Genomic DNA, 222,198 nt, shown 5'->3' with positions numbered 1-222,198 from the left:
AGAAAACGGAGTTAGTTGGAGGAGCCATAATGAATTCAGGTATGGGGAAGGCACGTGCGAAGGGCCATCCAGGTCCACGTATCCAGCAGCAGTATTCAATTTGGGTCTCAAGGTGAGACCTAGGGAACGCCGATGGTATGTGCCATCAAAGATGCATGTTTTCCACGTTTTGACATCTCTGAAATTAGGGCTATGTCTTAAAGTCAGTGATGTGTCGGTTTAATTGGCAGCATTCTCTCTTAGTGGATCATACATTAATCAATGAAATATAGTAGAAACAAGGCAAGTGCTAAGGGACCCATGAAGGAGAAGAGATGATCCAATAGAAAGAAGGTTCTCTCACAGCACGTGGCTCAAATTCATGAGAGCCCATGAATTTTCAGAGAACACCCGTGTTCTCAAATGTTCATTTGATCAATGGGTAAGTAAAGTGAATGAATGAACAAAAAATTACAACTGAGAAATACGTAGATATTTATATTGATATATATTTGAATGTATATTAATGTGAATATACAAAAATATGTGTATATTCATTCACTGGGTCAAACTCAGCACTTTTAGCAAGATCCCCGGTGGATAGACACACTAGGAAGGAGAATCAGTGCAGTAGAGTCTAGCTTGAATATTTCAGAAATGGCACTGTTTAGTACACATAAGAGAAATTTTGATAACCAAAAATAAATACATGCATGTGTGCATGTATTTACATGCATCTATGTATTATTGTAGGTTTGTGTGTGTATATATATATATACACGCATATATGTATGTGAAGATATGTATGTATATACATTTTCTATATTTCTCTGTTCATAATCACTTTATTAATTGTAGAAACAGCTATCTCAACCTAAACACTGCCATTTTATCTGGAACTTAAGGGAAAGGCTGTTGCAACTTGCAGCCAGAGTCCTTAGAGTGGCTCTATTTTTAGTGACAAAGAAAGAGAGAACTCCTTTGCTTGCACACCTTCCTGGAACTGCAATCACAATCTTTAAGGTCTGAGGGACTAACTCAAATCTCAAATATTTTTTAAGTACATGTTCCAGGACAGTGCTAATAGAAAATGTGAGCCATGTGTGTAACCTTTTTTCATGTGTACAATTTTTAACTTTCTAATGGCCACATTAAAAAAAAACGGGATATTAATTTTAATAATATATTTCATCTAATGAAATATATCCAAAGTATTATTTCACCATTCAGTTATTTTTTTTAAAAGGTCGATTTAGGGATGGCTGGGTGGCTCAGTTGGTTAAGCGTCTGTCTTTGGCTCAGGTCATGATCCCAGGGTCCTGGGATTGAGTCCCACATCAGTCTCCTTGCTCGGTGGAAAACCTGCTTCTCCCTCTGCCTGCCACTCCCCCTGCTTGTACTCTCACGCTTTCTAGCTCACTCTCTCTCTGGAAATAAATACAGCATGAGCTGGGGTGGGGAGGGGCAGAGGGAGAGGGAGAGAGAATCTCAAGCAGACTCCCTGCTGAGCACGGAACCTGATGTGGGGCTTGATACCAAGACCCAGAGATCATGACCTGAGCTGAAATTAAGAGTCAGCAGACGCTTAACTGACTGAGCCACCCAGGCGCCCCTCAATTATTTTTTAAATAAATATTTTACTTTCCTCATACTAAGTCTTTGAAATCTGGTGTATATTTCACACATAACAGCATGTCTCAATTTAGACACTAAATATTCATCAGATATTTTACCTGTTTCACACCAAGTTGATTTACATGCCCAAGTTGCTGCAAGTATATCTGAGTTTTCTAACAACTGAATCAGGTAGAAGTTTTTAAATTTAAGTTACTTAAAATTCAATTCCTCAGTCATATTAGCCACATTCTAAGTGCTCAATAGCAACCTGCAGCTAATGACTGCCATATTACACATAACAGGTCTAGCACCACTTTTTACACCCATAGCTCAAATATTCAACTTTACTGCTTCATCTTCAGACTACTCAAAATACGTTAAGAATATAAATTTTTCTGTGCTACATTTTGGGTAGTTTCCTCAGGTTTATCTTCCAGTTTGCTTTGCAGTCTCTTCAGCTGTATCTAATCTGCCACTTAATCCATTAAATCTATTCCAATGACTTTCCCTTTATGAAAGGTCTAGTTATACTTTTTTATATTTACCTGTTCTTCATATATCATTTTCTTAAGGTTTCTATATAGTCTTCTGTGCCTTTTTTTTTAGATTTTATTTATTTATTTATTTATTTATTTATTTATTTATTTATTTATTTATTTGATAGAGACAGCGAGAGAGGGAACACAAGCAGGAGGAGTGGGAGAGGGAGAAGCAGGCTTCCTGTGGAGCAGGGAGCCCGATGCGGGGCTCGATCCCAGGACCCTGGGATCATGACCTGAGCCGAAGGCAGATGCCTAACGACTGAGCCACCCAGGTGCCCGTCTTTTATGCCTTTAATCATTTTAAACAATTTATATTAAACTTAAGACTTGTTATGTCAAGTTCTTGGGTTGAAAACCCCAGTGTTTATTGTGTATGTCAACTCTACCTCATGGTGGGTCACTTCCTTGTCAGTTGTAACTTTTTATTAGGAATTCATCTTAAATGGGCTTGTTTTTTCTTCTTTTTTTTTTCTTTTTTCTTTTAAAGATTTTATTTATCCATTCATGAGAGACAGAGAGAGAGAGAGGCAAAGGGAGAAGCAGGCTCCCAAAGAGCAGGGAGCCCGATGCGGGACTCGATCCCAGGACCCTGGGACCATGACCTGAGCCGAAGGCAGACACTTAACCATCTGAGCCACCCAGGCGCCCTGTTTTTTCTTTTTTGAAGAAATCCTTTGTAGCCTGAGCTGAAGAGCCCCTTCACAGTCATTTTACATCCGTTTCTGCCATATACCCTTATGTATACTCCCTGTTGTTTAATCTTAATTTCTCAGCTTATAATTGCTTAAAAGGCAAACATAAACTTATCTCCAGCCGAAAACAACAATTATATTTCTCAGCTTATGGTTTTCTTCACCATGAGATTAATATAAATTCAACTCTGTAAACAGGCCAGAGATTTCAAATTCTCACGGGAAACTTTTAGTTCCTCCCAGAGCTACAGCAAGGATAGGCTTTCTTATGCTGGGTGTGGGGATGAGGGAGGGAGGTTTTTTAGGACTCTTGGATTGAGGTAATGTAGCACTCCCAGGGTCCCACTGTGCAGGTGTCTCCATGCCGATCCTTTCCCCCAGCACAGCCTTATCTCCAGTGCTTTAGGCCTCTAGCACCACTGGTACGCTAAACTCTAGGACTACAGAGTAGGTTCTTGCTCCACCTACCTGTCTGGTTCTAGGCTCCCTCTGAGCTTCGTGTGTCTGAAGATTTTTCTTTTCTTGGGCATTCAGCCATTCATATAAATGTATATGTACATACGTGTGTGTGTTGTATACACACACACGCTCACACATGCACATACAGAAGGATCACCGTAGATATACATACTTAATCTAGTATCTTCAGATGGTGCCACTTTCTTAGGATATTCTGTAAACAGATGTATAAACCAGTACAGTCTGAAACATTCTGGTTTTTAGAACCCTGTGAGTTTAAGCTGTTCTCCAAAGAGGTACTTGGCCTGAGGACACTTCATTTGATTGGGGAGCTATCATCACAGATTTCCTCTTTTATCCGGGCCTTTTCTTCTGAATAAGCACATCATTTGGATTCTTCTGAATTTATCCTAAGGCTTCCCTTTATAGCACACAAATCAAGAAATTACCCTACCACTGTCTAAGCCTTCTTTAATCACAAAAATCTTAGAATAAGGAGATCTTCAAGCAAGAAGAAACCTTAGAAATCAAATATTCCAACCTAAGATAAGCAACTAGGCAAATAAAGGTGATGATTTGCTCGACGCCACACAGCTAGTCAACAGCAGCATCAAAATCTTTCTCCTTTCATCCTACTGTTCCGCCTCCTCTACATAATGCAACTTAGTTGTGTATTTTTTAAACTGTCAGATTTGTGGCATAACCTTTGGGCTTCCAGCCTGCTCTCTCCGAGTTAGGTAGTTCAAAAGAAACACTCAGCTACTAAGACTGTGTTTGTTTCATCCTTTAGTAAAACAGAACCTAGCAAAAGACATTCTTTTGGCCCCTTTTGTTAGAGTTGGGTCCCATAACTGTGCCCGCAGGAATGTTGTTTGTTTTAAGAAGCATTAGCTGTTTTTTGGTTTTTTTTTTTTCAAAGATTTATTTATTTGAGAGAGAGAATCTCAAGCAGACCGTGCTGAGTGGGGAGTCCGTCACGGGGCTCGATCCCATGACCCTGAGATCACAACCCTAGCTGAAACCAAGAGTCCGATGCTCAACCAACTGTGCCACCCAGACGCCCCACAAAGCATTAATTTTAATGAAACTAGCATTTCTCCATATAGTGTTAAACATAAAGTGTGACATTAAGTTTGCCTGATTTATTTTCCTTAAGGACAGAAATATAATTATCTAAAGAATTTCAATATTTTGTAAATTTAGGCAGTTTAAGAATACACTGAATCTTTGGGTTATGATTTCATGTGATAACTAAAGTTCAAATACCTCTTTCAATAAGAAAAAGACATTTTTACCTTAACTTAAATGTGTTTCTGAACTCACAAAGAAGCAGCTATTGGCTAATACAAAAAGAATTGTTATTGCTTAAAAGGCAAACATAAACTTATCTCCAGCAGAAAAGAACAATTATATTAATTGAGCCTGGAGGTATTGTTGTATTGTCAAGAATAATAATCTGTTTTAACAAGGGCTTCACTTTTAATCTGACAAAATGTGATGATGAGGCTGGCTCCCTGGTATTAATCCAAGCTTTGCAAAAACCAAATATGTAATACTTAGGAAATACAAATCTTGTACTGTGTTTACTATATTCTAAAATCATATAGCCAAGGCAGAAATGGCTTACATGAATAATTAATTTGGACTAAACACTGTAAACTCATGAATTTACTTTTGTTCTACCCTAATACAGATCAGTGGTCCTTCAGAGAATTCTAACAGACGTTTGTTTACTTCTTCCTGACTTTCTTCATTTTAACATATCAAATAGTTACAAATATTAATATGATAACCTGTTATAGCTGCAACAAATACAATCACTCTAAGAGAAGGGGAAAGGGAAATATTTTTTCTTTGTGACACAGTTTGTGTGAAATTCTTACGTATGTCTTATATGTCTTTCACCTAAACAAGGTTTTTTTGAGCATTGCTCTGGTAAGATGAGGCCCATGTATCTGCAGGTCAAAGACTACTTGGAAAACAAAGGAAACACTCCATTTCCAAGTGACTGTGCCCTTTCTAAAACCTAAGAGGAAAGTGCCACATAGTGGGACAAGCCAGGGCCAAGAGCTGCTTCCAGGCCTTGCAAGAGCTTTTCTGGCAACCTGAAATATTGACAGAGAAGTCGCTGGGTCCCCCTCTTCTTGCAGGAAGTCTCCATTTGGCAGGCATATTTTAATTAAACGGATTTTTTTTTAAGATTTTATTTATTTGACAGAGGGAGACACAGCGAGAGAGGGAACACAAGCAGGGGGAGTGGGAGAGGGAGAAGCAGGCTTCCTGCTGAGCAGGGAGTCCAATGCGGGGCTGGAGCCCAACGCGGGGCTCGATCCCAGGACCCTGGGATCATGACCTGAACCGAAGGCAGACGCTTAACAACTGAGCCACCCAGGCACCCCTTAAATAGATTATTTAAACTCAACCTGCATGCTACAAAAATGTCCCAACTCTAACTGATTGGCAGGTCTGATGTTAGTATATTTGTAGTTTCCGCCCCCCCCCCCCCCGTTTACTAATAAGGAAGCAAAAATACGTCCTTTGGGAGTGGCATCTTACATCTGTTAGAAGCTGTTGAGGCAGCACTGTGGAGGGAAGGGGACCAGCACAGGCTTTGGATCTGAAAGATTGGAGAGGTGGATTCCTACTCTACCATCTACTAGTGGCATCATCTGAATAAGCTATTTAACCTCCCAGAGTTTCCTCACTTGTATAATCAGGAAAACTCCACTTCCATATGGAGTTCCTGGGAGACTGAGGAACCATCTCTGCCCAGTGCTGGGCACAAAGGATGCTCTCAATAGCAGCTCTTGACTTTGCCTCTTCCCTGTGTTCTGTGTGTGTTGCTTTTGTGGGGGTTACAGTGGTGGTGGTTCTTGTTTTGCCTTCATAAGCAGGATCTTCCCAGATGGCAGTGCGTGGTACCCCAGACCCTTACTCGTGGCCTGCCAGTTCTCCACGGGGGATGGCTTTGCCCCTGAGGGGACATTTGACACTGTCTGCAGATGTCTCTGGTTGTCACAGCTGAGTGGGGGAGAGGGAGAGGTGCTCCTGGAATCTAGTGGAGAGAGCCAGGGATGCTGCTAAACATTCTACAAGGCACAGAACAGCCTTCCCTCCCCCAACAAGTAATTATCCAGCCCAAAATGGCAATCTGTGCTGAGGTTAAGACACCCCAGCCTACACAATAAGCATAATAAATTTCAGAGGCAGGGAAACCATAGCAACAGTCAGGATATTCATCATAAATTTCAAACTATCCATGAAGGGAATGAAGGACAGTCTTAGAAATAAGCATAAAATAAGTACAAAAAACTATTGAACAAGCTGCCTTGTAGGTGGGTGTGGGTGTGTGTGTTTGTGATTTATTTTGAGTTTGTCTTTTTTTTAACAGTACAGCCATTCTTGCTTCAGATAATATATATATATATATACACATATAGTGTGTGTGTGTGTGTGTGTGTGTGTGTGTGTGTGTGATGAAGTCAATGTTCTGCACCACCAATCTGGAATAAATGGGGACTTGCCCTGTACAAAAGGGGCTTTCAGTGATTCCATCAATCTTCAATCCCCTGAATTGAAAGTCTTAACATGGGTGTGTGCATACCTAAAGTCTGAACAGACTGGACACATATGACTAGAACACTTCATACTTTGGTGTACAAGAAGGTTTACAAGGTTTAATGGATAAAAAGGTTTATTGTATATACTTCAGTGTATAAAATTTTGATTAAAAAAATAAAAGAGAGAATCTGTGATATAATCCAAGCAGGAACCGGACTAAAGTTAACTTTGTTTTGAAGGCAATACCACGCACACTAAGCATTAAACCACTTCAGAGTTTTTCATGGACCCCTTGTGCTTTTGAGATACCTGTGGACACGGAGAGCAATTTAGCCGCTACTTTTTAACCGATTCAAGCTGGTTCTCCCACCTCAATGAATTTTACTAGTGTACTATGTGTTTTAAAGTAAAAAGCTTATTTGTATTTTTAAAAATTCAGAAAGTCTTGTTCCCTTTTGAACTGAAGTGAGTAAGATCATCTAACTCTACTATATTTTGGTTTCTCACTTGAGGGCATGGTATTTTCAAACCACTGCAAGAAACAAAAAGCCAACCCAGGGAACATCTGGGGTAGAAGGAGGTAAAAAACAGGAAGAAGGGATAAAGTCTAGTAGCAACCAGCATTCTACTCTCTCCCCAAATTTCTTGAACAAACAATGGATATATAGTTTTCCTGCTCTCTCATGATGTAAAAAATGCCAGAAAATATACTTAATTTATAATAAGGTAATAATTTGGTTTGTTTTTATGCTATTCAATTGACTTATTTGAAATAGAATTTTTGAAAATCATTCATGGGGTTGAATGTCTGATCCCGTAAATGAAAATGATGGAGATCATCTGAAGTATTGAGAACCTACATTTTCTGTTTAATCTTTAAAAATACGGAAAGGATTGGTGTTACTGAAATACTATGTAAGCATCCCAGGAAAGAGACAGACTTTGACTCTCAGGCCACGGTCTTCTAACAATGCCAACTGGCAGTAGAGAAAAACTCACTTAATCTTTGACATAATGTATTAAAAAAAATTTTTTTTTGACAGCATAGGCAAGGCTGTGGTTGGGAAATCAGGTCTGAAGTCAGTGGAGGCAACAGCAAAGACACCCAAATTCTGCTTTGTGCTTAGTTTCACAGGAACGAAAGGGGATTTAAGGCTGAGTCTGAAAAGAATCCTGAGTTGAAGTTCTGGATAGTCTAGTCTTTTAAGCTCAGTGACAGAATTTGGTGTGTCTGAGTCCCCAGAAACCAGAATCAGGGGTGCTTATAAAGGCACAGCATAGCCTCAGCAAAGGCTGAGGAGGAATGAGTGAAACCTACAAGGTCCTAAAGAATGTCATTGACCAGGTGAACAAGAAAAACCCTGAAAGAAGGGAGTGAAAGTCAAAGGAAAGGCCCTCTTTTAAACGGTAACTTACAAACTTAAGAATCTCATCAACTCAGTAAAAATGGAAATGTTAGGTAATTTCTTCCTCATGTTGGTGAATTCGTGGATTTTAGATACATAATGAACCTTAGGGAACACAGATAAGTAGAGGGTTATCTTCCCAGTTAAAACAAAGAAGGACAAGCATCTCCGCTCTGTTGGAGGCAAACGGGAGAAAGGCCCAGGCTTTGGGCAGATGGAGATGCACTCCTGTGGCACTCCGGTGTCCATCCCATCCACAGGTCTTAACTGTGTGCCTACCACAGGGCAGGTGCCAGGCTACGTGCACTACAAAGGCAATAACACGACCCCCGCCTGGAGCAGCTAACAGGCTGGTGGGAGGAGACTGGCCAAGGACACGCCTCATTCTGCAATTATTTCCTGGAGTTCTCCATGAGGTCCTGCACCCTAGGTCCATCTTGTATTCACCCAACTCAGAGTATAACAGCTACTTGCATTGAAAATGTCTTTCTTCAGGAACAGCTGGGGTTTAGACAAGTCTTTGTAACTATGAAAAAGCCTGAAACCCTTTAGTTCTAACTCTTTGAGGAGGCTGTACCAGAATCGCACGACACTGCTATCCCCACCACTGACCTCAAACCCGGGCCAGTGGAGATGGATCTCAAAGGTGAGCTGCCCGATTTGTTCCAGGACATCTTCCAGAATAAGATTTTCTAAAACTTTCCATTCTGCACTCTCCAAATCTGCTTTGAGAACATCAATCTGTAACAAAACGATGAAATGAGATCAGCAGATTCAATAAACGTTGTTAAAAATACCATCTTGACCTCAGGCGCACTGCTGTATAACTAATGACCTCCTACAAAAGCAGAATGTTTCAAATTTTAGAGTTAGAGGTCTTTGTCAACGGCCACTAATGACATGAGTTTCCTCACCTCACTCCACGCCAAATGTTAGTATACGAAGAATGAAATGCCAGTCGGAAATCATAAAGGACCCTCCTACTTTCTGCCCAGTGGGAACGGATGCCTGAGAAGGAGACGCTGGAGCGTATGTTTCACGGAGCCGCGTGCCCCCAGCCTCTCCCCGACAACCCAGACTCTGCTCGCAGGAACCCAGCCATGTCAGGACAGCATGGTGGCCCACGGGGAGGCACAGACAGAGGGCCACCGTCTGCTGGGACCGCCTCACAAACCTCAGCCCCCTCCAGTTTCTCAGGACTGGAAGCCAGGGAGAGTTCTCAGGTATCTGAATATTAGACTAGTAAAAAAAAAAAAAAAAAAAAGATTATTATCCCATGATTTCTTTTAACACCATACACCAGCACAGCATCCTAAAGGGGGGGGGAAAGGCAACACCATTCTCTCTTCGTTTAATGAACCTAAGTTCACACTCTAGGTAAGATGAAATACGGGGAGAAGAGGAGGATAGGAGAGATTTTGCAATTAATTAAATTATGAGAATCAGCTCATTTTTGCTGGCTTTGCTATTAGAATAACAGAAGCCCAAAGGCCTCCAGAAAGCAATGAAAGCTAAGTACTGACTGAGCGCTTCTATGCACCTGGCACCGTACAAGGTGCTTCGCTTGCAATATCCCTTTACTCCTCTCAACAAATCTGCAAGGCTGATTCTGTTGCTATCCCTGTTTGAAGTTTAGGAAACCAGACTCAGTAACCTATCCCCAGTCACACAGCCGGAGAGGCAGTGGTGACATGTGAACTGAGTCTGTCCACACGGCCCATGTTCTTACCCACTACATGATGCTGACTCCCCATAAACCACAAGCGGAAAAAGGGTAACTCAGATTCCCTAAAAGGTTTTGGTTTAGAAGATAAAGTGCCATTAGAGAGTGAATAAGGGCCCGTGAGTAGAAGTCTTGTTATCAATATCCCCAGTTTCCATTTGCAGAGCAGTTTACAGCTTAAAGAATTACTTTCTACATACATCATCTCAGTGAAACAGCCCTATATGCAGACGAGGCCTTGGTAAAAACGACTTTGGGCTGCCAGCATTGCTCGTGTGATTTCAGAGTTGGGTGAAGGAGAAGATGGATAGGATTTAGACATAACTGCTCCAGGAAAATGGTCCTTGCCCAGTACCCTCACATCCCAAGGGAGATGCCCTCTTTCACCATCTAGCCTTGGACAGTAAGTAGCACCTCATGGTCCACCAGGGAAAGAGTGATGGCAACACCCCAAGAATACCAAGAGGCCTCAGAATCATCTAGATATCTGTAAACCAGCCTTTCCAAACTCAAAGAGAAAAGGTAAAAGGAAAAACAAAACAAAAAACTTCCTTTTCTGAAAGGAACCAAAGGCAGATTCTATGCAAACATGCACAAGGCACAAGGCTAAGATAATTCTTGTCAACTGGACACAAAAGAATTAACTCACTTTTTTTCATCTCTGCGGCCCTGCCACTTTCTTGACTTTGTTTAATCATTGAAATTTTAAGCAGAATATTCTTGAATTGGGGTAATTAAACTGCCAAAAGAAGTATATATTTAAAACTTTACAAAATTGGGGGCACCTGGGTGGCTCAGTTGGTTAAGCATCTGCCTTCGTCTCAGGTCATGATGCCAGGGTCCTGGGATGGAGCCCCGCATCGGGCTCCCTGCTTGGCGGGAAGCCTGCTTCTCCCTCCGTCTGCTAGCAGCTCCCCCCCGCTTGTGTTCCCTCTCTCACTGTGTCTCTCTCTGTCAAATGGATAAATAAAATCTTAAAAAAAAAAAAAACTTTACAAAATTGTCTAATTAGTACAAAAAATAGCCAAAACTCAAAATCAACATTTCATGTCAATTCACATAGTTAAGAATTTTTTAAAATCCTCATAGATGTATTTCTACCATGGTTTTCTGTGAGTTCACATATGCTGAATGTGATCAATACATCAAACTATTAAGGGACAGGGCAAAGTTAATCAGCCTGCAACTGACCTAAAAACTACACTGGTGAAGATAGAGGAATATATGCTTCATTTTTTTCCAAACATATTTTTAAAACAAGCTATCAATCAGAAGTTATGAGCAACAGAAAAAAAAACAAATTAGGATAAATCATAGCAAATATACGCTTACTGCGAAAATCCAATTTCACTTAACAAAATGCTGTCCTATCAAAAGAGCAGAAAGTACTCTCAAATACGACCACATTGCCAACCCCTTTTGAATCCAATGACTGGAAATTCTCCACTTCAATCAGAATTGAGTAGGTTGATCTAAATCACACGGCCAAGGATGGCGCAGGACCGAGGAGCTCATAAACTTCTTCCCTGACTTCCAGCCTGAAAACACAACCAGCCAAATGCTGTGAATAAAACATGGGTTTCTTTCCCTCTGTGCTTTTTCCATTTTTTGTATTTCAGAATGTTCTCTCACCACAACTATTCTGCAAATGTAATTTCCATTATTACTGCATAATGCATCCAATATTATTGTTTGTATAAGGCACTGAACATTTCTGCATCAGGTACACCTCTTTTAAGACTCCAACATCAGCTTTCAACAATCATGGCCCTAAAAATCATTACAAAAAATGATTACATTGGAATAATCAAGTGCCAGTCCGAATCCAGTCAGGTTAACTCAGGTTTCTTGAGAAAAACGAGGTGTTAACTCTGTGTAAACTCTGCAATAACGAAAGACATATTCTTGGGTGGAAGGGTCTCGAAGAAGGTCGATCAAACAACGTATCTGCTACAATTTCAGAGGCATTAAAAAGGTCCTCCTATCAAAAAGTATCTCCTTTCCCTTGTGCCTGAAATACCCAATAAATCGCCCTTCCCAGAACTTTTTGAGGAAATGAGAATTTTTAATTTTAACTGGATTAAGGTGTGAGGCCGTTTGGCAGCCCCCACATCATGGGCACAAGCTTCTGTCTGCATTCAGCCACCTGGAACTGCAGAGATGGGAAAAAGTAGGCAAAGGGGCACTGGCCTTTGTACTAGTTTGCTAGGGCTGCTATTAAAAAGTACCACAAATTGTGGGGCTTCAGCAACAGTAATGTACTGTCTCATAGCTCTGGAGGCTACACGTCTGACATCGAGGTGTCCAACAGCATTGGTTCCCCTGAGAGCTACACGAGAGACTTGGTTCTATGCCTCTCTCCTAGCTCCTGCTGTTCTGCATTACTCTGATCTATTTCTTCATCTACAGGTTGCCTGTGCCCAAATTTCCCCTCTTTATAAGGACACCAGTCATATTGGATTAGGCGCCCAGCCTACACCAGTATAACTTACTTTATTTATGTATTTATTTGTTTATTTATTTATGTTTAGAGACAGGCAGAGGGAGAGGGAGAAGCAGGCTCCCCGCTGAGCAGGGAGCCCGATGCGGGGCTCAATCCCAGGACCCCGGGATCATGACCTGAGCCGAAGGCAGATGCTTAACTGACAGACTGAGCCACCCAGGCGCCCCATTATGACCTCACTTAAGCTAATTACATCTGCAGTGACCCTATTTCCAATGAAGGTCATATTCTGAAGTACTAGGGGTTAGGACTTGAACATAGGAATTTGGGGTGCACACAATTCCAGCTACAACAGTGTGTGAGGTAGCTATCCCTGTAGGAGCTTTGGCAAGGCAGTATGTGTTCTGGAGCCAATTTCCCAGCCAGTGCCTGGGGAAAGTGTCCTGTACCAGAGATCCAAGGGCCAGTGACTCTCTGAGGCAATTGTGGATGCTGTCTCGCCAGTCCCTACATCAGGCAGCCCTGACAGCTCCAACTTCGCAATATCCAGGGCAGGTCAACAGGGCTCCATGGCCAATTAAAACCACCATCATAAAAGCCCTGTGCTTCGTTCCCTGGTTCCTTCCCGGCCACATAGGCAGGCCCCAGCAGGTGCACTTTGTCTCTGGCACCGCCCCCCAATTCCCTAGCCGTTTCCCTCTCCCTCCTGGAACTCAGCAGGCACTCAACACCCTCATGCTTGCAGCTCCCCACCTGAGCCTTTTCCCTTTCAAGGGGACTCTGCAGTGGGCTAGGCAGATTGCACCGCACACTGCAGCACCTTTAAAGGACTGGGCCTGGGACTCACCAGCATCACTTCCACTGCATTCTACTGGGCAAAGCAAATCACAAGGCCAGCCCAGATTCAAGGTGAGGTGAAACAGATTCCAGCCCTTGAGGGGAAGAGTAGCATACACAGAAAGGAAGAGACAAACTGTTCATGGTCATGGTTGCAAATAATTGACCCCGGTGATTAAAAGCGATATTCAAATTTATATACAAATCCATGAATGAGCCATAGTATTAGGTTAGAAGTGAACCTTTGCTGTACACAAGCAACACTCCAGGAAAAATAAATCACAAAGCCCTTATTCATCAGAATATTATTAAAGAAGGGACATTAATTAAAACATGGCATTTACTATTAGATCTGGCTTTCCTCGGACGTTGACAAAGAACCTGGGATAGCCAATGGATTAAGGATGACTAATAAAGAAAACACTGAAAAGGACAAGTAAAATAAATACGTTTAAGTCTTAGATATCGTATTAGTGTCCCAGGGTTGCTATAACAGAATGCCACAGACTGGGGCCGGGGTTGGGGGGAGGCTTAAACAACAGATGTATTTTCTCCCAGGTCTAGAGGCTGGAAAGTCCAAGATCAAAGTGTGGGCAATTGTGGTTTCTCCCAAGGCTTCTCCTTGGCTCGCCCACAGCTGCTTCTGCACTGTATCCTCATACAGACTTTCGTCTGTGCTCATGCTTTCTTCCTATCTCTCCATCTTCTTACAGGGGGCACCTGGGTGGCTTAGTCATTGGGCGTCTGCCTTCGGCTCGGGTCATGATCCCAGCGTCCTGGGATCGAGCCCCGCATCAGGCTCCCTGCTCAGCGGGAAGCCTGCTTCTCCCTCTCCCACTCCCCCTGCTTGTGTTCCCTCTCTCTCTGTCAAATAAATAAATAAAATCTAAAAAAAAAAAAAAAAAGGACACCAGTCTTATTGGATTAGGGCCCTACTCTAATGACTTCATGTAACTTTATTACTTCCTTAAGGACCCTATCACCAAATACAGTCACACTGAGGGTAAGTGCTTCAACCTAAGAATTTGGTGGGGGGTGGGGGGTATATAAAACAGGTATTTTTGTTAGAATCTATTTAGAGGCAACCGGTATTTCTCCACAAAGAGTTTTAAAACACATCCCTGTTACTGTTATGGCAGCCTGATTGCTGGAGAACCAGTAGTTCCTCCTTTGTGGTTAACGGCTAACTCCAGTTCCGGGGAGTAAAAATGCAAGCCACCTCCTTAACTGAAGATGAGTCATAGAGACTGTGGCAGATTTTCTTTTTCAAAGATGGTCTCACCATTAACTCCCATCTCCTGCTTTTCTACAGCATGGCCTTGACCCTCCTCTTATCTAGAGATGGAATTGATATTCCCTCCCCGGGGATGATTTCACAGGATGCACATCAGGCCCCCCATGTTGAAGGGCTCCATACTTGGCTTTGTTGTCACTGACTTGAAATTCTTAATAAGTTTTGAGCAAGGGACCCTGAATTTTCATTTTGCACTGGGCCCCACAAATTATGTCTCCTGTCCTGTGATGCTCCCTTGGAATCTTGATGGGCTTGTTACCATTGACTAAGAGTATGGTAGAAGTGGTTCTAGATGACATCCAAGCCTGGTCCATAAAAGCTTCTACTGTGTCCAGTGGTACACTCACTCTTGAAAACTTTAGCTCCCACGCCAGATATCTGACTGTCCCAAGGCCACGGTGCTGTGAGAAAGTCCAAACTAGCCCTTGCAGAGAGCCCACATGAAGAGGCCCTAAGTCAATATGAAGAAAGAGATGCCTGGCCAACCCTGGCTGTGCCAGCCATTGTCCGACTGTAACCCCAGGAGAGATCCTGAGCCAGAACTACCCAACAGAGCCCTTCCCAAACACTGACCCCCAGAAACTGTGATCAATAATGTAATTATCAAGGAACTTGAGTTTTGGGGATGACTCGTTATGTAGCAGTTAGATAACTAGAACAGAGACCAAGTACTATTCATGCAAAAGTTAAAGGTTACTTGTACAGTGCCAAATACTATATAGTCCAAAGCTGTGATTCCTAGAAATTCATACATATATAACCAAAAATATTCTCCTTATTAAAAAATCAATACATGGTCATTATTTAAAAATTAAAACTACAGATAAGAAAAAAGAAAAGGAGTTAAAATACCTATAATCCAGAGTTTAAAAAAGTTAACTCCTGAATACCTCTGGTATATTTCTTGCTAAACATTTTTCTTTGCCATAAACACACACACACACAACACACACAGATCACAGCATACACAGGCATAATTCAAACACACATATTGTTTATAAAATTAGAATCATAATGTGTTTTCAAATATGCTCTTTAATGTAACAATGTTACTAACCACAAATATCTTTCCAGGCCAAGAAATTTCCATCAAAGTGTTCTCTGTGTCCCTCGGGGATTTCACAAGCATGTGATGGAGGTGGCTGGGGCCCCTGCAAGAGTGAGGGAGATGTGGGGGAGGCTCTGGATCCTCTACCTTGACTCAACAGGACCAACTCCCCTTTTCTCTCTTTTATATATTTGGACTCGACTCCCTCGCAAATTTTTACTTGAAGAAGAGCTTTCCTGCCAAGAGAAATAATTTGCCTCTATCTGTAACATGTTTTGTGATGACTTTTATATTGGTTTAATTTACTTAACCAATCCCCCTTCTGAGGGACATTTAGGGTTCATATCACCAGTTGGATGATGTGATCAACAAACCTGGAGCTAAATATCTAGGTATGTTCTCTTATTTTCTTAGAATAACAATACTCCCAGGAGTGGAGTAGCATGTGCCAAGGACAGGCACAGTTTAAAACTTTCAAAAATTTTTCTAACCTGTAGACCCTTCCTGTACCTGCTCTTGGGAAACTGAGGACAAACCAAGTGTCGCTAAGGCTGGCCGCCCTGCACAAGACACACCGCCAAGAGCTCCCCCACTGTCATCAGCCCAGTCAGTGACCACTTGTTTTCTTATCCTGAAGCCACGTGACACTCTGGAGCATTCCTAAACATCCCTGTGTCTCTGTGTCTGAGTGATTCACTAGGTTAGACAAAAACCTGCATGCCATTTAAAGAAAGAAAAAACAGGACAAACCAATTTTAACTAAATACATGTTAAATTATTTCTATATACCTTTTTATTTAAAACACCTTAATAAAAAAATGCTTTATCTATTGTTCTCTGTTAAATCTCTCAAAGGATACAGATTCTTTTTCACACCCAGAAAATGTGTATTAAAGCTTAAAACTGGGTCTTACCATCAGTTATAAAGCTAATTAACCATTATATTCAGCAAAATCCCTGGCTACAAGCCAAAACTATAAGTAATAAAAAAATATCAATATTAACCATCCAGCTTATTAATCAACTAACGCAGAACAAGGAACTTCCTATTCAGGCTGTAACTGACCCACAAATACACCTGCTTGCCTCAGTATCAGCTGTCTGGTTTTGGGCCAGAATCATACTCTTTATGACATTTACAGGTATATCTCATATTTTGTAAAAGTAATAGATTCCTGGAAAGGAGTGTGCAAATTGAGTTTTGTAATTGGGCTCAGTTATAAAAATTATTTTTAACCCCTCATCTAGTTATTTATGAATATTTTTAAAAATTAAATTATTATCATTACCTACCATCCCAACAGGTCAAGCGACATTCATTCCCCCATTTTCACTATAGTCTGGGTCGGTATTCAATCATAATTTTTAAATAATTATGAAAAGTTTTACCTAATGATTAAAGCAAAGTAAATCTAGGCTTTTATATATCAGTTCTACTTAAAGCAAGATATATCTGCACCTACAAAATTAAAAGCTGAACACATTAAAGAAACTTAGTTTTTGAGAAAAAAAGAGAAAATGGAATCCTGCCAGGATTCCCTTAATAAAGAGGCTCCATGTCAAACTGGTTTTGAAAATGCTGCACTGAGAATCTTCAACCTCTGCCCATCCCACCCCCGCCGCCCCTGTGGTAACTTATAAAATACAGTAACATACTCAAGCATGTGAGAAACACTGCAGTTAATAAATATGTGTGGCCACAAAAAAAAAAAAAAAGAGAGAGAGAGAAAATGGAAGAAATTAATTTATCTTAAATGAACAAGAGGACTAAAAGTCTCTTTAAGATCCTTAGCCTTTAAACACACTAAATCAGGCTTAATTATCACTGTTGGCTGGCAGAAATATAACATTACAAGATTTCCACTACCACCAGGGAAAGAGAGAGAAGGTTTGCCCTGAATATTACAAGAAATATGAAGGGTCACTCAAAGCTAATGTAAGATTGATTCTGAACTAATAATAAAAGAAAATAATTTTATGTAGTAATCAGATCACAGAAATGACCTCTGCAGGGAGCAACACTCTGCAAAGGAATTTTCAAGGAAATAAGGGAAACATTTACAAACAAAGACTTTTTTGTCAGATCTCCAGCCTATTCCAAAGAATCCAACCTGAGGCTGCTGGGCGAGAATTTTCTGGTTTGGATGTGGTGCTATAACCTGGCCCTAGCTCCAGAAACCTAGGCCACGGACAGGGAATGGTGAGCTGCTAAGAAATCAAGAAGTCAGGAGGCACTACTGGGTATTTACCCCAAAGATACAAATGTAGTGATCCAAAGGGGCACGTGCACCCCAATGTTTATAGCAGCAATGTCCACAATAGCCAAACTATGGAAAGAGCCCAGATGTCCAGATGAGTGGATCAAGAAGATCAATGGAATATTATGCAGCCATCAAAAAAATGAAATCTTGCCATTTGCAGTGACGTGGATGGAACTAGGGGGTATTATGCTGAGCGAAATAAGTCAATCAGAGAAAGACAATTATCATATGATCTCACTGATATGTGGAATTTGAGAAACAAGGCAGAGGATCAGAAGGGAAGAGAGGAAAATATGAAACAAGACAAAACCAGAGAGGGAGACAAACTATAAGAGACTCTTAATCTCAGGAAACAAACTGAGGGTTGCTGGAGTGGAGGGTGGGTGGGAGGGATGGGGTGGCTGGGTGACGGACATTGGGGAGGGTATGTGCTATGGTGAGCGCTGTGAATTGTGTAAGACTGATGAATCACAGACCTGCACCCCTGAAACAAATAATACATTATATGTTAATAATAATAAAAAGAAGTCAGCAGGCTACTGATTGATGTGGGAAACAAAGGCAGAAGAAAAATTATTACATTTCCTTACTACTTACAGCCCATTCACAAGTCCTTGAAACTAGCAGAGTGACATTCCTCTAGGGACTCAATTGCCTCGATGTTAATACTTTGCTACAGGCAAAAGGCGATTTTAGCCCAAGCCCCCAGGACCCTATAAGTCTCCTTTAACATACAAAGATTCCTTTGGAAACTTCCTTTATCTCTACCTCCAAGACACGTGTTGGCAATCATCCTCCAAGTATATGGCCCACCAATATAGATCTGAAGGGTCTCATGACTCAGCTTTTATTAGACAGTAGTAAGTGACCTTTTCCTAATAATAGCTAGCCCCCTAGAGGTCCTAGAAACCTTGCTTCCAAATTCCCTAGAGACTTACACTATCCCTAACCCCCACCCCCAACTTGAAAGTATATAATCAGTCACCCGTCACCCCCTCCCCATGCAGCTCCTTCTGCCCCCGGGTCCTGTCCCTGGGCTTTAATAAAACCAATTTTTTGCACCGAAGACATCCCAAGAATTCTTTCTTGGCTGTTGGCTTTGAACCCTAACATCTTTCCTACATCCCTGAGAACTTGTGACAGCAGAGCCAAGCAGTGCAAATTCCGCAGGACTGAGGAGGCAGCAAGGGACCGGGCCCAGGCAGTCAGGGAGAAGAGCAGGGGCAGCGCCAGGACTGTGACAGGCAGAGGATGTAATTTACTTATTTCTACCCACTCCCACCCCACCCCACCCCCACACAGCTGAGAAGGACGCATCTGTCTCTGACCTTAGGTCAGAACCCTGTGCCACATCACCTCGTTAATTTATTTTTCGGGCCTAATCATATTTACAAAAGCATTCTCAAGTATTTCCAGAAAGAGATGGGACATTTAAAAAAAAGGTATAAACTACTCCTAAATGAATAGATGTATAAACAAATCAATAACCAAGCAAATACCCAAATAAAATGTCTCTCAGCCAGACATTTTACTCTTAGATGTGGGACTGAGTCAATCGCAGAACATGGTAAGGCCAGCCATGTGACAGAAGCTACATAAAACATGGCCCGGGGGCACCTGGGTGGCTCAGTCGTTAAGCGTCTGCCTTCGGGTCAGGTCATGATCCCGGGGTCCTGGGATCGAGCCCCGCATCGGGCTCCCTGCTCAGCGGGAAGCCTGCTTTTCCCTCTCCCACTCCCCCCTGCTTGTGTTCCCTCTCTCGCTGTCTCTCTCTCTCTCTCTCTGTCAAATAAATAAATAAAATCTTTAAAAAAAAAAAAAACATGGCCCAACTACAAAACACAAGCACTTGGAGAAACAGAAAACAAACTTGTTGGGTTATTTATTGTTTAAAATACACTGAAATACAAGTGAAGAAAAACACCACTGGGGGTGAAAATACTCAGCAGGAGTAGAAGGCAGAAACAAGAGATGAGGGAAGAGTGAGAGCCTCAGGGTGTGTGCTCTATGTCAGCGTCACCTCGATGTCCCTCGATTGGACCCTGTACTGACTCCGAGGAAAGTGTATAACACAATTTGCACTCATTTGTTGGCATGTCCGATTCCTTACCTGGACTATCCATTCCTTCAGGGCAGCACACAACTCCTCCTTGTGTATCAAGTTTCTACGAGAGATCCTGACATGCAGTAGTTACGGTAACCCATATGATAAAAGCCTTGTCCATCTTACACTTTGCCCCTCTCTTCTGCCCCTCTACCTCCAGCACTGTGACCATCCTGCCTAAGACCCCACTGACTGAAAAAGAGGAGAGAGCGTCAAAGGTTGGAAGTTAGGAATGAGGGCAGCTGAGGATCCCATCATCCTACTCTGCACAAACGGTGTCAAGGTCTTCATTTCCAACACTTTATGAACCCTACCCTTTAGCCAAATGTTAGTCTTTGCTGTTCCTCAGAAAGCCGTGACACTTTCTGCCCTTATTCCTCTATTCATAGGACTTCCTCTTGTGTAGAACACCAAAACTGTCTGCTGGTGACCATGTCTCCCCTCTATCAACGTACAGAACATCACAACTGTCCCTCAAGTACAAGCTGAATTTCATTCTCTTTAAGGAACTTGAGTTGCTTCAAGTTGAGAACATTGAGTTGAGAATATTCAAAAGTTCTTGCTTGATACAGAATTTGAGAATATTCAAACATTCTTACTTGATACAGAACTTGAGTTGAGAATATTAAAAAATTCTTGCCCTCAATGTCTAAAAGCAGAGACGATTATCCAAGAAGATACTACTTAGCGTAAGTTCTGACAGGACTTGGAAATATGTACAAATTGTTTTTCTCTTATGAAGGTTTCACGGGCATTAAACTGCAAGGCCCCCATCCCAAACATTTTCTAGTTCAATGACAATACCGGTATAAGGAAACAGATACTATCAATACATAATTCTATATGTGTCATTCCATTTTTTGTCCTGTTGTGTCTAATGCAGTGAACTGTTCAGATGTAAAGGCATAAGAATGTTTAGAAATGCTATGGAGCAAAGTGGTGCTGTCACCACATGTGGCCATTTAAACTTTAATTAATTAAATAAAATCCAATACAATTAAAAATTTCAGTTCTGCCACACTGCAAATGCTCAAAGCCACCTGTACTAGCAGCTCCCATACTGGACCGTGCAGCCACAGGACATTTGCTTCATTACACAAAGCTCTGTTGGACGGTGCCACTCAGAGTACCACAGGCATCAGCGTCAGTGGGAGGGCGTGCAAACACACAGCTTCTGATTAAGGAGATTTAGATCAGAGCTGAGTATTTGCATTTCTACCGGGAGCCCCACTGCCGGTGATGCTGCTGATCCACGGACCGCACTTTGAGAACCACTGGACTTGGCGGATGACACTATGTGGGCTTTTTTTTTTAAAAAGATTTTATTTATTTATGTGAGAGAGAGCAAGAGCATAAGGTGGGGGGAGGGGCAGAAGGAGAGGGAAAAGTAGACTCCCGCTGAGCAGAGAACCTGACATGGGGCTCGATCCCAGAACTCTGGGATCATAACCTGAGCCAAAGATGGACGCTTAACCGACTGAGCCACCCAGGCTCCCCCACTACATGAGTTTTTTACCACATGTATACATGGACTCTCAACCTCCACACAGGCTGGGTTCTCCCCCCTCTCATGAGCAGATGCAGAAGTATCCACACACTGGTAATCTTTGATCTGAGAAGGTATATAGTGGTTTTCCAATATCAGCTGTTTCCTAATTAGGATACATTTAGGTCAGAGTTCCCTAAACAATCACCAAGGTGAGACTCATACTCCCTGGAATTATATGCAAAAATGTGTGTCTGTGCTCAAGACTGTTCTCTTCTAAGAACACTGTGGTCGCTGGGACTTTGGCTCTGAGGACGATTGCTTCATCACATGCATCTGGGGCAGGTTGTTTAGCCTCTCGGTGACTCAGAGAAAAACAGGACTCCTACATGTCCTGAGGTTAAAGGAAAATGCGCATATGGCACCATGCACAGCACCCAACAGAGTATGGGCTCCATCAGAGCTAGCTGTTACTATTTTTACCAATTCTCATGGAGGTCCATAACTACCCCTGACCAAATTAAGGTCATCTTGTGTAAGCTAATATCAAAATGGGCCTTCTCTGTGCCACAGCAGCTATGTTTTGGGAAATGACTCAAAGGAAGAATTAAAATTTGGTACAGGAAATATACAGAGATATTCCACACATGATAGCCAAGAGCCATCCCTACTTAACACACTGGCAGGTGAAATTGAAAACAGAGTTTCTTCAACTGCATTTACATCTGACAAGAGGCAAAAGCATTATATTCTCTGTGCCCCAGAATGGACTATAAGTGCCATGAAGGCTAATAACTTACTTTTTTAAATCCTCAGCTTCTAGCCACAGTGCCAGGCACTATCAAAAGTAGTTGGTAGGTGGATGGACAGGTAGACAGATGGATGGGTAGATGGGAAGATGGTTAAATCAACCTCCCAGTTTCCAGGTTATGACAGATTAGAGCCAGTAGGGTTGTGAATATCTGGTCCAACTTCCTCATTTTATAGACAGGGAAAACTAATCCTGAAAAGGCTAAATGATCTGCCCAGGATGATAAATTAATTAATTAGTGGCAGATATTCCACATCTCAAGCACCACTCCTCTGCTCTGAATCTCTCAATTTCTCTCTCTCTCAATCTCTCTCTCTCTCTCTCTCTCTCTCTCTCTCTCTCTCTCTCACACACACACACACACACACACACACACAAGCATTCATCACATACTAGCACTGCTTTGGGGCAACTACCAACTCTAAGTTTCATCCTCCCTGAGAGTTAAGGACTGATGAAGAGTTCCGTTCAAGGACTGCTACAATATTTGAGAAAGAAGTGTGATCCCTTCCTTCTCCCAATATCCCTCTCTGCCAAGAATCTATTTGCACTAGGAGTGCCCAGAAAAAGCACAATCTGGCATTTTCTAAATTTCCTTATGATCAATACCAGCTCCCCACTAAGCACATTAATACAAATTCAGATCCTATAAAATGCTTGGTTCTTAATAGAGAAAAGAGCAATATATATACTGTCATTTAGTTTAAAGGCAAATGTAACATGGCAGAGGGATCACTTGCCCACATAGCCATTCTTCCTTCTTCCTTCAATATGAAAACCCTGATTTCTAGCTGATCACATTGCTGCCCAGATAAAAGACTACTTCCCAGTCTCTCTGTTATGACTCTGTGACCATGGGACTAAAATCTGACCAATAAGATATAAGTAAAATGTCATGTAGGATTTCCAGAAAGTTTCTTAAAAAGAGAGAGAGAGAACGAAAGAAAAGAAAAGAAAAGAAAAAAGAAAAGAGGAAGGAGGAGGGCTGTACTTAGTGCTTTCTCCATCCCTTTGCCTGGAGCAAGGTTGTAATGGCTGATGCTGCAGCAGCAGTATTGGACCCTGAGGAGAATGACACCCTAGGGGTGGAAGAGAGAGAAACTGCCTGGATCTTAGGTCTCTGAAGACTGTGGAGTCTCTCTGCAAGGTTTGAACTATCTACCCCAAGACCTCTCTTATGTAAGAGGAAGAAAAATTTTCTATAGCTTAAGCCACTATAATTTTTTTCACATGTAACTCCACCTAATTTTAAAGACATTCAACATATTCTAGCATTCTTTCTTTTTACTTATAAAGAGTGGTGTCTATTTTAAAAGTTATTCAGAGTTGAAGCCTTCTGTAAAGAAGTAATTAGTGACAGTGACTCCATGTATCGACCCCCGCCTAGCAGAAGTTCACTGTTTTTCCTGACTGGGTAAGCAACTTTCTAATTCTGGGACCGCTACTCTTCCCCTAGATTCCCTCCATATTTCCTTCTTGCCTCCTCCTCTTCGCTCCAGAACTGTGGTACTTGTTCTCCCACCAAAATTCTCATGACCACAACACCGCACTCTCCCATCCTCTCTGAGCCCCCAAATTTATAATGCCCTAACAAAATGGCACTGCGAAATCACACTCGGTTAGGCCGCTAGCCTGAAAAACCTGTTTGAGGCATTATGTTAATGACGTTAGTTCTCTTCTTGCTCTGTTCTATACTTTTGAAATTCTAATATATACTTAAGAAGCCAGATACTGACTTCTTATTTTGACCATCCAATGAGTTCTACATGCCTGTATATTTTTGTTGAAAGTACAGATTCTTTTTCTCGCAGAAGCAAAGCAAAATTCAGTCAGGACTCAAGGTGAACAAGAAAACACAGATCTCTTCAGTCTCATAATGCCCCCATAATAACATTCACTTTAGACGATTTTAAGCTGAATACATCAAGCCTCTCACCTGCAAAACAAATGTAACTTCTAACTGGAGCAGATTGAGGTTTTGTGGAGCTTGAAGCTTATTTAATTTAAGGGCCCTCTTTATGAAAAATAACACAAAATCAGAAATACAGGATTAGGTAAAATCACTTCTGTTTATAATCAAGACATCTACACAAGTCCCGACCCAAGAGAAAAGACAAAATTAAATGAAAGAAAACTACAAACAGATGTGTCCCGAAAAGCCAGAAAATAAAAAAAATTAAAAGTTTAAAAAAAAAACCTGCAAGAATAAATACAAGCATACCTGTTTTGAACCTCCTGTTAAATTTATGTAGCAATTATGGTGAGAAGAGAAAAAATTTTATATACAAAAAGATCAGTACCAACTACCACATACAGATATCACCCATTAAATACTCAAAGAAATGTGCTAGATATTCAGGCACAGATTATATCTAAAAAACCTCATCTTAGGGGCGCCTGGGTGACTCAGTCAGTTGAGCTTCTGCCTTCAGCTCAGGTCATGATCTTGGGGTCCTGCGATCGAGTCCCGCGTCAGGCTCCCTGCTCAGTAGAGTCTGCTTGTCCCTTTCACTCTGCCCCCCCACTCACGTTCTCTCTCCCCTCTCAAATAAATAAATAATAAAATCCTAAAAATAAACAAAAACCTCATCTTAGGAAAATGTTAAGACAATGGCTTATACAAATAACCATTCACTAGCTCTTACTGGATACAAAGCCCTAACATTTGTTTTAGATGGGCCACCGCTTAGAACACAGTATCTTTTATCTTGTATCCACTGTAATAGATACAGCCAACTTGCTATGTGCCGAGCCAAGCAGCATGCTAAGCACTTTGCATGCAACAACCCAATTAATCTCCCAACCAACAAATGAAGCATTTTATTATCCTCATGTTTCAAACAGGGAAACTGAGGCCTAGCTAGGTCCCACAGCTTATAAGAGGCGAGGCCAAAACCAAACCCGAGCAGTTTCCATAGAAGCTCGAGATTCAGAGAAGTTAACTAATAACCAACCCAGGTCACACAGCTAGCCAGTGGTAGGATCGATTCTAACTGGGTCTTACTCCAAAACAGGCTGTTCTTAACACCGTGTTCTGATACCCTCAGAAGTGTTAAGGGATCCAAGCACAAAATATGACATTGTTAATGGTTTCTGGATTTATGGCTCCTTTTGCAAAACTGACAGGAGGAAAGCAAATGTGGAGTATTTATTGGTTTGCGAAGTCTTTCCTGCATTCGCACCTCGTGCACGGCCCACCGGCTGCCATTCTTGGGGGAGAAAGGCAGCAGTTAGGCCTGCCTGCAGACAAGGCACACACATTTCACTGCGGGTTCCTCTCCCCTTTGTTCCATCCACTTCTTTTTTTTAGAATAATAACATTTTCATTTATATTCATTTCATAGATTCTATATGACCAAAAGGCATAATTCGGGGCTGGGACATTTTTTTGTCATGTGGTGTTTTATAAAGTTCCACACAAATTAATATGCATACACAATTAGAAGAAAGCCACCATTTGCATCTGTGGAGGCTGGAAGAACTGCCACAAGCCCCCGCTCCTGCTAAAGACGGGCTTCCTCCTACGAATTCATCCCCCCTACACCAAAAATGGCCTACATCTTCCCTTTGATTCCCAACTTCAGGTTCACGTCCAGTTGGAAGAGGCCAGGCCAACAGCCAACATCAAACATGGTAAATTATCAAAATGAAAACACTGTTTGAGATCTAAACTACCAAGCAACAAACAGATGACATCCCACCCCCACCCTAGGCTTCTCCCTTCCCAAGTAGAGGACAACAATTTGGGATGCTATTTGTTTGTTTCTTTCTATTTATAAAAATAAGACACAGAATTCTTAAAAACTGGGCAAGTGCAAAAAGCTATGGAGAAGAAAAAACATCCAAAATCCCTGTCCCAAGAGAAAGTGACTATTAACATTCTGGTTATAGTTCTTGTATTATTTTATCTACCGTAGCAGATAATTGAGATCAAACAGTATATATAATGCTGAAATCTGTTGCTAGTGGGGTTTTTGTTGTTTTTTTCACTTTAAAAGGCCATCTACTCTTTTTTTTTTTTTTAAAGTAGGCTCCACACCCAGTGCAAAGCCCAACATAAGGCTCAAAACCACAGCCCTGAGATCAAGACCTGAGCTAAGATCAAGAGTCGGATGATTAACTGGTTGACTGAGCCACCCAGGCACTCCAAAGCCCATCTACTCTTTTTTTTTTTTAAGATTTTATTTATTTATTTCAGAGACAGAAAGAGAGATCACGAGCAGAGGGGAAGGGTAGAGGGAGAAGGAGACTCCTTGCTGAGCAGGGAGCCTGATGCAGGACTCGATCCCAGGACCCTGAGATCATGACCTGAGCCAAAGGCAGACGCTTAACCGACTGAGCCACCAAGGCGCCCAAGGCCATCTACTCTTAATGATCACGTACAGCTCCCTTATTTTTCAGGCAAAGATCAATTCAACATCTTGAGTATTCTAGAGACGTCTGCAAACAGCCCAGGCTTCTGCTGTCCCAGGACTTTTTGATCCCATAGTAGTGGAGTTGTGTCCACTCAATTTACCCTACGTAGGGCTACGTGACAAAACGAGAGCTGATCTACCAGGAAAATATGAATTGTCATTGTATTTTCATGCTAATATGAATTTAGAGAGAAGTCTGCATTTTTTTTTTCATGTTTCACAACATCTATGATTTACACCTGTCAATCTCTGAATTGCACAAGCAGGAAAGATTGCATATTCAAAAGAAAGGACACAGGACACAGCACATATGGGAGAGTGGAGGAGTCACTGAAACACTTACAAGATCAAAGTATGTAAGAGTCTCATTTGTTTGACAAAGAAGAGGTGAAAGAAGGGAATGTGAAAGAGTTGGGGGGCACAAGGCTTGCAGAGGACTTCTTGAGATTTCTCCTCTCCCACTGCCCTAAAATCTTTTGTATTCGTCAGTCCCACAACAAGAACAGTAGAAGGGCTGAGCAACAGTAAAAGTGGAAAGATACATTTGCTGCTTTGTTTGATACTAATTGACACGTGGGAGATTTGGCAGCTGATTATCTTTGAAAATCATCCAAATCTATACACTTCTAACTGAATCAAAGAGATCAATACATATAATGGACTTTTTTAAGTCTGCGTTGGCCCAGAACAAAGAGAAAGAAGGTAGTCATGAAAGCTTTACGGTTTGTCAACCAGGAAATTCATCCTCTTGCTTGATTTCAATGGTGGCAGTTTTGATCATTTTTAAAGTGAGGTTCCCAAGACTCTCGATCCTCTTATTCATCTTCCTTCTTTAAAAGAATCACTGATGCCTGGGAACTTCAGCCATGAAGCAACACATTTTCCTGGAGCTGGAAAAGTTTTCCAGATGGCATTTTTTCAATAGAAACCAAGGGTAGGATACAGTTTTCCTCACATGCATCCACTGCTCATGGAGCTTGACAGGCAGTCTGTTGTTAACCTGTCACCATGAACACGTTCCCTGAAATGGATACTCTATATTTCAGGGAATGGGTGGCTTCAGGCAGACATTTTTCAGGCACCAAGGATAGCTCTGAAGTGTGTCAAATAGAATGAGAATCGTTCCCTCTCAGCCCTACCAGCTTCTTCCCTGAACAATGTGATAACACTTGAACTTCCTGGAAAGCCAAATCTCTTATAAGACATTATACCAGCAAGTTTAAGATCTTTCAGTTACTAATGACCCTCGCACCAGTGTTTTCCATAAATGTCTAAATGGAGACAAACAAACGTGTTCTAATTATCTTGTTTCTCATGAAAGAAGCAAAAGCAGCACCATCTTGGTTCTTCTGAAGTGAGTTGCCAAATTTGGTTGAGTTCCTTAGTAACTGGACGTCTAACTAATGAATTCATACTGAAAATAGCTTCCTAATATCTTTAGTTCAGAGCACACATTTTCAATTTGCTGTTTCCAAGAAACTGAGTGTAGTAAACTAGACTTTCAGTTGTGAGTTTCTTGATCGATGTGCTGGAAATTGTCAACCAGACCCACATCGGAACTTTAAAAGACAGTTTACAGGGAAGTTATTTTTTTTAAGTCAATTCTCAGTTATCTATGGGGTAATTTCCACACCCACATTCAAAAGCAGTTATAAGGACACAGTTCACAGCTACATATCAAATATTTATTTTGAGATATAAACAATTTGGATTAACTAGATCCCTGGAGGGAAATCATAACTCGCTGACAGTGCAAAAACCTCTTTCATTGTTTGTGGGGAATGAGACATATTTCTGTTTTCTTCACAGGCAAAAACCCAGTTCATATTTGTTTATAGCAAGCCCTAGAGGAATTTTTTAATGTTTTAGAAATGAATATTTCTTTGTAAAATGAATTATTAAATAGAGTCTTACAATGTTTTGTTCTGTACTTTAATTTTATTGCAGTGGGATTTGACTTTTTTTCCCCCAAATTTGTTTTATTAAAAAGTTGGTTGTACAAATGCAACTGGGAAAGAAAGACATAAAATGCAAAGTAAAAGTCTCTTATTCCTGCCCACGCTTTAAATTTTGGCCAGGATTGACAGATGTGAGAGCTATTGCTAAAATGCCAAGGCTGACTAATGTCACCTTCCCCACACTGGCTCTTATCAGTCCTTGAATGCTTGCTCACCCAATATTTCCAATGAACTCTACTCTCAAGAGATCTCAGCCTTGAACTATCCACCCTTCACACTCTTTCCAGAATTATCTACCTAATTTCAAAGCTAATTATGTAAGTCCCTTGTTTCAGGGCTTTCTCAGCCTCCCTGCAGCTTCAAAATGCAATCCAAACTCCTGTAGCTGGGCTCGCCAGGTCCCTCTTAGCCTGGACCAGCTTCCCCTTTCTTTACCTCATGTCCTTGCTCTCTCCACAGATCACCTTTTGTGCCAGCCACATGGCGTTCTTTACTCTTTTGGAATCTGCCATGACCTCTACCACATCTCCGCCCTTGCATTTACTATCCCCTCCCACCTTCAATTTTTGATAAACTCGGTGTCAATTTGCAAAAGCCAGCCAGCTGCAATATCACCTCCGCTGGGCCACTTCCCGGACCGCCCCCCACCCCAAGAAGAAAGAGCTCCTCCTCTTCTGCTTCTCTTGCAGCAGTACTCAGCATATTACCATATCACTCTTGTACAAGTAGTGGTTCTCCCTATAGGTCGTGATGTCTTTGAGGGCAACGACCTCATCATGGCTCCCCTGTCACTGGTTGGGTTCCTGAAAAAGTGTTCACTGAGTACCTAAAGGGTGTGCACTAGCATCCAGCAAAAGTAAAGAGCAACACTCTCTCTTCCCCTTCTCTAGCATGGAATAGGAAATAGTTGAGAGTATTCATCCACAGCAAGCATTAACAACCTACGGCTGGCCTTCACCAGCAGAGCAAGCCCTAAAACTCTGCAGGTGGGCACCTCCACAGCCTCAGCCAAAATGGCAAAGAAGGCAAAGTATACCCAGTGTTTCTCCTTCCTGCCTTCCTTCTGCCTTCCTCTTCACCTCCTGTGACTTCACACCCACTGCCTTTGCTCTTGCGTGCCCACTGGCTGGGCAAAGCTTATTACAGAGTGTGCACCAAGCCATACACAAATAATCCCCCTGTTCCACCTCAGCCAACTTCCACTCTCTCAGCCAAATATCATAAGACTCCTATTTGAGAAACCAATATGATTATCCGACATAAGTCACTGAGGTTTGGCGAAGAATAGGCTCAATCTCTCAGAGTAACATATCTTTTTAAAAGAGTAGCTAATTAACTTGAATCTAACCAGCAGAATATACTAAAGAGGTATTTTTATTAGAAGGCCTTCCAGAAGTTCCTTGGAGCCCCGAGATACCACCAGCTCCCAGATGGAAGAGATGGTGTCAGCAACTGGACCCCCCCATCTCTGAAAGGTTGCCCACAGCAGCACGTCTGCAGGGATTTCCTAGTGCACCTTGCTTAGGTGTTTGGTGCTCAAAAGATCACAGTTGTTCAGTGTATACACTTTTGGCCTAGTGGAAAGAATTATTAAAAGACATAGAGAAGTAAGGCAAGGGGAACGAGGAGGGGAAAAGCTGAGAGGAGAGTGACAGGTGAGAAAGCATGTCAATATCGAGGGAACCACACAGAACATACACACCCAAAGAGACGGCACTGGGCACTCACACAAAGAGCTTACTGAAAAAATCAGAAATGCATCCATCCCATCACTTTTTTCTATTTAAAACGTTTTGCCCCTAAAGAATCTGAGTGTCCTATGACATATTAGCTATACAAAAAATTTCACAAAAGATTGAGTGGGTCAGAAAACTCCAGAGAACTTTTCTTCCTGAAATTATGAAAGCCTACCGAGTGGCTAGAAACGTCTCTGCTCTACCCTCACTTCTCGTGATATTAGTTTCTATCCCAAATTTGATCTTATTTTCAGCGCGGCCACTCCTTTTATAGCCACGCATGCTGAGATCAAGGGATGGAGTCTGTCGCAAAGAAGACTAAATGTTACAGAGAGAAGAGTTGGAAAGGACTCAAACTTCATTATATAAAAAAAATAATTTCAAGGGATAAAAACCACTTCCAGAAGAAGCCAGGACCAAAAATAGTAGCAACTTTAAACTTCATTTTAGGAGCCTGAGGATGTTATACCCCTCCATGTCATTGCCTAGGGAACAGGATTCGTTTAAGCTTTGCTATCCAATAATGTTTTGGAAATCGCTACCCTATATTATATCTATGATTGTTAAATTCACTCTAAATGCAACAGCCTCTCAAAAGTACAGCTGAAGTTATAGGATAGGAATCTTTGTCAGGAAAGTGTTATAGAAAGCTAAATCTCCTTGAATATCTCTTGCTGTCACCATATATGAGCATTCTTCTACTTGGGTAGGAGACTTTCTCATCCACAATAACCTATTCTTCATTTTGGTAGCATTTGATGTGAAATCTCATAAGTAAGTGAATTTGTCCTGATTAAACACACTTACCTTAGCATGTCAAAAAAACATAAATATGCATATTCCAGTCTGAACCAAGCCATGCAAAATTATTCTGACTTCCCCCTAAGCATTAATGAAAGAATATCCTTGATAACAGAATGTATATAAGAAGCATAAAGAATGATATTGGGTTTCCTGTACATGATCAATTTTCTTCAACTGTTGCCTGTTAGAGCCCAACCGTGAGGGAGAAGAGTTTGGGTAACTGTATTGGGAGGCTTATTTTTTTTTTTTAATTTATTTATTTATTTGACAGAGAGAGAGAGAGAGAGAGAGAGAGAGAGCACAAGCAGGGAGAGTGGCAGGCAGAGAGAAGCAGGCTCCCCGCCAAGCAAGGAGCTTGATGCGGGACTCGATCCCAGGACCCTGGGATCATGACCTGAGCTGAAGGCAGCCGCTTAACCGACTGAGCCACCCAGGCGCCCCTATTGGGAGGCTTATTGAAAGTACCATCAGTACTAGCACATGTTTGTTTTATATAAAAACATTGTTGGCCAAATCCCTATCCTTCTTACTTCCAGTAACCCTATCAGGCCAAAGTAGTTATTTCACTGAAGGTGCTGACTTTTTCATTTCTGCGTCCCTTGTGTTGTTAAATGAATAAAAGTCATTTTGAGAGCTGAGCTGACCTTCCAGTGGGGACAATATTGCTTCTGTTCATGTTCTTTGCTAATCTTTTTGGCTCCCCTGCATATTACCACTTTTTACAAGGAAGCTAGCTAGACAAGGCTAAACTCTATCTCTTTACTTTCCTCTCTGAACCCACTTGGGTTAAAATCTAGATCAGGGGAAGAAACTGAGACCAATTGCTAAGGAAGGATTAATAGGTGATTTGGTGAATTCAATATTCTATGAAGTTTTAAGATCCTGGCTGTCCTGTGCCTGAGACCAGAGACTGTGTCCTTCAGACCGATATCCTAAGGCAGAACCACCAATGATAGCCATTAGCTGAATAGCAAAATCTCAATGAACCAGAATTTAACCACAGGAGAAAAATCCCTACTTGTCATAAAGCACTGTCTTGGACACTATGGGGCTTATAAATCTGTCAAAATAACTTTCTGTAGATCCATTTTAAGGGACTTGAATGCTAAGAGGACAGATTCATATAAGAAATCTTGTGTTTTTTTTTTAAAGATTTACTTATTTTAGAGAGTGGGGGGGGAGGGGCAGAGGGAGAGAGAGAATCCCAAGCAGACTCCCCGCTGAGCATAGAGCCAGACTTGGGGCTCGATCACATGACTCTGAGATCATGACCTGAGCTGAAATCGAGAGTCAGATGCTTAACCAGCTGAGCCACCCAGGCACCCCCAAGAAATCTTGCTTTTAAAAAATGAAAACAAGGGGCACCTGGTTGGCTCAGCTGGTAGAGCATGCGGTTCTTGATCTCAGGGTCATGAGTTTGAGCCCCACGTGGGGTGTAGAAGTTACTTAAATAAAACTTTAATTTTTTTAAAGATTTATTCATTTATTTTAGAGAGGGAGGGAGGGGCAGAGGGAGATGGAGAGAGTGAATCTCAAGCAGACTCCCCATTGAGCACGGAGCCCATTGTGGGGCTCGATCCCATGACCCTGAGATCATGACCTGAGCCAAAACCAAGAGTCGGATGCTCAACCAACTGAGCCACCCAGGCGCCCCATAAATAAAACTGTAAAAAATAAAAATAAAGAATGAAAACAATTTCCACAGAAGGTCCTACGATAAGTGCACACCCAGTTCCATCTTCTACAACCAAGTACTGTACCATAAGAATGAAGTTCAGAATGTCTTTACAGTATTGTCAAATACTCACTTTGCTCACTCTGTGTTATTAACAAGGCCCTATCCCTATTAATGACTGGTTTAGGCTCCAGTGGACACTGGATAGAGGTGGTTGAGCATTCAAGTGCTGAAGTGGATTAATGATGAAAATTAATCAACACAATCTTATCAATTTTAAGTTTCAAACTGGTAACGTGCATTTGTTGTCTTATTTGAGAATATTCAATTCTGCTATAGAAAACAAGAAATCGAATGGGATAGGCGAAACTTACAAGATGTGTCAGGTATAGGTAAGTAACCCAGGAAACATTAAGCATAAGTAAAGTAAGTAGTAGAGATATGTGCTGAGCATACACAGCGACAGAAATGCTGAATAAACATTAAAATTGTCATTAAACATTAAATACACATGAGGTATATGAGTCACCCAATATTTATGAGGTCTTATATTGGCCACCCATGGATTATACTCATTCTGACCCCACAGGTATTCTGCCAAATAAAACTCAAAGCTGGGGGGCCTGTGTGGCTCAGTCGTTAGGCGTCTGCCTTCGGCTCAGGTCATGATCCCAGGGTCCTGGGGTCGAGTCCCGTGTAGGGCTCCCTGCTCCACGGGGAGTCTGCTTCTCCCTCTCCCACCCCCCTGCTTGTGTTCCCTCTCTCGCTGTGTCTCTCTCTGTCAAATAAATAGATAAAATCTTAAAAAAAAAAAAACCAAAAACCTCAAAGCTGCTCTTAGACCAGTTAGTGAATTTACAATTTTGGCCAGACATACTTGTCCCTGTGTCTCTTCAATTGAGGCTCCTTGCTCCAAACCTCAGCTCTGTTCCTCATTACGACACCATTGGCAGGGAAGGCTGATGAGAAAAGAAGAAGGGGAGGGGGAGAGGGAGGAAGATGACGGGAGGAGGTGGGGGAGAGGAGGAAGGACGGTGGGGCTGAGACCGACCAGCGGACCAGGACTCATGCAGTGTGGTCTTTCTATCTCACTCGTACCAAATCACAAATACATGAATCTACTCCATCTCTGTCCCTTATTTCTCACTGTGTGCTTTTACTTGATTCATGTGATTCAAGCACCTTAATTTGTGATCTGTAACCTGTGGGATAGCTTACCTGGTAGTATATTTGGAGACTACACTGCATCAAGGTAATTTCCCACATGACAAAACTCATCAGTGTTTCTTAAGCCTTCATACGGTCTACTAATTGTCTGCCACCAAGGGTCAAGAGAAGAAAAATAAATGAAAGGTGGCAACCAATTATTAATGAGGAAACCTGAAGTAGTCAATCCTGTTTAATCCTACAGCTTGGCTACACGTGGTCCTTGTTGTGACTTTATAGTACATACATATATAGTTCTTGGTTTCTCCTGGTAAAATTATCACTAAGTCAAATGGTTAAATTATTGGTATTTGATGATATTCCACAAAGAGGACAGTAGTTTATAAAGAAGGCTATGATCTCAGGATGCTCAGCCAGCCCAGCAAGTTTCACTACCATCATTTTAGAAAGCGGCTCATTAACAGTGTGCAACTAACTCATTTCACTGCACCTCTATTTACTTACTACACATTTTACAGGGGCCAAGCACTATGCTCTGTGCTGAACTGCAGAAAAGGTGAACGTGATAGATCACCATCTCAGGAATTTCACAGTGTACTGTAGAGATACACAGTGTATCACAAAGATACATGAAGTACCCAGGTAATTATGATACAAAAAAAAAAAAAAAAAAGCTGCGTTCCATAAAAGGCATGCAAACAAAACTTTATGGAAATTCAAAAAAGTAAGCAATCACATTCACTGGAAGAATCCCAGTAAAATAAAATGGTACAAACTCTCTTAAGGATAATTTAGCCATGTGTATGAACAGCCTAAAAGACTGCACAGTTTATGGTCATTAAGAACAGAAAATAATCCATGTCCATGTCTAAAATATCTAGAGTGGTTAAATAAACTCTGATACATCCATTCACTAGAAAATATGCAGCTCTTAAAAATTACATTGCAGGTAGGTATTTCATAAAGTGTTACGGGAAAAGTATAAAATACACATGATAAAAAAAAAATGTTCCAACTCTTCAAAAGGACAGGCAGTGAAATGTCTTTCTCCCACCCTAGAATCTCTGAGTTAACTCGGAGATCTTTCCAATCAGAGAAATACAGATCTATATAGCATGTTCTTTATCAGTCCGAGTGCAATTGTATGGGCTTTAAATATATTTTACTTATTTGGTCCCCTGTTAAAAGACAATTACCCTGTTTCCAGAATTTTGCTATTATAAACAATGCTGCAATATATCTAGATGAAGTGTCTATTATATGTCTATATTATTATATGTGAAAATGTTCAAGATATTCTGTTAAGTAAAAAAACAAAGGCAGATGAACGTCTGGTTTCCAATTCCTCATGTAGGAAGTTGGAGGTTGCTACTCCATCCTAGCAACAAGTAAAAAGCTGAACACACTGAAAAATCAACACCTCTTGGATCTGTGAGAGGAGGACGTAGCCCAGGATTAGAGAACAAGAAGTACAGAGAGAACACCGGGAGGTTTGGCTTCCCCGAGCACAGTCTGTAGGAGCTGTGCCAAGGCTAGAAAACCTGAACTGTAATCGACAAAGTGCTGGAGGCTCAGTATGGACAAGTCTGAGTGTTAAAAACTCCAAGGAGACCCGGTCATAGAGGGTCCCCACAGGATTGTGAGATCTACTCTCAGGAGTTTGACTGTATTCCCAAAGTAAACATCAGAGAAAAGTCCCCTCAGGTTTCTGGCAGGGGGCATCATTTTTAAATATGCCAGAGCTTCTGTTTTTCCTAACAAGGCTGCCCTCAGGAGAAACTGGCTAACCTGAACGTCACCTGTTGGGGGATTCTTAGAGCCTAACTGACCTGAGGAGGGGAAATACCCAACTCTAGCCCACTCTAGCCATCCTGTCCCACCTAAGGTAAGAGAAAAAGACCGAGAAATTCTTGAGAAGTTCACAGTTCAGAGGCATATGCTCACTTAAAGACTGAGACCTAATCACAGGACGTAGAACACCTCTCCTCCCCCTACACCTTACCATCACATTCCTAAAGGCCTAATTATAGCAGTTCCTTTTATGCAATACCTCAGGTCTGGCTATCAAGAAAAATTGCAAGGCATTCTAAAAGGCAAAAAACACAATTTGAAGAGACCAGAAACAGACATGGCAAGGATGTTGGAATTATCAGACAGGGAATTTAAAACAACTATGATTAATATGCTACAGGCTCTCATGAATAAAGTAGATAGTATGCAAGAACAGATGGGCAATGTAAGCAGAGATGGAAATCCTAAGGAAGAATCCAAAAGAAACGCTTGGGATCAAGAACACTGAAACGCTAGCCCTAACCCTTGATGGGCTTACAAGTAGACTGGACTCAACCTAGAAAAGAATCTCTAAGCTTAAGGATATATCGATAGGGGTGCCTGGGTGGCTCAGTCAGTTAAGCATTTGCCTTTAGCTCAGGTCATGATCCCAAGGTCCTGGGGTTGAGCCCCATGTCCAGCTCTCTGCTCAGCGGGGAGCCTACTTCTCCCTCTCCCTCTGCCTGCCACTCCTCCTGCTTGTGTTCCCTCTCTGTGTATCAAATAAATAAATAAAATCTTTTTTTTAAAGGATCTATCAATAAAAACTTCCAAAACTGAAAAGCAAAGAGAACAAAGACTGAAAGAAAAAAAACACATCAGAATAGAACATCCAAGAACTGTGGGACAACCACATAAAATACAACATACACATAATGGGAAACCAGAAGAAGAAAGAGAGAAAGGAACGGAAGAAATATTTGAAATAATAATGACTGAGAATTTCCCCAAATTAAAGTGAGACATCAAACCACAGATCTGGGAAGCTCAGAGAATACCAAACAAAATAAATACCAAAAACCTACACCTAGGCATATCATTTTCAAACTATAGAGAATTGAAGATACAGAAAAAATCCTGAAAGAAGTCAAAGGGGAAAAAAACCTTACTTACAGAGGAAGAAAGATAAGAATTACACCCTAGTTCTCTTCAGAAAACATGCAAGCAAGAAGAGAGTGGAGGTTACTGAGTGTTTACCCAAAGAAAACAAAAATATCCATTTGAAAAGATACATGCACCCTTACATTTATTGCAGCATTATTTATAATAGCCAAATTATGGAAGAAACCTAAGTGTCCATCCTGTAGATGAATGGATAAAAAAAATGTGACACATACACACACACACACACACACACACACACACACACTGTAATATTACTCAGTCATAAAAAAGGATGAGATCTTGCCATTTGAGACAACCTGGATGGACCTAGAAGGTATTATGCTAAGTGAAATAAGTCAAACAGAGAAAGACAAATACCATATGACCAATAAAACAAAATCTAAATTAAAAAAAAATCTAAATCTAAAAAAACAAATGAATAAACAATCAAAAAGCTAAAACAGACCCATAAATACAGAAAACAAACAGATGGCTGCCAGAGGGGCGGGGGTAGAAAAGCTAGGCAAAATGAGTGAAGGGGGGTGAGAGATACAGGCTTCCCGTAATGGAATGAATAACTCACAGGTATGGAAGGTACAGCACAGGGAATATAGTCAATGATATTATAATAGTGTTGTATGATGACAGATGGCAGTTACACTTGTGATGAGTGTAGCATAACAAATAGAGATATTGAATCACTATATTGTACATCTGAAACTAATGTAACATTGTGTGCCAACTATACTCAAATTAAAAATTTTTTCAAATTAAAGAGAGAGTGGAGTAAAATATTTAAAGCACGGAGAGAACCACCGACCTGAATTCTGTACTCTGCAAAATTATCCTTCAAAAATGAAGGAGAAATAAAACTTCCTTGGACCAACAAAAATTCAAGGATTTTGTTGCCAGTAGGCCTGCCTTGAAAGAAATGTTAAAAGAAGTTCTTTAGAGAGAAGAAAAATGATATAGGTCAGAAACTGAGATCTACATAAAATAAGAAAGAGCTTTGAAGAGGAATAAGAGAAGGTAAAGTAAAACCATATTTTTCTTATTCTTAATTGACCTAACAGATAACAGTTTGTTCAAAATAGCAATACCAACAAGGTATTTTATTGTGTATGTACATGTATTCATCATATGCGTATATGTAAGTAGAATGAATGACAGCAATGATACAAAGGATTGGAGGGAGAAATTAAGATTATTTTTTATTATAAGGTATTCACACTATCCAGGAAGTGGTACAGTATTATTTGAAAGTCAATTTGGATTAGCTATAAATGTGTAATGCAAACTCTAGGGCAACCACTCACTAAAAAAAAGTTTAAAAAGAGCTATAAAATGATATGCTAAAAATAAAAAAGTGGAATCATATAAAATGTTCAATTAAAACCACAAAAGCAGAAAAAAGTGGAAGACAAAAAACAAACAACAAAGACAAGAAATAGAAAACAGTAATGAATATGGTATATATTAATCCAACTCTTTCATAATCACTTTGAATGTCAATGTTCTAACTGTATCAATTAGAAGACAGAGACTGTCAGAGTGGATCAAAAAACAACCCCAACTATACTACAAGAAACCCACTTTAAATATAAAGACACATACAGATTAAAGTAAATAGAGAAAAATATACTGTGCTAATACTAATCAAAAGAAAGTAAGAATAGCTATATTAATGTCAGACAGAGCAGACTTCAAAGCAAGGGAAGTTATCAGGGATAAAAGGGTCAATTCTCCAAGAAAACATAACAATCTTAACATGCATGTGCCTAACAACAAAGTGTCAAACTTATGCGTGGCAAAAACTAATAGAATTATGAAGTGAAATAGGTAAATCCACTATCATAGTTGGAGATTTTAATACCTCTCAGAAATGGCAAATCCAGCAGGCAGAAAATCAGTAAGGGCATAGTTGAACTCAACAACACCATCAATCAACTGTATATGATTGATATCTATAGATCACTTCACCCAACAACAGATTACACATTCTTCTCAAGCTCACATTGAGCATTTACAAAGAGAGATCACATTCTGGACCAGAAAACACACCTTAACAAATTTAAAAGAATAGAAATCACACAATGTCTGCTTTCAAACCATAGTGGAATTAAACTAGAAATCAATAACAGAATGATAGTTGGAAAATCCCCAAATACTTGGAGATTAATAAGCAAACTTCCAATAACACAGGGATCAAAAAAGAAATCTCAAAAGAAATTTTTTAACATTTTGAACTAAATGAAAATGAAAACAATTTATCAAAATTTGTGGAATGCAGAAAAAGAAAAAAAAGTTGTGGAATGCAGTGAAGGTAGTGTTTAAAGTGAAATTTATATCATTGAATGCCTATATTAAAGAGGAAAGATCTAATATCAATAATCTAAGTTTACATTGCAAGAAACTAGAAAGAGAGCTAATTAAATCCAAAGTAAGCAGAATAAAAGAAATAATAAGAGAACAGAAATCAACAAAATTGAAAACAGGAAATCAGTAGAGAAAATCAGTGAAACCAAAAGCTGGTTCTTTGAAAAGATCTATAAAATCAATAAGCCTCTAGTCAGGCTAACTAAGCAAAAAAGAAAGAGGACACAAATTACTAATATCAGAAATAAAAGAGGAGCCATCACTACAAATCCTATGGACACCAAAAGGATAATAAAGGAATTCTATGAACAACTCTCTGCCCACAAATTTGAAAACCTAGATGAAATGGACCAATTTTTTGAAAGACACAATCTGCCAAAATCCACACAAGCAGAAAAAGACTACATGAACAGGCCTGTATCTATTTAAGAAATTGAATCAATAATTAGTAAACTTCCAGAACAGAAAGCATCAGGCCCAGATGAGTTCACCAATTAATTCCACCAATCAATTAAGGAAGAAATTATACCAGTTCTTGACAATCTCTTTCAGGGGATAGAAGCAAAAGAAATACTTAAGTATAAGTCTAACAAAATCTGTACAAGATCCGCATGAGGAAAATCATAAAACTCTGATGAACAAAATAAAATAAAAACTAAATAAATGGAAAGATATCCCATGCTCATGATTAGGAGGACTCAAAACTGTCAAGATGGCAGTTCTTCCTAATTTGATATAGATTCAACATAATTCCAATCCAAATTCCATCAAGTTATTTTGTGGATATCAACAAATTCATTCTGAAGTTTATATGGAAAGGCAAAAGACCCAGACTAGCCAATGCAATATTGAAGGAGAAGAACACAGCTGGAGGACTGACAGCATCCATCTTCAAGACTTACTATAATGCTATGGTCACCAAGATCGTTTGGTATTGGCAAAAGTATAGACAAATAGATCAATAGAACAAAATAGAGAGCTTAGAAATAGACTCACATATAAATAGAGTCAACTGATTTTTGGCAAAGGACAGCATTGGAGGAAAACTCAATCAACAAACAGTGCTGAAACAACTGGATATCCACATGCCAAAAAAAGAAAAGAAAAGAATCTAAACATAGACCTTACACCTTCACAAGAATTAATTCAAAATGGATGACAGACCTAAATGTAAAACAAACTCCTAGAAGATAACGTAGGAGAAAATCTAGATGACCTTGGGTTTAACAATTACTTTGTCACATGTAATTAATTCAGAGGCACAATCCATGAAAGAAAGAATTGATAAGCTGGACTTCATTGAAATTTAAAAATTTCTGCTCTGTGAAAGAAAATGTCAAGAGAATGAAAAGATAAGCCACAGACTAGGAAAAAAAATTTGCAAAGGACACATCTGGTAAAGAACTGTTATCCAAAATATACAAGGAACTCTTGAAATTCAATGATAAAAATACCAACAATGAGCCAAAGACCTTAACAGACAACTTGTCAAAAAAGATCTACAGATGGCAAATAAGCAAGTGAAAAGATGTTCCACATCATATGTCATCAGAGAAATGTTAAGTTAAAACAGCTATTAATACCACAATGCCCCTATTAGAATGACCAAAATCTGGAACACTGCCAACAGCAAAGGCTGTTAAGGGTGAGGAGCAACAGGAATTCTCACCCATTGCTGGTGGGAATGCATAATGGTATGGTACAGCCACTTTGGAAGACAGTTTGGTAGTTTCTTATGAAACTAAACAGACTCTTGCCATACGATCCAAAGGAATTGAGAACATGTTCACACAAAAACCTGCCTGTGGATATTTATAGCACGTGTATTCATAATTGTCAAAACTGGGAAGCAACCAAGATGTCCTTCAGTAGGTGACTACATAAACTGTGGTACATCCAGATAATGGAATATTAGTCAAGGCTAAAAAGAAATGAGCTAACAAGCCATGTAAAGACATAGAGGAAACAAATGCATATTATGAAGTGAGAGAAGTGAATCTGAAAAGACCACATACTTTATCATTCAAACTCTATGACAATCTAGAAAGGGAAAAACTATGGAGACAGTAAAAAGATCAATGGTTGCCAGCAGTTTGGGGCGGTGGGAGGAGGAGGTGAATAGGCAGAGACAGAGGATGTTTAGGGCAGTGAAAATATTCTGCATGATACCATGATAATGGATACATGTCCTTATAGGTTTATCCAAACCATGTACAACACCAAGAGTGAACTATAACATAAATTATGGACTTTGGGTGATTACAATGTGTCAGCGTAGGCTCATCAGTTATAACAACTGTACCACTCTGGTGGGGGGTGTTGATAATGGGAGAGGCTGTGCAGATGGGAGGCATTTGGGAAATCTCTGTACCTTCCCCTCAATTCTGCTGTGAACCTAAAACTGTTCTAAAAAAATAAAGTCCATAACAAAAAGGAAATAATAGCATATACAGTATGATCCCATTTTAATTTTGTGAAAATATGTTTACCATAGTGAGAAAAAGTCTGAAAGGAAAGACTACATATATTTTTTAAGGTATTATTTATTTATTTGTCAGAAAGAGAGAGAGAGTGAGCAAGCACAAGCAGGGGGAGCTGCAGGCAGAGGGAGAAGCAGGCTCCCCGCTGAGCAGGGAGCCCGATGCGAGACTTGATCCCAGGACCCTGGGACCGTGACCTGAGCCGAAGGCAGCTGCTGAGCCAACTGAGCCGCCCAGGCGTCCCAGGAAAGACTACATATATTAATAGTAGTTATCTTTGTGGTAGAATTACATGTGACTTTAATTGTCATCCTTTCCCTTTCTGTGTTCTCTATTACCTAAATTCTCTACAGTGGAGAAATATCATTTATATAATTTAAAAATATTAAATGGTTTTAAGAACAGCTTTGTGGATGAGATAGTATTTGGACTAGGACTTGAAAGACAGGTGAGATTTTGATTTGCTCAGAAACAGAATATTAGTGATAAAAGGAACTGTGATTGAAGCTCCATGGGGCGAGAAATTTTAGGCAACTTGGAAGTGTTTTGTCTCATTAGGTTAGAGCACAGAATACCTGTAGAAAAGTGGTAGTAAAGGAAGAAGTTGGAAAACTGCACTGAGATCTTGCACATCAGCTGAGATGTTTATACTTTAAATAGTGTAGGAAGCACAGGAGAGGAACAATAAAGACAGAGGTGAGCAACAGCACCTCTTTCATTTAGTAAGAAAATTTAGTTATCCAGAATATTCCTGAGCAGTTCAGTCAACTGTTGGTATTATACTTGATATGTCTCCAAAAAGACAAAATGATCTAACAGGGCTTCAGAGACAGAGAGGTCAACCTAGAGAAAATACAATGTCATAAGGCAAATGTAATGAAAGTATTAAAGAATCATTGCTACATAAAATACTTTCAAAAACATCAGTACTCACCACCCAAATGATTTCCCAACAATACACTCAATAAGCCTATGGGACTTTAAGTACTATGCCCAAGAGATGGACATGGGGAAGATGACTGAACTACAAGATTTTTACCAATATCGTGAATCAGGTGGACTATCTGAAATGCAGATCAATTACATTTATGACTATCACAGCAGAAAGATCAATCCTAAGGACACTGCAGTGGTGTCTGGACATCAGATTCATACTGCTGTGTTCTAAACACTTCCAAAATCCATTCCAGAATACTGATTCTCTTTAACATTTTCTGGAGTAAAGGGCTGACCTATTGGAGATTCCTCACTCCAAGAACACTACTGGAAAATAGTTTCCATACTCTCACCAGAGATCAATAGAAAGCAGAAGAACAATAAAATATACCAAATGGTCCATACCATAATACTCCATTCCAGGTATTTAAATACTGCCTAAAACAATATCAATCCAACTTAGTAACTATTTAAAAACAGCTCCCATCTGGGGAGCAACTGACCAGGCACTGTGCTACGTTCTTTACCGACTTTTTGTCTTTAATCCCAACGGTCTTGCATAGAAGGTATTATCATTCCCATTTTACAGAAAAATAAAACATGGCTCAGAAGGCTTAATTCACCTGTGCTATTCACACAACTAACAGGAGATAGAGCTGGTGCCAGGGTCTTTTTGGCTGAAAGCCAGTGACCCTTCCACTGGACAACACGGCCCCAATACCTGCCACCTGCCCCCAAAACAGCATTCTGAAAATGTCACCAGTATTGTTTTCCTGTGCCAATACCATGACGGGAACAACTGTGAGAAATCCTCAGGACTCATTTCAGACAGATAACTGGATCTCTGCAGTTTATCATCATAATAATGCTGTGGCAAACAGCAAAATCAATACAAATTTCCAAGGAAAGAGCTGTGCCAAATATTTTTGTGGCCTCTTGTTTTGCCTCAATTGCCAGCAAAATAAAAAAACTGGATAGAATAATAACTATGTCTGTCATTGGTTTGGGGATCAGATACACAAACTCCTTTTATAAAACCGAAGCAAGAAGTTAAAAGTCTCCAAATATAATGCCTATACATTTTGAATATCTCAAATTCCCTTTAAAAATGTCAAGAATTAAATTACAATTTAAGATATCTATAAATAGCGTGGAATTGAGCAAAATGCTACTGATTTAAGCCAAATGAGAAAATGAGCAAGAGGCCCTTTTGCTATCTTTATAGAACAAAATTCTTTAGGGACTGGAAGCGGTGTTCTAAGAATAGAAAGAACATTTTCTCCCTGAATACCCCACCCCTCTCTAACTCCACTGCACTTCCATCTTACATCTGCAGGCAGCTTTCTCTTTTCTCCCTCAAAGAAAAGGCAGGAACATATCTGGTGGAAATATCTCAACATCTCTGAATATTAGATGAGATACAGATTAAGAAAAAGAACACTACTGGAAAATACTTTGCATACTCTCATCAGACATCAGTAGAGGCCACCAAGGGAAAGCTAGTCATCTAGCTTTTCTTGGCCCTCCAGTGCCATTCCTGCGGAACAGAGGGAAGCTGGATATCAGGAAAGAAACAAAGGAAAGGGGTCCAATCACCAAGGGTCTGAATGGTGCATTTACCCACCCACCTGTTATCAAGTCCCTGCTATGGACTAGGCATCAGGAATACAAAAATAAATGGCATATGAGATTGGATTTCTCTATTAAACACTCCCGTAGCACGTCACACTTCTTCGTAGCACTCATTACAGGATCACGTGTCTGGTATTTTAGCTACATGTTAAATCTTAAGAGACTTGGTTATGGGAATGTAAAATGGTACAGCTACTCTGAAAAACTGTAAGGCAGTTTCTCAAAAAAATTAAAAATAGATTCCCATAGGATGCAGCAATTCCATTTCTGGGTATGTATCCAAAAGAACTGAAAGCAGGGCCTTAAAAAGATACTTGCACATCCATACTCATAGCAGCATTACTCACAATAGGCAAGAGGCAGAAACAACCCCATGGTCCACTGACAGATAAACAAAATGTAGTATATACATGCAAGGGAATACTATTCAGCCTTAAAAAAAAAACACACAAGGAAGACCTGTCACATGCTACAACATAGATGAACCTTGAGGACATTATGCTTAGTGCAATAAGTGAGTCACAAAAGACAAATACTGTATGCTTTCACTTATGTGAGGTACCTAAAATAATCAAGATCATTGAAACAGAAAATAGAATGATGGTTGCCAAGGGCTGCAGAACGGGGGAATTAGTGTTTAATGGGAAGAGACTTTCAGTTTTGCAAGATGAAAATGTTCTAGAGATTGGATGCACAACAATGTGGATATACAGATGGTTCCCAACTTAAAATGGTTCAACTTACGATTTTTCAATTTTACAATGGTGCAAAAACAATATGTATTCAGTAGAAACCATACTTCATATTCTAATTTTGATCTTTTCCCAGGCTAGTGATATGGAGTGTGATCCTCTGTCCAGCTCCCAGTCAGCCACATGATCACAAGGGTCAACAACCCACACACTTACAGTCTGTACCCATTCAACGACTCTGTTTTTCACTTTCAGTATTTAATAAATTACATGTCATATTCAACACTTTATGATAAAATAGGTTTTGTGTTAGATGATTTTGCCCAACTGTAGGTTAATTAAGTGTCCTGAGCACCTTTTAGGTAGGCTAGGCTAAGCTATGATGTCCAGTGGGTTAGGTGTGTTAAACGCACGTTCAACTTACGATAGTTTCTGTTTACAATAGGTTTATCGGGACATAACCCCATCTTAAGTTGAGGAAGATCTGTACTTAGCATTACTATACCCTTAAAAACAGTTAAGCTGGGCAGGGGAGCTAGCAGCCCCAGAATGGTGCTGCTGGAGAGTGAGCAGTTCCTGACGGAGCTGACCAGACTCTCCCAGAAGTGCCGGTTATCAGGCAGCGTGTTCATCACCCCGAAGAAGTATGATGGTCGAACTAAATCCTTTCCAAGGAAGGGTTCTGTAGAGGGCTTTGAGCCCTTAGACAACAAGTGCCTGTTCAGAGCTACTGATGGGAAAAAGAAGGTCAGCACCGTGGTGAGCTCCAAAGAAGTGAAGGAGCTTCAGATGGCTTATTCAAACCTATTGAGAGCTCATGTGGATGGGCTGAAGAAGAGGGACGGGAAGAGCAAGAGTAGGAAGAGCAAAGCAGCGCAGGGAAGGGCACCAGATACCCTGCTTTCACCAACTAACCATTGAATTACTACGTTTCCTTTGGTTTTTACTCTTGGCCACAAAGCTAGGTTTCTGGTTCCCCTATAATAACATTTCATGTGAGATGAGGGTCATTTTGGATGGAAGGAGTGCTGCAGTGTTTACAGGATGCTTGTAAAAAGCCAAGTTTATTTTAGAATTGGCTGATTGGCCTGTGTTGCATGGTTGTATATCCTGGGATTATAAAGTCTCTGTGGCCATCTGTGTGAAGAACAATGGATCATTAAACCTGTATTTATCCGCAAAAGAAAAAAAAATTAGTTAAGATGGTAAATTTTATGTTACGTATATTTTACCACATTTTTTAAAATTTCCTAATTAAAAAGAGACTTGGGGCACCTGGGTGGCTCAATCAGTTAAACAGATGACTCTTGGTTTCTGCTCAGGTCATAATCTCATGGTCATGGGATCCAGCCCTGCTTAGGGCTCCACGCTCAGCACAGAGTCTCCTTGGGATTCTCTCCTTCTCTCCCTTTCCTTCTCCCTCCCCCTCTGCCCCTCCCACCCCCTCACCCACACACACGGGTGTGTGCTCAGGCTCATGAGCTCTCTCTTTCTCTCTCTCTCTCAAATAAATAAATAAAATCTTTAAAAAGAGAGAGACACTTTTTTCCCTGTAGCTTCATCATTTAAGCAGAGGTACTTGCATATGGAAAATATGTAACACATATTTATTGAATGGATAGATGGATGAATGGAGGAAGGGATGGATGGATGATGGAGGAACGGATGGATGGATGGATGAATGGAGGAAGGGATGGATGGATGGATGAATGGAGGAAGGGATGGATGGATGAATGGAGGAAGGGATGGATGGATGAATGGAGGAAGGGATGGATGGATGATGGAGGAAGGGATGGATGGATGAATGGAGGAAGGGATGGATGGATGAATGGACAGACAGATGGAAATATGAACAGAAGAGCAACATATAAAACAATAATTACTATACCATGTGAACATAGAGAAATGGACCCTGTGAATATGAAGAAAGGAAAAGTTCTTGTTATGGTTGATTCTAATATAATATTTACCATACAGAATTACTTTATCTTATCCACCTATGCCACACAAAAAAAATTTTTTTAAAGATTTTTTATTTATTTATTTGACAGAGAGAGACACAGCGAGAGAAGGAACACAAGTGGGGGAGAGGGAGAAGCAGGCTTCCCGCTGAGCAGGGAGCCCGACGCGGGGCTCGATCCCAGGACTCTGGGACCATGACCTGAGCCAAAGGCAGACGCCCAACGACTGAGCCACCCAGGTGCCCCGCCACAAAAAATTTTAATAGAGATTTAGTTTTTTCTGGTTGAATGATTTTTATTTTTTCTCTTATTTCTCTTTATTACAGTATAATCTGTCTTCTGACCTAGATGAAATTAAAAGAGAAAAATCCATTTTTTGTCACCTTTGCTCTTTCCAGCACCTCTTTTAATCCAAAAGGGTAATGTGAAATAAAGCTTACAATCAACACTGCCGAAGACAAAAGCAGGTGATAAGTTGCTTGCCCATTAGTTATTAATGAGCTATCCTCCAGGGCATAGTGTTATGAAGCTCTGTCATGTAACAAACAGCAGGCAAAAAGAATAATCTCCATTTTCTGACTCTGAAATACAGGCATGTGCTATAAAACTAAATTGACATCTGTTAGCAGGCTTGTCACATGGATGGTTTTTTCCTGCAGAATCTGGAATAAATTAAATCTTAAAATAAAGCTTAGAACAGAGAGGCTGCTTTACATAATTCCTTCTAATGGCGTGCTGATTTTAAAGAGAAGTTCTTACAAGAAATGTTTCATTATCATTTTAATTGCAAAACTGATGAATGCCACTCCATGCTAGGAAATTAGTGTTTTTATAAGGTCCCTATGTTTTAAACTAAAAAGTGGCAAGTGAAACCTTCCTCAACTGGCTGGAAGATAAATCAGGTTTTACCTCCAAATAAAACTATGCCCGCTTTTTCCCCAAGTACCCGGAGCCTGTTTCATGGGTGGTTCGTTATGCATGGCACCTCTGAGCACCGGCATGGCTGAGCTCCCGGGGCAGAAATGGCTGGCCGGGGTGTGACCTCACAGGGTTCGCTCAGGAATACACTCCCTCAGAGGATTCACTAATAGGAGAGCTAGTTCTGGGGCCTCTTACTGTCAAAAGCCATTAAGCATTTTTTAACACATATAGAGGAACTGGCAGACCTGGTGAAACTGGGCTGTGCAACACTGAACAGAACATTCTTCTACTGAACCACAGCCTCCTGTACAAAAGGAAGTCACAACAGAGGGAAACCTTTATGGGCCCCTGAAGCTTAGAGCCCCTCTGTTCCCTCAGGATTCCTTTGGCTCTCCTTCCCAAAACTTTGTCAAAATGGCAAAAATCCTCAGACAAATATACCCACCCCTGGTACACAGCAGTGAAGAAAACCAAATGCCAGCTCGCTGGAGGCTCGTTTCCTCTCTGAGTGAAATCCTCCCCTTTTGTAATAATTCCGGGTGCCTTTGAAAATCTCAAAAGATGCAACACTCAATCAAAATGCTTTGTTTTACATAAAATCATAATTCTGGTCTCCTTAAAATTCTTCATTCATTTCTCTCACCAACATGAAAATGTTTGCCTGCACAACCCTCCTCAAATGGTAGCGGTTCATATCCCACACCTTTTCATAGGGAACACTGAAGCACAGAGGACACAGGAACTCGGTGAAGAGACAGAGAAGGAGGCTGCAGAAGCACACAGCCTCTCAACCCCGTTCTTGTTTAAAGGGTTTTATGCACAGGAGGGGGGCGGATTTGCAAATGGAAGGCTGAGTCACTAGAGGCCTCTCTACATGCTGAGGCTCTTCACAGGGTGATCTTTCTATTACCTGGGTTAGAGCTGGGAAGGAGAGCCAAAGGAATCCTGAGGGAGCAGATGGCCAGCTCCCTGGGCTCCATGCCAGACCAGCTAAGTGAGAATCTCTCTAAGGTTGGTTCTGAGTTCGAAGTTTTAATCAAGGTCCTTAGGTGATGGGATTCTTTACTTGTGCTGTTATTTTTGGTTTGTTTTCCAGTGTTACCAAGTCTAACAATGCAATCTGAGAATCACTGGGTTGTGCAGGTGGGAGTGGGTCTCTGGATTCCAGAGCACCTTTCACACACAACTTCGCCAGTCATGGCTTCCGCCCAAGGAAAACACAAACCACCGCTAGATCCAGATGCACCTAACTCATTCTTTAAACAGGCTTTATAATCTACATGCTAGCTAAATACTGAATGTTTCAAAAAGTCACTAAGAACACAGAAATTTGCTTCACAGCAAATCTCACCATTATAGATAAGTGAAAAAGGGTAAAAAGCCAAAACTCATTTTCTACATGTTGAACGCAGAAGTTCTAGACCCACGTTCTCAAGATGGTTTGTCCTTTGGGTCCACTATAGATTGATGGAGACAGAAAAATATCTCTGCATTTCAAATTGCAACTCAGGAGCATAGCTGACGCATTACTCCTAAATTGCTACTGGCTTATTTCACAGAAACAGCCTTGTCATGATTAAATAGCATTTTTGCAAGACGAAGTTGCCTTCAAATACACAGAAAGATACACACCTCTCTTTGAAAAAGTAATATAAACAAGTCTAAACGGAAGATTGCACTGGGCCTTAAAAGAGTCACCTGGATTTCTACCTTCACCATAACATATCTTGGTGTTTTCCACCCAAATACTCTGAACATCAGTGGCTAAGGCCTCTGGATGCTCTAGCTGCTGCTTATTAATTCTGTGGTGGGTCTGTGTGAAAAGCTAAAGCATTCAAACTTCGATACACTGCACGTTTTATTTAGGAAGATACTGGGTAGAAAGTCAGGTCAAGTATCCTACATACTTACTGAGCACTTCACTAGGTAGTTGGGATGGGAGTCCACACAATGAAATCCCTGCTCTTAAGCCATATACCCCTCAGTTAGGAACATACGTCTGGGACACAGAGATCTAGCTGGAGGGTAAACCATTAGTCACCTAGGACTTGGGCATGTCTGGTCCTTGAACTGGTATGGGAGAACACTGGGAGACATTTTTATAAAGGAGCTTCCCTCCTGAGAAAAAAAAAATTGTTCCAAGAAACCAGCAAGTTTGAAACAGGAATCTGGTACATGCTGGCATGAGAATGGAAAAATGGTCTGGAGCATAGCACATCATCTGTGCCTCATACCACCCTTAGCAGGGACTCAGGCTGAGGGTGGAGGACATTAGAACACAAGGTAGTCCAGGAACACCTGGGCGGCCCAGTCGGTTGAGCAGCAGACTCTTGGTTTTGGCTGGGTCTGATCACAGTGTCCTGGGATGGAGCCCTACGCCTGGCTCCACGCTCAGGGTGGAGTCGGCATGGGTTTTTCTCTCTCTCCCTCTTCCTCTGTCCTCCCCTTGTGCTTTCTCTCTCCTACTGAAATAAAATAAATAAAATAAAATAGGACATAAAGTGGTCCAGTGCTGGGCCTCTGGGGGGGGGGGGGGGACACAAATTACTAGTACATATCCTCTGTTCCTGTGTTTCTCAGACTGTGGTACAGGCCTTGCTACTCAAGGTATGGTTCCCCAACTAGCAGCCTCAGCAGAGCTTGAGAGCTTGCTAGGAGTGCAGAATCTCAGGTCCCACCCCAGAACTTCAGAATCAACATCTGCATTTTAATTAGATTCCCCAGGTGATTCATATATACATTAATATGAGCCATACTGGGATGAAAGATGGTTTAGGTCATACAAATAAGCATTTCAAAATCTTTTGTTTGTTAGGTATTTTTAATATGTATTAGAAAACATAATTAAGCCAGTTTACTCATGAGTCCATTGGTATTATTTCTCCAGATAATTCTAAGAAAGGTGAATCAGTTTAAAGTTGACTTAAAGAAAAGTATAAAAGGAAGATGTACCCCCCCTATGCCAAACCAAACCGAAAAGAGCAAATTGTCAGAGAAGGAGAACACAAAGGACATAAATTAAACTATATTTTAAAATAATAACAATAATAATAATGAAAATAAAGGAATCTAGAACGACATTTCACATATTTATCAAAAAAAACTCAAAACAAAACAAAAACTGGTAGAGCAGAACTTATAGCAAACAAAATAGAATTTAAGGCAAAGAAAATTTCCAGGAATGAAGAGCGACATAATATACACATGTGGTGAAATTTTCTTCCTGAGTCTATCATTTTCCATTTCCACCAGCAAAGCATGAGTATTCACTCTAGGGCGGTATCAACATCTTGTTTATATTTGTCCATCTGATAAGCAAAAGAAAAGGGAATCTTCTTGTAGTTCAATTTCAAAGCGCTCCTCCTCTCCAAACCAGGGACCACACAGCAGACGTGAGGTCTGGTGATCCGGGGCGGGCTCCGGGCCCAGGGACTCAGGCCGCGCCCCTCCAATGAGGGTCCCTGCGGACACCCCGCCCCAGGCAGCGTCCCCACCCGGGGACGACCCCCCCTCCCCCCCCGGCGCTGAGCAGCTTTAGTCCAGCTCCACCCTGTCGTCCGACCCGCAGCCCGAGGCCCCGCCCCCCACTTCTGCTCTGTATTAATTCTCAGCCGCTTATTTAATTTCTCTACAACACAGTGTTTACTTTCTACACAATCGCCAGCAAGGCTGTTCAGTGCCCCAGAGCAGCAAACAATAACAATTCTCTACGACCCTGTCTGAAGAACCAGTTGCCCTTCAGTTTCGCACAAAGCTTTCATTAAAAACTCTTGAGTGGAATTAGGTGCGGTTATCAATTTCCAGGGAAATCTGATATATTTTCCCTGAAAACAAAGAAAGAGAGAAAACAGAAAATGTTTTCTATAAAATTTTGTAAAGACTTCCTGAAATGGTTAATTAAAAGTCTTTGAATTTAAAATCATTATTTATTTATTTAAGATTTTATTTATTTATTTGACAGAGAGACACAGCGAGAGAGGGAAAACAAGCAGGGGGAGTGGGAGAGGGAGAAGCAGGCTTCCCGCCGAGCAGGGAGCCCGATGTGGGGCTCGATCCCAGGCCCCTGGGATCCTGACCTGAGCCAAAGGCAGACGCTTAACTACTGAGCCACCCAGGCACCCCTAGAATCATTTTTAAATCACACTGTGTTCTCTGATCTAATTCTCAAAAGCAATCCATTTAGGGAGTATCATGGTCCCCATTACACGGGCAATCAAACGGAGCACCAGAGCAGTTAAATGACTCTCCCTCCTAGTGCCAAAAACTAAGGAGGGAATGGGTGCTTCAAACCTAAATCACTGACCTTCCAGAGGTAAACTCTAAGGCAGTCCTGTTACTCATACTATCAACAGCATGGTAAAGACCGAAAGTAAAAACTTCTCATTAATCAGCCTGGATCATTTAGGATACTCTGTGTGATACAGACTTTAGGGAAAAAAAAAAAGCATACGGTGTGATTAATATGAGCAGAAACTTCAGACTCACTATTTCTAGTCCCATTCTGGAAAAATTCTTATGCATCGTTTACAGCAACAAGCACATGAGCAAGAAGACAGTTCATCATTACTAATGCTGGATCCAGGTGATCTTACTCCCTGACAGACTGGCTTCTGGTTCTCCTGCTTTTGCTGATGCAGCTGCTCTCACCAGATGCTTTAGAAATGTTTTTGATTTACAGTTGGAAATTAAAATTACCAAAGAGTTCTAAAAGCAGAACAGAAGCCCTATGCATCTTTCTGTCACCGTCTCAAGAGTATTGCCTTTCCTTTTGGCCTGAGTGGCTGGAATCTAGGGATGGATAAAGAGAAGAAGAAGAAAAATCACAGCCTCACCTGGAAAACATCACCCAACTATATGAAACAGTTTAACATCATGAGGTGAAAATAAAACAAACAAAAACCCCCCTGGTTTCTAAAGTCACTAGCAGAAGAAATGAGTGAAGAAGGCAAGACTCAAGCACAGACGTGTGTGTGTGTGTGTGTGTGTGTGTGTGTGTGTGTGTGTGCGTGTTCGTGTTCTACTTGCTTGCCCTGCCAGAGCCACATCCTATTTACCAGTGTCTGTACACATGCAGAAAAATGAAAACAGACCTTGCTTGCTGCAGGCCAGAAATGAAGTTTCCTTTCATCTGGCACCACATAGCTTCTAGAGGCATGTTCCTAATGGAAGCAATCACTCACTGATGGGTTTCATTTTCCTTGTTTTGTTTTAAAGCATTCGCAAAAAAAAAAGCAAAGAAAAGAAACAATCTATGAAAGAATATCAGTCTCTTTTAAATTCTTCAATAAGGAATTTTTAAAGCAGCAAATATATACCTGGCAATTCTGACCCAGATCACTTTCATGTTTGTTTTTTTTATTGTGGTAAAATACACATAACATAAACGCTTATTTTTAGATGTCATTATTAATGTTTTTAATAAAAATAAGTAGCTTTAGGAATATAAAAAATCCTTTAAAACATTTATCCTTTTTAGGTACTACTGTAAATATTTCTGCTGTCTCAGGGGCAGCATAAAAGATCTCATGCTTCATCCTCAGCATAAAGGTTTGCCCACTGCAACTCCTATGGAGTTAAACAAACACAATTCAGGTGCATACCTGGTTATCTGAAAATGCATTTTCCATAGGAAATGTGGCTTGGATAAATGATATCCACAGGCCATTTTTCAAAGCCCTATTTTATCCTCACATTTACCAAAACTTTTGCTGAGATATTATCAAAAAAAGCTGTCTCTACAAGGTCTATTCTTTGAAGAGTGAGGGTAGATAGAGCCAGGGTGTAAAGAGCATTAACGTGGAGCAACAAGAGTCCCACATGAACACAAAGAATCTGTAGCTAGCTCCTTGAATAATCAAGAGTTGACATATTAGAGAATCAAGCCTGTAATTTTCAGCTGTTTTTTTTTTAAAACAGGTCTCTGAAGGTAACAAATGGCAAAAATAAAATAAATTTCTGAAAAATGTTCCCACTTCAGTTTCTGTTTGGAGATTTTACTCCCCAAATCCTATATACGTTTCATTAAGGCTCTCAGTTATTCAATGCTAGTTACTGTCAATGGCAGAGCAAAATACAAATCAATAGTTAATCACATGTTAGAAGAGCAGCAAATTCTTTGAAGTGGTTCTTGAAGAAGCTCCTGCAGTCCAATTAAAAGGAGTTAAAAAAAAAAAAAAGGAGGAGGAGGAGGAGAAAAAGAACAAAGCAGAGGAAAAGCCCTTTTATTAAAGATCAGGCAGCCAACTCAAGTTTAAAATTGAATTCCATATACACTGTTTTTCAGAAACACCCATTTTGGCGTGTTCTAAATCACATGCCATCTCTGACTGAGAACAGGAAGGCAAAATAGGCCAAGCCCAAGAAGGGTTGGCAAACAAACACAAGCCAAGTACACTCAGGAGAATTATCTAGTATTTGCCTACAGAATGCAATTGGCTTGGGTCTACACTAAAAATTGCTTTCAAGGAACACGGTTCAGAGATTGGGTTTCTTTTTGCTATCTATTCACAATAAGATACTTGTAGAGATTTGTCATCTTTTGACATAATTATATCAGTTGCAACACACATAATGTCCATTCAATTTTACAAAGTTCGTTTTAATCAAAGATATACATATGTTCTGGCCTTCAAGAGCCTGGAGACTCAAAGTAGTTGCTACAACAGTGAGAAACACAACACATGGGCAATCTCTTATCAAACAAAAAACCTGGCCCCGATTACTTTGTATTTGAGACTGACATAAGTAGTTCACTCTGTCTGAACATTTAAAACCAATTGCCAAACGAAAATGGGACTCCTGAGCCCATGCCAGAAGTAGGTTTCTTACTTCCTTGCCCAGTCTTGGCCAAAACCCTAGCACTACTCAACAGCAACTGCAATCTACAAATCAACTTAAAGATCTTGATCCCTGCCAAAACTCTATGTCTACAGAGCTGACTCTATAAATAATGATGGGTTATCATCAGTAAGGTTGAAACTGGATCCTCCACTATCCAATTCTCGGTTTGCATTTTTTTTTTAAGTTGATGAGTTTGTTCACTTTATTTCATTATGAAATCAAATGAAAACTCTCACCTTGTGATGCCCAAATTCATTCAAAATGGTGCCCAGTTTTCTGGTGTTGCTATGCAGTTTTTGGGCAGCCACAGCTGGATGCGGGTCCCGCCAGTCGACAGACAAGCGGTGATACCAGAGGCGCTGACTCTCCAGAATATGAGCCGACTTCACACTAGGATCAAAACGATGTACCTCACATCCACTGTTGGCCATGCTAACCTCAAATTGGGTATCATCACTCCCTAGCCTATAAAGAAAGAGGATGGAAATCAATAACAAGAAAATTATAATGAAGCAAAAGTGTTGGATTGACAAAATGATTCTAAGGCCAATTTTCTTATTCTTATCAAGCTTTCTCCTGTTTTAACACATAGCTAACTGCACACATTCAATAAACCTTCTTCTTTCACAAAAAGCATTAGCGCTAAAAGCTTCTGGGTAAAAAGCAAGCAGAGAAATCATCTGCTAAATGCAGACCAGAGAATCACATGTTCAAACATGTACAGGCATACCAAATTAATTTTTTACAAAGGCTTAAACCATAACAGCAACGAAACAAGACTGTCCAGTGATCTTAAGAAGTTTTCTCAGAATACATCAAAAATATAAGCACCGGGATCAGTTCCCTTAGGGAGAGGGGCAGTCTACTAATGAGGTAATTTGTCTCTGTTCTAATGGCCACGATGCATGAGGTCTGACTTAAAGACAACAGCTGTTTCCTTAGAAATGGAATGTAATTTAAAATAGTACAGCTAAAGAAAGGTCAACTGTGTGTGGTTCTACTCAAGAAATAGAAGAGATACCTCATCTAAATTCACATCAACAGGAGGAAAAAATTATGAATTAGTTGTTCTTAAGTACCCAGTATGTAACACATCAAGTGGAACATCCATATACTTAATGCATTTTTAATTTACTCCGTCATATTACTCAGACATATTAGGTGGAGTTATATTCATCACTTTGATTAAAGCACCAGTTTGGATGAAAAACATGAAGTTAAATGAAAGAGGATTATTTTTTCAAATGGTGATTATGGCTTCTTTGTCCGAAATACTATGATTAGATGTGATTTAAGATCCCAAAATCTCAGAGCATCTATAATACGTTGACCAAACCTGAACCTAGTGCAGAAATGCTTCATTCTCTTAGACTTTACTGACTCAGTTATTTCATAATTTGGAAATATACAAGTTCATTGGCTAACAATTATTGACCTGCTTTTAGTTGACTAAAATAAGTCTCCAGTACAGAAATCCTCCACCTAGACATTCTTACTATACTCTTATTTGCCTTGTTCTTTCCCTTCACTTCTACTCCACTGCTTTTTCCCTTGCTGGACCCATGGCATGTTAACCCTCTGCTGTCCCTCAGCTGTAATTCTCTCTACCCTTTTGGCTAGAAGATTTAGCACTCCTCTCACAAATGCTACCATTCCTTTTACCCGACAGATCCTGTTTCCTATTTTTATAGATTTTTAAAGATTTTATTTATTGTCAGAGAGAGAGAGAGAGCACAAGCAGAGGGAGCAGCAGGCAGAGGGAGAAGCAGGCTCCCAGCTAAGCAAGGAGCCCAATGAGGGACTCGATCCCAGGACCCTGGGATCATGACCTGAGCCAAAGGCAGATGCTTAACCAACCGAGCCACTCAGGCTTCCCCTGTTTCCTATTTTTAACCTCGTATTGAACCCACACAGCTCAGACCATTGTAATCTCTATCCTAGTTTCCCCCCAATTTTTCCATGATCTAATCTGGTGTGGCAGATTGACTTGCTGGCTCTAACTCTTCACTCCTTCATACTACTGCCATGCTATGCTCATCATGGGCAGAGTGTCCTTTCCTGCCCCTTGATTTTTTGGCTTGACTATATAATTTGCTTTTTGGAAGGGAGTGACAGTATGCCAGTTCTGAGACTAGGCTTTAAGTACTTCTATCCACCCTCTCGTATCATCCTCATGATGAAAACTTACCCTGGGTAGCTTGCTGTCTCAGGACAATAAGAGATATGAGAGGCAGAGGTACCCCAGCCAAACCTCCAGCCTTCTATGAAAAACAGAACTGCCCTTAGCCACCTCACTTTGAAGCCTCCCTGCTGAGCCCAGACTCAATCAACTGGAGCACAGCTGATGTGGAGACATATAAGCAAGAATAAATAATGGTTTTAAGCTACTGAATTTTAGAGTGATTTGTTGTACAGCAACAGCTAACTCATAAACCTGCCATGAACTATACGTCCAAGAATTGAATAAAAATGACGAAACATTTTTTCGTAGACAGATTTCTTTCTGTATAGATCAGAATGTTGCCAAATTCACCTGCCCCAAGCGATTTTTCACTTAATTGAATATGTTGAAACTTAGATGAGCAAACCAGTGTTATTATGGGTCATCTCATGAAAAATGGCAGTTTTGTAGCTTTACTAAGAGAACACTATGTCAAAAAAAGTACTCATTAAATATAATTTGTATATAAACTTTCTAGAGTAGAGAAATTTGAATAATTTCTTTCTGTGAATTTTCTCAATATTGTTTTCAAGGAAACATTCTCTATTCTAAAATATGTATTTTAATCAAGACTTCAAAAAAAATTTAAGGATTAAATTAAGCACATAGACTTTTGTAACTAAATTTTTTAGTAAGGCACTTTATTATATATTGATATGCTTTCAATTTAAACTAATTTTTATAATAAAAAATAGCAATACTCATAGAAAGAGTTCAAAGAAATAGATAAAATGAAAAGTAAAAGTTTTCTAGCTCTAGAAATTTTGGCCACTAATTTCCAGAGATAATCACAGCATTTTTTTGTGTATCCTTCCAGAAATTCTCTACACATGTACAAGTGTTCTCTATTAGAGATATCATAAGCACACACATATATATTTAAATTCATCATCAAACAGCAAGGAACTATTGTGTATGATACACTAAATAACATCAAAATATTGAAATTTGTCATTTTGGGGTAATTTATATTACTAAATAAGATACACTTAATACATAAGTGTACTAAATTGGAAAGTAATAAACAGCATTCATTGAATCAATGTCTATAATTCTTACTTTCATTTCTTCAAATGGTACTTCTTCAAATTTTTATTTAAATTCAAATTAGTTAACACACAGTGTAATATTCTGCTTATTTCTGAATCCCAAGTACTGAGCAATGAGATGAGTGCTGACAGACAAATCTACAAAATGTTGCTCCAAGTGAGAGAAAACCAGAAAATTAGGTAGGGTCTGGAATTCTCAGAATACATAGTACAGTATCCAACATGGCAACGGGGCAGGCTATGTTTCACTGTCTTATTTGTGTATATAAACAAATATTTATAAAGCACTTTAAGGGGTGCCTGGGTGGCTCAGTCATTTAAGCGTCTGCCTTTGGCTCAGGTCATGATCTCAGGGTCCTGGGATTGAGCCCTATGTCAGGCCCCCTGCTCAGTGGGGAGTATGCTTCTCCCTCTGCCTCTCCTTCTGTCCCTCCTCCAGCTTGTGCTCTCTCTCTCTTGCTCACTCTCTCTCAAATAAATAAATATTTTTTAAAAAGCACTTTAATATGTTTAAGGCACTATACTAGACACCAGAGACAAATAGATAAATTAAATATAACGCTTGATCTGAAGCTCACCGGTGGTAATGAAGAGAGATTTCTGAACAAATAACTATAGTAAAATAATGAAATAACCAAAACAAAACTATTACTTACAGCAAAAATGTATTTAGTCTGTAAGAAAATCATTTTCTGCTCTTATTTAACTGGAAAGAGAATTCGCTGTAGAAAATTCTCTTTTAGGGGCGCCTGGGTGGCTCAGTCGGTTAAGCGTCTGCCTTTGGCTCAAGTTATGGTCCCAGGGTCCTGGGATCGAGCCCCGCATTGGGCTCCCTGCTCGGCGGAGAACCTGCTTCTCCCTCTCCCTCTGCCTGCTGCTCTGCCTACTTGTGCTCTCTCTCTCTCTGTCAAATAAATAAATAAAATCTTAAAAAAAAAGAAAATTCTCTTTATAGGGATGTTCTACTTAATGTTTATTCTGTGAAGCAAGAAAGGTAGATCATAAGGCTTCTATCTCATGATCTAAGACAGTTGTTCCATTCCCTGCCACCACATCTGCATTCCAGCCAGCAAAAAAAGTACAAGGAGAATGAAGGTCACACCCTTTCTTCCTAGGGCATGGCTTAGAAGTTGTACACATCACATTCACTATATCTCATTGCTCAAAGCTAGTCATATGGCCACTTGCAGCCTCAAGGAAGGCTAGGGTATGCAGTCTTCAGCAAGGTGCCAGGTGTCCTGCAAAACTCACAAGATCTGTTACCGAAGGAAGAAGGAAAAATATCCCCAAGAGAAGTGAAAACATATGACCACACAATGAATGTTCACTGCAACATTATTCACAACAGCCCAAAAGTGGAAGCAACCCAAATGTCCATCAACTGATGAGTGAATAAATAAAATGTGGTGTATCCATATAATGGAATACTATTCGGCCATAAAAAGGAATGAAGTAATGATACATGTTACATCATGGATGAACCTTTATGCTAAGTGAAAAAAGCCAGTCACAAAAGGCCACGTGTTGCATGCTTCCATCTATATGAAATGTCCAGAATAGGCAAATCTATGGACAGAGAGTAGATTAGTGGTTGCCTAGGATGAGGGGCGAAAAGCAGGAAAGGTGTTGGAGAGAAAATGGGAATGACCATTACTGGGTATATGGCTTCCTCTTTGGGGTGATGAAAATGTTCTAAATTTGACTGTAGCGACCAAAAACCATTGAACTGTATGTCTTAAATGAGTGAATTGTATGGTATGTGAATTATGACTCAACAAAACTGTTTAAAAAAATAAATAAAAGCAGATATAGGGAAGGTTTCTAACTGTGACCACTGAAGGCATAAGCGTGGGAAGAAGTAAGACAACTGTGTCCCCAGGAATTTCAGGAATGCATTCTTCAATGCTGCAGGACCCAGAGAATCTGGCCAAGTGGCCAAATCTCATCGATTATGAGATCTAATAGATAATTAGGTTATCTATTATCTAATTATTGAGGTGATTATGATTAGATCTGTAAACCGGCAACAACTAGAGGGGGAGAAATAGGTTTTTCAAAGCACAAATGACACTGAATAGTGGGTAAAAATATGTTATAATTGTTAGTTTTTGTTAAATAACATTGCATGAAATGCCAAGATTTCATCTAAAACATATATTCTCAACAGGGAAGATATCACCCCTAAGGTGGCAAAAATCCATTCTTGGTAGCCAAGAAAACTTCCTCTTTTTACACAGAAAGCACAGATACACACATTACACAAACAGGCAGTTTATCTATGGCTTTAAAATTTCATGGGGTGGGGTGCTGATTAGGAAAAAAATTATCTAAAAAGGATCTTTGGGTCCATGATTTTCTGATTCCTCATTCATATATACCACGAGCTCCGGCTATGTGAATTAAACTATTACAAGTTGAAAATGTTTGGCTCTGGAGCTTGTTCATTCCTCTTGAAATGCTCATGGCACCCAGAAGTCCCAGCTTTTCTGCCTAAGATACTGGTTGTTGCCTAACCGTGTGTCATCTATCAAACGTTCTTCTGTCTCATGCTGAGACTTTATGCCACATGGTGCCAGCTACCAGAGAACTAAAAAAGAGATGAAAAAGATTTACCTATGCATAATCCCTTCTCAAGTTCCCTCTTCCACTCTCGCGCCTACCCCTGAAATAACAAACTTTGACAGGCAGGATAAAATAGGTGATTTTTCCCCGCTCACTTTAGCTACCACCCTCCTCCCCCCGAATCCTCCCCCTCCACCTCACACAGAAGAAAACTTACAGGGCGGGCCCCAGCCAAAGAGGTCAGGCAGATGACATGATCATCTAAACCCACAGCCCCTCCTTTCTCTTCTCTTCCCCCTCCCTGTAACATAATCTTCCTGTACAGCACTTTCCCCTATCTTAATTGGTCTATTCTACCCCCATTTCAAAGTTGAAAAGGATCTGATTTTCATTTTCAACCTAACTTCACACAGAGTGCACTCTCCCGGAAAAGATGCTTTTACATTAACTGCAGAATAAAAAGCTTTGACTCCTGGAAAGACATTCCAGACTCGGAGATAAGATGGAGGTGATTCCTGCTTTAGTTCTTGGGATGGAGGAAAGACATGCAGCCTTTGTCTTCTGCTCCTCTGTCCTCAGATCTCTCCTCCTCTCTAGGAAGGTTACCCTGAGCCGCGGCTTTATCCGTCATCCTCAGTCGGCCTGGGAATGACTGGGCACAGCAGTGACCTGGTCTTGCTACTACCAGAGTCCTGGGGCTGAGAGCATATACTGGCCTGGTGTAGGGGCCCCATGACCCACCTGCCACCTGCCCTCCCTGCCATCTTGCAACTACCCCAATACTCCCGAACACTGAGAATCCAGGCCCCACATCCCCCATTCTTGTGCCTCATTTCAGGACCACCGCTTCTGGCCTGGGTCTCTTTCTTCCCTCAGCATCAAAAGGAATGTTGTCAGCTGGCTATTTACCTGTCTCCAGGCAAGGAATTCACCTGAGAAGGGGGTAGGCTTGTCCTGACTCTCAGTCCTGAGTCACAGGGCAACCTCCTTGCACATCCACAATCCAAAGCATCCTTTTTTTTACCCATCTGAAAAATTTTTTTTAGTTTCCAGTTTTCAATTAAGCATTTTTTTGGTTTTGAATCAAATGTTGGCCCTTATAATCTAGTCACGTCTGTTCCCAGCAGAATTCAACTGTTCCTATGTGCTCTTTATAAAATTGTTTGAATAGTGAACATTTCAATGAAAGTAAGAAACTACCTTTTTACATGAAGTCATCTGAAATCTTAGAGCAGAACTATCTTATCTAATGGCTCTGACGTTTAAGGAAAGCAAAAAGGAATTTTAAAGAATCCCCCTCACCCCGGCAACAGCTTTCCCAGGTTCATTTTACTCAGGGATATGCTTTAAATGAAATTATTCCAGATTGTAAAATAATAAGTAAAATATAAAGGCAGTTCAGAGCAGGAAAACAGGACCAAGCTGAGATCTCCAATTTGCATGTGGTACTATGCAATTACTTTTATGACCTACTTTCATACATTTTTAATATGATAGAAAATAAAGGCTACTGTCAAAACTTCCCATTCTTTCTATAAGCTTGAAGCATAGCTGGTGGGCTCCCCTCTGTTCTAATCAAGTGGCTGAGCAACTAATTTCCTAAGCCTCAGCCTCCTGGTTTAAATCACAACATAACCAGCGTCTCTCCCTAGTCTCCTTACCTGGAGCAATCATTTATGTAGCAAACATATATTGAGTGCCTACTGTGTGTACCAAGCTCCCTTGTTGATACTGACTCTTCAGTGAACCTATAGAAGAATGGTTCCATTATCCTGAAACTCTTATTTGAACCTTTCGTTTTTACAAAAAGTTCACAATGACTGTAACTAAGAATTCTTGTTTGGTAAAGTTTGACAATGATGGTGATCCTCTGGGCACATACCCAAATGTCTGCCCCCTGCTCCCCCCCGTTTATCTTCTAGGATTCATGAGTTGTTACTCATGTACGTGAATGTAAATCACAGAAGTGCTGAAACCTATCAGTGAGAAACAAGCCCAAGACACCTGTTAGGGTCCCCAGTACTTTTGTAATGGACTTCAAGGGACTTGCCTAAGAACCTCATCACATAGCTTCCACAAAGAGTCTGTGGAATAGGGTATTCCCAATAAAAATAACTCTTCTCTGCCTTTTTTTGAGGCACATATTTGTAAGTTCAGGTCTGGATGTGAGTACTACTGTAATTGGTGAAATAGTCTCATTACTTTATATTTGCCCTTTTGGAGAAGGCTCTCTAAATCCATTTGTATATTTAGGTCATTCTCAGCCTGAATAAATGAATATTAATATTTCCCACAGTTTTGACAAAATCACACTGTTTTCACAAGAATTCCCTTTTCTTTCTTTTTAATGTAAAGTACACACAGATTTACCATTGGCCTGAAACATAAAAATCCAACAACAGTGCCATTTATCTTGGGTCACTCATCGTGTGTATAGAATTTCTAATATGCTTGCTGTTCTTCTTTCTCTTAATTCTTAACATCTCTTTCTTTGTAATAAGGATGCTATAATTCCAGCTGGAAATCATTGGCTTCACCAAGAGGATCATCATCATGCTGAAAATTGAAGTTGCCAACTTGCCACTAGCCCAGTGGGAGAGAAAATGGCCCCCGGCCACTTCTGGTGATCTGTAAGTGCAGTGCCCACAGTTACATATCAGCCAGAGGGGTCTGAAATGATGGCAGGAGGCAAAGTATAGCACCTGTTACACACCACGACCGTTCATAACTTTGTGTTGCTGAAAAAGCCTTGGCCACTTGCAAGAGTGTTTTGTGTTCTTCCACTACAGAATGCACTTACCCTAAAGAGTAGAGGCGGCATTGCTTGCTGCGGATTTGATGAGCTAAGCCAAACCTGTCATCAAGACAGACTGACCAAGGCTTCTTTGCAGGGCTGGAGTCAGTAGCGAGGCTGTCTGTGCTCATGTGATTGCATGCAATCTGTAAGGATTAGAAATCAATATGAATAATTTAAAGTGTTGGATGATAAATGGCAGGTAGGGAGTAACTGCTTCCCCAGTCCCTGAAAGCCATAACAGGAGAGTTACATCCTTCTCCACTGCTAACTACTCCTTTCCCCAGGGAAACACAAGACAGCTGTCAAATGTTCAGAGGAACTCCAAACACTGGATCTAGAAGGAAACCTGTGGAGACTACAGGTAGGCTTGAAGGGAAGCTGAGAGCTACTATAGCTGTATAGCACAGAGTGAGCAAGGGCGAACAAGTCAGGAGCAAAGGTGGCGGAGAGGAGGGATCCAGAAAGGCTTTGCAGAGGTGTGTTAGCCTTGGAGGATGAACAGAAGTTGACCAAGAAGCTGAGATCAAGGGCATTCCAGACATGGAGAACAGTGCTGGCAAAACACCGAGGTCTATAACTCACAGTGTTCCTACAGGAAGTTTTAAGATATGATGGTGGGCACGGGTCTCAGAAGGATACAGATTATCAATTCCTTATCTCAGGCAGATAAGCTGGGACCACCGTGGTCCAGAAAGGTAGCATGCGTTATCCCAGGTAAACAGCTGATCAAGGGCCAAGTGAAATGAATTTGTCATCCCTGTTCCCCAAACCATTTCTTTGTGAAACAGTGTACTAATGAGCTTCCTCCTAGGGGAGAAGAGCAAGAGCCCCACGCAGAAAGGAAGCTCTTCCTGAGCTAACCAAAGCGCTTCTTTTAACTCATCCATCAAAATTAGATAAGGAAACCAAAGGGAACATGTATCTAAATCAAGCAGAAGCAAGTCTCTGATTTCAAATGCACATTAAGCTAAGACCCTGTATAAGGAATTCTGACTTGTGTTTAAGGCTGGCACAGTGTGCATGCCTGAGGCTGCTGGAACCAAAGAAAGCAGGTTCTGTGACCAAGGTATTCTTCTATGGCCAGTATTACATTACTGAGCATCAGTTTTCCCCCTAACCCCTCAAAATGCCCATCATCATCATGATGCTCCATGAATCATGCAGCAGCTCTGGCTGTCACATTATGAACAACAGAGCACTCCATGTGCAAACGATGTTCTCAGGTTCATTGCTCTGATTCACTGGAAAACATAACAGCAAATTATTTTCTTCTGAAGAAGATACTCTAAGTTTGCCCAATTATTTTATTCAATGGAGCTTCCAAAATTCTAATCTGAATAGCTTATATAAACGGAGCCCATTCAATGGATATGGCATCTCCCCTACTCGTGCCATAATCTAGGGCTGCTGGCCTGGAAAAATCATCCAGCGCTATTTATCAGAGATAAAGGAGAGAGTCCATTGCTAGGATTTGGACAATTTAGAGGGAAGCTTAAAATATGAAACCCTATATATGTATTCTTCTCCCTCAACTGATGTCTTATCACTGCTTAAAGGGAAAAAATAATAGAAAATGGAATTGAATCTTCTCTCAAGCAACTATTACAGAATACATTTATTAAGTGGGTGCATCAACATGTTAATTTGTATAATTCACTTCTTACTATTCTCCCACCGATAAGTGGAAATTGTGCCTCTGTCTGCCCACTTCCTAGGCCCCACTCACCCACCAAGGGAGGAAAAACTGCTAATCTAATTAACCAATGTTCGATGTGTTCACTGGGCCCGTGTTAGTAGTGGGCAGGTTACTGTGCCTTAAACATCGGCACCTTCATTGTCGCTCTGCCCCACGCTCTGACACCCTGCAGGTGGTCAGTTAGGCAGTTCTGTAGGCCCCTAAAGCATAGCTGGACCTCCTAAGCCTGTCCCATTCGCTCTAGGGCAGCTTCCTAGAGTACTTTTATTAAAGTGGTATGATGATGCCCATTTCTTTGTGTGTACTCTTCCCTAAGAACCTCCCTAATCACAGAACAGGATACGGACATTCACAGGTTCTTGTTCCTAACTTTCTCCTAACACCACTGAAACTTAAGTCTCGCCTCTCCCGCCATGTTTCTCAAGGTGTGGTCCACCTACATTCTGGTGGATCCGGGAGGTACTTGAAAATACAGATTCCTGAGGCCCACTCCGGATCTGTAAAGTCTGAATCTTTGAGGCGGATGCCTGGGAACATGCATTTTAATACACTCCTCCAGGTGATTCTTCTGCAGGTGGTCCTGTGAGTTTACAGACACCCTTTTGTAAAGCCCCACTGAAATGATCCAGCCTGGCCTCACCTGCGCCTTAGCAAATTCAGGGAGGAGGCCACACTTGGGACTGAGCTTTAAAATGAAAACAGCAACCCCTCCAAACCCACCCCTAGCAAAAAGCCAGCCACGCAGGCAATGACACTTAGGGAGGGGCCTCCAAGAATCAGAAATAATAAGGGTCAAGGTTCAGGGCACTGAGTTCAGCTGCCCTTCCTTTCAATGTTGGGGAGGAGAGTTTTAGTCTATTAAAGCTGACACTTCAAGCATTTCTTCTTCTTCCGCAGATTTCATCTTGCACAGATATATCCCTGCTGAAAAGACATTCTTTTCCATTCAATCTCTCTGCTAATGTTGCCCTTTCCTCTCCTCGCTCAAAAATATAACACAGGAGTTTTTCCATTTTAACCATTTATTAACCATCTCACTGGTAGACATTAGCTTTTGAAAACAACTAGGAGTACTCGGTAAAATTCAGCTCCTAAAAATTAATTAAATATTGATTTTTCAAACTTTCTCATTAAGATTTCTGGCCAGGGCTTCAAGAAACTCTTGCAGGCAAAATAATTGAGGGCAGTAACTCCTAGCTAAGCCCCAACTCCAGTAATTATGTTCTCTCTCTCTAATTCCCCTTGTAATTTTAGCAAATTAGGCCTGGACAAAGGAGAAGAGACTCCAGGAAAAAATATTTTCTGAAATGCATCTTAGTTATTTAACTTAAAGGGATTCATTTATTTTTTTTAAATATTATTTACTTACTTATTTTTTAATCTCTACATCCAATGTGGGGCTCGAACTCACAACCCCGAGATCAAAAGTCACATGTTCCATCGACTGAGCCAGCCAGGCAGCCCATAAAGGGATTAGTTTATTCCCATTTCATTTGGTATCTCAAAAGATGGAACAGAATTTCTGGCAACCCATAAGCAGAATCTGGCAAAGGGAGCCCTTAAAATTTGGGGACTTCTGGCAGAATCACTTCAATGATCATTTGCATGTTTATGTAATGCCATTATTTTGAAAGGCAAAATTTAAGGAAAGAGTTGTATTTTTGTTGCTTTTATCCCGGGGTGTGTGTGTGTGTGTGTAGCAGTAAATATAACAGATATGATTGTTATAAAGTTGTAAAGTCTGCATCTCCAGGGCTTGGATTTTTATGTTATTCTTACAAATAGATAGATGGGTAGATGATTGGATGGATGGATGGATGGATAAATGGATGGATGATGGATGGATAGATAGATAGATAGATGGATGGATGGATAGACAGATAATGTTTTAAAATCTATTTTTTCTTTTTTAAAACAGCAACTGTTACTTAATTTTGTGCTGCAAGGCCTGCTTCCTAGAGGCATATGGTTTGGGGGTGGCCATAAAAAGCTGGATCTGGAGCCTTTCCTTAGAACAGAGCACTGTGTTTATGATTTAACCATTTCTTGTTAGCAGCAGACAGCGTATCATCGACTCTGGAACTCAGAGATGTAATTCTGGTCTTTGACATTAGAAAACAATACCTAATTAAACTGAGCTCGATGTTGTGCACACTCTACCAAACATCCCATCCTCTGGTGTTTCCTTAAAACTTCAGGACCTCAGTGTCTCGTGCCATCAGGGCCACCACAATGTACAAGTCCAGGGGTGCCACCCCACTGAGGTCTAATGCCGCACTGTCCCCTGCCCTGTGTTTCTGTTTCTAAGCTCCCCTGGTCTGGGGAAACTCCCCCACCCATCTGTACCCCACCCCCACCCCCGTTAGAGAGCACACAACTCTCGCATCCCAGCTGTCTGCCAGTATGTGTCGGTATTGGATTCGGCTTGTCCACCCTAGTCACTGCCGGCCACCAGGTGTTTAACAAATGCCTGCTGACTTGAGGAATGAATACATCGGTGATGCACACATCAAATGCCGGGCCTTGCTGCGCAAGCTTGAACACAGATTTGAGGGAGATCTTTTTTTTTTTTTTTAATTTTAAAAAAGCAGCATAAGAGGATGGGGGTAGAATTTGCTTTAGTACCTTCAGAGGGTTTTTTTCCTCCCTGGCCCATTATGACTCACTACTGCTAACTGTGTGCAAATTTTAGGGAATAGTGACTCTAATATTCTTCCAGTTTTGTAGGCTTTCCTTGTCAAGATGAGTTCTAAATGAAGGCTAAGCCCCCAAAACAGCCAAAAAAACAGAACAACAACAAAAAAAAAACCAAAAACCTCTGCATTGCATAGAGAGGGGGAGGGAACACTGTTTAGCAAAAGATTCTGATTAAGAATCAGTTAGTGTCACCTCTGATGAGCTCCCACCTGCTGGCTTCCCAGTGACTTAGAAGTACAGAAAACATAGGACCTCGCCTGGGCAAAACGACCCCTGATTACAAAACCGCTGTGAGATCTAGAACTTTACCTCAGTTTTTCTGGAGGATGAAAATCCTTCTAGTGAGCTTCAACAACCAGATCTTTATTGTCACACTCATCAAGCTGAATAATATGTCCATTTATCTACCTTCCCAACTAGTTTCTTAGCTGCTTGAGGGCAGAAACTGTATTCCCAGGGCCTGGCACAGCTCCTGGCACGAAGTAGGTGCTCAAAAATACTTAGTCAATGATGATCCTATACTACTCTCGGCAGAGTATAAGCTCACAGAACTGGGAGAAACCTAAGAAATAATTTAATAACTCTCTTCCTTTTCAAGATCAGAACAGTAAGAGCCAAAGAAGCAAAATAAATTGCCCAGGGTCACATCAGGCTACATTGTAGGATGCTTTTCTTTTCCCCTCAAAATGTTTCTCCTCTCAAAGTATAACTCATGGGAAAAATCCAAGAGGGGCTTGAAATAACCCTTTCATGCCTCATGAGCTTCTTCTAAGTAAATATGCCTTTTATAAGTTACAGAACATTAACCTGAAATACATATAAAATGGAATTTGGAGACTTCTACTTGGACAATTTATTTTGGGGGGTGGAGCCCACAGTTCTCAAATTCATAAGGCTAACACCTCACATTTTTCTCTGGTGTCTTAAGGGCTTCTTAAAGTAGCAGTCAAGGGCGCCTGGGTGGCTCAGTCGGTTAAGCGACTGCCTTCGGCTCAGGTCATGATCCTGGAGTCCCGGGATCGAGTCCCACATCGGGCTCCCTGCTCAGCAGAGAGTCTGCTTCTCCTTCTCATCCTCCTCCCTCTCATGCTCTCTGTCTCTCATTCTCTCTCTCAAATAAATAAATAAATTCTTTAAAAAAAAAAAAAGTAGCAGTCAAGAGGTCCTTCATGTAAAAACCAAACCATAAAATTAAAATTTCAACATTTTAATTAAGTCTATGAAAGTCCACCAAATTAATTTGCAGCAGCAAAATAAGATGAAATTATGTAAAGCACAGGGATCAATTTATCATCCTACATAACTCATGATTAATTCAACAAGCTTTAATTTCCATGTCTAGGTGACAGATACTAAGATCCAATTGTCTGACTGCATCATATGAAAAATGGGACTTTCTTTTACCCCTAAACTAGCCTTCCAAAGATCTAGAAACATATTCTCTCCACAGATGAAAAATGGGCTCTGCTGCCAGGAAGGTGTTGGAGGAGAAGTAGGATGCCCAGAACCAGTGGGCTGGAGGGGCACCAAGAGAGCCTGGGGCCTCCAGTGCCACACCAGCCCCCCAGGGCACCTTCCCAGTGGGCCTACGTACCTTCTAGGCAGGGTGAGTTCCTAATTTCCTAACACCTCTCAGTTCAGGGCAAAGTTTCCCTTGGGCTTTGATCTTTTCTATTGTCTCTCTGTCCCCGGGATCAGGCTACTTGAGGATGGAAATCTCCTGATTGGCGTGTCAAGAGCCATAGACTCTGCTTAGTGGACAGTCCCTTTCCTTGCTGGGGGCACAGACTCAGCCTAGGCGGGAGCTGTCACAGTGTGTTAAGTGACTAATAAAGGCCGATGCTCCATCATGATTTTCAGTGCAATAAGAACTGAGTGCCTTTGGATTCGGTAGCTTCTCAGACTGCCTGCAACATCTCCTCGGCTCTCTGGCCTAGCGGGTCTCGGTCTGCCAAGCGTCTGTGGGAGAAGAGTGAAAAGGCATATTCCTCCAAATACAAAATGGAACTTGAACCTCCAGATGATGGTTTTGTTTTGTGACACACTTGACTGCCTACTCACGGGCATGAATCTGTCGCTTCAAATGGCTTTCCAAAGCAATTTGCTAAAGTGGATCTTTAAAACACGTCGGGATGAATCATTAAAATATTTCAAGATGACAATACCCTTGGAAGGCAGAAGATGCTGAAGCAAATGGGAGGCATCTTATCTGCCTCTAAGTAAGTGGATAAATTTAAGCAGCAAGGCCTCAGAAACTCTGTCCTTACCAAGTCCCTCCCAGGAGTCCCTGAGAACCTCCCCACCCCCTCACTGATCAAACCCTTTTTTAAAGGGGGCTGCTCAGCATCTTTCGCAGGGTTTCCAAACCCACTTGCACCTGGAATACAACCTGGGGGGTGCTGATGTATCTCAGGAACCTCAAGACTTCTTCATCCAGGGACTGAGCAGGACCCGCCCATGGCTGGAGATCTATATGCCACCGGGGACCCTGCAAAAGAGAGAAAACAGGTCCATGTGTAAAGGGTGGAGGCGCTCACAGTGGGGGTGACAAGAACACAGACTATCAGCGGGGCTGCGCCTCTGCTTTAGCTGCTTGCAAAACGAACGTGTCAGCACAGGCGGTGGGGAGCCTGTCTGGAGCTGTTGTCATTAAGGTCACAACAGTCACAGGGAAGCAAACAGGTCCTGAGTAAGCCCAGCTACTGGGTTAAGCAAAAGACTGCAAAGGCCTGCAGACATCTGATTTCTGATCCAGAGCAAACTCCACTTGACTCCATCAGGCTCTCCCAACTGTGGCTTTGTATGACACAGTGCCACTCCCCATTCGAAGGAAAACTCCCCTATCTACTACGGTTTCCAAAGCTTCTAGAGCTTCAGAACTCTGCCCCTCCCTAAGGGACAGTTTTGTTGTTGAGGCATCATAATGCCTGAAATCCTTAGGGCGCTTGGGCGCCTTCCCCAGCACAGGGAGATGGGGCGGCACCCCTTGGTGTTCCAGATCTCAGCATGCCAGGCATCTGGGGCTGTGCACCTGCAGGAGAGGACCCTGAAGCTGTCCCCACCAGCGCCGACAAGGGTGGCCTTCTAGCAAGGGGCTGCCACCTTTTTTTTTTTTTTTTTTTAAAGTAGTCTCCACACCCAACGTGGAGCTGAATGCGGGGCTGGAACCCACGACACAGAGATCACAACCTGAGCTGAAATCAAGAGTCAGATGCTTAACCGACTGAGCTGCCCAGGTGCCCCAAGGGGCTGCCACCTTTCAGCAGAGGACGTGAGGAGCTCCCACAAGCAGAGCGGTTAGAGATGAACACTAGGCCCCCTTTTGTAGCAAGGGTGATGGGATGGATGAAGGGTTAGGGATCGCAGTGGTCTGCAAGAAACAAAAGTGGGATCCCCCCAGTTGAAGGGAAGCACTAGCCATGAAGTCCTTCCTCGAGTTCAAAGTCCCCCACCCATAGTTACCACCGCTTAGAAGCCTCCCAGAGGCTCGCTGTGATTCTAACCGGGAGAGTAGGGCTCAGGGTGTGGGGGTGGGGAAGCGGGTGGGTGGAGAGAAGCCCCGGCAGCTGGCACGGTGAATGTCTGACATAAGGAAAGACTCTGGGTGTCTTGGCGTAGGGGTTCTGGCACGGTGCTTAGACTGGGCCCTTAAACCGCTTTTACGATGAGGAAGGAGGCAAGGTAAGTTTCTGGGGACAGATAAATGGACCGTTCATGTAAACACATTGTTCTTCACTCAGGTATTACCATGGTCTGAATGTGTGCGTGTCCCCCCACCCCATATTCACAGGTTGAAATCCTAATGACCAATGTGATGGTATTAGGCAGGGGGGCCTCTGGGAGGTGCTTAGGTTATGAAGGTACAGCCTCCCTGAATGCTATTAGTGCTCTTACATAAAAGATCCCACAGAGCTCTCTAGCCCCTTCCCCCATGGGAGGACATGGCGAGAAGGCAGCAACCCAGAAGAGGGCCTTTCCTGGAAACCAATTCTGCTTGTACCCCGACCCTGGACTTCCAACCTCCAGAACTCTGAGCAATGCAGGTCTGCACCTCCTTGTAGTAGCTGAGCGCCCTGCGGTTCTCTAGACTTAACGAATCCTCACTGATCTCCCACAGGCTGCCTTCTTCTCAGCTGCCAGTCTCCCGGGCGTGCGACCTGTGTCGTCTTAGAGGGGCTGTGCTGGGCTCAATGCTCTACTGATACGCTGATACTATCTGGAAATTCTTTAATAATTTTGGAATAAGGGGCCTCACATTTTCATTTTGTACCGAACCCCACAAGTGATGCAGCCAGTCTGCCCTGAGGGGCACCTTTTCTGGGTATACAGCCTCTTCTTATAGCTGTTCTTGTTCTGTGAAGGTTGAGCGGAGACTCTAATCAGAGAAAGCCTGAGAACATTAATATATCTTCCCAGTTAATACCGTACACCACCACCCCCCTACTTTTTTCCCCTTCTCTGAAGTAGATGCTGATTACCATTTGGTCAAACAATACTGAGTATCAGTCACTCTGCGCCAGACAGAGGTCTACACAGATATGAGCAAAACCTGGACTCTCCCACAAAGGGCAGTCTGGTAACTTTGACAGGGAGATGCTGAAACATTAGGGAGAGCAATTCTTTTTGGGAAATTATTTAATTATGAAATCATACATTATAAGCACATTTAAATACAAATACCTCCCAGTTTTGTTTGGTCACGTTCTTCTCATATCACATGAGGGAGTGCCTTGCCAAGCTGCCACAACACAGTGCTCTTTGGGCAAACCTGTCTAGTCCTGGCGTTTAAAACTCCCCATGTCTTCATCCTATGACCACTCACAAGTGCCCCCCAGCATCTGGCCCAGGAGCCTCTTGATAAAAATAATAAAGTTCACACATGACGGTCTTCCTTGAAATCAGGGATCAGTAAACTCTTTCTACAAGGGGTGAAACAGCAAACAGCTTAGGCTTTCCAGGCCATACAGTTTCTGTTGCAATTCTTCACCTCCTGCTATAGCTCGATAGCAGCCACAGACAGTGAGTAAACCAATGGTCGTGGCTGTGTTCCAGTAAAATTCCATTTACAAAAACAGGTTACAGGCTGGATTTGGCCCACACGGCTGTAGTTTGCTGACCCCTGCTCTATTTGATTCTAATTTGGAGGCAGACTGGCCTAGAAGAAAGTGTTTACTTGAAATAATGCAAGAGACACAGATTAGGGATTCTAGATTACAACTAACTTTGTCATCTGGGTGACCTGGGTAAATATCAGTCAGAGTTCTAGCAGGATACAGTGGGCTCCTTCCCACCAGTTAATCTGAGAAGAATTTAATAGGAAAACTATTTACAAACGTTTAAGGAAACCCGTAAGGAATAATGCAATACCCACGGCTGGCAGCACCAGAGAGCCCTCACAAACCCTCAGCCTGAAGGAACAAGAAGGAATTTGTGGAACCCAGAGTGAGACACTGTGTGGAGAAGGCATTCAATAAAGGAACAAAGCAATCCTGGCACATCCAGTCCTATTATATACCCACACTTGCTGTCAAAGGCAAAAGGTGGCAGAGAAGAGGGAGGCTACGGTTAGTCAGCCCCTGGGGGTGCAGAACAGGAAGAGAAGGGTGGAAAGTGGATCTGGAGAGGCAAATGGAAGGTCTCCTGCATCTCTTCCTTTGGAAAGAGGCAATGAGACTTGACCAGGGCGTCATTCATTCATTCATTCAGTGGACACTCGTGCCTCGTGCCAGGCTCTGGGTTACAATTTAACACAGGATAATTTAATATAGCTTTAACCCAATAAATGCAATGCAGTTAGGTAGGGGCTCTGACAGATATCTCTAGAGGGTAAATGGGGTCACAAAGAGATGGAGGACCCAAGCATAACCCCAACATAAATGCCAAAACATGCAAATGCAAATTGTGGCAAGCAGTCTCCACCGCAAGAAGCCCTAAAGCTTCCTTAAAGAGATTCCCTAAACACAGCAGGAGCCGCTTAACCTGAGCAAACACACATAAATAACTTCACAGATCAATAAGAATGAATCCGCATGGTGAATCAATATGGTAAAACTATAGAATTATCTTCAGGACCGGCAAACAGGATCCTATTGCAATCTGATATTTCTCATTTCCAACCGAGTGTTGACCATGACGCAGCTCAACATGGCAGCCGGAACAGTGACGAGCAGCTGAGGAATCTCAGGTGGAGGTACAGTAGAAACATACAGCGAAGAGATGCCCTAGAAGTAATCCAGCTTAATGCTTTGGTTGAGCTGTTTAAAAAACATTTCACATAAAGTAATATTCTTATTGGAATCAGTCTGACAGCAGTTCGTGATTATTTCCCCAAGGAAACCACTAGCTTTTATCATCCCTTTCAATTATCATTTGTCTTAATTCTCTAGCACACACATCAATATTTGTCCTTCCAAACATCCCGCCGACAGAATTCTCTGAGCACCTTAAAACACCAGTGGCTGGTGTTTCATAGATAACAAGCCAAAAACAAAACCAAACCAAAAACCTTTTTCTTTTAAAAAAAAATTTATCATGATTTTATCCCCCAGTAATTCCCTAAATGCCGGCATACACTGCTATCTATATGCTCCAAACAGCATGTGGCCAGAATGATCCTACCCCCATCACTCCCAGGAGGTGGAAACAGGGATTCCCAGTCCTGTCTGCCAGCCTGCTTCCTCTCAGGATGGGTAAAGGAACAGCTTCAGCAGAAGCGGGTACTTGTACTATCATTCGGGGCTGGGCTGGCTGTCCCCAGCAGACCTGGGCTAAAATGTCAAATGGAGGCCACACAATGAGCTGCCACAGAGAAGTAGCCATCATCTTGAGCCATTGCAGGGACGAGGACCCCTCTACTCCTTTGCAGTCCATGGTCCTGCCCTTTGAACCACCAGGCCAGTCATACAAAGGAGGCCCTCCCCCAACATGGACAGGCAGCTCAGGGAAGACAGGGTTCCAGACTTCTGAGGGAAAGAAGCAGCCCCCACTTTGTTTGTGAAGGCTTTCTCTGGCACTTTCTCCAGACAACATGCATTGAAAAGTGAGCTGGCTTCCTCTAGTATGTTCTGAGTGCAGAGAAAAAATTTCCAAAAATTAAGATTAAGGACAGCAGAAGATATATACTGCTAACTCATGTTGTTCTGGGGCTATTTTGCAGACATCTGAGATTCTGCATCCCATGGGGTTAAAAAAAAAAAAAAAAAGTGATCACTGAGTCAGTCCAAGCCAGTGCACACAGATAATGGACCTGGTTCAAAAAGACCACAACAAGCATAGCCATGAGGCTTTCAGATATTTTTATAATTTATGATTTCAGCATTAAATTTGTTTCTTGAAAAAAAAATGATTCTTTCAGGCCAAAGAAACTGAATTCCAAGATTTCACTATTAGAAGATAGTGCAAAAAATAAAGCAATGTTTTAAAATACTCTTTTGCCTACCAGCCTACACTTATGCACATAATAGGAATGTCTTGATTCAAGACCACAAGTCCCAAGCAAAACTGGCTGCATTAAAAAAAAAAAAAAAAATTATTAAGAAAAGCAGACCCACCCATAACCCGGAAAGAGAGCCATCGATTCTGCCTGGTGCAAAGTTTTCGTTGTCTTGAAATCTGGAATAACAGCTTCCTCCTTCACAGGCAGTTTCCCCCGCACACATGAATGACCTCATGGAGCCACCATAGAAACTGTCAGACAAGGACCATACCACCATCAGTTACATGAGCATTTTTTAACATATTTGTGTAAAATACAAATATAAAACAAGCCAAAGGAAGGCTACTAATGGTCCATTCCTCTGTGTTCTGATGCTACAGTTCTTTAGGGATGAAATTATAGGATGAGTGATTCAAATGGTCAGTTTCTTTATCGTGCTGGTCGAGTGCGATCTTTTTGTAAAGTTTCAGTACTCCCAAAATGCACATTCCCACAAGTGAGTAAGTTCCTGACAGGTTTTAGAACCAGCAATTTTCCATTGGGAGAGATGGCTAACCATTGATTGCATTTCAGTCACGCCCGTGGAAAAGAACACGGTTGTGAGTCCTTGAGTCAAACTAAACAACCCACTGACCATGTGTTGATGTGCTGATGTTGGGGAAGTCTAAGCTTTCTCTGAGAAACAAACCCAAAACAAGCAAAATATATTTTTTTTTGCAATTGTGTGCTAATTAGGAGCATCTGTTAGTGGGCAGGAAACAATGATTGAAGGAAATTGTTTATTCCTTTTTAGAAGAAGAAGTGGGTTGTGGGAGTTGTAGGGTTGGGGGAGGGGGGCACAAAACAGGGCCCAGGGAAGAACCCGGGTCCAGGTGCAGCTGAGAGTATGCGAGCATCAGCCACTACCTTTCTGTAATGCCCTTAGATAATCATGGTTTTTAGGACTTGGCCTGAGTGAGTGTGCAGGGCTCTGGGCGTCTCTGGGGTGGCAGCTTACACACCTTCCCCTCTACATGCTCCTGAACTTTTTTCTCACAGTTAGCCCTGCTTCCAAAAGAGCAGGGGTCTCTTTGGGGTCTGCCGCGGAAACAAGATGACCAAGGGGACGTCATCGTTTGGAAAGCGTCGCAATAAGACACACACATTGTGCCGCCGCTGTGGCTTGAAGGCCTACCACCCTCAGAAGTCCACCGTGGCAGATGTGGCTATCCTGCTGAGCGCAAGAGAAAGTAGAACCGGAGTGCCAAGGCGAAGAGACGAAACACCACTGGGACCGGTCGAATGAGGCAGCTAAAATTTTATACCGCAGACTCGGGCACGGATTCCCTAGAGGAACAACACCTAAGCCCAAGAGGGCAGCATCCAGTTCATCTTAAGGATTTCAACGATTCGTCACACAATAAGTGTTCTGGTTTAAAAAAAAAAAAAGAACAGGGGTCAGTTACACATGTTGTGGTGACATTTAAAATTCAGGTACTCCATGCAAAAATTTCACTTAAAAAAAGAATCTCATGGAGTGCCTGGGTGGCTCAGTCGTTAAGCGTCTGTCTTCGGCTCAGGTCATTATCCCAGGGTCCAGGGATTGAGCCCCACTTTGGGCTCCCTGCTCGACAGGAAGCCTGCTTCTCCCTCTCCCACTCCCCCTGCTTGTGTTCCCTCTTACACTGTGTCTCTCTCTGTCAAATAAATAAATAAAATCTTAAAAAAAAAAAAAAAAGAATCTCAGTTTCAGTTCTGGATAAAGATGGGTAAGCACACCCCCTACCCTGTGTTTTATACTGAATGCAGCAATAAAACCTGGCCAGAACGTATGGAGCAGTGATTTGAGGAATGTGAAAAGTAAATACCAGCAGGCAGAGTGAAGAAGACGACCAGAATTCAGAACGTGCAGTGAGGTCACCATTGCTTTTTCTTCTGGGGCCCTCTCTCCTGGCCCCTCCTCAAGGCAGCCACATACTAGAAGTGGGCATCGGCACAGACCACAAGCGTCAGGAGAAGCCCCCTCATTCAGGCTCCAGCAGGGAAGGGGTCTCCTAATGCTCAGAGAGAGTGGGGAAAATCCCCCATCTTGTCCTGTCTTTTTTCTTCCTTTTTGCCATTCTAGCATCCCAGCTCCTGGGCAATCCCACTGCAGTGGTAGAAGCCAAGCGGAGAGCCACAGGCACCTAAAACTCTGAGGAAAGGGAAGCTTACTCTTCGATCTGTGGCTGTGACCCCAAGAGGATGGGGTGGGTCCCCGGTATTTTCTCTCTCCTTCTCCCACACCTTGGCCTTAGACTCAGGCACAGTTACCAGAAGTATGTAGTAAAACACCAGGCACAGCAGAGGTAACAAAAGCCCAACCTTTCCGGCCAGAGGTTCAGAAACCACAGGGAACTGGGTAATACTGAGGAAATCGTGGAAAAGGAAGGCAACCCCATAAAGTGGTTTATGAAGTCTGGGGCTCACCCCTGAAATGTAGGAACATGGATCTGACCCCAGTTAGCATATCAAAGGCTCTGGGAACCCAGGTGACAGACCTTTGCAGGGTCCCAGACTGGACAATGGGTGGCATGCATGTGGGACAGATTGGAAAAAAAAAAAAAACATCGCGAAGGCTTTAAAAACAGGACTGATATTGAAATCACAATCCCCAGAAGGCCGGCTGAAATTTGAGGCCTGGATCCAACCAGACTGTCTGGGAAAACAAATATATCAACCTTATCTATAGTATTTAAACATGACTCAGACTCATAATATAATATACAAAATGTCCAGGATATAACCCAAAACTACTCAGCACATGGAGAATCAGGAACATCCCAATTGGTGTGGGGGAAAAGACAATCCCCAGATGCCAATGCAGGCATAACATAGATGTTGGAATTATTTGACAAAAACTTAAAAGCAACTATTATAGAAATACTCCAAGAAGTAAGAGCGTACATCTTGAAACGAGCGGAAAAATAGAAAGTCTCAGCAAAGAAACGGGAGATATAAAGAGCCAAAAGGACATTTTAGAACGGAAAAATGCAATAACCCAAACAAAAATCTCAGCGAATGGACTCAGCCGCAAAATGGATAGGACACAAGAAACAGTCTGTGAACTTGAAGATAGATCTACAGGGAGTATCCAATCTGAACAACAGAGAGAAAAAAATGATTAGGGAAAAAAAAAAAAAAGAAGAAGAAGTGAAAAGAGCCTCAGGGAACTGTAAGGCAATATCAAGAAGTCCAGCTTCTAGTCACTGGAATGTCAGAGGAGGAAGAGAAAAAAATGCAGTGCAGGGGAAAAATATATATATATAGATATATCTAGATATATATGCAGATATATCTAGATATAGATATCTAAATATAGATATATATTCTATTTAAAGATACAATGGCTGAAAGAGGCCCAAATTTGACAAGAGTTATAAACCTAAAGACTTAAGAAGCTTGGCAAGCCCCAAACAGACTCAAAGAAACCCATGTCCAGACACATCACACTCAAATTATTCAAAACTAAACACAACAAAAGCAGAGTCTATTAATCTTGTGATGGCCTCAGTAGTAGGCCAGAGTCCGAATGGCAAGGTGGGAAAAGCAGAGTCCATCCCACAGGGGCCTCTTACCATGAGGTCCCGTCCCTGTGAAGGCCCAGTCCCACCTCTCCAAGTCCATCTGCTACATGCCTCTGGCAACAGACAGCACACATGCTGAAGCCCAAATCCAGAGCAGCATTTTGAATCCTTTGCCCATCAATCTGCCACCTCTGCATCATTACACAGAGTGTAGGCCAGGAGGCAAGGGAACCAGAAATCAAATCAGCTCTGACAAGAAAAAATGCACTATAATTCAAGCAGGCCCTGAACTTTTAGGAAGGAATTAAGGACAAGAAAGAATAGATGCTCAGCTCTTGATTTAATCTCTAAGTTATCCCGGTAAGTTGGAAAGACATGCCAAACAAATTTGAGCTGGGTTTTGTTCTTCAACTGACATCTTTAAATTCCCCACGTTTTTCTGTGTATGTCAAAATAGTTCAAGTTTGCATGAGATTGGAATGCACAAGGGAATGGCTAAAAGAATAAAACATAATGTATTTTAGGTTTTTATCATAGACAGTAGAAAGAGAAGCCAAATTCCTGGATAGACCCAATGCAATACAAAGGTTCTCATTTGTTTCCATGATGTCGAAACTATATAGCATCTGCATACATAGTAGGAACTCAAATGTCAAATCATGTTTCTCACTGTGGTATCACATCAACCAGGAAAGGAGGAAGGAGTTTCATTTGTCTTATGAAAGTAAGATTATATAAGAAAGTTTGCCTAAGAAAGCAAATAGGAACTTAGAAACAACATGAATCACATTTTTCAGGATCCTCTCTTTCACTCACTACCTCTGTCTCTCTTTCTCTCTCTCTCTCTCTCTCACACACACACATACACATATATAAATGCACACTTCCACATATGTGCACACCCTATTCAAATCACATAGGGGACCCAGACTTTCTGGAATTCAAAATCCTAGAAGCTTAACATCATCTGAATCAACATCAATCTGCTAAGAGCTCATGGACTTGCTCCAGTTAGAAAACATCTCCCCCAAACATTTACCAGTTCCTGAATCATCAGCCTCAGGATGGAAGTTCTGCAGCACCCCCATAAACCCATTTCAAGGATCCTTGCATCCTGAGTAGCTGCCAAGGCCAAAGGAGAAGTAGAGTTAGCAGAGGTTGCGGGGGGTGGAGGACAGGAAAACCACTAGGATGGAGGGAAAGGAATTGAGAAGGGAAGAGGGGAATGGGGGTTATGAGAGGAAAGAGGCGATGTGCCCCCAATCCTTGCACAGCCATCTCCATCCTCCCCACAAGGTCACCTGGAAATCAGGGTTGTCCATAAGGGATGCCCAAGGCCTCTTTGGTGGCTCTCAGCTCACCTCAGTCCTCAAGCCTCAGGCCAAACCACAAGTCTCCCCATGGGCTCCCTCACTGTGATCCCAAAACCGCCAGTCACATCCATGCAGATGCCCCATTAGCCTCTCAGCCTCAGAGAGGCTCTGTGGCACAATGTTGCACAGAAACACAGAAAGTCTGTCAATGGTAAAGCTCAGTGCTGCTCAACCGTTTTACAGGGAAAGTGTTTTAGTTCTAGAGTCTAAACAAGATGTGATTTTCATTACCAAAGAGAATTAAAAATGCGTCACCCAGAGTCACCAAGTGCGGGGGAAGAGGGATCATGGCAGAAAGGATGCATCCCAGAGGCCACACCCGAGCAGCTGAATCACAGATCTTCAGCACCCTGCAGCCACCCGAAAGGCTGACACGTGGAACAGCAGCGTCGTGTGGCACAGCACATAGGTGGGGAGCAAGACCTTCCCTGGAAATCAGTGGTAGACTCTGGATGGTGCTTGAATAGTCTCCTTTGAGAAAGGATATAAACAAGCAAGACATAAGGTGTTCTGCCGTGAGTAGGACAGCCCAGGGCAGGTAGAAGGAAAACAGCACAGCAGAGCCCAGGATGCCAGCCAAACCACCCACCATTTACCACATGGCTCAAGGGCATCATCAGTGTCCTGATGAGGGTATCACCTCCCATTGAATATAAGCCATCAGTCGCACACAATTACGTGTGTGTGTGTGTGTGTATGTGTGTATGTATGTCTCAGTTTTCAGTATATTTTCATTCATTGTTAACTCTTTTGTCACTTTAAAAGTGTCCATATTGCCACTCTCTGGCCCTTTTGATTGTGATATAGCATGAGGTAGCCTGAGTGAATCCTACTGACAATTAGAGATAAGACTCCAGTTCTGAGACATTCCTCTCATGATTCTATACTTACAGAACATTCTTCAGTCTGAATGCACTGTAAGTTATAGCGCCTGACAAGTAGAAGCATCCCAATAAATGTTTCTTTGTCATCTGTGGGAAGCTGCCAGAGTATAAAACAAGGCAGAGCAAGCTCGCTGGACAACTCTGGAACCAAAAGCACTTAAGCTTCAAACCTAAATGGAAGGAAAGATCTACAATCTTTATCACTAAGCGGCCCTTTTCAGGAACATGAAGAATTGCTGAAAGAAGCAGACCTTTTCAGAGGTCAATCATTATTGGGTTTGCCACCGTGGAACTCTCTGGACTCAGAGCTCTCTGATGAATGAGAGTGCGAATCCCTGAGGTTAGAAGTGAAACTGTCAAAGTGGCAGCCAACCCTGGCCCAGTCACCTTTTCTCACTTCAGACTGGAAATAACAAGAGTAAAGGGGACAAATTGTGCAAATAAATATAGCAGATCTAAGCTGATGAAAATTTTGACCATGTGTCTTAATGGTCTGAGAAAAGAGGACTAACGGTCCTTATGTTAAAGAAAAACAAACAACCTGAAAGAGCTTACAAACAAACATGTTATAGAATCCAGAAGACAGAAACTCTTCTAGCTTTAAATTTTACCTGTTTCATCCTTGTAGAGAATCACTGTATTCAAAGAGAACTTAAAAAAATAAAATAAAAATAAATAAATAAATAAATAAATAAGAGAACTCAAGGATGAGCTAGAGCAACTCCTTTATATTATAATTGACAAAAATCAAGCTTGGAGAGATGCAATGGCATACCAATGTTACATAGGTAGGAGGAGGTGGGCTGGCTCAGAGCTAGGCCTCTAGGCCACCAGTCCGATACTTGCTCTGCTACTCCGTGCTGCCATCCCAGGTCTCAGAGTTCTCTCTTCCCCATACCTAGTTTTCCTGTTAATATAGATATTATATGTTATTTTAATCCACTGAAATTTTGAGGATGTTTGTTACTGCAGCATACCCTATCCTGTCCTGACTGATACAGGAACCTAAAAGGCACTGGGTAAAAGATGGTTATCATTGTTATGTACCCATCCCCACTGAATCCTCCCAATGCCACAACATCAGAGATTGAATGGTAGGCTAGAAGAGATCGTTGGTTTTATGGACACTCTCAGGGAAATAAGGAAAGAAAAGACATGGAATCAAAGACAATTCGCTGCCAAGACTCAGGGAAGTTAGGAGATGCTCAGATAAAGACCACAAGGACCTTCTTAGGATCTTATAGGACCTTCCTGGATTACAAAACAAACCCTACTCTCTGGTCTGTTCCCTAAATGCCTCCTGTCCTGAACATACCTTTTTTGTCCTACCCACAATTCTTTCCTTTATTCACTAATCAGTTCAAATTCCACTTATTTAGTCCCACATACTTCCCCCAAATTTCCTAACCACTCAAGCCTTTACTATGTGCAAAATAAACTATGCAAAACAGTTTCTTCAACAAGAATTATTGCTTGTACTTCTCATTTTATACTTAATCAAATGTTTGGTGTAATCTGTTTCAAGTATGTTGGTCTGGTTTCTCTAATCGGACTACAAACCTGTGAGAACACAAGGTGTCTTACTTCTTTTACAATCCACCACAGAAATGATTCCAAGGAACATTTTCACATTGATTTAAATGTGAAGGGAAGAACATGATATATTTCTTGGGACTGAGGACAAATTTTTTATTACTTTGGATGAAAATAGGGAAATGCACTAGCTGGGCTTTATAGTAATACCTTAATCCAGCTAAATATAAATACTATTTATTTATTTAGATGGAAATAAGTTATTATCTACCTTAAATGTTTTCTTTAAAGATTTTATTTATTTATTAGAAAGAGAGAGAGCATGAGCGGAATAGGGGGGCAGAGGGAGAGGGAGAAGACCGCCCACTGAGCAGGGAGCCTGCTGTGGGGCTCGATCCCAGGACCTGAGATCATGACCTGAGCTGAAGGCAGACGCTTAATCAACTGAGCCATCCTGGTGCCCCAACCTTAAATGTTTGATAGATAAAAAGGGTAATAACTATTTACATAGTTATAAAATCTAAGCTATACCTGTACATATTCTATACCTTGAAATCACCAAGTTAGGTTTTAGCCAAACCTATTTGTTAAGAAGAGCACAGAGCTTTTCTACTATACTGAAAGTTTGTTTTCATTATTCCAAAGAGGGTTGGCATGTAACCTTGAAACTATAAATACTTGCCACTATAAATTTGATTTGTTAAACGCAGAACAATTAATTGTTGGCATAGAGGTGAAAACTCCGCGTGTCGTAAGGGCTGATCCCACAAAGCCTTGCAGGGATGCACCTTCTGATCGTAACTGCCCTGATCTAGTTCCCAACATTCTACCTGCCACAACTATGCTGTGTATACTCTCTTACAGGTAAATAAATGCATTCCTCCTTGTAGGAATTTGTTTTACAAATAAAGTAACTCCAACATACTATAAAACATGGTGCACAATTTTTATCTCCTTCAACATATATTATAGCAGAAGCACTCTTAACCTCTCTACCAAACCAACCTGTCAGATCAGCTGACCCTCAGCATCCTCTCTATCTGTGCTCTGGTGCTGCTACTAGTTTAGTTATATTTTCCCCAGGAGTCATTTGGTTTGTTCCCAAACCAGTTTCTATCAGTTGTACAAGTTATTGAAATTCTATAATTTAATTGAAGTTTAGGTAAACTGATGAAATCTGTGCACATAAAGAAAACCAAGTCAGTAAAAGTTAGGCGCTATTTTTAAATGCTGCTACATGAGGTATGAGTGAAGTCACTGTAAGATAGAAGAACAAAATCACTGAATTCTAAAGGTGTTCTGCATGTGGGTTGCTTCACAAGTGTTAAGTTCTTGCTCTACTTTGAAGAAACCAAAATTGGAAATGAGTGATGTAGCTGAGAAGGGTGTTTTGCAAGACCAGAACTCCAGCCAGGGGCCATACTCACAACAAAAGACTGGCAAATGAATGTACATGCAGGTTTTGAGTTAAAACAGACAGTGTGTATACTTTTTGTTAATCACTGCTTTAACTACCTTCTACCTAACTGACCAATGACTGCCAACTGGTGACTTTCCATTAGAGGCTTCTACTCACCTTGCTAATTGAATGGTTGTAGAGATTCCACAAGCGCACAGAGACAGTGCCCTATTACTATCAATCAACTTAGAAAGATGCTAGACTAATGTCAGTGTGTAGCTGGAAAAATACATAGAGTAGGACTGTGGATAAGCAGAAGCGTGGAAGAGATGACCATAACTTCCATTATGTTTGTTTCTCAAGAAGCCATGAAGTTGTCTGCCTTTAAAAATATTTTTTTAACATTCAACGTTTTTATGACATAAAATGAGCACTTATTTACAAATGAAGTAGCATAAAAATCAATAGCAGGGAGGAGCCATTGGCTACTATTGTGAAAACAAAACATGGCTCTTCTCCAAGGTACAGCTTCAGGAGCCCAAGGAGGGCCGAACTGGCCATCAGTAGGATTGTACACCTCAGTATCCCATCTCCCACCAGGCCAGGCCTGGTGTGGTCCGGACTCAACCAGCTGTTGGGCTGGACTCCCGGCTCCATCTCCTGAGGGCTCAGCCCAGCCAGCAGCGAGGTGATTCCAGGAGACAAAACCCATCACAGTGGGGCAGCTCTCAGTTAACGGTGAACACTAGTTGCCTAAGCTTCTACACCACGTTTAGGAATCAGCCATCCCAATCACAGTGGACAAGTCTTACCCCAGCACTCACGCCTCCCTGAGAGAGGGAGGGGTCCTTCGCAGGAGGCCCGGGGTAGCTGAGGCAGAGGTATCTGTATTCTGCAAACTCCTATGACTGATTCTGATCCACTCCCAGATTAAGAATTTAGGGCTCCGTGAGGCCCACGCTCCCCCTGAAATCAACCACAAACAAATGTGTATGCAAACAGAGGTTCACTATTCTAGAATGCCTGTCCCTCATCTTCCATCGAGTTGTTTTCATCAAATTTTGAAACTCCTGTCTACACAGTCCACAGGAAATTCAGGAAGAAACTGAACATAAGAATTCCCTGCACAGAGCCTCCCTGTTGTACTCTCCTTCTCCCTCTAATTTTTTTCCACCAAACTCCAATCTGCTATTTCTCCACTTCTATTTTTAAATTGAAAAATTTTGGTTTCAAAATAACTATAATCTAAAAACTCCTCAAATAAAAGACACAGAAAATTAAATTTCCAACCTCCCTTACCCACCTCTCCCATTCTTATATGGTTTTGTTCTTTAAAAAAAAAAATGGGGGAGGGGGGCGCCTGGGTGGCTCAGTCGTTAAGCGTCTGCCTTCGGCTCAGGTCATGGTCCCAGGGTCCTGAGATCGAGCCCCACATCGGGCTCCCTGCTCCACGGGAAGCCTGCTTCTCCCTCTCTCACTCCCCCTGCTTGTGTTCCATCTCTCGCTGTGTCCCTCTCTGTCAAATAAATAAAATCTTTTAATAAATAAATAAATAAATAAATAAATAAATAAATAAATAAATAAAAATTTTTAATAAAAACCTTAAGAGCACTTTTGATCTGTTTTTCCTATTAAGCTAATGACTTGACCAAACCTATGTGCCTTTATTTTAATTATCTGCATCCTCGCTTGACTATATTTTTTAAAAACAAAATTATACATCGAGATAGTACTCTTTTTTTCCTGTTCCTTGACTCAACATATCACCATAACAAGGAAGGATACAATGTTGTGTGTGTTAAAGAGGCTCCCATCTATGCTAGTGGTTCGGATTTATAAATAAGAACATTCCCTCTCCAGGAGTAAGGCCTAGGCGTTCAGATTTTCCAAAACAATTCTCTGTATCCAGGGTACCCAAATGAAGTCAAACACTTAGGTTCCAAAAGTGGGGTAGCCGTCTGCTCCTGATGGAGGTTAATGTCCTCTTAGTGCACATTAGGTAAATAAGCCATTTTCTTTTACTACTTCTGTACGAAATGAATATTCACTATTCAAAAGAACATTCCCTATCATAATTATACAATCAGTTCAAATTTGTTCTTAAGCACGGCGAAGCATGCTTGAAATTCCAACCTGACAAAAATAGCTAAAATTAACCTTTAAAATAGATTATTTGACTTGGAAAAGATCTAAAAAGCCTTAATATCAAGGCTAAAATCTACAGTAATCCAACATATTTTCCTGAGATCCAGACTTCAACATGGATGCTAGCATAGCACAGAGTAGAAACAATATTAAATCTGACCTCAGCCAACCTGGGTTTTAATCTCTATTTACTTTGAACCAGCTATTTAATAGGGTCCCTCTTAGTGGAATGAAAATAACAACCATCTCACTCATAAGACTGTTATGAGAACCACTTAGGACACTGACACAGCGAGCTTTTGTAAGCGTGGGAAGAGTTGTTTAAAAGTAAGGTATCGGGGGCGCCTGGTTGGCTCAGTCGGTGGAGCATGCGACTCCTGATCTCAGGGTTGTGAGTTCAAGCCCCACATTGGGCATGGAGCCTACTTAAAATAAAATAAAATAATTTTTAAAAAAGGAAGGTATTGGTATAATTGCTGTTCCCTTTAATACAAATGCTCTAGAGAAGCAAACACAATGGATTCCACATTTCTGCTGAACACACCCATCCCCATTAAAAAGCACCATCAGGAGGGGGTTCCAGGAGTCTCCCACGGTTAATATATCTTTATCTGAACAGAGAAAAGCATGTAGTTTACACTGGTCATAAATTCCATGGACTTCTGGGCATTATTTTTAACCGAGATGTAAGTCACATACTATAAGAGTTGCCATTTTAAACAATTGAGTGGTTTTTTTTATATATACAGATTGTACAACCATCACCACTATTTAATTCCAAAATATTTTCATCCCAACAAAAAGAAACTCCATTCCCAGGAGCAGTCATTCTCCATCCCCTCTGCCCACCCCCAGCCTCTGACAACCACTAATCTACTTCCTGTCACTATAAATTTGCCCACTGTGGTTATTCCATTAAAATGGAGTGATGTAATATGTCACATTTTGTGACTGTTTAGTTTCACTGAGCATAATGTTTTCAAAGTTCATCCACGTTGCAGCATATATCAGAACTTCTTTCTTTTTTATATTATACAATAACATAAATAAGATTTTGTCATATGGATATACCACATTTTGTGTATCCATTCATCAGCTGATGGACATTTGGGTTGCTTCCCACTTCTGGCTATTCTGAATAATGCTGCTATAAACATTTGTGTACATGTTTTGTGTGAACGTCTGTTTTCAGTTCTCTTGGGTATATACCAAAGAATGCAATTGCCGGGTTATTTTCAGGAACTCTTGAACCCTACTGTTCACATCAGCAGCCTCTGTGTGAACTCATTTCCATGACAGACAGAAGGCAATAGAGTTCGCCAGGGATCCCAAAAGTCACAGGAGGAAATGAAGACATGCATGAAGGAAAGAGGAGGTTCTGCATGAAGCAATACATTGCTGCTCCCCAAATGCCCTAATAATGCATTTCCCCACCCCATAAAAAAAAAAAAGAAAAAAAGCAGTAGCCATAGTTAGGTTGAGGGGACCAACACTGGACCGAAACTGGCACGATTCTCCTAATAATAAGAACAACCAACATGTAATGAGTGCTTACTATATCCGAGGCACTGTGCTGAGCACATAATATGGATTGTGTAACAGTCAAGAGGATGGAGAAACATGATTTTTTAAAACAAACGCTGATTGCAGCCGATTTTGCCTTCCTACCAGGGTGGCATAATTCATCTCTAGGCCAGGCCTGGAAGGAGAGAGGAAAACAGAAGAAGATAAATTGCCTGAGTAAGAAAATGACATGTATCTGGAATTTGCTGGAAGCTCAAGAGAATAGAGTGGGCAGCGGGGGCTTAAAGCCTTGAAAACAGAAGAAAGGAATTGAAGTATAGACAAGAGAAGACAGGCTCAATGGTGCATGAGTCTAAGAAGAAAATACAGCCAGTAGGAAATCTTCAACAGCCAAGAACACTGTAAGTAATCAATTTTAAGTTGATTTCTGTTTTGAACTGCATTGGTATCTCTCACTATTGCTCTGAGACCTTCAGCAAGGCCTGTGTTGGTGTCACGCTGGGGGAGTAAAGAAATGGGCAGAGCAGACAGGAGAAAGCAGTGGCCTGAGGTGGAGCACTAAGTAGGAATTCAGAGAGAGTGACCTACAAATGTGAGCCTCAGACGTCACCAGAACATTAGAGGGCAGGAAAAGTACTGGACCTCGCATAGCACATGGCTCAAGCCATCTTAAGTATTAAGGGCCAGGACCCCAGAAACTGGAAAAGATGGGGTCAGCTGACTGTCATAATATAGTCTGCCCCAAAAACAGACTTGTGTTAGAAAAGGTGGGTCACCAGCAGTAGCAAACAAACGCCAAGATTTAACTCACTTTAACGTTCACTGCATGGCAATGGCCTTAAAACAAAGACCCTGAAGACTTTATGATGACATTCCTATGAATGGTCAGAGAGGACCAAAGGTTTTTTCTCAGTGTCCCTATTGGAAGGCAAGACCATTCTTCTCATGAAGGTCGTGGTTACCCCCATGTGGAGGTCATAGTTAAGTGGTCTTGAGCCCACTTCCATAGCAGGGGTCAGCAAAGGTTTTCTATAACAAGCCAGATAGTAAATACTTTAGACTGTGAGCCAAGAAGCAGTATCAAGGATATTAAGCACGTACTTACGTAACAAGAGAAAAAAACAAACTTCCACAACATTTTTTTTTCAGGCACGCACGTTCCCAGCTTCCCATTTCTTTTTTTTTAAATTTTATTTTATTATGTTAATCACCATACATTACATCATTAGTTTTAGATGTAGTGTTCCATGACTCATTGTTTGCATATAACACCCAGTGCTCCATTCAGTATGTGCCCTCTTTAATACCCATCACCAGGCTAATCCATCCCCAGCCCCCTCTAGAACGCTCAGTTTGTTTCTCAGAGTCCATAGTCTCTAATGGTTCGTCTCCCCCTCTGATTTCCCCCCCTTCATTTTTCCCTTCCTACTATCTTTTTTTTTTAACATATAATGTATTATTTGTTTCAGAGGTACAAGTCTGTGATTCATCAGTCTTACACAATTCACAGCTTCCACAACATTTTTACTGATGAAACTCAAAATATAACAATTGTGCACAATTTTTTATCATATAGATCTACTAATGAGAAGAATGGAATTTTTTTGGAGAGTTTTTTGCTTCACTGGGGTTTAAATCCTAACATCAAGTCAGTTGCAAATGTTCATTTATAAAAATCACTCTTAGCTCATGGGCCATACAAAAACAGGTACGGGCTGGATATGGCTTGTGACCTCTGTTCTGTCATCACCAATGTCTGAAGCAAAGTCAATGCTGGGTGCTCTGTTCCAAGTTTGTAGTGGAATACCCTGATTTGGAAATCAGACACCTGGAAGGGACTCTGGAGTAACTCTTGAAAGATTCAGATGTTCCTCAAACACAGAGGTCTACCACTGCAATGATTAAAATCATTCAACTGGTATTTATTGAGCACCTACTATGTGCTGGTACTATCAGAGTCATGGCGGACACAGTGGTGAGCCAGACATATGAGTGCCCCACCTTCACAGGGAGTGAGACTGCAAACAGGAAAAAAAGAAAAAGAAGGGCACCTAGTGCCCTTCAGTTGGTGGAGCCTGAGACTCTTGACCTCAGGGTTCATGAGTTTGAGCCCCACGTTAGGTGTAGAGAGTACTTAAACATTTAAAGAATCTTAAAAAAAGAATACAATAATAAATAAATAAATAAATAATAATAAAAATTCTAACAAAAACTTATCTGTTACTGTAAGCTTTTATTTAAGATCTTAAATATATATATATATTCCAGCTCTCTCTCTCTCTCTATATATGGCCGAAAATATTATATATGCTTTAAATTTCAAGAATATTGCTATAAACTTCCCTCTTAGAACTGTTTTTGCTGCATCCCAAAGATTTTGGACCATTATGTTTTCATTTTCATTTGTTTCCATGTAATTTTTTATTTCTTCTTTGATTTTTTGGTTGGACCCATTTGTTGTTTAGTAGCATGTTGTTTAACCTCCATGTATTTGTGGTCTTGCCAGATTTTTTCTTATGGTTGATTTCCAGTTTCATAGTGTTGTGATCAGAAAATATGCATAGTATGACATCAATCTTTTTGAATTTGTTAAGACTTGTTTTGTGGCCTAATGTGTGATCTATTCTGAAGAATGTTCTATGTACACTTGAAAAGAATGTGTATTCTGCTGTTTTAGGAAGGAATGTTCTGAATATATCCCTTAAATCCATCTGGTCCAGTGTGTCATTCAAAGCTAGTTTCTTTGTTGATTTTCTGTTTGGATCATCTGTCCATTGACATAAGTGGGGTGCTAAAGTCCCCTACTATTATTGTATTACTATCAATTAGTTCCTTTGTTTTTTATTAACTGTTGTTTTATGTATTTGGGTGCTCCCATGTTGGGTACATAAATATTTACAATTGTTATAGCTTCTTGTTAGATTATCCCCCTTATTATATAGTTTCCTTCTTTGTCTCTTGTTACAGTCTTTGTTTCAAACTCTATTTTGTCCAATATAAGTATTGCTACCCTGGCTTTCTTTTGACATCCATTTGCATGATAAATGTTTCTCCATCCCCTCACTTTCAACCCTCAGAAAAATCTCAAATAATCAACCTAACCTTACATCTTTAAAGGAGCTAGAAAAAGAAGAACAAACAAAACTCAAAACCAGCAGAAGGAAGGAAATAATAAAGATAAGAGCAGAAATAAATGGTATAGAATCTAAAAACAAACAAACAAAAACCAGTAAAACAGATCAATGAAACCAGGAGCTGGTTCTTTGAAAAATCAACAAAATTGAGAAACCCCTAGCCATACTCATCAAGAAAAAAAAAAAAAGAGAGAGGACTCAAATAAATAAAATCACTAATGAAGGAGGAGAAAGAGCAACCAACACCACAGAAATACAAACAATTATAAGAGAATATTATGAAAAATTATATACCAACAAATTGGACAACCTAGAAGAAATGGATAAATTCCTAGAAACATAGAACCTATCAAAACTGAAGCAGGAAGAAATAGAAAATTTGAACAGACCAATTACCAGCAATGGAATTGAATCAGTAATCAAAAACTCCCAACAAACAAAAGTCCACGACCAGATGGCTTCACAGGTGAATTCTACCAAACATGTAAAGAAGAGTTAATACCTATTCTTCCCAAATGATTCCAAAAAATATAAAAGGAAGGAAAATTTCCAAATCCATTCTATGAGGACAGCATTACCCTGATACCAAAAACAGATAAAGACACCACAAAAAAAGAGAACTACAGGCCAATATCTCTGATGAACACACATGCAAAAATCCTCAACAAAATACTAGCAAACCAAACTCAACAATACATTAAAGAAAATGATTCACCACCATCAAGTGGGATTTATTCCTGGGATGCAAGCATGGTTCAATGTTTGCAAATCAATCAATGTGATACATCACATCAATAAGAGAAAAGGTAAAAAATATATGATCATTTCTATAGATGAAGAAAAAGCATTTGACAAAGTACAACATCCATTCATGATAAAAACCCTCAACAAAGTAGGATTATAGGGAACATACCTCAATATAATAGAGGCCTTATATGAAAAATCCACAGCAAACATCATACTCAATGGGAAAAACTGAGAACTTTTCCCTTAAGTTCAGAAACAAGACAAGGATGTCCACTCTCACTTTTATTCAACATACTACTGGAAATCCCAGCCACAGCAATCAGACAACAAAAAGAAGTAAAAGGCATCCAAATTGGTAAGGAAGAAGTAAAACTTTCACTATTTGTAGAAGACATGATACTATATATAGAAAATCCAAGACTCTACCAAAAAACAACTTGAACTGATAAATGAATTCAGTAAAGTCGCAGGATACAAAATCCGTGTGCAGAAATCTACACTAATAATGAAGCAGCAGAAAAAGAAATTAAGGAAACAATCCCATTTATATTTGCATCAAAAATAATAAGACACCTAGGAATAAATACCAAAGATGGGAAAGACCTATACTCTGAAAACTATAAAACACTGATAAAAGAAATTAAAGATGAGGGGCACCTGGGTGGCTTAGTTGGTTAAGTGTCTATCTTTGGCTCAGGTCATGTTCCCAGGGTCCTGAGATTGAGCCCTTCCTCGGGCTCCCTGCTCAGCAGGGAGTCTGCCTCTCCCTCTGCCTCTCCCCCAGCTCATTCTCTCTCTCTCACTCTCTCTCTCTCAAGTAAAAAATAAAATCTAAAAAAAAAGAAATTAAAGATGACACAAAGAAATGGAAAGACATCCCATGTTCATGGGTTGGAAGAACAAATATTGTTAAAATGTCTATACTACCCAAAGTAATCTACATATTTAATGTAATCTCTATCAAAATGCCAACAGCATTTCTCACAGAACTAGAACAAGCAATCCTAAAATTTGTATGGAAACACAAAAGATCCCAAATAGCCAAAGCAACCTTGGAAAAGAAAAACAAAATTGAAAGTATCACAATTCTAGACTTCAAGTTATATTACAAAGCTGTAGTAATCAACTACAGTATGGTACTGGAACAACAACAACAAAAATACCATATAGATCAACAAAACAGAATAGAAAACCCAGAAATAAACCCACAATTATATGGTCAAGTAATCTTTGACAAAGCAGGAAAGAATATGCAATGGGAAAAAGACAATCTCTTCAACAAATGATGTTGGGAAAACTGGACAGCAACAGGCAGAAGAATGAAACTGGACCACTTTCTTACAACAACACAAAAATAAATTCAAAATGGATCAAGGACCTAAATGTGAGACCCAAAACCATAAAAATCCTAGAAGAGAGCACAGTCATCAATTTCTCTGACATTGCCATAGCAACATTTTTCTAACTATGTTCCAGAGGCAAAGGAAACAAAAGCAAAAATAAACTATTAGGACTACATCAAAATAAAAATCTTCTGTGCAGCAAAGGAAACAATCAACAAAACAAAAAGACAACCTACTGAATGGGAGAAGATATTTGCAAATGACATATCCAATAAAGGGTTAGTACCCAAAATATATAAAGAACTGATATGGGGCGCCTCAGGGGCTCAGTTGGTTGGGTGTTTGCCTTCAGCTCCAGTCATAATCTCAGGTCTTGGGGTCAAGCCTTGCACCGGGCTCCCTGCTTGGCGGGGAGTCTGCTTCTCCTTCTCCCTCTGCCCCTCTGCTTATGCTCTCTCTCTCTCTCAAATGAATAAAATCTTTTTTAAAAAAAGTACTGATACAGTTCAACACCCAAAAAAACAAATAATCCAATTAAAAATGGGCAGAAAACAGGAACAGACAATTCTCCAAAGAAGACACATAGATGGCCAACAGACACATGAAAAGATGCTCAACATCCCTCATCATCAGAGAAATGCAAATCAAAACCACAATGAGATGTCACCTCACACCTGTCAGAATGGCTAAAGTCAAAAACACAAGAAAAAACAAGTGTTGGCAAGGATGTAGAGAAAAAGGAATCCTCGTGCACTGCTGGTGGGAATGCAAACTGGTGCAGCCACTGTGGAAAACCGCGTGGAGTTTCCTTAAAAAGTTAAAAATAGAACCACTATATGATCTAGTAATCACACTTCTATTTGCCCAAAAATACAAAAACACAAACTCAAAGGGATACATGCCCCCCTACGTTTATTGCAGTATTATTTACAATGGCCAAATTATGGAAGTAGCCCCAGTGTCCATCAATAGATGAATGGATAAAGAAGATGTGGTACATATATACAATGGAATATCACTCTGCCATAAAAAAGAATGAAATCTTGCCATTTGCCACAACCTGGACAAAGCTACAGTGTATTATGCTAAGTGAAATAAGTCGGTCAGAGGAAGACAAATACCATATGATTTCACTTTTATGTGGAATTTAAGAAACAAAAGAAAGGAGCAAAGAAAAAAGAGAGAGAGAGAGACAAACCAAGAAACAGACTCTTAACTATAGAGAACAAACAGATGGTTACCAGAGGGGAGGAAGGGGAGAGAATGTGGGAAATGGGTGATGAGGATTAAGGAGAACACTTATCATGATGAGCACTGAGTAATATATGCAATTGTTGAATCACTGTATTACACACCTGAAACTAATGTAATACTGTATGTTAACAATACTGGAATGAAAACAAAAACTTAATAAAAATTAAATTAAATTTAAAATTTCAAGAGTAAAAGAAATATTCAATATCCCAGTGAATATTGGGCTTTATATCCCACAGACATACATACCTATAGCTTTCTGATGCCCAGGGGCCTGCTTCCCAGCCAGCAACACAAGGCTGAACAGAGACCATCTTCACTGACTGAACTATTCCCACAGGCTAGGTGTTTTCACCTACATGCTCTTGTTTACTCTTCACAACTACTCTGTGGGTTAAGCACCACTGCTTTTCACAGAGGAGAAAACTAAAGTTCAGACGAGGTACGCTACATCCAGTGAGTAGCAGAGCAGAATTTAAACTCCTAACATCAAGTATAAAAAGATGAGCCCATGTCACAGGTGAGGCTGCATCATAACAAAGTATTTTCATGACATTTGCAAATCCACATAAACAGGTCCCCAGGGATCTCATGTGTTACCTTCACTGGCTTCCCCATATTCTACCCCCAAACCTGCTGGACGATGAGGCCTCCTTCCACATGTGATCTAATCACTGTGCTCAAAGAGCATATTGTTAATTAGGATTTTTGAGTGATTTGTTGTGCTCCACTCAAAGTAGATGAAAAATAAACTAAAAACACTTGCTGTCATATTGTGTACAGCAGCAAACACTATACAACACGAGTATTGCCTCTGATTTGGGGCCAGGTCCTGAGAACAAGTCTTTCAACTTGCTCCAACCAAAAGTAAGTGGTCTCCATGAAGATAGATTTAAACATGGAGTTTGAGTCATCTCCCCAGAGGCCTTCAGCTCATTTAGATGCATGGCTTTATTTATTCAAAATTTGCTTTTCTTTTTCCCAGGGAAAAAAAAAAGACTTGCAGACCATCATCCCATCACTACTCTGTGCGAGGAATCTAACATAAACAATGTCAATGAGAAGCACTGTATTTAACAAACTCCAGGACACGCCACAGCACTGTTTATAAGATATAAATCGAGCCTTGTTTTATTTCCCTGTTCTGCTAAATTCAGATGTCTGCTTCATTTTAGACCCAGCCCCCTGAAAAGAGCTTCTCGGGCTTTATTCAGTACTGTCAAATATGCATATTCAGTGAGGCATTCAGAACAGCAAATGAGAAACATGACCTAGACGATGCCCATTTAGATGCGGATGATTGAAGGGCTACCATAGTGTGGTGGCCAGAAGTGGTGGTCATCCAGCATTTCCAGCTCTCGGACTTCTGAGCACATGGCAGGCCTCTGTCCTCCCGTACTGGGTCTCTGGCCCCTGAATTGTGAGCAGGAGTGCTGCGTGTGGCTTCTAGCCAGGACATTTCATAATGCCATGCAAGACCCTCCAGAGCACTCACCCCTCTGCCAAGGTGACCGGCAAGTTTCCAGATGGGGACTGTGCTACCAGCCTGAGATCCAGAGAGAAGTCAATGACAGCACTGGGAGTCACCCCAACCTGGCCCACCAGCAATGGATACACAGCATGAGCAAGAAACACAGTGGTGTTAGTATGAGCCCTGAGATGTGAAGGCTGTTTGTGATCACAGCATAAACTCGCCCCTCCTGCCCAATACCCCAGACAAATGGTGGCATGAGAAAGGGCTTGATGTCTCTTGTGATAAGTTAGCAGATCTGTGTAATTTAGTATCTGAAGCTAAATGTTATTATCTTGTCAGGGAAAGATCCCTCAACCCATAGTTCACTTGGACCCCAATCATCATGTTCTAAAATCTGAATGAAATAGACCAAGGAAAATTGAAGAGAGAAAATTACAGTTGTAACCTTCCAAACTGCCAGTTCTAATTTATTGATCTGTCAAGGTTCTTAGTTGTAAACAATAGAAACCACTCTGGCTAGTTAGGCAGAAAAGGAATTGATTAAAGATTTATTAGCTTACAGAATCTCAAGGCCAGGAATATCACCCTACTCACCAGTGTGGACTACACTGGCCCACTCCTGGGCACAGACACCATGGCTCATTTCACCACCCTGGGCACCGGATACCTCCTCTAGAACCTCGGCCACTGTGCCGCTCTGTGGTCCTCATGCCACTGACTTCTTCGAATCTCTAAGGTACCAAACAAATTCTCATGCAGGTATATCATGAATGTGCTCAAGGTGCAAGGAAGAGTGAGAAAGTTATTTTTTGGCTTTTTTTCTTAGAAAGGTAGAGAATTCCTCAAACACAGGATGGAAATTCAAAGGTGTGGTCAAAAAGAATGATAAATACCCACTACCTATGGGGTCATGAGTCATAGGAAAAACTAAGGTCTGCGATGCTCATTTCAGTCCATAATCAAGTTCCCAGAGCCTTTCTGGTTTCTGCAGCTCTTCCTCAGATCTACCCAGGTACTCCTCCAATGAATCCGTTTTTACCAGTTTCAGTGGACTTCTGTCGCTTGCAACCAAGAGACTCCTAATACAGAAGTAATCGTATGTTAAAGAATCTCAAGCTAGCCAGTTGCAAACAGGGATGTAAATATTTAGATGCTCTGAAGAATTTTTCAGGTGTTTTGTTTTTTTTTTTTGCATTGACAGGAAAAAATCAAAGAACATAAGACTAACTTTGGCTTGAGAACCCTAACTGGGATAATGGGCTGCATACTGACTATGTTTACTTTCTCTACTAAAAGTCCTCACAAATAACTTCTTACTTAAACAAATAAAAAGGAAAATATTGCATCTACAAAGATCTTGTGTGCATGTACCCAACTGAATAAAAAAAATGAGAAATATGGAAAAGATGCCAACTTATTGCCAAATGCTACATGAAAATAAGGTTATCTATAAGAATATATCTAGGGCGCCTGGGTGGCTCAGTCGTTAAGCGTCTGCCTTCGGCTCAGGTCATGATCCCAGGGTCCCGGGATCGAGCCCCACATCGGGCTCCCTGCTCAGCAGGAAGCCTGCTTCTCCCTCTCCCACTCCCCCTGCTTGTGTTCCCTCTCTCGCTGTGTCTCTCTGTCAAATAAATAAATAAAATCTTAAAAAAAAAAAAGAATATATCTAGAGAGATATAGCTAACCAATAAATGAATAGCTAACCAATAAAGAAATACACACAGAGACACAGATGCTAGCATATTAAAAAACAAACTAACAAAAAACCTACATTGCGTTTCAAGGTGCTCAGGTTCAAGATCCCTGAACTGGACTAGTTAAAATAATAGAATAAAATATGAGAAAAACAAAACCCTAACGGCAAAACTGTACAATAATTATACTAAATGGTTAAGGAATGCCAAGGACTTGACTTCTTGGGGTAACTTAGGGAAGGTTTCCCCTTTCTCTAAGAACGGTTTCTGGGACAGGAAGGGGACTCCTGGGTTCTGTTTCTGGCTGTGGCTAGAGCTGGCTGATGCAAGGTGAGTATCTAGAGACATCAAGCTGGAGTTGAGGGAGGGGAGTCTTGTTATGGTCACACTCTAGGGAGAAGGTCAAGGAGAGCTGGGATTTCCTGAGCAGCCCTGCTCCTTCTCCACACAGAGTGGTCACTTAACTCTTCCTCCAATTTAGTGAGAAGTCCTCAAGTTTTCTCAATAAATTTCTTTATTTTTTTTTGTTTTGGCTTTTTTTGCTTAAGCTAGATCATAGCCCATTCTTCCTTGTTTACAACCAAAAGAACATTACATTAACTAAGTATACTCCCCTACAATCTTACTCTCCCCATTATCCAAATCCAGCCTTAAGAAACTCATCTTTCTTTACTAGGAACGACTGAAAAGGACCTTCGGCTTCTGTGCATCTAGTTTTTGTGTGCCCGGGGGCCATCGAGCTTAGCAGCATTGACCTCGCTTGTCACTTTTTAGGAAAAACAATTGTTAATTTTGACATCCGGCTAATGGGTTGCAACTTCAAATGCCTTCAGAGATCAGAGAGGCAAAGTAAATGGAGAGAGCGCTGAGCTGGATTCCACTGGACACCATACGTCCCATCTAATGACATTTACGTTCAAATACTTAAAACACTGTATGGTTCAAACAAAATTCTTCATGGACAAAATCTACCTTCTGAGCCATCCACTAACAACTCAGCTTGCTATTAGTTTAAGTTACATATGGTCCTACTCTGTGAGACTCCTACAGCTCAATTTTGTTTCAAGCATTTGAACAGGATAAAAATGCTTCTTACAAAGCAGAATTTCCCATCCTCTCTCAGCAGAAAACTCCACAGGCCATCAAAGGGACCCATGTGAGGTCTCCAGAGAACTCAAGGGCTGCTTTTTTTTAAAAGAAGTTTATCAATGCTAGTAGATTCCTTCTTTCGTGTGTGTCTCATGGTAAATGAAGCAGGCTCCTGTTACTTTCTATGAATCACAGAATAAAGAGCCAAACTCCCTAGAAGCACAAGGACTCCAAAGGTGTCATAGCACAGATGGAAAAACCCAAATGCCGACTACCCTTGACAGGCTCCAGTTTAACTACACAACTCTGATTCTCTTCACAGACGAAAAGGGAAATCCAATTCGAGGAAACTGATAGCGTTTTCTTTTCCTTGGAAAATGGACTGGACGAATTGCACACAGAAACCTAAAATCTCCACTGCCAATTGTTGAAAAACAATGGAGCCTCCATTAGCAGTTCCTTTGCCCACAGAATGCTCTCTGAGGAACTGCAGGGTTTGGAAGGAGTACAGAGGCCTATTCCACGTCTCAGACACATCAAAGTTTTAATCAAAACCTGCTTTTCTTTCTGAAACCAAGCAACTGCTATTTCACACCCACATATTGCTAGAGCTCATTCAATTACCCTCAACGACTTTGTTTAAAATGAAAATGCTTTGCCTCCTGAGGACAGTGTGAGAGGATTGATTAATGTTGTTCCCTGAAGGACAGAAATGCAGGTACACAGCAAAAATCCAAGTAGCTGGAAACTACTGCTGGGCCCTATTTTACAAGTCATTCAAACCTACCTGCAAGTATTTTGTAAAGAATAAGGACTTTTAAGGCAGTTGGCTTTATCAAGGGACTAGACTATGCATCTACCTCTTCCCCCTTGATGAAAATCACAGAAATTAGAAAACTAAGATGATGAGAAGTGAGGAAGAAAGACCAAATTTTTCCAGATGGTTTTGCAGAAGAGGAAACAGCTTTTTTTTTCTTCTGACACATTGTTCCAAAGGATCTGTAACTAACAAACCAAACCAGCACATTGCTGGTTTCTGTGGCTCTGTGACTCAGAAGTCACTTTTCTATCCAACATATTAAATGTCAAGTAAAATATCTCCGATAAGAGAGAAGAAATTTCTTTGGGAAGCTTGGTTCCTGTGTTGAGTGCTTCTCCTGTGCAAATGAGCCATAGATTGTGCTGCTGTCTTTTACATGGTTTGCTAACCTGTAAGACAAACATCTACCCAAGACTGCATGAAGAAGCATAAATCGGGGGGGCCTGGGTGGCTCAGTCGGTTAAGTGTCTGACTCTTGATTTCGGCTCAGATCATGATCTCAGGGTCCTGAGATCGAGCCCCACCTCAGGCTCCATGCTTAGCAGGGAGTCTGCTTGAGATTCTCTCTCTCCCCCTTGCTCTGCCCCCACAAATAAATAAATAAAATCTAAAAAAAAAAAAAAAAGAAGCACAAATCATGGAGACCATATCTTAGTCCTCCACAAATGCCCCCCACAAAGAACTTCACCCATGTCATCACAGTGAGAAAAAACAGAAAGAAACAAGAGAGGAGGAAGAGGAAAAAAATGACAGGGAAATGTTTATGCATGTGTGGTGTGCAGATTTGGGAGCCTAAGAGCTCTGACGGAAGGCTTCTGTATAGACAAAAATGCATGGGTTCCAGGGTAGTCCTAATCCAAAAAGGCAGTATTTATCCATCATGCCCCCATTTGACAATGCTCTAAGGTAACCACCTCTGCTGGGAAAGAAGTAATATTTAGAGCTAGTTCTTGCATGGCTGGGTGAAAGAAGGGGAGGAAGAAAGAGGGAAAGAATTATATGAGACTACACTTCACTTCTCTTTTTTATAACAGATTATTTTCTTTAAGAGAAGCATAAGCTGTGATTAAAGTGGCAATATAATTGCTGAATTTTTGTGCCTCTACCACCTGCAAAGGAAGCACGTTGACAAGAAACCTTCAGCAACCCAATTATTTCATGCAGGTTTTCATCCACCCCAAAAGCCATCCTCAAAATAGAACAGAACTTTTTCTCCTTCGCCAATCTGGTAGGTGCCTTCCACAAAGTAACCAAGAACTAAATCACATTGTTTACCACTATTCTCAACAAACAAAATTTTAAATAAAATGAGGTCCAAGGTTTTTAATACATAACTTTCAAACTTTCATTATATCAATTATGTAATGGCACACTGAGCTTACATTTCACATCTCGATAGGAGGCTAAAAAAGGAACAAGATTTGTCTTCAGGGAGATAAGAGATCTCAAACTCTGTTCCCAGAAGTGGGAGAAGAGATTAGATAACTGGTCTTTTCAGTTTTGAGGAACATTATAATTCAATTGAAAAAAAATGGGAAAATGAAACAATTTCAAGATTCCCACTATCTAGGAATGTGAGGAAGTTAGAATGTATATCTTGAAAAAAAGTAAATAAAAAAAGGAAATCCAGGGACAGTTCTTCCTTAGGAGGCTAAAAAATTAATATTTTAAAAATAGCAATAAACTCAGTTCCTTCTTATACATTTTTAACAAGACATTTAGAGTTACTCATAATAGGCTGAAATGGTAAGATTCTTATATTTTCTTTTTACATATCAGTGTCTCAGGAGTAAGCATTTCCTAGGGGTCACTCTGGGAAATACAATCCTTTCCGTCAGGCACAACTGCGGGAACAAAACATTCAATCTGAAATGGATTACCAGGTCGTAGCATGTACAAAGCAACTCACAAATCAGAATGCATTTCTGTCGTCATTCCCAATTGGGGAAAGATCAGCATGGAAGGAAGTAGGACTGATATGGGAAGGTTTCCAGGCGATGACCCCTGACCTGAACGTTCAAGGATGGAAAGGGCATGAGTCATAGGAAAGGAGGACAGGGGCCCCCCACACACACAAGTAAGAGAATCAGCATAAGCCAAAGGAATGGAGATAAGTTACAACAAATAACATTTGGGGAACGACTGAGGCTAAAGACTCAAGACAGATGGGTGAACATTAAAGCTACGATTATTGAGTGCCTATAACATACTAGACTCTAGGCATATATTTCCTTTTGTTTTTTCTAATTTAGTTTTAATAAAACAGAGCCCCAAGGCTCAGACCCAGGTGGCTCATTTCTATTAGCCACCCTCACTCCCTAGTTGATCTCTACAGTCTCATGGCCTTAGTCCCACTTGTACACTGATGACATCTCTATCTTTAGCCTCGATGTTTCCTCCAACCCCAGACTCATATGTCCAACATTTCCACCTGGATGTCTACAAGATATCTCAAATTCAAAATATTTAAAACCAACCTCCTGATTTCTGTCCAGCCGCCCCCCCCAAAAAAAACAAAAGCTGAACAATAACAAAAACTTCTCCTTCCTCCCTCATCTTCAAAATACATCCAAAATCAGACCACTCCTCACGCCTCCACCTCTACCACCGCCTGAATCACAGCAGCAGACTCCTAAAGGGGATGGACATGAACTTCCCCTCGAGTGACCCTCTGAGTCTGTGCATTCCAACCCTTCCCATTTGCAGGACAGGCTCCAGTTACAGATACTGTTGTCTGAAGTGGAGACCAAGATTTAAGAGTGATTCTTGGACAGGTGACAACAGAAACAACGGAGGCTGAGGGCGGATATGAGAGGAAAACTACAGGGTAGGGTTGAAGGGACATCTGAGGACATGGAGAGAAACAAAAGAACTTGAACTTTTAAGAAATATCGAGTCTTAGGTCAAACGTCCCCTCACGGTTAGCCATTTTTGACTTCTCAGCCAGAGTTCAAGACTTAAGTACAGCATTGGTCACATTACTGGAGGCCTAAGCTGAGTGCCTCCGTCAGCGGACTTTGAACTCATTTTGTGCCCCCAGCACCTGAGGCAGCATCTGGGACCTGGGAAGCCCTTGGCAAAGGTGGGCTGGCGGCATAACATGGTGCCATGGAAAGTGCATTAGGAGCATGAAGAAGGGAGTGGAAGAACAAATTAAGACTTTACTTGGGGGCGCCTGGGTGGTTCAGTTGGTTAAGCGACTGCCTTTGGCTCAGGTCATGATCCTGGAGTCCCGGGATCTAGTCCCGCATCGGGCTCCCTGCTTGGCGGGGAGCCTGCTTCTCCCTCTGACCCTCCCCCCTCTCATGTACTCTCTCTCTCTCTCATTCTCATTCTCTCAAAATAAATAAATAAATCTTTAAAAAAAAAAAAAAAAGACTTGGGGGCGCCTGGGTGGCTCAGTTGGTTAAGCGACTGCCTTCAGCTGAGGTCATGATCCTGGAGTCCCAGGAAATCCCAGGTTCGAGTCCTGCATTGGGCTCCCTGCTCAGCAGTGAGACTGCTTCTCCCTCAGACCCCCCCCCCATGCTCTCTCTATCTCATTCTCTCTCTCAAATAAATAAATAAAATCTTTAAAAAAGAAAAAAAAGACTTTACTTGGGAAGTGAGGTTTCAGAGACAGAAAAAAGTATTTGAGTTTATCCAGGAAGATAACACCAATGGCCGGGTGGGTACAGCAGTGGTATGGCACATCAGAGGCAAGGCTTGGGGGAAAGGAAAGCAGGGGAAGAAATGGCGGGGTGTGATACCAAAAAGTAGGTTAGACTGGGAAGCTAAAGAAAGCAGCAGAGTCAAAAGAAGAGTTTTCCCTCTCCCCATGAAGCGCATGGTGGGGGACAGGAGATGTTTAAAAGAAAAAAGGATGAGCCCCCCCCCGACAGAAGTCGCCCTAGAAGATGCAGTTAGGGTTAATGGGTTATGAGGCCCAGGCCAGCTCGTACCTGCAGTTCTTAATCTTTTCATCCCCAAGTACCTAGTAAGTTGCTGAGCTCCAAAAGGAGGGTAGGAAGCCAGAGGCTTAACAACCAACCAGAGGTTAAATTTGAACCACTCACTTGAGGTGTGAGTCAAGAAGTTAATGCGGTAGGAAGAGCAACACTGTCGAGTGCTGTAAGACAAACCTAGGTTATGACTTCAGTCCTTGAGGTTCCCATTCACTTCCCATCAAGAGGTGCTGGGGCTCGGCTTCTCACCCTGCGCCAGCCACCCTGCCAACATCTGCGGTGGAACTCAAGGGAAATTAGGCTGGAGAGTGGCTCTCCGTCACAGTGGATCTCCATCACCGCGATGAAGGTAGAGTGGAAAGGCCACTCACAATGGCTACCCAGCCTGCTTTGTCCGGGCCTCAAGGGGCCGATGGGAAGCACAGAATATAAACAAAACCCCAACACCTTTCTTTTCCTTTCCCTGCCCATCACTCATACCCTCTCCTCAGTAAAATGTAAGCTCCTTGAGAGCAGGGCTTGGCCCTTCATGGCTGGATGCGCACCTAGCAGGGGGCCTGGCACGCAATGGACGCTCAGCAGATATTGGTGGAATACTGAACGGACTCGGCTCAGTCCCGCTTCATGACGTCTGGGCATTGAAGGATGCCACCGCTGGAGCCGCCAGAGAGGGCTGAGGTGGGAGAAGCGAAAGACTTCCCTGAAAGTCCCAGTGGGGCGGCCTGCGGCGCCGAGCGGAGGGCTCTGAGCACGTCGAAGAGGGGGATTCGACTGTCAGGCCCAAGACTGCACTGTCTGCCACTGACCTTCCGGCGGGGACTCCCGCGCGGGACGCAGCAGCCCGGCTCCGGCGTCCGGCTCCCGCCGCCCTCCGGAGGCGCTCGGCGCCCGCTGCGCACGTAGGTCACCTGCCTCCTGCTGGCGCCGCGGGGCGGGCCGGGCGCGGGCGGCAGGTGCGGCCCCGGCGGCCGGGGAGCCGGGCCCGGCGGGGCGCTGCGGGCCGGGGGCCGGGGCCCGGAGGGCCGTAGCTCCGCGCACAGTCGCAGGCCGAGCAGCAGCGCGGCGCCGAGCACACACCGGGGCAGGGCGCCGCAGCCCCTCCCGGACGGCCTCTCCCGCGCCATGGCGCGGGGCCGGGCCCGGGGCTGCGCTCCGCGGCCGGCGGCGGGGAGGTGGCCCGGCGGGCCCGAGCCGCCCACGGTGGGAACTACCCCGCGGGCCGCGGCGCGGGCTCGGACCCGCCTCCCTCCCTGCGGTCCAAGAAAGCCTCGGCGTAACCTTATCCTGCCCGGCCGAGCGCGCCCGGCCGCTGGAAGGGGCGAGGGGCGCCGGGCCGGGCGGGGTCGCGGGGGCGCAGGCGGCTCGGCCGGGCCAGAACCCGAGCCCTGGGGCGGTGGGGGGAGGTCCCCGAGGGGGCGCCCTCCACCCCGGCCTCCAGAGCCTGGCGGAGTTGGAAAAGCTACATGGCCAGAAAAAGCGCATTCCTAACGGGGTCCTGGGTGGTAACTTCATTTTCTAGTATTAGTATTGTTGGAGAAACACAAGAGGATAGGTGAACTGCCAGATTTTGCTACAAGGAACAAGTTCTGATTGTCAAGCAGTTTGTGCCATTAAGGATAAAACTACTTCGCACTTAGGCTCGGGTTTACAACTTCCCCCCCGTCAAGAAAGAAGGGAGGGGGAGGAGAGAATAGCACCCGATACCGAAAAATCAAATTAGAGTTATTCCATTTCTAAATTCTGCCTGAAGCCAATCCATGCTTTCTCTCCGTGTTATGAAATGTGTGGGGGTGAAGGAGAGGGAAAGAGCCAGCGAAGACATCTGACAGCAGAGAGGGAGAACAGAAGTTACCATGGCATGATGTAAATCAAATTAATTTAGCTCCAAACACACACCTCCCTGCTGTCTTGCAGAGATACAGAAGGACAAATTTATCTTTCGGCAAAATGCTCCCCAGCTGGTATTTCCATCAGCACCTTGACCTTAATTAATCAGGCTGAACGCTCACAGCCTGAAGTCGGTGTTAACTGTTCATTTTCAATTGTTAGAATTCTTTCCCACCACCTATTTGAGGTTTGGGCTTGGGGTTTAGGTTTGGATTTGGGTTTGTTTTCTTTAGCTGTGGCCACTTCTTTTTATGCTCTACACTTTTATTTTCCATACTTCTACAGGAACTACCCCTGCTGACCTATCCTCTTCCCGAACAGCCTAAGGCATGGACACAGAAACCAAATATAGAGCCCCCTCCCTCCACTCCCTGCATCTCAGGAATTTTCCATAAGGAGCCTTCCTCTCTAAAATCTAACTTAAGAAAGACCCAATCTATTCTTTGCACTGTACAAAGCACTTGGGCTATTTCTCTACCTCTAACAACCCAATCTAGTCCATTCCCTGGGCCACACCAGTCCTCAGGCTCCTGAGTGTTTCATTACAAGTGACTTTTGTTTTTTTCTTAGATGCAGCCCTCAGGCTATTGCAGATTGGCTTTGTTTTAAAGAATCCAAGCAAGTACATTTTCCCTGACCCAAATTTTTAGAGAAAACCTCACATCCTGTGACTATTTATTTATTATTATTTGTGAGTAAAGTGATAGAAGTTTTTTTTAAGATTTTTATTTATTTATTTGAGAGAGAGAATGAGATAGAGAGAGAGCATGAGAGGGGAGAGGGTCAGAGGGAGAAGCAGACTGCCTGCTGAGCAGGGAGCCCGATGTGGGACTCGATCCCGGGACTCCAGGATCATGACCTGAGCTAAAGGCAGTCGCTTAACCAACTGAGCCACCCAGGCGCCCTTGATAGAAGTTTATTAAGTGAAGATACAGAAAAAGCTCTCGAGAGTGAGAGGGTCCCGACAGGGTTGCCAACGAGGGCCTTTAGGGCTGGTCTTTTATAGAAAGCTAACCAGGGAACTTAAATCCTTTCAACATCTCTACTGATAACACCTTCAATGGCTTACTTCTTTTTAGGGGCTGGTGATTCTTGTTGGTCACAGTTGATTATCATAAAGACACCCACCCGGCACCTGTGACTATTTAAATAATGAGTTTGGGTGTCAGACTTGAACTATGTGCTAAAGCAGGACTCTGTCTTTCAGAAGTTATGAGACTTTGGACAAAGTACTTAACCTCTCTCAGCCTCCATTCTCTCATGTGTAAATAGGCCTATATATTTGGTAGGATACAAAGATTGCATAAAATATTAAAGGTTTAGTAACCTAAATTCACAGAAGGTATTCAACTGATGGTAATTACTTTTATTATTTACCATTAAGGAAAATCCTGGATTTTATCATGAAAGATGAAATTTAAGCATTGATTCCCAAGTAGGTAAACGTAAGAATGTATAAGAAGATTTATAAATATCTTATACATTGTCTAGAATTAGGAGTATCCAACAGTTGCAAAAAACAACCATTAAGACTCACAAACGTACCCCATTCAGTTGTATAATGGTGTAAAAATATTTAAGACATGATGCGTATTGTGCTTGATCAACCTGGATCACCAATGTCTGCTGTAGACTTTGCTAGAGGTTTTATTTTCTATGCAACCAACACAGTGCCGCTAACTAAAGAAGTAATCTTTTGAAGATTATGATATCACTAACTTATGCCCTCTGCGCATGTGTTGAGTTACTCTCCGGGGGGGAATCATGAAAGTATCCTATATTATGAAAATGGGAATATTTAATAAGACTCGACCGGAGGTGGGAGGGGGCACACAGAACAGTGTCGCTCTTGAAGAAAATGGGCAAGATGACCTCATATTTTCCCTTATCTCATCTCTATGGTTCTCTAATAATGTTTCCATTATGAGGAAAAAATCCAAATAAAGTGCAATATTTAAATGCACTTTTCCCTCATCTCTTACAACTGTCTATGTGTTTATTACTAATAGAAAAGAACTGTTTATTTGTATGCAGCATCATTAATTTTCTAGGAAGAAATTTCCCACTTTTAACTTGCACACATTTCCCTGTGTCATGGATGATAATGAATAGTGCAATAGGTTAGTTCGTAGGCTGAAGAGGAAAATCTAACTGATCGCTGCCTTAGCTGACAAGCCATCCTTCTTCATTCACAACATTTGCTTTTCTCATGAAGTTGAACTTGCCATGTTCGTTTCTGGATATGTTTCAAAAATGCAGATAATCACTAACCACTTAGTCATAGGTTGGTTACTTAAATGTGCAGGTCAGTAAACCACAAAAGCATTTTCATCAGATCACAAATTATATCCTGCTTGAGGTTTCAGCCAGCAAAATGGGTAAAACAACATTTTTACCGCTAACCTCCTAGACGCCGTACATTTAAAATAGCACACATGCGGTAGTGTAGTGGTTCTCAATTAGGGGTAATTTTGCCTCCCCGAGGACATTTGGCAATTTACGAAGACATTTTTGGTTGCTACAACCGGCAACTGGCCATCTAATGGGGAGAGACCAGGTATGCTGCAGGATAGCCCCGAATGCAAGGAATAGCGTTCCACAACAAAGAATTATCCAGCCCCAAATGTCAACAGAGCTGAGGCTGAGAAACCTTGCTGTCACAATGGATATTAATATGGCGATTTTTAATGACAAACTGTCCAAAGAGAAAACAGAAGCTGAGAGACAAGGATCCTCACCTCTCCTAAGTGGTTGTTTCCCTTTCACTATGAAGTATCCTGCCTGAAATAAAGTAATCAAATTTAGAAAGGACTAGAACCCCACCCCCACCCAATCCATGTAATACATGCTCATTGAGGAAAATGTACACAAAGCAAAAGAAGATGCCAACAATCATTCATATATCATGATTCAGAGATAGCATCCCGTAAGACTTTTTTCTATGCATATATGCATATAGGTTACAAAAATGAAAACATATTATACATATTTATTTATCATCTGCTCTTGTATATGGTACAAATATTTACCTATTAAATCATATGATGTCGGGATTTGGCTAGAGGCAATCCAGTGGGAGAGGTGGGAAATAGCTGGGGGTATAAATGAAGCAAGAAGAACTTTGAGTTTATAACTGTTGTAACTGGATGATGAAGTTCACAGATCTCTGTTATTGAGCATGTTTGAAAGTTTCCATAATAAAAATGTCATTAAACAGTAATCTATTAACCTAACATCATTTTAATGACCACATGTGTTATAATTAAAGCAATCTTCCACTGTTGAATAATTAGATCATTTCCAAGTTTTCATTCTATAAGCAATGCTGTGATGGACATCTTTATAGCTAAATCTGATGGATCTGAGGTGGACTGAAAGGAAAGAAAGAGGTCACGGATGATTCCAAGGATATTCCTGAGTAATTGGAGGGATGGAGTTGCCATTAACTGAGAAAGAAAAGACTTAAAGCAAGAATAGCTTGGGGTGGAAAATCAAGAGTTTGATTTTGATGGTCATATTAAATTTTGGAAGCCTATTAGACATGTAAGTGGAGATGTCGAGTAGGCAGTCTCATTTAAAAGACTGGAATTCAGGGGAGCAGTGAGGGCTAGAAATCGAAATTTTAGATCATGGGCATATTGATGTTGAATAAGGGAGGGAAGAAATATTGGAAGGCTTAGCTCAGGGTCCACCAGTTTATGGTCAGGGAGATAAGGAGGCATCAGCAAAGGATACTGAAATAGGTAGACAGTAAGGGAACAAAATGTGTTGTCCCAGAAACCAAGTCAAGAAAGTATTTCTCAAAGGAAGACACTGAGAGGTCTAATAAGATGTGGGCTGAAAACTGCCCATGAGATTTGGCAACATGATGCCTTGTTTATTATCAGTTTTCCCAACTAGAGTGGAACTCTGTGAGTTCAGGGACTTTGCTTTGGTTATTTCTACAGTCCCAGTTCCTAGAACTGTATTTGGCATGTAGTATGTGTTCAATAAATAACTGTTGAAATAAAGAGGAAAAAAACGAATCAAATCTGTGTGCATTTGTAATTGGTGATGATTCTTAAGAGTAGAATCACTAAGTTAAAGCAGAATTGTAGGTCTTTTGATATGAAGTGCTATTTACTAATTTTCAATCCACTAAAAAAGCCTGATCAATCCCATGCAAAGGCCATCAACTATTGCTTTGTTGGTATCAGTGGAAACATCAAAAAATAGCTTATTTTTCGTTCCCTCCCACTCTGCCATCACTGTACTTGAACCCACATTTGATTCCCCCTCAAATGCCCGTCTCAAGCTACATCCGACATAGGACTGTGTCAGTTCATCCTCCCTACCCTAAGGATGTAGCTAAATATTAAGATGCCAGTTCAACATCCTGAGTATCCATGTTAAAGGAAGAACTTACCAAGATGAAAGCTTTCAAGACGTAGAACAAAGTTCTAATAAAATGACAGACCCCTGGAGCTGCTGCTTGGGGCTGGGAGCCCTGCCTAAAATCACACCACTGCTTAGCCCACAACCTAATAAAGCTGGCTCTGAGCTAGCCTTATGGAAAATGCCTGGGGAATGGCTTAATGCCCTGGCCTGCCTGGGAGAGAGATCATGAGCCTTTCCTGCTTCTTTTGAATCTCCTAACACTGTGTTCTCCCATTCCTGGTATTTAACTTATTCTAGCATTTGTGGACTTGCTTTATCTTTCTTCTGCCTGGGCTGTTTCTCAGACATACAGCGGAGTCTCACCTCTGTATCTCAGCAATGCCCCGCATGGGATGGGTCTCCACCACATCTCTGGAATTGTTGACAAACAGACATCACACCCAACCAGGCTGAAGTCAGACCCAACATAGCACATTTCTTCCAACACCTGTTGCTCTTCCATCCTACCAAAAAAAGAATCATACTCAAACCTGTACTGGATGACTCAAAGGTACTACCTCCAATCCGGTACAATTTTGACCCCAGGGACTTGGGAAGAATCAGGGAATGCTTCATGTAAGCTATTTGGGAGAGAGGAACTAAAATGAAAAATGTGGGTATGGGAAGAATGGTACATGGATGGGGTGGAAATTATGGGGGCTGATGGCTCTTAGGTAAGCCCTCAATCTGTACAGGAAGTTCAAAAAAGACACATACCCCCCCCGCCACACACACACACACACACACACACACACACACACACACACACAGACTGGATTCTGAAAACACATTTGAGATATTGTTAGATAGGTTTATTTACAGACATTAACTCCCACAATGAGACAGTCCTGGATTTTATGACAATAAAGCAGCTTAGGTTAAGAAGTATCAAAACATTGCCTCTTTCCTAAGACCACCTATGGAGCATTTCCCCTCCCTCACCCATGGCTCATCTTATCATTATGACACATGCCAGAAATAATCTCCCAGCTACAGATCACTTTGAAGTCAGAAACATTCCTGGTTGAAATTTTCCCAAAGTCAAGGGCTTAAAAAAACCTCTTAAGGTCAGAAAAGATCACCAGGGAACTGACAGGATGAAGTGAAGCACAGCATGCCCAAAGGCAAAAATCTCCAGGCTCTGTCATTTCAACTTAGCTTGTGAATATATTAAAAATCCTGAGGTCAAAAGCCATTTTACTTTCTCATCACATTACGGCTCTAGCCCTAGAGAAAGCATACAAAACTCTATGATTTTCAGATCATGATGCAGGGATTCTCAGACGCAAGCGTGCAGGAGAACCACCTGGGGAGCTGTTTAAATGTAGGTCAGAAGCCCCACCTCCAGAGATTAAGTCAGAGGTGAGTCCCCAAAATCTTTATTTTAATGGGTTTCGGGTGGTCCATGGTTAAACTGTGAGAAGTCTTGGCACAGAGGTCCCCCCCCCGCCCATGGAAATGGTTGAGGGTCAAGGGTGGGATGTAGGAAGAGGTTACTACAAAGTGTCCATGTACCCATGGGTGCAAATATTCCCCCTCAAGCCTCCAAGTACAGTTACTAAGAAAGGTTTAAGTATTAACAAAGGGTCTTCATATCCAAAAGTTCAGGAGACCCCTGGGCAGCCATTCTCTTCTTCCCCACGACTCCTTCCTGCCTGCCTGCCCTGCTGCTCCTATTGCTCTAGCACCTGGACATCGGCAGCATTAGCCAGGCTGCAACACCATTCACCTCAGAGGACCCCAGAGAGCTAAAGACACATGGTCTCAGGAAGGTAGAGGAAGGAACAAAGCCAAAAAGTCAGCGTGAAGCAGAAGACCCTAGTCTAAGCTTGGCTTCCCTTAAACTACTCACTGGCAGTGTAGCCTTTAACCAGTCACTTTACCTCTCCATGCCTTGGTTTTCCCATCTGTAAAACGGGGATAATAATAGTAACTTCCTATGTGATGAGTAAATAAATTGATCTATTTAAAGAACGGAGACTACTGTGCCTGGCGCATAGTAAGTGCTATCACATGTATGTCATGTGTTACTATTGTTCCCTGAAAGTCGGAGAGGACATCCATTTTCATTTTGCACTACTTTATATTCCTCTTGCCTTCATGTTGAAGGGTTTGTTTGGGGCTTGGGCTCACTGGGCCCCAACTCGACTGACCTAAGAGGGGAAATGAAAACCACATCTCTGCCCCTGTTGTTCTTACCCAGCCCACTGCCTTTTTCCTTTACAATCATCACATGCCAGGGATTATATGTCTAGGCTTTCCACTATTTCTGGGAAAGCACCTGATCCGATATAACTGGTGGGTCTTTTCCTTCCCACTTTGACCTGCAGTGTTCTAAAACGTGTCCTTTCTCCTTCGCATTTCTGATTTCTGCGGGTTTTGTGTGCCAGGGAACCACACACCACTCTTCTCCCTGAGTTTACCTTTCTCATGCTGTGGGCTGTGCTCGTTTACACTTGGCCCTTCAGACCTTGTCAGGGCCATTACGCTGACCGCCGATGGCCTGCCCCTGGGGACAGTGCCAGTCCTGCTCACTTGACCATGAGCTTTCACGGTCCGTGTTAGATACAGAGCCCATTGCAGAGCCCACATCCCCCGCCACACACACACCTCCTTGAGGAATGTTCCTGGGGCAGAAGAAGCCGGCTGAAAATTTGCAAGGAGCTCTTCTCCCTCCTCCGTCCCCCACCCCCAGCTTGCCTGGTGACTTAGACGGTTGCTCAGAGAGGGGACACAAACGCTATCTGAAAGAATGTGGCTGTTGCCAGGAGAGGAAGGAGGGAATAGCTCCCCTCACAAAGGGCAGCCAGGAGAAAAGCGGCTCTAAGCTGGACGACAAAGAAGAGGGGACGAATTTCCATGTCTTGCTAATATTGTGGGTGTGTAGCTACCATTAGCTGCTTCATCCGCAAAGTATGAGATCACTGGAATAGGTTTTTAATAGCTGAGGTTCCTATTTTAACATCTTTGTGGGTTTTTAAGTCAGCCTTTAATGTGGGGAAATTGTTATGTAAAAACCAGGGAACAAATTCTGGTTATTGCTCTAACTTTGGCTCCCAAGTCACCCAGCACCTAACTCTCTGCAGCAATTGTTCACCAGCCTAAGTCCCACGGGAGCAGCGGGGATGGGGATGGGGTTGGTGAATTATTTATTTTTGTCTCCCTTCAGTAACCAGTGTCTTGCACAGAGAGGAGCTCGGTGAAATGTATGCAACCAAGGATTTCAAGAACCCTGCAATGCTGGATGTGGTATATACGAACTCAGTCTTCAGGCACCCCCACCCCCATCCAGCCAGGCACCTCCCACTGGCTATACCCCAAACATCCCCTGCACTTTCCTGCCTCTAGACCTTTGCTTATGCTATTCTTACTGCCTGAAAGGATAGCCCTGTCCTGGAGATGGGAAGGTTGTAGGCGGGTTTGGAAAGGAGCAAGCTGAGATATTTGGATTTTATTTAATGAGAAATGCGGAGTCATGGATGGTTTTTGAGCAGAAGACACTAGTGTGGATTCAAGATAGAACCTGCTTAAGACCTTTATAGACCCTAAGAATGCAGATCACAACACTCCCAAACCTTCACCTTATAGACTTCAAAATGAAAATAGTACCAAATAGTAAAACACAAAACATCAGCTATATTGACATTGAAAAAACTTGACTCTACACCTTCTAAATGTAAAATTCGGAATGCGAAAAGAGAACCCTTTTCCACACCTTTCTCTGCTTTTCCTTTCCACCCAAAACTGCCGTGATCTCTTTCTTCATTCTCCCAGAAATTGACAGAATTTTATAAGGCTTGAACACAGAGATCTAACAAAATTAAGTGGCCATTGCCCATCTATCCATTTACTTCAACAAAATTAGGTGATGGTGCAGCATAATTGCTTCAGAATAAATCCTCTCGCTTTGGCTGCAGCCTCACGAAATGCACTGAGAATAGCCTCAGAGCATTGCTATAGTATACCCAAAGTGGTCTGGGTTTTTTTAAGATTTTATTTTTTTATGTAGTTTCTACCCCCCAATGTGGAGCACAGACTCACAACCCCGAGGTCAAAAGTCGCATGCTCTACCAACTGAGCAAGCCAGGTGCCCCTAAAGTGTCTTTCTTGAAACCCTTAAAAGTTGATGGAATTTTAAGGGAATCTTGATTTTGTATATTGAATACATTAGAGTCCTAAGTTTGGTGGACAATAATGAAAATAGTTTGCAAACCACAAAATACAATCACATTCCAGCATTCAATTTCAGAATAAGGGTGAGATTATTATTATAACTGGTGAGCATTGGCACTACATATAACCAGTCAAATCCTTCATTTTGCCTAATTCCGGTTTAGAAGCAAAAGGGTGTGGATTTCACAAGAGTCCTCCAGCCCTAAGTTTTGTTTAGCAATTAAATTAAATAAGCAAAGGAGATCCGTTAAGGTTTCACTGATAAGGAATAAAAATCAAAACTCAATCCGCAATCTGTCACCATTAGATCTCTTTAAAACAGAGAGACCCTCTTTAACATAAAAGTCTTTACCTTGTTGACCACCATGCTTTAATGAAATACCACTATTTCTGTGTAGCTTGTTTCAAATCTCATGTTAAACAAAGGGGAGAAGTTTCATTATCTTTCAGGCTTTAACATCTCAGGATAAATTGGCTGTTCGTCTATTATTCATCCACCACTGTTAGGGATTAAGTCTTTGTTACTGACAGTGGTAAATCTTAGCTGGGCAGATCAATAGAATTATTTGTCTCCTCAGACAATAGAAGTTAGGAAGATAATGATTAGCAATGTCTTTAAAAAAAAAAAAAAAATTCTGCCTTTCATTAGCAGTTCATGCTCCAGAAAAGGCTTTTTGAGTTGCCGAACAAAAGACAGCTCCTAAGGTTCAACAACTTCATGTATCAGGGACATTTTCTGCAACTCTGAAACCTAAGTGCTTGGAGAGAAAAGCATATTCTATATGCTGACTAGCCTCAGAACCATAGGAAAGCCTTCATAATTAACACTCTTTGAATCTGTTGTCGGTCAATCCTAAGTCCTGAGTTACTGCATGGAAGACCATCAATAGCCATAAGATCAGAATAAAAAGAAGAAAGCACAGACCAAACAAAATGCTTCAGCAATAAGAATAGCAGCTCTGCTCTCAGAAGACAGACTGCTCTGACTGGCTTCACACTTTGGCCCCACGTGGTTTCTTTGGAAACTACTTGTCATGAAATTTTATGATCTGTTAAAAAAAAAAAAGTGTAAGAATATATCTTCTTACCTACCTCACAAGGATGTGGAAAGATTAAAATTAGATAGTTGTGAAAATGTTTCTAACCCTCCAAGGAAAGACCGGAGAAATACTTTGTGGATAAGCTTGTTCTTTGGAACTTTAAAATAGCCCTCATGACCCCATCTCGCAGCCTTCTCCCATTAAAGCCCAGGATTCTGCTGACCACGCATTCAGCTTCGTTGTCTCTGAATAGCTCTTTACAATCATTCCAACTTGAAGCCCAGAACTATTTAATACATGAGTGACAAAGAGAAGAAAGAATGGCACCACCCCTCCAAACCCTTCCTGGATTAGTCAGAAGAGAATTCCAGCAGTGCAGCCTAGGCTAGCAGTGGAAATATTCCCATTACCTTCTTCCTTCCTCTCCTCAAAGCACACTCTCCTTTGTCTCCTTCCAAATGTAAGAACTAGCAAATACACTGCCACACCCCTTTCACATCTCTGCAGAGGAGCATCCTCTCCTCTTCCTTAAGCTCTAATAGGAAAAGGCGTGGCCCACCCTCAGCAAAATGTATCTTCAACATGTCCATGTTCTGCACACCACACCCTTGTCAACCGACACTTCCAACTCCAGCAGAGACACACTGTATGTGGATTTCCCAAAGGTTTCCACCTTCTACTCCACAGCGCTTTCCACCCAAATTCTACATGATCAAAACCAACTCTCAACTGGGATCTGCATAACATTCGCATTAAGTTGTAAGTCACTAGTCTCTGCTTAGGTAGCTATACCTTCCTAAATATTTTTACCTCCTATTCCTCTTCTTCAGACTCCGATACACCTTCTCTCCCCACCCTGCATGCACATTCTCTCCCACAACCTATTGTCTCCAAGGAGCAGAACACAGAGGAAATGCCATTACTGTTAAAAATTCTTCTCTATAAAGGGGAACCCTCCTACACTGTTGGTGGGAATGCAAGCTGGTGCAGCCACTCTGGCAAACAGTATGAAGGTTCCTCAAAAAGTTGAAAATAGAGCTACCCTGTGACCCAGCAATTGCATTACTGGGTATTTACCCCAAAGATACAAATGTAGTGACCTGAAGGGGCACCTGCACCCCAATGTTTATAGCAGCAATGTCCACAATAGCCAAACTATGGAAAGAGCCAAGATGTCCATCAACAGATGAATGGATAAAGAAGATGTGGTACATATATACAATGGAATATTATGCAGCCATCAAAAAATGAAATCTTGCCATTTGCAATGACATGGATGGAACTAGAGGGTATTATGCTAAGCGAAATAAGTCTATCAGAGAAAGACAATTATCATACGATCTCACTGATACGTGGAATTTGGCAAACAAGGCAGAGGATCATAGGGGAAGGGAAGGAAAAATGAAACAAGATGAAACCAGAGAGGGAGACAAACCATAAAAGACTCTTAATCTCAGGAAACAAACTGAGGGTTGCTGGAGTGGTGGGGGTGGAGGGGACGGGGTGGCTGGGTGATGGACACTGGGGAGGGTATGTGCTATGGTGAGCGCTGTGAATTGTGCTGATGAATCACTGACCTGTACCCCTGAAACAAATAATACATTATATGTTAATAAAAAATAAATAAATAATCATTCTCTATTATAAGAGATGGTCCAACAGGGGTGTGATGCACACAGAAACAGTTTAGAGAGGGGTGAGGAAATGAAATCCTAAGAATGGAATTTCAAGTGAAATTTGAGGGCCATAAATTCAGGGAATAGAGGGCATCCCCTGCAGTCACTCAGCTTGGGTGCTACCTATTCTACCTACGGGATAACCTGATCCTGATTACAGGGCTGCACACTACCAGGCACTGGGGACGGAGCGATGTGGAACATGGTGATGGCTTCTCAGGCACCAGCGTGGTCGGTTTTACAGCATTCAGCTGCAGACGACAGATGCTACACTTGAGTTAATGGAAGCAGAAAGGTACTTATTTCCAAATATTATGTGGCTTCCTAAATTATGGAAAAGTAGAGGAACAGGTGCGGACTGAGCTCCTGAGAACAACTCACAACTGCCTCCGCCATTGTTGGAAGAGTAGCTGCCATTGCTATCAGCCGAATCAGGAAGTGGCTGATGTTGAGCCATGAGGCCTCTGCCACAATCTGCTCCAGCAGGAGTGGATGTTTCTGGCCCTGCCTCTTTCCACACTTTACTCGGTTCCAAATCCAAGGTTCATAGTAATGCATCAGTCCAAAAGAACCGAAATCACATATGGAACGTTAACTGTGAGAGAGTCTAGGAAATGTAGTTTTTAGCTTTCAAGACTCTACAGTACAGAAAGGCACATTATAAGAAGGAATAAGCATTGAGCAATTCTACTACATTGTATTCCGAATGAGCGAAGTTCCAGTAAAACTGAAGACCAGGGGGCGCCTGGGTGGCTCAGATGGTCAAGCCTCTGCCGTTGGCTCACGTCATGATCCCAGCGTCCCGGGATCGAGCCCCACATCGGGCTCCTGGCTCAGTGGGGAGCCTGCCTCTGCCTCTCCCCCTGCTCACGCTCCCTCCCTTTCTCTCTCTATCTCTGTGTCCCAAATGAATAAATAAAATCTTTAAAAAACAAAAAACTGAAGACCAGTCCTGAAGTACTAAATACCTTTATTTAAACTACTTTTTGTGAAACATTTTTTTTTCAAGCGCTTTCCACTTTTCCCAGCCTCAGGTAAAGAGGAAAAGGACCAAATTCAATATATTTTTCTCTCAATGACCCAAAATCATAACCATGAACATTGCTTACTGGGCTGCAAATAGCAGTACACACACACACACACACACACACACACACACACACACACACACATACACACACAAATTATTCATAACAGCATAACAACATAAGGAGGAATACTCATGACTATTTCAGTCCTCATTTCTATAACTAGTCACATGGTTGAAGCTAGTATTTATAAAATTACCTCCTTCCACTATCCATTCCATACTCCCTTTGCTTTCAGTAAGCGCCTCAGCTGGTCATGGTCCTTTATCTGGTGGGGTGACCCAAACCTTCATTCCTGAAGGGTCTGGGCCATTAGCAGTTCTACCTGGATTGGGTTGTTGTACTACTGACCCTAATCATAAGGAATTCTAATAGTCAGATGCCCTAAAGGATCTCCTATATTCCAAATATACTTTTCCCTCCATCCATAGTAGATGACTAGCCCAATTTCCCCTTGGTAGTCAAGATCAATCACCCCAGGCAACACTATAACCCCTTCTTTGTCTGTTGATTCAGAGGTATAAGGACCCCAAAGTGGTTGGGTGGCAGTCTTTACTTCCAGTTCAAAAAGATCATCGTGTCTCCTGATGGAAGCATTCCTCCTTCTGGAATGACTAAGACTTCTAGACCAGCAGAGGCTAAGCTGTGGGAACAGGAAGCAAAAATTTTGCTAGTGGGTCACTAGGGGTAATAGTGAGCCGTGCCATTCCCATTTCCACCCCTTGATTCCTGGATCTGTGAATCCTGACTATGAGAGAAAGAGCACCATATACTGAATGCTGATTCAGAAGATAGGACAGCCTTCTGGGAAACTTGCCCCAGCTCTGCAAGGTATTACCACCTACATAGCACTATAACTGAGTCTTCAAAAGGCCATTCCTCTGCTGTTTCAGGATGAGTGGGGAACACGATAAGAACAGTGAGTTCCATAAGCATGGGCCCATTGCCATACTTCTTTTGCTGGGAAGTGAGTTCCTTGATCGGAAGCAATGCTGTGTAGAATAATATGACGGTGGATAAAGCATTCTGTAAGTCCACAGATGGTAGTTTTGGCAGAAGAACTGTGTGCAGTGAAGGCAAATCCATATCCAGAGTTAAGTGTCTATTTCAGTAAGAACAAAACATGCCCCTTTCAAGATGGAAGTAGTCCAATGTAATCAACCTGCTACCAGGTGGCTGGCTGATCACCCCCAGACAGTGATGTCATATCAGGGACTTAGTGTTGGTCTCTGCTGCTGGCAGATTGGACTTGCAGCCGTCGCCATAATCAGGTTGGCCTTGGTGAGTGGAAGTCCATGTTGCTGAGCCTGTGCATAACCTCCATCTCTGCCACCATGGCCACTTGGTTCGTGAGTCCATTTGGAGATGACAGTGGTGGCTGTGGAAAGAAGCAGGTTGGTATCCACAGAATAGGTCATCCCATCAATTCAGTTATTAAGATCCTCCTCTGCTGAGGTCGCTCTTTGGTGAGCATTCACATGGGACACAAATATCCTCACATTTTTTGCCCATTCAGAGAGGTCTATCCACATACCTCTTCCCCAAATTTCTTTGCCACTAATTTTCCAATCATATTCCACAAGTCCCTGGCCATTTGACCAAATAATTAGCCATAAATCAGTATATAATCACACATCTGGACATTTCTCCTCACAAGCAAAGTGAACAGCTAGGTAGGGTTCTACCCAATAGGAGGATTTCTCTTCACCACTGTTCTTCAGGAATTTCATAGGAAGGGGCTGTAGAGTGGTAGCTCTTCACTTTCAGGTGGTTCCTGTATACCATATAGAACCATCTATAAACCAGGCCCAAATTTTGTCTTCCACTGATCATAAGAAGCCCCCATCAGTCCATAGGTACAGGCAGGGAAAGAGAAGGCAGTGTAGCAGGAGTGGGCACTATAGGCATTTGTTCCACTTTTTCATGTAACTTAATTATGTCTTTAAGACCTGCCTGTACCCAATCACATCCATTCCCACTTACATTTGATGATGGAGTACTGCTATGCATGCAGAACTTTATAGTTCATGTGGGGCAGCTCAGGTCACGTGGTAACTTGGTAGCCCATATTAAGTCTTCAGTCTCTACTAAGGCTTAGTAGCAAGCCAAGAGCTGTTTCTCAAAAGGAAAGCAGTTATCTTCAGAGGATGGCAGGGCTTTGCTCCCAAATCCTAAGGACCTGTGCTGGGATTTACCTATGAGCCTGTCAAAGGTTCCAAAGAGCATCCCTATGCCACTGACACTTCAAGTACCAATGGATCTACTGGATCATGTGGTCCAAGAGGCAGAGCAGCTTACACACAACCTGGACATGTTGCAGAGCCTTCTCTTGTTTTTAGACCCACTCAAAACTAGTAGCTTTTCAGGTCACTCAGTAAATGGGCCAGAGTAACACACCCAAATGAGGAATACATTGCCTCCAAACTCCAAAGAGGCCCACTAGATGTGCCTCATTTTTGGTTGTAAGAGGGGCCAGATGCAATCATTATCCTTCACCTAGAAGGGATATCATGACATGCCACACTACTAGACACCTAGAAATTTCACTAAGGTAGAGGGTCCCTGAATTTTTGTCAGATTCATACCACCCTCTGACATGCAAAAGTCTTACCAATAAATCTAGAGTGGTTGCTACTCCTTGATCACCAGGTCCAATCAGCATAATGTCATCAATGTAATGGACCAGTATGATGTCTAGTGGAAGGGAAAAGCTATCAAAATCCCTGCAAACTAAACTATGACACAAGGCTGAAGAGCTGATATACCCCTGAGGAAGGAGAGTGAAAGTGTATTGCTGGCCTTGCCAGCTACAAGTAAATTGTATCTAATAGACCTTACAGACAGAGACAGAAAGTATTTGCCAGATCAATAGTTGCATAACAAGTAACAGGGGATGTACTAATTTGCTAAAGCAATGAAACCACATCTGGTACAGCAGCTGCAATTAGAGCCACCACCTGGACAAGCTTAGAGTAGCCCACTGTCATTCTCCAAGACCCATCTGTCTTCTGCACAGGACAAACAAGTAAGTTAAATAAGGATGTGGTGGGAATCACCATCTTTGCAACTTTCAAGTCCTTGATGGTGGCACTAGTCTCTGAAATCCCTCCAGAAATGGGATATTGCCTTTGGTTTACTATTTTTCTAGGTAGAGGCAGTTCTAGTGGCTTTCACTTGACCTTTTCCACCGTAATAGCCCTCCACAGATCAGCCAACAAATGTGGGGATTCTGCGAGCTGCTGAGTAGATCTATTCCAATTATGCATGCCAGAACTGGAAAGATAATCATGGTGTGGGTTTGGGGATCTAATGGGCCCACTGTGAGACAGACCTGAGCTAATATGCCATTGAGTACCTGACCTCCATAAGCCCTGACTCTGCCCGGTGGCTCATATGATTATGGAGGTTGAAAAGTCCCACCATCTGCACTCTGCAAGTTGAAGACCCAAGAAGGCCAGTGGTGTAGTTTGAAGGCCTAAGAGCCAATGGTGTAGATTCCAGTTTCAGTCTGAAGGCCTGAGAACCAGGAGCACCAAGGGTAGGAGAAGACTGATGTCCCAGCTCAAGCAGTCAGGCAGAGAAAGAGAGAGAGAGAGAGAGATGGAGGGCAAATCCTCCCTTCTTGTACTTTTTTTGTTCCTCTCAGGCCCTCAGTGGATTGGATGATGTCCACCCATTGGGGAGGGCAATACAATCTACTTCATTGAGACTACTGCTTCACATGGTAATCTCTTCCAGAAACATCATCACAGGCACACCCAGATATGAAGTTTAACTAGATATCTGGGCATCCCATGATGCTGACTACTAAATTAACTATCACAAGTGGTTACTTTTGAAGGGATGTAAAGCAGGAGGAGCACGAGAGAGCCTTCTGGAGCATTGTAAATATTCTATATCTTGATCTGAGTGATAATTAAATGTATGTGTAGTTGGTAAGTTATACAAGCATGTTTTAAATAGTTTACTGTATATAAATTATACCTCAAAAAGGAAGGAAGGAAGGAAGGAAGGAAGGAAGGAAGGAGCGAGGGAGGGAGGGGGCAATGAATGTGTATGGGCTTCAGAATCAGGCAGAACCAGTTCAAATTCTGACCATTTGCTAACTGTGTGACCTTGGACATACTATTTCACCTTTGAACTGCAGTCCCTCCGGGTATAAAATGGGAAGTCTAATATCTCTAACTTGTGAAATGTTAAAGAGGTAGTACATGTAAAAAGCACCTAGTCTATGTAGGTGTTCAACAGATGTTAGTTTCTTTCTCTCCCCTCAGGTATCTTCTTTTTTAAGTCACTTCCTGAGAGATCTCATCAACTACCATAGTTTTAAATATGCTGGCACCTCCCAACTTTATACTTCCATTCTGGTCCTGCCCCTGAACTCTAGGCTCATATATCTAACTGCACCCTCAACATCTCCCCTTGGGTCTCTAATAGGCATCTCAAATTGAACACGCTCAACACTTCTGTTTATTTGTACCTCCCACCCCCCAACTAAACCTTCTCCCCCATCAGTGTTCTCCCGAGCATAGCAGCTCCATTCATCCAGATGCTCAGACCACAAACCTTGGAGTCAGTTTTACCTCCTCTTTGATTTTCACATTCCACATCTGATCCATTAGCCAATACCATAGTTATATAGAATCCAAATATGTACAGAATCTAGCCACTTCTTACCCCCTCCACCACCCTCATCCAAGCCACCCTCCTCTTTCCTCAGATCATTGCAAATGCCCCTCTCAGTACTGTCTTCCTTTTTGCTTTCTTGGCCTTCCATTCAGTTTATTTTCCATACGGCAACCAGAGTAAAATCAGATCATGTTATTCCCTTATTCTCCCCTCTCTGATAGCTTCCCATTGCACTTAGTACAAAATCTAAAATCCTTAACATTTTTGTTTTATTTTTTTATTTTTTACTTTTTTAAAGATTTATTTATTTATTTGACAGAGAGAGACACAGTGAGAGAGGGAACACAAACAGGGGAAGAGGGAGAGGGAGAAAGAGCAGCTCTCCTGCTGAGCAGGGAGCCCGACGCAGGGCTCGATCCCAGAATCCTGGGATCATGACCTGAGCTGAAGGCAGATGCTTAACGACTGAGTCACCCAGGCACCCCAAAATCTAAGATCCTTATCATGGCCCCAGATCCTAAATGATCTGACCTGGGTCTGTATCTCTGACCTAATCTTCTCCTACTCTCCTTCTTGCTCATTGCACCCAGCCACACTGGCCCTCTTGCTGCTCCTTACACAGACCAAGCACACTGCACTTCTTCCACGCTCCACTCAAGACTTTTGCACCTGCTCTTCCTTCTGCCTAGAATATTCTTCCCCCAGATATTCACATGGATTGTAATTCCCTCACTTTCCTCAGCCTTCCATTCAAGTGCCACCTGCTCAGAGAGGCCTAACCACACCACTCTGTATAAAATAGTAGCCTTTGATCCTCCCTGTTTAAAAAAATTTTTTCAAAAAAAAATTTTTAATTTAAAAAATAAATAAAATTAAAAAATTTTTTTCTTCATAGTATACAACACCTCCATACATGAGGGTATGTATGTGTGTACTCTGTCTCTCCCAGTTGAACATAAGTTCTACGAAGCCAAGACCTTTGTCTCCTTCCCCATGCTTTCTCCTCAGTTTGGGAACAGCACTGACATATTGTAGGCATTTAATAAATATGCCTTGAATGAATGAATGAATGAATGAATGAATGAATGAATTGTGCAAATTTGGGACACCATCAATTTAGGGTGACCAACCTCTGAGCATTACTTAGTGATCTGTTTCATGCCCCCATGGGCAGATCTCTTCCAGATGCCTCTTTTACATGTCCCCCCTGTCTTCAGGCTCCTTCCCGGTCCCGCAGTTCCTCACTTGTTATCAGCAAAAGAATTTGCTACCTGCTTTACAGGGAACCAGCAAGGTCACCCAAGGAGAACTCCATACCAACAAACACACCCACATCTGCTTCCACCTGTTCTGGCTTGCCTTCTGTCTCAGCAGAAGAGGTCCCCCTACCACCCCCCTCCCCCTGCCTTCACCAAGGATCTTGTGCATCAGTTAACTCTCTGTGGTTGGCTCTTCAGTTTCTCCTGCTCTAGGGCCGGTTTTCCTCCAGCATTTGAACATTTTCAAGTCTCCCGTTTTAAACATCCCAGGGCTTGGATGAGGGTGGGCCTCCCACACTCCATCACGCTTGGCTTGGCTGAGGGACTGAGTCTGAGGGTCCAGGTCAGAGGTCTTTGGGACTTGAGCAGTGTGGGCTGAATTACCATGAGCAGGCCAGAGCTCACCTCCATCTTATGACCTAGTGCAGTTCTCTGCCCTTCCTGTGGCTCAGATGGCTGAGCAGCTAGCATATCTGTGCCCAAGCCCAGCAGGTCATATCAGCATGTGCTTGGCATGGCCTAAAGCCTGGTTCTCAGGCCTGGCTGTTCACCAGAAAGCTCCCAGAGTAGTTCTCAAAAATATACATTCCCAGGTCACACCTCTCCACCCCCCCCCCAAATTCTGATTTATTAGGTCTGGAATCTATATCTTTTTTAAAAGCTCCCCAGTGATTGTGATGTACAGTCAGTACTGGAAATCTAGATCTGTGTGTTTCAATCCTGGATGCACATTAAAATCACCAAGATGAGGGTGGAGGGTACTTTTAAAAAATATTGATGCCTACTATCCCCACCCAAGAGCTTCTAATTCTGTTGGTCTGTGGGTAGACATAGGTATTAAATTTTTGTTTTGTTTTGTTTTGTTTTTTTCCCATGCACAGTCAGGGTTGAAGACCTCTGGTCCAGTGAGTCAAATGGGATTTTTGTTCAGGGAAGTTAACTCACATCTGAGTGGGTGCAAAAGTAAGGGAAGCCATGGGAGAAGACCAGACGTACTAAAGGGGCCATCAGTGGGCTCGGTGGACAGCAGGGTACAGGGGTCAATGTGGGAAGGACCAAGCTGAGACAAGGTATCGAGCTTACCCAGAAAGCTTTCTGCCAATGCAGTTTCCTGACGCTAGGCCCATGTTTTTTATTTTTCTCTCATTCCTCTCCTAGTAGGAACCAAACCCCTGGCACAACCGGCTGGAGGCTGCAGAGACCACAAAAACAGGGAAGAGACATAGCTTTTATCTCTTCCTTTACCAGAGGACACACTTACACTCCTTCCTGGTCCCAGCCCAGTAGAATAATGCCAGTGGGATGTGCGGGCCTTGATGAGGGCACTGACATAATGGCTCCGCTCCTAAGAAAATTTTCTTTGTCCTATGCCTTCTGGCTGCTTAAATCATTCAATTGCCTGAGAATCCAGGCCATGAAAGTATTCTCTGTGGTATACTCAAGCTGCAAGATATTAGTAGCAGATAGACTTTCACAGTTTTTAAGGAAAATCAATTAGAAAGCTAACAAAAGAGCTTGTTGAACGAGGTTTAGTAGTTTTTTTTTTCAAATTTAAGCTGGGATAATCTGTCTATAATGTCACATTGATAGTTTACTCACCCAGCGATTCAACAAATGTGTATCGAGGACCAAGCTTGGTGTTTGGAGTTGGGTAGAAGATGTTAAATGAATCAGACATGTTCCTGCCCACATGGAGGTTATAGTTTAGGGCAAGGCAAACTGTAGCCCTGATGCCAAATCTGGCCCTCTGCCTGTTTTTGTAAATAAAGTTTTATTGGAACACAGCCATGGACATTTGTTTACAAATTATCTCACTGCTCTCCGACTATGGTGGCAGAATTGAGGAATTGAGCGGTTGCAACGGAGATCGTATGGTCTGCGAAACCTAAAATCTTTATTACTAGGCCCTTAACAGGAGCAGTTTGCCAACCCCTAGTCTAGTGGATAGTTTCCCATCTCAAGGATCCACTTGTTTTTTATAAGGTGACTTAGATGAGGGTTTTTGGTTGAAAGGAGAGAATCTACTTAAATGGGCTCAAGGAGAAAGGAGAATTATGATAAAGTATTTCTCCATGGACTCCATGGACAGGAAATTAAATACAGGCATTACTCCTACAGCATGAGATTTACCATACAAAATGGCCATAACTCAAGTTTTGTAATTAAAGAACATAATCTGCATTACTAAGAATACCATTGCTTACAACAACATCTCGACCAGAAACTAATAACATATTCAGGAACTAGCACTAATATAAGAAAACCTGTTGCCCAAGTAACACAGAGCTTTGTTTGGGTAGTTTTGACTTTGTTTGTCCTAACAATAGGTGATAACAATGGTAAAGGAGATAAGGATATATCAAATGTCCCCTACTGGGAATAAGAAAAGAATGGATAAGATTTTTAGGCAAAAGCTAAAAGACACCAAATGCTGGATTTGACCCGTGATGTTTAGATTTTACTCTTACAGCCATAAAAAGCATCCTTTTATTAAAATTACTGCAGGAAAAATAACTTCTTTTGGGGAAAATCTGAAACTCTCCAGCCCCCATCCATTCTCCCTGCTTAATACAATGATTTTTAAAAAGCAGTCTTTAAAAATGAGGTTTCTGAGGAATGCAGAATTGACCATCCAGTCAGACCTACGAGAAGTGGAACTGGGTCAGGATCTGAGGTCATTCTCAATGCTTCCCCAGAAGTACATGGCCCCTTGGGCTTCCTCCTCTGCTCTTCTCTGCTTCCTCTCTCGCCTGGCTTCTTCTGTCCTGAACAACCTGGACTGTGGGCCCAAGCCTGCATGTCTCCAGAGCCTGCCATTACCGGGAAACAGTTTTAGAAACCCTTAGTATAAATTCTTAAGAATCTGACTGGCTTAACTCAGTTTATAGTTGGCTCGTTTTAGCAGAGCCTGCTAAAACCTTAACCTTTACATTGTCACCAAGCCAAAAGACTGCATTTCCAGCTTCCCTTGAATCTCAGCGTAGGCCTGAAGCTAAATCCTATGCAATGAGATAGAAGCAAAAGTGTTGCCTGAGTCTTCTGGGACGTTCCCTTGGGGTTAGATGTGATGACGTGATGGCCAAGAGCCCAAGAGCCACACCCTTGAGGTAGCAGAGTGTGAGCTGGAAGAGCTTGGGGTACTGACTAAAGTCCCCACACCAGCCCTGGAATGCCTACATCCAAGCTTCTTTTATGTGAGAGAGAAATGCATGCCCATCTTGTTTAAGCAACTATTTGGGGGAGTTTCTGTTACTTGCAACTGAACCCAAACTAACTGATCGTTTCCTCTGATCCAAAAAGCTGTGACCAGAGAGGCAGGGCATGGGGGATACTGCCCAGATAGTGAACCCCCAGATCTGAGCAGATTTCCCAGGGAAGTGGGCTTGGGCAGAGCAGGCAAACGATTTGGAATATTTCCAACACTGGCTGAAGTCCGTTACCAGACCACTTGGGTTTGTAAGGAAGGGAAATACTAGGATACATATAAAATTGGAGGGTAGGCTGATATCCTAGAATTTGCACCAAGGTAAAAATTATAATTCAAGGGAAACAGGCTCTGAGTGGTGGAATTATGGGTAGCGTCGCTACCCACTCAGCGGGTGCCCTGAGCAGATGGAAGTCAATTGTTCTGCTAATAATTGAAGAAACGTTGGTTACATTCTTTCAGAGATCTGGTTAACTCATTCCCTTTGGCCACTTAGGGCTGTCATTTATAGGTAGCAAAGTCACTTAGGATAATAAAGCCCCCAGGCCTGGTAGCAAACTGTTGAGATTTTTCAAGAAGAAAGAGACCACTTAAACATCTCATTGGTTTTTCTGGACTGAATGATACCCAGAGGAAACAGGTTTCAAATGTGTCTCCATCATTCACACACTCAAGAAGAAAGATGAGAGGAACCAAGCAAAAACACTAAAAGTGCTACATTCATTTCAAATATCTGACAAGTGAGGAGAGTTCTGGAACAGGTTTCCCTGCAGAACTCACTACAACTCCCAGAGGACACAGGTCCCACCATTATTTTCCTCCTTTTCTCTAAGAGCTCTTAATGGATTGAGAAAAAATTAGTTCAAATATCTGTTGGTTTGAATGCATCTGTTCAATAAAAAGAAGAATAGATGTCACTGCTAAAAATAGCCTTTCTTGTATACAAGCATGTCCTACTGGGCTATGGTCTTTCTGTTTAACTTCTTCCTAAGTGAAGAAAAGCCTAAAAGTACGTCCATCACCTCTGCTTGCTGAAGAAGCACCTAACTTGCAGTGCCCATTCCCTCAAAGCCGCCGGGGCCTGCTGGGTCACAGGCACAGCCGGTCCGAGCTCACCACAAAAGTCAGACACTTGAAAGCAGAGATTTAAGAAGGAAATGGGTTGTTCTCCATGTTCAGAAAAAAAATTTAAGTGGTCTGTAATAGAAAATGGGGGGCGGGGGGGGGGGGGAGTACTCCGTTCTCTGGCCTTAGCACAGATCACCAAAGAAGACAACAACTTACAGAAACAGGAAATCCTTGTGGAAATGAAGACCCTCAAAATGAGAAAACAACAACAATTGATCCAGACTTTGCTCTAGCAAGGGAGTCGGCCACCGTGGCTCCAAGGCGGGCAGAAGAGTGGGGAAGGTTTAGAGTAGCAAACAAGAGAAGACTTTATGCTCTGAGTGGGGTTTGTCTTTCTGTTGGCATGAGGAAGCTGTAAGCGAGCTAACTAGAAGCGGGGCATGCCGGGTGACTGGTTAGGGGTGCATGTAGGCTTTCTGTAGTTGCTCCCAAGTTGACCAGGGGCCAAAAAATTAGGGCAGCTGTCAGTTATTAATCAAGTCCTGGCCATATGGGGCCGATTGTTTCAGAAACGACTGTTCAGCTCTCTGGATTGTTACTAGAGATAGCAGTCTGGCCTCCTGCACGTCTGACAGAGAGCAGGCAGGCTTCCTGGGTGGCTTGTTGTAGATGAGGGTGTTGGTTTCCTGAGCTGGTTGCTATAGTTTGTGGGTCAGAGTTCTATGTTTATATATGGTCTGGCCATCATCCGTTTGTTCAGTTTCTCATCTTTCGGACAAAGACCGCTGAGTCTAGGCAGCTGACCCAGAGCCAGCAAGGTAATTCCCAGCATTTCTAGGGAGCCACTTTGGGACATAGCCAATTCCATAGGCCGCCTTGCCCAGAAGTGCCTACACACCACTTACGAGAGCACATCCCTCCTAACCCCATGCGGCATGATGACGAAGGAGGAAGGGAGGGGTCGTGGTTATGGGAGCTCTGGAGTCCTAGGAGGAGAGGAGGGACGAGTGCTCCGTAGTTCTCAGCTGCCTGCAGCTGTAGGTTAGAACTCTGTGGGCAGGTTTGAGCAAATACTGATGCAGGGGTCCCATACCACCTGCCAAAGAGTCTAAGTTAATATAGCACGCTGGAAATCGGTATTTTTTCAAAACTTCCTAGGTGATTCTAGTTGATTCTAGCGTGCAGCCCACGTTGGCAGCTGCTGACCAAAATGAATAAACTTTTAAGAGACACGGGGAGCAAATATTTAGCAATTAGTGAACATGGAATCAGGGCATGGAAAGCCTTCAATCTTTCAGTCGGACTAGAAAAATAAAAGCAGACTGACCTAGAGTAGCAAATAGACAGCAGCATGGAATGTGAGCCTACGTACCTGAAACGGAAATGCTGCAGGATCTAAACCATGGGCATAAGGAGCAAATGAGTACACTTCAAACCATCGTAAACACAACTGAACCATACCTACTTTAAGCGGCCGTCTGGATCTTCATTTTAACCATGAAATGTTTTATTCCTTCTCTTTAAAATGCCATTTTATCATGTCTTAGTATTTCTCACAGAATGCAACGAGTACACACACGCATGTACGTGTGTGGTCAGCCTAAGTTTGCATGTTTCTCAAATACTTTACACAGAACAATTACGATCGTGGCATATAAACTCCAAAACCTGAAAAGAATCACACAGTCACTCCACACAGCTGGTATCCATTTTTTTATTTTAGTCATTTCTCGATTTTCAGAGTTCCCAGTTTATCTGAATTTGATACAATACCACCCCCTGGTGGGAACCTGTGGGGAAGAAGCACACTGGAGGCTTTCTAACACTACAAGGAAAGATTAAGATCATCTAGTACGCTGGTTTTCTCTCTCTCTCTCTGTCTCTCTCATTCCCTTCTCTCTCTCCTTCTCTCTCCCTCACTCCCTCTTCCAGCCGAATGTTCTCTTTAAAAAAAAAATCATATGCAAAAGCTCAGTGAACAAAACAGTAAAATGGAGTTATGCTGGGGGCTTTCTCTTTCCCACCTTCTCTTTGCCAACCTCACCCCCCCCACACACAACCCCGGATGTCCAAAATAGAACTTATTATCACTAAACACCAGCCATCTCCTGCCAAAATTAAAATTAAAATTACATCTATTTCTCTAAAGCGTCCTTACCTTAGTGACTAGCACCTCCTTTACCATTCATTAAAGCCAAAACCCTCCTGAGCATTCACAATACATATGAACAGATTAACTCTGAGCAGACCTGAGCCAAGAAACCAGGTTAGATTAATTTATTTCAGCAATTCCCAAACTTATTTTATCATGACACATTTCCCCTCCTTCCCAGGAGTTTTTGTTTTTTGTTTTTTACAACTTGCAGAAAACTCTTTGGATATATTTCATTCACAATGATTGTTCCATCCTAATCAGCAAATTAGCTCTTTGGCTGCACCTGCTACTCAATCTTCAAAAATGCTTGGGCAAAGTCAACCACGCAACAAGCGAGAGTGCTCAGTCATTTGTAGTAAGGGAAAGTACCACCCGTAGGTGACTGACTCCAGACAGCTATTGAGCTGATGCCATGTTCATAGGTAACTTCATCCCTGTCTTCTAAACATCATGACCAGCTGAGGGGAGGAAGAGGTTGCCACAAGTACTAGGAGGAACCATGCTTTGTCTTCTGTTAAATGTAATAAGCCTGTGTTGCATGATCACCGTGTATTTTATTTAGAGGGACTATAATGCTCACTTGAATGCAACCCACAAACATCATGGGCGTCTCTGCAACTGACAGTGAGTTAAGTGTTTTCCATACATTATCTCTTGCGGTGGATTTATTAGCCAAAAGATGTCAAAATCCCTACAGTTTCCAGCATCCTTGTAAATAAGCACAGAGCTTTGAACACCGGATCTAAGAGAAATCTTATTCTATAACAAGTATTTTTAACAAAAATAGAGTTTTATGCCCTATGTCATTAGTAGTAGACTTAAGCCTAATTCTACACTGGTACTAGATTAGGTTAGTACTAGTCCTAAGGCTACTAAGGATTCATATTGCATCATTTCTAATTTTGAAAACAAAGATATATCTAATTAAACTTTCATGCAATGGAAAAGTTATTGGAATCAGTTCTGGTGCTTAGATTATATTTTGATCGATAGTCTCCGGGGCCATTTGCTGTCACTTCATGTCACCTACAGCTTTGACTTGGAAGTGGGGGTCCTGAGGGCTCGGACACACTCGCCTACCAGGCTGGCGGCCTCCAGAGCAGTGCCCCAGTGCACAGAGATGCCCCCGCTCCCATGGCCGTAGTGGTGGACCACGGGCAGCCTCCTACCGTCCTGGGCTAGGAGCTCTGTCTGCAGCCGCAAGCCTGGCCTGAAGGGCCTTAAGCCCACCTTCTCCCTGATGTCGCAGGCTCCATGGAGGGAGGGCTCAAGAGCACAACAACGGGAAAAAATATCTCTGCTAATTTCTGCATCTGGAGACAGATTCCAGTCTCCTTTTTGCCTTGTTCCACCCAGGATTACGTTGGATATGCCGGGATAAATATATGTCAGCCCACTCCCATCTCGGATAAAATGCTTCACCCAGGGAGCCTGAACTCTGAGCACTTGGCCCCGCACAGGGAATATCTTTGAGTCTCCTGCAAGCTGTCTGCTTCCAAGGCCTGAGCAGTTGACCACGATGTCGAAGGATGGATGAAGCTCCCACAGGTCTCCTATTCGTCGGGTGAGTATCAGGACCCCACTTCCTTTTAACCTGGGAAGAACGAGAGAGACCATTAAGTGAACCTCAGCAGCTTCCTGCGCAAACCCTCACAGGAAATGATGGGCAAGGCCACCACATCCAGGGCCCAAGGAGGTCAAATTCTTAGCCACCGACTGCCTCGCATCCTTGGAAACTGGGGATTCCTAAACTGGAACCTAAATGAAAACCTGTTTCAAAAATTCAAAACAAATGTCTTGTCCTTTTCATGTTTTACAAAGTTCCTGTATCATACTAGCTGCTAAATGAGTACTAAATCAATCCGTATTTTAAATCCCCTAGCCTTTTTTTTTATGCCATTTATTTAGCACCTAAATTTGCAGCCTTAGGCATTTTGTCTCATATTCTTAACTCTTGGATGTTCCTTTTCTTTATTCTGGTCTCCCTAACTAGATGTTTGGAACAGGGGTCACACCCCCCACTTTATGTCTACCACAGGAATGTTAGCACGAGACGAATGCAGAATATTTGCAGCTGATGGACTGAGAGTTGTGGTTGATAATGATATTTTGGACCAAGTATATCCATAACAAAAAGAAAGGGCTTGGGGCACCTGGGTGGCTCAGTAGGTTGGGTGTGGGACTCCTGGTTTCCACTGGGGTCATGATCTCGAGGTCCTGGGATCAAGCCCCGCATGGTTGGGTTCCTGGCTCGGTGGGGAGTCTGCTTCCCTCCCTCTCCCTTTGCCCCTTCCTCACTCTTTCTCATGCAGGCGGACTTTCTCTCTCTAAAATAAATAAATAAATCTTTTTTTTTTTTTTTTAAGGAAATGGCTTATCTAGGTCCTGTAAATCTTTTTTTTTTTTAATTGTGGTAAAATACACAGAACATAAAATTCACTCTCTTAACCATTTTTAGGTGTACAGTTCAACAGCATTAGTTTTAATACAATCACCTATGAATTTTGTGGTGATACTGACCAACATATTGCAGTGTGTTAATATTCCTTAAAATAGTGAATGTAAAGAAAAGATGTTTAAAAAGAGTTTAGGAGGGCTCTTCCCTTTACCAATCAGAAGACCTTGGTCAAGTTATTTAATTTCTGTGAACTTTAATCCTCCATCCATAATTTGGAGATACCAGTACTGACTTCATAGGCTCCTTGTGAAAATGAAATGAGACAGCATCTGGAAAAAGTTTGACACAGCACATAGCACATTGTAGTTCCTCGGTATTTTTTTTTAATGGGGGGAGCGGTGTGGGAAAAGGTATAGTTGCTATGCTACTATAAAATCCAAAAGGCGTTTGCCTGCTCCCCACACCCATCTATCACTTACATTCAGTGGTTTAATAGAATGACGTTTGGACTTCAAAAAATGTTTTACATTGATTATTATTTGAACATTATCTTGGTTTTCCTTTTAATAGATTGTGGATTCCACGTGTCGATAGTTAACCGTTGTGCTCTGTGTTCCAACTATTCTAATTAAAACTCAGAATTATTCTCCTAATTCAGAGAAATAAAGGAATTTTACCAGCCTGGGGACTTGACCGAACTGAGCTTGTTTCCTCAACTATTACCTAAGGATAAGAATGTTGAGTCCACAGGGTTTTTATAAATATTATGTATAAATTCAACAAGCGCAAATGTCCTCTTCTTCCATTTCAAGGGTCCCCCACTGGTTGCTACTAATGAAAGCCCACTCTCTTCCTGGAGACTTCTGAAATTATCATAGCGATTGGAAGGCCCCTGCAGGCTTGCGGTGCTGAATGCCTCCCTGGCCTTGACCCCAGGAGGGAACTTACTGAATGTGCCAGGGCGCCATCATCCTTGTACTGTTGCGATACAACCGCGTGGTGATGCCCAGTCACTCTTGTCATCCCACGGGCAACGCATCAGGGGGCACCAGGGTGTAGGAGGAAACCATACCTGGAAGCTGTATGTTGGGTGACCAAGCACTTTTACAACCATACAAGGTAGTTATTTTCTTCGGGGGTTTTGGATGACATGGTTGGGGGTATAAGCTTGGAGACTTTCCCCGTAGGGTTTCCTGCAACTGAGCAAGACCTCATTCTAGATAGGGAGAATGCCTTGTCCCAACCTCCCATGAGGAAATGTGGAGACGGGGGACTCAAGAAGTTGTGCTCACTAAATAGCACCAGACCAATGTCTCCTGGTCATCATGCTAAAACCCAAGGGTGCCCATTTTCACCAAACCTAAAAGTCAGCCCTCTGCAGGACCACGTCAGCCTGAAGCATAAAGTGTGTGTGGGGGTGCGGGGTTCAGCAAGAAGGAAATTGAGCACATGTGGCCCTGAGAGGGATGGGGCTCCACTAAGCACTTCTTTATACACACACACACACCCCACATCCCAGAAGCAAAGGGGAGTCTCCTCATCCTCTCTCTTCTCATGGGACTAGAGGCATCCTTGCACCCCACCTCCCATCACCTGCCGCAGCCTAAGCCATGTAAGAGAGGAATCCTGGGCAGCATGAAATAGGGAGGTGAGTGGGGCGCCTGGGTGGCTCAGTCCATTGGGCGTCTGCCTTCGGCTCAGGTCATGATCCCAGGGTCCTGGGATCAAGCCCCACATCGGGCTCCTGCCCAATGGAGAGCCTGCTTCTCCCTCTCCCTCTGCCTGCCACTCCCCCTGCTTGTGTGCTCTCTCTCTTTCTGCCAAATAAATAAATAAAATCTTTTTTAAAAAGAGTGAAAAAAAAGAGAAAGAAATAGGGAGGTGGGGGTTCAGTGTGGAGACCCACTGGGGGAGAGGGGTCATGGGGGGAAGGCAAGGCCCTGTGAGCTCTAGTACGAGGGATGAGGCTGCTTTGACCACAGCGCTTGGCCTCTGGGTTCAGGAGGGAGGAACCGGGAGCGGGAGGTCAGGGCAGGATGTGGGGTGCGGCCCAGCAGGGACAGAATAGGGGGTGCAGCGGAGCCAAGGTACTGCCCTAGAAGCCGTGTGTGCCTGGAATTCACCTGCTGAGACTTAGACCCAAAATTGTCTGGGGAGCCTAATGAGTAGAAACTGGGGGAAAACATCGTTTTTGTCATATAAAATGTTAAAGCACTTTCATCTGGCCAAATACAGCCATTTTAACACTCCTCTGGTAACATTTTAATAGCTTGTACCTTTATTCTGGGAAGATGATCCAAATAGGCCTGTGGATTATACAAATACAAAGTAAAAACTCTTCTAAGGATTCAAGATGGCTTTGGGGTGAGAGGGTACATGACTGTCTGCATGAAGGTCAGGAGGCTTCTCTGCAAACCAGATTGCTTCTGGAAAATTGGTGCCCACCAAGGAGGGTAGAGAGAAGAGGGGATGGCGTGGTATGTGTTCCCCAGCTGACTCCTCACGCTGGCTAGAACTTGCTCGTTAGGGGACGAGGGCCAGAGCCTGAGGACCAGAGCCTGAGGGGCCTGATGTGAAGAGAATTGGTGAGAGTCAGGCCTGAGCAGCGGAACCCCAGGTGTCAGAGCTGGAAAGAGGACAGTTCTCCCCACTGCTGCTATAGTTTCAAGTGCGTTGGAATGAGGAAAACAGCATTGAGTTTTTGAGCCACTGATGAGAGAAAGAGTGAAGAGCTAGGAGGCCATTGCTAGAGATGGAGAGAGAGGCAAGGAGGCTGGGCGAGCACAGTGACCAAGAACCTGGGGGGGGGAGGGTGTAGGCCTGGCTTTGGGAAGCATTTTGTGATGTCTTATGTATGCGTTATTAGACATAGTCAACTAAAAAAATTAATCCTTGCTTCAAGCCTGAAGCATGACACCTTATAACAGTGATCAAAAAATTAACTGTGTCCGGTCTATTTGAAAATGAGATTAAAAGGAAACCTAATTTAAAAGCTCACTTGGCAAATAGTACTATGCACACAGATTCATAGAAGAAGTCCACTGTTTCCTCAAAAAGTTAAAAATAGAACTATCCTATGACCCAGCAATACCTTTGGATAGGTATTTATCCAAAGGATACAAATATACTAATTCGAAGGGGTACATGCACCCCGAAGTTTATAGCAGCATTATCAACAATAGCCAAACTAGGGAAAGAGCCCAAATGTCCAACAACTGATGAATAGATAAAGAAGAGGTACTGTGTGTACACACACACACACACACACACACACACACAGGACTACTACTCAGCCATAAAAAAGAATGAAATCTTGCCATTTGCAATGACGTGGATAGAACTAGAGGGTATTATGCTAAGTGAAATATGTCACTCAGAGAAAGACAAATCCATATGATTTCATTCGTATGGAATTTAAGAAACAAAACAGATGAACACAGGGGAAGGGGGTAAAAGGGAGGGAGGCAAACCGTAAGAGACTATTAACTCTAGAGAACAAACTGAGTGTTGCTGGAGGGGAGGTGAGAGGGGGGATGAGCTAGATGGGTGATGGGTATTAAGGAAGGCACTTGTGATGAGCACTGAGTGTTGCACATACGTGACGAATCACTAAATTCTACTCTTGAAACCAATATTATACTAAATGTAACTAACTAGAATTTAAATAAAAACTTGAGGGATGCCTGGGTGGCCTGTAGATCAGGGAGCCTGCTTCTCCCTCTGCCTGCAGCTCCCCCTGCTCGCGCTCTCTCTCTCTCTAACAAATAAATAAGTAAAATCTTAAAATTCATTAATTAATTAATTTAAAAACTTGAAACAAACAAAAGACTACATCATCTAATAAGGAATAAAATAGAGGAAAAAAGAAAAAGGTCACTGTTCCTTCATAGTGACACTTAGTGTAGCTATACCTAAAATAACTTATAATAGTTAGATTTTAAATATACATATATATGCTTACATATATATGCATATTTTACATGTGGTAGGAATGTAAACAATTTGTACTCAGAGGGTCAATGGTGATGTTTTCAAGATATATCCACAAATTCTTTGAACCCTTTAAGGCTGAAGCCTAATTCCCCTCCCTTTGAATGTTGGCTGAACCTAGTCACTTGCTTCTAATGAATATATATAGCATATATACACACACACATATATATACACATATATATAAGTATATATGATAAATATATATTTTTGCAACATGTGATGTATGATCTTGGATTTTCTTTTGCTGTAATATATATTATTGGGACAATTGGCAAAATCTGAATAAGGTCTGTAGATTTCAGAAATATACCCACGTTAATTTAATGCCCTCATTCTGCTTAGTTGACCTTGGTTATATAAGAGAATGGCCTTGAGTTTAAGAAATACATATTCAGTATTTGGGGTAAAGTGGCATCACATCTGCAGCTTTCTCTCAAGTGGTTCAGAAAAAAAGGCATATATTTAGAGGCAAAAGGATAAAGCAAATATGGTAAGTTTAGGATTTGGGGAATCTGGGTGAAGAATACATGGGATTTCTTGTGTTTTATATATAGTCTAATACTGACCTGACCACATGATCTCATCTGACGGCCATATTCCTCACTCATTTCCTTGCAATGCATATTCTGATAAAATCAACTGCTTTCTATTTCCCACTTCTCAGAATATCCATCCCGGCTCTGACCACGCCATGAACTTGCATGCTCCATTCAGGAGTGCAGCGGCCTCTGGTCCCTTGTGTGGACGAGGCTCAGGGCTTCCATGGGCAGGGTGGTCCTCGGGGGGAGCAGCCGGGCACCCTGAGTCAGACCAGGCGGTGGGGCTTCAGGGAACAAGTCACCTGTAGCGCTGCCTTTGGGCAGCTACTGACGCCCCACGGGAAACACCTAAGGCTACCACACCACACACAGCCTCCATCTATTCCCCGCTAACCTTGTTGCCATCATCAGAAAAACCAAACACCATCATTCTGCACCTGCCTGGCTGGTATCCTCCCACTTCGGCCTTGCAAAGCCAGGCAGAAAACGGGTGCTCACGTTAGGCTTGCATCTGGGACCATCATTTGTCCACAGCTCCTCTGGTCAGAGGCCACAGGTGCTGGGAGGAGGCAGAAATACCTAGAAGCCTGGAAAAGGACAGTTGGGCTCCAGCGGCAAGGTGCGTGTTAGTGTTGGGGAGGCAGGGGTCTGCTGTACACAGGAAGGCACCTTTGCAAGCTGGACATTTATAAGGCAGGGCCGATCTGTCACGTTCCTGATGTACAATCCATATTTCTGTCCAACTCCTGGGGGAGCCACATGAGTTTTTTTCCGAGGCACTGCTGTGAGTCAGGCCAAGTGGGAGAACAGAAGCTACAGGAGATGGGAGACAGGGAAAGTAACCGTGAGGCCTTGTTTTACCCATGGGAAGGAAGTACCGAGAGAGCAGTTCAGTGTGGTCAGTGCTGTGGTCAGTGCTGTGGTCAGCGTGGGCCTTATCAGGGCCACAGTATAAAGCATGGCCTCCTGAAAGAAAGCAATGCACCTAAGTTACAGGGTTCCCCAGCACAGAAATGAGGCACCCAGCTTTCCCGATGTTGTCACAGGCAGGACGATCCTGATCCAGCCGGGATGATTTATTTAGGTAGGACGTCTGGCAAAGAGACAGGCTCAGTTGACTTACTGCCTCTGTGATTCATTTCCTGGCCGGGGCAAGTAAAAAGCAGCAGAATATGACTCCACTGGCTGAGGATATAAAACATGATCTGCATGGCTGATTAAACCTCTGAGGGGTTTTTGTTCTTTTGTTTGTTCTGGATATTATTGGGCATCATTTCTCTTTTTGAGAGGGAGATGATCCCTTCTGTTCTTTGAAAAAAGCTGAAGATCTCAATTTCGGTTAAAAACATTTTTTTTTTTTTTGTCTTTCCTGAAAGTTTATATTATTTCAGAAGGCTGGAGCTTACGCTGGAGACATTTTTGTGCGGCCTGCTGAGTGAAAAGCCCGTTTTTGAGTCAGAACACTGTAGGCTGAACGCTCCCATTGTGTGGAAGGGGTGTAGGAGGGTGCACAACAGACCCTGGGTGTGAGGAACAAGCAGTGATTGTGTGGCTTCCCAGCGGGGCTCACCCTGGTGGAGAAGAGCAGGCGGCAGCCCACAGAGTGAGGCCCAGGGGTCCTACCCCCTCACCACAATGCCACCCTGCCTCTCACTTGGCTTGAAATCCTTGCCCGAAAGGCTAGCCTTGGGCATGGAGGAGTCCCTGCCCTACAAAGCCTGCCTCAGGAGGAAAGGGGACACATGGCTCTCTTCTTGCCCCACGTTGGCTTTCTGGCCAGATGTCAGGCCCTGAGGGAAGAGAGGACAGCTGATCTCCACAGAGAGAGGCCCTGTGTGCTATCTGTGCAGGCCTCGCTTTGGGGAGTGGGGGGCACAGGAGGAAGAGGAAGGTATCAGGGACACAAGACAGTGCTGAAAGGATAGAATGGGGGGTCGGTGGGACAAGGGTGTGTGTACTGTCTGTCTGAGGCACCCACATCCGGGCCTACTGTCATGGCGGATGTGTGTATCCAATACATGGACTGACAAAGACCTCCCCAGGACTCTAGGGGGGACAAGAGCAGCCCCTCAGGCCTCTTCTCCTTGACTCTGTTGCCTAAAATCCGACAGGAACCAGAGTGTTCCCAGGCACGAACCCTAGCTGACTGGTCATCAGGCCAATGGCACTGCTCTCAGGAGGTGGCTCCCTCTGGCACAAAGTACCACTGGACTCCAGGTTATTTTAAGTTGAGTGAAATGCTGACAGCAGGCTTCCAACTAATGAGACGGTAGCAGGATTTTTCCCAGGTCTTCATCCCACAGTTAGAAATTAGGCCTGAAAAGAAGGTCATTATGGAAATATGGGGCCTGTTTTCCAGAAGGTGATACTTTAGAAGCACGAAGAACAAATCATCCAGATAATATTTGTTTCCATGTGAAAGTGGTTGAGGGTGGCCCCCAGAGCTAACACATTTATTCTCAACCAGAGTGGGAGGGCAGCTGGGGTGGCGGCCATGCTGGGAACTGGCCCTCACTCACTGTGCCCTTCCCCCACGCAAGGGGATGCTTCCCCCTGCCCAGGGCAGCCCCAGCAAACTGGGAAGCTTAGGAAGACTCCTCAGAGAAGGGATGCATGCACTGGGGGTGATGCTGGTTTCCCTGCCTCCCCTCTCTCCCATAGCAATGCCACCTATTCAGGTGCTCCGGGCCCTCATGCTTCCCCTGCCCCGCAAAACTCCCCATCTTCCAAGAACCTTATCCACTGTTTATCTCTTAAAGCAAAATGAAAGCAATACACCCTCTCTCCCAGGAAGAATTTCTATTTAAGTTTTCTGTCTAGACTTTATATCCAATACTTCATTGAAAAATTAGAAGAAACTACATGCGCGCGCGCGCACGCGCACACACACACACACACACACACACACACACGTGATTACCATAAGCTCAAGACTACTTCTAGGACTTAGAACTTACCCTGGCTAATTGGAGCTATACCTCCCTTCCATTGGGCCACTTAGAGGACCCCACTCTGGCCCTTCTCCAGCTGTGCATGAGAAATGAGTATGTGGGGCCAACGGATGCAGCCAGGGAGAGCCCCTCTTCCTTCACTTCCAGTCCCAGTGAGCTGGGAACCCACGATCCCCATATTTTCTCCCCACTTCCAGGGCCTGCACTGTCTTCCTCTGAGGGGCAGACCATGCCACTGTGTGCACCCTTGCCCAAGGGGTGGCCAAAGGACAGCTATTGGGGTGAAGTCTGAATAGAGCTTGGGTGTACGGACTAGGGTGTCTCATGGCGTGCACCTAGAGTCCCCTGCCACCACGTTACTGTGCAGCACTCCTGAGAATCCAAGATTGCTAAATGTGGTTGCACATCATAGTTGTTAAAGTAAAGGGATAAACGATATTTTATTTAATGATTTGTCAGCTTGATTTGGAACTTGGAAATATTTACACATACCCATATGGGCTCTTGTATGTATTCTTGTCCCAGGCTGAATGCGGTAGAGGAGGGTCTGATGTTGGGCGTGTTCTCTACACTCCAAAATCACAACAGAAGGAAACTTCAGGGCACAAAGGGAAGTAGAAGGGAGACAGAGTAAAGGCATTTTATTTCTGCACTGAATATAAAAATTTAAAATGTAGCATTGCATCAGGTTTGTTTTAAGGAAGAGATGGAAGGAAATATTCATGAAAAGAAAATGTTTTTCTTCTCAAAATTGGAGTGTGTGGAATGCTGTTGTGCCCAAAAGTAAGAAAGTGCTAGAGATGCAGAAATGTCAAAAAGACACAAGAGCAGCTTGAAGGGGCTCCCACTGGCCAAATGTTAGGCAATTTGAACATCAAAATAAACAATAAGACTAATAGATTATAATTCATTGAATAAAATAGGAATCCCCGAGTCCATACTGACATAAATAAATAACTGAATAAACATGGGGGGGGCAGTTTTTCCTTATAGGAGAAAGCAAACCAAATGTGGAAAGAGTTAGAAATTATCACTTGGCAGGGCACCTGCGTGGCTCAGTCCGTTAAGCCTCCGACTCTTGGGCTTCGGCTCAAGTGAGGTGTTGTGAGCTCAAGCCCTGCTTTGGGGGAGCCTGCTTGAGATTCTTTCCCCTTTCCTCTGCACACCCCCTTGCTCTCCCCTCTAGTCCCTCCCCCCTCAAGTAAATAAATAAAATCTTTAAAAGAACAAAATTATCACTTGGCAAACATTGTAGTAATGATTGAGTCAAGAACCATGAATGAGAGCTAAAGCTAGTAGGCTAAAGTTTAATGAGGAGCAGGGTATTTACACAACTTCAAGGTGTACTTTGACAAAGCGTTTAGTAATTACAAAGGGAAAATGTAGTAAATTCACATTGGAGATAACTGGCAGGCCAGGTGATCCAAGTTAACGTCACCAGAAGGGGACACACCCACACGACGTGCCTCCTAATATGACGCGCTAGGGAGCCAACATTCCTTCTGTGCGGTTCCACCAAAAACATATAACCTTAATTTGATCATGAGGAAATCTTTGACAAATCCCACGTGAGAGACCTTCTACAAAGCAATTGGTCTGTACTCTTCAAAAGTTATAAAGGTCATCAGAGACAAAGACAGACTACAGACTGAAGAGGCATGATAACTAAATGTAATGTGTGACCATGGATTGGATCGGGGACCAGGTGTCTCTATACAAAGGACCTTACTGGGACCTTTTGGGGGCAACATATGAATGAGGTCCATAGATTCCAGTATCAACATAAATATCTAGATTTTTATCATAGTACTCTGTTTATGTAAAAGGATATCCTTGTTCCTAGAAAATACACATGGCAATATTTAGAAATCATGGGGCATCATGTCTGCAACATACTCTTAAATGGCTCTGGGAAAAAATGTAAAAAATATACCTGCATTTTTATATATGAGAGAGTGAAAATGACAAAGAAACTGTTAGGAATCTGGGTAAAGGGTTATACAAATTCATCCACTTCCCTTATCTCTGTGTCCATTACCATCCCTGACCCCCCGCCATTTCCACACAGAGGAGCCAGCCCTTGCCAGTCTCTGTGATGGGGACAAACACTCTGCAGGAGTCTCCCTTCCCTGCTTCTGCCTGATCTGCTGAAGACCACAGGGATCCAGCCAGGTTTTCTATAGACCTTCCTGAACATGGAGAAAAAAGTCCAAGACAAAGGAGGCAAACAATAGATGTGGGGATAATAATGAAACTGTAGCCCCAAGTTATAAACCTCTCTAATGACACCTCACTTTTTAGACTCGACATTTTATACATGTTCTTCCATTTTTTATCATAATCAAACAAAATGGTACATAGTACCATAATGACAGTAAAGCTCGGCCCCTTGTGGCATGCCTAATAATTTCCCTTTATCCAAATTTAATTAAGATAAAGTATATGATACCTCCATCTCAAATCGCTAGCATTAACACTTCCAATTTCCTATTTCTGGTCATTTTTGTACTACAAGGAAAATGTACTGCAGAGGGAAAGATCGTGATGCTGCTGAAACTTGACTGTTGGCCGATGGGCAGCTTCATCAAAGGATGGCTCAAAATGTTTATTTATCAGCTGATATCTACAGGGTCAAATTTAGCATGCAAACATGGTTTAAGACCCAGTGACCAAGGCATGAAAGGGTGGGTCTAATGAAGACTGGAACTTACAAAAGGAAAATGTCCCATATAAATTGCTAACAGGTAAAAGCAAGAAGAACACTTATAAAAGCTACAGAGATATATTGTGATGCTCCTGACATGAGCCTAACAGACTTAGGCCCCCACTTCTGTGCTCCCAATCCACCCTCAAAATCTGTACGCCCCTTACCATAGGAGTCACTGTGATTGTTAATTAACATGCATAAACACACACATGCACACACAAACACACGCACACCATCACCCTCGTCAGACTCGGAATTCCTTAAGAAAAGTGATCATATTTTATCCTTTTTTTTTGGACCAGCTTCTAACACAGTGCCAGGTTCAGACATAGATGTCGAAAACAGAATCGTGGGATTAGTGAATTGTAGGAATCAATTATCCTATGGCCCACACCTGGGACCGGATCGTCGTTGCCACTCCTAGCCCGAGTCACTTTTCCAACGTTTACACAATAATTCACCTTGTCCCTCTTTATCTACCAAACATACAGATTTGGGGATTGAAAAGGCCAATGTTTCACAACCCTCAATACACTTACAGTTTCTAGACTGAAGAGAAATTTATTGACGTGTCTCAAATAAAGATGCTCTTGATGTGTTTTCTAACTAAGTGGAATCAGGAAGTCCCGAAAACCAGGCCAAAATGCAAGTTCAAGGTATTTTGGACCGAACTTGGTGAGGAAGCAATTACCTAATCTAGATAAGATATGACCTCTCAGGTTTAGAGGTCTCAATTATAACAAAGAAAATAAGGAAGCTATTTTCTCTATCACTAATGAAAAAAAATTTCAAAAACAATTTATAATAAGCTTAAGATTCTCCATCTAAAGAACTGGAGCAAATCATATAATTTGATAGCTGGAAATATACTCTCTAAAAGTCTCCATTTTACAAATGAGGAAATCTAAGGTACTGTGTCGATGAGTGGGTTTTACTTACTGGTGGGCTGGGGACCAAATCATGCAGCATAAAAAAGAACCATGAATCATGCACTAGAATAAGATGGATGTGTTACTCTTGGTGTGGTGTCATTTACTGTTTGTGACACAAATACTGTCTTCAGATTGTTTGACACAGCCCTGGCCATTGGGAGCAACAGGACACACTGCAGACGAGCTCTGAGGAACCACAGGGAATTTTCCATACCTATTTTATGAGGAGCTATGAAATTATTTATGGCTATGATAGATAAAGGAAGCAGCAAGGAGCCATTTCAACTGACCTCTTCTCCAACCATGGGAGGTAAGTAGGGATTTCACATTTCAGAGTCGTGAAAGCATGACCGAACACATGCTGGGGGAATTTCTTCAGTTCAGCCTCAGTCATCTTTCGAAACCCCAGAACCACATCAGCCCAGAATGGCACTTCTTCCGTAGGAATGCTTCGAAATATCTGCCAACTCAAATACATGTGGAAAAATTTCCTGAAATTTTGTGAAATACGTTTCCTGTGAACCCCACGTGACATTCTCTAAAGCATTTTAAAAACACACTTCCTGGGGCACCTGGGTGGTTCAGTTGGCTAAGGTCATGATCCCAGAGTCCTGGGATCAAGCCCTGCATCAGGCTCCCTGCTCAGTGGGGAGTCTGTTTCTCCCTCTCCCCCTGTCCCCCTCTTGTGCTCTCTCTCAAATAAATAAATAAAATCTTTAAAAATAAATAAAAATTAAAACACAATTCCCATACACATAAAAAGAAAAAGATCTACTCTTCCATTCTCTTGGGTTCAGGTAATTCAGCAGCTAAGTTTGAAATGTTCATGATTGAGGGGAATAAGACATTTAAAAGTTATGTTTTAAAAATTGGATTTAATGCTTTTTTTTTCCTAAAGAGCTATTGCTCAGACTTTTTTTATTGACTTATGATTATGCATTTTTGAGGAAAGATTTTGGTGTCTTGTAGAACATTTTATGTAAGTTGTAAGCATCCATCAGAAGCTTAAAGGTTGCCCTCAATTCCAAACAAAATATCTAAATTGGAGTGAGCCATGGTGGGTGTAGAGGAGGCAGAGTGCGAATTACGAGTTAAGTTGTGGGTCATCCCCTCACACTGTCAGTAAGAGAAGCTGAGTTGTCAGGAGGAGCCCAGTTACTGTTAGGCCACCAGCACCGCCAGGGTGGATGAGGCTGGAATGATACTGGTTGTTAGCAAGCCAGTAATAGCGCTACTAATAACTGCTAAGCATGTGTTTGGATTTTCAAGTCTTGGTCTGTTTTCATCAATAGGAATAAGTGTTGTAAATCATCGCTGCTCTAAAATAGCAAGGAAAATCACTTGAGTGCTGTACATAGTTGCTCATGATGTGGTCGTTCACACACCAGAATTTATATATCTCTAAGGAATTCATTCGAAGGGGCCCCCGGGGAAGGTATGAATGCTGTTTGCTGCAGAGCTCCACACTGGGCCTTCTTGCTCTCATTCTGCACACTCTCCCTGGGCTAGGTTTTCCCTTCTCTATCTTCACCATTGTCTACAGGCCAAACACTCAGGGGGCTATGCCTCCAGCCCTCTTTTCTCTTCTGAGCTCCACAACCAGACCCAGACCTATGTTGACTTTCTCTCTCTCCCCATCCCACATGCCATCAACTGTCAAGTCTCAAGTCCCATCAACTTCTCAAATCCATCTACTCTCTGTCCCCACAATCAACACCTAATCGGTTGTACCACCATCTCTCTCTCTCCACACATCTGTTCTCCACACTACAGGCAGGATATTTTTGACATATAAACATGGTCAGTTACTTCAATGTGTAAAATCTCAATGGCTTCCCATTACCCTGGATGTTTTTCATTCCCTCCAACACACCACAGTCACCTTAGACTCAGGTCTACGCATATGCGGTTCCCTCTACCTGGAATGCCGCCCCTTGTGTCCCTAACACTGTCTCTGTCCCCTTCACTTCTACAGTGTCACCAGACTAACCTACACTCGTCCGGATGGTCTCTGCTGAAACATCACTTTGTTCCAGGTAGCTTCTCAAACTTCCCAGAGCAAGTTTATTCTCCAATGATATACTTCCGTAGTGCCCTATACTCTCTTCTGTTGGTAACTCAGGTCTTATTTGCAACTAGTTAGATTTAGGACATTCCCTATGGACCATAAGCTATATGAGGGCAGGACTGTGTCTTTTTTTCTCAAAAATTAACTCAACATATATTTTTTGAGTGTTTACTATATGCTAAGCAATGTATACTAAATGGTTCCTTATTATATCCCTAATACCTAAGTGAGTACCTGATACTGGTGAATGCTGAATAAATTGTTTTGAAGAAATGCATAGATGAACAGATGAATAAGGCTATACATTTATGCCAAAGATGCTCAAGGACATTTTTGCTCCTGTCTTCAGCTGACTGATTCAAATCTCTCTCTCTCTTTTTTTTTTTTTTGTGGAAGCAAGTGGGACAAGAATCACTCATGTGAAAGAAATAAATAACTCTCTTTTAGACCAGCTTGAAGTATATTCCTTTTAATATCCTCGATGGTGGCAAAGTCTTAGTCTTGAAAGGACGTTTGGATTTTAGACACAACTGTTTCCAAAAATTACTTAGAGACAAAGTTTGTGAGTTAGATATGGTCACATTGGTTTTGGACAAAAACAAATTGTGGCCATAAATCAAGGAGAACAATTTTTCTATGTGACTCATCAGCTAGATTTGGAGTTAGAGTATCAATTCATCTTCAGAAGGTAGAAAAGAAATGAAAGTTGCTACTTGTGCAGACTGTGGGAAATTAGTGACGTCAACACTATTAGTGATGGTGAGGGGGGGCAAGAAGAGGAAAAAGGTAGAAATCTGCCTGATGCAGGTGTGCTCACTAGCAGAAAATGTCAGCGGACAGCCTGAGCAAAAGAGGAGAGAGGACAGATTTTTCCAAACAGTACAAAAGATGCAGTGGTTTTGAGAACTTAGTAAAAAGCAAGCATCCCTCTGTTCTTCAGAAAGCTATGGGGCATTACTGTGTTATCACATAGGATATCACAGGTGACATATGTGTTATGTCATAAATTAAAGACATAAAAGTGACAGAACGATTAGTGATCTCTTTTAAAGAAGCTATAGAAAGATATTGTCATATTCTAAATGCTAGTCTGCACTAGATATGCCGAATAGGATTTTTTTAACTCTTTCATTTAATTATGCATGTCTCCTGAAATCAGATATTAAGAATCAAATAGAGGGGCACCTGGGTGGCTCAGTCGGTTAAGTGTCCAACTCTTGGTTTCAGCTCAGGTCATGATCTCAGGGTCATGAGATCAAGTCCTGCATTGCATCCGGCTCCACGATGGGTGTGGAGGTTGCTTAAGATTTTCTCTCTCTCCCTCTCTCTCTGCCCCTCCCCAAGCCCCCACTCTGCTCCCGCACTCTTGCCCTCTCTCTAAAAAAAAAAAAAAAAGAAGAAGAAGAATCAAATAGAAATGTCCTAACCATTTCAAAAATATGGTTCCTAACTAGAGGGTATTATGCTAAACGAAATAAGTCAATCAGAAAAGACAAGTATCACATGATCTCACTGATATGTGGAATTGGACAAACAAGGCAGAGGATCATAGCGGAAGGGAGGGAAAAATGAAACAAGATGAAACCAGAGAGGGAGACAAACCATAAGAGACTCTTAATTTCAGGAAACAAACTGAGGGTTGCTGGAGTGGAGGGGGGGTGGGAGGGATGGGGTGGCTGGGTGATGGACATTGGGGAGGGTATGTGCTGTGGTGAGCGCTGTGAATTGTGTAAGACTGATGACTCACAGACCTGTACCCCTGAAACAAATACTACATTATATGTTAATTTAAAAAAAATTTTAAAAGAGTAGTCCCTAAAAATTGAAAATAACATAAAAAATATACTGTGTACCCAGCTGATGTAATAATCATACAAAGTGGTACTAATCCCAATAACTTTAAAGCAGAGTTACATGACTGTATATCCTTGTATGTATACCCTTACAAAAAAAATATAAACAAAAGTTTAACTGTTATAATAATCATATTAATAACAAAAAATATGGTTTCTAAATGGCACTTCAAAAGGTAACTTTAGTTACCTACAACATTTCCTTTTTTGGGACATCTCATTCTCCAATATCACACCTATGGGCTTTCCATCAGCCACGTGATCCGTACATAGTCCAAGCTCGGTGCTTACCTGCTATCAGTTTTTTTAGCCATATTTGTAAATCACTGCATAATCCCTGAGGAAACTCAAAATAGTATTTGTGATGAGAAACTGTAATGGCTGTTTAAAAGTCTAATACTATAAGGATGGCTGGGTGGCTCAGTTGGCTAGGCGACCAGCTCTTGCTTTTGGCTCAGGTCACGATCTCAGGGTCCTGGGATCGGCCTGGCATTCAGCTCTGTGCTCAGCATGGAGTCTACTTGGATTCTCTCTCTCCCTCTGCCTCCATCCCTCCTCCTGCACACTCGCTTACTCTCTCTTTCTCTCAAAATAAATAAATAAAATCTTTTTTTAGAAGTCTAGTACTATATATACTAATATATATAATTAATATACTAATAACTTGTCTTTCTTGACTTCTTTGGAGTAAAGCCTAAAATCTTCCTCTCACATCTAGTTCAGCATTCCGCTCACAGCAGATGCTCAACAATATTTCCCATATTGAATTCTAAAGTCCGTTAAGATCATTCTAAATTCTAAAATAACTTCAGATTTCCTCTCTTACCCAGATACCAGATGAACACCAGCATCTTCAGCTTCTGCAGAACTGGCAATTGCAAATAGGTGATCAAAGGTCTCTCTAAACCACTGCTTCTGCTTGGGAATGGGTGTGTCTGTAACCACGGGGGAAAGCAAAGCGGAACAGAAAAAAAGTGGCAATGATAACTATGCTTCAGACAAGCCCCTTCCTAGAAACTGAGAGAAAATAAAGAGGCAGGAAGGAACATTTAGATAACCACTACGTTGTGGTGGAGATTCCATCAGCAACCAGAGTTTTGAATGTTGACACATGCTGTTGACTTCTGTTCATGTAAAGATTAATCATCAGAGGGTAAATTGGCCAATCAGGACAAAATCTGATATATGAACCATCTGGAAGGTGGTCTTTGGCACCAGATAATATTCCAGACCTTGACGGGTCCATAGCCAATCTGAGCAGAAGTTAGTTCAGGCTGAGGGAGGTATATCCAGCTGGCCCCACAGTTGAGACGATAGAAGAAAGAACCTAGAACCTCTTTCCTGGGGCCTGAAAACATGGTGGGTAACAAGGGAAGATCTGTGGGGCCCAGGGCAACCAGACAGAGAACGGATTATACATCAATAGGAAGCCCAGATTCCTTACCCTCTGATACAAGGAGACAAGGTTGTCATTGTGGAGCTGAGCTCCTCAGGAAGGACTTGCTGCAGCCCCATCCAAGGCTGCCATTGCCTCCATCCCCCTCCAATCCATGGACTCATGCCATAGCTTAGGGTAGCATTCCCTGGGTCACTAGAGCATGTAGGGACCACACTAGGCACCATGTCTCTGGCAGAGTCCTGTGGATCAGTGCTCCCTGTCAGCCGGGCATCCCCGCCAGAACACAAGAGGCTGGACCCAGATCCTATCAGAGAGGAAATAAGGGTCATGGTTCAAGCCCCAAAATAGTAGTGTCCAGTGCAGGCACAGAGAGCGAGCATAATCAGGAGGCGCTGACAAATCCAAATGGGGTGAAGAATTTGGCCATCTGATCCATAGGGAAAAGTCATGAGGGAGAATTGAGGATCAGGCTAGGGACTGGGGAACAATAATCCTGAGGGGCTGCTGTGGGCGGGGAGCCATAGAGGAGGTGAGGGAGTTGAGGCAGAGAGGATGCTGGGTAAACTCTGCCTGAAGAGATGTCCCTAGAGTTCATGGTAGAGATGAAAAGGCCTCTGGAGACAGCCTGCTCCCCAGAGTGCCCAGGTCAATGAGGGCATTTCAGTAGCAGGGTTTTATAACAACTTATAACAAGAGTGCCAATACATATTTCTTTAATGGTGGATCTGTGCTGTCGTCCTTAAACACGTGCCTGTATGAACTCACCACTGTCTTCCAAAACTGCAGACTGGGCCACTGGCTTAGAAATAAGGAAGGAATAATAAGCTGCAAAAAGAGCTAAATTAGACCTCACATGAATTATATCCCAATGATCTAAGCCAGTGTCTGGGGCTGTATTGAAACGCATCCCTCTGTTCCCATTTCAAACCTTAACGACAAAATAGTGGCTGCAACTCACATGCTGTAGGAGTCATCCCCAAAGAATGGACAATCCCAATTCAGCAGTGGATAGCACAAGCCAGCCTGGTGATCTAATTCATGTTCAAGCACTGCTAAGAGAAAACTGTAGGTGGAGTAATGGTAATAATCGCGACTGTTGCTACAGCACTTACCAGGCACTGTTCTGACTGCTTTATGTGTATTAACTTATTAATCCCCCAGCAACCCTGTAGAATAGGTGTGGTCCCCATACGGTACTGACATTTATGAGCACAGAAGATATCACTGTTATCACTGGGGTTGGTCTGAAAGAAGCCCAAAGAGAAGACTGAAGTCCTTATCTGGAACACCAGAGTGAAGCACTCTCTGATCCAGGGGCCCCAACCACCTAGCTGAAGAGTGAGATCAGGCCTTGATGGCCTGCACGGACTCTTAGATGAGCCTCCTTCGCAGATGATTCCATGACTATCACGCAGACTTCTGACCACTCACCCAGGGCTGGTGCCAGCCAAGGGGTTCCTGGACAATGGACACAAGAACTCTGGTCACAAGAAAGGTGTCCAGAAAGTGTGAACTTGCATTCTGCAAATACACCAGGTTCCTGAGCTTATTTCCTGTGCACATGTAACTCTGATTAAAAAAAAAATAAAATAAAATAAAAGCTAAAATTAAAGCGGGGGGGGGGAGAGTAGAAATGAGGAAGTGGAGACAGTGAGCATAAACCTCATTGGCTACAAAATGATTTTGGTTTTTATTTAATGCCGTTTCCCTCCTCCTTCTATTTCATGTGAAGAATACAGAATGGAAAGCATGTGTAAACATGTTTTTAAAAAAATCAATGCATCTTTAGGCCCGAATACATATGACTGATTGTTTGTATACTGGCTTAGAAGTGAGGATAGTTTTAGTCCCATTACAAGTAATTTCTGAGCTGGTGGTCATGACTGGTATCGGTGGAAAGCCTTAGAATTACCAGTTGTGGTTGTCATGAGTGCTCTTCACCAAATACTTCTGGCTGGCTGCCTTCTGGGAGCCTTAGAGAACTGGACTTCCTGGCCACCTTCAGAGGGGTGGGAGCAGGGGACTAGTACTGGCCAACGACCTGTCATCAGAAGTGATGAAAGTTGCTTCCTGGCCAGAGCCTTTAACTGCTAGGGTGAGACCCCCCTCCCCCAGAGCTGTCTCCCCCCAGGCACAGGTACTGATGACATCCAAGACAGCAGCTACCCAGCCACTTAGGTCCCAGGTGATGAGCAGAGCCCTTGCTGCTGCTCAATTGACATGTGCTTCGAGCCAGAAACGAACCTTTGTCTTTTAAGCTGCTAAGGTTTGGAGGTTGTGTTTGTCCTGCAGTGTAACTGAGTCTTTGCTAACAGATGAACCAGGAAGAGGTTAAAATTGAGCATTACAGGGACATGCATATCCAGCTTTCCTTGTCCACAGAATGTCTGTCATATCTGACAGAGGAGCTAAAATCCCTGTCTTACCTGCATAGACATGAGGAATAAGCATGCCAGCTGCCACATCGCTTGTGGTATCAGGAGTGAACTTGTCTGAAATGACTGTAATGGAGCATCCCGGGACCAGTTTGGAAACACACATGGCGGTAGAGAGCCCCACCACGCCTGCCCCCACAACTGCGATCCGTACTGGATCCATGGGCCTGGGAGGAGAGAAAGTGTGAGCTATAAACCTTGTTTAAGGGTTCTTCCATCAGTACAAGGCCTGGCTTTGAGGACTCTTTCCTTAGGTCTCAAAATGAGGTCTTTCCCATCAGCATTTCTCATGGGATAAAGAGAGCCCCCTGTAAGCTCTCTTTCTGCTAAATGTTGGGGTATAGGACAACAACGTCTCAATGGAGTTTTAGACTTAGCACAAAACCAGCCTGAAGTTGCCTTTAAAGCACACTACAGGTAAATGGGTTTGCACTGGGTGGGGGGCAGGATTTCTACTCATTCTACCCCTTCCTAAACCACGTTTCCTGTGGGCACAGCCTGGGAAGCTTGGTGAAGTCCGCAAGGTGGACAAGAGCAGTGGAGATGCCATCTCTCCTCCCAGAAACCTCCTAGGAGCGGCCACTGAGAGGGCACGACCCGTGGGGCAAATTTGGAACTCAGCTCTTATCGTTTACAAACTGGTTTTTAGTTACAACAACGAGACAAAAAGTTTGAACAACTGAACCCTGCGTTCCCCTCTCCTGCCCCTCTAACTGGAAACCAACTCTCCTCTCCTCTCCCCTGCCTCTGTCACTGCTTTCCCACCCCACACCCCTCATCCCCCCCACCCCGTCCCCCAACCCCCGTGCCTGAACCTGGATTCCTTCCTGCGGACTCAGGGGCTGATTCAGTAATGGTGGTGGGGGGAGGGGCGCACCTCATGGCCTCCTAGCCTCAACTCCCTCATCTGCAAACCAAGCCATGTGAATTCTTTATTAGCTCCTTTGGGATGGAAATAAGAGAGACCCACGGAGGTTATCTCACAAAGGTAGCTCCTTCTGAGAGTCGGTATGGAAATGCAGGAGGCGGGCATCCAGAAGCCTGAGACTGGCACCCAACCTGGGAACTACAGGGTTGATGAGGGCCCGACACCCTCCCTCCTCCTCACCACTGAGCAGCAGGGGCCCGCAGAGCCTCGCTCAGCCGTCAGCTTCCCCAGCCACTGTTGCTTTCCTGCTTGTCTTTCCACTTCTGTTCCCACCCTCTAACTCTCTCTGTGGGTCTCAGGCTGAAACTCCAGAGAGAGAAAATGCAATTATTCCAGTTGGCCAATGTCATCTTTATCAAAGTTCTAGTACCAGGTGAGCTCACTGGGCTAAGCCAGCCTACAAATGAGCCTCTTGGCACGGTTGCCCTTTCCTGCAGATCATGGCTACCTGCCCATAAAATTCACCTTTCCCCTGGAGGGCGTTGGGCAGTTCTGCTGTGAGTGGGGCAAACATGGCGGAGCTCAGCCGTCAGTGGTTTCTTCCAGCTCTGACAGTCTCTGGCTCCATGATAATTTAAAGTCCTCCAATGAGGTTTAATGAGTGTTATTTCTATGTCTCAAGCAGTATATGCATTTCCTCAGCCATTAGTTAATCTGCTTCCTCCCTAGTGGGCTGGCTAGCTGAGAAGGAACAGGATTGCCGGGACAGAGGGAAGGGTCTGGGGGAAGGGAGAGACCAGTGGAGGGGTGGGGGCAAGCTGGAAGAGCATAGCCCCACTCATGTCCCCTGGAGGAAGAAGGCACCCGCATATCCCCTTGCTGGCTTTCCTATTTCACAGGCTCCGCTGCCCAGCAACTTTCTCAAAATAGCTCTAATAAATTAAGTTGAGAGGGAAAATAATCTGTGGCTGAGAACAACCAGCTGCCAGGGAGGAGAAAAGTGAGCCAGCAAGGTGGGTACATCCTGGCCCAGTGACTTGTGAATCACAGTCACCTGATCCCATTAAGACAGCCCCAAGCCCCCAGAGTACGTATAGAATGACCCCTGAGCTGCAAACAGAAGGATTCAAGTACCTGTCTCTGAAAAAGCGGTCTTGGAACCCACAGAAGGCTCTGGCATCAACACTTGTTTTCCCAGTGAGTGCTTGGTCAGGTGCCCTGAGAGACAGAGAGAAAGTAAAACTGCTTCCCATTGGGGAGTTTAATAAGGACACTTCTTCTAATCTTCCTCTCCATTGGCCCATACCCCCGTGTCTCTGTAACTGAGTTCCCTGGAGAAAGGAGGGATTAACTTCATTTTGTAAGCTCCGTGGAACTGTGGGTCTGCCGAACCCCTGGGAGCTGGTCCGCCCTCAGCAGCCATTCTCCTTCTAGTTTACAAACCTCTCTATCTTGCCACCAGTCTGGGACTTCTCCAACTGATTTGTAGGCATGGTAAATAACAGGTGAACTTGTTCAATTTCCAGCAAGTTCTGGCCAGAGGCCACACTGGTTTCCTCATTTGTCTCTTCTGGGTCAGCGGGTTGGGGCAGGAGTGGGGGTAGGGTGAGGGCAGAATAGTGTTGTGGATCACTAAGAAGACGGCCTGATTGCAGCTGGAAAAATTACTCAGGAGATAATCAAGGATAAAAACCAAATGATTCTTTAGTCCAGAGATTGAAAAATTTGTTGAGTGTCCACCATGTGGTAGACACTTGAAAATTACGAAGTTGTTGATGGGGAAGCAGTCTGATGAATCAAAATAATAATGATAGTGTAACTAATATGTATTTAGCATTAATCATGGGCTACGTGCACATATGACACATATAACACAACCACCCTCTGAGGTAGTGAGATACGATTATTATCCCCATTCTATAGGTGGGAAAGTTGAGGCTCCAAGAGAATAAGGAAGAGCCCAAGGTCTCCTAAGTAACAAAGCCCAGTCTGAGTGTCAGACCCCAAGGCTCAATGTCTTAACCAAAGTGCACACTTTGGCATCGAGACCTGTCTGTTTTACCTGAGCAAGTCACCTAACTTCTGAGTTTTGATTTCCCTTTTTGAAAATTGGGAATGAGCTAATTTCTCTTATAAGTTGTTGTAAGCATCTGCTGAGTTAAAATATGTAACATTCTTTGTGAGTGTGGCGTATATATTTTATCAAGCACCTGCTATAAAATCAACCAACATTTATGGAGCACGTGCTCTGTCCAAAGCATGCTTCAGGGACTACAAGAGATTTAACGATCTCTAAACGGATGTTTTCTCCCCTCAAGAATGGAAACAAGGCAGAGTAAGACGGTCCTTTAATATGTAGCAGTTACTGTAGGTGATGTGGGGGCTCAGAGAGAGGGAAGCATGGTGGACCCACGTGGCCAGTCCAGGAGAGAGGATGGGAAATGAGGAAGGTTTCAAAGAATCAGTGGGATGTGGACGGACAAAGAAGAGGAGGGAGAGAATTATCACGAGGGAGGAAAGGGTGAGCAAAGTCACAGAGGCAGGAAGTTTCAAGAGAGCTGCGGAAACAGCCTGTGTCTCCATGGGGAGGTACGCGTGAGAGCAGAGTGTGACATCTGACCAAGATGGAGGACACCATTTGAAAAAGCAATGGGAGCCATGGAGGATCCCTGAGAATGCTCCTTAATCCCTGCCCAGGGCAGGGCTCTATTTCCCTCTGAAAGCAAGAAGAGGAAACATTTAGAAATGAAACCAAGAACACAAGCTGTGTGTATAAAGGGCTAATAGGTCTTTTATTTTTGGCTCCACAGGACTGTAACCATATCACTTGAAAGAAGGGTCATGTGGAAAACTGAATTAGGTATCTTCGAGGGTGGGGGTAAAAGGGAGATCTGGGGCCATCTAGTGGGGTCTTGTTTTATCATTTTATAGGCAAGTGGCTGAGGTCCAAAAAATTGAAAGGACCCCCCCCCCCGCCACCGAGAGTGCAGGTGAGCTCAGTGTCACACTCCTCCCCAGGAATTTTTCAGAGACTTTTTACCGCAGGCTCTGGAGCTCCACAAGGCTTCCCTTGTGCTGTGTATTGGAGGCCTCCCTGGTCCCACAGCCCCTCCTGCTCTGCTCTCCATGGGCGTCGATGGCTTGTGATGTGTTAGCCTTGCTAACTTGCTAAATTGTGTTAGTCCGCCAGTCAATAAAGAGCCTCAGACCAACAGAACTTGAATGTTCTAGAAGGATATTAAGGAAGCAAGGCTCATGGGGCCAGGGATTCAGCCATGTAGGCTACAGGTTGGGGTAAGGAAACAGGGAAGGACTGAGCTCAGGGTGACTTGATTCTCTGATATATTGGTTAGCCCTGACTCGAGACACGGGAGTAGGGCAGAATCTATAACTGAACCTTTTCTCTCTGTAAAATAATTTGACTTTCAAGATTCATTTACTGGAACATCCATGAAAATCTCCTGATGGGCTAGGTAAGCCTAGGGAGAGGCAGGGAATGGATAAGGAAGATGAATTTACTTAGGGAACTAACAGTTGTCAGTAAATACTCGTGCAATGTGGACTTTAGAGATAAAACAAGCAGCTGTTACTGACTTCTGGCAAATTCAGATAATTCATCTCTGTTGGGGCAAGTTACCATGGACTCTGGCGTCCGCGGTCAGCTTAAACAATCTTGAAATAGAAAATATTCCTCTTCACCATCTACAGGAATTTATGAAGTACCCCCTTTGGATATGTCATTTTATAGACTAAACCCTTTGTGTTTAGCATGCTTTCAGTAAGTATTTGATAAGCATGAGAGAAAGGCCTCAGAATACATTCAGAGTATATTTTCAATATGAACTTCCCTAACAACACAGTGATGGGAGGAGGGGCAGACTCAGCTTTTGTGGGGCCTGAAATTTATACAGTTGTTTGTTTGTTTGTTTGTTTGTTTGAAGTTTATACAGTTTTCAAAGTCCTCTATAAGAAAAAAATTTACAAAATCATGAGAGAAAAAAATGCCTCTGGTCACTTTGATATCATCTGACAGAGGGGAAACGTGACAGAAGGAAAATAGAGCGGACAGAGACAGTGGTCTTAACTGATTGCAGTGGATTTATCTTACTTTTGCAAAATTTACAAAATTTTACAAAAACGTGTGACCAAATGAACCCATTATGGAGGTCTCTCACAAGAGCCTGTGTGAGGGAGGGAAGCGAACCTGAAGTTCATGCTCTTTGGGCTTCATAGGAGGCGTTCCCTACAGCTATTGTGAGCCAAAATCAGTCGCCAGAACAATCTGAATTGCAGAGTCCTCAAGAGAGAAACAGCACGTGCTGGAGGGCACAATCAACCCAGGACAGTGACAGCGTGCTGTCATTGACGGAATGGGCCTCCAACGCCTACTGGCCAAGACCAAGACACCCTCCCTGCCCGAGCGGTGGAATCATCTACGGAGCAGAAACAGCATCAGAGCTGGGTCAGGGTGGATAGGTAATGTAGATACAGTCTCTCATCTTCACAGTCCCATGAGGGACATCTTATTTTCATCCTGAATTTTTACATGAGAAGGCTGAGATAAAGAGAGGTTAATTTGCCTAAGCGGGAGGGCGTTCTTCCCCCCACTAGCCTCTACCACCTCTCACAATAACTGCCTGTCGAAGTCAGGTGGATGCCTAGACCTCCGCTGAACCGATCTGGTGACAAGGTCACCTGCCTCAAGTTCACCTACTTGTGTGTGGCTTGTTCTCTGAGCTTCCCGGTGCCCGGTGAAGTACTCCTTGAAATATTTACAACTAGAGACAGATCTGATGTGCCAGGACGTGGTTCCAACTATTAAAAGATATCTAACATCACTATTTTTCAGGTATAAAATCAGAAGGCTGTGCATAGTGAGAAATGCTTGAGGAACAAAGTATGTTTGGCCTCTTGTATGACTAATATTTGTAATTGTTAATGATGAAAAGCCCATTTTTTTCCCAATACAGCTTTTTTAATCCCTACTGATTAAAAAACATTTTTTAATTGAGTTTGTTAGATATAACAACAACATACAAAAACCAATCACCTTCCTTGATGCCAGCAATAAGCAGTAGAAAATATATTAGAAACTCAGCACTGCTAGTAAAAAATATATATACCCAAAAGTAAGTAGAATAAGAAATGTGCATGCTTTGTGAATTGCACTTCATTGAAAGACATTAAAGATAACCTGAGTAAACGAAGACATAACTCATGATAATGGATGGGAGAGTCCATACCAGGAATAAGGTAAATTTTCCCTAAATTAATCTAAAAATTCGACTCCATTCAAGTTGAAACCATGCCGGGCAGTTTCCGTAGCATCAGTGGGAGTGTGGGCTCCTGGGTTCCTGGTCAGCAGCAGAAACGTGATTTCTGCACGTGCAGTGGAAGCCGAGAATATAGGCTTGGGGGCTCCCAGCCCAGTGGGGGCAATGGCTTCCTGGCCTCTAGCTAACTTCTCCTTCTCCATTTTGTTCCACCAGTCTTCCCCACACTGTTGTAACTAATTCCCTGTATTAAATTCTTCTATGCCCAAAATAGCTCGGCGGGTTTCTGTTTTGCTGACTGGACTCTTACTAATACAGAAACACGTACATGGGTGCTACAGACTGAACGTTTGTAGGGTCCGACGAGGCGGAAAGAGCGGGGTTCTCGTGATGGGATTAGTACCCTTCCGAGACACCAAAGAGCTCACTCTCTCTCTCCCTCTCTCTCTCTCTCTCTCTGTCTCCTCCCAGCATAGGCACAAGGAGAAGGTCAAGTGAGCACACAGAGAGAGCCTGGCTGCCCGCAAGGCAAGAAAGAGGCCTCAGGATGAAATCTACCTTGCAGCCATCCCGATCCTGGAGCCTGGAGCTTGGAGCCTCCAGAACTGTGAGAAGTACATTTCTGTGGTATAAGCCCCCGGGGCCGTGGTGTCTTGTGATGGCCGCCTGAGCAAACTAATACGGATCGTAAAAAGAAAGTCAAGAAAATATTAAAGATTAACTAAGAGGAAAAATCTAAATATCAGTAGAAAAACAGGCTGAAGAGAAAGGAAAAAAAAGAAAAAGAGACACAGTAAGAGGTGAGAGGAAGGATAAAGAAATATCTCCCTCTCATATCCTCCTGTTGATTTGTTTTCTTTCACAAAGGGAGAGAGGTTTGGGGGGTTATTTTTTGTTTGCCAAGTGAAGAACTGAGGAATTATCCAGAGAACTGAATTAATATAAAAAGCCTAAATAATTCAAGTCAAATCCCTTTTCTCCTCTTAGTAATGCTTTTTATTTTTTATTTTATTTTTTAAAAGATTTTCTTTACTTATTTGAGAGAGCAAGACAGAGCAGAGAGAGAGAGAGCACAAGCAGGGGGAGGGGCAGAGGGAGAGGGAGAAGCAGGCTTCCCGCGGAGCAGGGAGCCCAACACGGGGCACGATCCCAGGGCCCTGGGATCATGACCTGAGCCGAAGGCAGACGCTTAACCGACTGATCCACCCAGGTGCCCAATAATGCTTTTTAAACAATTGTATCTATATAGTTGTCTTAATCCTCCTTTTACTTGCCTCTGCTCCAAACACTAATGCTTCATCAATTCTAATATGTTAGACATAGGCATATCCAACAGCTAAATTTCAAGAGCAAAGAAAAAAATAATGATGAAACCATAGGAAAGAAAAATCCCAAACCTATGGCACACTTGTCTGAAATGTGTTCCTCTAACAGGTAAGATAATGCCATAATTTTGCTGTTGAAATATTCAGGATATTAAGGTGAACATATGTGCAAAATATGGTTTTAGGTGAAGTTGGGGAAACAAAATTTAGTACTTAAAAAAAGAGTGAAATCTTCCTGTAAAAAAGATTTTTCAAGGCAAAAGTACTTAATTTTGTTTTCTTTTACATTGGTAACAGATCCAAATGGTACTTAAAGTCAGTTTCCTGGATGATCTGCAAACAAAAATTTTGCAATGCACTAAAATGCCACAGCTTCTCTATACTGTGCAGGAGACTTAGGGAGAGAATTTGGCAACTTTAGGCAAGATAAGAATGTGAGACTAGAAAACTCACGCCTGGCCCCGAGCAGACAGGTGTCCTTTAACCGGACCTGACACAAAGCACATCTGTCTGCTCATTCAGGCCCTCTTGCCTCAGGGTGCAGGGAAGCAAGTACCTTTTTCTGTAGCTATTATTTTTATGGTTAAATTATGAAGACAAACATTTTTTGACAGGACACATTTTTAAAAGATTTATTTAAATGAGAGAGAGAGAGAATCTCAAGCAGACTCCCCGTTGAGCATGGAGCCCAAAGTGGGGCTTGATCCTATGACCCTGAGATCACGACCGGAGCTGAAACCAAGAGTCAGACGCTCAACCAACTGCACCACCCAGGTGCGTTGACTGGGCATTTCTGAATAAAATTTGAATTTAGAGCTATGATTCTCGTAAGAGGAGAAGGAATATCAGAAATAGAATCTTCAAGGGGCTTTGTTGAAAGCTCCCATGCCCTCTCTTCCCAGTCCCCAGGGGGCAGGGGGACCCTGGTCCGGATGGGAAGGTGTGATATTTTCTCGGGCCTGCATGGCTGGCTGGAGGCAGGGGGACGGTTGAGAATCAATAACATTTAAGAACAAATAGGGAGAAATATTTTATAGCAGTAATAAAGCAGTGTAAAAAAATGAGAATTCTCATCCTGGTTTTATTTCTTTTACCTTTACAAAACAATTGTTTTAAGATTTTCTTACAAAAAAAATTTTAAAAGACATACAAGTGACATTCAGGAGATGAGAATAATATTCCTCTAATACAAAGTCATTAAAGTAAACACAGTACATTTATTCACCAAGACCAGAAACCCCCGAGTCAATGACTTCCATTTTTTCCAACGCGGTATTTTTGGTTGTGGGAAATAATTTGCCTGAACTCTCTTTTTCTGTATCCTGTTTGGCAGCCTCCTCCCAAGTCGTTGCCAGAGGCATCCCCATGGTTTCTGGAAGTATTAGCGATAGCACTCCACTTACGAAGGCCAAAATCCCAACAAGCAGCTAGAAGGAATTAGAAGAACAATAATAAGTGACATATCAATAAAGAAATGTACCCTTCAGAGAATAATAATTCCTGAACCTTTTTCAGAGGGCAATAACATTAAACTGGATGCAACAGTTGTCATTTTTACTCCCCGGGGAAACCTTGGGTTACTTATGAGGACCCGCAGGATCGCCATTCGTTAATTTATTCACTGACCACCATGGAGACCTACTCAGTAAATCCCAGTTAGTGTCTAGATTAGTGCTCTTGCAGGCACTATCCTAGGAGCTGCGCAGAGAAAAAAGTCCCTGTCCCATCTTCCCAGACCCCAGAGGCACCCAGCAATTGAAACTTGGGGTTGGGACTTCATGGTCAGAGACTATCTTAGTCAAACCTGTCCCTGCCCCCCAAATCGGTACATGATCAATATTCAACAGATGACACAGATGAATGAATGAATGAATGAATGCACAAACGAATGTTTCAATGAACAAAAACCTACAGAATTTAGGGAGAACCAAACAAAGGCAAATGGAAACCAACTGCTACTTTGGGGGGTATGGGTCCACGTGATTTCCTAAAAAATTCAGTATTTCTTTACTTTCCAAATTTTCACACCAAAAAGGCAACCTTTTAGATTAGCACCAAGGTGTCTGCCCTTAAAAATGCAAATCACATTATCCCAATTTTACCTCAATCTAAAAAACAGCAATTCGCATTAAGAATTAAAGTCTGCATATCTATTCTCAGTTGATCCTTATGAAGATCCTGGGTGGATTCTAGAACTAAATCTCTACACAGTCTATAAAAGTGAGTTCCATCCTTACATAATTTAAATGCTTCCAGCCAAAATTACTGTCTGGGAAGAGCCCATGAAAATAAAATAAGGCATGGTTTTCCTGACAGATCTACACACTTGGTGCTTTTACAACCTCGGAGAAGGAGAAACCCACAGCATGCAGTGCCTCGGTGGCCTGATGCAAGACCCCAGTTACACGGGACCCGGGAAGACGGGTTTTTATTTTGTTTTTTGTTTTGTTTTGTTTTGTTTTTAAAGATTTTATTTATTTGACAGAGAGAGACGCAGTGAGAGAGGGAACACAAGCAGGGGGAGTAGGAGAGGGAGAAGCAGGCCTCCCACTGAGCAGGGAGCCCGACGTGGGGCTCGATCCCAGGACCCTGGGATCACGACTGGAGCCGAAGGCAGACGCTTAACAACTGAGCCACCCAGGCGCCCCGGGTTTTTATTTTGTTTTGCCAAACGCTGTTGACCCTAACTTTTAGAAATACTTGAGCAAGCCTAGAAGCAGTCACAGAATTTAAAGCAACATTCCAAAGGACGCCTAAAGGCCTCTTCCGGTGCTTCCAGACATAGCAGGTATACCCACTGAATAAGTCTAAACAAGAACTAGAATCACTGGAAGGACCAAACCAGGACTGGATTTTTCTTTTTGGCTTGGCAGTAAGAAGGATAGGCAGGACACAAACCCATCACCCTCCACCTCCCTCCTCTCTCTCAGCATAAGACCTGGTCTCCTGCCACCCAGCTAGCTCCCTCCACCCCCTCAAGCATCCTCACAAGCCCCCACCCCTCGTTCCCCACCTCTCGCTCCCCCTTCACCCTCTCCAGACCCCACTGCTTCTCACCTCCAAGGGCTGGGGGGGGGGGAGCGGGGGCGGGGTGTTTTGGGGGGGAAGCGTTCCTCTATCAACAGCCCTCCCTCCTCCTCACATGTTTTTGACCTTTTCCTTTCTACCAGTTACTTTCCTTCAGCAAAAATAACAGTTCTTATAATCTCCGTGCCCACTCCGCCTGGGAACTTGTTCCTGCTACCTGGGTGAACTCGGTTACTTAAACTTCCTGCTCCTCAGTTTTCTCATCTGTAAAATGGAAATAAGAGTAGTACCTGTCTCAAAGGATGGCTGAACGAATTAAATTAAATGACCCATCTAAGGCACTTAAAACAGTACCTGTCCACACGGTAAGTGGTCGATAAATGTGACCCTATCATTCAAAGAAGCCAGAGAGGCCCCCAGCCTCGGCCCATGCTGCCCAAGTTGCTGGCCCGTCCGTGGGCCCTCTCCCACCGTCCACAGCAGCTGCTCTTCCCAGGCCACAGACTCCTAGCTGCCGAACCCAACAGACCCTTTCCTGGCCTGTTCCTTCACAGCTGCCGTCCTCTCCCGCCGTTCTCGCCTCCTCTCCTGCTGCGGGGTCCTGGTCACCTCCCCACCTCCCTGGCTGCAGCACCTGGGCCCTCCTTCCATCACACCTAAAATGCCATCTGCCCTTGAGCCTGCTCACCCCTCTTCACCGCTTCATAAACCCACTCCCACACTCATTCCTGTGCCCTGAGCTCCAGACCCGGAGAGGCAGCTGCCTCCCAGACGCCTCTGTTCGACGAGCGGCAGGGGCCTCCCACTCACCACACACAATCCCAGTGCACTGTCCTTCCCCAGGTCAACCTGTCCCTCCTCCTGAACGGCTCTGGCACCCCCCCCACACACACACACACACTCCCTACCTGCAGCACACCCAGCTGGTCACCAGGTCCTGTGGATGCGACTTTTCCACCCTGTTGTCTCTAAGTCACCCTTAGCACGAAGGCATTTCCCTTCTGACCTCCTTTGACATCCCTGCCTGTTTTTCTAGATGATTCCTGACTTCCGTAACCCACCCTGGTGTTAGCAATGAGCTGGACCCCAAACCCAAACTGGCCCTGTTCCTTTTTCCCTGTAAGCTTTTGCCTTCCTGTTCCCCCTGCCTAGAATTCCCTTCTCTCTTTCTCCTCTGGCTGACTCTTACTGGCCCTTCCAGACACAGATTGAAGGTCCCCTCCTCCAGGAAGCCTCCCTCTGGCCCTAGCATGGGCTGGTAGCCCTCTCCTATAACCCAGAACCCTAACTTTCCCCATGTACAGCCCTCATCTCTGGGGCTCGGGATGGTTTGCTCTTCCGCCTTCCCCACCACACTGGACGGACGTTTCTCAAGACAGAGGCTGTTTCTTTCATCCCTGCTCCGTAGCACCTAACAAGGAGGTTAGTTAAAAAACAACAGTAAGTCTTTGCCAAACTCATTGAAGAATACAAAACTGATAGGCATTACCGTCCACTTGTTCTTTAGATTACTCAAAAACAATGGTTGATAATAAAAGCATCAGAATGAGTGATTTTCTCGTGCTTCTTTTTGAAAGAAAAAAAACACAAACTTATCTTCTAGATCAGCATTTCCATTCCTCCAAATGAAAATATTGGCTCCCCAGGAAGTTTGACACCCATAAATAAGCTTAATGAGAAATTTTATAATTTATTTTCTTACTCATTAAAAACAACAAGCAACATCTGTGGCATCCAGAGGGAGGATATTCACAGAGTATCTCTGCAAATATACACAAGACCCTGCTGACAGAGGTTGTCTTGGGGAAAGGGGACTGGGGCACTCAGGGTCAGGGTGGAGGACCTTATTTCTCTGCATTCCCTTTTGTACTGTTTAACCTGTGTGAAAGGCATGGTATTTGGGTTTGAATCCAAGTTCTGTCACCTCTGTGACCTTGGGCTATGAATTACTTTCTACACATCAGTCTCCTCATCTGTAAAATGAATCTGCATTCTATGAAGACCGGTTTTTGTAGTTTAGCATAACAAGTGCTATTTAAGTACCTGTTAAATAAAATTTAAAGTCCCTTTTGACTCCATAGCCCCTAATTGACTATTATGGATATCTTTTTTTCTTTTTCAAAATCTTTATTTTGCTTTAGTATTTTTATAGCAGTTTGCTTTTATAGATTTATCTATCTTCTGTGTGTTTCAGCTTATTGGTTTCAAAAACGCCTTTTCCACTTTTACCTCCTATTTATTTAATGAAGAGCACAAAGAAGATGCTTCTAGAAAAGCCAATGCCCTAAAAATGATGGTGGACTCTCCAAAAACACTTCCCTGTGCAGGCCAGACAGCACGTATCATTTCTCAACCTCAGTCAGCCCCTGAGAGATGCTGGCATCCCAACACTGCAATTAAGCAAACTTGACCGAGTGCCTGTTACTGGGACGTGAGAGAGATCCAGGCTAAGCCAATGATTCCCAAAGAGTAGGTGCACACCACCTGTGTGTGCAAGGTGATTTTTTTTTAGAGAGCACCACACGCTTTGTTCTATGGTGAGATCTCGTTACTTTAGAAAAACATACAACTAGCATAACACCCATGATTTCGCTGATGATATTGCTGAAGACAAAGCTAATTTTAAAAAGCCAGTCTAGTTGATTTAAAATACCAATTAAGTGATAACATGAGCGGCACACGGAGAGAGGGAAATGCTTTGCCGGATACGGTCAGGATCCCAAGTGCCCTGTCCTGCCAGAGTCCAACAGCTTAACGAGGGGGACAAAGACACACGTGCAGACCATAAAGCCGGACTGTGGCTCCACATGGGCTGGGAAAGCAGCACACGAGAAATGCTACGCAGACTGTGCAGAAGGGAGACGTGGGGGTGTGCGATCCGGGTGTCTTTCTCAGAGAAGTGGGGTTTGCTCTGTGTCTTCAAGATACATGCAAGTTTAGCAAGGGGAGATGGAAGAAGGCTTCTCTGCAGAGGGGATGAGGCACAGGAGGAGGGGGGTGCAGCGGAGAAGGAAGTGGGTGACGAAGGGAAAGAAGACAGGGGCGCTCTGCGGGGGTTCCCTCTGGAAAGGACTTCAACATCCAGCAGAGCTCAGATTTTCTTCTACCCTGAAGGTGACGTGGCAGGCGGGCCAGAGCTGTGGTGTGGCAAAGTCTTCTGCTGGGGTGGGGAAGAAGCACAGGGAGAGGTTGTGGGAGGCAGAAGGTGGGGGCCGTTGAACTGGAAGCAGGCAAGCTGGGGCGGTTTGGAGAAGGAAAGTGAGGGTTTGATGTCATGGATGGGGAGGATGGGGGGTAGAAGAACAGGGCAAATAAAACGCAGATGCTCAAGTGTCATGCTGGAGGCCGCGGATTTCTATTCCAAAGTGGGGGGCAGAGGACAAGGGCATTAAGGCACAGACCAGTCCTATCCGGGAGAAGCTGACTCTGTCGTGAGATACTCCAGGAGAGTATCCATGAGACCAGGGGAAGGATGGGTTTGCAGTGCGGAAGGGAAGTCAGAAAGGAAAAGAGGTTATCCGCGCAGGGACTGCGGAGGACGGCCAGGATGGCTCTCAGAGAATGAGTCTAGTTAAGGGGAAACCAGAAAAAGAATGAGGAGCAGTGAAGACGAGAGAGGACAGCCTAGAGAGAGCGTGGCACAGAAGTTCAGGAGAGGGCACGTGGAGGAAGGGGGAGAGGGCCGGAGACCCAGGCCTCTCCCCTAAGTCTCCCAGCACCCCCAACCCTTGCCCACTTCCCTAAGCCCCCACCCCTGCCTGTCTCCCAACTTCCTCCTGACCAGAAGCCTCCCCCATGAAGCGCCTGTCAAGTTTCAGGTAAGCTGGAGACCAGACCCCTAAATCTCTCCATCCTCCAAGCAGCAGGCAGCCTCCAGAATTCACCTTGACCAGCAGGCACCTGGTGGGAACCCAGAGCCACAGCGGGATGGGCCAGCTGCCTGGGAGGACACGGAGGCCTGAGCTCTCCCTCCGCAGCTTCAGGAGCTGGGTGGCGAGAGGTCCTTCCATAGCAGGCACAATTGCAATTAACGGCTCACCGGAGGCCGAAGGCAATCACCCAACACAAAACAGCAACCACCGCTCTCCTTACCGACCGCTGAGCTGTTAATAAAGTTCCCATAAACCTCCATAACTGAATTATAAACTGGCTTCCAAGAAGGACAAAGACAGAAGGCAGTCAGCTGCTCTGCCTCTCTGCTGTCTCAGTTCTCTAAACCGATTCACACCTGTGGTAGGAAGGTCCAAGCGCTGGAGAGAGAAACCCAGAACGGGGCCACGATGCTTCCCACACGGCTCACCATGCTGCCGCTTCCCACAGCCAGGGACCTGCAAACAGGAGGAGCATTAACACGGCAGCCAGAAGGAAAGGAAAAAGGAAAAAACGACTGCCTCCGGATTGTAAGCCGAGCGGAGCCCAGGTGCGCGGAGGGAGGCGCTGCCTGCAGCCCCCGCCCACACTCCCAGAGGAGAAGAAACATAATAAAACTGAAGCTCGGCCTAATATACTGGAAAATAATTTTACCCTAAAGTTTTGAGAATCACTTGTGATTTACATCCACATTCTGTGAAACAGTGGTATATACAAGCATACAGATCATTCAAGACACTTCAAGACCCCTCCAAAAAAATAAAAATAAAAATAAGCCATTCTTCCTTTGCCTATGCAGATGAGGCCCTTATGTATATTCATCCAGTCTAACATTGAGACTAACATTGGTCTTCTAGAGCAGGAATTTGTTTGCGGTAGGGAACGGACGGGAATGGGGAAGAACAAAAGATTTGTATCCATGGAACATTCTATTTCAGCTTTTTAAAGTCAAGCAGTATCTTAATGTGCTTTTCTTTAAAAGTTATTTAAGGTAGCCTTATGGAACGTCTCGTAAGAAGGAAAGAATGTGCTTTTAATGTGAATAAGTATCTCTTATTAAGCCAAGGAGAGAGGCCCCACACAGGAGAAACCAAATCAGCCAAACACCTTGATCTTGGACCTCTAGCCTCCAGATATGTGAGAAAATAGATTTCTGCTGTTTCAGCCACACAACCTCTGGTGTTTTGTCATGGAAGCCCTAAAAATTAAGACAACAGACATCAGAACATCAAGAGACACATCCTCAGAAAATTAGCCTTGAGTCATATGGAGAGTCAGTGTAAGTCCATTGTACTTGAGATTATAGAGTGTGATTTCACAACAATTTCTTTAATATCCTTGCTAATGGGGTGTAGACAAAGCCTCAGATTCAGAATTAGCATCATCGTGTGACTTTCCCATATCTCAGAGTTCCAGCAACTGCTACAGAAAGAAAGCATTTCTACTCAAAGATCAAATATAATGAAACGACGTGTAAGCAAAACATAACAAGAAAACAAAAGAAAAATAAGTAACTCTTACCTTACCATGGTTGGATACAGCTCTGCCGTATAAAGGTAAATGAGGCCAAACGATGCCCCTATGGCAAATTTTCCAGCCATAGTCACCACCACAGTCCAAACAAGGTAATCCTGAAAAAACATATGTTAGCAAAATAGACCATCATGAGTAATATTTTTAAAAGAAAATACAAAGTCTTAATTATTATTTAAAACTTTCTAATTATCCGATATTGTTCAGAACAATGAAAAGTTTTATCTCTCTGTTTGAATTTATTTTGTAATCTCTACTCATAGTCTGTAAAAGCTTTTCATCTCCCTGAAATTTAGAGAAAAGTTTAATTGTGCCTCCCCTCCAGCCTTGGAGATGTCAAATGACCCGATTAGAAAAGCCATTTGCAGAGACTGCTATGAAGTGAGACACGCCCAGATGGTGCTGGTTCCAGTAGTAACTGACCCACTCCTTCTGGAATTGATCCAAGCAGAATGAATCAAAGAGCCATAAAAACAAATTGGGCCCTTTGTGACAGTAATCCTCTAGCTTATAAACTATTTTCAGAAAATAACTGGAAAGTGATAACTGGGCTATTAAAACAGATTTTTTTTTTTTTTTTTTTTGGTCCATGCACCTCAACAGTGACACTTCTCCGTGACTCCAACTCAGTGTCTGCTGTCCCTGATGTGCTCCATGTCCAGCTGTGGCTCACATAGGCCTCCCACATTCTATCTTTCCTCTCCTCTCCTGTCTGCCCGCTGGGTGTGGACACCCAGGGGACCCTGGAGTTCGTGTGTTGAGGATGGCAACGCCTTTGTCAACCTGAACCCCTGAGTGACGCCGTGGAGCCACACATCCCCTCACCACTCCCGCCACTACCAACCAGGTACACCCACATCAGACTTTCTACGAGCAAGAAATAAATATCTATTATGTGAAGTCCCCGGGACTCGATGATGCCTTTAATAAAGCAACTAATGTCACCTTGTCATCCTGATTCCTGCGTGTTTGTTGGATGAATCTGTTGACAGTATCTGTTGTAGACAGTGTTTGTTGAATGAATTAATGTAACTTGAAAAACACTGAAGGGTGTTGACACTGCCACTTGGGGAGAAACTTCATTAGAAGGAAGAAATTTGTGGTTAAGAGTTAGTGCCCTGTTTCTAGAAATCCCTGTCAGCTACTCTCCTGTTTTCCCCATTATCACAGGGGCTTGACCATTACAGAACTCAAAGGTTCTGGGGTTCCCCTAAATCTTTACCAGCTAGCTTCAGAGACAGCTGCCATCAACTCAACTAGTATATCTGTAAACCACTTTAGAAACAAACAAAAAGAGGTATGGTTGAAGTTCCCTCAAACTGGCAGCAAACCCCCTGGTCCTGAGTAGTTTTACTGCATTCATATTAGTTGTGTATCAATCAGCTGGAAATTTCAGTTACATAAAACATATGATTTGCCAACCTTGAGAATTAAATGAAGTATTACTATAAAAAGAAGTCACTGGTTAAAGTAAATTTCAAACAATATGCAAAACTTAACATGCCCTGCTCTAAATGGTGAGATACTATTACTGAATAATTATATAATCCTAGAGAAAATTATAGAAAGTATTTTAAAGTATTGTTAGAGTGACCATATTTTCCAAATCAAGAATGAAAACACAGGTTCTGATAACAGTTTTGGGGGAGAAAGAGGAGGAGCACTTCTGGATGCAAGAGTTACATAGGAATATAGGAAAATATAGGAATGGGAAAGTGGGTTCAGTAGTTTATGGCAGTATTTCTCAGTAGGAAACTGCATTTTTAAGAACAAGCTCCTTGAGGGATTTAGGCATACCCGAAATTGGAAATAACTAATCTACTGCAATGAAAAACAAGACTATTTAAATGGAAACAGTCCTGAATATAAAACTCATTGTATCCTTCAGATGTCTCTATTGGATTCCTCCCTCCTTCAGGTTTCTAATCAACTGTCACCTTGTCTGAGAGGCACACCATCCTCGATCATCACCCTGGATAAAATAAACACATGTGTTACACACACACACAAACACACACACACACACACACACACACACACACATTCTCCATCCGTCATCCTGTTTTGTTTTTCTTCATACTTATAGAAACTTGATTCACTGTGTGTCTTCAGCACTTAGGACAACACCTGGCACATAAGAGATGCTGGATACATGTTTGTTAAATGAATGAATGTTTAAGATAATAATAATCACTGGAAGACATGATCAACTTTCCTCATTCAGGACCATTGTGTTTACAAAAGACAACATTGGTCATCCCTGGGAAGTGGGATTATGGGCTTTTTAAAAAAAGAAAACACTTTTTTCCTTAATTTTTTTATAATGAACATGTATTACTTACAACACAGGGAAAGAACAGTTTTTTAAAAAAATATTTTAAAATATTATGTATATACTCTGTCCATATGTCTGAATTGATCTTCATCCTTACTGTCATAGTATAACTAACTAACCATGCCTTCAATAAAACATAAAAATAACTCACCTTGGGGATCACCATAACCACACCACAGAGCAGTGCTCCTGAGATAAGGGAGAAGACCAGAACGTTTCTTCTCCCTATACTGTCCATCCCCCAGCATATGAAGACGTAGGCAGGAATTTCCACTGCACCTGTCATTGAGCAAAAGTGCTCTCTATAAGCCATGGCAACCAACCGCACAAGGGGACCTCGCCTTCTAACCCACCACCCAAAAGGAATGATCAGCCCTCTTCCCACTTGCAGGAGCCCCTAAGAGCTACCCAACGCCTGCCCTACAAGCCCGACCCCTTTTAAACTCCCTGGAGTGAAGAGGGGGGCGCTTGGGTGGCTCAGTCGTTAAGTGTCTGCCTTCAGCTCAGGTCATGATCCCAGGGTCCTGGGATCGAGCCCCGCATCGGGCTCCCTGCTCGGCGGGAAGCCTGCTTCTCCCTCTCCCACTCCCCCCTGCTTGTGTTCCTGCTCTCGCTCTCTCTCTGTCAAATAAATAAATAAAATCTTAATAAATAAATAAACTCCCTGGAGTGAAGAGGATGTGTCCTGTTAAGTGCACTAGCGCTCCCTCAATCCACCTGACACTTAGCACCTGTCCCGGGGATCTTGCCACCCACTAGGCTGTAAGCTCCCCAGTATACAACACAGGGCCCAGGGGACAGGCCTGTTGGATGAATACATGAGTAAATTCATAGATGACATTGATAAGTTCTGATCTTTGGTTTCTCGTGCTTGGCAGAACGAGGGAAAATTCTAGATCAGTAACTTCAAAGTTAGGAACTGAAGTAGAAAATTCACTGTCGGCTAAGTACACAAACGAATGATAATGCGTGATGGATTTTTAAATCTAAAAGTAAACATCTAAAAATCTAACATGAATCCCCTACAGAACAGAAATTGCCTCGGGCCTCTTTTTACTGCCCCACCACAAAAGTAAAGAGCTGGATCTCCAAGTCCATAACTGACTTAAAAGCCCTTCTCTTGAAAAACCAAAGTGAGATCCAGAGCCAAAAAGCTCTATGTCTACCAGCCAGAATGAAACAGGAAGCAAGCAAGATCTTTTGGCCAAACTGAGCAACCCCTACCATCTCCTTTAGAAAACTGCCATGGTCTACCAGGCCAGATCTTCCATGTAATTCAGTCTTAGAGTTCTCCCCTCCCTCTGCAGCTTGCCTAAATCTCAGGATGCGCCCCACCCCCCACCGCTCAGGAGAGACCTGCCCTTGTCCATGCAACTGCAGAACGTTGCAAGCACCTGGAGAGGCAGGTCTGCCTCTCTGTCTCCCACAGCTTCTGAACACATCATAGGGGTAGACACCTATACTCCTGGTGAACATTCTCAGTAGTACATCAGAAATGTACACAGCTGCTGTTGCTCAAAAAAAAAAAAAAAAAAGTGGCTCAGGCAAAGGCAAGAAAGAACATTCTGAGCCGCCTTTGAGAGCTGGTCTTGCTCCCTTTCATCGACATGGAAAATAGTCAGCTCTGAAGGAAATGCTCCCTTGCACGGACCCTGCAGTGGTAAGGTCCATGCTTTGGGGCCAGACCAGGGTGTACATCTCTTACTCTACTCTTTTTTTTTTTTTTTTAAGAGTTTATCAAGCACTTTTCAAGGCCCTGCCTGGGTCATGACCCTCAAAAGAATCGCAGGGGAGTGAGCCCAGCTTCATGTCCCCACTTTACAATGGAGAGTAAATGCTTTGAGCCGAATGAGTAAGGGACACCTCAGGGACTGGAAGCAAGATCTTCAAGAGGCAAGACTCCTTTCTTGAAGCCTCCCTCCCCCACTGCCTCCCTCCGTGCCTCAGGACTGGGTGCTGGGCCACCAACCAACTTCCTGGGGTCTAGCCAAGCAGGGCAACCACTGTGAAATGGCTGTAGAGACATTTAAAGTATACTACACTGGTTTTTCTTGAGTTGTCGCTTCAGGATACTGATACCCCATCTAATTTTTGGTGTGACTGTGTCTGGGATAGAAATGGTGCAAGCAATGAGGCCCGCACCTCTTTGGATTCGGACAGTCTGCCATTACTTTCTTCACTCTATAATACAGAATCTCCTCAATCACCCAGACCCACTTCCGCTCCTATCCCCACATAACCCCAAGGGTATGTCTTGAAGCTACTGAAGCAGTTATCACTTGCAAGCGGCACAAAACCTGGGCTGAAATCCCCACCAGCCCCAACCCGTCTCAAGAGAGAAAAACTCGTTCCAAAATGTCACAGCATAGAAATGTTGACTGGAAGCACCTATCAGCAAGAGGACTTCTGGGAAGGGGAATAACATGAAAAATCCAAGACAGTAGGGAATAGAAAACCATGTATATTTATCTTAGACACATTTTTGTATTTATGAGATGTCCCAGTTTCTTGAGAATTTATATCTTCATTAAAACAAAGAAACTACGTCATAAAGATCTAAGACTCCAGCTTCCCGAAGCTTCCCCACGTCACACCCCACCCTACTCGGTCCTCCCGTCACCTCCTGCTCTGTTCTAGGAAGACCACATCATTTCTCAAACTGACATCTAGAATGGGTTTGAAGCCAAGATGGACTCTGCAAACTTGTTGGTTTGCCCAAAAAGAGAATAACGGGGTTTTATTTTTTCTTAAAATGACTTCTCTGGTAATTCCTGCTGAGCTATAATAAACAAAAACAGATGTGACATCAGAGCACTTTAATGAGAAGGGATGCTATCTATGTGTAAAAATGTAAGAGCAAGATTTTTCTGAGGATAATAGCAAATGCAGTCAGCCTTCGTGAAAATGACCAGGAGTTAAGACTAGATGGACAGATATCGATTTCTAATATTTCTCTCATGTTTGGTGTGAATTTGGTTGGCCCTCGGCGTCACGCCTCAAGACGTCACAGCAGTATCTGGGGCCATTTTAACCTGCCACTAAAGTGAAAGAAGCACAACAATGAAATTATAGTTGCATGGATTTAAGTGATCTTACTGACTGAAATTTCTAAATTAGGGGCTTTTGAAGGTAGAAAGATACCAGAAGATCTCCAAGACATATTAAATTTTAAAAGGAAAGCCACTTACAAAAAACAATAGTTACCTACAAAGAGAATGATCTCTTTCTCTGCGCAAATGTATGAAAATGCATAGAAAGAGATCTAAAAAGGGAAAAGCCAGATATTAGAGACATCACCTCTCAAAGAGAGTTCTGAGATGGGGGTGGGCCTCCAGGAAGGAAGCAAGCAAGGAGCAGAGGCAGAAAAGGAAGGAGGAACTAAATTCTTCTGACCGTTGGCATTGTTTTAAAAGAAAATATATACCTGTGTTCCAGCATAATAACACTAAAAGAGACCGTAATAATATAGTTGGCAGTATTGTTCCTGGTAGAGAAAAGACAATAAAAACACAAGAAAAACAAGGTGGAAACATCACTTCATTGCTACGCTTAAATATAATTTAACTACTTACCCATGAGGAAGAGGTTTAAATATTCATTGCCTCCTAAATTAACAGAATTCAAGGAGAAGAAGTAGAATCCCAAACACCCAGTGAACCAAATCAGCCAAACAATAAGTGTCCTTGTTCCAACATTCCAGTCATAAAACAGATCTAATAGGTTGTGCTTCTTAACTTCAAAGGGTTCATTACCAACAGGACCATTTAGATCCAGTGACAAAAGTTCTGACAGTTTACAGGAGCTTGCCCTATTCCACTTGGCCATCGTATCAACTACTCTCTGTGCTTCTTCATATCTTCCCTCTGAGAGAAGCCAAAAAGGTGTCTCTGGGAGTATCCAACAGCACACGACAAAGGGGACAGTCACTGTGGAGAGGACTATCTGATAGGTCCACCAGGTCCTGACAAAGTAGCCTGTCAAAGCCACCACCATTGTTCCAATGGCAAAAAAGGAATGCATCTGGATGCATGCCCACGTCCGAGACTTCATGCCAATAAATTCCGTCACATAGACAAACACCACCACGAGATAGCCACTTCCAGACTGAAAAACAAAGCAGGGAGGGTGGTCCAGATTTAAGGTCACATTTACAACTGCTCAGGGGTCTGATCTCTCTGCATATCACACATAGGCAAGAAAGAAAATGACAAAAATTGTTTTCTGAAACCCTTACCACATTTCGAAAATGGCATTTACTCCAATCCATCCCTCTTCTTTAAATGGTTCTTTTCATCCTTCCCCCACCCTCGCCACCCCGAATGGCCAAACTCGAGAGGCTATGTATGATATAGATGAGAGGACATGTATGATACATGTTAAGCACTGCCTTTTGCTTCAGGTAAGGATTCCTTTGTAGTGTGCCTTTATTTCTCAGTTAATGTAACTGTAAACGTGCATACCAATTACTCTATAGATAAGAGGTCCTTATTATTAAATCCTAAATTGTTAAACGGGGATAAAAAGTTATGATATCTAATGTGAAGAAAAAGATCTGATTGAAACTTTATTTTAACAAGCAACAAAACAGAAAATAAACAAACTGGTCTTCATGAAAATTAGAAACTTCTGTGCATCAAAGAAGACTCCCAACAGAGTGAAAAGGCAACTTATGGAATGACATATTTACAAATACTATATCTGATAAGAAATTAATATCCAGCATATATAGAACACTCCTGAAACTCAACAAAGCAAACAATCCAATTCAAAATGAGCAAAGAATTTGGATTTTTCCAAAAAAATATACGAATGGCCAATAAGCACACGAAAAGATACTCAACATCACTAACCATTAGGGAAATGCAAATCAAAACCACGTTGAGATACCACCTCATAGCCATTAGGATGGCTACTCTAAAAAAAAACAAAAACAAAAACAAAACAGAAAATAACAAGTGCTGACAAGGATATGGAGAAACTGGAACTCTTGTGCACTATTGGTGGGAATATAAAATGATACAGCTGTTATGGGAAACAGCACGGGGATTCCCCCAAAAAACTAAAAATCGAATTACCGTAAGATTCAGCAGTCCCACTTTGGATATATACCCAAAATAATTGAAAGCGAGGCCTCAAAGAAATACTTGTACACCCATGTTTGTAACAGCACTATTCACAGTGGCTAAAATGTGGAAGCAACAGAAGCATCCACTGACAGATGGATATACAAGCAAAATGTGGTCTATCCAGAAAATGGACTATTATTCAGCCTTAAAAAGAAAGGAAATTCTGACACATGCTACAACATGCATGAACTTTAAGGACATTGTACTAAGTGAAATAAGCCAATCACAAAAAGATAAAATGCTGTATGATTCCACTTATATGAGTTACATAGTGTAGTGGAAATCATAGAGATAGAATGTAGAATATGGTTGCTAGGGACTGGGGGGAGGAGGAAATGAGAGTGTTTAATGGGTATAGAGTTTCAGTTTTGCAAAATTCAAAGAGTTCTAATTAAAAGAGATGGATAGTGACTATGGTTGCACAACAAAATGAATGTACTTAATATCACTGAAATGTATACTTAAAAATGGTTAAGATGGTAAATTTTATGTTATGTGTATTTTACCACAATTTTAAAAATTGGGGAAAGTAACTTTTTATTTTGAAAATAAGCTTATCTTTAACAAAATGTAGACTATAATAGCAATATGTGATCATTCTTGGAATAAACAAAGAATGAATCAAATGTTGGATTTTTTTGTGGGGGGGGATGATGAAAGGATTAGAATTTTTCCTACAAGAGTATTTCACATTTGACTTCTGTAACACAAACCATAAAGTTAATTTTTGCAAAATTATTCAAGAGCCAAAGGCCTCTCTTAATCCTTTGATATTCAAATCATACTCTTTTGAAGGCTCATCATGTCATTATCCTTGTGGATGTTCATTTCTTCAAAAGTTAGCTGGTCTAGCTCTACCACAGCCCAACTGGCCAAGGGATTTGGGTAGGATCATTTAGTTTTCCCCATTGCTCTCAAAGACTTTTTGTAATCAAATATCTTTGGTAAGACCTTAATTTCTCCTTGCATCAGAGAGTCAGGAAGAGGCTAACCTACAGCGATTTCCTGTGACAGAGAGCAAGACACGAGTCGTGAACAGGGATGTGGGTGGTGAGGCCTCTACTGCATTAATGTTCAGTTTAATATTTTTGTGACAACAGCTTTCATTTCTCCATACAACCTTATAATTGCAAGACTCAGATAATGAACCCTGCTAAATGAGGACTCCCACACCCAAGAATCTAGTTGTTTGGTGATGTTTACTGTTGTTACAGTACACAAAGATGGTGAGGACCGCCAAATACTACAGATTTCCCGCATTAAGTTAAGCAGTAACATCAGTCCCTGGCAGGTTTTTTTTTTTTTTTTTTTCATAGTAATCCTGAGCGCACTCCCACTTCCTATTGGTTACTTCTGTCACTGGGTTCAGTCAAGCTGTACACAACTCTGTAATTCCAAAACGCTCCTTGGATTCATTCACACCTGTCACCTCCACTGATAACACATCTCCCCTGACCCCACCCCCACATAGCAGCCAGAACAGCCACTTCACCCCTGCCGGAACCCCTTCAGGACATTCCCATTGCCTCTAGGAAATCAAGCAAACTCTTGATCATCCTCCAAGGCCCTGGCTAATCATCCCCATCCCTTCAGCCTCATCAAGGTGTTTTACCTCCGCTCTATTCTCCAGATATCCGGACCTTCAATTCCTTCTCTCTCTCTCTCTCTTTTTTTTTTTTTTTAAAGATTAGAGAGATAGTGAGAGAGGGAACACAAGCAGGGGGAGTGGGAGAGGGAGAAGCAGGCTTCCCATGGAGTAGGGAGCCTGATGTGGGGATCATGACCTGAGCCAAAGGCAGACGCTTAACGACTGAGCCACCCAGGCGCCCCTCAATTCCTTCTCATCTTAGGGCCTTCTTAGTTGCTGTCTCTAGCTGGAACATTCTTCTCTTACCCATCCCTCACCAAAAGCCCCTAACTCTCCAGACTCTCCACCCTCCCAACTTAAGATTCCCCACCCCCACTCTCACGCCTCCATTGTCAACATTTTATTTTCCAAAATGGCCCATCAATGTCTTGCCTTCCCACTACACTGTAGGGTTATTGAAACAGTCTGGTCTGGTTTACTTAGCATTACACTCTGTGGGCAGATTCTAATAAATGTGTTGAGTAAATGAGTCTGCCTGCATCTTCCCTACTCAGAATTCAACCCCAACTACATTTCTCATGAAAATCAAAGGCAGAAAATTAAGGCCACATTTACAAATGTATTCAATGAGTGGCTGTCTCATTTTCTCAGTTCTGGAAATAAACACATGGTATTTGCAAGACAGAAACAGATATTTTCAGAATGCATCCTCTTAAGCCTTCCAAAAGAGGACCTTCGCATTCTCTCCATCCCTGTGCCTCTGTTGAACCATCATTCCCACCAAGGTCTCATCAAATCTCATTCTGCAGTCACAGAGCCATTTCCTCTCATTCTGTCCTCAGTGGACACAGACTGCTGCTTGTTATCTTTTGTATTAAGAACTCTTTACCTTCCTAAATATATAAAATTACTTTTTTTTAAGGGGCTACACCTCCAACGGTCCCAAATTTTTTTCTTTTTATGCATCGTCCCCATCCCTGGCCATCCGCGTGGCTTCCTAGGAACTCCGTCCAGCCATCAGTGAGGACTCCAAAACTGAACCCACCAGCCTGCTCTGTGAGGGCTGGGACCTCTCCTGAGATTGCAGTCCTTGGCTCTCCCCGGAATCTTGGCTCATACGTACGTCCCAGTGAATGGGGATGCATACCCATCCCTGAGTTTAGCAAGGTCACAAGTTCCTCCCACAGACAGAAACTTCACTCCACTATCCTTGACCGGTGACCTCCAACAGGATTCACTGCTGCTGTCATTTGGCAGCTTGGACTCTGTCCCCAAGTGTGGGGACACTTCGTCACTGGCTGGTCCACTTACAATGACAGTCCCCACCGGAAGGACGGCCTATGTCGTGTCAGGTGCCCTGCCATGCATGTTAACTTTAATCTCACTGTCTCCTGATAAGAACCCAGTGAAGCAAGTAGTATTTTCTACAGTTTACAGCTTAGAAACTAAGGCTTGAAGAGAACACCGTGTTTGCCCAAGGCCACACAGTGAAAAAGCCAAAATATGACAAGGCTGGTATTCAAACTCATGCCCTTTTCCCTCTATTTCCTTGTTCCTCGCAACAGAAAAGCCCAATGCTTTCTTGTTTTCATTCCTACTACACAGTATGCAAACGACTTCCTTACCAACACACCTATGGCTCATGCATACAGGGCCTGACTCGGCCGCTAGAATTGCTCAGAAATGAAATCATGCCTTAGTAATTGTGGAATGTGGACCACGTGCCAAGCATGGAGTCAAACAAGAAGTCTCTGCCTAGTAAGCAACCATTTTTCATGTTAATGAGTTTCATTGAAAACACAGGGCACTGCTTTTCCACAGAAAGACTTCTCAGGGGCACGAACAAAGATGAGTCCTTGCCCTCTCTCGCCACATTCGAAATGACCCAAACTACGACAGGCTCGATATGAAAACACTGCAGGAGAATTAATGAGGTTTTTCTAAAAAAAGCACACACACAACTCACCATGGCTAGGAGAAAGCGTGCGATCATGAAGCTGTAATAATCAGATGAGAAAGCCACTGCTATGCCAAAGAAAAATATGCCAGTGCTTGTGGACCACAAGACGAGCCGTCTTCCTAGCCTGAAAAATAAGAATGGCCCAGCGGGCCAAGCAAAGTAGTGTTATAACAGTTGAAGCATCCACTCCAATTCACGAAAGATGAGTATTACCTATGTATTTAATAGCTTATGTATTGATTGTGCTATTCATTCATTTATTGGGGGGAAGTTATGAGTTAACACATGCAAGAGGCCAGTCTTTTGGTGGAGAGGCCTCTACCTAAGCCACTAATAGACATACATGATCACCCTGGGTGATCCCCCGGAGGACTTCCCAACCCAGGACTGGTGAGGGAGAAGAGGGGGGATATGTGTCCATCGTTCCCTCTCTGTCTCTCCTGCCTTCATTTGGGCCTTCACCATTTCCTACATCTCTCATCCCAACGGCCTCCCAACCAGCCCTCCTCATGTCGCACCAGTGCAGCCCCCTCCCACACTTCCCAGAAATAAGAACAATCCCAGGTGTAGTTTTGCTTCACTTCTTTTATCCAGCCTATGCTTCTGCCAAATGGGCCTCCCCACAATTCCCTGAACGTGCCAGGCTCTCTCGTGACAGGAAATTGTTCCTTCCCCCTTAGAAAGCCTTCCCTAGTGAGCATTTAAAACCCAGGTCAAATGTGCAGCCTATTCTGACCATCCTCTGGGGTCTTGAGGCAGAAATGAAGAGACAATGCAATGTAGTAATCAGGTGTTCAGGCCTGGGTTCAAGTCCCAGCTCCACTGCTTACTCTCCAGATAAACTTTCTGTGCCTCCTTTTCTGCCCCGGTACTTAAAATAGGGCCAATAGTGCCTACCTCCTAGATTTCTTTAAATAATTAAATGAGATAATACACAAGACATTTAAAACAGTACCTGGTGCATAGTAAATGGTGCATAAATGTGAGTTATTATTTTAAAAGCATTTCTCACATTTCATTGAAATTATCTATTTAAAAGTCTTTCTCCTCCATTGTTAGCTCCATAAGGATGGGGTCAGGTCTTATTTCTTTGCTTTTTTATTATGATATATCATACATACATAAGAATGCATAAAAATACGTATGTATTTGGAGAATAATAAAGACTCAAACATCTATGAAGTCACAACCCAAAGTAAGAAAGAGATCCATTGCCACCCTCCCAATAGTTTCTCACACCTCCCTTCGTGATCCCAAACCCCAAACTCCTTGCCCCCTTTTTGGAGAGGCCATTATCCTAATTTTGGCAACCATCAATTCCTTACTTTTCATTCCATTTTACCACATTTATAGGCAGCCCTAAACAAGATAGGTTACTTTTGCTAGTTTTTTAACTTTCTATCATCGAACAGTACTGTATGTATTATTCTGTGTCTTGCTTCTTTCACTCAATCCTATTTTTGGAGATTCATCTCTGTTGTTTGTGTAGCTATGAATCATTCATTGCATGGCCGCACATCCCACAGCAAGAAATATTGCAATATGTGTGTCTACAATATGGCTGAAGTACATTTGGGTTGCTTGCATGGCCAGGCTGGTAGCAACAATGCTATAGGAGCCTTTTGATGCAAATACCCATGTGGACATGTGCAAGGGCATCTCCAGGGTCCAAGCCCCAGGACATGTGAGCTGTGCCCATCACCAACTTTTCTATATAATGAGAAACCATTCTTCAAAGTTTTCCTGATTTGCATTCTCAATTTGCATTCACACCAGCAGGGCGAGAGATCCTATTACCCCATATCCTCACCAACACGTGGCATTACAAGACTTTCTACTTTTGACAACTGGTCAAAAATAAATGGTATGGTTATAGATCATTGACACCCTTTCCATCTTTCCATTAGCCATTTGGATTTTCTCTTTTATGAAGTGACTTCAAATCTTTTTCCCAGTTTTCTATTGGGTTGTCTTTTTCCTATTGATATAAAAGTCCTTTAAGTAATCTGGATTCTAATCTTTTAGTTATATGTAAAGCAAATATTCTGTCTCTCTTTTTCTCTCCTGCTTGTCTTTCTTCTCTTAATGGTGTCTTTTCATGGACATCAATTCTAGTGAAGTCAAATTTATCCATTTTTTCCTTCATGGTTAGTGCTTTTTGTGTCTTAAAAAGGATCTTCCCTTCTTTCAGTTAGGCTCTGAAAATATTCTCCCCTATTATCTTTCTAAAGTTATATAGATTTCCTTTCATGTATGTACCTTTAATCCTTCTGGATTTTAATTCTTCTGATGTTTGTACTATAAGGTGTGAGGAAGGGACACCAGTTGTATTTTCTTCTGTACAGCTCTACAAGTGTCCCAGCACCACTTATTAATCCTTTTCCTGCTGATGTTCGATGCCTTATTTGTTCCATAGTTATATCTATAATTGAACTACTCTCTTTCAGGGTCCCCTAAGGAACTATCGACTGTTTGTCTAATGATACATCTATTTATCTTAATGATTTGATTCTTGAAGTTTGTCATTTTCTCCATAAAGTGCTTATACACTTTTTGATTGATTTATCCATACATATTTTATATTTTTAGGTTTTTGCAATGGCATTTTTTAAACTTTTTTTTAATTGAAGTATAGTTGACATCTGTTACATTAGTTTCAAGTGTACAACACAGTGATTCAACAACTCTATACATTATGCTATGCTCACCACAAGTGTAGCTACCATCTGTCCCACACAACGTTATTACAATAACATTAACTATATTCCCTGTGCGGTACCTTTTATCCCCATGACTTATTCATTTCATAACTGGAAACCTGTATCTCCCATTCCCCTTCATTCTTTTCACCCACCCCCCAACCATCTCCCCTCTGGCAACCATCAGTTTGTTTTCTGTATTTATTGGTCTAGTCCTGTTTTTTGTTTATTTGTTTGTTCATCTGTTTCGTTTTTTAGATTCCACATATAAGTGAAATCATATGGTATTTGTTGACTTTCTGTGACTTATGTCACTTAGCACAATACCCTCCAGGTCCATCCATGTTGTTGCAAATGGCAAGTTCTTGTTCTTTTTCATGGCTGGAATATCACTCAGCCATATAATACTATATATATCATATATATTATATACCATATTATACATTATAATTTATTAATATTATTTTTATTAATATTTATTCTGTTATTCTGTTATTATTATATAATATTTGCATGTTTATATTTTATTTGTTTTTGTTTTTATTTATATTACATATTTATATAATTATATAATTATTAATATTATGTTGTTATATATTTTAACATATTATTGTATTTTATTACAATTTATTAATATATAATAAATAACATTTTATATGTAATATGTCAATGATAATAAATAAAATAGATTATATTAATATATATTTATATATCACAATTTCTTTATTCATTCATCTATCAGTGGACACTTAGGCTGTTTCCATATCTTGACTATTGGAAATAATGCTACAATAAACATAGAAATGCATATATCTTTTCCAATTAGTGTTTTCATTTTCTTTGGGTAAATACTCAGTAATGGAATTACTGGATCATGTGGTATTCCTATTTTTGATTTTTTGAGGAACTTCCATCTATTTTTCCACAGTGACTGTACCAATTTACGTTCCCACTAACAGTGCACAAGGGTGCCTTTTTCTCTACATCTTCACCAATACTTGTTATTTCTTGTCTTCTCTTTTTTTATTTTAGCCATTCTGACACGGCTAAGGTGATATCTCATTGTGGTTTTGATTTGCATTTAGTGATCTTGAGCATCTTCTCATGTGTCTGTTGGCCATCTGCATGTCTTCTTTGGGAAAATGTCTACTCATGTCTTCTGCCCATTTTTTTAATCAGATTGTTTTTTTCATGTTGAGTTGTATTAAGTTCTTTATAGCTTTTGAATACTAACCCCTTATATATATATATATCATTTGTGAATATCTTCTCCCATTCAATAGACTGCCTTTTCATTCTGTTCATGGTTTCCTTCACTGTGCAAAAGCTTTTTATTTGGGGGCAGCCCTAATAATTTATTTTTGCTTTTGCTTCCCTTGCCTGAGGAGACATCTCTAGAAAAATGTTGCTAAGGCCAATGTCAAAGAGATTACTGCCTATGTTTTCTTCTGTGCGTTTCATGGTTTCAGGTCTCATATTTACTTTTTTTTTTAAGATTTCATTTATTTATTTGACAGAGAGAGACAGAGCAAGAGAGGGAACACAAGCAGGGGGAGTGGGAGAGGGAGAAACAGGCTTCCCACCCAGCAGGGAGCCCGATGCGGGGCTCGATCCCAGGACCCTGGGATCATGACCTGAGCCGAAGGCAGACCCTCAACGACTGAGCCACCCAGGGGCCCTTCAGGTCTCATATTTAGGTTTTTGATCCATTTTGAGTTTGTTTTTGTGTATGATGTAGGAAAGTGGTCCAGTTCCATTCTTTCACATGTAGCTGTCCAGTTTTCCCAGCACTATTTATTGAAGAGACTGTCTTTTCCCCATGATATATTCTTGCCTCCTTTGTTATAGATTAATTGACTATATAAGTGTGACTTTATTTCTGGACTCTGCAATGGCACTTTTTAATTTTTATATTTACTACTAGTAGATATAAAATAATTAAATTCATATGTATTGATAACATATCCAGCAACCTCATTACATGTAAGTTCATTAATTCTAACAATTCATCTGCTGGATTTTCTTCAGACAGAATTGTAATGGCTAAAAATAATGACTTTTTTTCGTCTTTCTGCTTATGCATTTCTCCCTCCCTCTGTTTCTCCCTCTCTTTTCTTTCTCTGTTTTGCTTTATAGTACTAGAATCTCCAGTACAAAACTAAGCAGAAGCAGTGTGTCATACATCTTTGTATATTCCTGATTCTAAAGGAAAAGCTTTTGACATTTCAGTTTAGATGTTCATAGCAGATCTTTTTGTAGATACCTGTTAACAGGTTAAGGACATTCTTCTACTTTTAGTTTCTGTCATGAATGAATTTTGAAATTTATCAAATGTTTTTCCTATATTTATTGAGTTGCTAATATGAGTTTTGTCCTCTAATCTGTTAATGTGGTAAATTCCATTGATTAGTTTCTAATATTAAGTGTATTTCAGACCTTACACCTCTGCCTTCATGAATTTTAATCTCTCATATTTTCCATCTGTCTCTCTGATGTTTATTATTGGTAAGTTTTTCTGAGCTCTCATGCATTTTACTCATTCTTTCTTTACTTTTATATAATAGGTTGTTAAAACTACCCAGGAATTTGTCAGTCACTTATTTTGGTTTGTGTTTCTAGATGTTCTGGGCAGTTATTCCTCAATTTTATGTCATTTTAAAATATAATTTCCAGGGGCGCCTGGGTGGCTCAGTCGTTAAGCATCTGCCTTCAGCTCAGGTCATGATCCCAGGGTCCTGGGATCGAGCCCTGCATTGGGCTCCTTGGTCCACAGGAAGCCTGCTTCTCCCTCTCCCACTCCCCCTGCTTGTGTTCCCTCTCTTGCTCTGTCTCTCTCTGTCAAATAAATAAATAAAATCTTAAAAAAAAAAATTTCTAGGAGGTGCCTGGTTGGCTCAGTTGGTAGAGCATGTGACTCTTGATCTTGCGGTCATGAGTTCAAGCCCCATGTTGGGCGTAGCGCTGGAAGGAAGGAAGGAAGGAAGGAAGGAAGGAAGGAAGGAAGGAAGGAAGGAAGGAAGGAAGGAAGGAAGGAAGGAAGAAAGAAAGAAAGAAAGAAAGAAAGAAAGAAAGAAAGAAAGAAAGAAAGAAAGAAAGAAAGAAAGAAAGAAAGAAAGAAAGAAAGAAAGAAAAAGTTTATTTAAAAAAATTAATAAATTTTTAATAAAATACGATTTTCAGATTTTTTGCAATAATTTTAAGCTTGTCTTCTATTCCTTTAAGAGCAGTAAACATAGTGAATTTATTACCCATGCCTGACAATTCTAGTATTTGAAGTCTTTGCGCATAAAGGCTGCTTTTGCTGACTCTCACTCATGGTGCCTTTTAATCATGTGTTTTGGCTTTGACTGACCTAATTTCCACACCTTCCACACAACTACAGGAAGGCAGTTATGGAATAGAAGATTCTTAATCATAGAAACATAACTTCAGCCACCAAATAATAACTAGACTCCACTTCTCTAATTTTATTACTCAAACGGCACCTCATGGGATGTGAGTTAGAGGTGGGGAGACCTGGGCACTCCTCCCTTTAGGCCTCCATAGACTTTGCCTCCATTGACTTTCACTTCTATTTTGGCCCCAGCCACAACAAAGCCCTATATTTTTATTTTGGACATTTGTTAGCCCATTAGACTAGCATACCGCAAGGGCAGAGATTTTGACCTAAGCTGTTGCCTTCAGGTTCCCAGGGCCCAGAACATGCCTGTAAAATTCACAACTATGGGGACCAAATAAATTCATCTCTGTGTGTTAGCACAGGTACTTAAAGCGCAGTCCATGTCCACACAGAGATAACTTTGCTTTATTTAAATGCTATGTATCCCTTTTAATGTATGTTTTTTAAGAAAATATGGCTAGTGTATCAAGAACTTAGAACCAAGTTACATCTATTAAAAAGCAAGTTTATTTAAATATATATATATATTCAAATAATAACCAGTATTTATTGAGTGGTTATATGTCCAAGGTACTTTTTCTGCATTAATTTTGCAATAACCCTTTGAAGTGAGTGCTATTATTTTCATCACCAGTTTACAAACTAGTTTCTGAAACACAGGTTATGCCATTTTCTCAGGACTCATGACAAGTAAGTGGTAGAACCAGGATCTGAACCCAGGTAGGCTGTCTTCAGAACCCATGCTCTACCCACTATGTTTTTGGTGTATCCCTAAACACAATCAGCAAAGATGTAGGCATTTAATAGGAGGTATGAACATGACTAAAGTTTTGAACATAATTTCCTGACCTCTAAGAAAACCAGATAGGAAAATCAACCTTACACTGATGCAACAAACCTAAATACTTCATTTTACCTGTCAGAAAGGTAGCCAAAAATCATTGCTCCCAGCAGGACCCCCAACATAAATACGGGCTGGACCATCTTTGCAAACCATTCTCGGTTACACACCAGATCCCACTGAGTCACCACGGTGCTGTCCCACTTGCTCTTGTCATAGATGTAGCCATCCAAACAAGGAAAGCTGCTCTTCTGGCCATTATAATCAGAGTTCAAACCAGACTTTTCATCCCTCCGGAATCGGTGACAACTTGTGAGCTCCCAGACCTCACCGTTCTGTAGCTGCACTATAATCTGATCTTCATGGCCTGTGAAAAACAGGATCCAGATGTCCTCCAACCTCCAACTAGAGATATTGTGGAAAAGAACCTGACTCACGTTGCCCGGAGGCCGGCAGGTATGGTAGGGGGACACTGTCATGAACACAGATGCCAAGTAGTGGATACCACAAGAGATGTTCTGGAAGGCACATATAAAATAGAGGACTATCTGAAATCTGCAAAGAGAAGAAAAGCAAGTTACTATATCTGGCCTATGGGCTCAAAAAGACTATAAGTACATATGAAGGGTGTTCATCATATTTAGCTTAATATATATACAGATGTATAAATACAGAAATAATTACAAATGTTTCCGTGTGTGTGTGTGTGTGTGTGTGTGTGTGTGTGTATTATTTGTTAGTATATATACATAGCTCTGTTATGTCACAGGCAATGACATTGAGACAGGGAAACTAAAGGGACCCCATGAAAAAATACTTTTTTGCTCCTTTTTCTGCTTCTTCTCTTGCTAGGATATACACCCCCATCTTACACACACCTTATAGAACAGATAATATATGGCTTCCTTACAAAGGCCAAGGAATTCATGATTTCTTTGCAGACTTCCAGCACAGTATATAGCATCTAAGGAGTGACCAGGTGGGGTCATCATGAACATTTTCCAAGACCACTAACTCATCGAGACCCCTGGCTTCAGGGCATAAGTGACTTATGGAGGACACCTAAACACTCATCTTTGTTCTCAGATGCCTGAGAAGACACTGCACCAGACCACCATCCCCAATAAAACCCCAGACTCCAAGCAAAGATGAAACTCACTCTCCTTTCCTCTCCGACTCTCCCAGAGGCTTTGTCTGTATCTGCTCTCTCTACGTCTTCAGTAAACTCTGCTCTCATTTCCTCTTGGCTCACACTTGATTTCTATCCTGTGCAAAGCCAAGGACACTCCTGGTTGGTCCTGCGGGACATCCTCTGGGTTCTCAAACCTGGCCAACCTGCATCAACATCCCAATAGCAACATGCACATCCAGTGCCCAGATCTTGTTTTCTAAATACATTCTCCAGTAAAAGGGACCAGGAAAAAAGCTGATTTAAGACCAGGACAGGGAAAATTAAAAATATGCCTAAAGCATCTTGTGGAATCAGAAAGTAAAGAAGCACTCAAAATACAAAAGGTTGGGGGCATGTCTAAGGGACACAGGAATCAATCTGAAAAAGCTCCCAGTGGGCAAGGTTGAAACAATTTGAGCAACAAAATAAATAGCATGGTATATCCCAAGGTATAAAATAAATATACAAGTCCATAATGTTTTGTTTAATTTTATGTGTCAACAAGACTGGGCTAAGCCCAGATAGCTGGTAAACATTATTTCTGGATGTGTCTGTGAGATTAACATTTGATTGGGTAGACTGAGTAAAGAAGATTGCCCTCACCTGTGGGTGGGCATCCTCCAACCCACTGAGGGCCTGACTCGAGCAAAAGGTGGAGGAAGGGCAAATTTGCTCTCTCTGCTGGGTCTGAGGCATCCACCTTCTCCTACCCTTAGACACCAGAATTCCTGGTTCTCAGGCTTTTGGACTCAGACTGAAATAGGGAAACTGAAGAACTCCATAAAAACCTGCTTTTTGCTCCTTTTCCTGCTTCTCTTCTTGCTAGGGCCTGCACCTCCACTTTATACATGCCTCAGAATGCAAACAGCATGTCCTCCTTGTAAGGAACACAGAGTTAACGATTTCTTTAGAATAGATAATACCTAAGGAAAAACCAGGTGACAATGACCGGATGAAGCTCTCATATGCATACTCCAGACCACCAGAGCTAGGCAAGTATCTCGAAGGCCCATGCCCCCAAGAACACCACCTGGGCTTTTGTCTCTGTACTAACTGGTCCCTGGATGCCTGAGAGGACACGTACACCACACCACGAGCCTCAGTAAAAACCTCCAGACCCTGACCAAAGACAAGATTTCCTCCTTTCCTGTCTGAGTCTCCCAGAAGCTCTGTTTGTACTTTCTCTCTACTTTCAATAAACTCTGCTTTCCCCTCCCGCTGGCTCAACTTTGATTTCTATCCTGTGCACAGCCAGGGACTCTCTTGGCTGGTCCTGTGGGACTCCTTCTGGGTCCTCGGACCCAGCCTGCTAGCAACTAGACCAGGACTTACATCATCAGTCTCCCAATTTTCAGACCTTCAGACTTGGACCTCTCAAGAATCCCACCAGCTGCCCTGGATCCCAGCCTCCAGACAGCACATGGTGCAACTTGTCTGCCTCCATAACTGTGTGAGCCAATTCTTATAATACATCTCTCATCTGGATCTCTCTATATATCCTATTTGTTCACGGGGTGCCTGGGTGGCTCAGTCGGTTAAGCATCTGCCTTCGGCTCAGGTCATGATCCTAGGGTCCTGGGATCGAGTCCCACATCGGGCTCCCTGCAACAGAGAGCCTTCTTCTCCCTCTCCTTCTGCCTGCCGCTCTGCCTGCTTGTGCTATCTCTCTGTCAGATAAATAAAAACTTAATATACATATATATATATACTATTTGTTCTGTCTCTCTAGGAGACCTTGATGAATTCAGATTTTGGTACTGAAAGTAGTTCTAAACAGAACTTTAACAATGAACTTTCTGAACTAGTTCTAGGGTTTCTGGAATTGGTTTTCTAATCAGATTAGATTTAAAAGCACTAATGACTCCCCTCTGATCCCTGTACCCACCATTCTGGTCTTTGATTTTTATGAATTTTACTATCTCAGGTACCTCCTATAAGTGGAATCACGCAATACTTATTTTTTTGTGTCTGGCTTATTTTACTTGGCAAAATGCTAAGTAAATACACAGCAAATTGCTGTGTTTTGCAGAATTTCCTTCTTTTTTTAAGGCTGACTACTCTTCCATTGTAGGTACACACCACATTTCCTTTATCCATTCATTTGTGGATACACACTGAGGTTGTTTCCACATTTTAGTTATTGTGACTAGGACTGCCCACGGAATACCCATAACCATGGAAGTGCTAATATCTCTTTGAGATCCTGGTTTCAGTACTTTTAAAAGTATACCCAGAAGTGGGATTGCTGGATCATATGTGTGAAGCCTCCATACTGCTTTCCATAGTGGCTGCACCAGTCTGCGTTCCCACCAGCAGCACGCAAGTGTTCCAATTTCTCCACATCCTCGCCAACATGTGTTGGCTTTTGTCTTCTTTTAATAATAGCCACCCTGACAGGTATAAGGTGATATTTCATTGTGCTGTTGATTTACATTTCCCTGATGATTAATGACAAAAGACATTTTTTCACACACCTATTGACCATTTGCATATTTTCCTTGGAGAATTGTCTCTCCAAGTCATAGGCTCATTTTTTTAATCAGGTTGTTAATTTTTTGGTTGGGAGTTGTATGCATTCCTTATTTTGTTTGGAAATTAGCTCCTTATCAGAAATATAGTTTGCAAATATTTTCTCCCATTTTGTAGGTTGCCTTTTTACTCTGTTGATTGTTTCTTTTGCTGTGAAAACGCTTTTTGGTTTGATGTAGCCCCACTGGCTTATTTTTGGTTTTTGTTGCCTGTGCTTTTGATGTCATATCTATGAAATCAGTGCCAACATCAGTGTCAGGAAGCTTTTCCCTGTTTTCTACTAGGAGTTTTACTGTTTCCAGTCTCATGTTTAAGTCTTTAAACACCACCTTCTCTCTCCCAGCTTGCACCACTGGCCTCATGGGAGCTCCCTACAGTCAGCTGACAGAGTAAAAGACTTGGGCCTGATTTTACAGCTGCTTCCACACAATATACAGGCACCCCCTGAAAGTGGACAGCTGAAGCACTACAGCCCCTCTCTGGGGCAGGCCTGAAGGACAGTCGTGAAAGGAAATCTTCCCAGTGAACAGAACTTCGAGCAATGCACCTAGTTGTACACTTTGCTTGGAAGGAGAAACGGTCAGACATTGATCATATATCAACACATAAGCTGTAGCCAATGGTTTAGTTGGATGGTCAAGGACTTGGAAAGCACATGATCAGAAAATTGGCATCAAAGAAATTTGAAGAAGAGGTATGTGGATAGACCTCTAGGAATAGGCAAAAAATGTGAAGATATTTGTGTCTCATGTGAGTGCTCACCAAAGGATGACCTCAGCAGAAGAGGATTTTAATAATCAAGTAGATAGGATGATCCATTCTATGGATACTAGCTGGCTTCTTTCCCAAGCCATCTTGTCATTGCCCATTGAGCTAATGAACAAAGTGGTTATGGTGGCAGGGACAGAGGTTATGCAAGGGCTCAGCATCTTAGTGAGCTGATCTGGCTACAGACACCACTGAGTACCCAATATGGTACCACTACCCAGCAGCAGAGACCAACAGTGAGCCCCAATATGGTACCACTCCTGGAGTGAGTGTTTGCTTGTTGTGCAGAACCATCTGGACAACATTTTGTCCTTACTAGAATAAACACTCTGGATATAGATTTGCCTTCCCTGCACAATGCTTCTGCCAAAACTACCATACTTACAGAATGCTTTATCCATCAGTGGGGTATTCCATATAGCATTGCTCATGATGAAGAAACTCACTTCACTGCAAAAAAATATAGTAGTGGGCCCCTGTTCATAAAACTTACTGATCTTATCATGTTCCCCGCTATCCTGAAGCCCCTGGTTTGATAAAATGGTGGAATAGCCTTTTGAAGACTCAATTACAAAGCCAGCTAGGTGGCAATATCATGCAGGGCTAGGATGAGATTCTCTAGAAAGCTGTGTATGCTCTGAATCAGGGTCCAATATATAGAGCTATTTCTCTCCTAGTCAGCACTCATGAGTCCAGGAATCAAGGGGTAGACATGGGAGTTACACCTAGGGACCCATTAACAAAACTTTGGTTCCTGTTCCCACACCCTTACTCTCTGCTAGCCTAAAGATCTTAGTTCCAGAGGGAAGAATGTTTCCACTAGGAGACACAACAATGATTCCACTGAACTGGAAATAAAGACTGCCGCCCGGCCACTTTCGGTTCCTCAGGCCTCTGAATCAAAAGGCAAAGAAGGGAGTTACAGTGTTGGCTGGGGTGATTGATCCTGACTACCAAGGGGAAATCGGGGCTGGGTGGCTCAGTCATTAAGCGTCTGCCTTCGGCTCAGGTCATGATCCCAGGGTCCCGGGATCGAGCCCCGCATCGGGCTCCCTGCTCGGCGGGAAGCCTGCTTCTCCCTCTCCCACTCCCCCTGCTTGTGTTCCCTCTCTCGCTGTCTCTCTCTCTCTCAAATAAATAAATAAAATCTTAAAAAAGGGGGGGAGGGGAAATCGGCTCCCCAGTGGCAGTAAGGAAGAATATGTCTGCAATACAGGAGATCCCTTTGGGTGTCTCTGAGTATTACAGTGCCTTGTAATGAAGGTCAGTGGAAAATTACAACCCAATCCAGGCAGGACTACTAATGGCCCAGACCCTTCGGGAATAAAGGGTGGGTCACTCTATCAGGTGAAAGGTCCATAGCCAATTGAGATGTTTGCTTAAGGCAAAGGGAATATAAAATGGGTCATGAAAGAAGGGAGTTATAATAAATACCACCTACAACCACGTGACTACTTACAGAAACAAGGACTGTAATTGTCATGAGTATTTCTTCTTTATTTTGTTATGTTTGTGGGTATAGACAGTTATTAAGCAAATATCTTCGCTTTCTTCCTTATTCTCTTCTCATATAACATATGATGTACTGACTTTATATCAGTATTTAAGTAGTTTTACATCATAATATTTAAGTTACAGAATATCAGAAGAATAAACATCATCAAAGGACCTTACCTCCCCTTCTGGGGAAAGGATTAGTGTACTGCGGGTTGTATTCAGGATAGTTGTATCACGTCAAGTGGTATTAAGACCTTGTTATTGTCTTTACTTAGAGATTAAGTTTGGTTTAAGGAGATCCATATGGGTTGCAAGTTGACAAAAGGGTGGTTAACCTGTAATGGTTAATTTTATGAATCAACTTGACTGGGCCACAGGATGCCCAGACAGCTAGTGAAACATTATATCTGGGTGTGTCTGTGAGGGATCTCCAGAAGAGACTGGCATTTGAATCAGTGAACCAAGGAAACATCACCCTCGCCAACATGGTGGGCATCATCCAATCGGTCGAGGACCCGACGAACAAAAAGGCCAACGAACGACTAATTCACTTTCTTTTTTTTTTTAAGATTTTATTTATTTGAGAGAGAGAATGAGAGATCATTTAATAGGTTTCTTCATTATAAAGAAAAAATATTCATTCATTTTAATAAAGCAAAAAACAATCTGATTATGTAAGACTGTATTTCCTAAATATTTACAGCAAAGGTGAATTCTCAAAGCTCCTCAAAGAGAGCACAAAAGGGAAGAGGGTCAGAAGGAGAAGCAGACCCCCCGCTGAGCAGGGAGCCCGATGCGGGACTCGATCCCGGGGACTCCAGGATCATGACCTGAGCCGAAGGCAGTCGCCTAACCAACTGAGCCACCCAGGCGCCCCTAATTCACTTTCTTTGCTTGGGCTGAAACATCCATGTTCTTGTGCCTTCAGACATTGGTGCCCCTAGTTCAGACCCTGCCTGGGACTTACAGCATCAGCCCTGTGGTTCTCAGGCCTTTGGATTAGGACTAAATTACATCACTGGCTTTCCCAGATCTCCGGGCTTGCACATGGCACATTGTGGCACTTCTTGCTTCTATAATTGTACATACCAATTCCTATCCTAAATACCCTCTTATCTATCTATTTCTATATCTTATCCATTCTGTTTCTCTGGAGAATCCTGACAAACGCACTACCTGGTTAAACAAATAAAAAGGAGAGAAGAGACAAGTCTTTTTTGCCAGGAGAATTCCAACTATTATCTATAAACATTCCCCCTCTACAAGAGATGGGAGCTTAATTCCCACTCTCTACTCCTGGAGGGCAGGCTAAGACACAGTGACTCCTTCCAAAGAATACAGTAGGAAAAAGGAAAAACTAGTAACTTTACAGCGGGAGAAATCAGACACATGCTATCTTCACCAAATGTTGAAAGTTTAACATCCCCAGTGATGTTATGTGGATGTCATGTACCTCCTCATAGGATGTGATAAACAAGCACTTGCCTCTGTGGCACCTTCTAAAAGCCATAACCCCAGTCTAACCGTGAGAAAAACAACAGATAATCCCAGACTGTAGGATATTCTACAGGTTGCCAGGCCAAGATGCCTAATGATGGTCAAGGTCATAAAAACAAACAAACAAACAAACAAACAAAAATACAGGAAAGACTGAGAAACTACCACAGGGTAGAGGGCAGTGGGCTAATACACCAACTCAAAGCAGTGCGGTACCCTGGGTTAGATCCTGGAACATGAAGAGAGCGTTAGTGGAAAACCTGGTGAAACCTATACAGAGTCTGGAGTTTACATAATAGTAATATACTAATGTCAGCTTCTTAGTTTGGCAAATGTGCCACGGTAACTAACGTAAGGTGTTCCCAGTGGGGAACACAGCATGAGGGACATACAGGAACTCTCTGTCAATCTTTGCAACTTTTCTGTAAATCTGAAAGTATCCAAAAATGTATAATTGTATTCAAAATGTAAAATGTAGAGTCTCCAAATTTACAGACTCAAACCAACACGGACTTATTTTCGGAAATAAAAATTGCCTCACAAGGACAACGGTGCCCACAGGACGGCGGGGTAGAATACATAACATTTGGACTGCCCCACTCATTTCAAACCCCTGGAATAAAGAGTCAGAACAGCCCTCTTTGGGCAGATGGTTTCAATATTCAATTTTAAAAGGATCAGTGCAGACAATGAAGAACATTACTATAAAACCGTCATGACAGGAAGTAGAAAATAGGTCCCATCAGAGCGCACGGATGCCAAATTGCACTGTTGACACATGTGATCTTCATCTCGTCGCTGCCTACTTTCCAAAGCAGCCCACCCGCCTGGTCCTGGAGCTCCCCCTCACTGGAAGGCCCTCCTGACCATCCTTTAGCTCACTTGTTCTCACACTTTTTGTTCTCAGGAGCCTTTACGGTCTCAGAAATCTTGAGGATCCCAAGGGCCTTGTCTTTACGTGAGTTGTCAGTACGTATTAGAAATTATAATGAAGGGGCACCTGGGTGGCTCAGTCGGTTAAGCATCTGCCTTCAGCTCAGGTCATGATCCCAGGGTCCTGGGATCGAGCCCCGCGTCGGGCTCCCTGCTCAGCAGGGAGTCTGCTTCTCCCTCCCCCTCTCCCCCTGCTTGTGTTCCCTCTCTCTGCTGTGTCTCTCTCTGTCGAATAAATAAAATCTTTAAAAAAAAAAAAAGAAAGAAAAGAAATTAAAATGAAGAACATTTTAAGTATTTATGAATCCACTTAAACATATTAATAAGCCCACGCATGTTAACATTAAGGAACATATAGCTATAGTTTTCAAAACAAAATGAAACAAAATTAGTAAGAAGAATGGTGGTGTTTTACATTTAAAACTTAGATTAAAAAAAAAAAAAAAAACTTAGATTAATAGGGGCGCCTGGCTGGCTTGGTCAGTGGAGCAGGCAACTCTGGATCTTGGGGTTGTGAGTTCAAGCCCCACATTGCGTGTTGAAGTTGCTTAAAAATAAAATCTTAAAAACATGCATGCACACACACACAACTTAGATTAACAGAAGACAGCTAGTTTCTCCAATCAGTGTCTGCGTTCGATCTGATACATTATTACATGTCAGCTAGCCTCTGGAAAACCCTATTGTATATTCACGAGCAACGAGAGTAAAGACGGCCACCAGTGTCTCTATGTTACTATGACAGCAGTTTGGGCCTTGCAGACCCAGAGACGGCACAGGGCACATTGTGAGACTTGCTGGCCTCACCTGTTCCTGCCTCGGTGTTTCCTCTCCACACCGAACACCTCCCCATTCAGCCCCTCTTCACTCTTCACCGCCTGCTTCTCCCAGGTCCAGACTTCCTCTTTGCTTGCCCTGCATTTTCTCTCCCATTGCTTTCTTTCTCTTCTCCGGCGGCGATAGACAGCTGAAGTACCCTTCTGTTCTTTATGTTGGTTTTTTAAAGAACACCTGGTGAACGTTTTCTACTTCTCTACCAAATCATCAACAACAACAAAAGTCCCATGAAAGTTTGAATGAAAGTCCCACAAAGGTAGAAACTGCACTGCCATCACTCTGGTATCTCCTGTGGTACCTGGCATGGTGTATAGTGCAGCGTCTATAGAATGTCTCAGAATCCCTCAGGGTTAAAATGAACTGCGCTGAGGTTAATGCATACTCAGTGCCTCTGGTAAAGACAGGTGCTCAAGAGGCCAGTGTATAAAGAATTTTGAAAAAGTATTTTTTTGACTGGGTTCTCCATCAGCAAAAAAAAAAAAGAATGTGTGTATGTGTGTGTATGTGCAGAGATGTATAAAATGAGCATATATGAATATGCAATATTTATATACTGAATTAAAATCTTGTGCATATTGAAATAAAAACTCATATTTATATTTACTTATATACACACATTCATATGTAAAATAGGTGTTTTTTTATGGTGCTCCAAAAGATGATCTTTGCCCACCACAGGGGTGAACACACCCCACTTTGAAGACTATCTCAGGTTGGCAAGGCTAAGCAAAGTTGCAGAAGTGGTGATGTGAAGTTATCAAGCAGGCAAGCCCCCCAAGTCCTCAGGGATGACTGCCAAGATGGTACGTGGCCCCATTCCTCACTTCTCATAGAACCCTGTGCAGATAAAGAAGTAAAATGGAATCAACTGAATGGGTTGTGGCTATCAGGACACCACATCCTGGAGCTGGCCACAGTTGCAAAATTCAACTCTGTATCTGGCACTGGCCCCCTGGCAGCTAGTTCAGAAAACAAATACACAAAGCTAAAGGTAAGCAAGAATCAAGTGACCTTTTTCTAGCAACAGAAAGGGAGGGAGAACACACAAATGCTATTCTCGGGGTCTTTGAGGGATGGGCAACCGAGAGAAGAGCCCAGAAGCCCTGAAGCTTGAGTCCTTGTGGCTAAAGGTGAGCCAACTCTGTTTTTCCAGAAAAGGTGCCCCTGCCCAAAGAAAAACTATCAGAAATCTGCCTCAGCCTTGTCCACACAGAGGGGCTGGGCAGGAACAGCAGGTGGGGAAGATAAGCCTGACTTGCTGTGACTCAAGAGATCCCAAGAAGTTAAGATCACAGCTTGGAAGGGTGGTGCTGGAACCCTCAGCCCTGCAGGTCACTAACATCTAGGCTGCTAGATGCCACGGGGTCAAGGCTCTGCCCTTGGCCTACACACACTGAGCTACCTGTGAGCACCTGGCAAGGCTGGTGGGTCACCGGCCCCCAGGCAACAGGCTTGTGAATTCAAGAGGTTTTTCTTCCCTCCCTGGCAATCTCTCAGGAAGCATTTCCCAACCTGCAAAGATGATCGCTAGCTAGAAGGGCCCTACTGGAGAATTCCATCTGAGTGGTTCTGCTTCTGTCAGGCGGACTCTGGATGGGCCTGTTCTTGCACAGCAGACGTTCCCCATTTCCCTCCCCCAGTTTACACCTGTTGCTTGTGCTGTACCTAACACCTTATTTGGCCTTGTCCTGGGCAATGTGTGTTGGATCATGCACTTTAGCGTCTGGGTTGGTACCTAAATAGTTCATCCCCTGGAATGGCTCCGCCGCTGAAAAGTTCGCATTCTGCTGACCATACCCTTCTACACTCCCAGCTCCCCCAGTCATTCCCACTGACCCCATCCCCAGCACCAATCAGGTGCCCAGTCTCTGGATCCCACCAGCTTCTCTAGTTCATCGCTGCCTTCCTGGCTTCAATTCCTTCCCCAGCCAGCCTGAACCCCACAGGCAACACTAGAACTACCTACACACACACATATACACACGCACAGACCACCCACCCTGGCAGACCTCCGAAGCTAGGACTTGTCTTCTCTGTCCCACCCCTAGTGATTGTGGTTCAGGAGGTCTGAGATAGGATCCAGAACTCTATACAAGCTTAAAAAGTTTCCTAAGAGATTCTGAAATGGATGAGAAACACTACCCTAGGAAATCAAATTCTCTGGTTGAACAATCTGTTGGTACAAGGTTTGACATTCGAAATATTTAACAATTGTCATGGAGCAACTGGAACTCTCATAAACAGCTCGTGAGGGCATAATGTGTTATAACACTTTGCAAATCTGTTTGGCAGCTGACCACAGGCACACTCAGCAACAGAGTGGTTCCTCTTCCCCGTATGTACACAACAGAATGTGGGTACAAAACTCCTACCCTTCCAACGCACCTTCCATTCTGCAAAGTGACCTTCATAATACCTGAACTCCTTAGCATGCCATACCAAAACATTCTTGGGGAGGACTGTGAGCTTACCTCTCACCTTCCTTCTCTCACCCTCATACTACACCTTAAAAGATGTAGACAAGAAAGACTATGCACGATAAGCCCAACCTGGAGACGATCTAAATGTCTATTAACAGCAAATGAATAAATTGTGGAATATTCATGCCATTACATACTATACACCAGTGAAAATCAACAAAGTACTGTGACATACAATATGGGTGAATCTCCCACATATGAGGTTGAACAAAAGAAGCCAGACCAAAAGTACACGATTTTTCACTCCGTTTATATAAAGTTTAGAAACAGGCAAAACTAGGGGCGCCTGGGTGGCTCAGTCGGTTAAGCGTCTGTCTGCCTTCGGCTCAGGTCATGATCCTGGGGTCCTGGGATCGAAGCCCCTACACCAGGCTCCCTGCCTCTCCCTCTCCTCTCCCTGTCTGTCTGTGCTGTCTCTCTCTCTCTCTCTCTCAAGTAAATAGATAAAATCTTTAGAATCAAGCAAAACTCACCTATGGTGGTAGATATGAGGACGTAGTCGGGGGGTAGTGCTTGGGAGAGGGCGTGAGAATGGGTGGTCTGGCGGTGGTAACATGGTTCTGTTCACTTTATGATGATTCATCAGGTTGTAGATTATGGTGCATACTTTTCTGTGTATAAGTAATATATCAATTTAAACATTTTATATCTACCAGCCCCAGAGAGCGAGAAGAGTCTTCACCAATGCCCTGCTGAGGCATGATTGGAATGGGTACTAAGTCACACCCAGTCTTTCCACCTGGTGCCTACCAGCTGGATTTCAGCCCTGAATGGTCACCCAATCCATACTGACAAGGAGGCGTCTTGCTGAGCAATACATTATTTATCCAAATGCCTATTAAATGTCTCAACCTGGAATTCCCACGAGGAACTCAGTACACTCTCAAATTGATCCAAGCCCCAGGCCTGCCCCACCTGGAGTGTAACTGTTTCTGAGTTTCGGACACCAACATCTACACAAACCAGAAATATGGGGCATGGGGCAGAAGGCCGACAGGTCCTTCCCACTTCTCTTTCATAACCAGGAGGTCCCTTCAATTCCACCCGTTAAAACTGTCCAGTCCTCCCTGCTCACACTCCCCCCTGCTTCAGTCCAGACCCTCCTTATCTCCCACCTAGGCTCTTACCTAGGTCTTCTCTGGGCTCTGCCCAAACTCCTGCCCCTTCCAACACAACTTCCATTCTGCAAAGTGACCTTCCTAATACCTGAACTCCTTAGCATGCTATACAAAAACATTCTTGGGGATGTTCTTCTCTCACCCGCATACTTCATCCCCCAGGAATAATAAACCACCTATCAGTCTCCAAACAATCCATGCTAGTTCACATAAATATGCTTTTCATGTGCCAGAAAGGTCCAAAGTATCCTTTCAATTCAAACTTCCCTTTCCCTGTTGCAAGGATAACTTCTTGAAAAAACAAGACCCTGGGCGCCTGGGTGGCTCAGTCGTTAAGCTTCTGCCTTCGGCTTGGGTCGCAGTCCCGGGGTCCTGGGATCGAGCCCCGCATCGGGCTCCCTGCTCGGCGGGAAGCCTGCTTCTCCCTCTCCACTCCCCCTGCTTGTGTTCCCTCTCTCGCTGTCTCTCTCTGTCAAATAAATTAAAAAATTAAAAAAAAAAACCAAGACCCTACTTCCCTAGGCAGCTAGCATTGTGACCTATCACTCTCCCTTACAAAGACTATTGTCCATTGGGTGTTATCCACAGGCCCAACCTAAGGTCCCTCTGGGATAATACTTATAGATACAACACACCACTGCGTTCACAGCTAGAGAGACACACTAATGGAAAAAGAATCATACAGACACAATAAGCAGAAAACCCAGAAGCAAAGAAAAGCAAAGATGACCAGAACCCCCAGAAAATGGACCCGTGTAATCTGGATGATAGGTGAAGAAATTGCTTTCAGTCCTAGATTTATATCATTCTGTACAAAGAAGCATAACAGGTGGCATCCCACTGTGGTTAAGAGCGTGGACTCCAGAACCAGACTGCCAAGATTTGAATCTTATATCTGTTACTTACAGACTCCTTAAACTTACTCCTTAAACTTTCTGTGCCTCAGTTTCCTTATCTGAAAAGTGGGTTGTTCTGGGAATGAAAAGAGTTACTACATGTATAGCACTATAGCACACTGAAGCACACAGAAGTGCTAGCTATTATAATGTTCTTAAGGTGACGTCAAAAAGGAAGAACCAAAGCAGCTTTTTATGTTGAAAAACAAAACAAAGCTACCTATGTCCATAGGTGTAAATCATCTATAGGCTCCACATTCCAACTCTGATATTTTAAATCATTTCTCCCCTTAAGCCAAGACAACTCAGGGATCCAGGGTCTTAGATTATCCCAGCACAGATGCTGGAGTGTGTTTCCTCAATTCCCTCTCACCCGGGCCATAAGCCATGAATTTATGGAACTTCAGTGTGGCTGCAGGACAAGACCTGGAATGCCTTTTTAATTCTAAGTGTCCTGCTTTCCTCTCGTAAAGGTGATGAGGATAGTGCTTCCTCAGCCTAGAAATGACTAATGAGAAATGAAAGAGAATTAGGGTTCTCTACTTAACACTTTCACTAGGTTTCCTTAAAAGAAGGCTAAATAACAAAACCCAATGACCTCCCTTTCTATTTATAAACAATAAAAAGCATAATTAAAGCAAACATCACAGAAAACTGGGGGTCCTGTGCTCTGGTCACACTGTTTTCACCTTCTCCTGTAAGCATTAGCTTGTTACCCTTACCTTGCTACATGCTGCTTTCACAAGCCAACTGTTCCCACCAGGATGAGGACTCAGGTAACAATAATAACCAGGCTTTATTGAGAACGTCCTGAATGTTAAGACTTTTGCTCACATTATTATAGCCGGCCAAGAGTTGTCTCCCCCAATCCATTCTCCTCTTCTCCCACCATGGAGAGCTTCATTTGACCAATGTGAGTGAGGACAATGGGAGCAGATGCCTCAAGCACAGGGAGCGAGCCCCATGCTGTGGATGGCGGAGCTGCCTCACCCACGTGGATCCCTGGATGATCCCATGGGACAGAACCTACCCTGAATAGTTACTGGAGAAGGACAAACTTCCAACTGAGGGATCTCTTTGTTAGCCAAACACCAAATGATATAATGACCTGAGTTAATCCCTAAAATACAGAGGGAAAGAATGGTATTTGTACCTCTTACCTCCTAGGACTACTATAAGGATGTAATGAGAGGTTGCATGTGGAGTCCTTACAATAAATATTTGGAGTACTATTATTATCCCCATTTTACAGATGAGGATGTAGTGAGTAAAATGCTAAAGATCATACAGTTAATATGTGGTAGAGCCAGGACTGGAATTCAGACATCCAACCCCGGAGCTGATCTTATAATCCCCATGCTATCCTGCTTCAAGAAGGATGAAATGAAATAATATATAAAGACCCTGGTGGAGCCCCGGGGTTGGTACCTAACTGTGCTCAGGAGAGCATTGCGGATGAGAGCATGGGCTGTGGAAGGTGATGGACATCCAGCAACCTCCAATCTTGCCCTACTATTACTAGATCTGTGACAGAGGCAAGGCCCTGGTTTTCTCATGTGTAAAATGGGTGATACCACCAATCTCACGGAGCTATACTGAAGAAGGAAGCTAAGATGTACAAAGAGCTTCTGACACAGCCAGCCACAAATCTGTGTTCAATAATACAGGTCTCAGGAGGACGCAGGAGAGAGCTGGGGTCTCTTGCCCCTCCTCTGGCCGCTCAACCCCTTTTTTGGGGGGTGAACACAAAATAATAGCCAACGTTTGTGCATCTTTCCAACTTGGAGAGCAGCACTGCATCATCTCTTCACTATAAGCCCAGGAGGGAGGTAAGGCAGGAATGACAGTGATTCCCATTCTGTGGATAGGAAACTGAGGCACAAATATTCTCAGAATCATATCAGAAGTAAGAGGCAGGCCAGGATTCAGACTCAGCTCCAAACTCGGATCGTCATGCTGTATAGCCCCTCACCCAGCTGCCTCTTCTCCCAAAACGTTCTGGGTCAGACTGGAGAGTTTCTCCACGAATGAACGAATGAAGTATTTTTAATGTCTTAATTAATTTAACAAATGGAAGGAGGGTGTCAAGTGGCTCAATCGGGGTCCCAGTGCAGGGTGTCTGTGGGTCCCTGGCCCCACCAGCCTCAGTTTCCCAATCACTAAAATAAGGTTGCCAACACCTCCTCTGTAAGGACATCAAATGAAACGCTGCATGTAACCACCCGACACAATGTACCAGGCACATACGAGGTTTCTATAAATGGCAACAAAATCTGACTAACGGTTGTTCCTGGGCAATACCTGCCAGGCACAGAGGGAGACCCTACGGGGCCGAGCTGGATAGCAGTCGTCCGGGAAAGTGAAAGAGGAGCCGGTTTGGCGGACCAGAGAAACGGGCCGCCAGGGACAGGCACTGCTCTACTAGGGTGACCCAGCGGCGTGTCCAGACGGGCCTGGGGACTCCGGCTCCTGCAGAGGGCGCGCCCCGGGTCCCACCTGTCGCAGCAGGCAGGCCGGCCGGGCCCGCACCCACCACTCCCGAGGCCAGCGCCCGGGCCTCTCTGCTCACTGTAGGGGCGATCCCGGCGCCAGAGTCCGAGAGGACACGGCCAGGTCGGAGCCAGGAGTCTGCACGCGGGTCTTCCGACTTCCCCCACGAAAGTATGGGGAGAGGTTTTCGGATGGCTAGCGCCGCGCGAGAACCCCACCGCAACGGAAAGAAACAGACCCCACCGGCGCCTCCTCCACGTGGCTCCCGCTCCCCTCCGCCAGTCCTTCCTCCTCCTCCCCACCCCCAACTCCCTACCTGCCAAAGTGCCCTACGCGGTCAAAAATCAGCTCGAAATTGTGGGACCGCATGGTGCCGCCGTGCACTGCGCTCCCAAGCTGGGCACGCCGAGCTCGCCGAGAGCCGGGAGCCGAGGGCAGCGCGCCCCGCTCCGCCCCGCCCCGCCCCCGGCCAGCCGCGCCCCGGGGGGCCGGCCCGGCAGTCTGAGTTCCCCGCGCGCCAGAGGGCAAGGGCTGCGCGCGGGGCGGGTCGGCTTCCTCCCTCCGAGGCGCCGTCTCTCCTCCCCGCTAGCGCAGTCTCCGGCTGCTCCCCGCTGCCGCGGCCCCCTCCCGAGTGAGCTGTGGTCCCGGGAGCCCGCCGTTGCGCCCGCTCCCTCTCCGCCGCCGCGTCCGACCCTCCACCCGCACCGCGTCCGCGTGGTCGCGCCTCTCACTCTCTCTCTCTCTTTCTCATGTCGTCGCAGTGCCTCGGGACAGCCCAAGGCAGGAATGAGAGGCCCGGGTTAGGTTTGGGGGCTGCAAGAACCTAGCATCTTTGAAAAGACGCGCCTTCCAAGCGTGCCTCTCCAACTTGCGTGCCGAAGGATGTCCTGCAGAATTTGATTTTCTGTGTACGTTTCTGGACTCCACTCTTGACCAGCACAAATACCGCTTTCTCAGAGAAAGCCAACGGTTTGAGGGCCAGGACAGGGTCTCCAAGAGCAGAGCATAAAGAAGGGATTCTGATAACCCTGAGAAGTGACAGGCTCTGGCAGGGCTGTGTTCAAGCTTGTATGGTTCCCAAAGAGCAAAGGAACTCTCTGGGTAGAGACTCAAGCAGAATAGTATCAAAAGAAACTTGTGCTTGAACAGGATTTGAAAAACCGAGGAAAGCACACTCCCAAAGTACTTCCCTCACCACCTGGTATATTCTAGATACCTCTCCTCTGTCAGTTAAGGGTTATGAGAAATTGTATTTTCAATCCATTTATGGTGTTTTTCAATGATCAGAAGTGGTAGTTTTTATTGTAATGAAGTCAAATTCATAAATATTTTCCTTTAGAACTTGTGATTTTGTAATTTGTTTAAAAAATTCTGCTTCACCATGAGGTCACAAAAATATTCTGTTATATTTTCTTCTAAAAGTTTTAGCTTTTGGCTTTTCTCATTTAGGTCTTAAATCCACTGGAACAGATTGTTTGGTTTAAGATGGCGATCCAATTTTGGGTTTTTTCCATGCAGATAAAAAATTGTCCCAGCCCCATTTATTGAATACTCTGCATTTTCTCTGCATTGCCACCTCATCACCTATAAACTTTCTATTTTTGTGTGGGTTTGTTCTGGGCTCTCTAAATCTGTTCCATTGATCTACTTCTTTTTCCCTGTGCCCATGTGTCTTTATTATTATAGTTTTATACAATCTGCTCCAATCAATCTTTTACTACTACTCTAAAATACCTCTTATCAAAGTCACCATGATCTCCATGTTGCCAAAGCCAATGGTCAATTCTCAATCCTTATTTTATTTAATTCCCACTGTTAAAGAAAAATTATTTTAAAAGGTATAATCATGGAGCGCCTGGGTGGCTTAGTTAAGCATCTGCTTTTGGCTCAGGTCATGATCCCAGGGTCCTGGGATTGAGCCCCACGTCGGGCTCCCTGCTCGGCGGGAAGCCTGCTTCTCCCTCTCCCACTCCCCCTGCTTGTGTTCCCTCTCTCGCTGTGTCTCTCTCTGTCAAATAAATAAATAAATAAATCTTTAAAAAAAAATTTTCCCATCTCAAAGTGTTTCACAGTGTTTCCTGGCACCACAATATCAGTTTGTCTTTCTTAAAACATCTTCTTTGGTGCCTGTGCTTCCCCAGTCCCGTGATTTTTCTCTTACTTTCCAGCTTGCTGTTCTCTGTCACTTAGAGCCTCTTCCTTTTCCCATTTTCTCTCAATGTTGGAGTGCCCCAGGGCTCTGAGCTCTTCTCTTTTTACACTCTCCCTCAGTAGCATGACGCTGTCCAACTACAGTCCACGGGCCAAATCTGGTCTGCTACCTGCTCTAGCAAATAAAGTTTTATTGGAACCCAGTCATGCTCATTCCTTCACATACTGTCTATGGCTGCCCTCATACAGCAAAATGCCAGACTTGAGTAGTTGTGACAGACTGTATGGTCCACAAAGCCTCAAATTTTACTATCTGGCCCTTTACAGAAAAGGCTTACTGACCCATGATCTACTCCTATGGCTTTTAGTGACTCCCAGATCCACATGTCCAAGCTGACCCCAGCCCGGTACTCCAGACTTGTCAGTGCCACCACCTCGTCCACAGGTCTAAAAGCCACCTCAGACTTGCCATGACCACCTTCATTCCCACTCCTCTCCAGCATTTCCCATCTCAGTAAATGGCACCTCTTGCGCCAGCTGCTTAGGCCAAAACCCCTGGTGTCTCCTTTTATCCCTCTCCTGTTTTCATACTCCACACCCTTTTCCATCAGAAAATTCCAGGTGCTCCGCCTTCATGATAGAGCCTGATTTTCTCTACCCCCGCTGCTAACCTTCTTGTCCAAACTATCATCTCCAGCCTGGATTACACAACATCCTCCTAACTGGTCTCCATCCTTCCTCCCTTACCCCACACAGCTCCTTAAAATATAATTCCGGGTAAGACACTCCCTTGCTTGGCAGCTTTCTGTCACTGTTAGAATAAAGCCCAAAGTCCCGACATGACCCTGTCTGTTCCTCTAACTCATCTCCCACCTTTTTCTCAACCACTACTCCACTCCAGCCTCCTTGCTCATCCTAACCCGCACCCCAGCCCCCACACTTTTACACTTGCTATCCCCTCTACTTGAAACTTTTTTCCACTTTGACTTTCTATTTATTTTTCAACTTAAAAATATGCCCCCCCCCCAAATAAAATAGCCACAACAATAAAAACAAACAAATCATCCCCACCAACAGTCTGGAACTTTTCCTGGACCTTTATGGAGATAAAATGGACATATAACATTGTGTCCGTTTAAGGTGTACAATTTGTCTTATCACTGGAAGTCTATACCACTTGACCACCTTCACCCATTTCTCCCAACCCCACCCTCACCCCTGGAAACCACTGATCTACTCTCTGTTTCTATGAGTTCGGTTTCCTCTACTTAAGACTTCTGTCTCCAAGAAGCCACAGGGCTCATTTCCTTACTTCAGTCAGGTCACTATTCAAACGTTGCTTCTTCTGGGAAGATTTCTCTGCTCCTCCTACAACATCAGTCCGCATCACTCTCTAGCCCCTTACTATGCTACCCTGCTGTATTTTTCTTCAACCTGAGATGCATACATATAATTTGATATCACTGCCATATAATATAAACTCCATGAGAGCAGGGACTTAGACATATAGTAGATGCTCAGTAAGTATGTGTGGAATGAATGAGTAAATATAATTCAAATGGGGGAATATTGAAACAAAATTTAAGCAATTTCCTAAGAGCACCAGTTTCTCCACACATGAATGGAAGAAGACAAAGGGCCTAGCTCAAATCCTACCCACAGCTTAGGCAAGTCTTGGGATTTCCTAAAAAGGAGTCCGCTAACAAAACACTTGCCCTCTTAGAAATCCAGTGAGATAATTCTAACACAAATACAGGGCAGATGTATTTCTTCGAGTAAGCAGAAATGGGATGGGGGAATAGGGAGGGGAGAAAGGCAGGGGCCCAAGAAAAACAACATTTGTGCATCCTTCTAAATCTAGATGGATTAGTTGTTCAATTGGGTGACTTGGAATCCCTGGCATGGGAGTAAATATTCTGATGCCCTGTGGCCTCACAGCTTCCAGGTCCCAACCCTCATCTCAGTCTGTTCAAAGTTTCCTTGGAGCTACATCTAGGTCCCTAAGAGGTATCCACAAATTGGAGAGAAATCAAAGAGCAAATGGTGATTAAGTTAATTGATGGGCAAAGGGTGACCCACAGTGGTGCCCGGGTGGCTCAGTCGGTTAAGCATCTGAATCTTGATTTTGGCTCAGGTCATCATCTCAGGCCCCGTGTCAACACCTCACTGGGTGTGGAGCCTGGCTTAAGATTCTCTCTCTCCTTCTCCCCGTCTCTCGCCCCCCAAACTTGTGCACACATGCGCACATACTCTCTTTCTCAAAAACAAAGAAAAAAAACAGTGACCAAGAGCCTTACTTATAAAATGCTAAGTATGCATCAGATTATAAGGTTAGTAATAAATGTATGGAAATGGTTTTTCTGCCCATGGCTAAGAAATTACCAACAGAGCAGGAAGGGGATTTGGTGTGTGGGGGTGGGATGGGGGGACGGGTGGCAGCCCACACAGCTCCCGCCAGAGGAGGTTTGCAAGCCACTTCTCACAGGCTCTGTCCCACCTTGCCCTCCCCAAGCCCTAGACAGACTGCCACGTGCTCCTGAACTGAAATCCCTCCTCAGCAGAGCCCCGGCAGAGCCTGCCTGAAGGGAAATTCTGGAGGGAAGCTTTCTGTTGGCACCCTCACGTTTCCCTGACCACACTTCCCTCCAACTCCAGGGACCCCGTTACCTCTGTCCCCAAGGGCTCCAGGCTGGGACTGGTCTCCAAGTGCCACTTCCACTCCTACCCCCACCTCACTCCAGGTCCCACCCACAGGAAGCTTCCCAGCGAAAACTGCCTCCTCTTCCTCGGCCAAAGCTCTACTGCCCAGGGTTTTCTTTTTTCTTAATTAGGAAAATACCCTTATTATTATTGAAATGTTCCAATACTCAATGGAAAAACCATGATAGTGGCTTTTTCACAACTTCACGGATTACAGAGAAATGACTTTCCACCTTCTTTGCAGAAATCTACCCCCCAAATCAGACAGGGCTCCATGATGTCTGAAACAGGGCAGGAAGGAAGGGCAGAGAATCAGCAAGGAGAACTGCAGCTGCCGGGGCAGTCTGAGGGTTTCTCTGCACTTTGAAAGCCCAGTTGAGTCCCGAAGGGCTGTGACCCCTCCAAGGAAGGCTCAGTCCAAGCACATTTGTGGCAGACTGAGGCAGGCTCTGTCCTCCTGACGGCCAGCAGGCCACGGAAGGCCTGAGGCGTGGCACTTGTGGCTCGGAGGCCTCAATCAAGGCAGCTTCGTGAGAACGAGAACAGGACGCAGGCCTGCAGCTCAAATCCCTTTCTCTATAAAACATGGCCAGGACAGAGACTACAGGCACTGGTCGAAGGCTGCTCTAGGTTTAGAAATCTCCCCTTTTACTCGGCTCCTGAAGATAAATTTGTCAAATAGCTATTAAAAAAAAATCACGGGCGCCTGGGTGGCTCAGTCATTGAGTGTCTGCCTTCAGCTCAGGTCATGATCCCAGGGTCCTGGGATCGAGCCCCATATTGGGCTTCCTGCTCAGCGGGGAGCCTGCTTCTCCCTCTCCCTCTGCCTCTCCCCCTGCTTGTGTTCTCTCTCTCTCTCTCTCTCTCTCAAATAAATAAATAAATAATCTTTAAAAAAGAAAGAATTCAACATGAGATATTGTTGAGCATCTGCTCGGTGGGGAGTCTGCTTCTGCTTCTCCCTCTCCCTCTGCCCCTCCCCCTGCTTGTGCGCTCATACTCTCTCTCTCTCTCAAATAAATAAGTAAAATCTTTTTAAAAAATAAAATAAATCAGAAAGCAAACATGTGTTTCCATTTCAGCTGTAATCAGCAGTTGGCAATTTTTAGGAAAAGATGACCTGAGTCGCTCATTGTCAAGATTATCTATTTTATTGGTCCTCTGGCTCTTCCTTTCTCATCCATGGCTGGGGCAGGGGGGTACAGCTGTAGCAGAAGGCTGTTTGTGGATTTGAGAAATCATGACTCTAGATGGAATTTATGCTAACATTGGGTCCTCTGTCAGAAAAAAATACCTTGGCTCCTCCACCGCCTTTGAATGATGATGTCCCTGGCATTTCTTATCCTTGGACTTCTCTTCCTGCCCTATATTCTCTCTTGATGGAGCAGATTCATCAGTATTGGAACCCAAAAAATACCACCAAACTACTTGATAAAGTCAAGCAGAGCCGCAACAAGAGAGAGCACCGACTTGCCAGAGTCCCAGTAGTGCTCAGAGGGGAAAGGGCAAGAGCAAGTGAGGTCCTGGAGTCTGGTTTCAGGCCGGTCTTTCTATGGGATTGAATGGGGTTGGAAAAGGATCTTAACATGTGAGTTCAGGATTGGAGAACACAAAAAGGTAAGGATTTTGAGGCAAGGTGTTAAGAGTCCTGGGAAGTAAACAGTCCTTTCATGCTTTTCACTGAAATGTTGAAGAGTTTGATGTTCGGACGCCTGGGTGGCTCAGTCGTTAAGCGTCTGCCTTCAGCTCAGGTCATGATCCCAGGGTCCTGGGATCAAGTCCCACATCGGGCTCCCTCCTTGGTGGGAAGCCTGCGTCTCCCTCTCCCACTCCTGCTGCTTGTGTTCCTGCTCTTGCTATCTCTCTCTCTGTGTCAGATAAATAAATAAAATCTTAAAAAAAAAAAAAGAGTCTGATGTTCATTTAAATGCATTTGGAAAATTCCTGAAATGAACACTAAGGTATTTATAACTTTTCCTTGGCAAGAGTTTTCTGGAATAGTAAAGGCATGTTAATAAAAACAGTCAACTAGTAAAATTACGTCAATGTGGACAGTCAACCATATAAAGGTAAATGGTTTCAGTTCTCATCACCCACCTACGGGCTGCTCCAGCCTACTCCTCTCTTAATGACCTCTAGACCCTTATCCCAACTCTCTACTGGACAACTTCATCTGGTCATGCCTCAGATTACCAGATTAAGCTCTAAAATCCCCAGGTAAATAGGTCCCACCATCAGTAAAATCCTTCTATGACTCCCTGGCTTTCCAAATGAAGTTTTATCTCCTCAGCATGGCCTCCAAGGCCCCCCAGGACTGGCATACTCTTACCTCTCAGGCATCAACTCTAATCATGTTCCTACACAACCCCTTTGCTCCAGAATTGCAGGCCTCCATCAGATCCCACAACGCAGGGTGCTCATTCACACCACCACACCTTTTCCCATGCTGCTACTTCAGCCTAGAAATCCCTCCCCACCTCATCTACTGGCTAAATCTCCTAATTCTTCAGGACGCAGCTCAGGTGCTGCTTGATGCCTCATCCTTGTTGACAACTGAATGAAGTTCCAACTCCTTTCTCCAGTTTAAAAAGGTGGAGTCAGAACCACCACTTACCACCTATGTGATCTAGGGCAAGTTATCTAACCTCTCTAAGTTTTCTTTTAACAGCTCTAAGTTTTCTCTTGAAGGAAATAATAGTGCCTACCTGGTCATGAGTATTAAATGAGATCAGTGTCTCCCCAGCTTTAGCAACTAACCATTGGTGACCACCTTCATGATAATTGCTGTATCTATACAAATTTATAAATGCATTTTTAAATGAACTTCAAATCACCTCACATTTTTTAAAACGATTTTATTTATTTGAGAGAGAAAGAACACATGCGAGCATGAGCAGGGGCAGGTAGAAGCAGAGAGAGAGGGACAAGCAGACTCCATGCTGAGCGTGGAGCCTGATGCAATTCTCCAAGAAAATAAGCAATCTGTTTAAGGTTGCCCATCCTTGGGTTGCAGAGCCAGATTCCAACCCAGCTCTTTCTTACTCCAAAACTATTGCTCATAACCATGACATTGGCACCGCTTGTTACAAAAAGTGCAGAATTGTGCACAGTTACCCTTAAAATGATTGGAGTGGAAATCTGGTGACTTCAAACCACCACTTTCCCCAACCTCCCTAAGAAAGCCTACAAGTAAGTTAGTATGCCATTAGCCCTCAAAGACACCCATCTGGCCGGGTGTTCAAGTCAAGTCCTTAAAACTCAAAGAAGGAAGTAATTGCTCCTGGGTGAGGTAACCTTGAAGACTTCCAGAAGAATTTAATATTTGATTCAAGATTTGAAGGATAAAAGTAAATACCGCCAGTCAGAGGCAAGGTAGAAAGCGTGTTTGAGTGAAGAAAATAGCCTGAGGAAAAAAACAGAAGTAAAAATCCAGGCATGCGTGAGGCCACAGTGTGAAGCAGTGCAGCTGACTGATGAGAGCAGGCGTGGTTTGCGCTCCGCCTCGTGCCTGGCACACAGAAAATAATGGGGACATTTACCGGAACGGCCTTGGAAGGCGTCGTTAAGAGCTCACGCTCTGCCATTGACAACCTCGTCGTAAATTCCATCTTCATCACTTAAAAACCTCGACACCCCGCCCAACTCACATCTCTCTGGCATCACTACCTGGTCAAAAGGGTTGAATTCAGTGGTGGGGTCAAATGAGCCTCGAGTGCTCCAGCCACCTTTTCAGTTGCAAATAGCAGCAGACCACACTCAAACTAAAGTAAGAAAGGGACTTTTTTGACTCACTTTGGGAGAAGTCCAGGGGTAGAGCTAGCTGCATGTGTGATGGGATCCAGAGGAACAATGTCTCGGGTTTCCCTTTCTCTCATTCTCTTCTCTCTGCTCTTCTCTGCTTCTTTGTGTAGATCTCAATCCCATATGAGAGAAAAACACTCCCTCCCACACCTGCAAGTCAATTTTTCAAAGCCAAGGGTGGAGGTGCACTGACCCACTGGCTTGCGGCCAGGGTAGGGAAGTCTCTGATTGGCTGGCCTGTTGCAGGGCTGGGAACTCTGATTGGCTGGCCTGTGGCAGGTCAGGGAGCTCTCCGATTGGCTAGCCTGTGGCAGGGCAGGGAACTCTGATTGGCTGGCCTGTGGCAGAGCAGGGAATCCTCTGATTGGCTGGCTGGCCTGTCACCTGTTCGAGTCTCATCAGAAACAGCCCAATAGTACCTCATGAACTAGGGGACACACAGCTTCCTGGAAAGGGATTCCAGATGAATAACACTTAGAAACTTTTAACAGTGTACCTAACCCATGGTAAGTGCTTAATAAAAGCTAATGCTATGAGGATAGACCAAGAAGGATAAGTAAATTAGGGCCACAGTGCTTGGAGCCTTGAATTCTAGGCTGCAACCATTGAACTTTAGTTAACGGGCAGTGAGGAGCCACTGAAGGCTTTGTCCCTTGTGGTGAACAAGGTATGTTTTGTGAAAATTGGTCTGATAATGGGGGTGTGACAGAGGGAGGAGGAAGGTGGAGAAGGTGGTGGTAGGAAAGTCGATTGGGAGGGTGATACACTTGGAGGCCAGTGTTCAAGATACAAATTAGAGAGGTGATAGTAGAACCTGAATGAAGGGGATTCCCATTCAAGCGGCAGAGAGGGAAGAACGGCCGGCTTTGGCAACTGGCTGCCTGGGGAGGGCACGGACAGTGAGGAGGTGAGGAGCGCCAGAGCTTACAAGCCTGAGGGACTGAGGATGATGGCCTGGCCGTTTGGGCTCCTCTTTCCTCCCTCTTTCCATCTTCCTCCTCCTTCCCTACTGTTTTGGGAAAGATGCAAGTTTCTCCCATCCTAGAAAGCACAGTCTTTCTCTGGTGCATTTCACTGGCACAGCCACTGAGGGCTTTAGCGGGAATAGCTTTAAAAGGATTGGTTCATAAACGATGCAATATGTTAACAAAGATTCAAGTGAGTGAAATGTTTTCCCTATTACCATAAAAGATAAGCAAACAAACGGGACTTGCAGAATGTGCAAAAGATTTGGAATAACTGCTGTAGGTCTCTTTTAAGAGTATGAAATGAATACAAGTTTTGGCTAAGAAACTTGAGTGTTATAATATATCTGTGTTAGAAATATAGGTGCGCCTGGGTGGCTCAGTGGGTTAAGCATGGGACTCTTCAGTTTGGCTCAGGTCATGATCTCAAGGTGGTGAGATCCAGCTCCGCGTGGGCTGGCGCTCAGGGCGCAGTCTGAGATTCTCTCACTGTCTCCTTCTGCCCCTCCCCCCAATACATACATACATACATACATACATACATACATAAATTGTTTTTTAAAAAGAAATGGTGAGCATAGCAGAAGATGGATTTCTCCAACTTCAGGAGAAAGGTGCAAGGTGTGTGTGTGTGTGTGTGTGTGTGTGTGTGTGTGTGTGTGTGTGTGTGTGTGTGTGTGTTCTGTTTCTGTGTCTGTATTTACAAGTCTATGAATGAGCTGAAGAACAATGGACACCCTGGAAGCAGCGGCATGTCACAGTGATACTGACCAAAGTAGTCAAAAAGTGAGGAGCAAGAGTGGGGAAAGAAAGAGAGAGATTTTCTTAGTCCTATGTCTAAACTGTGTTCCTTATGGGGCTTGAATGCTAAGAGGAGGGTTGCAGGGTAAGGTGCACTGGAACCATCTGGAAGAACCTGTTATTTATGCCACCCAGTCTATGGTATTTTGTTATGACAGACCAAGCTAAGATACCTGGGTATCTTTTCAGAAAAAGTTTATGCATAAACAAGCAAAAGTAAATATATTCGTTTCCGTCTTTTTTTCACACAAATTGTTCTGCAGCTTGCCATACTGTATCTTGGAGAACAGTTCAGGTCACTGTATTTCTTTTTTAAATAGCTGCATGATATTTTTCCATTGTATGAATATACTGTAGTCCATTTATCCAAACTTCTATTGCCGAACATGATGCTACAATGAACACAGGGGTCCATATAGCTTTTCAAGTTAATGTTTTCCAGTTAGTGGAATTGCTGGATCATACGGTATTTCTATTTTTAATTTTTTGAGGAAGTTCCATATTATTTTCCACAGTGGCTGTGCCAATTTACATTCCCACCAACAGTGCACGAAGGTTCCCTTTTCTCCACATCCTTGCCAACATTTGTTATTATCTTTTTGATACCAGCCATTCTAACAAGTATGAAGCGATATCTCATTACGGTTTTAATTTGCATTTCCCTGATGATTAGTAGTGTCGGACATCTTTTCATGTAGCTGTTTACCTTAAGCTTTTCTTTCATTAGAACTTCCATATTTTGTTTATTTTTTCAGTTACAATGTAGTCTTCCATTACACCTTCTAATTGATTATTTTTATCATCAATAATCAATAATTTTATATTAAAAAACCTGCTTATTCTGTGTGTGTGTGTGTATTTTTTTAACCATGCCAAATTACTTCCCATATTGTTTGACATCATTTTTCAGGTGAACTCTCTTAAACTTTCAAAGAATAACATTACCTCATTTGCAAGTAGTAGTTATGCTTCCTCTTCTTTTTTTAAATATACTTCTAATTCTTCTCTTTCATCTAATTGAATTAGCTAATACCTGCAGAATGATGTTAAATAATTGTAGTGTTACTAGACATCCTTGCCTCATTTCTGACCTTAATGGGAACATATTATTTCTCCATTAAAGTCAATGCTGGCTTTGAGATAGATCTATTTAATCATGTTAAGAAAGTATCTAACTATTGCTAATTTTACTACATCTTACCAGGAATAGATATTGAATTTTATCAAATGCCTACCTAGTACCTATTGGAAAGATAATACTAATTTTCTCCTATCATAATAATAGATTTCTTAATATTGAATAGCCCTCGCATTCCTGGAATTCCTAATTGTTAATGTTAGTATTCTTTTAATATGCTACTGAAGTTTGATTGTTAATATTTACATTGGATTGTTGGATTGATATTTGTAAGTGAGATTACTCTATGGTCTTCTTTTGTAATCATTATGTAATCATTATTGCATATTATCAGTGTTATGTTGGCTTCATATAAAATAATTTGGATGCTTAGGGCCCTGGGTGGCTCAGTAGGTTAAGCGTCTGCCTTCAACTCAGGTCATGATCTCAGGGTCCTGGGATCTAGCCCTGAGCCCCACACTGGGCTCCCTGCTCAGCGGGGAGACTGCTTCTTCCCCTCCTTCTACCCACCCCCAGCTCATGTTAACTCTCTCTCTATCTCAAATAAATAAATAAAATCTAAAAATAATAATAATAATTTAGATGCTTTATTTCTCTTTCTGTGCTCTGGAATGGTTTAAATAGCTTTAGAGTCATCTTTGTCTTTCATAAAATTCCTCTTTTTTTTATGAAATCTTGCTTTACCAACTTTTTCAGTTAACCACCTACTTGTCTTAACTGCCTTAGATAAAAATACTTTTATTATTTACAAACTTGGTAAACATTCATTATCCTTATAACCATAAGGATATTAAAATATCATCAAAATGAGGAAATAATCACAGGAATGTACAAACATCTACATGCTACATATTTCAATACAGTATTATTTATAATAAAAGCAAAAAAGGAAGGAACTTAAGAGCTAACTATTCACAGAGGACTGGTTAAATTATGGTATTTTCTATATAGTAAAATATTATGCAGCTATTGAAAGTGTTGTTTTGGTATGGGGAAATAGGTCTTTCAATTTTAATACATTCCTGAATTTTCTGAAGCTTTTACACTAGGAAAATGTTACTTTTATAATAAATAGTATATAATTTAAAAAAAATTAAATGGTGGTATGGTTGTATATTTATTCAGATGGAAAGATGTTCACAACAGATGACAATGCATGTTTGAGAGCAATATGATCCCATTTTTTTAATGTGTGTTTCTTTAGTTATAGAAAAAGTTTGGAGGTGATTTTCTTGAGCTAATTGAATTCGGATTTTTAAAATTTTTTTATTTATATATTTTTTTAAAATTGTATTTATTAGAGAGAGACACAGCGAGAGAGGGAACACAAGCAGGGGGAGTGGAAGAGGGAGAAGCAGGCTTCCCGCGGAGCAGGGAGCCCGATGCAGGGCTCAATCCCAGGACCCTGGGATCATGACCTGAGCCGAAAGCAGATGCTTTCGGGTGACAACAGAGTCACCCAGGCGCCCCCCATTTTTTTTGAAGATTTTATTTATTTATTTGAGAGAGAGCCTGTGTGAGCAAGTGGGGGGAAGGGCAGCGAGAGAGGGAGAGGCAAAGAATTTCAAGCAGACTCCACAATAAGTGGGGAGCCCCACATGGGGCTTAATCTCACAACCCTGAGATCATGACCTGAGCTGAAACCAAGAGTCAGTCACTTAACGGAATGAGCCACCCAGGCACTCGTTTTTTATTTACATGTAGTTTCCATTTTCTTAGGGTGATTATGAATTAGATGAATGGATGGGCAGATAGATAAATAGATGGATGAAATGCAGCATTTCAGGATTAAACAAGAACCGTTATAGAATTAACTAGATGAGAGGTCAGGGATGCTAGCTGGCTCTACCCAAATAAAACTCCCAGTACAAACCACCGGTGAAAGTAGAAAGTATTTTTTAGTTCCCCCACCACCACCTTTGGAAATTGAGCACCCACCGTCTGCTGGGCTGCCTAGTGCAGTAGCTCTGAATTTCCAGGACTTGTGTTAATCAAGTGTTCAACATTTGTCTGAAAATATCTATATATTATATTCTATAGAGTACTATAGAATATATATATCCTATAATAAGATCCTAGAATAACAGACTGTCACAGCAGCTTGGACCTTGGAGATCATTCTGGAACAACCCATGGTTTTTACAAATAAAAACACTGTGCTAAGAGAGGCAACTTGGCAAACAGCAAAGTACAAACAAGGTAGAAGCTCGTTTGTTTCAATTTCTTCCCATTAGACCACAAGAGGCCCCAAACTATGGTTACTTAATAATGTACCAAAGTGTCACCCATGACTGCCAAATGAAGAAGTTCTGGAAGAAGCCAAAGATTCTATGAGGGACAGATCTTCACCTTTCCAGACCAATGACAACAATCTTTAGACAAACCTGACCAAATTCATTCTCACAAGCTTTGTCACTGAGAATGAATTTCAGTTAATGACAAAACTGAACATGAAGCCCAGCCTTTCCTGGAAATGCCAGAGTGAGCAGTCTAATTCAAATATTTTCCTCCCAAGTAATTTGACATTAACTCTTTATGAAAATGCATTTTCTATGTCAACCTTTAAAATAAACACATGTTCTTCAAGGACGCTAGAAAACACTGAGTTACATTTAGTAATTCCTAAAGTAATAACAATCTTATAATAGGCAAGAATTTTTACTTTAAAGTTCTGTTTCAACAAATATGAAGGAATAGATAATACGAGCCGATAGATAACTATTTGAAATAAATGAGTCAGTGGGCAAGGCTTGGGTCATTGTTTTGTTCTATAAATATGTTTTGCTGTTTTTGTAATAGTATTTCTGTATAGGGTCCTTTGAGTTTATGATTGAACTCCTCTGTGGAACTTGGACTCCTCCATGAAAATTTGTGTATGGTCAAATAAAAAGGAAGTATGGAATCACATTCTTGTAAAGAGGCATTAGTAAATTACTACGTTTTTACACACAAACTACTTTGCTGATCACTGGGAGCACAACCAGAAAAGTTTAACACATATTGCCTGCCTTAAATAGCTTCATTACCAACAAAACCATTCATCAGACCCATACAGGCAGAATTGAAAGCTAAGAAAGTTCAAAACAAGTTTAAAACCTAGTGGTCATGTCTTGTTTGTGTTACTAGAGATGTCACCCTCTTTTTTCACCCTCATTTTTATAAAATATTTTCTTCTGGGAGCAATTTCTCACCCTCTCTTCAACAGGGATAGTTCCAGGTTTTGTGAAGTATGAAGTTTATGCGATTTGGAGAAACCACTATAGAGGATAAAAAAATTATTTAGAATGAGAAAAAAATTTCAATGCAGTTTGCATTACAAATTTCAAAAAGCTGACAAATACAAAAAATATCACAAAATCTCAAAAACTAACCTAATATTTTTATTACTGAATGATCTGACACTCTTTTTCTTTTAATTGTTGTTTATTTATTTGACAGAGAGAGAGAGACAGTGAGAAAGGGAACACAAGCAGGGGTGGTGGGAGAGGGAGAAGCAGGCTTCCCACGGAGCAGGGAGCCAGATGTGGGGCTCGATCCAAGGACCCGGGGATCATGACCTGAGCCAAAGGCAGACGCTTAACAACTGAGCCACCCAGGTGCCCCTGCTCTGACGCTCTTTATAATCCTTTTATCCTCCATAACGTTGTTTGCTGGATCAAACCTCACCTGAACCAAACCACCTCTGGACTTTTCTGTTATTTAAGCCAATATTTCTCTTTATTGTCTAAGCTACTTTGAGTTATTTGCAACACAGGATACTAACTGATACAAAGATAATGAAAAACTCATAATAAACTTTAAGGATAAACGGATCTCCATGCACAAAGAAAAGCACTTGCAAAGCACAGCTTACAAAATATAGAATGTTTTGTGCAATCACACAACTGCCTCCAATAGCAGAAAGAACTTAGAATCACTTAATCTTTAGCACTGTGCAATAACTATAATTAAATCATACAAGGATATATGAGAGAATAAAAACACTTGTTAGGTCAGAACAGTAAAACAAAAAGATTGTTATTGCCCTGCCAAGTACTTATTAATTAGCCCTTAATGGGAATTGGTTAAATGGCATCTTTGGAGATGGGGTTGCCTAGAATTAAGCATTGCCGAGTACTGTTTTGTTTTCAATGGAATAAAGAAATAATCAATCTGTGTAAAGATGAAAAAAAGTGGGGAAAAGCTTAATTGGCTAAAAACTATATTTACTTAAAATCCATTAAGTGAGGACATTTGAAAGTAGCAAGCAGAAATCATAACACGCAAACAGGCATTAGGTAATAGAACTTTAAGACATAAATGTGCTGTGGGAAAACAACAAGAGCTCTGAATAGAAAATGCTATACAACTTTTTGCAGTATGGGGAAACAAATGGTCATTTTGAAAGTGTGTGAGCTCAGCGTGGGTCTGTTTGGAAGAATGAAAGAAAGGAACCAAAACAATAATTGCAGAATATGATGGAATGGAATCCTGCTGGAATTCATGGCTTGCTTACTGCCTGCTAAATAGCGGAGTTAGGCAAAGCACACTAAGTTTTAGCATGTCTTTTACGATTTTGGTTCATTTAATGATGACCTTCTTGGATTTACCTGGAACCATAAAAGGAGAGGATAGGATAACTTGAGAGGTCTGCAAAAACAGTTACTATTGGGCATGAATTTTCTTTTAAGCAATTTGGCAAAACAGCTTCTCCAGTTACTGCTCATAATGGAAAAATAGGTTCCTTGGCAGAATCATAGCACCGGGGGGTGGGGTCTCAGAGAGCACCTCATCTAGAATGTACTTTGCCCATAAATTAAAGGACTTGTTGAAGACCACACTGTCAGTTGGTAGCCCAGTGGGCAGTAACTAACTCCGTGTAACTTAGGTCAAAGGGATAGTTGAGCTTAAGGAGAAATGTTCCAAGTTGTAATATGTGTGCCTCCCATCCCCCTGCAAATTATCCATCAGTTCTCGCAACCTTCCTTCTCTCCACCTACTCTCAGCGGGTACCTTGGGAATATCCCTTTTCCCCCAGTTACTTCAGTTATAAAATTGAGATTTATTCTTACAGGAAAATATACCTCCATAGGTTATGTGTTCCAGGAGGGATCTCATCCACCATCACATCTTGACCTCCTAGCCTGACGGTGGCTCTCAGCCAGTGTTTGTGGAATGACTGCCCTGTCACGAAAGGTAACTGATTTGCTGAGGAACGGCTCCCCCTGTTCAGCTGGCCTTCAGTTTCTTGGGTTTCCTATGACAGCTCATCAGCCTGCCTTGCCGGTAGGCATGATGGTCTTCACTTGTTAATTCACTTATCTTCTATGACACAACATTGACCAGCTGTCTGCCATCATAGGCAAAACTTCTCACTCACCCCTGGTGTGACTGCCTTCAATCACCCAGCCCCTTGGTCTCAGCTGACACTTCTTATTGCACCAAGGACATAGTAGAGAAAAATTAGTAAAGGTCTTGTACACACTCCCAGCATCACATCTAACCACTCTCCTGCCTTATGCCTACATACTCTGCTTTCTCACTGCTGTGAAGGACAGACTCTGTTCTAACTCAGGCCAGCCCTGCAACTTGTGAGCTGGGCCCCTGTCTCCTCTCTCCTACTCAAGGTAATCAATCGTGCAGTTACCGCCTCTCTCCCACATTCCCCTCTCTGCTTGGGAGCTCTCATCTGCATACGAGAATGTCCCAATGTCTTGACCTTAGCGTCCTCACTCCCTGGTTTCCCCCTGTCTTGATGACTATCCCTTCTCAGTGTCCTTTCCTGGATCTTTTTCTTCTTTCCAATTTCTAAATGTTGGGATTGCTCTAAGGGTCCATGGACCTCTTCTCACTCTGCACTCACTCTCTCACAGGGCTCATAGTTGTAAATACCATCCTTACACCTGGGACTCCCAAATCAGGATCCCCGGCCCTGAGCTTTTCCCCGAACTCCTATTTCTTGACATCTCCACTGGAAAATCTCATGGGCATTGAACCTTGATTTTTCCAAAACAGAATTTGTGACAATTGATCTCCCTAAAGCTGCTCATTCCCCCAGTGTCCTATGTTTTAGTGAATGGTACCTTCTATCCCTTAATTATTTAGACCCCAAACTTTGGAATCTCTTTGACTCTTCTTTTCCTCTCACATGCTACACCTAAGCAGCAGCAAATCATGTCACCTCTACCTCCCAAATGTACCCCATTCCAACCACTTGTCACCACCATTCTTGCCACTCCCCTGGGCCATGGAAGTGGCCTCTCAGCTGATTTCCTGCTTTTGTTCTTGTTCGCTGACCCCAGTTGATTCACAACCCAACAGCCAGAGTGATTCTTTGGAAATATGGGGACTGCTACCTTAAAGAAACTCTCACAAGAGGACATGTACTAGAAATGTTATTTTTTTGTGATAGAAGAAAATTGGGAACAACCTCTCAGTGGAGAAATACACTGTGGCATATTCCTGCAGCAGAATACCATGCAACAGGGGGAAATCCATATGGAAGATACAGGAAAATCTTGAAAACACTGCTATATGAAAAAGGCAATTTAGGAAAGTGGTTAAATAAATTACGGTGCATCCATACAATGACAATGAATAGGTAGAACAATATGTACTAAATGGAAAGATGTTGGAGCGCCTGGGTGGCTCAGTCTGTTGAGTGTCCTGCTCTTGGTTTCAGCTCAGGTGATGATCTCATGGGTCGTGAGATTGAGCCCCATGTCAGGCTCCACACTCAGTGGGAAGTCTGCTTGAGATTCTCTCTGTCCCTCTGCCTCTACTTCTCCCCCGACTCATTCACACGTGCGTGCATGCACTCTGACGCTCGCTCTCACTCTTGCTCTCTAAAATAAATAAATAAATCTTTAAAAAAATAAAAAATAAATGAAAAGATGTTCAGGATATATTGTGAAAAAGTAAACAGGAGGATCCTTTTGCCTAGTAGAAACATCCTTTAAGAAAAATAATATACGCATATGCTTAAATATATACAGAGTGTCTCTGGAAGGATACACAAAGGATGGATAAATTGGTGTCCTTTGCGGAATAGAACATAGGGGTTAGATGAAGAGGAGGACTTTTATTTTTCACTTTACACTTGGGTGCTGCGAACTTTTTACCATGAGTATGTGTGCTCTTTTATAGCCATATTTTTAATCCTGAGAAACTATGCCCACCATGCTTCTTGTCTGCTTACGTGCTTTCAGTCCAGCTCTGTGGGTGCGTAACGGTGTGTTTAACAAGTATTCATCTGGATTTATAGTGTTATTTTGCAGGAAACTGCCTCCGAACCAGCATGTGGTTAGGACTGTTCATCTCCCATTTAAATGCGGCTGCATAACACTCCCAACTGGCTGGTGAGCCCAGTGCTCAGAGGAGCTGATTGCAGTGTTAAAAAAGACTTGGAAAATTTCAGGTTTTACTGGGTTCTGAGCACTTCTTTTCTTCCCAGTATATTCAAAAGGCAAAATCTCCTGCTCTATTTCTTCCGCCCCTCCAAATAGGTAAGTTCTGTCTGCGTTCTGTGGTGTGATTGCCCTGCAGAGAAATGCTCTGTACATTCCATACAATTAATCTGTCACTATAATGGTAGCGGGAAAAGAATAGCAGCAATCATGCAGTAGAAAATGAATGCAGACTTCTGTATTACAGATTCAATTCTCTGGACAACCCTCCCCCTACAAAACAACTAAAAATGCTAGATGAAATTGTTTGGGTAGTTTAATTTATCTAAATTTAAATATATAACAAAATGTTAAATTGGGAGTTTTGAGTGAGACACCAAAACACAGTCGATATCAGGCACAAAACAAGTTATGAGACAGACCAAGATGAAGATGTTCATCACAGGTGGTCAAGAATACAACCCACTGAAGACACAAAACAGTGCAGTGACTTTCCACCTGGAACCCCACTGCAGTGGGCTCGTGACAAGATTTCCTTGGTAAGAGCCACACTGTGCGATGAGGAGTAATGGCGCCTCTCCCAAGTCTAGTAAGAGGAGCTTCCAGGAAACCTCTTAGCTTGATATGTATTTCCAGAAATGGTGAAACACAGGGGACAAGTGACTCATGGGTGAGGAAGCTAAAGGTAGAGGCCTGGGGCAGCAAGGCAAAAAAGCAGGGTGTTTTTGCATCGTGATGTATCTGCATTCTAAATTTATATGAAAATGCAAAGCACTAGAATGGCCAAAAATCTTTGGAAAAAAAAAAACAACAAAGTTGGAAGACTTGTATTATGCGATTTCAAGATTTATTATAAACTACAGTAATTAAGACAGTGCATGTTGGCATAAAGACATATAGAGCAACTGCACAGAAAGTCCAGAAATAGATTTACATTTATAGAGTCAATTATCTTTTGACAAATATCCCAAAGCAATTCAATGGGAAAAGAATAATATTTTCACCAATTGGTGCTTGAATAATTGGATGGTCATATGCCAAAAAAAAAAAAGGAGAAAAAGATGATCTATAAAAAATAAATTGAAATGGATCAAAGACATGCACATAAGAGTAAAAATTATATAATTCTAAAAGATAACTGTACTAGCTATCTATTGCTAAATAACAATATTACCACCAACTTAGTGGCTTCGAACAACACACATTTGTTATCTCACAATTTCTGTGGGCCAGGAGTCCAGCCATGTGTAATGAGTCCTCTGCTTAGGGTCTTAGAAGAATGTAGTCAACATGTCAGCCAGGCTGCCATCTCATTCAAGGCTCCACTAGGGACAGTTACTGGCAGAAGTCTGTTTCTTGCAGTTGTAGGACTGAGGACTTCACTATCTTGCTGACTATTGGCCAGAGGCTGCCCTTAGCATCTAGACGCTACCCACAGTTCCTTATAATGTGGGGTTCCCCAAGTGAAATCTTGCTTCCTCAAAGCCAGAGAGAAAGAGACCCCAGCAAAGTGGATGTTAAAATCTTAAGTCACATAATCATGTAATCACACATAATCACATACATCTCATCAATTTTGCCATATTTATTGATTAGAAACAAGCCACAGGTCCTGCCCACACTCAAGGCCAAAAGCAATAGAACAATTAAAGAAAGTATATAACTTTTCTGCACTAGTAGGGGGGAAAATGTGCATGACCATACAAATCTTTTGTTTGTTTGTTTAAAAAATAGTTCTACACTGCTATTCCTTTTATACTGAACTGTATGGTGATATCTTTTCTATGTATGTTTTTTTTTGAGGCAAAATAGACATACAACATTATATTAGTTTCAGGTGTACAACGTAATGATTCAATATTTGTATATATTAGGAAATGATCACCAAATACGTCTAGTTAATATCCATCGCCACACATAGTTACATAGTTAGCAACTTTCAAATATACAACACAGTAGGATCAACTATAGTCACCATGCTATACATGACCCCCCCATGACTTATGTATTTGATAAATATAAGTTTGTACCTTTGACTCCCTTCACCTGTTTTACCCAACCCCATCTCCCCCACCTCTTTGTTCACTGTATCTATAAACTTAGTTTTCTTTTTCTTTAGATTCCACATATAAGTGAGATCATACAGTATTTGTCTTTCACTGTCTGACTTATC

At 42.6% G+C, this 222,198-nt stretch overlaps 3 protein-coding genes, 1 non-coding gene and 2 pseudogenes across 4 annotated transcripts; 3 read left to right on the top strand and 3 right to left on the bottom strand.

Annotated features, from left to right (window-relative positions):
* Positions 1-8,682: 8,682 nt before the first annotated feature.
* METTL24 (methyltransferase like 24) lies at positions 8,683-104,276 on the bottom strand. The gene is made up of 5 exons (XM_028104214.1): positions 103,959-104,276; positions 70,202-70,300; positions 63,423-63,562; positions 55,027-55,255; positions 8,683-8,997 (listed from the first exon to the last, which is right to left on the bottom strand). Exons 1-5 carry the CDS (start codon positions 104,274-104,276, stop codon positions 8,683-8,685), a joined length of 1,101 nt encoding a protein of 366 aa, XP_027960015.1.
* On the top strand, positions 45,618-45,989 carry LOC114209915 (signal recognition particle 14 kDa protein pseudogene; annotated as a pseudogene).
* Positions 76,341-76,623, top strand: LOC114209982 (large ribosomal subunit protein eL37-like; annotated as a pseudogene).
* On the top strand, positions 86,470-86,542 carry TRNAR-CCU (transfer RNA arginine (anticodon CCU)). Its single transcript has one exon. It is a non-coding gene; the product is annotated as a tRNA-Arg (tRNA).
* A 25,045-nt stretch (positions 104,277-129,321) lies between the features above and the next one.
* On the bottom strand, positions 129,322-153,101 carry DDO (D-aspartate oxidase). The gene is made up of 5 exons (XM_028104180.2): positions 153,026-153,101; positions 151,015-151,190; positions 148,016-148,124; positions 143,559-143,735; positions 129,322-131,342 (listed from the first exon to the last, which is right to left on the bottom strand). The coding sequence occupies exons 2-5, from the start codon at positions 151,184-151,186 to the stop codon at positions 130,775-130,777; spliced, it is 1,026 nt and encodes a 341-aa protein (XP_027959981.2). The 5' UTR covers positions 151,187-151,190; positions 153,026-153,101; the 3' UTR covers positions 129,322-130,774.
* Positions 153,102-159,550: 6,449 nt separating this feature from the next.
* SLC22A16 (solute carrier family 22 member 16) lies at positions 159,551-201,528 on the bottom strand. The gene is made up of 8 exons (XM_028104237.2): positions 201,401-201,528; positions 184,944-185,423; positions 177,935-178,052; positions 172,827-173,358; positions 169,406-169,533; positions 166,908-167,017; positions 165,745-165,844; positions 159,551-159,916 (listed from the first exon to the last, which is right to left on the bottom strand). The coding sequence occupies exons 1-8, from the start codon at positions 201,451-201,453 to the stop codon at positions 159,707-159,709; spliced, it is 1,731 nt and encodes a 576-aa protein (XP_027960038.1). The 5' UTR covers positions 201,454-201,528; the 3' UTR covers positions 159,551-159,706.
* Between the last annotated feature and the right edge of the window lie 20,670 nt (positions 201,529-222,198).

This window comes from Eumetopias jubatus, unplaced genomic scaffold (assembly GCF_037043125.1).
Source record: "Eumetopias jubatus isolate StellerSeaLion01/CBP00866 unplaced genomic scaffold, mEumJub1_p1.0 scaffold_6, whole genome shotgun sequence".
NCBI classification, from domain to species: Eukaryota; Metazoa; Chordata; class Mammalia; order Carnivora; family Otariidae; genus Eumetopias; species Eumetopias jubatus.
The sequence above is the reverse complement of the archived record's forward strand: the minus strand, read 5'-3'. Positions and strand labels throughout refer to the sequence as shown.

What these genes read in the sequence shown, in the direction of transcription:
- METTL24 (XM_028104214.1), bottom strand. Translation starts at nt 104,276, where the DNA reads ATGGCGCGGGAGAGGCCGTCCGGGAGGGGCTGCGGCGCCCTGCCCCGG. An exon ending in GATACATCAGCACCCCCCAG is followed by an intron (nt 63,563 to 70,201) that starts GTTGTATTCCAG and finishes TAATCCTTACAG; the next exon opens with ATTGCATGCAATCACATGAG. An exon ending in ATGAATTTGGGCATCACAAG is followed by an intron (nt 8,998 to 55,026) that starts GTGAGAGTTTTC and finishes GTTTTGTTACAG; the next exon opens with ATTGATGTTCTCAAAGCAGA.
- DDO (XM_028104180.2), bottom strand. Translation starts at nt 151,186, where the DNA reads ATGGATCCAGTACGGATCGCAGTTGTGGGGGCAGGCGTGGTGGGGCTC. An exon ending in TATTCCTCATGTCTATGCAG is followed by an intron (nt 148,125 to 151,014) that starts GTAAGACAGGGA and finishes CCGTGGTTACAG; the next exon opens with ACACACCCATTCCCAAGCAG. An exon ending in GGTGTTCATCTGGTATCTGG is followed by an intron (nt 143,736 to 148,015) that starts GTAAGAGAGGAA and finishes CATGTATTTGAG; the next exon opens with TTGGCAGATATTTCGAAGCA.
- SLC22A16 (XM_028104237.2), bottom strand. Translation starts at nt 201,453, where the DNA reads ATGCGGTCCCACAATTTCGAGCTGATTTTTGACCGCGTAGGGCACTTT. An exon ending in CACGCTTTCTCCTAGCCATG is followed by an intron (nt 173,359 to 177,934) that starts GTGAGTTGTGTG and finishes TTTGTTTTTCAG; the next exon opens with TCTGGAAGTGGCTATCTCGT. An exon ending in TTTAAACCTCTTCCTCATGG is followed by an intron (nt 169,534 to 172,826) that starts GTAAGTAGTTAA and finishes GCTCAATGACAG; the next exon opens with GTGCAGTGGAAATTCCTGCC.